This window comes from Zosterops lateralis (assembly GCF_965231275.1).
Source record: "Zosterops lateralis genome assembly, chromosome: Z".
Lineage (NCBI taxonomy): Eukaryota > Metazoa > Chordata > Aves > Passeriformes > Zosteropidae > Zosterops > Zosterops lateralis.
In genome coordinates this window covers 20,232,586-20,518,509 of record NC_139800.1, presented here as the reverse complement: position 1 = coordinate 20,518,509, position 285,924 = coordinate 20,232,586, and the positions used below count along the sequence as shown (strand labels likewise).

Below are 285,924 nucleotides of genomic sequence, written 5' to 3'. Positions count from 1 at the left end.
TACACTTTGTATTTGTTTTTCATTAGTCTGATTAACACCATGCTGCTGCTTCTCATTCTGCTGTGTGGACAGTCCAACATTCTGAGCTGTCCCTGTGTATTTTCCCATATTGCACTTGAAGTACCCCTCAATAGCCACCGTGATAATTAAAAAAACAAGGCCCTTTAAATTAATCTCTGGAGGACACATTTCCAGCCTGAGAGTCTATAATTTTTTCCTGTGAGTTCTCCAATTTTCCACAAAATTATTTCAAAGACATGGACACCAGAACAGGACACTTTACATGAGCCACAGCCTCACCAAAACTGCTCACAGAAGAGGAATTCCTCCCCTATTCCCACATACTAATCCAAGATCTGGGTTGGAAGGTGTCATTGCCCAGGGCAGGAGAATTGGAACAAGATGATCTTTGGGGTCCCTTCCAATCGAAACTATTCTGTGATTCATTGTAATTCATCATTGTCTGGAAAAGCATTAGCTCCTTCTGGCACAGTATCCTGGTAGGAATGCATACCATTCTGCTTCATACTCAATACTATTTTCTAACATATGGATTTCCAAGAAAAAACCTTTTATTTCCTGAGCCTGCCCTCCTCTCTGCCCTTATGCTTGGCTTTCATGTCCCATGAATTTGAAGAGACCTGTGTCACTCAGGCCTCACCATAAATCCTCACCTTGAGCATATCTGGGATTTTGCCAGAGGGTCCTGGTATTAACCTCCATACTAGAGATTACCCCTACACAGAGCCAGTTTCAGCAGAACTCCTGACAGTCATCCCAGCAGGTTGTTTAGCAGCAGGAGAGAACTGCTCTGCTGTCAAACACAGAAGCTGAGCTATCAAGGAGTTCACATGCCCTGAGCACCTCTGGCAGTGCTTTTGTGGAAGCCCACAGACAGGGAATTGGATGTCTCTTTAACACATAGCAGCATATCCCAGGGCCAAGGGATGTCAATGCACTCTTTCACCTCTGTTCTTAAGAATCATTCTTGTCAGAGAATGAGCTGGCAAAATAGGCTGAGTAAAAGGAAGTCAGATTCACAAATGACACTTGCAGGGTTGTGACACAGGAGAGGAGACCCAGAAAGACACATGGAAATCATGAGGCTGTAACATATGCTGCGGAGACTCCTCCAAGGCAGTACAGACCAGCACAGCACAGCTCATCCCCCAGGGATGCTGCAGCCTTCCAGCACCTCTCTGTGCCCTCAGTGCCAGCTGCACACACACAGCCATAGGGCAGGGGCTGCATCTTTCACAGAAGGACACTGGTCAGATGCAGAGAGATGCAGGACACGAACAAAAGGGGTTTTACCCATGGCCACTTGGCTTATAAAAATCTAAGAGGTCTTAAGTCTCCTCAGCAGGTGCCAGTCTTGTCCTGCACAGCTGCAGATGGGGACTGGGCTCTGCTGCATGCAGTGACAAGCAGCAGAGGAGATTCAGGCAGAGATCTCAGAATGGACATGCAGCTAGAGCTCCCACTGGCAGCACTCACTGCCACGTGATGGCTACAGAGCAAACCTCACACCCATGACTACTGCACAATAGTGCAAACATAAAAGACCTATATATCAAACAAGCCAAACAGCTCTGCACAGCAGGGCACAGCATGTCCTTCATCACAATGGGATGAAACTTTATTCATCTTGCCAGACCCGGTGATGAAGAAAAGGTGGAGTGAACCTGCTTATCACAGACACAAATCCAGTTTTCTACCATACAACCCAGTCTGGGCACCACAGGTCTGCTGTGTACACATCTGTGGCCAATGTCCGTTCACACATGAGCTGAAAACAAAATCACCAAGGAGAAAGGCTGGGAAAGAGTCCTGGCTGGGCAGCACCCGCAGGGCCAGCCTTGTCTCCTGAGCAGATTCTAATGCTGCTGGGTGACAAATACAGATGTGAGGCACTATCACAGAAACTACTTTCTCAGAACAGAAGCAGTACAGCTGAAAAATGGTCTTTTGGGCTGAAAGGACCAGTGCTCTGCTTTGTGAACACCATACCCATGCTCATCCCCTCTTAAGTGCATTTGAGACTTCATAAACCCTAAGCCAGACCTGGCAAAGCCTGTATTGTAGTCTTATACCCATAGAGAATCATAAAATAATTTAGGCTAAAGAAGATATCTATGACTTTTGAGTCCAACGATTAACCCAACACTGACAGATCCACCACTAAACAGTTTCCCCAAGTGCCAACATCTACATGGTTTTTGCACTTCTGGGGACAATGATTCCACCACTAACCTGGGCAGTCTGATCTAATGCTTGATCACCCTTTCAATTAAGAATTTTTTCTCAATATCCAATTATAGCCTTCCCTGGTGCAACTTGAAGCCACTTTCTCCTGTCCTATCAACTCTTCCTTCCAGTTCTGTCTCCCCTGGTTTTTGTCTCCTGTTAACTTCTGGCTCATGGCAGTGCTCCACCTCTAAGTGACACAGCATTTTAGGAGACAGGCCAGACCAGGGTCTTCAAATCAGAGGGGCCTGGGAAAACCAGCCCCCCCAGCCTGAAGTCTGTGACTGATGTCTGCTGGGAAAGGAGTGAACAGCCCAGCACCTCCCGGGTGAAGCCTTTGGGGAGCCAGCAGGACTTTGCTGCCAAACCATGTCTGCCTCAGATGTATGACACTGGGGCACTGTTTTAATTTAAAATGGATTAGGCTTTGTTTTCTTTTTAGCACAATAACATTGCACGCATTGTTGGGCGATAAAACCCACAGATAGCTCTGCCAGCAGGGTGTTGGGGTGGACGTGATCAGCAGCACAGTCTGCGCTGAGATGGCGAAGGGTGTGGGGAAAGCCTATAGAAATGTGCTGCTGCCAGGTCCTGGGGAGGCCCTTGCACAACTGCTGAAGAGCTCCTTCCTCAAAGAAGGCAGAGGAGCAGCCCAGAATTTGGATAGCAGCTGGAGCTGGGCACAGGTGCAGGGCAGCAGAGACATGTGTGAGCCTTATGTCACTCCTACTCAGCTGTGCAAGGGGAATGATGCTGATGACTCCTGGGAGGACACTGTGAAAAGGAGGCAAGGATGTCTCAATAAACCACAGCATCTCTTGGTTAACCGTTGGTTTTCCCAAGCTGGTTCTCCCTCTTCCTACGTGCTCCTCTCTTGGTTTTCCTGGGCTTGAGCTCTGCATTTAGCTCTGGCACATGAGAGGAGCATTTCCCGAAGAAGGTGTGCTTGCAAAATAATTTTGTTCCCTGGGTTTCCTGGCAGGACCTTGGTATCATGTGCACCAGGTTCCTTCACTACCCTAATCCATGCCCTTTGGCTGGCAACAGCACAAGGCAAAGGGGTGTTATTCAGCAGCACTGCCCCTGATCTGCAGGAAACACTCCTAGAGCATGAGGGCTTTGGGGTGCTTCAGGGCTGAACAGCTCAGTTTCGGGACATTTACCTACAACCCATTCTGGTGTTACAGAACAGCTATAATTTTTTCCTCCTGCAGAAATAGAGAATTCCCTAACAAATCTTTCTACAGCCACAACAGCTCACCAAACTAGTGTTATCAAACAAGCCGGCCTTTGCAGGTCTCTGACCCAGTTGTTCCTAAATCTCTTCTTCAGTCACATTTGCTTGTCACATGTGTGATGCCTGAGGAAGGTGATGCAGGCATCAAAATGCAGCAGGAGTGCTCCCAAGATGTTCATCAAGCAGCTGGGGACCTAACCCCATGCAGCTTTCTGCACATCATTCTCCCAGTACTTCTTTTGCCTGAAACTCTTTATAATGTCTCATGGCTTTTTTTAGCATCAGTTTTGCTGCTGACGTGCTCCAGACCAGGCAACCCTTGGTTCAGAAGTTAACAGAAGGCACCAGGCTCTCCTGGGATCATTTGTCACTGCTAAAGGGACTGCTGGATCTGATAGGGTAAAACCTTTTAGCAGGGCCTGTTGTGATAGGACGGGGGCAATGGCAAACTGAAAAACACCAGTTTTTCAGTTTTACACCATTTTAAATCAATTTAGATTAAATATAAGGAAGAAGTTTCTAATAATGAGGGTGGTGAGGCTGCCCCACCCCTGGCAATGCTCAAGGCCAGGCAGGTTGAGGCTTTGGGCAACTGGTCTAGTGGAAGGCACCCCTGCCCATGGCAGAGATGACCTGGAATATGTCCTTTCGAATTTAATCTATCCTGCAATTGTATGAGCTCCTGTGGATGTGCTGCGGGTTGGGCTCAGAGCATGCTGCAACACAATATGCAGTGTACCATGTATGTACTAATCCACAGCATGTAGTGTAACCATTGCTGCTGCTTCAGGGAGGAGTGAAAAGCCTCAGGGGCAGCATGAGAAAACCTCTAGCTCTGCATGACACCAGTGTCCATTGGCCCTGACCTGCCAGGAAAGTGGAAAAGTCCAAACCAGCCAGACAACAAGTCTGTACAGGCCCTCGGAGCAGTGTGCTCCCCAGAGAGAGCAGTATCAGCATGCAGCCTTCTCCTGGCTGCCCAGGGAACAGAAAGAGGATAGATGTTCTGAACAGCACAGGAAAGAAGAACCAATTCCTACTGCTGCTCAAGTGATGCCAGGAGAGCCACGAGGAAAGGAAAATGTCGCCAGGTGGGGAGGCAGCCTGGGCACTTTGCAGAGGCTGATGCACAACTGAAGTCCCAAGTGGACAGTCTGAGAAGACAGAAAATGAGGGAGGATGAACCAAGTGTTAGCAGCAAAGCCAACACACCCCCAGAGTCTGCCCAGCTGGAGGCCCTGCATGATGTGAGGACTACATGAAAGCCTTCCCCTGGGCCATCCTGGACTTCTGGCCAGGTGGTTCTGTGGTCTCTTGTGAACTTGATACACCATGAACTGACAAGTTCTTTCCTGGTTGCAGTTAATTAGACCTTCATTTTACACAGAGACTTTTCTAACAGGTATAATTACAACAGGAATGCAGAGAGTACAGTTTCAGTTCCATCAGATGGAGATAATTTCCTCATCCCACAATCTTGCAGCATATTATCTGTCTGACATATGAGATCCCATTTTTTTAGAGGGGGAAAAAGAGTCAGTAAAACACTTAGCAATAACAAATTCAGTGTCATTAAGTGGGGCAATCACAGAGCTATGACTGCCTCAATTTATCTACCTCTTCCTGCAGAAGTGCTTCTCAGTGCTATATCCAGTCCTGTTGCTGACAGAAATTATTAGGACTCAAGGGCAATGAAGATCCTTTGCATTTGATCTGGACTGACATTCTTCCATCCAAAAAGCTCCACATTTCACCTCCTATGAGGATGACACAGACAGGACTCTGCCAAGTCAAAGTTTATGCTACAAATTAAAGATAAAAAACAGTCCCTGGCTACTGAAGAAAAACTGTGCAAGCGGTAGATTCTCCTCTCCTACACAAGTCCAGCTACATCAATCATCTCCTTTGGCAGCAGCCCCTACCAGAAGGGATAGAGTTTACCTAAAAGAGGGAAAAGAAGAGCAATTGGGCAGGTTTTGGCTGAGAGAGGCATGGAAGGACCATTCAAGTACAAATTGACCACGCACAGAGTGTACCAAGCCAGTGTGAAGTGAACCAATGGGAAGGTAACATTGAACAAAGATGGTGATCATCAAAACCATTGAAAGAACAGAGAATTATGTGATTATTAAATATACATACATATATTTAATACATATGTGAGAACAGGAAGTAGAAAAGCTTCACATCACACCGAGTTGGGCCAGCACAGGCAGAAAACACCAGGTGTTTATTACAAAACCTGAACAACTCTGCAAAGTCATCTGCACACGTTGCAGGAAAACTTGGGCTATTTATTATTAAACTGCAAAGCAGCCTCTTTCTCAAACTATATCTTCTACAGATGACAAAAATCAGTCAGAGAAAAATTGGACGTGGCAAGCCCCAACAAAAAACTTGAGGAACTCCCACCATAGAGCCTGGAGTCTCTTGTTCCCTGCGATTCGTTGTTTTGCTCTCCTTGCTCTGGTGCCCAAGGCAAGGCTAATGCCCAGGGACAGCTGTGGGGCCCATGGAGTGCCCAGTACTGCGGAGACCCAGCCTCTCCCTCTGCTGCAGCGGGACCACGAGGGGATAACAGGATCAAAAGAGCAGTAACGAGGTCTGGGAACTTGTCAGGCAAATGTGTTTTTAACCAAATCCCAAATGAGCCGCTGAAGGGAAGCATTAGTGCTGTCACGTGGAGCACATGATTTTGGAATTCATTAAGCCTTTGATGCAGTGTTAGCAATGCCGTCCCCTGCCCCAGCCATTAGCCATCTGGCTGAAAAGCAGCCAGGTTTCCTTTGTCCCAGAACCAGAGGAATGGCCTGTGCTTGCAGCAGAGCACAGGAGCTACACCAAGTTAGAGCATGCATGCACTGGACAGGCTGATTGCACTGATCTTGAGGAAAAATGGCACCTCTTCTTGGAACCCTCAGTGCAAACATGCCTCTGACCATGTCCTGTGATGCTTCCTCAAAGAAATCAAATGACTCCAGAGATCCTTCCTTTCTTCTTTCTCTAAGACAGATTAGAGAGGAATAAAAAATTTAGTTAAGGAGAAGTGGAACTAGGGATAGAGGTCCTGCATTTAGATACTGAAAACTGGAACAGATGTGCCTAAATTTGGATGAAATCAGAAGACAACTGCGAGCAAAAGCTAAAGGCAAATGTGGTTGAATGTTGTTGGCTACAGCACAGAGTTATGTTTTTTCAGCTCTATCTCGAATACAAAGTCCCCTCCGAAACTCCAACTCTCCCTTGTTTGAGGACAGTTTGTAAATTAACCTTGCAGCGGATGTGAAGATACAGAGGTAGCTCCTGGCTGATGAGCAGTATGGTGCAGAGCTGGCTTGGAGCTGGAGCAGCACCCAGGGTAACAAGCCCCTGCCCCAGCTCTGACGTTAGAGAGCACAGTGGGTACCTTAAACCAGCTCTGAAGAAATGGCTTGTGTTAGGATTGCTGAGCTGTAGATCAGCAGTGACAATGCTGAATCCAGGCTGGTTTCTACAGAAGCGTTTCTGTGTCTTGCACTGGCAAATATTTTCCATTACTGACTTGTCAGGACTGAAGTCCATTTGCTCTCGATCTTCATCCAAGGTAACAGCAAACTTGTAGGCAGGTGTACAAAGACACAAGCTATCTCTTACAGCCTTAAGATGGGGTGATAACTGCTTATTCCCAGCTGGAATCTGTCTGATGTCATGGTCTCAGTTCCTCTAGGGAAGCCACCTCATTGTCCCTGGGCTATGCAGAGCTCCTGGAGTATCTGCTACTGTCCCCCTGCTCTCCTCCCAGCACAGTGCATACAGTGTGGTGAGGCTGGTGCACTTTCAGCTCAGCAGGCCCTCAGCTGTGCTGTTGCTGTCATTCTAGCCAATATTTGGTGAGACAATGCCTTTGGCAGGGACTGAGCAACTGAGCTGATGCCTGCCAGACCAGCCACAGCAGGACTCAGTTGCTGGCAGACACCTCCAAAGCATAAAAGCAGCAGGAGAAACACTTTGAAACTCTTGCAGGTCTCCTGACAGGTTGGTGTTTCTTACTAATTTTCCAACATCCTAATTTGCCAAATGTTTTTGCTTGACTGGAAGCCAAGCACAGCTTTGGGAACAAAATCTGTGGGACACAGGGGGTTCCCTTGGCTGTCAGATGCCAGGATCTGTGATAAAAAGAGCTGATGCCAGACAGAGTAAGCAAACTCAATACACAGACCAATACACAAGCTGAAAATCTTTTAGCTGCCCAGCCCAGTCCAGAGCAGCTGTGAGCCTCAGATGCTCTGTACTTCCTCCAGAGACTCTGCTGCAAACATGCAGCATTCCCAATACATGATGTGAGTGAAAAATGCCCAAAGCCTCATGCAAGTGTGAACATACGACGGGGGGCTAAAGACTTAGCATTACTTTGCTGCTGGACTCAGGTCCATGGTGCTGCATGGGGCAATAATGCTGCACCTTCTCTGCAGGCTTCTTAAAATCACAGAATGATTTGGGTTGGAAAGGGCCCTAAGATCATTTATTTCCAACCCCCTGCAGTGGGCAAGGACATCTTCCACTATCCAGAGCCCCATCCATCCTGGCCTTCAACACTGCCAAGGATGGGACATCCCCGGCTTCTTTGGGCCACACATGCCACTTCCTCACCACCCTCACAGTAAAGAATTTTCTTCCTAATACCCAATCTAAATGTATGCTCTTTCCTCTAAAGGCCATTTCCCTTAGTCCTATCACTATGTGGCCTTGTGAAACATCCTCCATGTTCCAGCCTCCTCCAAAGTGGCCCTAAAAGAGCTCAGGATGAAGCTACTGAAATCTGAAGTGGTGTTCAAAGTTGGCTGCAAGAGGCAAAAATGTGGCTGATAGGATCTTCTAATGTGTTTCCAGGAAACTCCAAATTCTGAAAAATGAAATTAGCATGCAAAAGGGAAAATGAGACATATAGGAAGAAATAACTCACTCTTCTGAGGATATTTCAACACCTCCAGCAGTTCTCTGAAGAAGAGTAACCACAATAAATGAAATGGAAAACCATAACAGAGTCTGTTAGAGTGATAAGCTGAAAAACTAAAAAAAACCAACCAAAAACCCCAAACCACCAAACCATTCCAAATAAAAAACCTCCCCATTTTCACCCTAGAAGTTTGCCATTAATAGTTTAACAGAGGTGTGAAAGACTGTTCAGAGAAGGTAGAGGCCAAGCAGAAAAGCAAAATGAGTAATCCACACCAACAAAGAATGTAGGGAAATTCCTATCCTACAATATCCTTTTGGAGGGACAGATGATTCAAGTGAAAGCAGGTAGCAGGGTATGTTTAGAAACAAACTGATAACACAAACAGTAAATTATACAAACAGCAATTATCCAAGAGTTCTGGAGGAATTCTGACAGAGTACCATGGAATAGCATCCATGGGCACACAGAGGAATGGGATTAAAGGGGAAGAAAGAATCCCACTGTAGCAGAAGAAAGTCATGTCTCACACTTTAATGGAGTGAGGAGTCCAGTTTAATTAATGTAGCTGTACAGATGGATGTTACTGGATGCCCCAAACATTTTCAGAAAGATCTCACACCAAATGTCCTTAATTGCTCTTTCACAACATGCTTGTTCCCATGGTTAATAGCAAGGCAGAAGATAATGAATGGAAAACGATCAGCGTTTAAAATGGAACACGCCAGTGTGTCCCACCAGGATCAATGCTAGGGCTTGTGATTTTTGATGTATTCATAAATGGTCTGTGTGTGACCAGTGAGGGGGAAGAGTTTGATGGTGAGGCTGAAGAATGCAGTGTAGTGCAAATGTGCAAGATCTCAGAACGAAAGCTGAGGGATAAAATGACAAATTAAAGTGTGGGTAGGTCTAATTTACAAGGAGAAGCTCTAGCTGCACAAAGGAGTTCAGACCACTTATCCCCAACTGAGAAAGTGGCTTGGGGATCAGTCACAGGTTTTTACCCTTCCTTCTCAGAGAAGGTACAGTGCAATTAAGAAGAAGCAGAAAAGGGGAAAGGGAAAATCAAATCCATAGGACAAAGAAGACAGCCAAGGGAGAAAAACTGATGTGTTGAAAAACCATTTGCAGTGACTGAGGTAATTTGGAAATGATTACTTGTTTTGTTTTACAGTATAGAAACAAAAGCATATGAATTAAGTACTGACATAGCAGGTAAAAGCAAATTCAAGTATTCTTTCACTATGCATTGAGGAGTCTCCCTCACTGGAGATATTCAAGAACCATCTGGACTCAATTCTCTGCACAGTGCTCTAGGATGACACTTCTTGAACAGGGAAGTTGGACCAAATGAGGTCCTTTCCAATCTTACCCACCCTGTGACTCTAACTGTGAAGAATTAATTAACGGGGATTTCTAGGATGCAGAACAATGCAGAATGGATCAAAAGCAATCAGGTTCTCTTACAGGACTGCTAGACAAAATGATGCTTTGGTCAGAATAAGATTAAGCAGAGCATTGCTGAAAATGTGGTGGTAAAAGTACAGCTCTATACCTACACTGCTGCTCCACCTGCTCCCACCACACCCCACCGGCCTCCTTCACAGCCAGAATCTGATGCTGGTTTGTGTCCTGAATCTCACAGTGGTCTCTCTGCTGTTGTAGTGCATCAGCAGGAGCAAGTTGATAAGCAAAGCCCTTGTCAAGTAGCCAGTCCTAAATGTTGTTGCACAGCAAAGTCGCATCATCTGAGGACTCACTATGGATAACAGTTAGCTAGAAGATAGGAAAAGACTGTATCTCAGAGATGCTGTCAAAACACTCCATGGTCACTTGACACAGGCTGGAGTGAGGCTAAGGGTAGTGTGGAGCAGCCCTTGTCTGGGCTGAGGGCCAAAGCAATCTTAAAGACACATTTTGGGAAAGAAACGTGTCAACATACTCTATAAAGTTGCCCAGGAAGAAAGCAAACAACACAAAGGCTGCCAGTTTTGTGAGAAGAGTGTTAAGTGCCATACCAGTGCTTGGGTTATGAATTTGCATACCTAATACTCAAACATACATCAGAGATGATAGCCAGACTAAGGAGAGGAAGAGAAAAAACAGAACTGTGAAAATGGAGAACAGGAAAGGTTGAGAATGAAAGGAGAGTAAAAAATTCTGTTTCAGCTAGCCTGATGGAGAGTTGCTGGTCAGATACCTGAAGGGCCAAAGGCAAGACAAAGTTCTAGTTTGGACAAGACAAGACTAACCTGGAGTAGATCTTAGTCCAGAGGTGATTGGCTAAAATATCTGCAGCCAAGATCATTCAAATGCAAAGGACAGAGGGAGGTAACAAAAGGGGACAAAACCCTCCTGCAGAAACAAGGAAGCCAATTATGGAAGCTCTCTAAAGGATGGTATGAAGCACCAGTTATAGAGAAGGAGTATTGGGGGATGACTATTAAGGCCCAGGTTATGAAATAAAATTCCTCCCAAGCCTTCAGACCCAGAGAAGCACTTCCAGTTCTCACTCCTGTGGATTGAAAATCCCTCTTGCTGCTCTGCCCACTTTCCTGTGTGCTGGCTCTCCCCATCTCCACATGCCTGTGTTTCTGTTCCTATCCTTCCTCTCAGTGCTCAGTGTAAGTCCCATGGGGAATGAAATGCAGTGCTCAGGGGATCCACAGGCTGCCTGACCATCTTCTGGGTGCTGCCCCTGCTCGCTCAGCCCAGTAAGGCTCACAGATAGAGCAAATCTGTAAATCCTATACATTTCATCATACACCAGCTGAACTATAGTGTGATACATCCAGAAAAGTCTTCCCATCCTGGGTTACACAATTTACTCTTTGCTTTTCTCTGAGACATAACTTTCCAAGTGCCATGAGGTAAATTGCTGCTGTAGGAAATGAAGTAGGGCTGCTCATGTACCTGCTCATCTTCAATGGATACGTGGATCATAGAATCATAGAAAGGCTTGGGTTGGAAGGGAGCTTGTTCCAGCTCCCTGCCATAGACTGGGACACATTCCCCTAGAGCAGGTTGCCCATCTAGTCTGGCCTTGAACACTTCCAGAGATAGGGCATTTACAGCCTCTTTGGGAAACCTGTTTCTGTGCCTTCACCACCCTCACAGCAAAGAATTTCTTCCTGATATCTGCTCTAAACCCACCCTCTGTCAGTTTGAAGACATTGCCCCTTGTCCTACCACTATAACCTCTTGTAAAATGTCTTTCTCCAGTTCTCTTGTAGCCCCCTTAGGTATTGGAAGATGATATAAAGTCTCCCTAGATCCTCCTCTTTTCCAGGCTGGACAATCCTGACTCTCACAGTTTGTCTTCATAGGACAGGTCATCTTCAGCTAGAAGATGGAATAAATTCTTAGCTTTCACACAGTGCTGACTTTGGCCATGAGATGGGGGCATGCAGGCAAAGACCACAGTAGAGATATCAAATCTGCATTTTATTCTTTGGCCTATTTCCAGCTGTATTTCCAGCTCTTCCTTCAGATTTTCCCATTTGCTGGCACACATTTGTGCCCATGACAGCCCAACACCAGCCACACTTCTCCAGAAGCTTGGCTAGACTTTGCATGTAGGCAGGGCAGTGACTGTGTGCTAGTGACTCTGCAAACCAGAGCCGTGAAGAAATTATGCCAGTGTCTCCTGTGTTGCATAACATCCTCTGACCAGCAGCTTGTCACCTTCTCTTCCCTTGGTTCCCTCCTGTCTTGTCACAGAAAAAGCAGAAGTAATAGATGTTAGAGAAACTTGACCTGCCAACACAGGTGCGCTGCCTGGGTCTCTGCCAGGCTTCTGGCTGCACACACTGTGATTCAATTTGCACCCATTGCAACAGAGGCAACAGAAATCAACAGTGATTGATCTGCTCTAGTTTGGGGAAACTCACCAGATGTGCCATATAGAGCTATCAGGGAATTTTGCTGACCCTCATGTCATTCCTCTCACTGTCACTTGTGAACTGTGCCTGCAGCAGCACCCAGGAAGTACTGGAGGCACTGCTGCAGAAAAGCTCCTCACCACCCTCCTTGGTTCAGCATGGTCCCTGCCAAGCTACAGGAACTGTTCTGCAGCTGGATCTTAGCCCTGGGCTTGCACCATGCTCTTGGCACAGGAACTAGGAAAGAGTTACCGAAGGACTTAATTACTGACATGCATTTCTCATATATGTCTCAGCTCTGTGCACAAGTTCCTAGAAAAGTTTTGACCACAACTGGTTCTATGTGCTGCCCAGAAGGCAGGCGTCCCAGCAGCTCAGTGGTGGAGAAAACTAAGGAGAACATTGGAAAGGAGGCCAAGGCTACCCAGAAAAATGCCCCTGGGCTCAGTCAAGAAGAATCTGCCAACAGCAGCCTTTGACTGCCTGGACTGGTTCTCTCCTGAACAGCTTCAAAGCAGCTGCCAAAATGAAGAAGGGAAAAGGTGTGTTAACGCTGCAGGGCAGTGTTGGGGAGAGCCAGGAACAGCCACTGGTTCCCTGTCTTGCAGCAAGCAGCACTGCCTTGTGATCCAGCACAGCTCAGCACCAGAGCAGAGGGAGGAGAAATAGCCCCATGACTGAAGGCAGTGCTGAGACACTGCAACTCATACCCTATATCACACTGATAACAGCACCAGCCTGGACACAGCCATGCTTGTGCCTCCCCGGGAGGGAGCAGGTGGGGTGGGCAGCCTGGCTGTCCTTTGGAACAGAGCCAGGGAAACACAGCCACAGAGAAATGAGGCTGGCTGGGAGGAGAGATGTTACAAGTAGAGTAAGGAGCACTCCAGAAGCACTTCAGGTGTAAGTGAGTACAGGCAGAGCAGCTGTTACAGGTAGCAGCTAGTGCCCCACATGCCTTCAGCTTCTCCACTGAGACACTTCACATGATTCCATGTCTACCCTCAGAGGTGTTAGCTGTTCCCTTTTATTTGTCTTTTGTGGCTGAACTGACTGCCAGTAACAGCAACAGAGAAAAAAGTGAGGTTCTCCTTACAGGCAAAAAAAGAGATTTATTTTAAGAGATAGGAAAAACGGTACAAGTAGTATGGTCCTTTATGTTCCAAGCCCTCTTACCCACCCTCAGTGTAAAGCAGCATGTTGTCCAGCCTGGACTTGTTGAGATTTCAGCCAGGATAAGTGAGAGGGTTTCACCTGACTTTAGCTCTGGTTAAAAACCGTGGGGCAGTGTGCCAGCACACTGATGCAGGAGCAGTGAATCCCCTTTACAAGAAAGATCTTCTTGACCTTGTCTCAGCTTCTGTTTAAGTGCTCCTACACTCAACAAAAAAGACACTTCAGTTTTACTTTTTACTGCCCAAGCCCAGCTTCCCTTGGCTCCCAGAGCAGCAGATGCACAGGACCAAAACAAAGAATATTTAAAGAGAAAGAGGTAGGTAATTAGATACTTGTGACAGAACAGGTTGTTGGGAGATACCCAGTGGCTATTCAGAGCGCTAGGTGAGGTGTCTCCAGGAGCTCCGAAGTACTGATGCACAGACTGTCAGGCACTGTGGGTCTGTGCAGAGCGTGACTGCTCCCATCCTCTCCCCTCTGCCAGGATCAGACTGGTCCAGATACTGCAGTCACAGTACGGCTCAGTGGTGAGGAAAGTGAACTTCTGCATCAGCCCTGTCTAAAAGCACAGGGCCAGCTGGATGCAGAAAAAAAAAAAAAAAAAAAAAAAGAGAGAGAGAGAGAAAAAAGGCTGCTAAGGCTGCTGCTTGTCTGGATGTGTTCTCTGTTAGGCAAGGCCCAACAGCACTGGAAGAGGACAGGTCAGAGCCACTTGAACCTGCAAGACAGTCAAGAAACACAACTCACTGGAGGACATAAAAGGGTTCCATTTAGCTGTCCCAGTACAACAAGCTTGCAGTTATCTATGCAGATCCCTGTGTTTTGTCTTTCTTCTGCCTAACCTCTGACGCAGGGAGTATCTCCTGGGTACATCAATGAATGGGATACAGAGGAAGGAAGCAATTAAGCCAAACACTTTAGGGAGAGAATTTTTTCAGCTACTGAAGAGATCCTGTCTTTCTCAGCTATCAAGAGAAAGACAAGACAGGCCCCAGCTAAAAAGCTTTGCTCCACCATGAACTCCAACATGGGAGCAGAACCACATAGGAAATTTGGCAATCCTGGTCTATGGCTGGACGCCCTGCAGTGGGTCAGCAGCCAAAAGCATGGTCTTCTGATTCCTCTCAATGCTCAGCTGACATATACAAAGATTCTCACAGAGATGTACAACAGCACCACTACAGCTCCCACCTGCCTTCAGCAGCTGAGTGGAACAGGAGAGCTGCACATCCACCAGACACTTCAGGTAACAGAGAGTCTGCCAAAAGGCCTCTTCTGGCTCACTCCAGACTTCATCACCCATTCACTGTATCACCATCTTAGTAACTAGCTGAGTTTCCACTGCTGAGACTTTGTTCAAAGTTCCCTTTACAGCAACAAAGTTGCTGCCTTTTCCTCTGTTTCCAGCGTGGCCTTCAGCTCGCTGCCTCTGCCCCTGCACCGGGCTCCCCAACACCACTGCCTCTCCACCCCACAAAGCCACTGTAGCTGACTACTGTGGCATTCATTCTGATAGCCCTCGCCCTGCCAGCCCCAGGCCATCAACAAACTGTGAGCTCCCTCCAGCAGACCGGCCACAGTACTGCAAGCACTCCATGCTCCGCAACTGCTGGGAACCCAAACTTCGATTTTCCCCGGTCTCTGTGTAGTCCTGGGATGGAAGATGACTGTTGCTCTCCGTTTTTCCTGACCTACTTCTGTGTAGCTTGTGGCCAAGAGATGCTACAGGTAGAACATGAAAGGAAGAGTTCCTTTGCTCCTCCATTTCCCAGGAAACTGCAATTGCTGTTTTCCCTCCTGTGCACCACCTCTTCTTACCATGTCACTCAGGCTGTACATCCTCAGTGCAGTGAGCTCCTCCCTTTAGACATGCTTATGGGACTGGAAGTGAACTGTGGTGAGAAGCAGAGAAATAGCATTGGAGGAGCACAGGCCAGCAAGGAATATTCCAAGGAATACAGTCTTGATCCCAAGACCACCAAATAAAACCTATGACACAGGAGCTAAGAAACCAACTGCTAGCTGTGGAACCCTCCTCCCCCATGCCTCTGGCAGGGTAACTCCACGTGTCCCAGAGGGACTGTGGCTTGGCAGAGGATATGGCCCAGCTCACCTGCTGGATTTCCTGCATTGCCAGGCGTATGGAAGAGCGGAGTCGAGGGAAGGCTTGTTGGCTGCTCTCTCCAGAGCTAGGCTTTGTTTTACTCTTCTCTGGGGCCTGCTGGTTTTGGGAGTTCTTGGTCCTCCTGAACCACTGCAGAGCAGGTTTGCTGCTGGAAGGCATGGAGGGGTAGGACTGCTTCTCTGGAGGGGTCTCCCCCTTGTCTGCTGGTGAACTCAGTGTGAGACCCTCCAGATTCTCGTAATTCAAGCTCTCACTACTTTTCTGGAGAAAGAAGGAGTGGATTCAGCAGTGGTTTGCAGACCCTTCACACACACTGAACAGCACCACAAAGAGAAATACCCAGCTGTGTCCACTGCTGACATTCAGCAGGCAGCAGGGTGTCATCCACCTGCCAGTGCCTCTCCCCCATCCCAGGACTCCCCAGCTAGCAGCATTTCCCAGTGCATGCAGAAGCAGCCAAGCTGCTTGGCCAGAATGGGACGCCCCTCAACAGGAACATGAAAGAGATGCTGCTGCAATGTCTCTAACCATCCACTCAAGGTGCAGTCCATGCCCCATCCTCTTTTCCCACAGAAGACCCTTGCTATTCACCTGCCCACAGGGAACAGTCAGTATCTCCATGAAGGGCTGGATGCCCACACTCTGGTGGTATCGCACCAGATCCGTGAGCGAGGCGTGAGCGCGGTCCTCCCCCAGAATGACGTAGCGTGCGTTGGGCTGCATCTGGACCATGTAGTGCCTGCAGCGGCCTTCGCCCCTGGGGACAGGGATGGACAGAAATGGTCATGGCATGGAGCTCAGCATGTCAGGACCTGGTTCCTGCTTCCTGCACTCCAGAGGCCAGTTGTGATCAGGATCATCAGGAACAAGTACCACACAGAGGCAGGAGATGTGTTATACACTAACATGTGCTCATAGGTGCTGCAATCTCTTTTCAACCTGGTTTGCCCTCTCAGCTACAGAGTACAGCCTAAGCAGGACTTTTATCCTTGGAGCCACAGCAACCCACTGACAGACAGGTCTGTATTTTCAGTAAGAGACAGATTCTGCAATATCCCATCTGCTACTACAAACTCTCTGAGGCACCCACTACAGGACAGGCTGAACATGATCCTCTGTGGAGCAGGTAGTCTCCTCCAGGAAAGCAGTTTAATGGAATCACAGAATTCAAGCATTCTACAACTGCAGAATTCCAGGATCACAGAACTTCACGCAGTGCTCAGTTTCACAGAATCGCTCAGAACAGAAAAGCCTTTAAGGTTCTCAAGTTCAACCCTTAATGCAGCACTGCCAAGTCCACCATTAAACCACGTCCTCAAGTGCCACATCTACACATCTTTCAATACCTCCAGGGATGGTGACTCCACCAGTGCCTTGGGCAGCCTGTTCCTGTGCTTGACATCCCTTTCTGTGAAGAAATTCCTCCTGACGTTCAGCCTGAACCTACCCTGTCACAACTTGAGGCTGTGTCTTCTTGTCCTGTTGCCAGTTGCCTGGAAGAAAAGGCTGACCCCCATCTAGGTACAACCTCCTGTCAGGAGTTGTAGAGACCAATAATGTCTCCCCTGAGACTCCTCTGCCCATTACCTACCGGTATGTCAAGATGTAACCTGGTCGGCTCTGGCTGATCCGAACAAGGAAGCAACCCAAAGGCTTGTCAATCAGCAAGTTTTCTGCTTCCCTGAAATCAGGAAAGAGTTTTTCAGCAAAGAGCCAGCAGTTGCCTTGCCACACAGCAGGGATTTGCATCCTATCTCCTGTGCCTCCCCAGTAGTGTCCCAGGGAGCCCAGCATCTGCCCCACTTGTTCCTGGCTACCAGTCTCCTGACTCAGGTTTGTTGGTGCAGGATGCACTAACAGGCTGAGGAAGCACAATATTCTCAGCCAAGCTTCTCCAAGTAGGGCTGCTCCAAACCTGCTCCAGCAGTCTGTGCAACAGCAACAGCTGCCTTCCAGCACCAAGCATGTCACAAAGCATCACTGAGATGAGGAATCTGTGCATGTGTGTACTTCCTATGGTCCAGGGATGAAGAAGTCAGGATGCTGTGGGGTACTGAGTAAGCCTAGCGCCTTGGAAAAACACCAACTTGGATTACACCACTCTGGCTTTCTAAACTTCCTGCTGGAAGGAAGTCTTCCCCTTCTCTGCCCAACAGACAAAGCCTTGCTTTGTGCTTGTCATGTGCCTTGCTTGAGGCTAAAGGTGACTGGAAATCACCAGTGCAATTTGGGATTGCTCTGGCTGCTCCATTTCATTAAGCTGAGCTTACACTGCTGTGTGAAAACTTAAGTCTCTGCTTAAACACCAATGTCTCTGTGAAGGATCTGCCATGTCCTTCATTGTGCAGTGCTCATGGCTAGTCTATACCTGAATTCAGACAGTTTTGTCTTCCAGACACTAACTTCTTTCCTACATTCTTTCATCTGTGGATGAAGGCATTATCACAGGTTAGGGCCTCAATAACTATCTTAAAAGATTAAAAAGAAATGCAGCTACCAGTGAGCTGTGAGCTATGGTAGTGTCCTTCACCAAACTAATGTGCTGTGTAATGTCTCTGTGTAAATGTTCACACTGACAGCCTGAAAAAATCAAGAACACAGATCTAATAAGACTGAAGGAGGATTGCAGTTTGAACAGAAAAAAAAGTTAGAAACTGGAGCAGGATGATGAGAGTGTTCAGATAACAGCAACCTTGATACAGAAATCCTACCAATTATAGGATATTGGCCGTAAACAAGCGTGGAGCACCACAGATCAATCTGCACGCAGGTGAGACTGTCATCCTGCTCCTGTCTGATCACTAGCATAACCAGAACTTTTCTGACTATGCCACTGCTTGACTCAGCCAAGAGACTGAAGTGTGAGGCAGACCTGGTAGAAAAACTTCAAGCATTTAAACAAAGTCTTGCAAACAGCTCCATGTGAAAGAAGGATGTCTCTCCCAGACTAAGTAGAAGCAAATGCCACCTATGCTGTACCCTCCTTAGAGAGACAGAGGTATCAACAAAAACCCTTCCTTTTCCTGTATCAGGGGGCTTTGGTGGAGTTTTGCTATTGAGTACTCACTAAAGCCCCTCTTAATACTTTTAAAAATAAAAGTAAGCCGAATTCTATATTCTCCTCCTGTAAATTGGGGTCTCCTCCTGACCTATACTGAAATACAAAAAACAGTCATAATGAATCAACCCAGAAGTTCACCTTCATGTCTCTGCAAATGGTCCAGAACAGGGAAAGTGCACGTGTGTATTTCCTCTCTGATTACTTTAAAAGCCTCCCATCCCTACCAAGATCTGTATTTAGGGACCCACAGTGGACTTACATACTATGACTTATGTAGGTCCATGGACCTACATAAAGTTTCAGCATTTACAATCTGTGACAGGGACTCCCAAGCTTTCCCCTAAGGGTTTGATGCTCAGAGATTAAAAGGGAGAAGTTATGGAGGTGACTCCCATTCCTTAAGCGAAGCCTGGCCAATCCAATCTACACAGTCCTAAGGAGCCATTGGCCTCTTCCTGTGGTGATGGTCCAGAGTGCTCACCTCCGACTGATCATCCCATGCAGCCAGCTTGGAAAGGCCCCATCATCCTGCATGACCTTCTGGGCCTGTGTCTCTTTGAACCAGCGGAGAGTTGCTCCTCTCTTGAGTTTCCTCATTTTTGCTTCTTCCCCAGTCTGTTCCTCAGCTCCCAGAATAGGACAAGGCACAGCAGGGCTCAAGAAGTTATCAAAAGGAGTGGACTGAAAGGAAGCAGAGAAGGAAAGTCAGCATGAAAGAAAAGCCAAAGGCAGAGAAGTTTGAAGAGATCTCTTTGGCAGGTGATACCATTCCTAAATCCCTTAAGAGAAGATCAGTCACCAACTACTAAAAGCTGCTTTCAGTTCCTCAGAGGTCCTGACTATGCTTTTTATCTAACCACAGTAGGACAAGACTCATACTTCTCATAACGAGAATGAAAATATTGTCTTATGGCCATATGCAGGAGGACATGTGCATGCAGAAGGTGGATAGAGCAGGGAACCAGCACATCTGGCTAAGGGGCCCCAGCAGAGCCAGTGTTGCTACCTCTGTTAGTTTGCTGCGTGGCCGTGGCACTGGTGGCTGTTGTGACTGATCAGAAGGATGAGGACTAGACTGAGGGCGCCTCTTTCGTGGCATGGGGACTGGAAGGGAGTTTCTTTCTGCAACAAGAAGAAATAAGTAGGTGAAATCTAGCATCCAAGATCCATGATATCCATCCTCTACAGGCCTAGGACTGGATAGGCTCTGCTGCATGGATTATGTGGAAAAACCACAGCCTGGCCTTCCTTCCAGCACAGCCAGGCAAATAACCTTTACGATGTTGCTTCTGCTCCCCACAGACAAAACCATACTTCTAAAGAGCAAAAACATCATCAGCTCCCTGCCCACCACACTGGTGGAGTTCCTGTCCCAGGGCAGGCCATCAGGACCTGGAGCTTACAGTCCTTCAAGGTGATCATCACACCAGTGGACACACATTGGGTTGGTGTGAGTGGGAACAACTCACCCTGGGCCTCTGCTGCCAGTGCCAGCTGCCGGATTCTTTCTCTCTCTGCCTCCTCCTGTAGCCGCTGTGCTTGAGCTCTCAGCTCAGTCAACAGTTTTAGGAAACTCTTCTTGCATCTGAATCCCCTAAAGACTATTCAGAAAAAAGGTGTGGTTAGAAAAATAATGCTGTTCATGCCTTTGTAATTCTCTCAGGGAAGAACGTTGGGTGATAGTCCTCCATCTAGTGCAAAGCCCTCAACATCTGAGTCATATTAATAAAGAGCAATGGAAACTCTACTGTGAGCAGGTAGCCAAAATCCTGATAGAGTGTTCTACTCTCTAAGCTGCTAGATCACAGATTTATAGAAATCAAATTATAGATCTGTGCTCTCATCTCTAATGCCAGGGCACTGAATACCCCAAAAAGAAAGCCTCACAGAAAGGCCTGTTAACCATCCATCTCTCTGTCCTCCTAGACACCATGAAGGAGACAGGATTTCCATGATGCCAGCCCACAGGAAAGCCCTTCCCATAAGCAGCCATTGCAGAGCTCACTAGGAGCATTACAGACATTGTGTGATCCCACCTACTCTACCAGTTATTAAAACACATGAAATGAAAGCTGTACTGTCTCATTTCCCACTACCCACACATCGTCCCCACAGATGACACCAGTGCACAGCTTGTGACAGTCTGATGTTTGTCACACTGTATGGTGCACGGTTGGAAGTTGCTCAGATGCTTCAGCAGTGCAACAACCCATACAGAAGAGAAGTGCAACAGAGGGGAGCTAGGCAGGGTGACAGCAGCCTCCTCCTCCTCCTTCGCACTGCACAGTCCTCAATTAGCCCGTGCAAGGGGAAGTACCAATCTATCCACAGCCACTCTGAAAAGACAGGCTGCTAGAGCAGATGCTACATGGAAAGGAAAGAAAAAAACAAACCAGACCAAATATTTCACCCCTTTTTGCCTGTCTCCGAAAGCAGCAATGAGATCTGCTTCACTCATTTCCCTCTCCCCAGTTCAACACAACTCAGAAACAATCATTACTCCAGAGGACAGTGAACCAGACCTCAGGACACAGCCAAATCATATATGTGCCCTGCTCAGCCCAGCTCTCCTGCACACATTTTCCCTTTCCAAGGCTAACACTGAGGGCTTTCCCTGTTTCAGGATGAGCACTGGGAATGTGGGCATTTGCAATAAGCACTTTGACTTCACAGGGCCTTGACACAGAGATGGCACCTGCCCTACCCTTCTGTCCTCTGCAAAGGTGGAGCAGGGAATACAGAGAAGGTTTTCCTTCCCCTGATCAGAGATCAGCTCCTGTCCTAGGGCTCACCTTTCTGTATGATAACTGCTGCTCTTTCCAGTCGCTCCACACACTTTGCCAGCTGCTCCTGATGCCAATATTTAAAGAAAAGTCGTGACTTTCTGTGAAGTTGGAAGAGAAAGATGCAGTGAGAAACATTGTCTAAACTTTTATCCATCATCCTTTCAAGAGCCCATTCCTACAACCACAGAATTCTCCCTAAAGAGAACCAGGTGACAGTGTACATGTGTAAAATCCTAAGCTTCCCATTCCCAACAGCAGTGATCCACACCTACCCACAAATCCAGCTTTTCAGCTCTGTACTTTGCAGTATCTTCAAGCAGCTGAAAGAGACAATAAAAGTAAAATAAATGATTTTCCACCTAAAGCAAACACCAATTTTTTAGTTGCATAAAGGGGCATAAAGTGCCTCAGCAATTCCCAGTAGTCAGTAAATTGGCTGTCAGTCTATAAGCACCTTGAGATACAGCTAGGACCACATTTGGGAAGAACATCCACAAAGGGGTTCCCAGAGGTAGATTTACTTCAACTCCCTGGAAGGCAATTCTGTAGAGCCTATTTTATTCTCAGAACTGCTTTTCCTCATTTTGTTTCCAAGCCCTTTGGAGGACACAAGTTGCAAGGTCAGCACAGCTAGACTTCCGGAGAAAGTCTGTTTTCCAATTCCAGTTTCATTTTGCAGACTACAGTGATAAAATTTGGGTCACTCGGAAAGATTCCCTGACACTTGGAACTGAAAGCAGCTCTAGCTGCAATACACAGACAGCTTCCTCCCTCTCCTGCTAATCCAGACTGTGAAATCATAGTGGCAGTTTTTGCTAATATCTCACACAGCAAAGCAGAAGTGTTTTTCTTTCTGTCTTGGCCAACTTCCACACTGCCATAATCCATATCCACAGAATTGAATTATTGGATTGGATAAAATGCATCCCATGATTTTTGTGACTCCAAACACACCACACTGCCTGTTTACAATGATCTCTCCTCCATCTATGACATTCTCTTGTGACCTTACTTGGGTTTGAAATTCTTACTATTCAGGAAGCATCAGGAAGTTCAAGGAAGCACTGTGAAGGCAGGAGGAACTACTGCCAGGAGTGAATTGTTCCAGGAGATCATTCAAATTCTTTTCTTAAATGACTAAAAAAAACCCCCTCAGTTGGCTTCTTTACATGATTCATTCTCACTATCAATCACAGTTGACACTGGCAAGAATGAGAGGCTGGGAAAGTGGAGAGGAGGAGGTGGAGAACTGCTGTCCTAGATGTAGGAAGGGAAACGCTGGCAGAGTAAAACCCTGACCCTCTGCAGAGGGAAGGATGTTTATGTGTTAACAGTCGGGTACTAAAAGTGCTGATGGTATATTTTGCCGGTACAGAGACCAAATTCTTGGTTTAGAAACCTCTCTAGCCTGGGAGACATTCAGTGCTGGCTGCTTGTTTGGCACTGTCTTTATCTTCTTCTCCTATGTGGCCATCAGAAAAAAGCCTAGAGAGGCACCTGACAGCAGTACTTGAGTGCCAGCCATGCTGAGTTCAGTGGACACCCTTGACTGCTATTGTTACTGAATTAAATACATGGGTCAGTTTCCATTTCATAGCACAACAAGGCTTTACAGTAATTGAATTTAATTGCTACATAACAATTCAAGAAAGATTTAATTCATCATGGTACCAAATGCTCTTTAAACATTAAATGTTCTTCCCTGGAATTTGTATTCCCCATCACCACAAAATCCCATCTTTTTTGCCTGTCCCTTTTACTTGGTTTCCTATGCTACTCAGAGTAAAAGCCTCTGAAGAATAAACCAGACAAACACAGTGAGTGTTCCTACCTTTCTTTTGTGAGGGGAACATCAGGTTTAACTAGAAGAATTCCATATCTGTGGGAAACGAACCGATACAAACACATGAAAGCCACATCCTTGATGGGCTGAGCTGATTCCTATCACCTTGACAGCAAACAACAACATATTTCCCACTCATCCTCCCACAGCAAATAATCCTGTGACCTCAGACCACATGAACTTTGAAGAGACTCTTTTACTCCTTGCCCATATCTGGTTATCAGGGTCATTTCCCAAACAATATCTACCAAGGACTATTCAGAGGTTTTAAATGACCTTTCAGCAAATTCCTCAAAGGAGGGTCTCCAGGAGAAACCATCTCTTCGAATACGGATTGTCTCCAGCAGCCCATTGTACCGAAGCTGAAGCAGCACCACAAAGAGGATCAGAGAAACAAAGAGACACGGGTCATTAGGACATTGGTTTGCTCCTTTGCAGGCAGAAATTACTTCATTCAGCATTAAACTTCTCCAGCTCAAAATGAAAACGTTTCTTTTTCTGAAAATGTTTCCTTGGTAAAGAACTGAATTTACCTCATCCTGTAGCTCTGATGATTAACCACTGAGTTAGAAGTTGGAAACCATAAAAACCAGCGACTGAAATAACTTCACCTCCCAGCCATGGGTATGCTTTGCCTCTGTCCCTTAGATGATAGCTTCATATTTCCAAATCTGGACACAGAAGTACTCTGAGGCATGGATGAACTTCCTCTTAATCCTATTCTTTCTTATATACATTAAAGAGGCTGCTGAGCTTTCTGAACTCTTCCAATCATTTTCAGTATTCTTTAAAGCATCTAGACCTCAGACCTGACAGAATATCCATATACAATCATATCAGTGCATTTCAGATCCTATCAAAGCAATCCCCTCTTGGTTGCTATTCAGAGTTTCCCTGGCTGAGGGGTAAGAACAGTCTCCTCTGGGAAGCAATTTTTCCAGAGTACTGTCTGTACCAGTCTCATCCAGGGGGAGATGTAAAGATGAATCCTAGTGCCTGACGAGCAGATCTCATTGCATTCATGAAAAAGAAATGAGAGAGATCTAAGATTGCAAAATCTGGACCTAGCAGCTTGTGTCCTAAAAACAACCAAGCACTCAGAATCTTTACACATATATAAAGTGTGGCTGCTCTTTCTCTGGTAAGGGGAGACTCAAGTGAGTCACCTTGCACAGCCTTTTGGTGGAATCTGCCTTCCCACTGAGATGTGGCAGAAGTCCCTGTCAAGGACACTGTTTTTGCTCACCTGCAGCAGCACCACCTGGTTGTCCAGCACACCTGGCTCCTTCTGGCTGTTGGGCTTTATGCAGCGCACAAAATGTGGGTTGGCAGAATACATCCTCTCCATGAGCACCATCAAGGAATGCTGGCAAGGACAGAGGAACATCAACAGTCCATCAAACCAAAGCACTGCCAGATGTGCAATATCCTTCAGCAAAAACTGTTTTCTTATCCTGCAGCAACTTCCTGGGTTCTGGCAACAACTGGGCCTGTCTCACTCTGATCAACCCTGCGCAGCAATCAGGAAAACCTATGTCTACATAATGTCTGTTTTAACCATGGTATTCGCAGTGACAAAATTATCACTGCTATCATCTCATGGTACACCTCAGGGCAGCCATACCCTACCCGGAACTGAGCTCCAGCAGACTGTTTCCGTGTGCTGTTGAACTTGTCATCTGCTCCTGGTATGACCTAAAACAGACCAAAACAAAGGATCAGCCTTGGAAGAAGTGCTTGATTGACAGCCAAGGAGCACTGCTGGAAGGCAGATGGCAAAAAATGAGGGAGAATGGATTTAAGGGGAGAGAGGAAAAGCTAAACATACAAATGGCAGAAACAAGCACAAATCACAGTAAAAAACAAAGGAGGAATTGTTGCAAGCTGATTGCTGTCTGCTCTTATTTTAAACCAACTTCTGCCTGTCCTTTTTTTAGCCAGTTTCTCAAATAATAATTATCAGGTAACATTTATCAATTGTGATGTGGACCTGAAGTGCAATACCTTGGCTTTCACATGAGGCATCAGGGTCCCTGTCCTGGAGACAGTGGCTGGAAGAACAGAGACAATTAGTTGATTTTGTACCTTTGCTTGCAATCCACTAGGGCTAAACATTCAAATCTCACTTCATGCACAAACTTCCTTACAAATACCAAATCACAGGGTGTTTGGTTTCACCATGTGGAACTACAAGGAAAGATGTTAAAAAAGGAAGAAGATGTAGGTATGAAGCACACTAGGCAGGAAATACTAACTTCTGCCACTGAGAAGACATGACAATTAGGTTTTTAAATAAACCTAAATGACTTTAAACAGAATTATCATCAATGGGTGTCTAATAGTGCAGAAAAAATGGCACAGGCAGCAAATAGGGAGCTCATCTACAGCACTCAGGAGGTTATTTAAAGTCAGATAGCTTATAACTAATTCAGTCACAGGATGAGAAAATCAGAGAAATTTAATTTACTAAAGGATCTAATAAGAGTCTTGTGCACCCTTGATGGGATGGCTTCACGTGAATCATAAAATCACAAAATCAGGTTGGCAGTGTCCTCTGGAGGTCATCTGGATCAAACCCTTTGTTCAGCACCTAAAGCCATTACCCAGACTGGACAACCAACCTGAGAACAGGTTATGTCTGATGTTTATAAACTTTGAAAGAGCTGGGACAAGGCTAAGTAGCTTCAGTAAAAGTGCAGAAATGGTAATGAAGAAAGATAGTCCTAAGCAGTAGCTGAAAAATTACAACATTTCTATACCAGAAGCACTGTGTTCAGCCAGACAATTTTCAAGGAAGCATCATTCTGACATTTCTCTAAATTTTTAATTTAATCAGAAGCCTTTGAGAATCTGAAGGTGTATCAATAATTGGAAAAAGGGAGTGTAGTGGTAGAAGAAAAATAATGCATGACCTGACAGGTTTTTTAACAAGCTGTGAAGCCCCATTTTTAGAATGTATGACCTTGACCAGCTTCATTTCTAGACAAGAACAGGGTACATAGAAAGAACCAGTGGAAACAGTCCTGCAGGGGCCTTGGAGAAGATGGGAAGGCATCTGAGCAGTGGCTAATTCTCTGGAAGATGATACAACCTGCCTTGCTTTCCATGGCAGGGAATAAGCAGCTCTGACAGCTCTGTATGTGCCAGCAGCCCCATTCCAGGCTGCAGAATTCCCAGAATCCCCCTGCCAGCTGTGAAACACACTGTGAAACACATGAGCCTCATGCCCACACTTAACTCTTGCTAAGGAGGGCCTTGGCTCATGGTGGATGTGCAGAGGGACTTGCCTGTGAACAGCACACTGAGCAAGGGGGTGACACTGTTGATGAAGAGCCCACGGACATTGGCTGGCAAGGTGTCTCTGTTCTTCTCCAGAAAGCCCCCGGCAGTGTATTGTACCTGGGGAAAGGGCAGCAGGTCACTAAGGGACAGCAGTGCTCACAGGCTGGCTGTAAAAGCCACTTCCACAGCCTGCTGGGAGCTGATCATATGTTAAACTGAATGTACTCTGGCTTGTATGTGAATTCTTTAAACACACAAGCACACCCTATTCACATGCCAACCCCGAGGAACAAAACCATGCACATGCCAGAGGCATCAGAACCATGGGAGTGCAGCATAACACCAAGACATCCACCTTTTACATGTTAAATGTTAATTTTTGTAATAATGAATGTCACAAATAATAACTTAGTCAATAATGCTGAGATTAGATTACTAAAATGCAAGTTACAATGAACTGTCATATCTGACCTGGATTGTCATATCTGCTCCTGCTCCAAAAATTATCACAAATCAATTCAACCTAATGTGGACCAATGCTTTCAATAATGGTGGCAGTAAAGTTATATGCAATAGTGCTAAATCCTAAGCTGCTTAGATACCAGTGAATGTGTAAATAACTGCCTCCACTTTTAAAACATTAATTACCCTGCTGTTTACACAGTGCTCTCAGGTGTTTGCAAAAAAACTAACCACTGCTATGCTTTGGAACCCAATAGGTAAAGAAAAAGCCTTTAGCCTGTCCTTCAGTGCTGCACAGTATTTTTATTTATGAAGTACTATTTTAGAACTAGACTTCTAATAGAATGATGATTAGAAGAATAGCAGATTCTTCTAAAGACCTAAGCTTCTGAGAGGTAGCCCCATTTTCCTCAGGGGTCTTCTCTTCCTGTACCTTTTACATAAATCCCAGGGAATTCTAGGAGGCAATCCATTGGAACACTCCACTTCTGTTAGTGTCATCCTCAGACCACACATTCCTTAACATCAAAGCATTATTTGTCAGGCAACACTTCCACCCCCTCCAACATACACTACAACAACATTCTTACTGCAAACAGTACATACTTTCCCAGCATAGTGAATGATGCTGAAGCCCAAAACACGGCCTCGGGCTGGCTGGAAGTGTAAATTCCCCTTAAAGCTGCTGTTTAGTTTATCCACAAATGTCTTATCAGTTGCCTGCAAGAGAGCAGATTTCATAAGGTGCAACAGAGGCCTGATGAGGACATACAGAATCAAAACGAAGTGTTAGAAGTCTCCTTGGCTGTGAAATAGTCTTTTATAGTACCTTCTGATTCCTTTCAGGGATGTCAATGCCACTAGACTGCTCCTGATCTGGATGTCCTGTCTCATAAGTCACACATGGGGACACCTCTGTTCATCCTGCACTCCAACCCAAGAGCTTTCTTTGTAGCCCAGACATTCATTGATATAGTAACCCCCAGAATATTTTCTCTGCCTCCCCTCTCATACATACCTGAGGGAATGCACTCTGCTCATCCAGAAGAGATAGCAGTCCAATTGGTTTGGCCAGGAGCAGATTCTGCAGGAAAGAAGATGCATGAAAGCAATGCAGGACATCCCCTCTCACCCTCACCACCCTTTGCAGAGGTTCTTCCCAGGTGCATCTCCTCCCCATGGTAGAAAGAACAAGACTTTTCCCTCGGCTGGACAGAGCAATTATATTCTGTCAGTCTTCTCACTTACCAGAATAGGTTCATTATTGTTGAATGTGATGGTCTCCCAAGGCAGCCCTTCTTCCTTATAGGCAGCCTGCTCCAGCTGGAAAATGTGCTGAAATAAAGAAAAAAGAGGTTGAAGCACCCAGCAGACTTGGCTAGACAAATCCTGAACATCTTCCTTCCTGCCCTGAACAAGAGGACAGAGGGGTAGTGCTCTCAGCCACAGCATCAGAGGTCCAAGATGTGGCTGCTATTCTCCACAGTTCTCTGTAACCCTGGGACTCATTGGTCCTAGTGCATAAAGCAGGAGCACTTTGTCAGAGTGTAAGTGTCCCTGCTATTACAACTTTGGTTACTGCTTGATCCTTCTACCTCTTCCTTTCCTGTCCCAGTGGCTTCCCTGCCCCAGCAGGGAAGGTTGCTGCTCTCTATCCTGCTTCAGTATTCACTACTTCTGTCCTTCCAGGCAGTAGATATGTTTTTCCCCAAGCTCTCCTGCATGTAGCTCTCCTGCCAGGTAGAGCAGTGTTCTGCTTTCTCTGCAACACAAAGTGAGGTCACCCTCAGCAGACTTACATGGTTGAAGAAGTGCTGCAGCTGTTCATTGGCCAAGTTTATGCAAAGCTGCTCAAAACGATTCACTGCAAAGTTTTCAAAGCCAAAAATATCCAAGATGCCTAAAAAAATGGGAAGAAGAGCACATCGTGGAGGCTGCAGTCCATGCCTGCAGATTACTGTGTACACCAACACACAACTAAATTTCTTATCACACAGCTCTTGTGGCACAGGGAAAAAGCAGCTAAGAGAGGCACCAGTGGCAGACCTCACACAGCTTGGAGAGTTAGTTAAGAGAAGATCCACTCCAACCTGGCCTCTCTGCTAAGCCAGAGTGCTCCGGAACTACAGCTTCATGGTTGCTTCAGAAACACTGACTGCTCAGAGTTGAACAAAGCCCTACAGACTTCATGCTGCTGGCTCTTATCTCTAGCAGGATTAGTTTTGATAATGCATGCCAGCACACAAGCTCTGGGAAACCTCATGCAGTGCCTGTCCTTTGTTGTGGCTGAGGGATGCACTTTTGAGAACAGAACAGGACCAAAGTAGGCAGGACTCACCTATCTCCCTTAGTTCCACCTCAGGGTCCACGTTCTCAGCCAGCAGCTCATTGATCTTGCAAACAATCCAGCCAAACACTCGGCCATAGGCCACCTTTGCAATGGAGTCCCGAGCATCTGCACAGAGGAACAACTGCAGCTCACTGAAGGGCTTCACAGGAGAGCAGGGGCCACCACACACAAGCTGGCTCAACACATCCACCTCTAGCAACAATGTCTGTATAAATCTACTTTAAAGATCAGATGAACATTGGATTGTCCCCACCCTTTGTAAGTGGGAGCTGTAAAAACAGCTCCTTAATTTCAAAATCTTCACAATCTTTCTACAAGATCAGTCACACCATACATTTTTGAGTCATGCCACTTTTTAGAATAACCAGAGATTGCTTTCTCCTTTGAAGATATACTAAGTATGGATCCCCTCACTGCTAAACCAAGAGAGAAGCTCCAAATTCAACTTGGAAGATTGAAAGGTTCTCTTCCTCCTAGTCCACAGTTGCTAAGTGTTTAAATGCTGTAGACAAGAAAAGGACACAACTGATGGAAAGCTTGCTGACATTCTAAGAAGGAGACCAAATTAACATGACTTATGATTAGAGATGTATCTTCTCTTGTCAAGAGTAATTTGTAAAACAGAACTAGCTAATTCCATTTCATTTTCTTCTTTCATTTATTTGAAACAATAATCTCTCTTAATTAGCTTTTAAAATACTATAATTTAAATGAACATTTTGGTACAGATTATTTTAGGTTGTTTTCTTGTTTTATTGAAAGGGAAAATAACACCTTGTGCTTGCTACTTTACTCTTTTCACTCCATTCCTGACATTATGACATCTCATTGTTCTCATGGTTGTTTCTCCACCTATTACCTAGAGCTCCTACCCTGCCAGCACTCTGCAACAGGAGCCTTCCCCTCTTTTGCACAAATACCCAGAGTTTCTTTCTGGGCTGAGACAGAAAGCAAAGCTAATTCCTTGGTTTCTCATTTAATCTCTGCAGCCTCCTGGAGACCAAACAAAAGCAGCATTCATGGCCCTACATGTCAGTAAGAGACTAAACAGATAAACACTGACATACTTGCCTCTGTGTGAGAGGAATGAAGGGGCACAGAAGGACATCTTTGTTCCCAACAAGCTGCACATGTGTAGGGATACCCTTCCATCAAACCCAGTCATTCTAGCCAGCACATCTGCAATTCATTTTGTTTCCTACCTTCTGCCTGCTGCTGGGTGTGAAAACGCTGGATCTGCTCGCCTCGGGTCACCGATGTTGTACAAATCAGGCATTTTAACAGCTCATCTTCCTGGACTCCAAACTGACCCTGGGAAACAGGAAAGAAAGGAGGACAGTTGTAAACCCTTACTCTGCTTGTGGGTATTGTGTCTGTCTGTGTGCAACAGGGCCACGATTCAGGCCCAGGCCTTTGAGCCCCACTGTAAGACAAGGGCTACTGCTGGCACCAGAGTCAGATGCAGGCTCTGATCTGCTCCACCCCCACAGTGGCCAACCTCACACACTCTCAAACACTTTTTGTTTTGCTTTCCCAGTGCTGCCACCTTTCACCTTCTTTGGGAGCTATGCCAGGCCCTGCTGAGCGGTTTAATGACTTATTGAACAGCACCACACGGAGATGACTGTGAAGGTGCTGAACCATCTGAGCTTCAGAGTCACAGGAACCCACAAGAAAGGCAGGAAACAAAATGAACTCAGACACACTGAACCTCTCAGTGTTTTAACAGGAATTCCCCTCCTGTGGGCAAGAAATGAGGAGCAAGCTTTCAGAAATAAGATAAAAAGAAGTTGGCTGCTGAACAGACATAGGTGGTTGTTTCAGGTATGGTGTAGGAGGGAAACAGGTAAAGAGATGGGAGTGAAACTGAAGAGTAAGAGTGCTGGGATTGCAAATAGGTCAAAATGAAAAGGAACAGGAAGGGGAGAAGTATGTTTCTTTTTCTGTCCTGTTAACAAAGCAGGATAACTTCTCCATCCCATATAATAAAAAGGAATGGTCCTGGGAAATACATACTTCTTAATCTGTGATAATGTCATGCAAAATAGTAGAAAGCTTAATTCAAGATAACCAATAAAAAATGACAGTACTTAGTGTGGTATCCTTGGACAAAATCCAATGAAAACACAGAACTAGTGTGCAGATATTGCCCACCTGCATTTCTCCAAGGTGTCATCACACTCACTAATATAAAACATTTAGTTTTAAAAAGCTTGTGTTTCATGAGGTCAGCAAAGTATATGCTGACTATGTAAGACACTGGTTCTAGACACACAAGAAATAGAAGCTGAGACACATCTCCTTGGGTATGAATAGTAGTGAACACAAATGCTGTCATGGGATCAAACCGTACATTTCCAAAAAAGCCTTGTTCTTTAGAAACCTTCACATTCTGAGGCAGAAACATCCTCTGGCAGGAACAGCTCCTGCAGTCACACAGCCAGTGGGAAAGAGCATCATACCCATAAGGTTTCTGTCAACATTTCTTGTGACTCACCGCTGCAGCCTTCAGCCATCCCTGGGAGGCTTCACTGACTTTTAGAGTCCCATTGCTCTCCTCAGGCTGAAAGGTCACATTGCCCAGAGACAACACACCAGCCAAGATAGCCTGCATGTCCACTTGCTCCTAAAACACATAAGAAAGGTGACTGAAAAACCTACCAGTATGTAGGATGTACAACACAGATGACTCAGAAGTCAGAGAGGTTAAGGGAAGACGCACAGGTAACCTATGGGAAAAAGCTCTCCACAAAGTCTGGCAGACTCAGGTGGTCTGAAAGTAACACAGAAAATCAAGACAAAAAATAGGACTGAGCTTCAAAAGAGCAGCTAAAAAAGAAGTCCTGTGCTTGCAGGAAGCACAAATGGAAATGAAACAGCCCCAGGACTAACCTGTTCTTGGAAGCCCACCATGTCAAGGGCATTGCAAACCTCTTGGTATTTGTGCTTCCAGTGTTCAGCTACTTCCTGTGTACCAAATCGTCCACTTATGTACCTGAGAAAGTGCATATCCCATAAAAACTGTCACACCATCGGCACTGTAACTCAGTCTACCCCATGGGAACAAAGCAGATCACCAGAAGTGGAGACATGAAGGGGAAAGAAACTTTTCCAAGGTAGTGCAGCAGAGACCCCAGACCTCCCGGCTTCCATGATGATCCATAATATCTCTTCATGTAGCTCCATTTAGATCCCACTCCAACTTCCATTCACCCATAGATAAAACCCCAGGGCAGAGAAGAAACTCCATTATGCTGTTTTCCCCTTCACCACCCATTGCCAAGACTAAACTATGGTCTGCCTTTGACACACCTGTAGAATGAAGGATCCAATAACCCATACATCTCCTTCTGCTCTGAAGACAGTCCAGCAAACATGTAGTAGAAGATGTGGAAATTCCTCTCCCCAGTATCTTGTTGCACCACCCGTGACTTCTCTAACAGGTACTCACTCAGCTTTGCACCTTGCACTGCACACAAAAAGGTGACAGGGTGGGGAACTTCGGTCTGGGGGACATGAAGCTGCCTGGGCTGTCCCACACATCTTCTTTGGTGCCAGGAGCACAGAATTGTCTAAATTAACTTTCTTGTGTATAAGACCCTATAGGTTGCCCAGTGCACTGGAAAAGGGCTTCCCCATTCTTCCTGTGGTCTTGGAGATTTCTGTTCACCTCTTTTAGCAGAAACAAAGGCTTCTGGATTCACAGAGTATTACTGACACTTACCCTGCACTCTCACCCCCATGTCTTCACTGTACTCTCACTCTGTCCAAAGCCAGGCCTAATCCTATCCAGGTCCTATCCAACAGTGGTTGCTGTGAGATTTTACTTAATTGCACACCCTTCGCACAGGGAGACACTTGCCAAAATTTTACCCTCCGCAAGTCTTGGCTACTCAATCCACTTCCTCCAGTTCCTCACCACTCCCCAGGCTAGTAAATGCCCTTGCCTTTACCTCTATTTTCCTGGAAACGCAGCTGTATGTATTTTCCAAAGCGGCTGCTGTTGTCATTCATCACCGTCTGGGCATTGCCAAAAGCTTCAAGCAACGGATTCACCTAAAATAAGTGAAGAAGCAGAACAACCATTCTTGAGATTAAGCAATCCAATCTAACTTACTTGGAAAAATGGATCTTTAGCATTTGCTACTCAGAGTTCAGCTGGAAAGGCACCACTCCATGAATACGGATTAGCACCTACTTTATCTCTGCCTGGATAAAGAAATTCAAAGAGGCAAATATCACTAAGACTAAGCAGCATGAGATTAACAATGACCAGTACAACTGAACTGATGGGATCTCAGTAAGATCACTGAGGCATTTGTTAGAAGATAAGATTGGTATAATCTATTTCCACACAGTATCTGCCACCACCAGATAATTTGAGTGCTATACAACAGCAATAAACAGTCACCATGTCACTCAGTCAATATAACTATGACAACCTAGCTACTGAAATTTGTAGACATAAGGAGAGTGCGTTACAAAGAAATTAACAAAACAATCAGACCAGCTTGCTAAGCTGGATGCAAAGGTGGAAAAATGACAGTTTTTCTGTATTTGAGCAAAGAATGCCTGTCAACTGGAAAAACAATGCCTCAGAGTAGACACTGAGCAGCCTGTTGAACACAGCTTTAAGATATAACTTTAATCCCCTAAAGGACTTAAGTCCTTGCATACATGTGCAGGAACCAAATAAGATGCATATTATTTCTTCACTGTCACCTCTAGGCTTTTTAAGGGCAGCTCATCTGGGCTGATGTGAGTTATTTCCAGTGGGGAAACTGCAGACTGGCTCTAGGCACTCTGCTGAGCAAACACAGCTCTCCTGCCTGTGAAACCTGCTCAGCTCAGAAGCAGCCTGGCAGTGTGGCCCAAGCCAGCTCTAAGCAGAGACAGCAGGTGTATCAATGTCATGTTCCCACAACGCAGCACAGGCATTCACCTTGGATCCACCATGGATGATGCAACACTGAATTAATACACCATTCCAGAGCCCAAAGCACAGCATGGGGCATTGAGTTTATGTGTCAATATCTTGGTTGCAGGAGGAGCTAAAGCTGTTTCCTGTGAGGAGCTGCCAGACTCTTTCCCCATGTACAACACAGCCAGTGCCATCTAGCTCCAAGACTTGCCACTGGCCAAGGCTGAGGCCGCCAGTGACAGTGGCAGTGCCTCTGGCATAAAAACTGCTGCGCATCCACAGAAGGAAGAGAAGAGTGAGAATGTGTGAGAGGAACAGCTCTGCAGACACAAGGTGAGTGAAGGGGGAGAGGCAGGAGCTGCTCCAGCTGCCAGGGCAGAGATTCCCCTGCAGCGCAAAGCACAGGCCATGGTGAGGCAGCTGTGCCCCTGCAGCCCCTGGAGGTCCAGGAGGGAGCAAAGATCCACCCGCAGCCCCTGGAGGAGCCCACACCAGAGCAGGTGGATGCCCGAAGGTGAACACATGGGAAGCCTTCCTTGCAGGATCTGTGGCAAGGAGCCCATTCTGGAGCAGGTTTACTTGAAGGACTTGTGACCCTGTGCAGGGGGGGCACACTGGAGCACCCTTTTCCTGAAGGAGAACCTGTACCCTGCAGAGCAGACTGTTCCTAAAGTACAGATGTACAAATATACAAAAGAGAGTACTGACACTGGAGCAGCCTTCTCCTGAAGGACTGCATCACGTCAAGGCACTCACGCTGGAACAGTCTGTTCCTGAAAGACTGTCTCCTGTGGGAGGGACCCCATGCTGGAGGAGGGGAAGAACATGAGGAAGAAGACAGTAGCAGAGATAATCTGCGATGAACTGACATCAATATCCATCCTCTAACTGTTTGCGCTGCTGAAGGGAAAAAGGTAGAGAAACTGGGAGTCAAGTTGAGCCTAGGCAGAAGGGAGGAGTAGGGGAAGATGTTTCAAGACTTGTTCTCATTTCTCATTGTCCTGCTCAGATATTAACTGGCAGGAAATGAAATTAATTTTCCCTAAGCTGAGCCTGTTTTGTCTGTGATGGTAGTTGCTGAGTGATCTCACAGTCCTTAACTCAACCCACAAGTTTTTGTTATGTTTTTCTACCTCTGTCCAGGTAAGGAGGGGGAGTGATAGAGTGGCTTGAGGGGCACTAGTTGGAGTTAACCTTTAACACAGAGAAAGACCTCTATGTTTCTACAAGAAAGCTGAGAAGACAGACTTTAAAGTGAAGTGGTCCAAGAATTCACTCTTCTTAATCTATCATATGAAAGATTTAAAATATGATTTGTTTAAAAAACCTCACAACTCCCCAGGGAGAAATTCAAGTGGAAATATTTCAGACCAAAGAGTCAAGTATGTTTCAAAATGAGCTAGCAAAGACATATGAAAAAGGCAAAGATGGCAGTTAGCCAGCTAGCAGGTGCACCTGGCGGTATAAGTAGCCAGGGATAGATTACTAAAGGGTGTGTGAATTCTTCATCCCTCTGTACCATTAGATAAAGATCTCATTTTTCTAATGAAAGTCCTTGTTCTACCTCAAACAGGAAATTATTTAGAAAAATGCCACCAATTTCTTGTAACAGAGAAATGATAAATGATTGCAATAGTTTTCTCTAATTCAAAAATCACCTCCAGCAAACAAAATTACTGACCTACTAACCCTTCTAATTTGTGGCTGGCTATCTCACCATTCTTATCCAAGATTTTCTTATGTGTCTTATGTGTGGCTCCTTGATTTCCAGCGGTGATTCACTGGCAGGCTTCCTAAGCTTAATGCAAGTTGTCTTGCAGCAGTGTTGCTTCTGCACCTTCACGCATCATCCTGCAACGACCTACCTGAAGAATCTGCTGCTCCAGCTGTGAGTTGCCTTTGCAAAGGTTCATTATGTGCTGCAACAACAACTTTGTACTCTCTGTTTTCCCAGCACCGCTCTCTCCACTGCCAAGAAAAAGCAAAATAAATTCCATCAACCTTAAAGTATAACTGTTCTGCCCCTTATGGCTCAAGTGCTCCATCACTTGAGAGTGCTCTATGAGAGTTCCACAATTTTTTCATCAAAATCACATGTGTGAGGAAAAACTCACACACCACATCTTTACACAGGGTGTCCCATGATGTTCTGGTCCTTCATCAGGGAACTTGTCCCCCTCTGCAAGGGAGTACAGATATAGCCCATGCTGTCACTTCTGGATGGGAGGTACCAGACAGACCATTTGCTCTGCTTCCCAAGTCATCTGGTACATCAACTCCCTTGCATATGCTGAAGCCAACAACTTCCTCTTTGTCCAGAGAGATTTGCCCTATCCACATCACATCCACACCTGGACACTGATCATGAGATGCTGTGGCAGTCTCAGATCTTGGGTGTTTCACACATCCACGTGTCAGACAGCTGGGAATGTGGGTTTAGAGCTGCCCACAGTGGCACTTCCACAGTGGCACTTCCACAGTGGCAGCAGTGCACGTCACTGTGCTGTCACACATCCACGTCACTCTGCTGTCACACATCCATGGTGCCTCCACCTCCAAGTCAAACAACCAGCACTTGGAAAGTGCAGTTTCCCCTGTCCTGGGAAGGGGAATGTACAGTCAGTGAGACTACATGTCCTTAACTGACAGTATCACATCATCTGAGAACTTCAGCATATGCATGGAAAGAAAAATAAATGCAGGAAATGCTGGAGGTATACTTGAGGGCAGGTCCCCATTTCCCTTGAGCTGACCTTTGAGCATGTGGCGTGGCTTTATTGCTTTGTAGCTACCAGTGGCGTGGCTCTGAGCCTGGTATCAAGTATGTGTCATAGGTGGCTAAAAATCTCAAGTACTACAGCAGGTCCCTGATCTCAAGCACAGGTCAGACCAGCACCATCCAAATACAAACAAACGGAATAAGACCATTTTGCCAGTTGAGAACACACCATCCAGTGCCCCTACTCAGTATGTTCAGGTTTATTTTTATTTTTCAGTAACTTCCCTCTTCCACGGAAAAAAAAAAAAAAAAAAAAAAAAAAAAAAAAAAAAAAAAAAAATTCCAACAGCACTTTCATGGTTCAGGCTTGACTTCAGACCCTCCAACAAGCACAACACCTTCACAAGGTGCTGCAAGCACAGCAAGTGTGTAACTGCCCCCAGTTCTGAAGAAATGCAAAGTCATCTTCAGGTGACCCAAGTGCTGTACAGGCAGCACACGCAGGCTATGACTAATGTCTTTTGGGACTGGGAAGGCAAGAGGAGCCAGTGGAATTTGTAGCTGAGGACAATCTGGTAACAATGAACAATTATGATCTGGCAAACAGCTTCATCCAGCATCACCTCTGAAGAATGCTATTCAGACCTCCCAAACTCACTTGGAGACACTAAAAAGACCACAAGGGACAGCAGATCCTGATGTGTCCTTGTGCTGTTGTGGTGAACTGTGGTCTAACAGGAGTGACCTCATCTTCCCTGTTCACCCCAACTGTGCTCACGTTGGAAAACTTGGTTAGTGTTTCATCACCCATAAAGAGGAAAACCATGAATTTCCTCTGACAGTAACACACGGACCAGGTAAAAGATTGCAAGATGCATAGGAGTGTATCAGAATCATCTCTGAACTTCTGGCAGATGACCACCACACCACTGACCACCTGACAAATTCTCATGGGTTACTCTTTGTCTTCTACCTCCCAAGACAAATACAATGACTGTTCTCTATCCCCCAGAGCCCTATCAGCAGCGCCTCTTGCACCTGTGATTCCATGGGTATCACCTTCTGAGAGTACTTCATGAAAAGCATAGGCACCAATGGCTGGAAGGTTACAGAAATGAGTGGGGCTCAAGTGCCCCTCAGAGTCAGCTCCCAGTCTCACCAAAACACTTCACAGTCATTCAGCAATTGACTTCTACACCACATAGGCCGAAAGCACTGACAGAATGATCAAAAGTCAAATAATACAAACGAGAATCAAATCAAACAAGTTGGCAAGTAGCATTTTAACAGAGATGACATTTAAACTGTTCTCTACAGCATCCAGTCGTAGAGAAGAGGAAGTCAATGTTTCAAGGCTTTCCCCTCGCTGTTCACTGCTTTCTCTGCCAGTTGATGTTGTTTGAGGCTTTCTCTGCTAAAGAATGCTACCTGCTACACTGCAGAGTTCCAGCAGAATAAGAGTGACAAGATAGAATGAAATGTTTATGATACTGGTAGGCCCTTTGGTTCAAAGAATCACTGTTCCTGACTTCTAGTGCACAGAATTGCCCACAACTTTAAGATCCTTCCTGACCAGATTCCCAAAGTCTTAGAGCAGAAAAACACGTTTTAATTCTTTTTGCTCTTTGGTTACACTTGGGAAGCTCCATTTTGTGAAAATTGGTTCCTTCCATTATCATCCTTCCAATTTTTACTACAGCTTTTACCATGGCAGTTGTGTGGCCAGAGCAGAGCACCCAATGGCTTTTCCCAGAGCTGGATTCCAGTGGCTGGTTCCCCACCAGAAGTGAACCTGGAATCTTTACTGTTTGTAAAGATTACTGGCCCAGCTGCTCCACGAAAGCCAGTGTTCTCTGCTCACACGTTCACAAGACGTGCCTGCTAATCTGTCTCGAAAGCGGTCGGGACGAAGGATGCGCTGCCAGCGCAGATATATTTTGACTCACCAACAGAACTGGAGAAGAGCTGCACCCGAGCCTCGGGCAGGGAGACCCCTGCGAGCCTCGGGGCCGCCCCCAGCCCCGGCAGCCCCGGCCGCCGCTCACCTGATGAGGATGCACTGGTTGCGGGGTCCGCCGCCCCCGCGGCCCAGCATGGCGTGGTAGGCGCGGCTGGCCACGGCGAAGATGTGGGGCGGCAGCGCGTCGGTCCGGAGGCTCCGGTACCGCTCGGAGACCTGCGGGGAAGCGGCGGCGGAGAGGCGTGAGCAGCCGGGGGGCGGCGGGGCGCGGGGGGGGCGCGGCGCTCACCTCTCTCCCGTAGAGCGGCAGCGGCTGGAAGGGGTTCATGGCCACGAGGATGTCCCCGATGTCGGTCTGTGGGGACGGGACAGCCGGTCAGCCGCGCGCCCGCCGCCCCCCGCCCCCCGCCCCCGCCCGGCCCCGGCACTCACGTAGATGTGCTGCCGCAGGAACCGCTCCCGCAGCCCCGCCAGCAGCGCCGCCTCGTCCAGCTCGGCCAGCGCCGCCAGGTCCCCGGCCGCGCCGGGCGGGGGGCCGCGCTCTCCCAGCGACACCATCGCCGCCCGCCGCCGCCCTGCCCGGCCCGGCCCGGCCCGGCCCCGCCGCCCCCCGCCCCCGCTCCGCCCCGGGACCGCCCGCCGGGGCGGGGCCGCCGTTTGAACGCGGGGCGGCGGCGGGACCGGCAGGTAACGGGCGGCGGCGGCGTGGTGGGACCGGGGCCAGAACTAGAACTAGGACCGGGACCGGTGCTGGTGTCGTGGCGTGTCCCTGTCCCCTCCGCGGAAAGGTGCAGGGCAGGATGGACCCCTGAGCAGCCCAGCCTGTATTTGGTGATAGTCCCGCTCTGGACACAAGGCTCAACTGCATGACCCATAAAGATCCCTTTGGTTGAATTAGTCCCTGATTCCACCAAGTATTTCCTGAATCCGTGTCACAGTCAGACAAAAAAATTTGGTAAATGGTTTAGTAAATGCTTTTCAGCGTGCTCATATTTGTTTTTTGGGGGGTTCTTTTTTTGTTGTTTTTGTTTTTGTTTTTGTGTGTGTGTGGTTTTCTTTGGTTTTGTTTGTTTGGTTGGTTTTTTTGTTTTGGTGGTTTTTGTTTGTTTGTTTGTTTTTGTTGTTGTTGTTTTTTACTGGAAACATTTCTTTAAAGTGTATTTCGTTTGATTAAAAAACAACAATCACAAACCCCCCCCCCCAAAAAAAAACTCCCAAAAAACAACAAAAAACCCCAAACCACCACCCAAACAGAACCCTGATAATGAGTAAAATGATTCAGTTTTGGTCAAGAAAAGCATTCTGTTCAATCTCACAATACTTTTGATGGATCTTTTCTCATTGGCTGAAAAAATACAATACCCTTGGTTTGAACAGATCCAAAAAACAATTTTAATGCCCTGCAGCACAGGCAAATTGAAGGAAGGCTAGGTGCATGTTTCATTTCCAGTATTAACTCCTGCAATATTTACTCCTTTATTCCTCAGGGTGGCTGAGGAGTGGCTGTGGGCACCAGAGTTTCTCCCTTACTGTTCCCCTTTCTCTGACCTCACAGTGGGTACGTGAGGCCATGTGGCCCTTGGAGCTGATCCACCATGTGCTTATACTTCTGAGACATTAAGAGAGGCTGTGCTGCAACAAGAACAGGAGATTTTTTTAGGGTACTCAAAAAATTTAGAAATGGTGAAGAGGATGTTACTAATGGTGCATTATAAGGTAGTTAACAGTAATAGAAGGTGCTGGTTTTCAGTGGTTTTTGAATGTGATCTGGGAGAAGCAAGCTGGAACAGTTCTATCACTTGTAGGTGAAGTGTTTTCTACTGTACCCACAGGCTGCAGAGTGCTCTCACCCTGCAGACCTGACACAGAATATACTGTGCAATAATGGGAGTGTTTGAACTTCTTTGTGTGAGCAGTAGATGGTCAAACCTGGTATAACTTGTTTGTTTTAATTATTCTGTGTTAAAATAAATTGGTCTGCAAAATTAAAACCTTGACTGCAGTCTACCCAGGCTAGAGGTGCTCTGTGAATGGCAGTGTTTTAGTCCATTACTGGTGAGTACTTTGCAACTGCAGTTGAATAGAAACATGGAATGGTTTGGGTTGGAAGGGACCTTAAAAACCATCTCGTTCCAACAGCCCTGCAAAGCCCAAGGACACCTTCCACAGACAGGGTTGTTCAGGGCCCCATCCAGCCTGGCCTTGCACACTTCTGGGGCAGGACTAATGCTAAGCTTAAATTGGTGTTCCCTGAGGTGCTGCCTCTCCATCCATGCCAGGTCTGCCCTGTTTGACCAAGGTGTGGTCTTGGCTAGGCTTGTGGTTGTGCTATAAGTGAATATGAGGGTAAACCTCTGGAGAAGCTGCACGTCCCCCAGCTCTCTGGGCTTTTGGCAGCTCATTAAATGAGTCATGGTACTCATTTGATGGGAAACTTTTTTTTCAGACATTGATTTATGTATCTGAAATATCTCTGGAAGATGGTGTTTGATAAATCTCCTTCTCTACAATGACACATCTTTCTGTATTAGTGTATCTCGTCCATGTGAGAAACAGAACTTTTCAGAGGCAACTCAGTTTCCAGCAAAACTGCAGACTTGATGCTGGGGCAAGTGTGCAACTGCCTGCACTGCCTTTTCAAAAGAGAAATATCTAGCTGGTATTCTGCTAAACATGCCTCTTTATCTGAGTGTGATAAACAATGTTTCTGTGCAACAAAACCATGATACTCTAGCAGAAGAGCAGAACAGGAGCAAAGCTGGTGCTGATTCACAGCAGTTGCTGGGCCTCTCTCACCTCCACCAGCAGGAAATATTGTTAGAAAGTGACAAAGCAAACTACTTGCTTCTTAGTAACCTCCCTGGGAAAACAAGCAAGAATACTCTCTTCTCTTTCTCTGTGATAGGGGAAGTCCTACTACATTCCCCCCCGCAAGACAAATCTTACGGTTATTTCCTACCCCTATCCACAGTACCTCTCCCACCCACAAACTTCCTTGAGTTTAACAAGAATTTCATGTAAAGAATGGGGAGGACAAAGCACATGAAGCAGTGGTTTGCACGTGGGATTTTGCACTGAGATTTGCCTACAGATGTATCCTCATGTGCTGCTCTTGCTTTCACAGCCTGGTCTCTCTAATGCTGTTCCTCTGTTTGATGCAGGGCCCCTGTGCCCACAGGAGGGAATGCAGAAGGAAACTGTTAATGATGTTGCTGACAACTGACTTCCCTTATTTCCTAGGAAAGTGTAGAGTTTTTAGCTCCTGCCCTGTGACATAAGTTATTCTTCTGTTGTGAGTCCATCTTGATTGGCTCTTCAGGATCCTTTACCTCCCTGTGGATCAACCCTGACTCTGCCATGAGTGCCTCATCCCTGCCATTTGTGGTTGGAGCAAACACTGTGGAAGACCAGCGGGCTCGCTGGGAGAGAAAGCGCATCAGAACAGCCAAGGAACTGCTGGAAACGGAACACAAATATCTTGAGCAGCTGGATTTGGTGCTCACAGTGAGTATTTATGCCCCTTTTGATATGTGGTTGTCTTCAGACAGCACATACTTATTTGTGTTGTCATGGGAAAGGGTCGAGAGCAAGACTGTGGTACATCCCTAATACCTGGGACACCTGCTGTGGCTGAAAGGGTTTTTTGTTGTTTTTCTTTTACCTCTTCTGTAATATTCAATAGCTCATGGGTTTGGCTTTTTGGCCTTGGCCTGTACACAGACATAAATCTTTTAAATTTTGATTGAATAGGAGGCTTGCCCTAAGATGCCTTACATGTATGAACTGTAGGGACTCAGACAAGAAAAAAAAATATGGACAAGATGGTGAAAAACAGATGCATTGGAGAATATTGAAATAGACTCTTTTCAGTGCTGTAGTACTATTCCATGTGTTTACAGTTATGGTCAAAACTAAAAGTAAAGCTTGCATCTGATGGTGGATATCTTAGGTAGACAGTCACAATATTTGATAATTTTCCTAGCCAAAGAATGTTCAGGCTGCAGCTTCTGGCTTCCGCTGTGTGCCACAAGTGGCCTTTGAGGGACCTCAGAGGTTAATAACCTTTTCAGTCTTCCAGTACTTAAAGGGGGCTTATAAGAAAGAGGAAGAGTAACTTTTTACTCAGGCACATAGTGACAGGACAAGGAAGAATGGTTTTAAACAGAAAGACAGTAAATTTAGATTAGATGTTAGGAAGGACATTTATTTACTCTAAGGGTTGTGAGGCACTGGCACAGATGGCCCAGAGAAGCTGTGGATGCCCCATCCCTGGAAGTGACTGGCCAGGTTGGATGGGAATTGGAAGGTGTCTATGACCAGGCTGGAGCTAGATGGTCTTGAGGATCCTTTCCAATCTAAACCATTCAGTTGATTCTATGATAATTTGTGAATGCTACCCGTTTGAATTTTTTTTTTTCCTGCTTAGTACTTTGTGACAATTTTAAAGGCCAAAGGGACCCTGAAACCTGCTGTGTTGGAAACTATATTTGGACCCCTGGAGTCCTTATATTCAGCCAGCCAGTAAGTAGACACAGGATGCAATTCCTGTAATTATATTGGGAGGGCTCTATGCTGATGCGAAAGTAGGATTTGGGGAAATAAGGCTAACACCTTGTAAAACAGGTATTCACTCCTAGCATTGCTAGCCTTGCTGGCACTTGGAGGTGCCCCCAGGGAAATCCTGATCTGTATCACATATGTGGGTACCCAGTTACTGGACAGTGGTTTAAGCTCAGTAAGTCTGCTCCACAGTGTGTTCTGTGGCTTACCCTCTGACCTCCAAGTCTAAATTTGGCATAGAAACTGGATATGAGGTGGAGAATGGTAAAGGCAGGTCAGCAAAGGAATGAATCAGAAGGAGCTGTGAAAATGCCAGCAGTAATGCCAGTATATCTCTCACAAGCTATCTTTGCTCCTTATTGTCTTAGTTTGGGAAGACAGGTATCTGCCAGGGAAAGCTGGAGCTTCCCTTGGAATGGAGAATGTAAACCACCTCCCCTTTTTTGCAATTATAAATTTTCAGTTAGAGGCTTTTAGGCAAAGATTTGGGGATAGAAATAGCAGTTCTTTACTAATATGTATAACAAAGCAAAACAAAAACAACAACTACAACATTAATAACAAAACAATACCAAGAACCTTGAGGGCTTTGCTTCACAAAACCCAGGGGAGTTCAGGTCTCGGTGCCCTTGCAGGAATTCTCAGAACAGCAGGCTGGAATGGAGGAAAGTTCCGGGCTGGTGGCTGTGATGGAAGGGTGTCCCAGCAGGGCAGGGGGAGGTGCAGGATCACACTTGTAGCAAGAGGAGCAGCGTCAAAGAAGCCGAGGGTGGGGCAGGGCTGGTCCAGCTCCAGCAGGGCAGCAGAGGAGCTCAGAATTCCAGGGCACACGAGCAGATGATGGTAGATTTCCTAGGACTGGACTCCTTTGGTCACAGTAAACTCCTCTCGCAGCAAGCAGCAATCTAGCTGTTCTCTCTCCCCGAATGCCGAAAAAAAGAGTGCCCAGCTGCCTCAAACTTGTCCTTCTCCTGCCCCAAACTCGGTTATCGCTCCTTCTGAGCTTTGGTCACCTCTTTGTTTTGGTCAAGTACTCTGAAGTATCCAACACGTAGTTTCCTTGGTAACTTATGGGGAAAAAAAAATCTTCAGAATAAAAAGGAACAAACCTAATCCCAAACACTTATGCACAGAGTTCTGTCACTTCACCTGGAGAAAGGGAATTTGGGACCAGGACTGGAAAATTTTTGTCAGAGTCTGGATCTTTATGGCCACTATGCTGAGAATTTGGAGCAGGCAAATAAGACCTTGAAGGTAAGTATCTACTTTAGTCTTCATATGGGTTCTCTTTTTCCATTCTGGGAAACTGCCACATCCTTCCATTTGTCTTCTTTTTGGGGAGAGACCAGTGCTCTTACTTTTTCTGGGCTGATGAAAATCTGGCTTTCTTCCACAACAAAATGGTGAGAACTTCTCTACTTATTTAGTAGAATTCAAATTTCTGATGCTTTTTTCAGGTGTTTATATATGTATGTGCATATGGTGAGCACTGCTTCCTCAAACAGAGTTCTGTATTTACTCCCACTCTTTCATAACTGGCAAGCCTAGAGAGTTTCCAGGTTTTCACTATGGTACAGTGATCTCTTTCTAGGAATCATCAGGTCTCCTAGTCTTTTCCCATTACCACCAACTCTATCCTAGCAGTGAGATTTTCTTTTCCTTCACAATTTTTTTTCAATGTTGAAGATGATTTTTTCCTTCCCATTTATTTCTTCAAATACAACCTGTTTTCAAGAAATTTCTGCAGAATATATATTTATTCATAAGTCCTGACAGCTGTATCTGGAATTTAAACCGCTCAACTCCCAGTTTTGCCTGTGTTTGTTCCCAGATGCAGAAAGTACTGGGATATTTCCCTCCTCTTGTCTTCGCAATACATGTATTCATGCTTTTGATTTTCCAAGAGAAAAAGGCATTTTGGATCCTTACCTTAAGGTGACGTGAGTGCAGATCTGCATTGCTTTTTCTTGAAATGCATGGCAAAAAGCCACAAGCACACTCCTTGTTTTCCTGACTGAGTCAACCTTCACTTTTTCTTTAATTCCATGTACGGGGGGAGATTACTTCCATTACCCACTGGAATGGATGGCCAGAAGAAAGGGAATGGCTTGCCCATAGTCACAAAAGAAGTTGATGCTTGTGGGACTAGAGTCCTAAACTCTAAGGTGAAGTGTTCCAAGCTCTGGTACAGACTAGGGCACATAGTTCTTTCTGTGGTCTCAAAGCTATATCCCTGTTTTGTTTCACACAGGAGCAAGTGAGGAAAAATAAGTCATTCCGGAAGTTTAAGCAACTCCAGGAGACTCGACCTCAGTTTCAAGGGAGGGAGCTAGAGGATCTGCTTCCTTTGCCCCTGCAGAGGCTCCACCAGTAAGTAAGCAATTGTGAGTCTTCAAGGGATTAGCATAAGAAGGAAAAAAGGAATGTAACACTGTCTTTGTTGCTATGAAAGGGAAAGTTGCCTATTGTGTCTCAAAATCAGACCATAGAGACAGCAATGAAACAGACCTGAGGATGTACCTGCAAAGTGGAATCAATGTACATGGATAGGAGGTGATGCAGGAAGGTAGTTGTGTTTAGCCCTGGCTGCTTCCTCTAGCTCTTGTGTAGAATTGGAGGTTTTCTGCTGTCTCAGTAAGCTACTGAAGTTTGGCTCTGAATAAAAGCAAGCTGACTGAAATGCTGCAGAAGTGGTGGTCTATGCCTGTGATGCTTTTGCTCCATTTTTATGCGTATTGCTGGCCTGGAGGATTGTGAGCCTTGTAGATGGCTGCTTTTGGGAGATAAATGAGATTAATGAACACAGGAGAGCTTCTCTTTCCTCTCTGGTTATCAGGGCTATATGCTTTCCTTATTTTTGATACCTATCACATTTGTCTGAGCCTGGACAGATCCACTCAGGATCGCTGCATCTCCCTCTTGCACCAAGCCTTCCAGTTTTCAAGAAATGTTTAGTCAACATCATTGGACACATGATTTTTAGGGTTGTCCTAAAAATTTAGCAGCATGAATTGGACTTGATGATCCTTGTGGATGCCTTCCAGCTCAGATATTCTGTGATCAACTCCCCTTTGAAAAGGTAAACTGACTGCCTGAGGAGAGTGCTGCATGCACTCATGGGCAGCCTTTTCTTGGGGAGGGTGTGTGGGTAATAGAGGTGGTCTTCTGGGAACCCATATTCTGCTGCTATAGATCCACTAACTGTTTTTCAACCATGATCTTATCTACACTAAAGCAAATTTCAGAGATTGGGCACCTCGTTTCTTTGAAAATAACTTGGAGAGATCATACCACAGTCTTTCATGTAACTTTATGTAATGTTTTTAATCAGCTTGGCAGAAGTAAGCATTAAGCTGATTGGTGGGTTTTACTGTAATTCTTCAGATACGTCTTTTAAATTTGCAAAACAGTAGTATATTTGCTGCTGTCCAACTATTTGGAAAAATGAGAGCTTTTTTTAGATAAAAAGTAATTTTTTTCATGAATCAGTTCTATCATATTCAAATTTCCTTAAAACTCTGTTAACATATGCACTAGGTCATATGAGTTCTGCTAGTTTGTGAGTCTGTTAAGTTCCCTCTGTTTGACTTTACTGGGAGAAAGCATTTGCAGATATCTTATCCTCTCCAGTAGAGACTGGAAGGGAAAGAAGAAAAAGATGAGGCTTAGTTCTTGTAGAAATGCCTTTATTTTCTTGTGTGAGCAGGAAACATGGGATGAATGCCACCATTCATATACTATTAAAAATAGATAGTTCAAAGAGAAATTGGTCGCTTATTGAAGACATGCTTATGTGAATTCTGAGAGAGCCTCATGATCTTAAGTGATTTGTGAGTCTGCTTCTATTGGATCCCCAGGAAAAACCTCAAAGGTTTGCAAATGTACAAAAAACTTGGGTTATTTTAGTTGAGACATTTGATAATAAAATGAATGTGAATGGGGTGTGACCAAAACTGCTTGGTTAGGCTTACTCTGTCTACCAGCTGAGTGTTGTTCACTGTGCTGTTACTAACAGGAGGTGCTGCTGATGTTCCTGGTATCCCGTTGTGAATTATACCTGCTCTCTCCACCTCAGGTACAAGCATTTCTTCAGAGACCTGCTGGAGAACACCAGCCCAGACACTGCTGAGTACCAGAAACTTGCAAGTATGATTCCACCTGTAAATGCTGGCACTCTGATCAATTATACTCTCCTTGCTAAGAATATTTTGACTCCCACCTTCTGCCTGCTTCCAAAGGAAAAAAAAAATTCTCTTTCTGGGGTTCTAGTGAATTACTATTTTCCTTCTCCATCTTGATCAAGATGTCCCCGAGAACATGTTAGGAATAAAAACATAGAGTAACTGCCTGTGAAAATGGCCTAAGAGTTAGGTTGGAGAAATGGCAGCTCTGTGGTGTTTTTTTTAAACTCTGCTGCTTGTGAGCCACTGGAACAGGTAGCTCAAGGCATTTGTTGGTGCCCCATTCCTAGAAGAGTTCAAGGCCAGGGTGGATATGGTCCTGAGCAATGTGATGTATTTGAAGGTGTCCATGCCCATTGCAGGCAGGTTAGAGCAAGATGATCTTTAAGATCCCTTCCAACCCAAACCATTCTCTGACTCTCTTGGTCACATGCCTCAATTTTCTAGGATAATTCGTGTCCTTCGTGCTATATCCAGTCACTAGAGATGTCCCCAAGGGCTCAGTATCAGAGTCAGTCCTATTTAATATCTTTTTTGATGATGTGGATGAGGGAATAGAAAGCACCCTCAGCCAGTTTGCAGATGGCACCAAGCTGAGTGGGAGTGCTGATCTGCTGGAGGGCAGGAAGGCTTATCAGAGGGATCAGGACAGGCTGGATCCATGGGCTGAGGCCAATTGTGTGAGGCTTAACCAGGTCAAGTGCTGGGTCCCGTGCCTGGGTCACAACGCTTGTAACTCCAGGCTGGGGCAGAGTGGCTGGAAAGCTGCTGGGAGGAAAAGCCCTGGGGATGCTGATCCACAGCAGCTGAACATGAGTGAGGATGTGCCCAGGTGGCCAAGAAGGCCAAGGACATCCTGAATGTATCGGCAATATTGTGGCCAGTGGGACTAGGGAAATGATTGTTCCTCTGTACTGGGCACTGGTGAGGCCACACCTCAAATCCCATGTCCAGTTTTAAAGTCTTCACTGCAGAAGAGGCACTGAGGTGCTGGAGTGAGTCCAGAGAGGGCAATGGAGCTGGGGAAGGGTCTGGAACACAAGTCCTGTGAGATGTGGCTGAGGGAGCTGGGGGTGTTTAGTCTGGAGAAAAGGGGTGACCTGATCACTCTCTACAAGTACCTGCAAGGAGGTTGTGGCCAGTTGGGGATTGGCCTCTTCTCCCAGGTAACAAGCAACAGGACGAGAGGAAATGGTGTCAAGCTGTGCCAGGGGAAGTTCAGGATGGATACTGGCAGGCATTTCTTCATGGAATGAAGTCCACTGGAATGGACTGCCCAGGAAAGTGGTAGAGTCACCATCCCTGAAAACGTTTAAGAAATGATACTCAATGCCGTGGTCTAGTTGACAAGGTGATGTTCAGTCCTAGGTTGAACTCAGTGATCTCAGTAGTCTTTTCCAATCTAAGTGATTCTGTGGTTTGTACAAGCTGTTAACACCACTTGTAGGCCATTTTCCTTTTTTGCTTCCACATCTAGGAAATTATTCCTCCCTCTGATGTTTCATTGGCAAATGTCTTCTCTAACTGTAGAATTGTATAGATTCTGTAGAACTGGAAAGAGGCTTCTGGAGATGATCTAGTCAAATCTCCCACAGAAATTCCTGAATAAAACCATTGTTGATACTTGGTTTAAAACTTTTCTTCTTAATTTTATACTGTCTTTTCTTAGCAAGATGTATAAGGTTAAATAAGCATTCATTTGTGATACTTCAGAGTATGCTGCTATAATTTCAGAGACTATGAAATCTGTTTGCGAGGTATCTCAATGGGTCCAAGATGTCTTTGATAAGAGAGAGAACTCCTTGCAGCTACTTCGGGTTCAGAAATTGCTCAAAGGACAAAAGACTCAGATTTTGATTCCAGGTGGGTCTTACTGACAGCTGTTTTTCTTCTGCGATGCTGAGGTACATGGATGTCCTCCTTTATCTCTGACTCAACTCACAGTAATCAGTTTTCCCCTTCTGCCCAAATTCCACAGATAAGTGGTAAAGGAATATGACTACTAATTCAAGCACTTTTTTTTTTTTTTTTTTTTTAATTAAGAATTTTTGAGTAAGGATAAGCAACAGCTTAATTGCCTGACATTCAGAAAGGAGAAGCTGATGACATGTGGTCAGAAAGTGAGGAACCCAGAAGATCAGGAGTATAAGTCCTGGGTGGGAATGAAAGAGAGACACTAAATTCTTTTGGAAGAGTGTAAGTAGTGGTATTATCCCTACTCCTGAGCATAAAGGGCATGAGAACTGTGTTGTTGTTTACATTAAGCTACAAGATTAATGGCATTCTGCTCACACCCTTCATATGAAGAATCTTCTTTTATCTGCAGGGTTAAACAGAGCCAGAAATCATTGTATTTGTGTTGATAGCTGAGATAGATAAAGCCAGTCACTGGCATGTAGAAACATTTATATGGATAACAGGTCTCTTATGTGACTGGGCACTCTCCATGCCCAGACTACACTCTGAGCTATGTATGAAATATTGTGAGAAATGCGCAATTAGTTATGAAATAGTCATTTGAGGCTTCACCTGTAGCCTCACTCAACTCGGCTGTTGGAGAGGTTATCCAGGCACAGTGCTGCAGCTGGAGAATAGTGTTAAAGTCACTGTGTGTGAAGATCTCCAAGACAAGAACCTCCAGGTACTTGTGAATGTGGTTGTAATTAATACGTGGATTTTTAGATGAAAAAACTTTCCCCACTGGAATGGGGAAAGACTCAGAAAGGAAAACTGAGAAAGCTTGTGGGCTGAGATAAAGATAGTTGAACAAGAAAGCAAAAGCTGTTCATGCAAGCAAAGCCATGCAAGGAATTTATCCACCGCTTGCCATCGACAGGCAGACGTTCACCTATACCAAGGAAAGAGCTCTAACCAGGGCTCTACCACACATTGTGCTTACCTGGCAAGGCAAGAGCCATCACTTTAAAACTCCTCCCTTTCCTTCTTTCCCAGCATAACAGGCTGAACATGATACACAACGTCCCTTTGGGGATTTCGGATCAGCTGTCCTATCTGTGACCCTTCCCACATTCACGTGCACTCCTAGCCTCCTCACCTGTGGCTTGAAGAGCAGAAAAGCCATTGATACTGAGCAGTGCTTGCACAGCAATAACAAAAGATCCCTGTGTTGTCTGTCAATGGTGTTTTCAGTGCAAATCCAAGACAGCCACATGCCAGCTTATGGGAAAAATTACTTCTATCCTAGTCAAACCAGCACAGGTAGAACAAAGGTCACTTATCAGAGGTTATTCTCAAAGATGCTCAGTCAGTGGGCAAAATAATTTACAATTATCTTTCCTGTTCTTAGAATCCTTTTGGTGTTGCCAGGTGAGAGGGAGCTAACACAGGTGTGCTCTGCTTATACTGAGCAGAAGCGTTGTGGGGGGCTGCTGGGCACACTTGGGGTAGTGTGTTAAATAAAAAAATAATTTAATTATCCTGATTAATCTTAGAACTAATGTTAGAACTAAGATAACACCATGAAAACAAACAAACACTCCCAAACCGTGTAACTGGACCAGAGACGGCCATGTTTGAAAGTCCACTGATTATTTTGGTCTCTGCAAATTCTGAGATGTAGTAGGATGGGTGCTGAGGGTCAGTAAAGACATTTCCATTATCTAGGACAGAGAATTCTTACAGTCATGTTTTCCATTGGCTGGAGTTACAGTTATCATGGGATATGAGAAGCAGAAATGTAAGAGGCAGCTGGGGCTTGCTAGTTTTGGGCCAGCTTTCCAGAAACAAGATAGCTTTTGCAGGACAGTTAAGATTGTGTCCTGTTGCCAGGAGGGGATAGGAGAGAAAACAAAATGCTGTAGATTCAGAACAAAGTGAGAGTGTTGGAGATGGATATCTCACATTTGCTAGTGTCTCTGAGATGTCCTGCTCCCAGTGAGGAGACCCTGCTTTTCTTGCTGCCTTCCGTATTCAGGACAAATACTGTATCAGCCAGAACTGCCTACTTAACTGAGCACATTTTTCTGTCATCCAGAGCTTCCCCAGGGATATTTTCTTGCCGTTCTTTCACAACAATTTCCTAGAACTTGTACACCTGGGAATCCTGGACATAGATCTATATTCCAAGACTTTCAGAACAGGCTGGGTCAGATTGTACGCCTGTGAGTCTGACCACAGCATAGCCTGAGGGAAACAGCTGCCAGCCCAGCCCCATGCTTCTGACACCTTCCTCCTATTTGTTTTTTTAAACCTGGATGGATTCCTGCACTTCACCCTTCTCTTCCTCAGTTTCTTTTCCAGATAGGAGGAGTGGTTCCAGTGGAATAAGCTAAGCAGGAATTTGCTCACTTCTTTGGTTTGTGACTGTAGCATTCTAGTAAGACACAATCCATAATGAAAACAACACTGTGCTGTTCCTCTAAAAGGTCTTTAATAGCTCATGCAGAAGCTAAGGCATGAAAGAGTGGTTGAAATTCCCTGGCAGATGTTTCCTAAACAAGATCAGGTGGCAATACCTTGTTATGGCTTTACATTTTTGTAAATAATCTTACTGGCAGTTATCCTTATAATTCCCATGAGTTCATGGTTATCTTCCACAATAATTCTAGTAAGAAGTCCTATTTTAATTATTTCATTTATTTATTAATTTTTTAATTGATGCTTACAGCTAGGCTAATCAAATTGTTTTGACTATTTTCTTCCTGCTTCCTTTTCCTCTTGTTTTATCACAATAATTTCACAGGTGAATGACACTAGACTCTGTTCTGCAAGAGAGGTTGATAAGGTTGCCTATTCAGACCTTCTTCATTTTCTATCTCCTTTCATGCCTTCTCTTTAGAACAGTAATCTGCAGTCTGTAATCTCTTGGCTACTGTAGGTCTGTAAATAGTTAGATGACCTGTGAAATAGGATTTTGTTTTGGGAAGGTTTTTTGAGTTTATTTTAATTAGCACACACAAACAAAACAAGGAAAAAATGGTAAGTTTTCAAAGCTGAAGCTAGTTTCCTTTATAACACTAATGACAAACAACTGGGCAACGCAATTTATGATGGTTCCTGTTGTGTTTTCTGAAGGTTTATGTTGATTTAAAGGTATGCATACCAGTCTCAAACCGTGTTTTTGTTTTGATCACTTTGAACAGACTTGCATATGATAATATACTCTTAGTTAACATAGCAGATTTATAACAACTTCAGCTACTCCTCATATACTAAACATTTTGGGCTGGTTACTGCTTCTGCATGGTTGTTCTCTGTGCTGCTGGGCTGGGCCCAGCTGACATCCAGTGCCTTCTAGTGGCTGGAATTGATGTAGAACAAGGCAACCCACAAGGGTGGCTCACCCGGTATTCCCGTTTGTCCCGTTTATCCTTTACTTTTTATTCCTGCCCGCCCTCCCTCATATCTCACAACTGTCTCTGTTTCCCTGGCATGCTCAGGGCGCTGGTATATCCGTGAAGGCTGGCTTTCGGTGGTGCCTTCAAAGGGAGAAGAACTGAAGCACAGGATGTTCTTCCTGTTCTCTGATATCCTCATTGCAGCAAAGCCCTGCCACCCACTGCACTTGCTGAACTCCAACAAACTGTCCTGCCAGGCTGTCTACCCGCTCCACCAGTGCTCAGTGGATAAAGTGTTCGGCCACACGCAGAGCCAGGGAGGGCTCCTCAGTGTAAGTCTTCCCACCTGTGCCAGGCAGAAGTGCCAGCGGAGTCAGACCTGGAAGCAGGTCTCCAGGTGTTTCAGCAGCAGAGGGACCGAGATGATGACAGTTGGTGACAAAATGCAGTGAGCAGATCTGAGTTAGGACAACCCTTCCCTTCCTGAGTGATGCAGGTACTTTTCTTTTCATGGCGTGGAGCCTCCTGCACACCTTGGGGTTACAGGCTGCTGGTTGCTTCACTTAGCTCAGGTAAGGAGGCTCCACTAGGACTCTGACATGCCCTCATCAGAACCACAGTTTTAGGGGGCAGCCCCACAACGTGACAATGAATATGGAGCATTACACTGACTGAACATGTAGAAAAAGAGAATGGGAAAGATGTGGATGTTATTACAACAGATGTTGTGCATCTGACTCCCTGAAGGCTGCAGGTTCCTTGACAGGTACCAGAGTCTTCTCTAGGGGTTTCAAGGTTAGTTCTTCCAAGGTTGCACCTGGGGCTGTGTTAGCTCTTTTCTTGTGTGCTATGACAAAGAACTCTTTCAGCAAGCTGTGGCCTGTAGATGATGGTAGTGGAAGGACCCCTAGGGACAGCTTGGAATATGGTAGAAAACCAGATGATGAGCTGCTGAGCTCTCAGAATGAGCTGTCAACTATGACTGGAAACAATGGACAAGACTGGCACTTCTTCTGTATTGTACAGCCTCTGGCTTCACTCAATATTAAGGCTAAATTTTTCTGTCTGGGAAGGAAAAGAGTGAAAATCAGCATGCAGGGACTGAATTCAGTGATGATGATTTTCCTTTTACTGCAGCTGCTGCCTTGGCAAGGAATGCCACAGATTCTGTTTGTCTTTCAGCTTTCCTTTCCACACAAGACACTGCTGTTAATGTCCAGCAACCAACAAGAGATCAATGACTGGTACCGGAGTCTCACAGCTGCAGTCAGGTAGGCATCCATGTTCTAGAGGTGGGAGAGGACAGGACATGGAAGGGACCATTGGACTTGTGTGTGGTAATAAGGGCAATGAAGGTGGCCTGGTGCTGGCAGCCAGGATACAAGCGAACAGGTAAGGACAGATTTCACAAATTAACTGTGATTTTCCCCTTTGTTTTCCTCTACAGGAAGCTGAAATCCTGACCCACCCGAGTACAAGACAGAGTGGCAGGACAACCAACGTCACGGCAGAAGCTTCCACAATCTTATAAAATGTTCAGAGACATACAGTAGCACTGAATTCAGAAGGACTACACACCATGTTTATGAGATGATGAATGCTTTGTTAGCTGCCCTAATATTCACAGATACTGCCAAAAATGCATTTGTATATTTAAAAAAACCTTTATCACTGATTTTCCCCAATTTAGCTTAGAAGCTTCTAGCATTTCTTACTTTAGTAAACTCAGATTATTAACTTAAGATCAAGCAGATGACAGTGTGACTTGTTTTACCTCATTAAATGTTTTTTTAGTGTTGTTTTTGTATTTTGTTAAAGCCTCAGCATGGACTTTTAATAATGTGGAAGTTGTGCAGCAGTTTGGTTCAGAAAACATCTACTTGAATATGGTCAACTGCAAAGAGAACTATTTCAAGGTTATTCACAACATAATCTGTCTGAATGCTGACTTCTTAACAGTTAAACTGTTTTTTCTTTTTCCTTAAGCAGTACCACCCATCTTTAACTTCTCACTGGTGTTTATTAGAACAGAATTGTGTGAGATAAGTGTCTCGAATAGAGAATATGTAATGGAGGTTCTTCATCTTTCCACACCATTAGCTTGCTACACAGGGCCACTTGTTTAAATCTCTTAAGTTTGTCAAACTTGGGAAGAAATGTAACAAGGTTTAGGAAGCCACACTAGTTCCACTGTGTTTTGCCAAGAAAGGTTGTGCCAGGTGTTCTTTAAGTCCTTTCCATCTGGGTATTCTATCCTGTGATTTTAAGTTTGGGTTGGTTTTGTTTTGGGGTTTTTTTTCACTTCAAAGTTAGCAAGAACTTTCAAGTACTAGCTGTGCCTGAAATTAAAGACAAACCTAGCAATTAAAGATTCTTATTGCTCAGTAGTTATATCACTCTGAAAAAGTTCTGCTGCTCCCCCTTTTTGTTCTAATTAAGTAATAGAAAGAGGTCTTGCCTTTGGAGCTGGGGTGTCTGTCAAGCTCTTGCTAGATTACTATGACTCGTGTCTATGTTACCACCATAATAAGACAAGTTTCTTTGTTTTTATCTTCATAGGACTTAGCTCAGTGTTACCATCCTATTTGCATTCAGTGCTTTTTAAATAGCAGATATCTTATTTCTCACCAAAATTCCTAACCTGAAATGCTGAACACTAGCTCCTAGAAGACACTGTTGGCAAACTTATTTTTCTGGAATAAGCTACTAATTTACAAGCACGTGAATTATGCTAAACCAGGGGAGATTTATGTAGGACAATAGAAAACACTTCTTCACCAAAAGGGTGAAGAGACACTAACGAGCTCCCAGGAGGTGGTGGAGTCATGGTCCCTGAAGGTGTTAATATAAAGACTGGATGTGGCACAGTGTCATGGTCTGTTTGACAAAGTGGTGTTTGGTCATAGGTTGGAGTTGGTAACTTCAGAGGTCTTTTCTGACCTAAATGATTCTCTGAATATGACCCAAATACAAATAAACGGACTTTCTGAACAACGTTTATTTACACAGAAGATATCAATCATCAGTGCTCCTAGTCTGATTTCCTTCTCCTGCTGAGTCTCTATTCAAACCACTGCAAGCAGCCAGTAAACTCAGCCTGCGCCACGGCAACTTCCATCACCCTCCAGCCCTCCTGCCCCACCTTCCCTTCCCGCGCCCAGGACAGCACCCGGGGCTGGTGCGGGGGCCGCTCCCCCGGAGCCCGCTGCGGGCACGGCGGGGCTCAGACCTGTGTGCCCCGGGCGGCGGCCGCCCGCTGCGCGTCCTGCCGGTACCCCTTGAGCAGCTGGTTCAGCAGCGTCTTGTCGGAGTCGCGGCGCGGGCGGACGAGCGGCGGGAGCGGGTTCCCCTTCAGCTCGATCACCGCCATCTTAGCGCGGTCCAGCCCGTCCCGGTTGGGGATCTGCAGCATACGCGTGTAGCTGCCGGGGTGCGGCTGGAAGCGCGGCGCCAGCACCTTGAACAGCTTGTGGATGAGGTCCTTCTCCTGCGGGACGACACGCTCAGCCCCGGCCCCGCGGCGGGCCGGGACGAATGTGGGGCTGGGGGGTACTTACGGTCAGCCAGAAATCCGCCATGCGCATGGCGCGCTCGTCCTTGTCCCCCCGCTTGGCGTAGTCGATGAGCTGCGGGGAGGAAGGAGGCGGTGGGTCAGGAAAGAGGCGGCGGGTGAGGAAGGAGGGGGTGGGTCAGGATGCCTCGGCGGCCCGCCGCTCCCCGGCCCGGCCCGGCGCCGCCGCTCACCCGCTCAGCGTAGCCGCGCATCTCGTCGGCCCGCGCCCAGGGCGTCTCGATGCGCTCATACCGCACCAGCGCTGTCACCAGGTTCCGCAGCAGGTCCAGGCGCGACCGCGGGCTGAGCCCGAAGCGCCGGTAGACGCGGCCATGCGAGATGGCGGCCGCCACCGACAGCCGCATCCCGCCGACAGACCGACCGCCCCGGCCACCGCCGCATCCCAGCAGCGGCCGGGCGCCGCGCAGCCCGCCGGGAACTGTAGTCACGGGCACACCATGGCGCCGACCCGGAACGGTCCGGTGGGAAAGGCACCACGGCGGGACACCCGGTCCAGCCTTCCCGGTCGGACAGGGTAGTCCTGGAGCACACGGCACAGGAACGCGTTCATGCCGTTCTTGAGTATCTCGGAAAAGGGAGATTCCACAGCCTCTCCGGGAAAGCTGTTCCAGTGCTCGGTCACTCGAACAGAAAGTTTTTCCTCCAGTTCAAGTGGAACTTCCTGCGCACCGGTGTCTGCTCGCTGCTCGGCACCCTTGAGCGGGGCCTGCCCCATCGTCTGACCGCTCCCTGCAGACACTGACAGGCACTGATGAGGAACCCTCTCGGTCGTCTCCTCTGGAGGCCGAACACGCCCAGCTCGCGCGGCCTTTTCTCACAGAGATACTCCAGTCCCTTGATTTGCCGCCTGCACTGGACCCGCTCCAGGAGCTTCACGTCTCTCTTGAGCTCAGGGCTCCACGCTGAGTAGAGGGACACGATCACCTCCTCCGCCCCGCTGGCGCTGCCCTTACGGCGCTCAGCCCGCAGCCGGGTACCGGGACAGGGAGCCGGGACAGGGAGCCGGGACAGGGAACCGGGACAGGGAACCGGGACAGGGAGCCGGGACAGGGAACCGGGACAGGGAACCGGGACAGGGAACCGGGACAGGGTGCCGGGACAGGGAACCGGGACAAGGAGCCGGGACAGGGAGCCGGGACAGGGAGCCGGGACAAACCGGCCGGCGGGAGATGCTTTTGGGCGGGGCAGTGTCCCTGCGGTCCTCTGTTCCTTCTTTTCAAAACTGTCGGATGTAAGTTAATTGAACAGGCAGATTTTGAAATGTCTGATTTTAATACACTGCTGTGTAACTGGTTGAAAGTAAAAGGACTGCATCATCATGTCATACAACTACCATCTGGCTTTCCCCAAAGGTACACATCAAGTAACTGAGATTCTGCTCTCCATGAATTCTTTGCACTTCTGTTCTGTTATCCTCATACAGTCACAGAGCAATACTACTAGCAGGATCCCCAGTACAACCGGGAACTCCTTTGTCTACCTTTTCATTCCTAGATCTGCTAACTATAGATTTTTGTCTTTAACATTTTTCTTCCACTATCTGCTTTCTAAACCCGAAGACAGCTGTTACTATACTATTCCAGCTTCTCCTATTTTTTTTTCTTTCTCTCCCCCCCCCGCCCAGTTTCACTATGATTTATAGATACTTTTTATTTTACTTTGTTTACCATTTACCCGCATATGGGCGATGCTGGATCCTGGTGGTGGTGGAGGAGTGGGATCCTGCCAGTCCGGCGTGGTGCCAGCCCTGCGTCTGCCCTTGGGGCACTGAGCAGGCAGCAAGGGGCAAGGTGGGCTCCCTGCCCGCAGGCTGCTCTGGACCGGGTGTGTGCGAGGGGCAGGCAAGGCCTGATGGAGACTGTGTGTTATTCCTTCCGCCTTTCCCCATTACCGGTGGTAGGATGGCAGAGAGCTCCGGACCCTCGTACCGCATCCTCAGAAGGTGCTCACACCCGGCGGCGTGCGTGGGGGACTGCTGGGTCCAGCCTCATGTAGCCCTGATGTGGCACCATCCATCCACAGAGCAGAGATGGCTGTGTGCTTTAACTCCACAAGGACTGAAACCCACCCTACCTTGCAAGAGCTCATGCCCCAGAGTCAAAGAACGATGACACTGCTGTTCAGCTCCAAGAAAAATGCTAAAAGCCAGTGTAAGGAGATTTCCTGCCGTCTGTTTCTTCCAGCCAACATCACTGTGTTTCAGAGAAAGGGCAATGTGCAACAAAAAAGCAGCTACCAACAGTGTAAGAAAAAATATCTTTGTTATTATGAATACATCATAAAATCACAGTCATCTTATACACATTTTAGTATTTTATATATAAATAAAGTGAACAGTATATTTATTGGAATGTGTAAAAGGAACAAACATCAGGTTCTTTTAAAAATGTGAAATTAACAGAGAATTGGACCCCACTCCCACCCTTTTTTGCTGCTCTGGGACTTGGTACATTAACTCTGAAGTACTTCTAGGCGGAAGGCTATGCAAACTGTGATGCTAACAGTAACTCCAGGCATTATCCTAATTCCATTTACAATCAATTTTCCTCTCCTTTTCTTAATTTAGCCTGACTATGTAGGGATTCTTGTGTGTCAGAACTACAGCTTTGCAAGAAAAACTAAACCTTTATGTACTTGGCACAGTGTTGAAACAAACATCTTTGAGGATTCATGATTTTGTTAAACCCACTAACAATCAGAATTTTCTCATCACTGCACACTTTTGAAAATGTTCCCTTAAATATATTTCTAATAGTAATAAAATAACAAATTCTTTTTTTTCCTTCTGCTTATGATTTGATGTCTTAACATCAAAATATTTCTTTCTAATAAAGTTATATATACCATTTATGTGAAAAAAAGTTGTCATGTGAATAAGCCTGCTAATGAGATTAGCCATGATTATAGAAGTTTCTACTTTCTTGTTTTGGATTTTTGGGAGAGTGTATATTTGGAGCCACAGACTAATAAATAAATTGCAAGATAATTACTTCTCTGGCTGCCAGTAACAAAACTTGAGATTGGAAATGATTCCTCTGCTTTGGCTTTATGAAACGTTTGGTTTCATAAGAAAATGACACTTTTTTGAGTCTTTATGTGTTTACCCTGACACCTGAATGAAATGCTGGTGATTAAATGTTTTATGAGTTATCACACAGGTAATCAGAAATGAGAAAGTTCCATGCAAAGATCTCAGCTGAATGTAGACCAAAGGCTGACCCTTCTGAGCCAGCTGTGCTCAGAGGGACTCTCCCTGCTGCAGGAATTCCTATGTCATTTCGGGTGGTCTTTGCCACAGTGTCCCCTTCTTGCTGCTGGGACTCAAACAGTTTTGAAGTGAGAAATCTGGACAGAGGAGGGTAAGGACAAGAGCAAACCCAAGGAACACATTCTATCACCTGTTTTTTAAAGTACTGTGAAAGCCAATGATGCCAGCTGCAGAAAGGGAAGTCATTGAGTTTTCCATTCAGAAAGGCATGTAAACATGTGCTAGGTTTATTTTCATGAATCTGTTGGACAGCTTGTTTACTTACAATGGAATATGTATTTTATCTGCTTTTCCAGTGCAGTCTCAGAATAACTCTTCCCCGGTCACTTTTACGCAGCAGGGCAGTTGTCACCTCTCCCTGAATTTGATGGTCAGACTGTGGGAACTTCTCATTTGGTATGTGCCTCTATTTGGAAAAGTAGAACTTAGAACTGAAATAAGTGCCTTTTATAGATGCCTATCACCTAGTGGGCATGGACAATAGAATTTAGTTTGTATGTAGGAAGTGACTCATCTAACAGAAGTTAGATCATTCAGTATGTGATGGTCAAAAACCTGCAGCTACTAATTCTGTAGTGGGAGCCAGCCTGATCCAGCAGGGTGCAGTGGTAAATATATGCAAATGTTCCATAATTTTCTAGATTTAAAAATACATTTAACATTTAACAAATATAATTAAAATTGCATATTCATAAACAATGTAATTTATACTCAGTTGCCGGCTTGAAATTAAGAAAATAAGACACAAATGCCTCAGTTCATGCAATCTTTGACATTTTTTCCAGCCTGCTGCATATAAAATCATCCCTCTTTTGGACACAGGTACCTTCCTCTAGTCTCCCTTATTATGTGATTCACAAGATTACTTGGATCTGCAGCTGCTGGCAGAGCTCCTCCCAGACAGAGGAGAGGCCCAAGGACTACAGGGTTAGATTGCTGTAATTTTTTTTCAGCTATCCCCATGACTTAGGCATTGCTTTGTAAATACTGATACAGATAAAATGCGAAAGGAAATACAGAACACTCATGTTCTTAAAAGCTAATGCCCTGGCTTGTGGCTTAGTGGCAGCGAGATGTTGGGAAATGGCTACAGGAATGAACACATCCTCTTAACACACGGAAGTGATGGAAAAGTCTAGACAGCCAGCTGTTTATGCAGCATGATCTGTACTGTGCTTGTCAGGATTACACCAACTTTCTTTTGGCCCAGAGAATATGGAAGGGAATCCAAACCTTTATGTTTTATCTGAAAAGGTCCTTCTTATATTTCTACCTGTATTTATTCTACTAGAACATGCAAGCCCTGAAAAACAGGGCAAAGTAACAACTTTTTCTTTGCATTTGTGACATGGACACTAGTGAACACTAAACATACTGTAGAAGTAGCAGCTACACAGACACAACATTGAAATTTGTGCTTAATATACTTCTTAATATTCTAAGAATGGCAAAGTCCTCAGCAGCTGTAGTAATCCAAAAGAAATGGCAACATACATCATCCATGAGGTATGGTATAACTTGTGCATCCAATTTTCCAGTGTAAATAAAGGGCGCTCCCTTTTATCCCCATTCACAAGTATAGGATCCCATGTGCAGTACCTCACCTTAGCCATCCTCGTACCAGCTCAAATGTTTTGTCATGTGCGCTCCTGCACCTACTCACATTCCTTATACACCCAGCCAAACATGCTGCCACTCTGTGTTCCAGTTTGGTGAAAGCCATTTAGGTTGGTCTCATGCAGCAGAGGAACAAAACAGGTGGAGGCTCTTTGCAAATATGAGACCTCTCTGTGGTCTTGATTTCATTCCTGCTTCAGAATTTCACCAAGGAAGACATGCACCTGCAGGAGGTCAGAACCTGACTCTTTCTGCAAGACTGGGATATATTTTGTTCTTGCCAATAAGCCTGCTTGATTCACTTTTGATTTGGTTTCCTGCTTTAAACATCCCCTTTATCTTGCTCATCTTTGTGTAATGTATCCAACATGAAACTGTTGAGAAAGCAAACTGGCCTTCACACTGAGCAGTGGGACAATGGTAAAGAAAAAGAAGTGTTTGTAGGTGTCCTTAAGTAGTGTAGGACACACACATATTTTGACTGTCTTTGAACAATACTCTAGCAACACAAAGCCAAATAATTTCCTGATCAAGCAGCAGCACCCTTGTTTAACCCTTCAATGTTTGGTTTTTTTTGCCTTTTTCTGCCTTGATGAGGCTTAATAGAGGATACATCTCACTTACAGATGCCCTCTGCTGTGAAACAGGGATCCACTTCTCACACTCTCCTAAGCCTGGGGACAGTAGCTAGAGACTTGAGTTCAGTGGTATAATTTATTTGCATTCATAAAGTAACTGTGGACCAAGGTGTTCATTATCAACATCATTCAGGGATGATGTTCAGCTAACCCTCTGTCCCTGGCAAAATTTGTGTACTGGGTCATTTGGACATAGAATGCAAAGTAGGCAGATGGAATGCTGTGGTCTGTGTTATTAGCTAGAGCATGCCTTAATCATATTATATGCTAAGAAGGTTTTTTTGATAGTCTAGGTTAAATGCACAGTGCAGGCTTGGCAGTATGGAATTTCTGCAAGGAGGCTACCATGAACCAGGAAAGCTACAGTACAGGCAGCATGGTTCAGGAAAAGCAAAAAGAAAAATGGGAAATAATATATATATATATATTTTTTTTTTTACATTGTCAGTGCATTTTTTTATATTGAAGAATTCTAAAGAGGCTTTGTTTTTCAGTAGGAATAGCTAAGGATGGTCTGCCTTCTGTATCCTGGCATTTCTGGATGTTGCCCGTGGTTTGTAGTCTTCTCCGGATCCAAAATCTACTGTGTCGTGATAGTTTGTGAATTCCTGAGGTAATGGAAACTCTTCTGTTGATGAATGAGTCCTGTGTCCAAACACTCTCTCTTGCAGCTCAGCGATGTCATTCCTGATGTCTGCCATCATCAGCAATAGGAAATCAAATGAACCCGGTGGGCCCTGCAGTCACAAGGCACTGCCATTAATAACAATCCACCTTGCTCTTACAGTTTTCAAACTGGCTGATAGAATTACTCCAGCAGAGGTTGTTCAGTAAAATTCTGCTTTGTATCAAAAGCAAAAAAAATTCTGCTTTGTCAAAAGCTAATGGTCTTTTTCATAACCAACTTAAATCAGGAAACAATTTTCAAAAGAATCAAATGTTTTTGCAGACAGAGCCTACATTTACAAGATGCTCAGCCCTTTTATCACTTAAAAACTCCTTTGCTTCATAAGAATGTCTTGAGACCGCATGGCAATAGAGGAGATTAATCTTGGTTTCTTGTCTTCTTGCTTACTAAACTGACAGAAATTACTTTCTTAGAATGATTAATCAACAAATTCTTTTAAGACTATTATTTGGCAATGTCTTTTCAATATGGTAACCTCACTGCCATCCGTCACTTTCTAAATATATTGGTAATTACAATGCAGAGAGCATCTGATTTTAGAAAATCATTATTTCTTTTTAGCTGACTTCACACAAAATAAACTGTTTAATACTGAGCACACCCTGCCAGGCATGCTCTTAAAACTCAACTCCACCAGTGAGAAAATACCATAAGTAAATTAATAGAATCATAGAGTGGCTTGGGTTGGAAGTGACCTTGAAGACCATGTAGTCCCAGCACTCCTGCCATAGGCAGGGACACTATTCGTTAGACCAGGTTCCTCAGAGCCTGATCCTGCTTGGCCTTAAGCACTTGGGCATCCATAACGTCTCCTTGCAGCTTGTGCCAGTGTCTCAACACCCTCACAGTAAAGAATATCCTAATATCCTAATATCCTAATATCTAATTCAAATCTGCCTTTTTTAATTTTGAAGCCATTCCTTTGTCTTGTCACTATATGCCCTTGTGAATAGTCCCTTCCCATCTTCCTTGTGGATTCCCTTCAGGTACAAAAAGGTCACAGTTAGGTCACCCTGAAGCCTTCTCTTTTTCAGGGTGAAAAATCCCAACTCTCTGAGCCTTTCCTAATAGGAGAGGGGTTCCAGCCCTCTGATCAGCTGGGTGGCCTCCTCTGGACTGGCTGCAACAGGTCCATGTCCTTCCTGTGTGGGGCATCCCAGAGCTTTTTTTAAAACAAGTTCACCTAAAAACAGGTCGTCAATACTCATTCCTTTTTCTGAACTCAAAACCTATAGTTTCCCAAATCTGAGAGAGATGAAGGGCAAGATTTTAAAAAGTTCCAGGGATGAATTTCCTACTGGGAGCAGAGGTCTAAGTAGCAGCCTGCATGGTTCTGCCTTTTAAGAGTGTCTCAGCACCACTGTAAAGCAGAGGTGCACTTACTGCATTTGGTCACACACCCAGCAAAGGAAGAGGTTTGTAGGCAAAAAAAATGGAAGAAAACAATTAATAACTTTGTTTACAATAACATTTTGTGTGTATGTAAATTTTATCTTGGCACAGGAGTTTTTTTCTTTAACTTTTGGCTGACCTGTGGTAAGTAGTCAACATCACTTTGTTGTGGAAATTCCTCCTGTGTGGAATACTTACAGGTATCCCCTTTGGTCCTGGTGCTCCTCTCTCCCCCTATAATCAAGATCACACCAGTTAGTTTGCTGTGACTAAAGGAAATTAAAAAATCACCGTTTACTTCTGCAGCCTCACTTACTGTCCCCAGATCAACAATCATCAGCTGGTGATTGTTTGGAAAAAACACAGAAAGTGAAGAAGGAATGCAAGGAAATTGCTGCTGATTCTAGTGAGAGCAGAGTGGGGCATTTCTGATATTTCTCATGGACAGTAACAAGTGAATCACTGAACAGGAAGAATTCACAATGAATGAAACGGGCTAAAGCATCAACATTTCTTCATGGAAAAGCCAAAGGAGCAGCAGAGAAAGAAAAGAATGCTGTGTGACATGTAGGCTGGCAGGACTGTTTGCCAGACTTTAGGAATGGCAAACACAAAATAGCAGAAGGATGACATGAAGAAGTGGGATAACAGGATGCTTTTATCTTAGCAAAAGAAATGAGGTGGTAACAGGATGTGACTACAAGTGTGTAGAGTCTCTCTAGCACTTCACATGTGTATGTGCCCATCTTATGGAAATTAGTACCTCTCCTCACCTTGCTACCATCTCTCCCTGGGGCTCCAGGGGGGCCCTGCAAGAGAAAAGAAAGTATTCACAAGGGTGTGAGAAACTGTGGAGCTAAGGGCAATTGTGCAGTGCATGGCAGGAGACAGGAATACTGACCACAGGGCCCCGTCTGCCCTGCTTGATGTGTGATATGTCTGGAGATGGGCCCATAGGTCCCATTGATCCACGAGGGCCTGGCTGTCCAGGAGGTCCAGGTAATCCAGGAGCTCCTTGACTCCCTTTAGGTCCTGGAGCCCCTGAAATCAAAAACAAAAGTTACATGCCACAGAAAGCCTTCAGGACACTTCATCAGTGCAATAGGTGGGGAACAACCATTTTTTTAAAGACCCAGTGGGCTGGTTACTTTAACACACCCAAATCCATAACAACACAACCAATTTATCTGCATCTGCACATCAGCAGCTATCTGAGACAACATTAACCCTTGTTACAATAGCTACAAGAGATGATCACCAAACAATAAAATCTTATGTGTAGCATGAATTTGAATTTGCCAGGTGCTTAGGGACACAGACTGGGAATGAAAAGAAAAGCATAAATACCTCATTTTCACACAGAAAGAAGAACAAATCACATTTGAGGAACATCTCATAGAAAGAAAGCTCAGAAAACTCATAGGAATTTTGGGTCATGGGCATATACATTACTGGCAGAAGCAAGATCTTTCCAGTGGGGGACTGCACCTCTCTTTTGCCCAGTGCAGTAGGCGATGTGTTAGGGGTGAAAGAGGCTCTGTTCTTCCATTTTGCTTTATATCATCTTCAGCTTCTGCTGGTTCAGCAGAGCATGTTACTTTTTAGGAAACACTCAGGCAACAAAACATATGTTTAACTCAAGAGAAACAGTAAGAAACGTGAACCAGAAAATCAGGCACCTGAATCAACATTTGCAGACAATAAAGACCATTAAAATGTCACTGGCTGAAACACTTCATGATGGGGGGGGGGGGGGGGGGGGCGGGGGGGAATATTTCCCTTCATTCTGAGGGCACACAAAAGACATAGAGAATAAATGGCAGAGAGCAAAAAGCGTTCAGCAGGACTGAATATGTGCAGTTAAGAGTTACAAAAGGAGACAACTCAAGTTCAGTGATATCTCCCTGGGACTCTTTCTGGGTAGGCAGCAGAGGAGGTAAGCAGGGGTGGTTTTTGGGGGTGCAGATTTCTACAGTACCTCGGACAGCTCAGTAAAGGGGAAACTCAGTGGAAGACCTGCAGGGTCAGGCCTACCTTGGAGCGATTGCAAAGCAACCCACTCTACCCTTCAGAGTCTGCTGCAGAACTTCTAAAGTGTCCTTGCACTTATGATGAACTGAAGACTGAAGATACTCATCCTTCAGGAAAATTACTCATCTTCAAGAGAATGAGATAGAGACCCAGAAAACAAAGTAAGACTGCAAAAGGGGATAAAAATGGGAAGGTTGGGTGCATTTCAGGAGGGAGTAAATCAACCCTCATAAGGAATATTTGACAGTACTCTGTAAGAGTCATTCTGAAATGCAGCACAATGCTTGGATTTATTGCTGACCCAAAATTAGATCTGCATTCAACAGAATTTTGAGTATTGCTGGCCACCATGTGTGAGGTGTATGGATTAAGTTTGAGCTTTAGGATCTCTCTAAAGCTTTTCCTCTCTCTCTAGTTTTTTTGCATTGTTTCAATCTATAACTTAGAAGCTGTGAGTGGAGTTACACTTTGCAGATTCTTTTCCATCTGGGATACAACATAAAACCAACACATGAATCCTCACAAATCAGACAAGGAACAAGAAAAGAGTTGGCACGAACTCCTACAAACTGAAAGTACATTTTTTCCTCTAGTGCTGACAGTGAGCTAAAGCAATAGATATTCCTGAAATGAAATTGAGAGTGTTTTAAGACAGGGTTAAAATACACGGAATGACAACTGAAGCAGATGAGATATCCCTGGGAGAGGAAGAAATTTAACACAGGACAAACACAGCTTGCATGCTAAGAAACACATAGAGTCACAATGGATGATGTCAGACAGTTGGCAGAGGCTGACCACAACAACCATAAAGTTTTGGGTTGGTTTGTTTGTTTGTTTGTTTGTTTGTAATTTAGCACAAATGCAAACATAATGTATCAATCAAAATATGAAATATATGAAATCATATCACACTGGAAGACTGAAGTTTACATTTTTAGTCCTAGCACTACTGCACATTTTCACCTCCCTGGTCTTACCTGGAGGGCCTGGTTGGCCAGGCTGGCCTGGGGGACCAGGGATATATGCATTAGAGGCAAGCACTTTTTCACCAGTGATTTGCTTGCTAAGATCAGCAGCATTATTTGGCAGCAAAGCAACCTGCCAAGACAAAAAAACAAAAACAAAAACAAAAAAAAAGTAAGATATTCATTGTTCAGCCAGACAAATCACATTCTTATTTAAGCCTTTGTGTGAACAAACAACTATTTAAATATTTCAGGAAAATATGAAGTGCTCATTCATATCCTTGATTGATACAATCAGATGAACATTCTTATTCTGTGAGTCTGTTCACTTTTCAACTCACTGTGGAAATATTACACGCCAATCCAAGAGAGGACAGAGGAAATTCAGGAGAGATATAGGAACAAGGAACAGGAGTCTCATTCCTGCTTCTCAGGAAACTTATTTTTCCTTATTTGAAGTTTCGTCTATTCATTTACTGCCTTTCTCAGGGCAAAACTTACTCAGATATTTAAGTTCTGAATTGCTACACAAGTCACTAACTTTCCATAGCTTCAATGAGAACCCTAAATCCTTTGTGAATCTGGCCCTGAAAAGTAACCATACTGTTTAACCCCTCGGATGTCTGGATCTGCTCTGCACAGAGACACAAAGATAAAGTGTACATAAGTGAGAATGTGAGGAGAATTGCACACTACAGTTTAGAGTGTCATTGTCCATTACTGTTTAATTATCTGTGAAACATTCATCTACCCAGTTGAATATATTTAATAATTAAGCATATTTAGAAATATTCTGTAAGTGTTTGGTCTCTTAAGAGGCAGCTGAAGGGAGATGGCAAGCCAGGAGGCTGGTCTGCAGCAAGGAAAGTTTATTAGTGGTGAGTGGCTGCATGTAGACCTAGGGATTTTGCTCAGTGCCAAATTGAACTGGAAAACTATTTCAGCAATAGCAGTGCAGACCTATCTCTGGGTAAGCTTTGTTGCTTCTTGAATGAATTTGAGTCATTGGATAATTTCATGCTGAATTCTGCAACATTTGCCTGTGAGAGCTGCATTGAATAATATAGATGATGACTCTTGCTATTTGACACAGCTTTTCATCAGCTATCTGGAATTCTCTGAGCTGGGCTGTTCTCAAAACTCCTACCTGTTTCTGTAATTATTTGACATACATTCTTCTGCCATTACTGCAAACCTAATGTTTGTAATACACAGGCAAAAACCACTGGGTTATGCGTCTGCAGTACCTACTTGAACTGAGAAAACTTCCTTTGGCAAAGAAGTTATTGCTTAAGGATGGCAATTTAAAGGCAGACAGTGCTTCTTGTAGTTTGGGGTTGAATGCACAGAAGACTTCTGAAGAAAAAAAAGTCAGGAAAAAAAAAAGTTGGAAATGCTGAGATAGTTCCTGGTGGCATTTCCAAAACACCAGTGTTATTTTGAGACTGGAACTCAAAATGTAATGACAGGGACACAAGGATTTATCAGCCATTTGTGAATTATGTTTTGGAGAGAATTCCAGTTTCAAAGACCAGATGACTACACTATAGGCAAATTAAGAATCATGATCTAAGTCTAACAAGAATTTGGTAGATTCACTCCACTTCTGCAGAAATCAGTGGCTGGATGAGGTCATATTTTCACTGAAGTCCCACAGGGTGTTTCTTATATTCTCACTCCTATGAATTTGATTTTCACACAGAAAATGGGGATTTTCCAGCTCACCTCCAGTTCTGGGGTGGAGGTGACCCTGCAGCTTTCTTAGCCAACTTCCCAGCCAATGCAGCACAGACCAGACTGTGGGGCTACTGAAGATAGATGGCTACTCTGTGAGACACAACACCCTGTTCCTGGGGTTGAAGAGGAAAATTCAGTAGCTGGGAGCTCTCACAGCCTCACTGGCCAGGAACCAACCAGCATGGGAAGCTCTACTGACTGGCTCTGGTCAGCAAAGATTTGTTTCCTAAAGGTGTGTCCTGTCCAGAGCAGGTTCCTGGCTGGATACAAAGGAGAGGCTTGCAAGGACAATGGTACAAGACTTCCACTAGATGACACAAATCAACCAAGGACTGCAGTGCCAATACTGCCATGCTAAAACAGAAATAAAAAATCAAATATGGCTAACTGAGAGCATTGCATTTTTAAAGTAGTTTTTGTGAGAATATTTTCAGTATCATCAGTGAGTGCTTCTCCTTAGGGATGGCCACAATTGAATGGCAGATTAATTGAAGTCCTCTTTTCAGCTTGTATGTAAATTTCTCAAAATACCTCATTTTGGGGATCTATAACTGTATCAGTTGATAAATAGATGTCACTTAGTACATAGACTCAGCCATGAATACTCTTCAGGTTATACTGCAAATGTATACTGGCATAAAAAGGTGCATTTAGTGGTAAAGACTCATCATGAAGTGGATTTGGAAGTGTGTTCTCTTCTGATGTTTAAATATTTACTTGTTCCTGCCAGCTAGGCTGTTCTAACATTTGAGTAAGTTAGAAAAGAAATCACATAGCTGCTGTGAAAGCATCTATGCATGCTTCCCCACTGATTCAGCTGGACTTGAAGTACACACTAGGAGTGCCAAAATACCCAGGCTCTGGTCTAGCTCACTGCTCTTTGATATCTTCTGGCCAGAAAATGGTTGTTACATGCACTGGGCCAAACCATGTGTTTTTGTTGTTGACTCACATCCTCTTAGATATTGGCTATAGTCACTAGCCTAATTTCTTTTTTACCTTTTAACTGAACCTAGATCCTAGTCCAGGGTAACCTTGGCTTTCTCCATCTACAGCTCCGAATCCTAATGACCCTTGGAAAATAATGGGGCTTTTTCCCCCATGTGCATGCAAATATTAGCAAGGGTAAATTCTGAAGAAAGACTGTTCTAGCAACAAGGCTCCCATGTGCTGTGTTGCATGCTGCATTTGGAATTTTGCATAGTGTCTAGGAGGTCTGTGGTTTAGAAAATTGGACAGTGCTTGTCAGGAGTGATGTTGAACACGGCTTTCTAATTAAGATGTTTAAATACATCTGTGCAATAGGATCAAGCTTACTCATTTCTTTTTCTTTTTTTTTTTTTAATTGTTGGCTGTGTGTCAGCATGCCAGATATCTTACCCCAGTTTTTCAGCTTTCCACTCTTCTTCCTTTCATCAAGGTCTTAGATCAACCTAGGACTACCCACAGACCTCTATGAGGACAGTGCATCTCATTGGATGACAGGCTTTTCTGTTAACCACAATTTTGAATAAACTTCATAAACTTTGACAGCCTTAATCATAAGACTGAAGACTCATTTCATAAACCATCTCCCTGGCAGACAGAAACGAACTTTTCTATGTGAAACAGAACAGCTTTAACCACAGCTATTGAGAGACATCCTCCCCAGGAGAACTTGGCCACAGGGAGTGGCTGGTGAAACATGAGGGTTGATGTTTCCCTGGGCAGAGAAGCACCATGGGGCCAAATCTCCATTCAGCATAGACAAAACCTCTCCTTTCTCTGGAGTAACAGTTGCTGAGGGTGTCAGGAACCTTCTCTTTTGGGTCTTTCTGTGTGGAGCACAATGCAGTGGGCTCCCTCTGAGGATGCCAAGTCGATCAAGTCTCACTAGGGGGATACTGGGGGAAAAATTAAGTTAGGGACTATGACAGGACTTAGCTATGAAGTAAGAGTGAGCTGCTTAATTTGTGCACAGCTACGGTACAAATGCCCACAATGACAGATATCAATGCTCTGAGTTTTCCTGGAATGAATTTTGAACACAAGTATCTAACAGCAGAAATTAGACACAAAAAAATTCCCATTAATTCCATCAATCAATTCTCAAGCAAACAATGTGGCCAGCAATGTGACCCCCAGATCCTTCCCTGGAGGTCAGTATGAGCCTGCTCAACATCATGGACAACAGCTGGAGAAACAGCCACTCAAAAGCATGGATCCTTTTTTTAACCTCTCTGCTACCATATTTTTGAAAACCAGAATTTCCATCACACATGAAATTCTGTCACTGCCACATTTGTGTTCATATTGATTCAGAAGGAATTCATGATGTTATGAGATTTTGGAGAAACATAGTATCTCCAGCTTCAGTGAATTTCACTTTAATGAAGAAGATTTTTTTCCTTCCTAATATTAAATGAGTAACATCAAATGCAATGAATGAATACACCAAATTGTATTTTGACACAATGGAAAGAAATAATTGAGTATCCTGGGTGAAATAATTACAGCCTGTCAGCATGAATTACTGAGAATATTCCTACAGAGAGCTTCAATTTGAGAGAACCTCAGTGTTCAAAGGAGATGTCACCAGAAAAGGCATTACACCTGCATCCCTGCTCTCCAAATCTCAGGCTGGGTCACTGCATTATTTCAATCCTACTGAAGTGCAAAAGGAAGCTACATATGGGAACAATTAAAGCCCAGGATAAGTTTCTAAATGCAGTATTCTCTACTTGCAAGGGAATAGGTGAAAACAAAAATGGGTTTGTGACTGAGGGTTGTTTTGTTGTTTTTTTTTTTTAAGGGGAAGGTCATATTTAAAGCTGGTGATATTTTTGTTTAGTCTCACACCTATTTGGCAAGAATCCTGTATCAGCACCCTATTAATGAAAAATCATGTTCCTGCATCTATGAAATGTCTTGCACGTGCTTACTCTGAAGGTGGATCATGTCCAAAATCCTGTGCATTCAGAGTGAATGAAAAGCTCAGGCCAGCACAGATTGCCAAGAAACCTGGGCTCAGCCTGGAGTGGGTGTATGTCAGACTGTTACTCCAAGCTTGGTAATACAGCTCCATGAACTTGGAGAGCTTGCTAACAAGTTGTATAGGAGTATAAGGGAGAGATGTCATTCCCACATGATTTTAAAATATATTGCCATCCTCTTTTGTATGTACAAAAACCACATGTCAGTGACATCTCCAAACATAGAAATTAACCTCAGTTGTTGTAAAACATGCAGGTCTGGTAAAGACATGGCTGATCAATGTTCATACCTTTTGCTTCAGCTGTAAAACTGTCTGCTTTATTTGATGGAATTCCTTACAAGAGGCACAGCATGTCCCTGGTTTTGCCACATTTTCAGATTTCTCAGGAAGCCCAGCTGAAAGAAAGCAGTTTCCACTATAAATATAAAGATCCAAAGGAAAGAAATTCATAAAGTGATAGCAAAAGTAACTTGAAGGTTGTTGTATTTCCCCACACCGTGAAAAGAGGAGGGAATCCTGCCATTATTAAGTCTTTGACTGTGAATTTCTGTGTAAGACTGAGAAACTTTACAGGGAGAGCTCTGAGCACATTTTTAAAGCAGCTGTTTCCAGTTAACAGTCCCCAGAGAATTCATTTGTTTAATACCTGGAAAAGTTCACACCCCTTCTTTTATCTTTTTGTTTAGGATAGACTAACCCCACAGATCTGAACAGATTTACAGCCCCCTGAAGGGCAAATTTTCATATGCTATAAATTACACTAAAATCCCTCAGAATATGCTTATTTTGCTCATTTTGCACAAACTGCTCTTTATCATTATGGGTTATTCTCCATGTGATGGAATCAGCCTGAGCAGAGATGGGGATTGAGATTAATGACTGGGATTTAAATCTGCACAAGAAGAAGGGTCACATCTGTTGATACTACGCATGAACAGGATCTTTTCAAGAATCCATTAAATTATTAAATCCATTAAAACTGTGAGAGATATTACAAATGTTATTTTTGTCCTTTTCCCAGTACCATACACAGTCAAGCAGTTCTGCATTGCAAGCAAACAAGCATTTTTGTAACAGATGTCTGTGTAAAGACAAATCTGGATTCCAAACCACAGGGTGACACATACTGGCAAACTCTAGGTGAGTTTTTTTCACTTCAACATTGATGGGAAATATCAAGTCTTTTGAGGCTTTGCATATGATGTGTGACCTTGTATGATGTTACCTAGGGGGGTTGCTGAGCAGGTTTGAACACTGACCTTTTAGAGCATGTCCCGCAGTGGAAAAACTCTGCAGGTGCTCCTGTTAAAGCCAGGGAATCTTCAAAATCTTCCAAAAGAATCAACTGCATTGTGCTGAATTTCTGTAATACACTTATCTCTTGAACACACCCTTAAATGCCTTTCATCTTTTCAGAAATGTGTATTGGTTTTGAAACATCTGTCTCTTTTTAAATGAGACCTGAAGTTTCTAATACCAAAAACTTTATGTGCTACTTGACTTAAAATATTTGTAAGGTCCAGTACAGAAGATTGCAACCTTTGTTACTAACGCACTTGCCATAGATAGTCATCTGTGGACCACCTATGCACATATTTAGGAAAGGCTGATTTTCAGTATGCTCAGTCCATTGGCTATAATCACATATGTGGTATGCTTGATTTTAGAAGACAAAAGTTTATCTCACTTATCTGCTAATCAGTTAGGAGACAGATGTGAGAGCAAGATGCTGGAATAAGCAGAAGCATTAAGACAGCTATTAGTACTGAACTGATTGGAAAATTGGGACACAAAGGCTTGGGTTTTTTCCCCCAGTCATGAACTGCCTGTTCTCATGGCTGCACTCCAACAGCCTTACAATATTACACATATTATTTACCATTTTTATGGCAGCAATCACACACTGCTGTCTGAGCTTCCCAGCCCTTTCCCCAGCACAGCTTTGGTACCTGATCAGCTTTCTGTGCAGCGTTCAGATTGCTCAAAGATTTAAGTCCAGATGGTACTACTTGGTGTTTTCCAATGGACTCTACACAGCACAGAATAGAATTTAATGAAATTTCAGCTAGGCTGGATCCAAGACGATTTAGCCACAAGACCTTCCAGAGGAACTCCAGCATTTTTTGTGAAGGCACTGGAATATGATGCTTTCCTTCTTCTCTCCTATATTCCTAATACTAATAATTTTGCCTTTGATTCCCTCCAAATCTTCTTTGCCCATAAACCTTTCTCTTGTAGATGAAATAATCTGCACCATTCAGGGCTTTTTTCCTTAAGAAGGAATTGATGTGCTGTAATGAAGACACCACTTTACACTTCTCTAAAATAAATTTGCCCTTGACCACAAGTCAGTTTTGCAGAGTTCTTCCTCCCTCTTCAATTTTTCATCTTCCTTTAGAAAAACCCAGTGTCTTGACATGCCCGTTTTTGGACTTGTGTAGGAGTTACAGATGAAAGTATATGGAGCCATTAGGAAAAAAAAAATTCCTTTCTTTTTCAAAGGCCAATTAAATCTGGATTTTGTACTAGTCTCAACAAAAATTTCTGTTAATAGCTATCTCACCAAATGAGTTCTATCATTGTCTTAAGAAATGTTGCTGAAAGCAGCACACAGTCATGGGGAGAAACTGCCAGAGCCTTTGCTATTGGAAACCTAATGTAATCCCACCAGAATCTGTGGAATTATATGCAGATTAAGAAGTGGTGAATTTGGCCTCGTGTTTCATTATAAAACCCAGTTTATCTTCCAGACGGATGTGACACACGGGGCTGACGAGTACAGATGAAACAGGGCTGTAACAATCCATGGAGATGGATGCTGGGGGGATCAGCTAATGTTTGGGAAATGTCACACCAGTGAGATTTCTGCAAAGCCGGCTGGATTGACTTGTCGGAGGAAAAGGTCCAAGATTGTTGTATGAGCAAGCATGAGCAGCATCCCAGGAGAGAGGTGGAATCCCCCTAACTCATACCAGACAGAGGTGATGATTTGCCCAGGGAAGGAGTCATCCATCAAACATTTGCTCTACCCCCATCCAACCCTGTATCAGGACCAAACTACAAGTAAAGCCAGAATGAAGTGTGGATAAAGCCAGAAGTCACATAGGACAGGCCAGCAGAGGCAAAAGGCCATTAGACTGATGCACCCACGCATGGTGCCGAAACTGAGGTCACCACCAGGGTCAGCTGGGCCAGCACTGAGCAAGGCACTAACATAAAACTTGTTCCCATTTCACAGACCTACGCAAGGAAACTGAAATTATTTTGAAAAAGGCTTAATGCAGCCCCATTTTATAAAGGTTCTCAGAATACAAAGTCTAGCTCATACATGATGGGAGTCCTTTAATCTTGGTGAGGCACTGGTGAGCCCTGTGGCACCTATTGCTAGGAGATCTGCTTGGGGGAGTGACATGTTTTTTTTGTGTATGGGCTCGGAGGCCGTGCCTTGCTGGAAGAGGAGGAGATGCTGGCAGGGGAGAGCTCTGCAGGAGCTCTGCTGCGGGCGGTCTTCGCATGGAGGCTCTTGAGCTAATCATCTGTGTTGTATTATCTGAACTCAGCCTGCTGAGATGGTTTCATCTGCCTGCTTCTGCATGGGTAGCTGTATTGTCTCCATCAAATGGGACTGTGGATGCAAGAAAAAAATGCTCCTTCTTCTTGTGTCCACTAACCCACACAAAGCTCTCTGTCAAGCCACTTACAGAGCCAAAAAGAAAGTAAAAAAGTTGCACATTACAGCCACTTACAGAGCCAAAAAAGTGTCTGAATTTCATCCTTTGGCCATGGAACAATGAAAACACGGTTGTATCTTGCAGAAAACATGCTTCCTCGTTAGGGATGGAGAAGGGTACACGTGTTTTTGCCTCTCACACTAAATTTTGAAATACAATGTGAGTGTTCCGGCTACGATGAAAAGCAAACGATGTGTTTGTTAGGCAGCCGCTCCGGCACGGACGCGCTGCAGAGCTGGGGCTGGCCGCGGGGGGGAGCGTCGCCACAGCTGGTGCCTCACACAACCCTTTTCCTCGGAATGAGTTGCGGACACGACTCCTCATCTTCACCAGAGCTCTGAACATTTATGTGGAGCATAGCGGGGTGACTGACCGGAATGCATCCTTCTGTACCTCGCACAGCTAATTTGGGAGATACCTGGGGAGATCGTGGGTATTTCATTCCAGATTATCTGCTGGCACTGACATTTTTATGTGCCGTGTACATTCAGTGTAAAAATGGTGATTTTCGAACAGAAGAATCATTTCCATAGCCTTGAATATTTTGAATAATTGGTTATCCTGAATGCTTTGGACATTACTGTACCAAGAAATTTGAACTACCCAGGGGAAAAGTTTTTAAAAAGCCCCTATTTGTAAGGAGATTATCTAGGTTACATATCTTTCCTTTCACACACACACACACACACTCTGATAAGGAAAAAAAAATAAAACTACAAGGAACAACTAAAGTTAATAGAGTGGCTCCTGTTACACATTTTTCAGATGAAAATCAAAATTATAAATTGCTCTGGCCATCCAGTGGGAATTGGATCACTGTGTGGTACCACATTCAGGCATTAATTGATGAACCTGTGGTAAGTCACCATCCATCAAAAGTTGCTGGTTTGTTTTTTTTTTTCCCCAGAGCACTGTTCTCTTCCTCCTTTCTTTTTAAATTTTCGTATCAGTATTTAATCTGCAGCATTCTAAATGCTGTAATTTAATAACTGGGATGAGGTCAAAACCTTTAAAATAATTTGTACACAGCACATGTATACACTTTGAAACAACAGTGAGATGCAAGACCAAGCCCTTACATTTACCCCTTTCCCATCACATTTCATTTTAAAAAAGAAAGCAAAAAAGAAAACTAAACAAAAACAAACAAACAAACAAACATAACAACAACAACAAATATTTGGCCCCAGCCACAGGACATACAAACTAATTGCAGGTCAGCAGCATTTGGTCTTAGTCAATGAAATTTAGAAATTGATTTAAGCAAGGCTTGGAAATTGTGTTGGCCTCCAAGCACACATTTTCTGAGCCTCTAAGGGGCATTAGCCATCCAACCCAGGGCTGTTTGCTAATCTCAAATGTGGGTGTGCAAATACAAATTAAAGTTACTGAAATTATTTAATTAACAGGTGAAATCAGTGAAATTTTTTAAAGCTTATCATCTAGTAAGATTTTTTCTTATGTCTCCTTAGCTCTGGACCACAAAAAATTTATAGTCCAGGCTGGTATTGGAGCAAACTTTTGCTTTTAGCAACTGGATCCAGCAGGAATGATTTAAATGAAGCTGTAATGGTAAATTTCATTATTTAGCTGTTCTGCCTTCCTAGGAGAAGATGCCCTCTATATCCTCCAGTGTACTTGTACATTGGAGGAGAGAGTTTGGCAGGGCTGCTCCACAGGTGCTCTGGTGCCCAGAGAACAGCCCGGCTGCCCCAGGAGCATCAGCTACATCCCAGCTTCAGACCCCCAGCTCCAAGTGTAGCATTGGGAGCAGTTCCTCTTCATGACAGACCAACATTTTAAATATCTATTTGGCCCAGGACATTTAATCTGCACCTGCCTTTATCTCCTTTGGTGCACGTCCTGCCATCCTCCTCCCGGACATAGCCTTCATGGCACTCGCACCTGTAGCTGCCCACGGTGTTGACACAGATCTGAGAGCACAGAGTCCCATTGCTCGTGGCACACTCATCAATATCTGGAGTGAAGCAGAAATTAAAAATGCCTTGTAGCTGGAGGTTTCAGATCTCCAACACAATAAAAGACTTCCTTTAGGGGTAAAAAGAGATTTTGTGGTTAAATGAACAAGTAATTGCAGCACCACAATTGCAACTGCAGCTGGAGCCTTTGGTGTGGAGCTCTGGGCAAGCTGCACTATTATTATTATTATTATTATTATTATTATTATTTTAATTATTATTATTAACACACTTGCCATTTCATCAGTGAATGTTGCTTAACAGTCTCCTTGCATTGAAAAATCTCATAAGCAAAGCTCAATCCTGCAAACCTTGGCTCCCTGGCATGGCAAACCATGCAGGGAAGAGCAGGGCAGGACTAGCCACAGCAGGACTACATGTAAATGATCAGTCCTGAAGTACATACTGGCCATCTGAATCAAACCCCAAGAATTAGTTTTAGTAGTTAGGCCTGGAGATAATGCTCCAATATTCATCAAATATGGCTCGCAAGCTGCAGGAAGAATTAAAGGAAACACTATATCAGCCCAACACTTCAAAGTGTTTGAGTGTGTATGTCTTGTTGTAGGTAATATCTCCTAATAATTCCAGGGGAACCTAGATCTCTCAATTCTCAACACAGTTAACCCCCACATTTCTTCTGTAATAAGACTGAGAATAAGAAAGGTTTCAGATCCAAACTGACTCCTAAAAGACCCAAGGAGGCAGGATGAATCATTAACCAGGGAGGAGCTCATGATGCTCATCTACCCACCCAGACAGTAAGGCTTCTCTCTGTTCCTGTGCCTCTCCCGATCGTAGCGGTATCCAGGATAGCAAGTGCATAAGACTCGCCCAAAATTATCTGTGCACTGCTGTTCACAGGGAGCTTCAGCACAGACATCATAGTCTAAGGGAGAGAAAAGCATGGTTAGGAAAAATACGAAGGTCAGTAGTATATTGGATGATACTTAGATTGCAAACATTTCACCTCTCTGATAATTAATATAAGGTTGAGTTACATTGTTTTTAAGGACTGAAGGAATCTAAATATAAAGCATTCATGAGACACAAGCAAAGGAATATATTAAAATTGTAATTGCTATTCACAACATTACAGTAGTTAGACTATTTCTTAAAGCTGTATTTTAAGCAAGGGTCACTTTTGCAGTTGGCAGATTTTAAGAATTCTTTTCACAGAAATATTAAATTACCGAACACTTTCTTTTAGTTTTCTTCAACAGATTTTTAAGTCTGATAGCAACATTTCCTATGCAGAATACCATGAAAAACCATGAGGTTAATTGCCAAAGCTAGGCAGAAAGTATATCACAAGGAAAAGTTAATTACATCACATGTTAATTTTTCAAAGAGCAGTTCTTCTAGCAAAAAGTACATTGTTGCAAACCCATCATCTCTCTTAATATCTGCAGTGTGCAAATCAGGGTATGTCAGTGAAATCCCAAAAGACTGAAATCCCTGTTTGAAACCCAAAGGAGGGAAAATCTGTTTCTAATTTCACTGTTGTGTAGCAGCAGAACTGAAGCCTCAGGGGTGGATGGGTTTTGACCTGCATCTCTGTCCTGTCAGGGGCTGGATGTGGCTCCTGGCATAGTGCTAGTGGCAGGGCTGGAGGAGAAGGACAGCTCCCAGCTATGGGTGTGAGGGTTTTGCAGCCCCATGGGGAACATCTGCCAGGAGACACCAGGAGCTAAAATGGCATCTGGTCTCAAAACCAGCTCAGGCACAGCCTGCCCAGGGTCAGGTTTTACATCAAATAAGTGGTGGTTTCTGTGACCATTTCAGGAACATCACCCTGCAGAGAGCATCCAGGTGGCTGTGACAATCCAGTGACTGGGTGCTGGGGGCTACAGCAGAAATATCTCATTCATGCTCCAGACCAAACATGTCCAAACAAAATCTAAGTGGTTCAAGCAAGTTCCCAGCAAAGCAGTGTTTCCATATACATAATTAAAACTCATTATTGACTCACCCTAATGACTAGCAGATACCTCTGGGTATGATGGTTGTTCCAAACCATTTAAATGAGCTAAGAGATAGTAAAGCAAATGAAAATACATTTTCTGTAGGAAGTATATAGGTTAAAAGTGGTTAAAAGTGACAGTGCCCCAGAATACAGAAAAGCACAAAATGAGACTTAACAAGATGCTGTATGTCACACCAGAACCCCTTAGAAAAAAAATGTACTATTGTAACAGACATACTACTGTAATAGTGCCAAGTGTTCTGCTTGTCACCTCCTGAATAATGGGCATCCTTTCTTTCCTTCTTGCTTCACAACTTGAAGTCTGCCCACAGTGCTGTGGTGGTGAATGGCAATGCCAGGCCCCCTGCAGTAACCAGGGTCCAACAGTGCAGAGCCATGAAAGGAGAACATAACTCTTGCCTTCAAACTGTTCACTCAGGGTAGTTTGGACTCTTTAGGTGATGCTGGGCTCTAAACTCCTGTTACATTTGGCACTACTAAATAGTTCCATCTATAAAGCATTGCTGGTGTTTTTCCCGGGCATGTTTGCAATTCTCATTTTCCACTGAAACAAAATCAGAGTGAGAACAGGATGGTATGCCCAGCATAGAGGTGAACATGCTGCTCCAGTGTATCTACTGAGGTGTGGGACATGGCCTGTGCCATGTTCAGCTATTCGGAGCAGAGGTAAAACCAGCCCTGGCCTCCTTGTGCTTCCATGAATAGATGTGCCCTAACAAAATCAGAAAAAACAATGCTGGAAGAGGCCATCTCCCATTACAAGCAGGAGTAGCTATGCATAAACCTTTTCTAGTTTTCTTTTTCCCTAAGGTTTTCTACAAGGCACACCTTGTAGACTAGTCCAAAGATGAAATATCATTGCAGATAGAAAGCATTTTACTCATATCTAATCCAAACTCCCCTTACAGCCACTTAGGCCCATTATTTTTGTCCTCTTCTCCTTGGCCATAAAGAACAGTTTACCTTCTCCCTTGCAGCAAAATTTCACATACCTAAAAGCTCTTATCATGTTTCCCCTTAGCCTCCTTTTTTCTAGACTAAACAATGACAGTTCTTTTTATCTATCTGTCACCATATTAAATGTAACCAGTCTTTGAACATGGTGTTTTACATCCACCTCAGCACAGCTCCATCATGTCCCTTGCTTCACACATCATGCCATTTACTTTCATACAAAACTTGGGAAGGGTCCAGGAAGTACAAATATCCCTGCTGGTGGTCCCACACAAGTGACCCAGATCACACAATGGTTCTAGGCAGGTCCCAGGTCCCAGAGCTGTATTCCCAGGGCTTTGGTCCCAGGTAACATGACTTCCCTAGAAACAGTTCTCACAACTGAGATAAAATTAGGCAAAATTGCTGTACCACCTGTGTGTGCACTGCAGAACCGGAGATGAACATTCACTTCTGTGTTCAAACCCCTTGTTTGCCAGCTCAGCCTAAAAAATGTGGTTTGAGGATGAATCAAAACCATACAATAAGGATCAGGCTGTTCCAGACCTTAGGAAAATGCAAAAGCCAAAACAGAATAACAAATGTCTCTATATAAGTTTCAATGAACTCAGAAATGATGATACAGCATGGAAAGTTGTACCAAGGAAATTTTTGAAACAACATTAGTAAGGAAAGAGCAGATCTGACTATAGTTTGCTGCTAATAGAGTATTTTGCTCTGAGTTCTTCCACAGCCAGCTCAGGAAACAAACCAGCAGTAGGAAGGATGGTCTCCAAAATAAACTGCTCCATACTGCATCTGTCCCTTCTTCACTCTATGACGCCATGAGACAGGACCCAAGACTGGACTTGGCTGGAGCTGTGAGTCTCCACAGCAAAGAAAAAGGGGATCTCAGGAGAAAAAGGTGAGGAGCTGTTTTTTAAATCCAGTTTGCTGTACAGGTGGAGCAGGGAGAGATACTATGAAGAGACACATGGAAGTAACTCCACTCAATGTTTCTTGAGGATCATTGTTTCCTGGTCCTGCAGCTGAAAGCCACTGTGTGAAGGTGAGTACAAAACAAATGAAATGCAGAAACTGGAGGCATAAACTCATACTGTGCTACACTGATTTCTGTTCCTTTTCAAGGGCAGATGAGAAATAACAGGACAAAGACCAATAACAGACATGGAAAAAGCCACAAGCCTTTGAGAGTCTGTTTAAGGAACAGCTGTCCCAGAAGGAGATTGGTGTGTTTCCAGGCAGTTATAAAAGGATGGACAAGGGAGGATCTATACCTCTGTCAACCCTCCTCCCTGCAGCCACTGCTAAATCACAGAGAAGACAGGGCTGGAACTACTTCTCACAGTTTCAATGTGCCAGTACTGGATTAAAAGGTGCAGATGTGCTCTAATAAACTCACATCTGTAATGCATTTATGTGGCTGTTTGGAGATATGGATTTCATACAGCTACTCTGTCAAGATTATGCCAAAACAATGTGTGAAGAGCCAAGTGATGTCTTGTAACAGAGTAAGTGAAACAAATACTTCAGTAAATCATGTTTCTTGTCCTTATACCAAGGGCCCGAGATTGTCTTGGATGTTATAGCAACTGTTGTGGCCTCTGAAGTTCCAGGCAAAATACAGATAAAGCTGAAAGGGGGGAATGAAGAAACAAAGGGAGAGAAGCCACAGCCAGCAGAGAATTGAATTAGGGGAAAAAACTCTCAAGTTACTGAAATACAGTTAAAAGACATTATTAGACAAAGCCAGTGGGCACATAATAAAAGCTGCTCTCATAATCACTTTACAATTCAAGAGATGAAAATTAGAAACTAAAGTAATAAATTGCCATAGCTCTCATTTTATTTTTGCTCCTATTAATTCTCCTGCTGTATCCATTATATTTAGTGAATAGCCAGTACATAAAATTCTTAAACCCATAGGAAAGCTGGAGGCTAAACTGTAGAGTCCTGGCTTCTTTCCACTCTGAAAGGATTCAGGACTTCTGCCTCCAATACACACAACTGCCTCCTCCAAGTGTCTGTCACGCTGGAGCTGTCATCTGTATTGCTTGTGACATGCTGAGTCAAAACTCACAGCAAAACCGTGGGATGAGGAACTATGTGTGAGCACCAATGTCACTGAGACCTTACTCCAATTTCAACCAGCTCCTCCAGGCACAGAGTCATCATGAGCTGTTTCCCTCTTTTTTCCCTCCTTTCCCCCACCCCCACTAATCCACCAATTGTTTTAATGTTTCTAGCCAGCAGCAAAGAAGATTCAAATTGAAAACAATAACAGCAACAAACCCACAACAAATCCACCAGGATTAGAGTTTGGGTTACAATCCCTTTTGGCTGGACACTGTAACACAAAATCAGCTGATTCTCAAGTATGTTAATTTGTCACTTTTTTTTTGAAACATCACAGTCACAAACTAGGAAAATTCTCAGACCAAATCAAAGCTTTCCATACATCATCAAATAGAAGAATGTTTTGCCATAGATCAACTTTTAAACTTACATTTTGTTAAAAAATGTTTACTGGCACGTCGTCTCTGGGCATTTGCTCCTGCCTGGCATTTCCTGTGGTCTAACAACTTCAGAGCCAGTTTTATCCAAATCAGATCCATTTTTACTACTGCATGAACTATCTTGATTAAATCTGCATCTTCCTTGGCCCCTGGTGACAAGGAAGCCATGCCCACGGGAAATTAAAGGCAGGACTAACTTACCTATTCACGATCTCCCTGTGCACTGACAAGTCAAGTCAGCTGTACCAGATCTGAGGGATAAAGGGGGAAGCCATCATCCAGGAAAGGTGTTCTTCTGTTTGCAGAATGTTCCCAACCAGCCAGCTAAGGGCAGAACACTTTCCTTTGTCTGCAGTGCAGCAGGTCATGATACAAGATCTGTGCAGCCACATGTACTTAGGGGAGGATCAAGGCTTGGCATGCTAAGCAGAACTTTTGGAAGTTGTTGATATTTTTATTTTCCCAACAATTCCTGGGAAACAGTTCTTCCCCACACTGATACATGAGATATGGCCAAGCCTGTGCTTACGTCAGGTTGCTCTTCCAAACAGACAATGTGGAGAAGAGGGCAGATGGGGAAAGACAAATGTGTGGAGATATGATATGTAAGAACAGTGAAATCACATACCTTCAGGGATGCACTGTCCAAGAACAAATTTATAACCCTTACAGCATTTTTTCCTGAAAAACAATAAAATAAATTAATTAATAAATAAATATATTCTATATATATAGATTGGTGCTGCCTTTATAAACATCCATAAGTGGATTGTGGATGTGATGAACCACACAAGATGAGGATCCTGAGCAGTGGGAGTTCAGCATTGCAGAACACAACAGAGAAATGCACCTGGCCCGGAGGGATTTCACATGGCAGCATGTCCAGCCATATCAGGAGCCTGAGTACCCCAACACTGACCCACCCAACATCCCAAACAATTTCCAAAAAGCCTGCTCTCTTGTGTTGTCTGGATGTGGTCTGGACACCTCAGTGCTGTCCAAATACACAACTCAGGTCATCTTTTTCATGGTACAGTGAAGGGTGTTTTCAAATGTCTGTCGTTAAAATGTAAACTGGCAGGAAGAGGTAAGTCTCAATGAAGAGTACACAGAGGTAATTTCTCATCTTTTAATAAACCTGGAAGAAGTAAATTAAATACATTGGCTATTTCAAGTGGAGCAAGGGAGAGTATCTTATATAGTCTGAGGGACAAAACTGAGTGTAGACTCAATAGGATCAGACACTTTTTATGTGCTTATGATATGAACAAGGTCTGAATACTGAAAAATTACTGTTTCTGACACACTGGCCTGTAATGATATTTAGGCATCCAGGTAAACCTGCTGATTTTCTCTCTAGGCAGCAAAGTCACCAAGGCTCCCAGCAGCACTCAGGAGCCTTTACAAATGACTCTGTCCCTTATCATCCTGAGAGTCTCTCAGTGCAAGGACCTGGTGACTTTCAAAGGGTCCCATGTCAGTGACTACCAGGACTGCTGAAATAGAAAAAAACCCCAAACTGCTGTTCAGTGCATTATTACATCAAGTATACATGAATCTGAGGAAAAAAAAAAAAACCTCAATATTTTAGAAATTCACAGTTATTTCATGCTTTGTGAACATGCTGAAATATCTCCCAAACTGGGAAACCATCCATTCTGTCTTTTCCTTTGATTCAATAACTAATGCAGAAGAGTGCTAAAGCCACATCAGTCAATGACATGGCACTCCCCTGGACAATATGCAGCCATCACAAATCATCATTATGTTGAATCTAAATCAACTATCAGTTGCAACTTACAACTTAAAACAAACAATGCATTTCTACAAACAATGTAAAAACAAACTTTGGCTCCATATTTTACCCTTTTCAAAGATTAGCTGGAATATAAATTATGCTTAATGAGTGTTGAACATCTGAAGAGGAAGCCTTGCTTTGTTATGCAAACAGTGGTGCCTCATTAGACTTCTCTCCAAACACTGCTGTGAAGTTTTATCTGCAAGACAAACAAATGCAGGAGGAATGAGTTCAAAGGTGCACTGGGGAGGCTGTTCATATGCTGCAGGCCCTGCTGATGGCTTTCCAAGTGCACATTGATCTCCTCCTGTCAGCAGAAGAAGAGGGGCTTGCATGTAGCTGCTCCTCAGAGGAGGATACAGCCCAGCTTAAGAGGGCTGGGAGATGAGCAAGGAGAGGAGGACATCCCTGCCATGAGATGCTGACCTGTGAGGTTGTGCCAGCCAGAGCTAACCAGCCACAGGGATCAGCAACTTCCATAATTTGTACTCTTTTCCATGGAATTCCTGCCTTATTTTCAGGTTTAGGACTAATAAGATGTATGTCAGCAGATGATGTGATAAGCTGCTCCTGGGTAAGGGGTCACTGGGAACCTTGCAGGAGCTGCCTCTCTCCTCTCAGCTTGTCTGGTGATGGCTTTTGGATGGACTCATTGGGTTTCTTGTGGCTAAAGTGAGGTTTTATCTGCCTGACTGGATTCTCCTGAAAGCCAAACTACATGCCCTGATCAAATCCTTCTCCCACAGCCATACATTGAGAAGCTACCACATGCCAAGTTACAGCCATTAAACTCTGCCCTGGCACCCTGATATTGCCCCAAAGCAAGCCCAGCCTTGTGCTTTAGCTTTCACAGCCAGAAAAAAAAGTCATCTTCCTCTGGCTGATATCCAAGTGTTTGCTGCAATCCTTCTTTTCAGCTACTTCTTGTAACAATGGGTTGCACAGTGGGATGAGATGGTTTTGAGAAATGATTTCCTTGTTTTCAGTCTCCCTCTCAAATTTTTGTTTGAATTTTCCTAAGCCTTACTGGTAAGGAGATTTTGAAATATTTTCTCTAAATACATGAAGATTTTTCTGCATTAATGAATTTCTGCAATTTCTGCAAAATTTTAAATCATACTTAATGTAAGTGTTTAGAATAGGGATGCCCTTCAGACCACATTCCAGAAACCAATTCCCCATGGTAATCGCTTCCCAGTTGAAAGTTAGAGATCTCTGCATTAGTGCAGCCTGTACTCAACAGCACTCTTATCAGCATGATTTCGCCAGGAAAACTGCTACTTTAGGGTTAATGTAAAGGAAATACAGTACAATACCCGTTTCTCTGAACATTTCATTGCAACCCTGGGATTCCTGCATGCTTTAGCTTTCTACATTCTTAAACTGAAATCTGTCAAAATGATGGACACATGAACATTAGCAAAGGCATTTTAATAGCAACACTCATTTTCGGATGTCCAGGTCCAGGCTGACATGTCTAATCAATGTTGCACAGCAGCAATCTTGTTGCACAAAATGAGAGGTAAGAAAGAGTTCCTACTGATAATTTTAGCTACTGGATAACTTTCAGCAAGGTGGTTGCTATGCAGCTGTACATGTGGTCATGCATGAAATATAAACACACGGCTGTGTGAGAAGCTCCAACACTAAAACCTGGATCTCTGGGGAAATTAGGTTGATTCATTAACCTGAAATCTGGTTTACAAAGGATGAAGGTTCTGAAAGAATTTTATCTGTTACAGCTTTTAATGGGATACTTCACCAATTAAAAACACAGTAACTTTTGATTCTCATGCAATATTTACTCAGGAATAAGAAAAAGCCCAAACTAGCAGGGAGTTTGGGGCACCACGATTTTGATTAATGCAACATCCAGATTTCATGGTTGTAAGAAAGTCCATAATGATAGGGACACCCCCAAAGTCAAGTCACCCCTTATTTTTTTTCTGGTGAGTAGCTGCTGGAAAAGCAGGGAGATATTGTGTTCCTTCCTTCTGCTCTGGAGATTGAGATGCTTCTGGATCGCAAAATGCCAGAAGATGGGATTTAGGGTCAAACTTTTGATACCAATAAATATATTTATGACTTGGCAAGTGTTAGATCTGTCTCTTTTTTTTCAGGATTTGTGCCCCATTATCTTGCGAACTGAGAAAGAAGCTGAGCTTTCCAGGAGCTCCCCTTAAGGCCCCCCAGAGTGCCCAACACAAAGGGGGGGACCACCACCATACGCCTGCCCCATCCTGCAAAGCAGTAGCTGCTTGATAGCATCACCTCAGACAGGCTGGACGAGAGGCAAGATGGGAGGAATGCGGCTTAATTAAGCCACTGCTTTATTAAGTTAGCTTATCTGGCAGCTATCAGCAGTAACTCATCCAGCAAGGACCATGTTTTTTTCCCATAATTGCTTCCACCTGGCGCAGAGCTGCTATCACCCCAGCCCACCTCTCGTTCTGCACAGGACACCGCAGTGACGCCGGAGATACCAACCACCGCATGCTGAACCCAGAAAATAAATATTCTTTGTGAGAAGGGAGGGAGTCACTCACGGTCCTACAGCTGCTGAAAATCTTCAGAAATGCAAACAATAACAGGACAAACATTTAAAATTATAATTAACCTGCATCTGTCTGCAGTAACATGGCAGTGAGTTGGGTTATAACAACAGCTGCTCAGTGCTTTTATTGAGGTTTTGGAGAGGCAGCTCTAAAACTCTGCCATGAGTCATGCTGAAAAAGATACACGATGATTGTTTAGTGATTGAAAAAAGGGAGTGTGAAGGGGAAATGCAAAGGGAAGAAGAAAAAGACAAGTTTTATACCAGTTTCAGACTAAACATAGTATGTTAAGGAGCCTCTTGCTAAAGACGCCAAAAGTAGAAAGAGAAGTCTGCTCTAAGAAATATTTGCCTCCTAGGAGCAAAGCAGACACAGAAATCTCTATGCTAAGTCCAAAAGTGAGTTCTTAGGATAAAATATTGCCCTTACTTTATCCCTAAAATGCTGACAGGCAACCAGTCTCCAGGCTGACTCCTCCCAGACAGAGGTAGCTCAAGAAGAGGAACTTTGCCTCCCATTCCCTGGGGCTACGAGAGCACACATGGGCAGTTTCTAGAGCTCAGCTGAAGCCTGAAGTCATGCCACTGGAAGATGCAGCAACTCTGTAGGTGGTCAGGCAGGACAAATCCCTCCTCTCCAAAACACTCTTTCTGACCTATGAATGTGAGATCAGCTGCAATTTAGGGGGCAAAAGAGATGCTTAAGATTTTATACAGATTTAAATAGATCAGCACTATTCTTTGAAGTTGGTGCTGGTAGAAAGCAACAATAATACACTCAAGAGATGTCTTTAATAAAAAACCAATTTCCTATTGGGAAAGGAGAGAACTTTTTTTTTAATACCAGATTTCTTCAGCCTAAATTATAACTTGAACTCAGAAGAACTTGTGCTGTGTTCTGAAGACCTGAGTTAGCAGAGGCCATGGCATGGTGTTTTTAATTACACAAAGGATCTTTGTTAGATCCCTCTCCTTATTGTTCCTGCCTGGTGTTTCTTTTTCAATCACCCTGGCTTTGAGAAACACATGACATAGCAAAAATGCAAATATGAAATACAGAAATGAATGTACAAAAATAATTAGACATCTATTAATGCAAGCCAGCAAAGTATACTAAAACACAGGCCTAACAAAACCAACAAGCAAAGTCACTTTTCTTCTATATGAAATCCAAATGAGCAACAGGTTTGTCTGCCAAAGCATGCACAGACAAAGCCCATCTGCAGCACAAGTGCAGCAGCTCAGTAGCTGTGCACAGTTTAGTTGTAATTCGCATAGAGAAAAGATTTATGTCAACATTGTGTAAAACTGAAGCAATACACTTTATTTTTGTTTGCCTTTCTGTGGGACACATACCGAAATCTTGAGTAAGAGGGGATGGCCTCCCTGCAGACACTTGCTCAGCATACACTTTGCCATGATTTCCAGACTTAGTCCTTTTTCAGTTTTGTAAAGAGATAATTTATATTCACACTGGGTGTAATGCAAGGCCCAAGGCCAGCCCAAGCCCTTCCTGTCATCATCCCAGCTGAGGGGAAATAACCCAAATACAGTGAAATCTTCCAATGCTACAGCACCTATGACTGCTGTGTGTACCTGCATGCTTCTTTATTTCTCTTAACTGACTGATCAGAGCAGGGTTTGCCTGAACAAACCTGGGGAACTCAGATCTCAGAGCAAATCATTGCAACTTACTAGCTGATTTCTGTAGAAGTAAAATTTTCAGTGGTAAAAGCATTGCCTGAATCTAAGTCTTGTTTTTTGTTAGCTATTAAAGTCAAATAGGTTTTCCCACATATAATGGTTTTCCTTCTCTTAGGGAAAAAAAAAATAAAAGCGCCCTGCTGTCTGCTCTTTTGCTCAACTTTGGCTATTAAGACAGATACCAGAAATGAAATCACATTCCAGTCATTGCTAATGGGAAGGTTTTGATAAGATTCACAGTTTCTGGACTCCTCTTGTGTGAACGCAAGCCAGGGATCAGATCCTCCCCTGGCAAAAGCCACATACTTCTCTTGACTCTAAGGAAGTGTGCCAGTGCTTACCCTGGGAGACCCTGACTGATGCTCTTGAAAACTTTCAGACACGCTTCTTGGCTGCTCTTCGCTATTAACTGACCCCTCCCCTCCTCAAAGTGCTGTTCCTTGTCATCTTTTTATGGCCAAAGGGATTTTTACGATGGCAGAGCATAAACTGTAGTTTCTTCTTCTCAGAAGAGACCTTCCAAACCAATATGATGGTTTACAGCCTCTGCAGAGCACAATATTTGTGAATGCTTGAAGATCATTCCTCTATAAAGGAGAATAAGAATACTTTGAGGTGTGGAAGAAGCCCTCTACCCTACATGGGTATCAGTGGGGCTTGGAGGTGCTGACCTGCATGAAGCTGAAAGATGCACAAAAAAACCCTTCACAGGTCTGGCAAATTTAGCCACCTAAAAAAAAGTCTTTTCTTTTCATACGGTGCCCTGGGACCCTGTTCTCCATGGGCACAGTGCAGTGCCTCTCCCAGTGGGGTTTGTGGTTTTGCTTATGTAAATGAGATGTGGTGAGGTATTCAGTAGCGGTTTCAAACAACATCAAGGCAGACAGACGATTCCCCCAATACATCCTCCTGCATCAACAGATCAGCACTCCCAGGAGATCGTAATTTTGGGACTTTTTAAGGGCTTCAGGATCCAGAGAAAGAGATTGGTGTGAAAATTCTGCAGGAAGCCACACCAGAAAAAGTTTCTCATGAGCTTCTTCTCACTGCAGAAAGAAGTGGCAACTAAACCTCAGCTTTCTATCTCTCTTTTGGGGAGAAAAAAGGGACCTTTGGAAATGTTTTCTGTGATCCTCCCGTTCAATGTGTGGTGAAACAAAAAGATGCTGATGGGATTTCCACATGAGCCACACAGACCATGGTTCCATGCTTTTGGGGAAGCCATGGCACTGTGCACCAGGGCCAGAACCAGTGTTTTCCCTTGTTGGTTCCTGGCCCACCCTTGGGGCTGCAAACACATTGACCAAACATAGGCTAATCAGCATGTTTTACTGCATGCAGACTAGCTGGCAGCACTGGTAACCATCAGGGTCTGTGTCTCACTTAGCATACCAGTGTCCAAAAATCACCAAATAAAGGTCTGCCTCTGAATGTCCCCTAAGTAAAGAAGGAAACTCTCAGCAGGAAAACATTATGCAACTTCAAAAAGATAATGACCTTGACTGCCACTGGAAAAACCATTTGTTGGATATTTTACATGCATGTAAACATCATCATCAAAATCACATATGAGATTCCTTCAATCCTAGACTGTCCTTTCTTCCACTCTTTCTTGGATTTTTATTTCTACATTTTGGTTTTTTTTTTCTTAACACAAGGGAATGTTCATGTGGTTTATCACTAGACAGCATGTCAAAAATAGCAGAATGATTAAATAAAAGGCTTTTGACTGTTTTCATCTGCTTAGACTCAGCCCTACATACATGCTGTCAGCTTTGTCTTCTCTCTTTTCTAACAATTTTTTTATTTTCTGGCATTACACCAACAAAATGATTTTGTTTAGTTTTGCAGGTGAAATTGGTATGGATTCTGCAGAATCAAGTCAATGAAATCTGAGGGGAAGGAAAAAAGGAATTTTATACAATGATAGCACTGTTTGCATTTAATAAATGGTCTAATGAACTGGCAAAGTATAATGCTTCCTCATAAATATATAGTCATTTCTATGAACAAGTAGCCTTCTAAATAACAATTTAAATGATCCAAGATTAAGCCTGAGTTTTAAAATAATTCACTGCTTTGAGATCTAAAGTATGAGAATTGAGCAAAAGTCTTTTTTTCCACCATCTCTGACTTCCAATTAGAGGACTGCAAGCCAAATTTCCTTCCAAGTCTGTAAGTAGTATGTTTTGCTGACGGCACACATTCAATTATTTATCTAACCCAAGGTGAGCCAGAGTACAGGACTAATCACAGCACATCTGTCCTGTCTCGGATTTTTTAAACTTCCATGACTCTTCATTTCATAGCTCCAATTTCCTACCAAGCATCCATATGAGATAGAGTAATAAATTCCGTTTCAAGAAGGAAGGCAGAGCCAGAGCAATGCTGCGAGGAGCTGCACTCATGGGCTGGCTGCTGTGCTGGTGCTCGGCCGCTGGAGTCAAACAGCAATAAATTGCTGGCAAGCTCTCTGACTTACTGAATCCAGTCCAATGCAGCCCTGTTTATATAGCATCTTTCATCAACAAGATCACAAAAATGCTGCATAAGCAATGTCTAATAAACTCTTTCAATAAACAGCAAAAGGAAAGTGCCTTTTACGCACGCATGCACAGAAGAACACATCATACAAACTATGCCAGGAAGTCAGATCTCTGAAGCTGGATCTCCAAACAGGACATAAATCCCAATTAACCTTCAGAGACAAGCTAGTCACTCAGTCTACGTTTACTTACTTATGTGCTGATATTAAAGGCCCTGATCCTGGTTCTGCTCCAATCCCTGGCAGCTTTGCCAGGAACATGTGTCAGATTGGGAGCAGGCTTGGACCAAGCCTCAGGGTGGTGGGTGAGGACATGCTCAGCTCTGAGGATGTGCTACAATTGGACTTGGAAGAATAGTTCCAGATAATCACTCTGACATAAACTTGATCAAGTCTTGCTGACATTTGTCTTTGAAACAGATCTAGGATGTAACATGTATTACTGCTCCTGTACTCCCTTGCTGGACACAACATCCATCTATACCTTAAACCATCCATCTACACTCTAGACACAGACCCAGATATTTAATCCAGACATTTAATAGATCTTTTAATTTCTTCTTTGAATGGTTTTTGAAAGTCCACTCCAGGAAAAAGGAGAGTAAATAAGTCCAGCCAGGCTAACACTTCCAACTTAAATAGTCTAGAAGTGGGGAGAGCTAAACACAAAGCCTTCAGCTTATAAGGAAGTCAAATAGTATGGAAAAACACTTGAAGAGATACATCTTTGAACACCTTACTCTCCACACTGGCTCTTCATGGTGTCCAGACAACATTGTGGCTTCCAGCACTTGGCTGGAAACTGACAGCATGAGGATGATGTCTGCATTTGGATACTCTGCCTCTCTGTGGAAAGCTCATAGTCAAAGGACAAGAGGCACGCAGGGCACGGAGGTTTATGTAGATTGTTCCTGATTACTGGGACAATGTGAAAATTTCAATGGTCACTCTCCACACCATCTGTAGGTAAGGGGTATGTGATGGCTCTTTACTTTAGAGCACACTTTGTGCAAAAGGCACAGCAATCTAATTTTATACATTGTGCATTGTGTAAGGGTGCTTAGCAACTCCTTATGCCTAAGGATTTTTATCCTTCCAGAACTGCCTTAGAGCCACAAGGGCATGATCCTGCTTTAGCACAGCCGAGGGGATTTTCCAAGGCAAGATTTCAGCCAACCAACAGAAACAAAACCCCCATGATTTCAGCAAAATAGATTCACAGCATAATTTGAATGGCAAGGGACCTTTGGAAAGCTTGTGATGCAAGTGCACCTGACAGCAGAGAACTGCTCAGAGACTTGCCCAGAGGAGTGTTGAATGTCTTCATGGATGGAGATTGCCTCACTTCTCTGGGACCCTCTTCTGGGTGCTTAACCAGTTCACTGCCCATTTTCCCCTTTATGCCTGCTTAAAATGTCCCTGTTGCAACCCATGGCTCTTGTCTCATGTTGTTTTAGAGGTTTAGAGGTGTTTTAGCACCTCTGAAGAAAGTCTGCCGTCATCTCCTCCATACTCCCAGCATGTCTTCCCTGTAACTCCCCATTAGTTAGTGGGAGACACCAATTGCTAAATTGTAATGCAATGGCAGTTTTGGTCCCCTATCACTATTTTCTCTTCCCACTTCATTTCCACAATAGAGGTTTAAAAGAAGAAAAACTGACAAAAAAAAGGTAGTAAAATTTAAATGACATACAAACAGTATTATTTTTTCATTAAAATATTGTCAAACAGAAGAGTTGGCCAGATATCATCACTATCTAAGCAACAAGAACTTAAAGTTGTTTTTTTAATATAATTTCAACATCAATAGCAGCAATGGAATTAAGTTCTTAGTGTAAGCTCTTGGAAATATCTATAAAGACACTAAAAAGATAATGTTTCAAGATGTTTCACTGATCCAGATGTTTCTCTCTTTTTCTCCTCTGTTTTATTGTTCCCAGAGAAGATCTTATAAATGCTGAAACTGCTTATTAAGTATACAGACTTAATGAATTGGACAAGGGAAGAAATAATTCTTAATATAACATGTTCACAAGTCAGACCCATGTTTATTGTCAATGGAGATGATAGCAAAATACTCTCTTTGCACAGAGTAGTCTCTGTTAGGACAGAATATGTCTCCAGCATACTGAAAAGATTAATTTCTAAGACAACACAGTATGAAAGTTTGTTGAATTATGTAGTGATGCTGTACCATGGCCCCAGTGCCAAAGTTTATTTTCAGAGCCACACATCTGCAGGTTATTTGTTGCAGGATGGGGTAGATGGAGTGAATCCTTAAACAATTTTCTAAGTAGGGAAGAATTACTGGAAGGAACAGTTATTTATATGGCGTCACTGGAAGGCCTGGTTATCTGGGATGTGGCAGTGGTGTCGGAGCTGCCTGGATAGCTGAGACTATTCCACTTTTGCTGTACTCAGCAGACAGTAGGAAGTTCATAAAGCAGCTTTTTGATGTGGCACTCAGCTTCTCTATTCAAAGTGGCAGGAGCAGGAGTGCCATCCAGCCGTGGACTGCAGTGCTTTTGGCACAGAGTGCAGTGCCCTCTCAAAGGCAATGCATCCTGCTCTTTAATTTATAAGCAAATGAGTGGCATTATGACAGTTCTAAGCATAAAAAGCAAAGCTATTTTCAGAAACTTCCCTGCATTTCCTTAGCATGCTGTGTCCTACACAGGGCTCAGCTTTCAATCCAGCCTAAGCTAGCCAATTGCCTGTTAGCTATGTACTAATTGCAGGAGCAACCACACCGTGCCCTAACTGACCAAACCACAGCCCCACTCTCAGATTTTATTGTCTAATTTAATGGGACTGGCATTGGCTGCTGCTCTTCTTCCTCATCCTGTTGCTGGAATATGGTTTTAGCTCTAAATAACCTACTGAGGCTGTACACAAGACTTCCAAGAGATGCTGAAATGCTATTGAGAGAACTCACCCCCATTTCACTCTGTATTCTTGATATTTGCAACCATGTTCCACTTGAAAGACTCTCCTCCCTTTAGTCCCCTCTAACCCACTGCCTCAAAAATAGGAGTGAGGTCTGCTACCAGGCATGACAATCTGTGCAGCCTGAGGCAGGAGCACTTTGATCTGGACAGCTATGAAACACTGAGAGCAAAGAAGTAGAAATGAGCCAAAGGAAAGTGGACCTTTTGTGGGCCAAATCCTTGCTGCTGGGACAGAGATTTTTGCAGAAGGCAAAAACTTTTGCGATGCACAAGGGAGCTGGGAGGAATGGTCACGAACCCAAACCTGGACTGTCTCACCCACAGATGGGCAGTGAAGATATGGTCCTGAGCTGGTGAGGGTGACTTGTGATGGAATCATGGAGAGCCTCAAGGATGATGAATTCAGAGAGGAAGCCAGACGGCTTGCAGCATTATGCAATTGCCCTTGTAGTAACTACACCTCCCATTAAAATGGGGTTGTGTTTTCAAATACTGGTGCCTGTAGGCATACACCAAATTTGTACTACACACTTTCCTAAAACCAATACACACTGGGGATGACTCTGCTGGAGCTGGTGCAGCAGTTCTACTTCCAGGCAGCAATTCAGAGCTGCAAGTGCTGGAGTGACTGGCATTTGAAGCATCAAAATGGGTTCAACATTTGGGCTCAGAAGTGAAAAAACCTGACACCAGCATGAGAACAGAGTGAGGGTTATTGACCAATTTGCCCAGGAAGTTTGAGTAGGCCCCTCAGTTTGCCTCATTTCATCAGGTTTCCGCTCCTTGCAGATCACCCTGGACAACTGCCCTGTGCACCAGCTCAGTTGTGACATTCAGTGGTTTTGTATGTGACTGCAAGGTCTTTTCAACTCACTTGCAAACGTTTGTTTTCTTCTAGTGATGGGACTTTTCTTTGTCTGCCTTATTTCCGTGACCCTTCTGGGGCAAACATCCTGCTGGGTGTCAGTTTTAAGACATGCTTGCTGCTGGTCACATGTTCTTGTTTGCCTGTGGGAACCCATCTCTCCCCATTACTCTGCCATGGGCTTTTGATATTTTCTCACACAGTGTCACTTTTTTGTTGGCTAATTTAGTGGTCTGGGTCAAGCTGCTGCTTCTTGACAATGCTCAGTGCCACATTTCTGGTTCTTCCTTTACTATTAGTACATTTAAGGTATTACAGCATAAATATCTTGCTACTGTAATATCTATTCATACCTAGGAAATATGTGGAAGGATAGTCCTTGTGGGAAGGACCTGAACCTACCTGCACAGCCCTCACTGGAATGGCACCATAAATCTGAAAATTTGGTGTTGTTAACACAAAAATTACCCAACTGCTACAATCTGTGCCTTCATCTCTGCTAATGCTTTATTCTCTATACAGTATTTAAACTTCTTTTCCATGTCACAACAGTCATGGCTGAGAGGAGGCCCAGGACAAACCACAAGCATGGCCATAGGCAAGAGTCATCACCTTCATCTAAAGCAAGCCACAAGGGAAAGTTTGGGTGATTTCTTCCTATTAACTTATCCTCTTCTAATATATTTCATGCTGTGTCATTACTAAACTTCCAGAAATTTTCAAGCTGAGGTTGCATTTAAATAAGTGACTGCTAAGGACATGTAGGAGATAAGAGAGCAGTGTATTTTTTTCTGACTGGCTTGTCATGACTGTGGGTGACAGTCACTTTCGCTCTCCACAAGTGAAGTCAATTCTTCCTGGAAAGTGCAAGTTGTGTCCAAAAAGTGGTCTTGCAGGTAAACACAATGTACACCTAAGGCATCTGAATGTGCTAGCCTATAGAGACAATGCTAAATTTAGACCCGAGGCTAAATCAGTATCAGTAAAAACAAGAATATAATTGCTAGATTCATACCTCAGAACATCTATTTGGTGTTTCTGTTCCTTTTGGAATGTGCACTTTATGTCACTTTGTACTGCTTCTACATTATCACCCATTTATCTACATATAATACTTGTGCATTGTCTTTGAGTGCACTGTTCACACAAGAATACTTTTGTAGAGGTAGTATTTTAAGCAGAATAAAACAAACTAGTTATTTTCTTTCCTACTCTATTCATGAGTTGTTTTTTATTTCTGAAACACTCCAAAGAAGAAAACCCAACATTTTTACAGGCTGAGATATCAATCTGATTCTGTAAAGCTCCTTGAAAGCACTATAATATAACTAGTGCACTATAATATAGTTGGAATAAAGGTTTGGCATGTGGTATAAAGCAGACTCCCCCAAACCCATGAGTGCAAGTAGCAAAGTGAAATCAATATTGTGTGCATTCCTTGAGAAATTTCATCTCAGTATGGATTTTTTTCTCACTTTTTCTACTAATGAAGTGCTTGTTCATCAATGTTACAACCCGATGGGCACAGTATGTATTACAGTCTCACCATCTGCATCATTTACATTCCCAAATGTGGAATCTCAGCCAGATGTCTAACTTATCTCCAAGGCACAGACTTCAGACATATGGTTTTATTTAAATGAATCACAATACTAACAGAAATACAGTATCTATTATCTGTTACAATTGCAGATAATAACTCAGAATAAATTTAACTTGAGCTTTTTATTGTTGCCCACATAGACACTTCCGTGGATGAATCTCCTAAAGTGCAATAATAAAAATCAAATGAAAGTTAAGGCAGAATGTTTGGCAGAATATTTCATTATAGATGAAGTTTCAGATTCTACTGCAAGCACAAGAAAAATGTGCAACCTTTAGTAACATAGGGGTCCTGAAGCAATGCATGACACTGAGAAACGATTCAATGCCAGGACATTAGGTAACTCCAAGGAGGCCTGTTAATTTCTTTAGTTCTGTTAATTCCTTTAAGGATCCAGCAAAACCCAGTGCATTGGTGCTCAGCAGTAATGATTGCCATCACGTGTGGGGAGGTTCATAACCTGAAAACAGCATCACGCTCTCCTGTTTGCACACAGAGCTTGGAGCTTTTACTCAGAACTTGTGTGGTGTTTGCTGGCACAAAACCACCCACTTTGACATAAAATGTACATGTTAGTTTAGAAATGTGTTGTATTACATATTTAGCTCTGACTTGGATTTCTGGACCTTTCTACACTCCTAATTAGTACTGGTAGTAGTAATAATATGTTTTTACTTCCATGATGTTAACCACTAGGGGATGAATGCTGCAAATAGAAACTAAATTCAACATAAAGATAATTGATAGTTCCTTACTTATATTTTTTTTTCTTCCCACTTCAATAATCCTATGATTCTAATTACTTAGATATGCTACCAAATAAACATCACTCTTTACCTTTCACAGGAGAAAAGTATTGGTGCTTACACTAGATTGACATCAAAATGTGCCCATTGTGCACCAGAATCCCAAATCCTTATACAAACCCTGACCAGAACAGTAATTTCTGACTGAATATATTTTCAGCTATGACAGGATGCAAGGACCAGGACAGGGTTTTCCACATCAGCACATTGTGAGTGCAGGAAAATCAAAGCCGCCACATTCTTATTATAACTATACACAATTTTCTGTGAAGTACCTGAATTTCATATCAAAAATCACCATGTCAGTGTGCACAGGGAAAAATGTGTCCAAGTACAGGTGCGTCTGTCTTCCTCAGGGAAGGACAGATGCTTCTAGAGAACATCACATCCTGGCAGTGGCACAGCAAAACTCCTAACCCCAGTGCCTTGCTTGAGACATGTAAAGCAGAGAAAACCTGGGCTTTAACACCCCAGTTTTCACCAGAGCTATATAATTTCTTTAAACTCCTTCAGAACTTTACTTCTATGGAAGGTGGTCAAAGGCCATGCAATGATGAAATTTGCACCAAAACCAAGAGGAGGAAGTGTTCTCCTTGCTCAGTCTGCTGACAATCTCCAGCCACACCCCTTCTAGGGTGGAGAGACCCCACAGAGGCACCTCCTCAACCCTGAGCACCCTCATACACAGACGCATCACCCTGTGTCGGAGGCTGGGCATGTGCCTGTGGTTTGACAGCCAAGCATTGTGAACCCAGAGCTCTTCCAGAGAGGGGTCAGCCTTGAGGGATTGCTTATAGGGGAACTCCATTTGCAGAGCTGGAGACAAGGGCAGCCACTGCCTCAGTTGTGCAGCTCCTCTGACTCTCCCTGTGGATTCAGCTGTTTCATAAGCCAAGGAGAGTGCAACACTAAAACATCATTGCATTTGGACCTCTCAGGAAACCCTTCCAGAAATGGAACTGGAAAAAAACTCCAGACTTTGTTCATGTAATTAAATGCTGAATCACAACAGGGAACCACAGAAGTCCAGTGAAAATTGTGGTGGCATGTGGCTAATGCTGACTTTTCTTAATCTGTGAGTGCCAAAACCCTTTGCACATTCACAAGGTCACTATCATGTGCAATAGTGACTTTATTTGCTTACCATTCCTTGCACACCAAATTCCCTTTTAGTGCTGCTTGAAGGCAGCAGAGATTATGCTTGTTCTCCCTGTACTTTTTCAGCCAATGTCCAACTTAACTGCTTCATCTGCCAGAATGTTTTAACGATGCAGTCCTGCAGAAGATGGGGTCACAGCACCACAGTGAGACACCAGGGGCTGCCACAGCAGCTCAGTGCTAGCCCTGAGAAGGGACTCTGCATTATCCAGGAGTGCTGGTGGATGTCTAAGGAGGGATAACTCTAAAACACTGGCTGGGGTGCTAAATTGTGGGAATTGGCTCTCCAATTTTTATGCCTGTATTTTTTCTAGCCTAGCATGGAGTGCGTATGCCTGTGTCAGGTAAATTAAGCCCCTTGAGAAACCAGCTGATGGTGTTCCACCCCCAAGCACAGACTCTGATTAACCTGATTCTTCTCTAAATGCTTGTGCCAGGAAGCTTCAAGCACTGCCCATGTCCACTACCTAATGACATGGGTACTGGCCTCACTGGCACATAGCTCAAATCTCTGCATTTTTATTGATTCAATCCACTGTTCCCACACAGTGTAATACAATAGAGCTCAAAGGTGCCCAAGCCAGTTTTGAACATGCTAGTGTGGGCCTGGAAGTGGGGCAGCTGCCTGAATCCATTGCTCTGCCCAGGCATTGCTCTGTGTTGATATATTTCTCTGTTCTATGGCTTTGACGATGAAACAGGGACAACAGGACTTTTATATTGCTTTTATTGTTATCACCACAATCCCAGTAAAGCAGCTGCTCTGATCAGTTCCTGCCAGGAGATGATCTCTGGAGTAAATGCTGCTGAGGACTGAAAAGAAATGGCTGATAGTTTTGCTTGAGGAACAAGCTCACGGCTTGAGATCGTCCCCTTTTCTTTCATCTGTGCAATGCAAAACCAGCACAAAGTCCAGCTGAAGCCTCCTGCCCTTGAAAGCTGCACAACTGTTTAGGTGTTGTCTGATATTACCACAACTGTCCTCTACAGAGGGATGGGCACAGAGTGATAAAGCAGTTATGAGAATAGATGAAATCTTATAAAAATGATGAATTCACTTTCTAAAGAGAGTCCAGTAAGTTTTATGCTGCTACCTACAAAAATGTCAACTGCTCAGTTTCTCACTGAGATTTAGCTGTTGCATTTTGACAGCACTGGAAAAGAACAGCAAAATGGCCAAATCTGCTCTTGATAGAGCTGGGCAGTAAATTATATGCTCTGCTCCATCCACAAAGAAATGTTTATCAACTGCTGCCAAAAACCACAGCACCCTGGTGTTTCCTCAGACTTGCCTTCTATTTCTACAGCCACTGAGGAGGCTGTTACTCTTGGGAAGTCTCATTTAGAATAAACAGTTCTTTATGTTCATTATCGTGATTCCCAGAGAAAGGGCTGGAGGAGCTAATTAGCAACTAAGCATGACTGGAAGCACCAGGCTGGACCCAGCAGATCTGCAAAGTGAATCCTTCAGGCTGAAGAGCTACAGCAAACCTCATGACTTTTCCTCTGGCCTCTGGGCTTTGAGCTGGGGAATTTCTTCTTTTTTGCTGGGATGACAAACAGTTCACTAGAGCAGGGTGGGGGAGAAACCTAACTACAGCACTGTTCCAGGAAATTATTGATTCTAAAAAAAATATAAGATGGACCTGAGGACCAAAGTGTTCCAGTTCCTCACCAAAAAGTGATGTTTTCAGATCAGACTTGATTGACTGCTTCACAAAGGGAAAAAGGAAACTCTAAGCTCCCAAGCATGAGTGTTTTTGGGGAAGCCCAGTTTGCATTGTTTGGGGTTTCTTTGCAGTTCAGTTCAGCCTTTGGATTTGTTTGTCTCTGGTTCAGTCTGACCCCTGTGATGATGGCAGGTCCAGCCAGGCTCAGAGCTCAGGTAGGAGCACCCAGCAAACCTCACAGCCTCCTCATCTGCATGGACCAAGGGCTCTGGGCCAAGAGAGCTGTTTGCCCAGCTGCTGAGGCTGGGGGCTCATATCCAGGGTTGCCCAGCTCATCTCCGTCATCCCAGCACATTGCGGGTCCTGGGCCAGCAGCTGTAGTCCATCATTCAACCAGTGAGGGGAAAACAGGACTGATAAGCACCCCTTCTCAGAGCAGGTCTGTTTTAAGTCCAGCAAGATGAAGCATTTTGCCAGTCAGGGAGTTAGCCACAGACTTTGCCAGTGGCACAGATTTTTGGTTCAGGTTTTTGCCTTCACCAGAGATTTAGCTCAACTTCTAATAGCAGGGGTTGATCTCCTCCAGTCAACAGCTTATTAAGAGATCACAGTAATCCCTGTATGGGTTCAAAATCAACAAGTTAAAAATATATTAATCTATGCAAGGCCATGACAGATTAAAAGAAATGACACTTATGCTGTGGCCTGTCTGTAAGTTGCGGGTTGGATTTTGTTCTGCTGGTTGTACTACCTAAAAGAGCTGTATGATAAAATACAGCTTAATTGATGTCTAATGTTTTTCTTACAGGCACAGCAATTGTCTCACTTTTGAAATGTCTAAGATTTCAAAGACTCACAAAGACAGTCTTCCAATTCCCACTGGCCTGCAGGAAATGCTTGTAACCCATGAGTTTGAATCAGAACAGTGCTTTTTTATCAAATCTTGTTCAAGTTATTTTTTCCATTACCAATTTCTTCCCCCCAAATCATTATTTACTTCTACATTCTTTGCTACTTAGAAACACAGGAGGAGAGAACAAATGCCTCAGCCAGCAATGCACTGAGGATCATCTCTGGAATTGCTAATGACTTCTCACTCAGCAAACAGATTTTGATGTAGGCATGTCCAGTTCAGAGAAGGAAGGCACCATTCCACATGAAAGCACATATAGATGGCCAAGCCCCTTACATAACACAATGGGATTGTCAGCATGGTTAAAAACAAAACCATCACTGTGGTCCTGGACTGCGCTGGATATATGGTGCCCTGGAGACCCGCCTGCCCTGGATGCAGCAGGACGTACAGAAATCTGGGCTATTTACATGGATGAGGAATTGTGGCCAGAATTCCACCACATCCACAGAGCCTGGGTTAGCCAATGTGCTCTGGACGTTCAGCGAGGGCTTTGCAACTGCACCAAGATGAGAACATGCTGCATGGCCCCATCTGCCTTTGCCACCTCAGCCTACCTGGGTGTGTCCCTGCAGACCAGCAGGCAGAAAGGAAAGCGAGGAAATAAGGTCTGGCATAGGGGAAACAATATTTTGAAAAAGGCAACAGTTAAGTTTCCTGTTGCACTGAAAGCCAGAAAACACATGCAGGATGAGCTGAAAAGGCAGGTTTTGACTTGTAGGGAAATTCAGCATCTCTCTGCTGCAAGACTACACAGGGACCCCAAAAGGCAATAACCTACTTTCTTTGCTCTAGCATTTCCAAAGTACCTAGCAAGGCATGGCACTGTCTTATGAAAGCAGGACAATGATGAGGCAGCCCTGTGACTGAGGTGATACCCCAGAGCTGCTCCCTCCTTTGTTTCCCTTGTCACCTGGGAAAGATGGGACAGGAAAGGTTTGCGGATATGATTGCCTGGTAAGAAATACTGGAGATGTAAAACCTGTGAGTGAAATAGAAATGAAAGCCAGCTTTGAGATTGATCATGGCAGGCAGGAAGACAGTGATTAGCTGGAAATAGGTTGAAGGACAGAAAACAAAAGAACCCAAGAATGTAGCCCCTCTCCACCCTGCCAAGGCATCAGAGAAAATCTAGATAAGAAAAGTAGTCTTTAGAGTTTAGAATATAGGGTGATATGGTAATATAGTAGTTCTCATAGGCTGCATGCAAAGTTTGTAGGTTTTGTATCTCACGCCAGTTGGTCACTGTAAATTAGAATATTCAACACAAAAGGAGATATAATGTATTGTAATAAAGTCCTCACTCTCTTACGGCTCTTACCTTCTTACCTCTCTCGCTCTTACCGCTCTGACCCCTGCACTCTTCTTACCTCTCTTACCCCTCTTAGGTCTTTTACCTCCCTTACCTCATACATACCCTCTCTCTCTCTCTTTGGGGCTTCGCTTCAGCCAAGTCTGGTGGCTGAAGGCAAGGCCCTTTTTACCCATGACTCTTGCAATAAAAACACGTGTTTCTAGAATATCTCAGGTCTGCAGATTTCCTTCTCCTTGCTGTCCACGGATGCTCCTACAGCCACCAACCCATTTGGAGCCAGCAGTTTTCTCCCAGCCAGCACAGAGAGCCATTGCACAGGGATACCCAAAGAGATGGGCTAATCCTAGGTATCCCTTCCTCACCTCTTGGCTGGTGCATGTCCAGAGCATCATCCAGGAAACTGAGGCTCCAACAGTGTCCCCTCCACTCCAGCCCCTAAACAGACTGTGGGGTTAATGGTCTGTAACCCACCAGCTTGCAGGTAAGTGAAAGGTGCTCCCAGGATCTACAGGACTGGGACAAACACCTGAGGGTAATTGTAAAGTAAGTTGCATCCCCAGCTCCCAGAGAGCTCACCAGAGGACATCCATAGAGGCAAATTCCTGGAGTGGAAGAGATCTTCAGATGTCTGGAGAGAAAGGACAGGAATGTTCAAATGCATGGAACTCTGCAAAGAAAATTTGTAAATGAGGCAAGAAATTTTTAGTGTAAAAAAAAAAAAGAAAAAGATACGAAAGGGAGGTGGAACAATGGGCTGAAACTCCAGAATAGAGGGGAGCAGGCAGATAAGGAGCACTGTTGTGCCATGTCTCACTTCATAAAATCCAAAGATAACCCAAGGAAACGATGAGGCAGCAGAATTAAATAAACCACATAACAAGTACTTTTTCATGCAACACTAAGCTGCAATATTTGGGGTGAGTTGGAGGCTAAAAGAATTAAGAAGGTTCACACAGGACTCAGACAAGTCCATGAAGAAGGGCTAGGGCTAGGTAAGCACAAGAGGTACAGGCCTGCCTGTCCCCACTGTCACAGACAGCCAGAGATGCTGCCAGCTGCAGATGGTTGGTAGGCACAGCACCAGTCCTGCCTTGTGCTGCTTTTGTGCTGTCACCTGCCAGCATTTTATCTAAGCTTGTACAAACACACCCTTTCTGGTCATTGAGTCCAACTATAAACCCAGCACTGCCAAACCCACCACCAAACATATCCCAGAAGGCCACATCTGCCTGTCTTTTAAATGCATCCAGGGATGATGACTCTACCACTTTCCTGGGCAGCCTATTCCAGTGCTTGACAACCCCTTTGTTGAAGAAATTTTTCCTAGTATCCAAACTAATCCTCCCCTGGTGCAAATTGCAGCCATTTCCTTTGGTCCTAAGCTTTGAAACTTGCTGCAAGCAGGAATGCTGAGGAAGAGCAGCCTACTCTTAGCCCTACCCAGCTACCTGGGCTAGTTTGAAAGCAAGATAAAGCAGCCCCCCAAGTGTTATGACAAGAAGCTTTTCAGCAAAAATGAAGCAGGGAGACTGTTTACAAGAACCACTTGTAAATGGAATCCAAGACCCAAATCTGAAAGGAAAACCACATGGCCATAATCTCTCTCTTGTGAAAGGAGCAGTAATTACAGTGTCACACAGCAAGCTTAATGGTCTCTAACCAAATGAGGATTACAACCGCATTCCTGGATCATACCTGACCTGGAGACTGCTCTGAAGTGCAGGGAGGGGATCAGGCCTCCCCCAAGTTGTGCTACATGTCCCTGGCACAGCTGGACAAAAGGTTATAAATCAGCTCAGTGAAGTTTACAGAACAACCCCAACGATTTTCCTGGAATGAAACTCTGACACAAACGTTTCCAGTGGGGATGGATACCAGCCTGCTTCCACAGCTTCATTGTCAACAGGAAATGTGTGAAGTACGTGATGGGATTCTCCATGTTTCATAATTCAATCTGTAGATGCTAAGTAAGTGGGGATTGAGGAGGCTGTTGCAGTATATATTCTACCAGCAGATGTTCCATGCAAAGCCTCGACTTCAGTTTGTACTTCATCCCAGCTGAACCATGGGTTAGATTTGGATTTGCTCTGAAGGACTGCACAAGATGGGGCTCATAGGGGCCAGCATGTGCTGCACACGTGCACTTGGATGCATACAGTTGGAAAAACCAGACTTCTACAAGTAACAAGCCTTAATAACATGGCTCTTAATGCCTTGGAGCTATGGAGGAGAGATTCCATCCAGGGGCTTCTGCACCTCCATTCTGGCCATTGGAATGTGGAACAACTCCAGGGCAAGCTCCTCCAAAACCCTGTCTGCCTCTGACATAGCACGGAAATGTAGGCTTGGCAGAAAGTCTAAAAATTGGCCAGGAATGGCAATGCAACTGGTAAAACATTATGGGGTAGTGGCTTTGCTACACTGAGTAATACCAACAGGGAATAAGAGACAGCCTCTAAGGACCAGAACCAAGGTCTGAATTAGAAGGCCTTTATCATCAACTCTGAAAAGGAGACATCAGTGTGCACTGACACAGGACATTCAGTCAGAGGCACAGTTAAATATGTAAGAAAACAGGCAAGCCCTTGTTCTCCTTGGGAAACTCCAGAGACAGACACTCTTGTACCCACAGAGCTAAGCATTCACATGGTGGGCGTGATGAAAGGGCTCACTGCAAAGCCCTCACATCAGCAGAGACCTCCCTTACTCCAGGCACTTGCATGAAGTCCTTACCCTCAAATACAGCCATGGTCTCCTGACAGCCACAGCCGCTGGTCTTGGTACATGGGGAAACAAAGCAGCCCAGCAAGTCAGTGACCACACACTGCTGAACTCTGCGGTGCAGACAGAGGCAGCGGTGCCTGCAATTCACAGCATTCTCTCTGACCAGCAATTCTTGTGGCAAATGCTCACATTAAAGTGCCTGAAAAACCACTGCTATCAGTGTTTGCCCAACCTAAGACCCCAGTCAGCTCAGAACCCCAAGATTCTGCTGTTTTTCCCAAGTAATTTGCAGCTTTCAGTTTTCACTCAAGACCTCAAAATGCTGTAAATTCCAAGAAAACTGCTGATATTTTTAGCAGCATCACACTCAGAAACCAAAATGAAGAAATAATCCTTAAAGCATCCTCCAAAAGCAAATAACTCAAGAAACTAATGTCTCTGCTGACACCCTTTTCTAGCTAAGCATTGGTTATGCCCCAGCATATTTCTGATGATTGAGTGGAGGCACATGATAAGCTTTCCCTACATCAAAAATACAGCAGTCATTTTTCGAGAGCTGAAACTTCAGTTTCAGCAGTGGCTGCTGGTTAGTGTGCTAACCTTCATGATAAGCTGGCTTGTTGCTGAAGGGAGTTGTTTTCTCTGTTAATTATGCTGTTATTTCCAAAAACATGCTTTAGATGATAGGATATAAATCTTGATGGGCCTCTCCTAAGCATATTCTGGCCCACATAAATATCAGCAGTGGAGAAGCATTTGACAAAAGCATTAGACCCAAAAGAGGAACAGGGCCGGAGGGAATGCTGGTGAGAAGCACAGCTCTGTGATAGCATAGCAAGCAAAAAACCAGGGCTGCTCTGAGGCTGTCCTTTGTGCAGATGAAAAAACAGACAAAAAAAATGTTAACCCCACAGGTAGCAGCTGTGCCACAACCAGCATGTTTCTAGTTCCAGGTGTTGTTTATTATTTCTCCTCTTCCAAGGGGTTAAAGCATCTTTAGAGATCCTAATAGCTTGCAGGAGACACTGTGGCATCCACAACACAATGCATGCTGAAAGTGCTGCACAGGACAGTAAATCCTGATTTTTTCTCAAAGTTGAAAGTATCTTGCAAAATTGTTCTATCTGTCCTGCAAGATGAAAGTAAGGCTTAGACAGGACCAAGATCAAAAAGACAGGATTGACCTGCAGGAGGGAAGAGGGAGGCAAGAGTGCTGCCAGTTGCTGCTGGGTTCTCAGGCAGGCAGCTGCCTCACTGCTGGACATTCGTGACAATAACAGCATCAGAAAGGAGATGGGAAGAACTCACAAGAAATAACCTAATGCAGATGAGAAGCACCCCAGGAGTGACCAGAAAATCCATTTGCTGAGCTCAAATGATTCATTCACATTTTCAGTCATATGAGCTGCATGGAACTTGCAGATTTCTCTGCACCATTTGACTGGAGAGCTGTGGTTTTGTATTTTTGGAAGAGACATTTCACCTTTTGCAATAAATTCTTGACTAATGCAAGCACAACGATGCAAAGGAAACACTGGAAGTGATCTTACCAAGGGGCTAAGAAAACACTTCAAACCCACATGTCAGCTAAGGACAGATTCATGTGCAGCATGTGCTTATCTGCGCTACGGCATTATTTGAAAGTATTATTGCTACGAGAGATAGAGAAAATTTACTAGCATGCATACATTTCCAAAAACTATTTTATAGGATTCAGATTGGAGATCAGCAACTGCAGCCAAGAGGAAAGATTACAGGATTAAAAACTCAGTATTGAGAACAAAAGTCAAAACATGACTGCTCAGTCAGAATCAGGAGTGTATCAGTTTGAAAAGATGAATGTGTTGCCCAAGAGCTGTCTTCTAACATTTCATTTTGTATAGCAAATTCTATGTATTGAATAGGCACACACTCTTCTATATATACACAAAAATAAGCAGGTTCTGTGAAGTTTTCTCCTTTCTTTGCCAGGTAGCAAGCTGCAATGTAAGACACAAAAAACCCAACCAAGCAAACAAACAAAATCTCCACTTACTGTGGAGTGATTTGTGCTTATGAGAGGCTGCTTTTCCTATTTTTGTGCTTTTCTGTATTTGAACCCTGGTTCCCACTGACTCTGGGTCTAGCTGTGAGTGCTGCCTACTATAGTAAATGCAAACTGAAATCCCAAGCCAGGTATCACCTGAGAAAACACCTTAAAATATTTTTTGCACCAGAAATTACTGGAAGGTGAGCTCCAGCTCTCCCCAAACTTTGCCTTCTGCAACCCTTGCTTTATTTCCACACACTCCAGCATTCCAAGAAGCAAAGGCTCGTAAAGAAAAATCCTGATCTTCTCTTTGAAAAGAGAGAAGAGAGGTAAAAGTGAATTTCACCTTCCACTTCACCTTCTCTGCTGGGCAGACACCACTTCTAGGGATGCTGGCCTTGTGCAGAGATGTTCTGGCATGGCCTCATCCATTCACCACCTCCATGAAGGACCTTCCTTTCTTCTGCAACCATCATGTGTGGAATTTGCAGCACTGGGTGCCTCCTGGTATATTGTGGACGATTTGAGGGTGCCTTTTCCTCCCTCTCTTCTTCACACACTTGCACTCAGAATATTGTCAGGCATTGCTCCCCATTTCCTTTCTCCTCATGCTGTTAGATAATGGGGGAAACATAAACCACAGGACAGGAACCTTTCCAGTGAATGATATCGCAAGGTTACAGCTACCCTTGTTTCTTTTTACTTTAAAAGCTTGGTAACACAGCCACTACTCCAAAGTGAATTTTAATAAGTTTCTGTAGTTGAGTCTGTGCTGAAAAATTATTTAATTTCATATTTCTCAAGTCTCTGGCAAACCCAGAAAGCCAGCTATACTATTAGGTTTCTCTTTAGTTTTCTTTTTAAACACATCACTGCAATGCTAAGCAACCCCAGCTATTCTAATGAACTCTGCTTTAAATGCAAAACATGTTTTTCAGCACTTAAAAATCAATCAAGCTGCCAGAGATTGCTAAAATAGCTCATATGAATTCCCTGCCATTTTCTACACGCAAAGGTCAAGCCTGGGAGATGAGCAGGCACTATGAGTTTGCAGACTGGCTCCATCTGTTACACATAAAGTTTGGGCTTGGCAGTGAAAACACTAGAGGAAAGGGGGGAAACCCAAGACTTATTGTCTGTGTTTACTAACCGCAGGGCCTAATCTTGCAGGGACCTGAGTGTGTCAAGCCTTGGTGGGGTGGAGGGGACACACTGGTGTTCACCCATCTTTAGGGACCTGCACAGACCTCACCTCTGCTTGTTTTTATTGAGTCACAGAAACCTGTATCTTCTTTGAAGCTTTCACCTCAGCTTTCATGACTGCTGGCGTAGGAAGCATGTCTCCACTTGGGTAGTCCTCTGCACCCACAAATATGAAACAGGGGTAGTGAAAGGTTGTGCTTGTTTGAACCTCAGGACAGCTGGTGCTGCTGGCTGCAGCTGTGCCCTGTCTGCAGACAGTGATAAAGAGGGAGTCATGTTTTTAATACCAGAATGTGAGAAGACCTTGTATCAGCAAGGACACAAGGGAGAGAGAACTGCACAGCTGCCTCCCCAGCATTCCTCCCCATGATGATTAATGAGCACAGACCATTGGCTGCATGGCCGTAATTGAGGGTGACATGCCAGCAAGGCCTTGCGTTTGTGCAAGCATGGAGGCAGCCCAAAATGCCCTGGTGAGAGAAGAGTGGCAGGGAGCCGTGGGCAGGCAGGAAGACAGGGGCATTCATCCGCCCTTGCCCTTCAGATGGTCAGCATTCCAGCACTGCCAGGTTGCCCACTTCACCTCTGCTTACACTGCGTCCATGGAAACACAAGACAAATGGATCTCTTTTCACATTCATTTCTACCTTACTTTCTGATTCAAAGGGTTAGGTGTTCCTCTAGCACTGGAGATTTTTTCTCCTGGGTTCTTTTATCCACGAGAGCCAGATATGCCAGGGCGGCAGTAGAGGGGCTGCAAGGGACACAAATACACCTTGCATTGACCCAGCAAGGCTGGAAAGCCACTGCTGGCCTGGGGCAAATCCTCAGTCGGGGCATTCCTCCAGCGTGAGTCACATCAGGGACTAGAAGTGCCAGCCTGAGTTACTAGCTAAGCAACAACCAAAACCAACCCAATAAAGAGAACAATGTTATTGCATCTTGAAATTACGCTTGTGGTAAAATGAAAACCTTTGCAAGAAATGCAAAAGTCTGCCAGACTAGAGCAGAGGGCAGGAGGAGGAGGAGGGCTATTAAAATGGAAGTCAGATCTGAGCTACTTGTCAGGCCGAATTCTTTGCTGTGAATAATAAGCTTTCACGACAAAGAGGAAAGAAAGTTTTTTCACTAGCTGGGGTTTTTCCAGAACCCACAGGGATGTGGAAAACACATCTGAAATTCTACAGCCTTTTTTATCCCAGTGAAAAATAATTACTCTAAAGAATATTCTTCAATGAACCCTTAGGGGACAAATTATGATACTTCACTGGAAACATTCTGTTCTTTCCCCTTCGCAAAAAAATTTTCTTGTGCTTGTTTCCAGGAGGTAGGCAGGCAACATCACAGGCAGCAAGAAGGCTCTTTGGCAATCCATTTAATATCACTATTCTGTGGCAGCTGTACCGCACCACTCGTGATGGAGATGCTTCAATTTTGTAAAACTCAGCAGCATCAATCATCATCTAGTAGCATCCCTGCAGGAACACCCAGCAAAGGTGCTTTACAGCCCAGGGTCAAGCACTACAGGCACTCAAGAGACCTGCATTTATCTGCATTTGTCAGCATAAATCTTCCTAAAAGCACTGGGGCAAATCTGGCTGGCAAATTCAGTTTTGAGTATCCAGGAAATACGGCCTGTACACAACAAAATAACTACTTTAAACAGGATGCAATAAGCTTTTCTTGTACGATATTTATGTTGCTGTGATGTTTTATAAATAACAGAGGAAAAATAGTAAATAAAAAAGGATTGGGCTTCCTACGAACACATAGACTGTTTCAATCATGTAGGACCATGCCAAAAGTGCTATTTTACTGTGCGTCTATTATTGCTGCCACCCATCCAGAGTTTCAGATACACCTCAAAGACATGTGATACAGGACAGTGATGGTGTGGACAATTTTTGTTTTCAAAGACTGTAGGGTCCACTTTTAATATACTTCTCTACCTCATCTAAAGAATTCTCGACACAGGTATCAGAACCACCACTACTTCCAGATGTGTACTACCACTGAAAAAGAGTAAAAAATCCCAGCCCCTTATATGCACTGTGTAAGTTCACAATCCAGCAGGATATTCAGGGACTTATTAATGCCTCATTTACTATGCAATAATTAAAACAGCTATCCTTGACATAATTAAATTATTACCAGTGGAATTACAGCAGGAAAGAGATTACCCCCATTACCTTACCAATTTTTTGATTGACCAGCACTGACTAGAAAAGTGCTGGAATAGTTCACATGCAGGCAAAAATCCAAAAGAGAGTATTTTTGAAAAGCAGCATTCCAGATTGAGCATTTTAAAATAGCTACAATAGGAGTAATTTTATTAACTTTTCCTTTCTTTATGTACAACAATGGTGTGTTCCAGGCTCCCAGGAAAATTATTATTAGTGCTTTGTTGATGCGGAGATCTTGGATTATGTTCTGTGGGGTAGGAAGTGTGCATCCACAGGCTACTGCCACGACAGCTTTGCAGTGGTGCTGTGCAACTTGTTTCATTTCACACTATTCCTTCCTGTCAACTTCCAGAGTCTCCCCTAACCTCTGTGTTATCTCTGATGTGATCCCAACATGGTTATTACTCACAAAATGAGTGGTACCTACTCAATCATGTCACCGATAAGAGCTGAGAGGATGGGGTTGCTTGAAGTATTTTCTGTAACTGTGCTCCACAAAGAAGTGAGATTTTATTCTGTGCTATAATATAAAGCAAATGAATTCTCTACAAATTTTCAAAGTAATCTGTCACTTTAATCTCACTGTCACATAAATAAATAAATCTATATATGTGTACAGCCATTGAAAATGAAATCCCATTTTTTAAACTATTTCTCAAGAGCTTCCTCCTAAGTGGCTTGTTTCTGACTTGAAAAGGCTAGCTCAAAAACTCCATGCAGACTCATCCAGTACAGGAAAAATGCTGATTAATCACAATTCACGTGTTTTCCATGACTGTGTCAATTTTGATGACATTTTCAATAGAAAAAAAATCCCAGATAATTTGAAAAGCATTTCAAGTTTTCTTACACAGAAATTTTGTTTCAGGCAACAAAATATTTTAAAATTCTTGTTTTAGCCCTTAAATGCCCCAAGTATTGTTATTTCCTGTTTTCTGACACATTTGTTTGTGAACTCTTTAATACAATTAGTGTCTGCTCCTGACTTGTGGTGCTCAACCAATCCCAGATCCCTTGGGTTTGCTCTCAGCAGGATGAATGACAAGCCTTGCTCTCCAAGCTAAGAGACTAATTTATGCTCGAATGTTAAATCTTTGCTTTTATAAATGGGTATCTTATTTAGAAGAATCTGAATAAGGTGAGGTTTCTTTTTCCCCCTACAAACAAAACTCGTAAGCCTGTTTTTCTGCTACTTTCAGTGCCTGTAATTTACCCATGAGCTTGCCCACTGATTTCAGCAGAGAAACCATATATGCATTCTCCAGCACTGATTTGACCAGATTGGTTGCTGTGATTTACTTTTACATACACTGCAAATACCAGTGTCCTGTTTCCATGGGTTATTTTTGACCTAGCAATGCTTCATTTACACACTGCAGTCAGTCATTTTTATCCATGCTCATACTACTGCTTTAGTTTTCAAACGTGGCAGAACGGTAAGACTAACCACCCCCCCAAATGCCACCCATTAGGACATCAACTAGGTAACTGGTGACACTGAAAACATGTCTCTAGCTTTCAGTCTAGCTCATGAAAGGACAATTTCATCTTGTGAGTTTGTATGGCAATAGTCCAGGCCACCCCATCATGCCTTTGGACACGATATGTAAATACAGGCAGATGCTGTGTGCGCAATTTGAGATGCGAGGTGAAGTAGTTTTGTGAACATTTGCATTAAAAAGCATTAAGCAGCTGACTGCCACCAGCTGCTGGTGCAGCTTGGTGTGGAGCCACCCCATTGCCCAGCTCTGAGAATCCAGAGGGCAGCATCACATGCCTGCTTTCCAAACAGAGGGCAGTGACTCACAGTGCAGATAAACCAATATATCCTTGGGTAAACAGGCTCAGAATCCAAATACCAGAAAGAGAGCTGTGTAGTTGAATGATGAATAAAGACATCAGGCAAGCCCTGCTGTGATCTTGTTATAGCTGCAGTTTAACTCTACAAGTCATGCCAGTCGATGGTTCGATCTGCCTGAAGATACAGTGGATTCTGATGCTGGAGCTGCAGGACAGCATTTGGACACAGACTACGAACTCCTTGGCAAAGTGTAGGAAGAGAAAATGTCTCTAAACAGAAGACTGTTCCTCACAAAATCCTTGTATGAGGAGCATGCCTTCACAGGTAGACAGAGAAAAGACGGTCATATTCTTCTCTAAATACACAGGACAAATATCATCAGAGGAAATGAATAGCAAATACTTAGGTTGAGGAACTAGGTCAGCCAAAGGAAGGAGAAATTGTACATGAGTCATGTAACAGCCTGGGAAATGATATTCAAAATCACAATGGCAGCTGACACAGAGCATGAATTTTAGGGAATGTAGAAGAGCACACAGCAGTGTGCACATGGTTCGTAGCATGCAAGTCTTTCATAAAAAACCTGAAAACATTCAGAGATCATCCTTCCCTGGAGCCACTTTGAGTACCTGTGCGGGTGACTTTACTTTCTTCTTTAATTTTTAGATAGCAATCAAACAGTGATAAGAAAGACATCTTAGCATCTTTAGACATGCCTTAGCTCTGGAAGACAGCAGCCCATGCTTGCATTTCAATCCACAGGCTGCAAAGCAGGTGGTTAAGATATATGGAACTTAAGTTAAAATTGTGATATAAGGAAAAAATTCAAGCGTGACTTATAGCTGCAGCCACGGTACAGCAGAGCATTGGCTCTACACCCACCATAATTTCCAGGGTGGTCAGGTTCTTCCCATCATGGGTTTGCACAGTGGGGCAAAAGCCCAGAAAGAGATCTGGGGCCTGACCCACTTGCTAGTTGTCTTCACAGCACAGTATTTGACTGCAGCAAAGGGGCTCCAGGAGGGAAATTTGGACAGCTAGAGATTCCCCCAGGATGCACAGACCAGCTGATAACCCCTACCTGTGTGCTTCAATGTGCTTACTAACATCAGGGTGTAGAATCTGGTTGTCCCAAAGGCTCCCCAAGGCAGCCAAAGCTGAATTCAGGAAAGATACTGAAGAACAGACAGTGGGAATTGCTCTTGAAGATGTGGAAATGGTCATGAAGAAGAGTTTTCTGTATATTTTTAGGGCAGCAATAAGTAGTTTTATGATAACTGGTGGCAATGGATCATGCAGTGGCACAGGGCCAGGAGAAGATGAGCAGCACAGCAGACTGGGGAGTATCTGCCTACTGCAGGCACCCAGGCAATGGTGCCTCCTGCCAACTTTTAGGCAGGAATCAAGTGGTCTCTTTGAGAGCTTCAATTACCTGAGCAAGATTTATCCTATGCCAAGATCCCAGTAGTTTAGTATTGTGAACTTTTTAAAGCAAGCATTCTGTCTGCGTGTTTGTGACAGGTAGAAAAATAAATCAGAGGATGAGATATCCCCACACATTATAAAAAACTGCTTAGAAAGGGAAAAACAAGAAACATACAGACAAATGCAAAAAGAATACAGTAAATGCACTGACAAGATTAAAAGCATTGATGCCAAGATACATGCATTGATGTTAGACTTGTGTGGTATGCAAAAGAACCACTGAGCACGAATGAGAGCTGGTGAAGATATTTCCTACTTAAATGACCTACAGAGGTTACAAAAAGGTGTCATACAGATGCACAAATTAGTAACAAATAAGGCATCATATAGACAGAGGTGAGAGGGCTGATGGTACTCACTAGCAGGGAGACCTGCACAGCCTTGGTTTAAATCCCTGTGTTTTACATTCAGGAAGCAGCAGCTGCTGCGTAGTCCCTTGGCTGATCCCTTTGCTGTTTTGTGCACAAAAAACTTTGAAAGAGCTCATTGGTGACATGCCACCAACACTTTTGTGTGGCTCCCTTGCACTATCCCAACACCCCAAAAGTCACAACATTATGGCAAAGGGGCTGTTTCTCCTGCTCTGTGTTATACAAGTATTCTCCACCAGAGCTGGGAATGCAAGGCACTGGGATGGCACAAATAACAGCAATCCAGACCTCACTTTTACTTCCTTTGCTTGTGTAAACATGGGCATGCACAGGCTAAGGAAGGAAGGATAATAATCATCTTATTGCTCACAGATTTGGACACTTTACTATTTCAACTGACGTATGTCTCCATAAGCTAAAAGCAGCAGTGCATCCCTACATATCAACAAGTTATTTCCATTGTTGGCTGGCAGTTTGATTTACAGCATTAAAACAGACTCACAATCAAAGCATTGCTGTGTATAATCCAGCTGAGGCAGTATTCTTGTAGCAGTTGAGAATTAGACAGGTTTTAGAAGCTGGAACCAATTGCCAGTTACAATGAAAGAGGAACCTCTACATAAATGGCTCAGGATTTCCTGTTATTGCAGATTGATTTTTGTGATGCAAGGCAAGATTCATTTTTTTCCCCCAATAATTAAACACATGTGAAGTAGCATTCTTTCCAGTCCACAACAATGACCTTCCTGGAGATTGTTTTGACAGCACTTTCAACTGAAATATTTTTTCATTAATATAAATAAGTTTGTTTCTCAAAGTCATGACTGCACAATGATATCACAGCACACCAATCTACTTTTTGAGGAAAGAAAGATATTATTTTAAGAATGTTCACAACACAGTTCCTTGAAAAAAGGCTATCTTAATCCACTCCATTTGCTGGAAATTTTTGGGCTTGCTGGCAAATATAAGGCTGGTGCAAAAAGCTTTAGCATAAGGAAAAATAAGTTAAGGTTTAAAAGTACATTACTGCTTCATACAAGAAAACTTAAAAATGACAATTATTCAAGTCCACTGATTTTTTTTTCCCTATATGGCATTATCAAGGTAAACTTCTGAGGCAGTTTATTGCATCTCATCTGTAAAATAATTGCTTTTGATATAAAAAATGTGCAGAGCTCATTACTGTTAGGAAGTGGACTGTGGCCCCAGTCCAAAGCTTGTTGATGTTAGTGAGGATTCTTACACAGAGTTAGTTTAATATCTTAGTTAGCAGGAAGTGCACTGTCAAGAAACTTGTTTTTCCAAACACCATGATCTAACCACTTGAGATAACTCAGTTGTTTCTACCAAGGGTTGAAAATACTAGCAGGGTAAGCAAAAATTAGGATCAGTTTGTGTTACTCCTTATCAAAGGGAACAGACACTGATGCCACAATAGTTCTGCTCAGTGCTTTTCACTGCAAAACCTGTGGTCCCCACAGTCCTGCCACTTCTGGCAGGACCTCTGCTCAAAGCTGTGTGCGCTCTGGATCTCCCCAAGCCCAGCCTGTTTCATATTGCATCCTTCTTTCTACCTACACTCCAAGGCTGAAGCACTCTTCTATTTGCCCTGTCCCCAGTGCACATCCAGAACACTGCTTGCCCTCTTCCCCCTGCAGAGACCCCTGCCAACAATGGAAAGATGAAAGTGGACCATATGAAGGAGATTTAGCCATAAACCAGCAAACAGGCAAGTGGCCACACAGCCCACACTTCAAAGGGCAATATATTTCTTGAGTCTCGTCCTGGAGAAAGACCTGTGTGCAATAAACATCAGATAACTGAAGCCTGAAATGAGCTCTTTGTATTTTCACTGTTGCTTTTTATTAAATGTGGGATAACATATCTTTTATTACCTCCAGTGAAGCAATTCATTTGTACCCACAGTGGCTTTGGGGAAAGACCCAACTTCATTTTCACCTTGACTAAGCCCTTCCACCCCTTGCCCCGCCCCCCAGTCCTTACTGTTGCTTTTTGTGCCGAATGAATGAATGAATGAATGAATGCTCACTCAGGCTTCAAAGTACATGGCAGTTTAAAAGGCCTTGTTTGTTAAGATCTCCCAGCCGTCTGCTGGGGAATTCCACACAAAAGCAGATCTCCCCTTAGGGATTATTTCGCTACCTTTGAAGACTGTTTGCCAGCATGGCTGCTTTTTATTTGCAGAGGTATTTCAGCCTTGTGAACTGACGGACTGTATTACGCGCTGGGGATGGCTACGCTAAAACAGCTTCACAGGCCAAGTGTCTTAATGTTGACTTGTTGATATCCAGCTTCCGTGGGGATTTTTTTTCCCCCACTCAGCCTAGTCTTTTGAAAAGCAGTTGGACAAATCTTCCCACTGAAGCTGAGATACATTTAGGGATTAAGGGTGCAAGCCCCACCCCAGTTGCGTTCCTGGGAGCCCTGCTGTTTGCCCACAGGGGCACACAGGCACCTTGCTCCTCCCCATGCACCCAGTTCCTGAGTCGAAGCTCTCACTGTCAAACAGGGCTCATCACAAATATCCTTCCACTTTCCCCATTAAAAAGAGGTGCCTGCAATCCTGAAGGATCCTGAAGCTGCAGTAAAGGGCTCCAGGCAGACAGTGCAGCACCTAGCAACATTTTAACATAAAATTTGCCACTGGCTTGGTCAGGCAGCCTCTCCATCCCATGGGCTTTCGTGGTGCTCCCTCATTCAGGTCCTTTGTTTTCCCTGGATGCCTGTGGATGTCTGGCTTTTTGATCTGGAATTCATAAGGTAGCCGGGTGCCTAGAGGTCAGCCACTACAATACCAAAATCCCTTTGGGATTAGCCCCAAGCAACACACCTAATGACACCCAGTAGCTGTAGTTAACTCCAGAAGGATTCAAGATTGTCAAATGTGATTGAAAGACCCACTCCTGAAGCAAATAGTCTCCTTTCTAAAAGATGTAATGTAGCGTTTTCCTGAACAAGACACAGATGAATCCTATCTTCCAAGCACTGAGCATACACACCCCTTTCTGACTCCAAACTGGGATTCAGAAGTGCTGAGAAGTTTTGACAACTGAAATGCAAAGTCTGAGCCTGATAAGGTGCCAAGAGGATGGCTTTAAAGCTCATGATCTGGGCTGGCATAGATGTGGGCTGGCACTGCAAAACCAGGGGAGATAAAAGATGGGAGATGGGGGACAGCCCAGTGCACATCCTCCCTGTGCAATCAATACACCCATGTCTCTCTTTGCCAAGTTTCCTTGATATTTTAGAGTAGATAATGAGCTCCTTAACACATATCATACTCTTCTCTAGATAACATGAAAGGACACAAAAAGAAAACAGACAGGGAAGATAGGCAACCCCCCTACACTCTAAAATGATAAATTGTAGACTCATGAGTTTAACATTTATTTTAAATCAATAGGTTTAAGAATTAGTTCTGGACATGTGCTGAAAATAAAACCAAAACAAACACAAATGGTTGGGGTTTTTTTTATTCCATGGCTATGATAATGAAGAAGCTGCACGGAACAACTATAACTGTTATAACTTATTTGTCTAAGATATTGCCCTACTTGTCTGAGCTTCAGTTTAAGAAATTCACCAACTAAACCAAAACTTATTTCTAAGGCCAAACTGGAATGAAACAAAAGACTTTTCCCCTGAAGTAATCCCATAGCAGAAGACTGCTTTGTCCCATGCTCAGAGCTATTACCAAAATACTGCCAAGCTGAAGTTTCTACTCAAATTGTTTGCGTATGTTCAACTGGAAAAGTGAATGAGGAACGGCACGGATTAGCTGTACTTGCTGTTGCTCATGGAGCAGTGCAGGCATGTCAGATCTGTCATAGTACAGATGGCAGATGCTCAACTTCAAAAAGCTGCACCTTCAAGTAAAGTGTAGGAACCTAAAACTGACCCTGAGGGACAGGCATTTATTTATGCCTGCAAAACTCCCTGGCATATCAAATCTTAAGATTAAGCATAAGATTAAGGACCAGCAAATCACCACCTCTCATTATGTCACATGCACTGTGGTGTAAAAATTAGTAATTCATTGCAATTTCTGACATTATGTTATGGGCCAAGAAGTTAAAGAATAGAGAGAAACATTCATAATGAAAATGCTGTCAGTTTCCAGCACTAAGTGAAATAGTAGGATAATGATCTGCCCTTGCTATTAATAATAAATGCAAGTTAATTACCAGCTGCATGAGGTGGGAAGATCCTTGGCAGGCAAAGTGATCTGGAAAGCTGCATTCACACAAGTGCAAGAGACACCAGAAAGCCAACAGACATCCCAGTGCCCTGGGAAACTTGCTGAGAAGAAACACAGCACATCCCAGAAGGAGTTTCTACACATTCATAAATTCTAACCGAATGTAAAACATCCAGGAAAGAGACCTCAGAGATGTGAGGAATCCAGTGAGAACATCTGCTTGCTGCACAGGAAAAAAAGTTACATAGCCAAGAAAATATTACAATGCCTCAAGAAAGATAAACTAGTAGCATTAATTTTCTAGCAATAGGCTTGAATCTCTAGAAATAATAAAAGCTAACTCTTGTTTGGGGGGAAAACATAATTCAACCTGACTCTGAACCTCTCAAAAAACCTGGTCTACAGAGGGTTATTTGTCCTGTGTAATCACAAGAGGCGATGGCCATGTGAAAAAGAAGCCTTTCATACCTGGGCATTCTGAGATTGCTCTGCAGATTCCTGCTGGCACACCAGCCTGTCTATGGCATTTGGGATAACAACTCACTGGAAAAGTCAATATTGGGCATTAGCAGAAGTTAAGAAATACTTTCAAGAGCTTAAAGAATATGCAGTTTATATCAATGATGTCCAATACTCATACAAATTTAAAAGACAAGGTAAGAGCATAGCTGGTTTAAATCTTAAATGGGACAAAGAAAAAAAAAGCCCACAAAGACTGGAGGAGTTTTGGTATCCATCATAGGCATCCTTCATTTTAAAGACACCCAGCCTAGTAACACAGCATCCGTGCTGACAGTGGGAAAACATCACTCCCAGCAGCTGCTGAACTCATTAGCATCCAGCCTCTCACAGCCACCCTGAGGACATCCCGGAAAATACAGAAATAAGCCCTTTTCTCAACCTCCAATGTCTCTCACCCAAATGACATCCACAGCTGACAGATACTCAAGCTAAACAGTTATCTGAGGAGCCACTTATCCTAAGTTTAGTTAAAAAGCTCACAGCTGCTTAGCATGTTTCGTGGGCTTTACCTCTGCTTTTCAGGATCGATCTTTCCAGTAGTACTTGGTGAAAACTGTAATTTATATCTTGGATTGCATGCCACATCATGCAGAGATAAGAACCCTCCATTTCATCAGCTCTCCCTTTTCCTACAGTCCATCAGTAAATCCCATGATCTCTGTTCTGTGTAAATAAGTCACCTATGGGAAATGCCTGTGTCAGAGCACACATCTCTGGAAAGCTAACAGCAGGCTCCCCTGTACTTTCTAACCCCACAGGCATCTGTCCCAGGGATGGTCATTACACACCCAGCCCCGATAGACACTGGACCAGCAGCTGCGTTGGTGGTTTCCCACCTATCTGGGAAGCTGACAAAGGAAAGAAGTGCCCACAATCTGTGCTGACCCCTGATTTCCTTACTAGCCTAAGGATGGGTGACTGAAGTGCTGCTCCTTGGCCTCAGCCATGTCAGGCTCACCAATGGGGATGAGAACCAAACACCAGAGGTTACCTGTTGGGCATGTTTTGGGCAAAAAGGGGAGGTGAGGATAAAATTTTTTGCATGAGTTGAGTGGTGAAACATTTTCCTGGGTTCTCTGGAAAGCGCTTGGTCAGGATGTTCAGGGTTAAACCCATGCAGGGAACTGGCCCCAGACATCACCACAAGGCAGTGCTGCTGCAGGGCTGGGGATCAATCCCTGGAGCTGGGCTGTTGGCACTGTACAGACTTTCATACACCAACCCAAAGCACACAAACAACCCAAAGTAAGGCCCTTTGGAGATCATGGGCAGGTTACAGCTCTTGCACAGAAACCTCCAGGGCTGGAGGACCAGCCGTGGGAAAGAAATGCATTGCCTCTGTGGTTAGAGGCAATGCATTCTAGGTAAGACTAGAAAACACCCACAAAACCATAACAATGCTGAACCAGTCAGGTTAGCAGGTTTTGGGGAGCCAAATGAGTGGTCAACCAACCCTGTGTCAGCAGAAACCTCCCCAGGCTTTGTAGGTGCAGACCTACCTATGCTGAATTTGGCCATGATTCCTCCCTGCTTCTGCAGAAAATCTCAATAGAAGTGCATCCCTCAATAATTTCTTTTCTAATTGACTACAAATGAGAAACTTTTTACTTAATGGAAAATATATTTTAAGAGATGTTTATCCCAGAAATCAGATTTAAGCAATACAAGAGATTAGAAACAGAGACTTTATAGGAGAAACTTTTGTGCTGGAGTAACTTTTACCAAATAAATGTCTGTAAAACATTCTGGAGCCTGCCAGGCTGAAAAGTCTCAAAATGTGACTGCATTGTACTATCTGATGCTAAATCACTGGCATACTGCAGGAAACAGGGGGTATCAGATGAAATTAGTAAGAACTGGGTACAAATGAAATAAACACAAGTTTTACCCACACAATGGCTATTTGAACAGTGGGACTACTTGCCAAGGGATGATAAAAATTTCTTCAGTCAAAGGGGAAATTTAATTAAGTCATGCAAGAGTAATCCATTATTTTGATTAAATATAACTGAATTTATAGAAAATGTCTCCTGCTCTGTAAGTCCCTGAATTGAAAATGGTTGAAAACTGGAGGAAAATTACAGATAACTACAGCAGAATATTGAGGAGAATGGTTCTGGAAACTCATGAAGGTGACATTTTGGGACTGGTGGACCACCAGCACCACTTAACTCAATGATACTGGTGGTTTTAGGCAACACTTTAGGCTGTGGCATTGCAGTTCAGTGGACAGGAGGTGCCAGAAGTGCTGAGTTTTTAAGTATTGTCATTGCACAGGCCTGATAGGAGCACCTACAGCCTGCTCATTCCAGTTCCCTGAGTAATCACATCACACAGGAGTGGGGAGGATACACCAAAAAAAAACAGGTACAGGCAATTTCTGTGCACAGGAACCAAAGAATCTGCTCCCATTAAACGAGTGGAAACATCTTTACCCAACACCATGTTCCTACAGATCCCACAGCTGAAGCCAATTTTCACACCAGGTTTCATCCACTCATGGTGGTGTCATCTCAGCTGCCCTCGTAGGGTGAAACACAGAGAGCCTCCACTGCTGCAGCCTGCAAACAATGGGGTTTCTTGTGGCTTAAGTCTCAATATTCACATAAGCTCTGGCAACAGCTTGCAGTTCTGTTTTGTTCCATCAGCTGGCTCATAAAAAGCAAACTATTCTCTAACAGGCATCCCTAGAAAAAAACTGGTATATGGAGCCAAGATGCTGGCACTGCATGACCAAGTTACAGGCAGGTTGTTAAACAAAAGCCCTGCAATGATCCTAGGGACCAGCTGTACCTGCAGGTATAAAATATTTTCAACTGGCACAATGCCAATAGCATTACTGGGGCAAAAACCAGAATATAAATTATGTAAAAAAGAAATGTACAATGAGTTGATAAGAGACTTGCAGGCAAGCAACTGATACCTTTTGCTTTTCAGGACAGATGCTGACACAGAGTAACCTGTCCTTTTATCACTTCCATAACCATCCAACCACAACTCCAAACATTCCTATGAAATGTTAGGGAGTATTAGCAATCATAATCTTGGAACTATGGACATTAGGCAAAAATAAGAAGAATCTAGTCACCTGAAAAAAGGTTAATGGTATACAAACTCACTAAGCTATGAAATTCAGCTCTTAATTGCATAATGTGAGTGAGTTTAATGTTGCTTTAAGCTTAAAATAACAGAGTGTCTAAGGTCCTGTATTTTTTTCAGCAACACAGGGAGCATAGGGAGGCCGTTCAGACCATGAGCTAAAGTGGAGGGGATAGATGACAAAAAGTTTCAACAAATCCAAGACTCAAAATTGTCTTGCTTTCCCTTCTCACCAGAATGTGATATTTTGACAGCTGAATGTGTCTGGCTCTCCCAAGAGATGCAAAGATATGGACTGGGATTTGACATCACCAGTTGCATCAACACAAAGCAATAAACAGCTGCACAGTCTCTGCAACCAAAGTTCTTCTTTACAGAAAGCACGGAAATTCACAGTGTATGGGTTAAAATCATAGTGGAAATGGAGGCTGCAGACTTCAGTTTGTTCAGAGACTTGGTCCCCAGTTGCACATGCTGGCGTGCATGGTCTGTCCTTGGCAGAGCAGCCAGGCATCACTCTGCCTCCTGAGGTATTGCAATTTTCCTATTATTTATCACAAAAAGAAAAATGTTAATATAGGCTTTCTCCCTGCAGGAGCACTCACCCCTCCGGCAGCCCACGAGCAGAGCTGCTTGCCTTGCCAGTGGCCCCACAAAGACAGCTTTTCTGAGCCTGGAAGAGAAGTTGTTGTGGGGAAATCTACTCCCTTGGAGAAGGGGAGGAATTTGGAGATAACACCAGCAGAGGATATAAACAATGGACACCCAACGGGCTTGCGCACATGGGGCAAATGCCCTTACACAATAAAAAAAAAAGCATAAGGCACATTAAAATGCCCACCCAGGTTTGACAACACTGCAGACAGTCTCCTATTGCTTATCCTCCAGAGTCATATACAAAACAAAGGGCTATTTTTTTAAGATTAAGAGCAGAGACAGTGGGATTATATGAAAGATTTGACAAAGTGTATAATGGACAGACTCAGCATGGAAACGGGTTTGGATGGGTGCCAAAGGCTCAGGTCACAAAAACTACATTGTTTCTTCTTTTCCCTTGCTTTTAAAGTCTTTATAAATAAGCATCGGTGGACACAAGCTATTTTTCTTCCTATTTCTAGACATCAGAATGATTCCTTATGCTTGGAAAGTATTTCAAATCCAACTTCAGAAATCAGAAATTTGAAGTTAAATTTTCTTTTGGTGATAAAAATAAATTAATTAAATAGACCCTTCTGCTATTTGGAGTTAAGAGAGAACACTCCTTTGTATTAAGTTTGGTGACATGAAGAGCACCAAGTTTACCCAGCTTCCAGGATACCTTCTGGCATTAGCATACAATGTGCTAAATGTACACAACCAAAACACAAGTATCTTTGATGCTCTTGTAAGATAATATTCACCCTTATGCTAACAATTGAAATCAACTCAGTTGTCTCACAGTGCTCACTTCAGGACTGAGATATCATGAATCATTTAGGGGAAAATTCACAAAGCTTTGGGACTCTGTGGTAACCAGTGACGTTTTGCTATAGCTCCCTGCAAACTCTCTGGTTACTCACAAACAAGTTTTTTCACAAGTTTGCTTGTGAACACTCTTGGTGTCAGCCTGAAGCTGCCATGCAGGCAGAGCAGTGCAGGGACAAGCACCAGAGAATGGGGAGACATGACGAACTTGTAGTGTCGGCAAGGACTCTGCACCACAAAACTGCAGATGAAGCTCTGCTTGAAAACACTAGAGCAACAAATACAGCATTTCCAGTGGGACACATGGGATGATGCCATCAGTGTATTTCCTAGCACCAAAGTCAGGCCATTCTGTATGTAACATCAAGGAGGTCCAATAAGAGCAATAGAGAGCGATGTGGTCTTCAAACTATTCTTTGGACCCTGAAACTGCACAGATTGATCTGGGCTATAGGAATATGGTCCCCAAAGAGTGGGATGTCACCAGTGTAAAGTGGAGGAAGGCAGCTTGCAGCAGGCACAGGGATTCTGCATACCTTCGGAGTCCTTCACTTGATGTATTTGATGCTTTTTTTGTGTTTTTCTTGGTGTGATTTGTTTTGGGGTTTTTTTTTCCCCTTTATTTTATTTTGTTTATCTTTTTGAGTTCCTCCACAGAAAACAGTTTAGAAAATAACCACCACCAGCAAAAAGTTCATCTCTTCACCCCCCAAGCATAGCTTTTTCTCAGTACAGTCAGGAATCATCACCTCAGGTGTTAAGCAAGACCTTGGACACAAGATTCCCAATGAAACTGAAAGGCTGAGCAACTCTGCCACAGCAGCCAAGAGTTCCCATTGACAACTGCACAGGTTGAGAGTATTGTGCTGGCCTTTCTCTCTCCAGCAAACTTGCCAGATGTTTGATTCAAAGCTTCCCTCATCCTCCAGGAATCCAGATGCAGCTTTTGGCATGATACCAGCTCAAATGATTTTTAAAGCCCCTTTGTGCACTTAAAATGACATTGTAATTAAGATTAGGAAACAACAGTCAGTCCAGAATTGGATATCACTAAAAGCCTAAGAATGAACAATTAAGATTGCTTTTAATTGTGCAACCCATGTGTAGGCTGAATTTGTTAGAGACAATCTGGATAGGAATCTTTTTAGTAAGCCAAGAAGCTTAGGAGAGATAAAAGGAATGTATTAGTGCATCCAAACTGTTAAAACAAATTTCAGAGTGTTTTGTCATTTTTGAATGTAGCTTTTTGGCTCTTCAATCTTTCATGGCTTTTTAAGAGACATATTTTATTTTCAAGTTACTGAGAAACTAAATCAGCCCATCACCTCCCTAAGTACATGCATGTGTTCTCCAAATACCCAGAAAGATGAAACACTGTAAAACAAGATTATTTTGGAAATTATTATACAAAAGAGGAACATAAATAACCAGTGATGATAAGACCACAAAACTGCCATAGGTAGGTCAGAACAAAAGCCCATCTATCCCAGCCCTGTTTTAAGCAATATCTTGAAGAGTATTAGAAATGGTCAAGCACCACATGGTTTTCCTTCTGCATCCCTGTCCCAGTAATAAGGGGGTGGCATCCCAAGGAAGTGGCACACACAATGTGGAGTCTAACAGCCAGAACCAGCAGAGCTGGGGTTTTGGCACGATCCCAGTCAGATATGGGTTCTTTAAGGTGGCAAAACTCTTAGAGTTGCAGCGGACTCTGCTCCAGCCTGAGGTGCAGCCCCTGCATGCTGTGCTCAGGGCCAGCACTGCTGCCCAGGGAGCTGTGTCCTTGTCTACCAAAAGCACCCTATAAACTGCTCTGATGGTTGGTAGAAAGTCGACCCACACATCCTCCAATAAACTCATTGTCTGTTCCTCATGGAACAGGAAAACTGACCCTCAGAGTGTACAGAACCTGTCCAGCACTTCACCTCTCGGGCAAAGAATTTGGCTGAGGAAATGAAACATCTTTGTGTCCTGGCTCCATTGGTTTGAGTTTCAAAATACTCCCCAGTCCATCCCAGAAGAGGCAGACTCCTAACCCAAAAAATTAAGTAAACAGACTTAATTTGCCTTTGAAAATCTTGGCTTCTCGAAGGCCAGTGAGATTCATCTCCTTTTACCCCCACAGACAACTTCAAATATCCTGTAGCTTTCTCTGGCGCAGGATTTATTCAAAATTTGAATAGACCAGGACAATGTAGAAAATATCTTTTTAAAAGCTCTCAATTATGTAACACCTCAGGTATTTTTTGGTAAATGTCTGCTGGTGTAAAAATTGTGAAAAAGAAATCACATAGCTATTATTATTATTATTATTATTATTATTATTATTATTATTATAACTATTCATAAAATAGTGATATAATTATTTTTGATTAAACAATGCTTCACTCAGAGGACTACAGGGAAAGGTCAAACAAAGGCTTTGCTGCATTTAAAAAGCCTCTCTGAAATCTTGGAATGGCCTCAAGTTTCTTAACAGTTTCATCCACCATTTCGGACTAAACTGCAGCTGCAAAGGTACACTGTGTGATGGGACAAAGTGCCTCTCAAGGGAATGTCTTTTCAGAGGTGGGAATTTTTATGTTTTGCTACCAGTTCTCTGTCTCTTACGCTCTTTGCTCTCCTCACTCCTTACACTATGTCCCTATTCCTATCCATCCTTCTTTGTAAGGTTGTACCTGAATTGCTTGATCCTGGTATATATAGAATAGTGGCAGCACGGCAGGGCTGAGTGTTGACACACTTTATAGTGCATTAATTCAGGCTGGATAAGAAATTTCTCATTGCTGTGCACTACTGAGGGCCCAGTGTGCAGTAGAAGGAAGGAGGTGGTCCAGAGAGCCAGAGGGAGAGGGCCCAACAGGATAGATACGGAGTGTCCCAGCTTCCAGGGCAGATGAGGAGATGAGGAGTGCCAATGGCAATGGCATTGCTCCTCACCTGTGCCAAAGGAAGAGGACCTGGCACAAGAAGAGTACACTCTGCAGTAATGTGGCTTTTTATAAACACAAGATATTTCGTTCGGCAATTTTTTTCTTTTTCTTTCTTTTTTTTTTTAATCTTTTTGAAAAATCAAATTGTGTTCTAAGTTTTAATTTAGAGCTTTTTTTTAAAGTTGATGTTAGAAAAGCCTATAAGAAGTTATGCTCATATAAATTAGCCAAGATTCTTTTTTCCTTGGTGATACATCTCATTTTCAGCTCTGGCCACACAACTTATTTTCAGACACAGATCAACAGGATATCCGTAAGATAACAAGGAGAGCCTGAGTAAGGAGAATAAAAAAGTCCATGCACCACTGACTGCTTCAGATTCAGAACTCAGGCTTTCTCATTTCTTGAGTAATACCTTTCTTTAAACTTAAAATTGACTTCATACCATAGCTTCACAGAAAAACATTCTGGCTGCAAAAACGCAGCAAAGCAATTCTCCTTTCTTATGGATTGCAACTTAAGAAATATCTCAGTGTTATGTCTCTGTTTTAAGGAAGGGTGAAACTCTGAAGATGCTAAAACCAGAACATCTGACATCTGCTCTGACCACTTGGGAAATCTCTCTGCACAAAAGTCTGAGAGCACAGACTGATTTTAAGGAATCCTTCAAGTGTTGAATGAATTGCTTCATACTGAATGAGATTTTTGCTGACAGAGTTTATGTCACTTGGAAGAAACTGGGACAGAAACATCAGGAGTTGATACACTGGTCAAAACTGAGTGCTGGCCATGCACATGACAGCTCTGAATTGCCAAACCACTGCTGCCAGGGGGTCTTTCTGCCCCAGGCTTTGCTAATAACCTTTACCTTTTCTGGTCCTAACCGTGGTGATTGCCTTCTCATGGGACTACTCTTACCCCTGGAGATTTGTAGAGAGCTGCAGTCAGGACAAGGACCCCGTGTCTGCATCAACACCACCTCTGGCAGTGTAACAAACCCCAAAGGGCTTGCTGGAGACAGAAACATCACAATCTCACAATCTCTAGTGTGGAGACAGTTTGATTGGAACCAAAAACCTGCTGCCTCCCTTAAGCATGGCTCATTAATTCACTTCTGAGCCCACACATCAGCAGAGAGGGGCAGACTGCACCACTGTGTAAGCATGGACAGGAATGCACACCTCACCTGGGTTTTTGCTTGGCCTCAGTAAGCAATCTTATCAAACAAAATGTTAAAAAAAATCCAATATCAGTCCAACAAGTCAATTCCTTCCCCATTTAGCTCTCCTCCTTCCCACAGCAGGGTTTGGGTTGGTTTTCTAGAAATATACATTTTCTGTTATTCACTTGAAGAACCATAAAATAAAATTAAACAACATAGTAACAAAAAACAGCATGGCATGATTGATCTGGAATCAAGATGTACTTGCAAGGCATTGCTCTGATACCTGTATCAGGGTTTACACACGTGAGCACCTAGGCAGTCTAGTCATTTAGCTCAGTGATAAGCACATATAGATGGGCAAGTTTAAGCCTATTTTTAGGAATTTAGCCACAGATAATACGGTAGTGTTACATCACTCTCCAGAGATCTGGCCTCCAGCTCCAAACCAGGTCTTGGTGCAGAGCAAACAGCATCTGCACAGCACAGCTACTCACTAAAGATTTCAGGCAAAACATGCAAGCCATTAGTATTCATGAGAGCTCCCTCATTTCTTTGTTATTGTTCAACAGAAAGCACTTTGGAAATTCTGCAACTGAGTTTTAAATGGGAAAAACAAGGAATAACTGTAGTCAAATGAACCTTGACAAATGTTCCCCGGCACTATACAGATGGAAACAGATTACATATCTGCTTGCAGGAACAAACAGGTTTGCTATTGCACTTCAGGAGGCATCTCTATTAATAATTTCAAGTATTTAGAAAAGATCATGCACTCTGTCTGAAGAACTTCTGATTAAAAAGATTTGATTTTTTTTTTCTGAGCCAAGTATGTATACCGGCAGAATGATGCATGCCCTCTACAATACCAAAACTGTATTCATCTTAGGGCAATATGCTGCAAGATCTTCCTGCTAAGAAACCCCACGTGGAAAAAGGACATGAAAGCTAAAGAGAAATAGTATTGTTTCCAATGAAGAAAATAAAAATTTCCATGAAGAGGATAAAGCAAGTGTCTGTCCTGGTGGAGGAGGTCATAGGTGGAAGAAAAGCCTCCAGCAAAAATCTCTTCAGAGGTTTCTTCAGACAGGTTTAAATCACACTGCTCTCTATCATGCTGGCCTTTGACTCCTGCTATCATCTGCCCCAGGGCACTTGGCCACACAAGCTCTCTGTGGCTGGGTTATGAGACATGTAAAGCATCTTGGTGAGCAGGAAGGGAGTACAGTAGCCGGGCTCTACAGCAGGGAAGGGCTGATTAACTGGGTGGATGAAAAGCCCGATTAGTAAAACATGCATCAAAAAGGCAAGATCGAGCCATGCCAGAAGTGTCTTGTGGAAGAGATACGATTTAAATAAGGAACAGAGCTAATTAGGCTTTAGGAGAATAATTATGGATCATATGACTTACTGAAGGGTGAAATGCTTGTCAGATATAACTGGGATTTATTTAATCTTCTGTGATTAAATCCCCTTTATAACTCTAAGCTTTGGAATCACTCCCTCAGCACCAAAGGACAAATTAAACTTTCTAAATGGAGTTTAATTATACTCTGATGGCTATTCCCACTGCCACTATAGGCCAATAAAAACCTTTGGTGCAAATACCACTACTAAAACATAACCAAAGTGTAGTTTCTAGTTCATAGCAATTATTGATTTACTGTTCCTTTGGTGTATTTTCTTTACATTGAATGTGAAATGGCAAAAAAGCCCACAGCAGTGAGGATGCTGCACTTGCAGTTCTCTTCTGAAAGCAGATTGCAACCTCCACTCTGACAATGCCAAATATGCAGCCCTGTGGTAAATCAACAAGAAAAAGACACTAAAACTTCGCTGGGGCCAAAGACTCTGTTCTGTCCCACCAGGCAAGTTAAAGTTCTGGTTTGAACTTCATAATGAGCCTTTCTCTCAGCATCACATAAAGCCTCGAGGAACTAGTTAAATTCGGGGGTGCCATTGTTTTCTTTGGCCATCACCAAGAAACACCAAATGATCACAGCATGGATAATAGTTGAGGTCTCTCTCCTAGAGCTTTGAAGTCCCAGGTGGCCAGTCATCAAGGCACGACCTCATCCTCAATTACAGAAGGAAAAAAATCCCACTGTTGTTCCTGATAAGCCAACCATCAGTAGTGCTGCCTAATTGCAAGAGTGCTGAAAACATATGGAGTTTATTTTTTATTTACATGCTCAACTGCTTTCTTAACTGAATTGTCAACAGCTTAAGACAATTATATCAGAAAATCCTGGATCAATTAACTCATAGACCAAAGAGAGGCCATAGGCAAGGAAAGTATGTAAGAAAATAATTTCTAGGCATCTCTGCAGTTTGAAGTGAGGCACTGAATGGGCTGTATTCCTTTCTGCAGTGTCATTTTACCAAGCACCATCAGAATTAAAGACTAAAAATGTCTTTAAGTTTGCAATCTGAATTTGCATGAGAAATAACACCCAAGAGATTACTAGTGTGTGAGAATTCGTCTGCCATAGGAAAAATATTAATAGACTGTGTAATGGACATACTCTTGTCCAAAACTGGAAAGGCTAGCACTATCCATAGGAGGCAAAATTTCAAAAAGCAGCATTTCCGTCAGGACAATTATGGATCTGTTTGTAACCTTAATTAATTGTGTGCTATTAGCAAATCCTTGGGTAATATAAAAGCCACTGAAAACTGATGTTGCAGTACCCACTATAACTGAAGATCTCACAAAACATGGGTTTTCACTCAGTGTTGGCTAACGTTTAAGTGCAAGGAGTCCTCTTCATTTTCAGTTTGCCAGCTCATCCACTCTAAATTCATTAACGATTACTCTATTTCCTGTGGCTATACTTAAAACCACAAAATTCTTACACATACAAAAATTTCCTAGTTAAGAACTTTCTCTGTATTAATTCAGCATTACCAGAAAAGGTCAGATTCTTGGTTATGCCCAAGGAGAGGATGTCTTGTCTGGGACACAACCGCATTTCCAATCGTGTGTGTCCATCAGGCATTCATTTATCTACAAAACCAAAATCAGGTGTTACAAAACACCAGCTGTGCTTAAGCCAGAAATAAATAATCAAATCATGTATCCTTTACACACCTATACTCAAAATATCATGCAGACTGTGAAAGTATTGAGCTCCTATCTTAAAAAACCCCACCAATTCCATAGAAAATCTCATGTACAGCAAGGCATATTCCAGATCTGGAGAAAATCTGTTTTCACTATTGACACTTGAAACACACCCAATATATTAGACCTGTACTGGATGTCAGTCTCATTTTAATTACATCCTTGCCTAGCTGGGGATGTCCTTTGGATGCACAATGCAAGTAGAGAAACAGATTTTCTCCCTTGTTTCTGGGCATGGCATTTTATGGAAACAGGAAATTACTCTGAAGATTTCTTCATTTTAAAATACTTGGAAGTTACATAACTTCAGATGATGATTTTAATGCTAAGTAGGCTGTGTTTTCTTACCAAACATGAAGAAGTGCATTAAAGAATATAGTTTTTTCATCTTTTGTGAATTTAATGACATTTACCTTTCTGTGGTTTACTTGAGGTTTTTAGTGACTTTTTAGTAACTTTAATAAGTGTAACTTCAGTAACTTTAATGGTGTATTTGAGTTTTTTTCAGTAATATTTTTTGAACATTACTGAAAATAGATTATGTAAAATACAAAGTATAAAATATTATAACAGCATTATAAGCAATCAAGTAGAAAGAGCTCTGTTAAGATTTATAAAATAAAGACTGCAGTCTGGTGACTGTAGAAAGACCTATTTATACCTCCTTGTAAATATGAAGATAAAAGTCACTTGTAATTTCTGTGATCTGGTTGATTCTCAATTCTATCTAATCTGACATTCCATTTTTCACAATGCAAATTGACATGAATTTTTAACAGAACTTTTATATTCCCCAACTTGATCAAGCTCCTCTCTCTCTGATGGCTTTGTCAACTCCAGACCCAGAGGGCTTGAAAATGGAAAAATATGTTCTGTGTTTGTGCTCTAAGAGATGGGGAGAGCAGTAAGCTCTGAGTAATTTTAATTCAATGAATTGTGACTTTGACAAAACACATTCCTGTAGTTTTGTGTTGTTTGGAGCAGAATTTTCCTTTAAGTCAGATCATAAGCAGTTGCCTGCACAATTGTTTACTATCTCATTTGTTCTTGATAAAACTTTGTAGTTTGGGAAACCTAATTCCAAGCATGAAACTTTGGAACAATTTATTCTCTGATGGCCAGTTATTTTAAATTGCTAAAAAAGAAGCCAGGGACTCTTGAAAGATAATTATCTCCTGCTGGGTATCTGCCAGGAGCACAAAAGCTACAAACCGGCCACTCAACATTACCTGGAGATTCATACAGAAACAAACTAAAAACCCCAAAATTGTAATATATTTCTTCCTTCCATTGTTTAAAATACATTCTAACAACATGAGTTGAAATACTGGCATTTCTTTTAACCTCTTTTTTACAATCTGTTATGCATAATCATGCCTTTCCTTTGGAGAGGATCTCAGGAATACAGAGATGTGTTGGCCGTAGTAAAAGCTAATGTGGATACCACCCATCTGCGGGACATGCTGGTTTCCCAGGGGATGTGGAAATCTCATTAAGCTGCATAATGAAAGACAGCATACATGGGTATTTGTGACTTCCCCAACTGTGGGGCAATTTACACCGAGTTGCAGATGCACAGCGAGACTGTGGGTATGGAAAACAGCTTAATGCCACCAACGCCCAGCGTGGTTTCATGCTTTAGGATACGTATTGTTTGAAGACCATGACACTGTTAAATGCAAGCAGAGCCATGAAACCAGCCCTGGCTCACAGCTTATCTCACATTTACTCAATTAAATGGTCATTAGGATTTCAAAAGCCACAGCAGATGAGCCAAGCCTCTCTCACGAGGCTACGGGCCATTTACAAGAAATGCGTATTACGGCCATTTTGACAAATAAATCATAAACTAAGCAGAGAAAATGTGAGTCATGGGCTTTACTGAGAAAACCACCACATTTGCAGAGCCCAGCTGAGACACCTGGCTGGTGAAAGAGGGTGGTTTTAGAGACAGCCCCCACACCTCAAGCCAACACAGCCACAGAAATTCGACATTCCACATGCAGATGAAGCATTTGACTCCCCATCACCCTGGATTTTATGACAAATTCATCCAAAACATACACAATGTCCAAGGGCAGATCTGATGGTCAGCAGAAAGGAGCAGACAGAAAAGGTCCCTTTGGTCTGTGAGTGTTTTTTTCTCCAAAATCAACACATGTCTGTTCTTAGATTATGGTCAGGGAGCATACAATGTTGCTAAAAATGTCAATAATACAGGTGTAAAAGCTGCTAAAGAAATGTATTCCAAAACTTTTTTATTTTTAAATGAAGTGTTTACTGAAACTGTTGATGTAACTTAAGTGCAAGGTCCCAACCACAGCACACTCCTGGGGCTGACTGAAAAAAGACGGGCAAAGTCAAAGTTGGCCAAAAGAAAAGCAGCACAATACCAATAAAAACAGTGTTCCCAACCTCTCAGCAAACTCCGTCTGCACGCACACTGAAAGCTACATAAATCTGTTTTGAAGCTGTGCCCTCAACAAACACCTTCCAGCCCAGGTTTTCTTGTAGAGATCTCTGCAGTTTTCTGGGTCAGCAGAATTTACGTTCACAAATGAACAAAGATATAGACACAGAAGACATAGAAGGTATTGCTTGTGAAATATTGTTATAGCACTATGGATAATAACTTTGGTAGTAGTTACCACCAATAATATAACTTTCAAAGTATTCTTTTTCAGATGAATCCTTAAAAAAAAGTCTCAATTTACCTAGTGATTAAAATTAAAAAAGAGAGAAAAGGTTTTTGTTTTTAAATTATCATTGGCATGTCTTTAAAAAACCCTATAAACAAGAAGGGGTAAAAGAGAACAAAATAAAACTTGTTTTGAAGTCAATGAAACTTATCTGCAATTTTCAGTTTTTGCACTTTCAGTAACTGCACTTTCATACTTTCAGTAATTGTATTTTTAGTTTGTCCCCTCTTTTCCCAGATTCCCTCTCCAGGATGCAGGCATATTGAAATGGAGTAAGCTGAGAAAAATCCCTAACTTCAACCTAAGCCAAAGCAAAATAATAAATCTTCTTGAAACGAAGCTCAACAAAAATAAAAATAATTACATGGTCTATCTTGAGCCAACAAAAATGTAAAAATAAGATACGACTAGAATTCAAAAATCATTGTGTTTCATCTACAACAAAACAGATCTTCAGGGTTTTACAAACTAATATTAAATACCTGACCTTCTGTCATCTAATACATGATTTCAACTGCTTATGAAATCCTGATTAAAAAGTAATTTTTAAAAAGCTGCAGACTTCCAACTGTAATCTCACCTAAAGAAACCTTTGCTACACTTATACAAATACAATGCATGAAATGATGCCTTAGGGAATGATGAAGAGATTTAGATATATATAAATAATACATATACAAACCCATAAATATTTGAGATTATATATATATTATACAAAGTTTATTATGAACATAGTAGAGATGATACTATATATTTTATCATATTTTGACATGTTTCTGCTAAAAGTAAAGCTCATCTTAGGAGCATTTTGCAAACACCAAACCTCCATGGGAATAATTCATAATGCAAGTTCTCATATCTCAATGTGTAAAATACTGTGAAGTACACTGGTGCTACCAATATTCCTATCAGTTTCCAAGTAAACTCTATGTGCCCAGACATTTATGAGGACCAGCAATAATGTAAAGCCCATTAAAACACCCTTTGATCATCCTCTTTCTAAGCAGGGTTTAAAATCACGCCTTACCTATATTTTCAACAATATCTGACATATTTTAAATTTTCTTTCTCTTGATCAACTTCATCAACCATTTGCATCTGTTCAGCTGTTTATACTCCACAAGCACACTAATCACATAAGTGATAAATGCAGACACTTGGGAATTTTGTGTGTTCAATTGACTCTCAATAACTCTTACAATTATAAACATTAGGTCATAGTCTCACAGCCTCTCCTTAAGGAGACAATATATCCTGGAATACCATTTTTCTTGTGTGGTCTTAAGCTCTAAAACACCACTGGCAAAATGTCAGCAAAAACGCAAGCAATTTAGGTTTCTATCCCACAGTCAGTATCATTATATTGTTCCTGAAAACAGATCACAGTTGGAGCCTTGTGGGCACTTCATGGAACCTCCTATCCCTTCCCCACCCAGTTAGTTTTGATGCCAGCTGATGGGAGATGCTGATACTGGCAGCAGCTGGCTCCTTTTATTAGGCGAAAATAGGGTTTGGACTTGTTTCTTGAGTACCCCATCTCCACTGTGCACCCACATGGACAGCCCACAGCTCCTTCCCTTGGGAAGCAGCCAGAAGGATGCTAGGACACCAGGGAAAAAGAAGGCTCAGGATTATTTTCCTCACAAGTTACTGTGTTCACAGCATCCTTCTTAGAGAATTTACAGCTCCTCCGGCTCCCCCGGAATATGAAACACCAGTTGTATCCTCAGGGCCCCTGTGGTGCTTCATTTATCTCATCAGTGCTACATAACAGAAATTAAAAACACCAGCCTAGTTTGGGAGAAAAAGCTCAAACCACAAACCAACCCAACAAATGAACAAATGCTGTATGAGTGTCTGAAAATCTTCTACATGGAAGATGGCAAATAGCATCCATATTGGAGGAAAACGAAATTTTTATACCAGTTAACAACAGTCATCTTTCTCCCCAAAATCCTGCACTGCTTGAGGATATAAGAAAATGTACAGTTTCTACTTAAAAAACATGGTTTCCTGTGCTGATTTTACTCTGCAGTGTGATAGGATCTGAACTCTGCAGATCATATTCAAGAGAAATGGAACAGAAATCCTAAAACCTATTAAAATTATGGCTCTTTGCTAGCTTTGCCTTTTCTTAAACATTACAGCAAGCTTACAACTGTCACAGCTGAAAATACTATTTCACATTTCTTTATAACCCAGGTATAAATTACAGATATTGGGGGAAGTCAGAGCCTACAAAGTGCTTTCCAGCCCTGATTTTAGCTTTGGATTTTCATTTTGATTGATAAATACAAGAGATCATATGTTGTCTGAGAAAACCTTATTACTGATACCTCTCCTGAGAATGGAAATAATTCATATTCTTCCATTTTTTCTCCCATAATACTTGGTCATTTTATACTTTTCCAAGAAAGTTAATGCTTCTTGAGATCTCCACCCATTTAGCTAAACTGTACCCCCTCTGGAAATTTCTGCCAAGATAACAGCATGAGATATAGCTATTGGCTGTAGCACTGGAACTGTATTTTCAGGTCCTGACCTAGAAGAGTAACTACTCTTAGCTTGAAACAATTAACAGCAGAAAAAAATGTGACTTATTTCTGGCTTCCTTTTTTAGGTGCCATACACAAAAAATAAAATCTATATACTAGGAAACAACAAAAAATAAAAAAAGGCAGAAGTAAAATTGGAGAATGAGATAGGATACAGTTGTGGGAAGCATTTCCAGCCACCTGATCCATCTGAAAAGGTGGCTTGGCTCCTCAGTGGAACTGGGGTGTCAGTGAAATTTGCTGGTATTCCCACAAATTCCTCTGTCCAAATTCAGGGAGTTAAGGTGTGGGATTTGTTTTATTTCAAAATTGCATTTAGGAACACATTGACCCACAGCACGTAACTTCATACTATCATCCTATTTTTTTTTTTTAAGTAAATATAAAAACAAAATACCTCCACAAGCTGAAATCTACTGTTTTACTTTTCTGTAAAATTCCTAATTTAGCTCATTGCACCTCCTCATCTAAGACTTGTCAGTTGTTAAATTGAAAAAGAATATTGAATTTTGCTGAACAATTTCATGAGGATCTGATAAAAACAAACTTGGTTTTTTTTAATTCCATTTGTTTTATAGATGAAGTTACAGAATTGTCACCATGTGGCACATGCCAAAACTAAGCACCTGTGAGGCTGCATTATTCTTCCAGTATCTTCCAGCACCCTAAGACCTCCTGGCAACTAGTTACTAGCTCATGTGGTGACTATTTCTAAAGAATGAGCTATGTCTGTGCCTAGGACTAAATGCGCCAGTAATTTGCAAATATTTGGCAAGCTTGGCAATATTTGGCTACTTTCTCTTAAGTGATCATAATGCCGTTGGTGGTGGCCTGCTGCCATGACTCATGATTGCTCTGTCCTCCATTCATGTCCCAAGGACCTAAAAAATCATAAAAAGAGCAGAATCTGCCCCAAAATCTCTGGTATTTGTGGTAATGATTCTTAAATAGAAGGCTGGGATAAAACAGCTCTAAAATGTTGGGTTGGAAGTTGAGTGGATGCCTGGGACATGTTTGCCTTGAGTTCATCCTGTAAATACTCATTCCATAGTAAAATCCTACCCATGGTAAAAATTATCTAGATGGACCAATTTCTACAAATGACAGAAAATAGAGCCACGGCCTCTTTCTTTCTGGCCATTGAGTTATTTAAACTTGGTGGAAATTATTTTTTCAAAGGACTCTTCTGTCCTTCTTGGATGAGAGACACACTAGGAAGTTTGATAAAGCAGAGAGCCCACTCTAATAATGTTAATTATCCTGTTTCAGATCCCTGTTTACAGTAGTATAGAAAGGATGTATTTTGTCTTCACGTGGCTTTAAGCAAACCTGAGGTCTGACCCTGCAGCCTCTGCAACACAGTCATGACTGTTGTGAAGATAATATCGCTCATGTCACTGCTGTATCAGCTTTCTGCTGGCATCAGTTCAGTTCTTACAGCAACAATCTCCCTTTTTTTAGCCCTTAGCTAACTTTCAGCTTTTACTGGTGCAACTGCTGCTTTCTCAGTTATTCCAACTTTAAGGGTCACTGGAGAGTCAACCTAGAGATTAAGTCTCCTCTCTCTTATTGTCTGGTAATGAGAATCTCTGAAAAACACCTTAACAAGACAATCCACTTCTTCACTCTCCTAATGGAAGACAGCAAAGCCAAACAATCCCAGCTTGTGTACCAGCAGCCTGCAGGCTGAATCTGAGCAGGCAGCATGCCTACAAAAAAATTTTCTTTTTACATGTGTCTTGAGACATTTAATCCCAAAACTGCCAATTGGAACAACAACATAAAGAGCAGAAGTTCTGTTCTTAGAACAACATCATGGCTGTTATCCAAAACTGTGTCCTTGAAGATACTATCTAATTGATGTTAAAATCTGTTGATCAGGTACTGAGAAAAGCAGACTCAAACATTTCTCCCCATCCTCAAAAAGTAGTACAGTGCCATACTGTAAACAAATCAAAAAATTAAATTTTCAAGAATTTGTGCACGGTCATGACATTAAGGCTCTAATTCCATTTCAAGTTTTAAATCATTCTGTACAAAAGATTCATCATTATTTAGATCCTTGAAAGAGACTCTTGACATTTCAAACTCCTCATGTTATCCTGCTAGGATTCAAAAGGAAAAATCAACATTCAGGACTCGACAAAGAATGCTCTGCTCTAAATGTGTATTAGTAAGCTTCTTGGGAAAACCTTCAATTTAAACACAAGCCTGGTTTATAGCAAGTATTTTCTATATTTCCTTGTTTTGTTTATTTCCAGGGATATTTGTTCTCTGCTAACAATGACAAGGGAGACGTTCATAAAGAGGCAGCGCCATCACAGGATGTTGAGCACAGCCATGGAAGTCATTCAGACAAGAGATAAGATTTCCCACATTCACGACATTCAATAACAAGGCTAAAAAGCCAAAAAGGAAGGAGCCCATGATTTTAAGGCACCAGATCATGACTGTTTGAGCCTGAGGGTTTCCATCTTGCTGAAGAAATCGGTGGTAGAGCCACAGAGACTGGTGCAAGTGTGAGGGGTTGAGCTGGTGTCCTGAACACCCTGCTTGTGCTGACACAAAACACCTCCAGGCTGGAGCAAGCAGGACCACAGGGGGCTGCTGGTTTCTGACATGTGAAGGTGGCACTGGCATTTCTCATGAGAGCTGGGACTATGCTGGGTCAGCTTGGCCACTAGACAGTTGGCTACATGACACATGTAAAGACAGAATTTTGCTGGCTAGTGAAAGCCTCTGCACTATCCAGTAGAAGGAGGCAACTCCAAGTTGGCTGCTTGCATAAGGATGTCTGCAAGGTGTCATCATCACATTCAGAATTTCCAGTGCAAACCAGTTCCAAATCCAGAAGATGATTTTCACAGGAATTTGAAATTACATCTAACAAGACTCATATCTTAAAACTTGGTACTCATTGTCACTCAAGTAACTACATCATTTTTTAACTAGGACTGCCTTCTACTTTTCCAAGAGGAGTATTGCTTCTTTCCATCTCTAGGCCACTTCCCTCTTGCCATCACATGGGCTGTCCCTGTTTCTGAAAGCCTTGTGCCAGGTATGCCTCCTCATCTTTGCAAGTTAATGACCATGATTACTCAGGCTATTCCAGCTGAGGTCTTGTCAGGAGTTTGCACAGTAGTATTAAAATTTTTTCACTACTACTGTAAAGACTTTACCACACAGACTGTGGCATCACTCTTGACTTCCTTATTTCCAGTTCCTGGTTGTCCAGTAACCAAATCTTTCCTCCTGTGCCTTGCCCAGCTGATAAGCTTCTCACTTGCAGTGCTGTCTCCTTAAAGAGACAATTTCCCCAACACTCCCACTAGACCAGAAAGATTTATTTTACCTACAACAAGCTTCCTCTTTAAAGGATACATGGAACAGCAAACGTTTTAGGTAATCCCTGTTGGGGATCAATGCCTGCCAAATTTACACCACTATTTATTTTCTCTCATTTCCAGACATTTAAGTACCAGAGGTGATGATCCACCAAGTAAGAGTGTTAGAAAAGCACAAACGTTCTGATTGCATATATTCCTCTAAGAAAACACTGGCGAAAGTCTGAGAGGAGTGACATCTCTAAAGCAGACAGAATGGGCAGTTTTCTCCCCTGAGATGCATATCCTTTGCATGTCCCAGAAAAGTGATCCACAATTAAACTTCTGTTCAAAATCAAAATCACAAATGAATTTTTACATTTGTGATGGATCCATGTCTTTAATTTCCGCTCAGACTCACTGCATGGTACCATGTCACACAGCATGCAACAAGGACAGTGTAATCCTGCCATGTTCCAATGCTGACAGGGCTTCCCTCCTGGGAGTATCCAATTCCTGCTTTGTCAGACTTACACACTCTCCCCAGACTCCTGATAAGTCTGAAGTGTTTTCCATCTCTCTGCTTACTTGCAGCACTCTTTTAGCAAAGTTATGGTATTTGCAAGCAAATAAAAAAGAAAAATTTGAGGCAATTTTTAGGGATCTGCGCAAAACTTAATGAGTTAAAGTGACACATCTAGGAAGGGAAAAATGCAGACCTGTAATACAAACCACTCCTGAGCCTCCTGGATAATTAACAAGGGAAATGAGAGAGTATGTCCTGCGTGGCATATGGAAGGAGCAGACACGACCTTAAAATTAAGCATCTTTTCTACTCTCTGCAGTTCAGGGATAAATGCAGGAGAATTCAGAGAACTGAGAAAGTGACATGAAGGTGAGGGAATACTGAGCATCCTCCTGCTCAATCAAAGATATTGAACACAGACTTGATCATATTCTAAAATGATATTTGTGACCTCTTGGTTTTGTTTTGTTTTTCACATCAGCAAGCTGCAAAGCTCTACCACATACCAGAATTAACTGCTCCTTTCTAACCCTTTTATTCTACATACCCTCTACTTGAGCACAGGTCCTCAGATGACACATAGGAATCGGACTCCTGCCAAACTCAGTGGGTTGAAGCATCCAAATGGTTTGATCATCCATCTCTTAGGGCATCACAGGGCTGAGAATAAACTTACACCGATCTTGAGAGGACAGGGCTAAAAATATGAAGTCTCACAGCTTTTAGTGAAAATACATGAGCTCATTGAAGATTTCCAACTTTTTAGAATGATTGAATAAATTTTATTTATTTATTTAGAAGCAGCCCAGAAGTGCTGACTAGCCAAACAAATTATGCAAGAAACCTGTGTTTTGCTGGGGTTTTGTTGGGGCTTTTTCTCTTGCTGTTTTTTTTTTTCCTCCTTTAATCTTGCATAACCGACAATCATAATTTTAAAAATCTATGGTTAGACAGAGGAGATAAAAAAAACCCCCAGAATTTAATCACTCATACACAACAATTACTGAGTTAGATGATTCATTGTTAAATACAATCAAACTATTTCATCCTGATGAGAACTGGGAGACCTTACAAAAGATAAATTTCAGGGATGAAATATTATTCTCACCATCATTTAAAGAAGCATAAGTCTAGAGAAACTCAATCAAATCCAATGAAACTATATTCAATTAACACTAGTGGTGCAAAACAGGTTTTGATTCTAGCTATTTTTTTTTGTACACAGCCAGTAAACCCAAACACAAGGTATCCATTGTCTCTTGGATGAGAGAGTAATTTATGTACCATTTTTATGTGTATATGTTGTCATATCCCAGCCTAAATTTCTTCCAAGAGAATCCATACTTTGCCATTACAGGCAGCTAAGAGATTGTCAGAACCTTTCTAACATCAACAGCTGACATGGTAAGTTTATAAATGATTTCGTTTTGTTATGGTTTTCACCACTATGCTTTAAAAGGAAAACCTCAGGATGGCTAATCCTCCATCTAAACATTGACTTTACAAAGGCAATGATGAAACATCCAAATGTAGCATATGAATCACCTCAGAGCAGTTAACATAAAAATATATTGTGGAAAATTTACTCTTCAATAAGGAAATTTGTAATATGAAGTTGTATGAAAATCAGCATGAAAAAATGCAAACAAAAGGCAGCAGATGTCTGTGCCTCTCAAAGTCTTCCAAAGATGTGCATTTAGTCTGAGTAAAGCAGGCAGACAATCTGCCATGCTCTGTGTGTATGCCACCAAATAATGAAAAACATCTTGCATCTACTTGTAGAACTTGTATTTCAGTAAGAAGGGCTGCAAAAAAAAAAAAAAGGTTCTGCCCAATAAACTAAGCTACGTTTCATAAAGGTATCACAAAAATTACAAGGAGTCTTTCAAATTGTTTTCCTACAATACAGTAAAAGATGGAAAGGCATCTCCAAAGACAAACAACTTCATTTTGTCTCCATGAACAAGGAAAAGCTTGGAATAATTTAAAATCTGCAGTTTGGCCCTTTTAAAAAGAAAACTTATTTCTAATAGAAGCTAGCATCTGCTTCTGTATTTATCAAGTATCTCCTTCTCCAGATAAACCTTCCTCATCAACAGACCTTTTCATGCATACAAATGGGCTTAGGAATTACAGTTTTCCTACAAAAAAATCAAGATTAAGGTAGCTATTCATTCATATATTGATACCCAGCTATAGAACACCAATTTGACACTTGACTTTCAAACCTCTATTTTGGGAGTCACTCCTTATATCTGCCATTATCATCGGGTAGTTTGGGATGATGTAAGTGGACATGCTCCATGTCTTCCCCACAACAGCCTGATAGGGAAATCAGGGATGTGGTTAGGATCAGTTCTAAAACTTGTGTTGTCAAGCATTTCCCACAAATATCAACCACATGCCTACAGAGCAAGACATCACACAGCCATTTTCAGTTCTCTGCTGCTTTGCATCTCTTTTCCACATGCATCCCATTGAAGCAGGCAGGATATTAAATCTTTTGAAACACTTAATCTTCTCACAACTGAGACTGGATTTCAGTAATAAACACTTGCTATAATTTTTCATCCTTTCGGCCATTATATTTCCAAGAAGCAAGGTCAAGATGGCATTTAATAAAAGGGTTGCTAGATTTGTTTGGTTCTTTCTTCCAAAAGAGAAGCCTTACAGAGGCAAGCAACAAATGGAACAATATGGAATACAGCCAGGATCTTCAGACCTAATACACAATTAAGAGGAATCTGAACACAGGAAAGTTTCCCCTCTAATTCCATCCTGGAGATATATTTGTCCTGTATTAAATCCTTGTCAAGTCGTTGTGAAAAATTTCTTGGAAGAGTTTTCTTTTCATTGGAACTACTTATAACTGTAATGGCTGTAAGGTCAATGAAAATGTTTGAAGTCTACTTTTACTGGTATTTCAAAATATCCAGACGTCTATACTGCAAACAAGGATGCATAAATAAATATATGTGTATTTTTGCCATTGTTGTTCTTGACTACTTGTTTTCTACTGCTCTTTTGATTCTGCCACAGTTATTATCACTGGAGATGTTCCAGCGATGTACCATTAGCTGACTCCCACTGTGGAAATACTCTGGATACTTTTGAAACATAAGAAAACATCTCAAAAAAATCTAATTTTTCTCTTGGTGGATATGAAAAAAACATACTTTTAAATATGAGCACTTTTTCTTCTCATCTCAAACAGTAGTATTTTGTTGAACTGGAATGACAGCAAATCACCAAAGTAAACAAAGTCTAGGAAGCTATTTGAACATTTGATTTACAGCAATCATCTTCGCTGTAACAGGAATGCTGCATCCTCAGCACAAGCTTTCAGGTTCTCTTTCTTCCCTGTGAGGCATAAATTAGGCTTTTCCCTCCATTTCATAGCTGGAGAATTAGATAATACTGACATCCTATAGAAAATGTTAGTGGGTAACTAAAAGCAGAATTTGGCATGATACAGCTCCTTGAGGAGCAGAGAAATGAAGCCTAGGACCTAGAACTGGACTCCTGGCAAGCCTCTCCTAAGGTTAAACCTTGTTGCCTCCCTGGATCACAGTGCTCCCACCGATGTAAATCTGGAGGGGCACCATCCAGGACCCTTCCAGGCACAGCCAATAAAACCGCAAATTCAAGCGTGGGTCAGTGCGAGGACAACAAAGAGCACAAACAAGACTCTGGCCAAGAATCTCAGCTGGGAAAACCAGGCAGAGAATTTGCTTTGGTGGTAAGATGCGTTCAATCTGCTTTAAAATCTTTCTGCATTCTTTTTTTTTTTTCATGGAATGCTAAGAATAATTATGAAGAATTCCCCAACTGACACGCTTTGGTGCAGGTCCAGGGAAGTCAGTAGAGCTATGGAAAATTCAAACCTCTGCAAATCTTTTCAAATGACACCTTTAGTACCCACGCAGGGACCAAGAGAGACCTGTTTTAACAGAGGTGAGATTTTCTAAGAAAAATCAAAAAGGGACTAGTCCTACAGACACATTCATAAAGTGTTTTTTAACACAGAGAAATTTCTGAAGGAAAAGGGCCTAATTTAAAATTAAACACAAGGAGAAGGTTTAATTGCATGTTGAATTAACTTCAAATCCAGAGGAGATTCAGGAATGCAGGTCTGTCTTTATAAAACTTCATGGATAAAGCTCATTGCTGAGGTTATATGACAGCAAAATTTCCATTTCTCTTTAAGAAGTTTTAAAACTAGGAGGAAATATCATGTTAGCTTGCTGTGAAGGGTAACTCTTTCCCTTTCTTCTCATTGACCATATACAGTGAAAAGAACCAGAGCCTGGACTCCTAAAGCAGATTCTGAACAGAAATGTCTGAAAACTGAGAAGTGTCAGATTGTCCCAATTCCCTCTCTCATCCCTAATTTACTGTGCATTGATGAAAGTTAGAAATGTAGGAAACTGAAGTGTGACACTGAGCAGGGCAACACACTTAGAAATAGCATGTTCAGTGTCTTCTGGCTTGCTATTAGACAAGTTAGAAGGTAAGCAGGATAAGGTAGAATAAAAATTAATCCCATGTTCTCTATTTCTAATTACATTCTCAGTTCCATTTTACATTTCTTAATTTTAAAATGAAAAGAGCTTGATATGAATACCTTTGCAAGACAACACTAACCCCCCAAACCCCATTAAATTAAAAACAAACAGAACTCCACAAACAAAACAACAAACAAACCAATAGACAAAACAAAGAAACAAACAAAACAAAGAAGCAAGAAGTCCCAAACCAAACAAACAACAAAAAAGAAAACACAAAACCCCACAATGACCCATTTGCTACAGGCTCCTTATCTCTCCAGGCCTACAGAGAAGCCCAGTAGAATAGACATACACTTTCCTCAGGGAAAACAAAATAAACAAAAAACTCCCTAATAATAAGCTTTAAAAATTCAAATATAAATCAAAACAACCTTCATACAACTGCCTACGCAAACGTATTATTTTGCATACAAGCAGCCCATTAAGTAACATATCAAGAAGTCAATCTGAAACACCACAAGAGTCACAGTCTGAGGCACCACTTGGCCTTAGACTGTCCAGTCCACTGTGAAGACCAACAGCTGGGTTCATCATGCTACAGAATTCCAGAGATCAGCCCAGACTGCCAGCATGGTTTGTCTGCCACTGCTCCTCACTCTTGCCTCAGGAAGCTGCAGTTAAAAGCACAAATTTCCAGTAGGATTAAGCATTTACCAAACAGTAGCTATAGTCCTGGTCCCTCAAGTCTCTTTCTCACTCTCCTCTTCTCAACTACTAAGAACTATCAAAGACCTACCAAAACTTCTGTTGTCACCTGTTTGGTTTTTTTTTTTTTTTCCTCTCCCACAGATGCTGCTTTAAAAATTAAATAATTTTCCCTTTGGCTATTTTTGTTTCAACTATCCAAGGCAATAACCTCTAAACTAAGGGGTTTTGTCAGAATTCCAGAGAGCAATGTTTAGGAAATGACACTGCTATTTTGGTGCAGCTATGATAATAAACTCTTTAGTGAAAATTGAGTATGATAATAACATCTTACTGAATAGGCAAGATGTCTGGTTTACAACATACATTAAACTTGTTGAATGTGATCACAGAAATATTAACATTCCACAGAGACACTGAAACTCTGGACAGGAAGTTATTTACAAACAAAATATGTATCCAATAAAGTTATTTTTTCTCTCTTATATGAAGAATTCTAAGCACACTTTTTTCTGGGTCTACTTTCACAAATTTCTGTATTTTCAGCATTCATCCATTTTTCATGAAATATTATGGTCATACATAATGACCCTATTTTTTCATCCTTTTTCAACACTGTACAGTTATAAGTTATTGGACTTGCAAACTTTATTACAGAGAATTATGTGGTCAGCCTTCCTCCTTGAGGATTGATAATGAAATGATGAAGCAAACATGAACACTGCTATTTTAAACTGGAAGCTAAGCACCAGTAATTTTGCCATAGAAAGAGAAATAATATGCTTGTTAGCCCAGATGGATACTGTCTTGTATTTCTCCAAACTCATGTTCTACAACAACTTGCCATTGACCTATAATAAGCTTATGCATTTTTCAAAAAATGAACTATTTAAAAACTTGGATTATAGCTTAGATTTTGCCTCTCTTTCCCACTTAAAACACTGTGTCTGCCCCACTTCATCTCCCACTCCGTTTGAAAAGGATGGAGAAGAATTCTGTTTAATGTGTTTACTACTGAGTGGCTGCTAAAATTAATACAGTTAATACAAACACTGTGTATTTCACTTCATGTCAATTACAGCACAGGTTGTCAATTAAAACGAATGTGGTTGGAACTTGAAACTAACAAAGAAACTCAGAAGAAATTATTTACAATAGCTGGATGTACACTAAATGCTCGATGGTCTTGTACTTCATTTTTTGAACCAGAATCAGCAATGAAATCAACACAACACAATGGAAAACACTCTTTAAGGGACAAGGATTTTCCAAACACTAAGCTCTGAGATTACTTTACTGTCTAAAACTTAAATTGTTTTTCTCTTCAACTGTTAAACAGAGCTACTCTTGAAGAGATGCAAACAAATTGCTTTCTTTTACTAGGCCAAGAAGAAATCAAGTCAGCACTGTATGGATTCTGCTTTTCATTGTTTCTGCTTACAGTTGGAACCACATAGAAGAACTGGCAAAGCTGAGCAGCAGAGTGACATTTGCTACTGTTAGTTTACAAAAGAAGCCCCTATTAATTTGAAAACTGAAACCTAGCAAACAGAAAATGGACAACACAGAGAAAAAAATCTGAGCAGATTTTGGGGAAAGCTTTTTTTTTTTTTTTTTACTGTAAATCAAAATCAGTTTTGCTTGTTTGAGGTGGTGGGCACAATTAAAAAGAGGAACCCTGGAGTGACCTATGTAGTCTGTATGAGATGTAAGCAACACACAGTGTCCAGAGAAGAGAGAACTGTCTCCCTGTCACTGAATTATGGCAAAGCACAGTGTCATTCCCAACAGCTCCAGCTGGAATGACATGGGTACTGAACACTCAGCTGTGACTCACACATTGAGACAAAAGTTGACTCAGGACTCAGGGTACTGAGGTGGAGGCAAAACCAAACTCAAGATTATGAGAATTCAGCAATGAAATCTCAATGACACCCAAAATCACACGTGCCCCAAATGACCAGCACTGCATAAGAGTGAGTGCAATCTGAAATGAGATCTATCCCAGGTACAGTGCAGCTGCTTATCTGTACATCAACATCAGGTATCCCCCTCACACCTGCTTCATGTGACCTTGTTCCCCACCTACAGTAATTTTCCTTCCTCATATCCAGTGACAGAAAAAGGTCAGCATAGCAAAGGTCTCAAAAACACTCAAAAACATGTTCTTTGTACTGAACAATGTCATTCACAGGAGAATATGGACAATCCTGTCTTACCTGGGATCTCTAACAAGCCTGATCTACTTTTCAACAACTAGTTTAAGTATTTCATGCTCAACTACTTCCCAAAAACTCTTTGCTATGACAAGCAATGCAGGCAATCTGAGCAGAGAAAGGACTGAAAGGGAAATTTAAATATCTGCCTGTAAGTTGTCTCTCCTGCCTCTACACAGACACACTTTACAGAGAGGGACAGAGAGGGAGAGAGATTTTCCAGACTGAGGAAGGAAGGAAGGGGAGAGGCTGTCAAGGGAAGATGCATCAATGCCTGTAGCTTAGGTCCAAGTCTAGTTGGGAGAACAGGAATCCTCCCAGGGGTGCATGCGTGTGGGTTGTTGTCTGATTTTGGCTGATGTTTTGTTTTTATGAGTTCAACTTAAACAGAAGCTTGGAATCATTTAAATTATACTTCTTTGGGGAGTGATTACCTCCCTTCTGTCACACACATATCTGACACACAAACCACGACCAAGATGGAATTTTTGTCTTTTATGGCTACATCAGTTATTTTTTCTGCTTGCTCCATGCCCCTGGGTGTTTTGTCCTTTCTCTTCACTGCTGCTCCATATCTTTATCCTTCCATTCCTGCCTTTTCTGTCTTGCCTGTTTTGTCTGCAATCAGTACAGCACAACTCAGCTCAATGGGTGTCTACCACAATGGGAGCAGTAATACAAGTATTAATAACATCCTGCTGTTAGCAGGAGAGACTACAATCACTTTTTAAGGACAAAACAGCCTGACCTTAGGGAACATATACAATACTTAGGATAATTACAAACGTCATGTTCCCTTTGGCGGCCTATTTTTATTACCTATTTCGTATTAGCCATGGGAGGCCCTGGGGCTACTATTTTGTTTGTCTGGAGTCTCTGAGCTAGATGACATGGCCAGGAAAGTCAGTTCATATTTAACCCTATATTCTGTAGATGAAAACCATAATGCAAAGCACCTGGGTTTCATTATCAATCAATCCACCAAGCAGGGCACTCATCATAAAGCTCTCAGCTCACCAGTTCTAAAATTCTCCAAACTACTTTGATGTGAACATCAAAAACTCCTGGACTACGTGAACAACAACTTGCCTGACCTCATCCTTTAATTAGCACATCGTACCTGAGAGCACCACTCACAGTAATTATGCAACATTCTTTAGGACCGTTAATTAAATTGTTTCATTTTGGAGTGAATTAGCTGTACAGAGGAGACGCTGCATGGGAAATCCACAGGAACACCATGTTTTGCTGCAGGAGTCTCTGCTGCAGCAGAGTATCACCCACATCTGCTGAGATCTCAGGTGTCCCTAATGTCACCAAAAATCCAGAAAAAATTTGATTTCTTATTCTTAGTACCAGAGACAGAAAAGTGACAGAGAAAATCATGGCTATCCAAATGTGGTTTGGAAGACTAAAGACAACTGTGTGATGTTGCTATTACCTTTGACCAGCAGATATTCACAAGATGTCTCAGTAGCTCTGAGCAATCTGTTCTTTTGGCAATCACAGCAAAGAAAAATGAATGAAACTCAGGACTGAATGCAGTCAGAACCATACAACTTGAGGGTGCTACTTCCAAAGTAACAGTGAGAAAAAATATCTATGAAAGATAGGAAGAATGTCTTCGCACCATTGTAGCATACACTGTTTTGTAAAAAAATTACTGTATTGAAGAAGATTTAATTCATAGATACGTACAAGGCTCTACTGGTGAGGGCAATTCCCTGGAAGATTTTTTTTCTAAAATGTGCATTTTTTCTAAAATGTGTATATATGTATATTCTGTACATTTAGTTTTCTGAAACCAATATAAAATATGAAATCATATTCTCTCTAAACTTTCAGCAAAATTCTACTGTGTAGTGCAGTTCCCTTAAAGATAACTGGAGATTAGGCAATAGTTTGCTCTAATCAGGTTAGTTTCTTGTTTAACTGTTATATTATAATATATCACTTGGGGCTCTTTCAATGATATGGAACAGTCAGCAAAACTTCAGAGAGGAAATGCAAAAGCACCTATAAAAAAGAAATTTATGAAAACTAAAGTCAGAAGATAAGATGACCAAAGATTATCCCTGCTTATTCCAGCTGAAAGCTCCAAAACTATATACAGCAATTTTTCTCTCATGTTGGAAAGCTCTGCTACATGCTCACTGAGAATCTGGGAACCAGAAATTGCATATGGTCCCCAAGGGCATATTAGTGAAAGTGCTGCTCTTTGTGAAACAGCTACAATCCAACTTACTTGCAATTACTTTTATCTTTTAAGAATGTGCAAAATGATACAGTTTATAAAAATAGTAGGCTTCACCAGCAGTATCAGCATTGAAGAGGGTAAAAAGAAATACTTTTTGAGGCATGTGATCTCTGTTTAGCACCAGAACAAAGTAGGGTAAAAATATATATACATTCTCTTTCATAATAAATTTGAATTGTCTTTTTGTTATGAAGTGTAAAACAAATTTTTACAGCATAATTTGGAAATCTGAAGTGTTAGAAGAGCCTATGCAAAATACTTGTAGCTGCTAACTACGAGATGAGGAAACTGACAACCTAAACTGAAATGTGTTTGTCCTATTTAAAAGACCTTGCTTGCAAAATACTTGGAAAAAAGTTACAGATTAAGTTCTAAGCCAAGATTTACGTCCCGCAACATGGGGCTTGTTTGAGAGAGATATATGTAAAGATTTGGTTCATCTTTACGAAGATTTCACCATCCTTAGCTATAATTGTTCTGCCCAGCACCCTGATTCTAAATTATTTACTCCTTGCTGGTCCTGCAGAAGGAAGGACCAGGTGCAGTCTCCATCACTATACACACAAAATTAGGATATAACACATCCTTGCACACTTCATTTTCAGTAAAAAATGCAGGAGACTACTTATGGTGATGTCAGAGAAAGATGGATAATTTCTCTTACCATGTCAATAATCTATTTGTTTTTAAAATAATCAGTTTTGTCAACTAATTTAGAGTAACAGTTTCATCTGAATAAAGGAAAAAACCCAAAATCTTCTCTTTGCCCATGAAGGCAATGGCTAAAATGTCCTTCTCAGCTGTGCAGATCCAGATACAAATTTTCATCTGCCTGATTTAAGCTTGCTCGTTTCCTAAGCTTAGCATTTTATAAAAATTTTCTGAGGCGGAGCAAGACTATTTCTTTCATGTCAACTTACAACAATATTTAAGTGTCTAGTAGGCCAAGAGATGAGCACAGTCAGGCAATAAAAATATTTTCATTTTCCAACATTTCATGCCTGAATCTTCCTACAACTTCTAACAGCTTCCCATTAGCAAATGTTTTTTTAAGTATGTATATTGTATAATTCTGAATAATTCACTACATTCCCTAAATGCTAACTGAATAAAATATTTAGCCCTCCTAATATACAACAGTTACTCTGGCAATCAAATTTGCTGGTTTTTAAAAAGGGAGAAAATCCAATTAATAAATTGTACCAGATTAGATGTTGATCCTCTTGAACTTGGAAATTACAAAACCACTACCACTCCTTTACAGGAACACAGCTCCACAATCAGGATGGAGCAAGGGGATGCCTGTCCCAAATGCTGCTTTTTCTTCAGGACCAGTGCAACAACATACAGAAGCACTGTTTAAAATGGAAATGAAGGAAGGACTGCAGTCAAAAGGAGTGCTGCAAGGATGCACAAACTGAATTGTCACAGCCACTGGAGAAAAATGCAATATTTGTGCAATTTTTCATGCCAATGAAGTATTTAGAAGTCTGTCTAAGAGTGAAACATATTAACGTCACATCCAAATAACTGGAGAAGACAGTAACAGGAGACTGGGGATTCATACTCTCATGCTGCCCAAATTTCCTAAAATTCAATGAATTTTTTAATACAGAAGGAATACAAAGTCTTACTGGGCCAGAAATTCTTCTCTATACCTACCTGATGGGGACATTAGTACTGGGTACTTTGTGCAGTTGCATACAAGAATTTAGATGAGATTTCCACTGAAAAGATTTTGTAAAAGCTCCCTCTGCTTTTTGCATCTGTTCCTCTGTACTTTTATGAAGACAAATACAGAGGACATGTTAAAAAAAAAACACCAAACAAAACACCAAGGGCCAGACTGCACACATTCAAAAGAAAAAAAAATGCATCTGATTGTGTACGTGGTTGCTATGACCACAGGGAAAAACGCCAATGTATTCTCAGTGCTTGGCCCCTCTTCTGGCTTGGCCCTCCACTTGGATCATGAGTAAATCTGGTTAAAAAAAATCGTGAGTATATCTGGTTAAAAAAATAAGATCAAGAAATACTTTTTGTGATGAAAAGATGCTATTTTTATTGAAGTGCTCTAAAAACATGCTGATTTTCATGACAAATTCCAGCAGGAGAAATAAAAGGATGAAATTACTTTCCATCGAGCTTTTTCAAGAATTTTGACGTGTAACTTCATATTTCTTATTTTATTTAACTAATTGCACAACAGATCATTAGTAGTGCATGTTGCCTTATGCCTGATGTGTTATGATATAATGTTACAATAAATTTTGTGTCAGTTTGTATAATTTCTACACAAAAGGTACTTTGATCTAGAAAAGAAGCTAGATGTGACAGCTAATAGTAAATAGAAGCTGACATTAACTATCCCTTTATCTACCTCTAACAATGTATATAAATTACATAACTTTTGCCATTATGAAATACTGTGGAAAAGATGTCTAGAAAGATTAAAAAAATGAAGTGTTGTAAGAATAAATTCTAGAACATCAAAATCAAGTTTATCTGAAACCTGGAATGAAAGCTCCTAAAAGCCACAGCTGAGTTTCCACCAAGCTGAAGTTCTTTAAGTGTTGTCATTCCAGAGATGAAAACTGAATCCTTAAGCTCCTGAATGTCCTACGAAACAAAATCTGCCTTGAGGCACCACAGGATTAGTCAACACTTGCAAGTTTCCTGTCGTCTTTTTAAGAACCTCAACCTCGAAATATTAATGAATCTTACATTAAAATGTGTTCAGCCAAGGGTAATCCCACATGCCCGCTGAGAGCACACCTTGCTATGGAGCAATGGGGGTGCTGTTCTGCCCCTGGGTTTCAGCACCTCAGGTGGAGGATGCTGCAGGTCCGTGCCAGAGCATGGCACAGCTCAGAGGAGCAGGACTGCCAGCACACTGCAGCTCAGGTATGTGCTCGGTGCAGAGCTGCTCTGCTGAGCAGAGTTGCTCCCTCTCAGAGTTGCTGCTCTGCTCTTGTGCATGGACATCATGAAAGAGACCTCACAGGGTGGGGAATGGAGCCCTCTCCCAAGCCTAAATGTTAAACCTTAAAAATACATGATTACACAGAATCTTTTTTTTCTTTTTTAAAGCACAGGAGACTTGAAAGTCATAGATACAGAAAATGTTTGAACTAAAACAAGAGTTTTTGAACATAACCAAGAGTTCAATGCAGCAATTTGGAAATTCTCATCCACACAGATTGTGCTGATTTGGGACAGTGAATATTGCTTGGGATTGTGCAGAGAGAGAGCTGGGGAGGGAGGGAGGCTTGTCACAACCAGAGCCCAAAGGTCAGAAATACCTCAGGAGGGAAGAAAGCACAAGTGGGACTTGGCAGCTGGGCAGAGTCCTGCTTTCCTTGCCCAGTGGAGCCTGTGTAGTCCACCTCTGTCACACACAAAGGAGAACCACTTTCCTCCAATGGATTTTGGAATATGTGCAAAGGAGGAGGATGGTCATGTGTGTGCTGCCTTATGCAGCTCCAATTCTAGCTTCTTCATTCAGTAACTCCCCACTCAGAACAGTTTTGTCCACTTCAGTGCTCTGCCCTCAAACCAGAGAAATGCTGCAGGTTCAACCAAGTACCTGCAAAAGCTTCCCTGCAAAACCTACAGACTGTCCCTCTCCAAAGGGTGTTGCCACTGGGTGATACAGAGCTGCTTGTAAGAGGGCTGTGCCTCACCTTTGCATGCAGAGGAGAGAGAGAAGATAAAGGATTCAGGGAAGGGTGATCTCCATTCCCTGCAGAGCCCTTCCCAGGCGCTGGGAGGAAGCTAATGCTGCTAAGAACTGGGCAGAGCAGGACACTGTCCCAGGTGGCTGTGGCTGCTGGAAGGGCATGAGCAAGCCTGAGAGCATAGGAGAGGGACAACACTTCTGCACCATGTGTCTGCAGCTCTTTGGAACTAATGCCAAATGGAAGAGATGGACAATCTTTGTAACATTTCCTACATGTATTACCATATTTTTGGTATACAGAAGTGGCTCCCTGCCACATGCGAGCACAGACACAGGCAGAGCACAGTTGCCTCCACAAAGCAACCTCTCACAAAGAAGCAGCTTTCATACATGAAACATCTCATCTGTGGGGACGAGGTTAACCCGAGGGCATCAGTGAAGGGATACGTGTTTGCTCATACCTCATGTACAGCTCTTCAAAAATGCACATCCACTGTCAACTGCTCTGGACAGCTGTCATCATTAAAACAGACGATGTTTCTCAAACACACAGCCGAAAAATGAAAATTCATGACTAGATTCATCTTACTTAATTTGAGAGGCCTCTGCCGAATTTCTTCCCCAGAGCTGGTTGATGAAGAATTTTCTAATTCTGAGAGTGTGATTCATCTACCTAACTTAAGATATCATTTGTGTGGCACAAATCCAGAAGATCTCACTGATTATCCTGCAACTGATGCAGCTGTGTCTCCAATGTGGTTCCGGATACCCAGGAAGCCTCTCTCACCTACCAAAACCTGTCGATGGCTCCGGTACAGCAATGAGAACCACACGCGCCCTCTCTCCAGCGATGTCTCGGAGGTGACGTTTACAGCGAGTTATCGAAACCCTTCCCGGGGACAACTGCAGGACTTGCCAGGGGAGATGCGGGAGGGATGTGACCGAGTTACCTGCTCCGCGATCCGCGGGGTAGTGGGAACGCCGGGGCGGGCGGGCACAGAGCAGGGGGGAGACAAACAGCTGCCACAGCTGCCGTCCCTGCGCCTGACACACACACTCGTGTGTCCCCTGCTGCCTTCCCGGCGGGCAGCGAGTCCCCAGTGGCGGACACGAGTGAGCCTCGCGCCTCCTCTGCCCCCCGTCCTCCGCGGCCGCGGCGCTCACCTGAAGCAGGTGGTGAGCTCTCCCGTGGACTTCAGGCAGGGGTACCGGGTGGTGGCGATTTTGTTCTCGGAGCAGACCTCCCTGCAAGGCGGGGTGTCAGAGTATTAAAAAAAACCCCAAAAGGTAGGAAAAAGAAAAATAAGGTGGTGGATGGGGAGGAAACGCACAGAAGCAGCCTCGCCATCGCAACACCCACCTGTCGCCGTCCTGCGGCTCCTCTCGGTAGGTCCAGGCGTGTCCCAGCGCCAGGAGCAGCAGCAGCCGGAGCGGGGCCAGGCTGCCGGCCGGCCGCCCCATCGGGCCGTCGCTCCCCTCCGCGCCGCGCCGGCTCTGCCCGCCCCGGCCGGCGGCGGGGCTGCGCCGACCCGCGCTCCTCCCGCCCCGCCGCGGGGCCGCCCCCCGCCGCCGACAGATGTGCCCGCGGGGAGGGGCCGCGCGCGCCCAGATGTGCCGGCAGATGCTGCCCCGCGGCGGGGCGGCGGCCAGATGTGGCAGGGTCGCGGCAGATGTGCGGTGGGAGTGAGGGGAAATCAACACACAGCCCTGCAAAGCCACGCTCCGCTCCCGACCCCCCAGCTGAGGACAACACGGGGAAGAGGGGGAGGAGGGTGCCCGTCCCAGGGTGAGGGGGACGGAAAGCGGTGGAAAGGTCCGAAGCGGCGGGGGTGATCAGCGGCTCTCGGTGCACCGCCGCTGATGCTTTCCAGATTCGGCTTTATCTCAAATCTCTTCCCCAAAGGAGCAGAGCAGTTCAAAGCATCTTGCTGTGACGGCTGTTTATCCTTGTGTACAGCTGCCACTTCTCCACCATTCATAAAGACGGAGATAATTGACATCAGACTCTGATAAAGCAGCGCATCAGGTCTGGCCCGTTGTACCATATCCTGTTTTCACCGTTAAAATGCTTGGGACCGGGGAGCGAACCTGCAAAACGACTGTGCCTTTGCAAAGTGTTGGGAAAATGCACTGGCTTTGATCACCACGTAACTTCCTACAAGTACCAGAAGCTCCAGGGACATGACAAGATGCAAACCAGCCTTTCTAGCACTTTCACCTGCAATATAAAAGACCTCATTTTGCAGCCAGAAAAATCAGGGAAATGTGAGCAACGCTTTGTACTCATATATCATTACAGCCAGAAAAGTCAGGATTATGCAAGGAACTGTAATTCCTCTGTTAAAACGGCACAGGAGTAATAAATGGTGTAAGATCAGAGCAACACACTTCTATTTTTCCCCCTGCCACAGGCAACATTTAAACGAGTTATTTCATCATTCTGTGCCTCAGTTTCCCATGTCTCTAAGAGGAAGTTCCTGATAACAAAATAAGTAAATAAACAATGCAGATCCCCATATATGAATCAGCTATGATTAAGCTGTTGATCCCTTTGGTATGTTGTCCAGTACCCAGAAAAAACCTAACGATAGATGAAATGGGAAACTGTGGGTTTTTTCAGAAGTTTTTCCTGACTTGCACATCATCCACTGCCACCACAGTCTGCTGCCTGTTCTGTGAACTGCCAGCTTCAAGGTATTTCTTTCCTCTAGGCAACCCTGCACATTGTCTCTACTCCAGTGCTCAGTTAAGCAAAGGAGTGCTGCATGGCAGACTTTTTTTCCCCATTTGTTTTGTCTTTTGCTCTCAAGAGGATGTTTCAGATGTTTATTCTGTCATAATTACTTCTTTTTCCTTTACACAAATGAATAAGCAAAGACAAGACTTGCTGTCTTGAAGCCAGAGAAAGCTGTGGGTCTTTCTCACAGGGCTAAGCCCTCATCTCTTCCAGGCAGCCTCTGCTGATTTGGAGATAACAGGAAGAAAAGCAGGACCCGGGTGCTTGGACCCAGGAGCTCAGGAGACACCTGTCTCCACATCATGTTCCTTACCCTTCCACTCAAAGCAGAAAGTATCCAGTGGCAAGGTCTGAAATGAAGATAGGTTTGCACTGCTGTAACCCCTGTGATGTCTGTCTATAGATAACAAAGGATTTAATTTAACACATTCCAGAAGTAGTCAGCAACCCTCTCAAAACACTCCTTTTTAAAAAGAGATTGAATCCTAGAGCACAGAGCTGAAATCCTTTGGATGATTTCCAGCCCAGACCCAACTGTCATGAATGCAGAAGGACTTTGATTTCAAAAGGCCTATATATAGGCCTGGCGTAAGTATGCTTCCAAAAAGGTGGGTTTTTTCCCCGAACTTTTGCCGCTCAGTGCAGATCTGATTCACTACCTAAGCTACTTAACTTGCCTTTTCTTTAATCCTTGCCACTCACATAGCACAGTATCAACACACTGCTATATTTTTAATTAAAAAATATTATATTAGCTTAAATATGTATTTATTTAACCCACACTAACAGCCTTGTTAATTTAAAAATGGTAACCTGCAGGTGAAGCTAATCCTGTACTCAACTCTTTTCCAAAGCAGGGCCTAAAGTTTTATATTCAGAAGAATTTCAGTGTGATCAATAACTATTGAAAAGAGAGGCTAAACAGCACCATACTTTGCAACTGGTAACTGTATTGCAGCTGAATACATTGAAGTTGGAGGTTTGGCCATTTTGCTTCATCAGCTCCATCTCAGCTTTAATGACCATGCAGCCAGGGTCATCCTGAGAACAAGGCTTTCGTCCTGGAAAGTGTTGAAGGGTGACAGTGGTTAAGGAAACATGGAAAAGTTCCTGTTGCCTCAGGGAAGGAATGATTGGGGCTGTTTTCATATATAGTAAATAAGCAGAATGGGATTTCTCGTGCGAGGGACGCTTTTCCTTGTGCGGGGTCATGTTAGTTTTGACTTGCCCTACTCAAGCACGTATGAAGCTGATTAAGCTGCACACTAAACTTTGGAACGTTCTCAAAGAAAAGAATGAGGAATTCAGTGCAGTAAAGTGCTTATCAGAAGTTTTATTTACACTGTTTACATAGGAAGAAGATGCATTGTTTCCTGCAGTTCAATCATAATGATGTTGTTGAATTAATAATACAAATTCAAGTTTCTTTTCTGGATATTGCTGGTAACTGGAATAGCCTAGAAGCAAATGTTGATCACTGCCTTTGAGCAGCCTTTTTCTGTAGTGGAAAGGCATAGCCTCTGAACATGAGGAGAAGGCTGTTCAGAGCACCCCTGACTCCTTAAAAATAGAGAGGTTGTTTGCATGCATGAAGATCTTGAGGAGTTATTAATTATCTACATCTCACTGATCTCCACCAGAATGGTTGTGTTAGGCTCAGTACAAATGCATACAAGAGATTTGAAACTCTGATAGTGATTATAAACATGGAAGATTATTTTTACCCCCTTTCTATTCCCACCTTTAAAAGAGCTATGACCATGATGTTTGGGGAGGAAGAGTGGGGGTAGGGGAGCACAGGGATTTTCTTGTTTGGTTAGTTGTTTTTTTTAGATGTTTCACTGCAGTCTTCAGAAGTATGCACTGTGATTATTCTTGATCCATTTACAAACGACATTTTCACTGGTGCATCTTCCATCTGCTTCAAACATAAAGCAAGTAACCAGTTATTGTAAATAGTCTTAATCCCACTATAGCATTGTGTTTGCATCAAGTGCCAGGTCTCCAGCTGTCAGTATTGACATGTTTGGGGACATCAGAGGAAGGCTGAAGGTGTAAACAGACAGAAAACAGAGATTTTCAGGAATATCTTCGGTGGATACTTTGAAAGGCCTTATGTTGGTCATTCACAGATTAGACTACCTTCCAGGTGAATGCTCAAACTGAACCTGGAAGTCAAGATCCAGACTTCCACTTTCAAGGAATACTGTACGATCCGAGCTCACCTGCTACATGCTGATCCAAGCTTGGTCAGTGTAAAGATTTCCCATGCCATTGTGATTCCAGGAGGCACCTAGTGTTCCATCTCAGAAAAAAAAAGCCAAAATCAGGTAACAGAAAGAGAAAATTTCCTGAATTATTATCTCTCCCTTATTATCTCTCTCTCTCTCTCTCTAGATAGAGGTATAATTTCTTCCTAAGCTCTACATGATCAACAGAGTTAAGCAGTCTATAAAAGGCTGCATGAAGCAAGGAATAAACAGGCAGAGCAAAGCCTAGGAGTGAATGCAACAGCTCCCAGAAATGATTCCCCAGAAACAGGTCTGGGACAGGAAGGAAGAGAGAGATAATGCAGAAAATGAGAGAGAGGAAGAAGCAGAGGAAAACTAGGGAAGAAAAAAGGCTGTAGAAATGCCAGGGAACCATAAGGTCCACCCAGGGAAAAAAGGGTATTACATCTTGAAAGACGGTGCTAGAGCACCCTGCAAAGCATCTGTCAGAGCAGGGAAAAGGCAGAAAGAAGTGAGAAAACAGTGGCATAGCCACAGCAGCTCCAAGTTATATTTGGATGGCAAAGAGCAGTGGACAAGGTGAAGAAGGGCTAAAAACTGGAGAAAGACTGTTATTCTTTTTACCTCTTTGTTCCAGCCATCCTTTTGCCATTTGAAAAAGTGTGAAACTGTGGAAGTTAAAATATTTTATTTATTTTGCCTAATAAGTTCAAGGGGCAGTCTTACTCTACGCTACAGCCCAACATGTAAAATACCCAATAAAACCTGTATTACATAAAAATATTGAGGCAGAGAAAGATACTTCTCATCACAAACACTAGAATGGCACTTAATCCATCTAGGAGACAAAAAGTCTTTGCTTTTTGTCGGAGGCATTTTTGAGAAAACATGTCAGTGAAGGACCAAGGCAGTTGAAATGTGATGCAACTGTTTTGAAAATAGCCATGGAAAAAGGCATGTCAGAAAACATGAAATGGTGACCATCAGGCTCTGCCTCCAGAGAGCATCACAGCTACAGAAAGAAATTGCTTCTATTTCACAGATAATTACAGGGCTCATCTTAGATTAGCAGCAAAAATAAACACCTTTTGAAAGTATCAGCTAAAACAATAACAGTGCTCACCAAGAAGAAAACACATAAATGAGAGCACTAATCCACCAAAAACAAATCCTGGTGGTTACATGGGACATGGCATCACACTAACCAGACCTGACTTATTGTTTCAGGCGTTAGGTTTGAATTCCATTTTGTTATAAGAGATTAGAGCTGAAGAATGTGAAATCTTCCATGGCATCCCAGCTATCAAACACCATCCACCTCTGCAGCTCGTATGTACTCCTTTTTTGTCTAGGCTCCTTTGAAAGGCCTGGGATGCTGCTCTGAGTGCATGGACAGCAAGATAAACAGACTGCTTCTATCCAGTCTTTGTAAAAGTCAAAATTAAGGCACTGTGCTTCTGAAGTTTACAAGGTTATCCACCTAAATTGCTCCTTTGATGAGCATCCCATGGCAGTGTCATATTCTAGAAGCCCTGGATGTTGGGGAGGAAGGTCACTGACCCAGAAATCACTTTTTAACAACAGGCAGTTCCCACATCTCTGTAAAAGAAACTAAATAGGTGGGAAACTAGATCTGATGGTACAAATTGAACTAAAATTTGAGTGCTTGTTCTTTTATTTGCAGAGACACACTGTGGTGGCAGTACAGAGGAAGATGGTCCTGGGAAGTATTCCTTCTTTTCCACAAGCCAAAGGTGTCTTCTGAATAAAAAAAGCTGTGGAAGCCCCGTTTTAGGCAAGCTGTTGGCAAAGGAAGTGCAATACTCATACACCATGGAAACAGCTTGTAAATGGCCAGATTCTGACACCATCAACCCATTTAGGATTATGATGGATTCCCAGCAAGGTGTGGGGGTTTATTTTGCCAACTCTATGCCAAATAGTGCAGAGACTAGACACAGAGGCTTGAGCAAGAGGAGACCATGGTGAAAAATCCAGACTAAATGAAAATTTGCAAATAAAGGGTGGGGTATTTTGTTTGTTTTTAATTTCCTATGGTTAACTGACATGCCTTTATTTTGTAGTACAGAATACTGCTCATAGAAGAAAATAGCTTCTTGCAATGGTTTGCAAATGCTAGGAAGAATGTTCCAGTGACTAAGGCATCAAGCCACAACTGTGGCTTATGTAAAGTCTCAAGTATTTATTTGTTCTGATGACAGTATCAAGTTAATAAAATAGACACCTTTAAAAGTGAAAAAAACTACTGGGTACTTATAGAAATTATGTTTCACACTATAGAATATTAGAATATGTAACAAGAGTTTCCTACTTGCAGATTTCATCAAGGAGTGTTGGACATCATCCTTCCTAGCTGCTAAACCAAAATTTTTCTATTATAAGCCCATCTACAGCTAGTTGTAGACAGCTTAGGTATCTGCCATGGTCTGGTCCCTGTAGATGGAGCCTCTCACAGATTCGCCATCCCACCTGCAGAGCAGGAAACATTATCTCATGGGCTGTGCAGCCATTTTGCAACTATGGCCTGACACAGCTCCAGGCAGCTCAGGTAGCTGTAGCTACACCTGTGAGATATCTGCTTCTCCATAGCCCACCATAGCATTCCTTCAGAGTACTCCCATACTTGGAGCTATGCAGGGGAGCTGAGGAAGGCCTGTGACACAGGGGGGAAGCAAAGCAGCCCTTGTGTTGCTCCACTCATGGCAATCCTTGGAGCCTGTGCCAAAGCAAATGCAGCCTGGAGACTCTTTACACGTGTCCCTGCTGTGGCATCTCCCCCCAGATGTGTTTTCTTTGGCTCAAGCTCCTGTGGAGCCATGGGCACTCTCCAGTGGTAGATGCATTAACACAGAAACAACTAGATAAAAATCCTAAAATTTTTGAGCGCTCTTGGGGAGCAAAAATTCCTTGTTCATATGGCTATGGAATCATAGTGTTGTAGCTATGGGCAAAGCCAGGTGCAGGGAGGCTTGAGAGATCATTGGTATGCCACAGATTGAAATCTGCGTCCCCTGGGGTGCTGACTGCACCTGCCCTCCTTGGAAAAGCTGTCTCACACTCACACAAGCCCAACCCATCAACTCTTACCTTTAAATCTACCAAGGAAGGAATGTTTTGCACGTAATTTATAAGTGGGCAAATGAACTTTACACAAATGTAACCCCCCCACACTCACAGACTTGGGCAGGTTATTTAAACTGAAAATCAACCTGGCATGAAATGGAAGCAACAGTTTTGCACTGACATTGCAGTTTTCCCTGACATGGAAATGATTGTATGTTTCATACTTTTATTCTCCTGCATGCTGGTTTTGTTGCCTTATTAGTTGTGATAATTTTTTTTCCATTTGATTTCCTTCTAAATAAGGCAGTTTCTGCTGAGGAGTTTCATTCTGCCCTACGGAGCAACACATGTAACTCATCACAGAAATGGGCTCGATTCAGACCAGTCACCCATCTCATTGAAGTTAATCTGGCAAAACACAAGGAAAAAAAAAAAAAAAAAAGAATATGACCTTCACTCCACAGCTTGTGACAGCTCACTCACTGCTTATTTATTCTGCACTCCTTGCAAAAACACTCCACACATTCAATCACATCTCAAAGAAAGGGGTCAAAAGGCAAGTGTTTTTAAACTGTCTCGGTTAAAGAGTCCCTTTCCATTAAAGCTGCGCTGGTTGTGTCAGAGATAAAAGACTGTTTTCTATGAGGACTGACCACTCTGACAAATCAACAATAAATTACTCAGAAATAGGCTCTGGCACATTCATTACAAGAAAATGAATCTCCAGGCACCGTCCATGATTAACAGTGAATGTTTCCTAATTCTGTGGATGGCTGTGTGAAATATACACAAAATTATCTAAATCTTTGTGTTTATTTAATGATGAATGGTACTTCTTCTGGCCTGATCCCTGCAGTGGATGCAAAGATTAAGAAGTTTAAGGCAACGGTATGGGACACTTGCAGGGAAGAAAATCACTGATGAAAAAGAATTATAAAAATTTGTTATTTTGAGCTTGTAAAGTCCTGAATACCTGTTTTCAGTGATGGATGTGGGAGATTTCAGTCTGTCAAGAACAGGCAGGAAGCAAACTGAGCATGTTGGGAAGGATAATTTTCCTGCCAGAAAAGGGGAAAATCCACATTCAGATGTCCATTAATTGAGGTGTTAATTGTTAGGATAAATACAGAATTTTGCCTTGAGAAGAACTTTTCTCTCCAAATAAATAATTTACATCTAGTTTGACTTCAGGCTAAAAGAGTCCTAATCCTCGTCTGTCACTGGAAGGCTGATTTGCCACGAAGAGAAATTGTGTGTGCTTTACACCAATGAATCTGAGGTACCTTCTTTCCACATTCACCCCTTTGCAGGTCCTTTAATACTACAAGCAGGCAGGGCTTGATCTCCTGCATCTTGCAAGAAGGTCACTCAGAATGTCTGGCAGTGCCCCGTGATTCATGATGTGCATGTTCCAGGTGCTCTCAAGGAAATACACAGTGAGGTCTCTAAGGCCTTGGGGCACTGTGATAACAGGGATCCAAGTTCTCGCAAAAGAAAAAATAAATCAATCAGCTCTATTAAAGTGCTTTACAATGTTCAGCATTTCTCAGCAGTGGTCTGGAAGGACCAAAACACGGGAGAATTAAGTTACACTGTTCTTGTAATTCCACATGGTCTTTGGTCTTTTGCAACCAGAATACTGTATTTCAAAATTGTGTTTCTCTTTTTTTGCTATGTATCATGTAATAGCTTTTCCAGGTCTGTACTTCAGTCCAAAAACAAAAAACAAAAAACAAAACAAAACAAAAAAAAAAAAAAAAAAAAACCCACCAAAAAACAGACATACAGAGAAAAAAAGTATCTTCAGAATGATATTTAGTTTATATTTTTATATTTAGTTTGATTTCTTAAAGAGGTGAGGGGGATCTCAATACTCCAGAAAATGACATTTCTGTATTATACCTCTACAGCCATTACTTACCAAAGTTAAGTAATCTATTTTTCTCTCTAAAAAATAATGGCCAGGAAAAAGGAGCAATCAAAGGAACAATCACGATAGCAACTCATTTTCACCGAACAACAGTAAAAATTAGCAATGCATACCTTGGCACTTAGCTGAACCAAGCTGCTTTTCCTTACTGACTCTTCTTCCAGGCATCCTGTCAAAATATTTCCTTGAAATACGTTCCTAGTGTGTGCAGGAGCTATTTATAATCCACAACGCTTATTTTTGGATTAAATACATGTAGGTGGCTAGTTGCCATGAGAGCAAAGGGGGTTCAATGAGTTACAAGAATGTGTATGAAATATTACCCTTGGGATAATGCCTTTCCAAGCTGAGCAGCCCGTACAAGCAATCAGGCTGTCAGACGTGGTGTCAGAGCAGGCAGAGCACAGAAATGGGCCGAGGGATGCATCAGCATGGCCTCACCCTAGTGCTGCTGCTTTTTGCCTCTCTTTCCGAGGCAACCCTCCAGATCCTGTCCTGGGTTTCAGGTCATCACTAAGGAGCAGCCAAGGAGCATCTCAGGAGGGCTCCTATTTATTCAGTACCTGCCCTGATTTTGGACAGTGTGTCCATTGGCTGAGACCAGCCCCATCACCAGCCAAGTGCCTTTGCAGAGGAGAAGAAATGTTTGTGGAGTGTCTGTCTGAAGACTCCCACGTGTGGCGTGGGCAAGACAACCCTGGCCTCTATGCCATTCATTGCTGGCTTGCTGCCTTCTCCTCCAAGTATTTTCCCTCTGCTTTTCCACACACCCATCCATCCTAGAGTTCCCACTTCCTCGCTGAGTTGGTGTGAGTGACTCCTTGCCCCCAGCAGCACTTGGTTTGGAGCTGGGGTGACAATTCCCCTGAGGTGTCAGGCTCCCACTCCAGGGACTGATGGCATCAGCCACTCCACAATGGATATGATTAATATGTAACCCTAAAAGCACATTTCCCCCTTACCAGTTCAGTCAGAACAGAAGGGAAAACATCCCTTGGCTAATGGTTAGATGCACCAGCTGTGCTACTTGTGCTGTTCTCTAACGAAGGGTGGGTAATCATTAATAGCACAACACACTGGCAAACTAATTCATATATGGTTACTCTTCAGTCACTCCTGATTTACTGCAGCCTTTACCAATTTCAGTAAAATAATCTGGCATTCAGCATGTGTTGGGCAATCTTAGCTTGTGCTGAGAAAGCCCCTGGTGTATTTGACACTCGGATGCTGCCAAAGCCCTGGTGAGCCCTTCACAAATGAAATACAGAGCAGCAAGCATGCCTTTCCTGATATGAAAGAAATATGACACTGGTGATTAATTATATCTATCTATCTATCTATCTATCTATCTACCTATTTCTATCTACTCTCTTGCTCCACAATTGCTGCTCTGAACTTTTGAGATTGTCCCATGCAGGAGTTTTCATGAGAACTGGGTCTCTCTTTGCTCTTTGGACAGTTATCTGCAAGCTGGCATTTAGTAAAAGGTTTGGGCTAACCTTCAGACCAACCAGGTTGTGTGGATGTTACGGAAATTCATCACATCTCATACAAAACAGCTATCATTAGTGCAGCAAGGCAGCAAATATTCCTAGGGATCAATAAACTAGACTTGATTAAATACACTTTTTGTCCCTCTATATTTCTGCCTTTAAAGAAAAGCATTGAGGCAGAATAAGGTCAAAAAATGGCAAAAAGAGCCACAAACAGGAAATGTCCAGCTGAATTATAAGGATCTTGTTGCTTTGAAAAATTAGATTTAAGCTGTATGTGAGTAGAGGACGGGAAAAGCACAAGATGACAATTTTCAGTAGTATCAGCTGCCTGCTCTGGGATAAGCTCTGGGAAGCTGCCTGCTCCCATAGATGAGCGTCAGGGGCACAGCACAACAGTGAGAGCCTAAACCCCCGGCTGGTCACAGCCAAGCCAAGAAGGCTGAAGGGAGGGGTAAGACAAAGGGAGGACTTCCAAGATACCTGTTCAACTTTGTAATAATGTATAAAAATCTGCCCTTGTGTGAGGACTGCTTTGCAAGAACAACCAGAATGACATTCCAGCAGAGTTTTCTAAGTGTTAATTCATGAGCAAATTACAAGAACATACAACCCAAAGCTTTCTTACTCAAAATATTTTGGATCCATGCAAATGCCTGGGGTGTACATACCTGCAGAGAGCAAAGCCAGAGCAGAGAGAAAGAGAAATACCAGAAACATTGTGCATGACAAAATTTTTGCATGAAGATGAAACATGTGGACTTAACTGGGCACAATGGCAGTGGAAAACTGCTCATTGTATTCCAGTGTTTCTGAGGACAATGAGCAATGAAAATTAAGAGAAATATGTTTTCGAAGTGTCTTTTGTCACCCCAGCAAACAAAAATGGGAAAAAAGAGACAAAGGCAATAAATTAGAACTGAATACAACAAGGATATTTTCCCCCTCCACAACTCTACAAAAATATCTGCTGTTTAACAACTGTGAATTCTTAAGCTACATTCTCCCAGCATCCTGCCTACTTCTGTAGAACTCTAAGTATGAAAATCTCTACAGCAATTCTATCCCTTCTTTTGCCCCTTCCACCACTGGGGGCTGCCAGTGAGATGCTGGTGGCATCTGGCCTCAAGTACAGGTGGAGTCCCAAGGGAAGTGAGGATCTATCCCATGGCTAAGAAAACACCACATGGAAAACCATCTTCTCTAAAGGATCTCTTTCCCTGCTTCAAAGCAATTTCTTGTCACTAGGGAGCAGAGATGGAAATGGCCTCCTACTCCCCACAGCTCATCCCATACCAGTGTATCTCAGTAGCTCATCTTTCCACCCAATCCCCTTTTCACTCCCCCACCCATCACCATAAACATTTCAATTTTCCAAGTGTAGTGGTGTGAAGGAGAGCTCTTCTTTCAGTGTTCACAGCCCATCTGCTTCAGACAAAGACCAAAATGGATCCAAAAGCTCTGCCAACTTTCTCACCCAGCTTGCCTTCTGGGTCTGAGATGTGGCTGGCTCTGCTTCAGAAAAGTTCTAATGACAAAAACCACAAGGACCTTTCTTACACACAGAGGTATCCCAGGTTTTACGGAAGTTCTCCTCATCTTTTCTTCACACTCATAGTTTTTTTACTGACCTGCCTCATTCGTGAATTGCTGTGGAGGACCAACTGCCAGAAACAAACAGCTGAGAGAAAGACAATGACTTAATTTCATCACATGTGGATTTTAACACCATTCCAGCCTCTAAATGCAATAAGAAGGGAGAGCATGGAAAAGAGAGATGAAGCAGCACTCAAGCGCCAAAGCCAGGAGTAGCTCAGATAATGTGAAAAACATGATCAAGGTAAGATGAACCCAAGTAGATGAAAAAAATTCTTTATAAAAGGGACACAGAGGTTAAACTGATGCGAGCTTAGCTTTAGCCTAGCTGCCTAAACAAGGGCACCCTCCATGTCAAGAACAGCCGAGGAATATGCTTGGGACACCAATCTAGTAAAATAATTCCTAATAATTCATTAATAAACTCAGGACATCAGTACTGTAAGATTCAGCAAGTGCCCATAGCTTTGCCAACACTTCTGCAGTGTGTGGGTGAGAACCAAGAACACAGGATGTGGTAAGAGCCAGCAGCTGTGCATGAATCCAGAAGAGGCTGTTGACAACTGAGCCTTTTGGGTTGTAAGCAGAAGTTTTGATGACTTTTGCTGAATGGAGATTTTGCTGCTGTCTGCAGTGACTCTTACACATCACACATCCGTTGAGTGAGAACATGGATTTATGCAGATGGATGCACTAAGCTTGAATACAGAAGAGGTTTTTGTATTGCCTCAGGAAAGGCAGAGTTGGGTAGGTAGAGCAAGGAAAATACACCAAGGGAGTAACAGCATTCACAGGTAGGAAAATGTAGAGTTCCCAACTCCATTGCATTAAATTAGACTTGGGTTCAAATATATCAATCCAAAGCTGGATACAAATGAGCTGCTAAACTGTGAAAAGAGGCAGGCAGGTAGGCAACATTGCATCTTATTTAGCTGAGATGAAGACTTCCTAAATAATTCCTGCTGCCTTATCTCTACAATGTATAGAGAAAAGCTATTCCTCCCACCTTTCACTGTCCCTTTTGTACTGGGAAAATCCCCTTGCTCTTCCTCTTGAACTCACTGCTGTTGTGCTGTACAAGTCTTTTAGGATAGACTTTTAAAACCTAATTACTTAAACAGTTACTGCATTTGAACAGCAACACTTGCTGTTCTTGCTGGAATTGGCTCAGAGGAAGACCAACCTAAAAGCAATTTAAGATCCTGTTATAGAGTTCATCTCAGGCCAAATGCATTAAATCCTAACTGATAGCTTCCTTTACAAACAACCAGTTTAAATTACTTCCTCTGACCTCCTGTTGGCAACTGACACTTCATTCAAAATTATCAAAGTTATGTGAGATTTAACAGAAGTTCGTCCCTGGTGGAATTTTGGAGTTCAAGTTAAAAATTGCATTTCTCAGTTGTGCGCCCACCATCCAACACAGGCACAGAGACCTCATTTGGGTATAGGAGGATAAATCACTCCTAAAACATTGTAACCATTGGGTATGCAGGGCCTAAGCCAAAATGACCTTGGGTAGAAATCAATCAGGACCAAGGGCGATCCTCAGCCAGGATTACCCAACTGCAGGCTTGAGGAAGCTGGAAAGAAACATGTATGTGCAACATTGCCAGAAGCCTCCTGTCCTAGGGTTCAGTCTAGGGTTCAGGCAAGTATGCTGTTAGGAAGAGGTCATGCCTGAGTAGTTGTCTCAGCTCACTCTTTACTGGAAACCTTGCATACACTGACAAACTCCAGTCTGCGCTTCTTGTTCACTGGTCCTCTTACGGCAGAGAAGAAAACACTCCCTTTTGACCCATAACCCTTTTTTAAATGCTTTCCCCAGGGCAGAGAACAGTTTTCTTTACTATATATAACTTCCCTGTGCGTATTTCCAGAACGACTTTTTTACTGCCAGCAGTTATTTCTTTGAAGGCTGTGCAGGGTTTCGTTTCCCCAGAGGAACAAGTCCATAGCACTGATCAGTCCTGAGTCAATAGCATTAACCAGGGACGTAGTCTGTTGAACACTGACAGAGTGATCTTCAAATGCTTCAAGAGTTTCCCTTGTTTCATTAGAATCACTTGCAGTCACAGGGGCCATCCTCTGCATAGTTAACTTTAGCACAATGTTGTCTGTTTTCTTTAAAGAAAAGGATTTGAATAAATATGTGGACTGTTTATGTCAGAGAGTTTGAATGTGAATTTAACTTTTCAATTCCTGAGGGAATTAAGACAGTTAATCTCATAGCTAGACAATTTACCCATTTGGGCTGTTTCAAGCATGCCTATTTCTGTAACTGTTGCATTTTTATGCAGTCATACCCTTCCCATACCCCTTTACTTAATCCTGAGATGTGAACCGCAGTAGATGAGATACACACAGTTTTTTGAGAGCATCTTCAATTTATGCTTTCTGGATATCAGACATGAACACAGGACTGCCACTGACCAGATGCAGCAGGAAAGAGAAGTTACTATTGTTTGCTCCTCCTGAGGTCATCAAGGGGAAGAGAAGAGGATTAAGAAGCTGCAAACTGACTGGACAGTTGGACAGTGTGCCATGCACTCCATACTCCACAGGGCTGCTGAGTGATGCTCCAACAAGAGGGGTTAGAAAATAATCATCACTTTAAATTTATCAAGGAACAATTCAAAAAGTTGGGCCATTCTCTGGGGGTGGTGCAGAGTTGATGAATAAGCCCACTGTAGTACCCTTTCAGCTGCAGGGATTCTTCTACCAAAATCTTTGTTTGTGCATGGCCGACCACATACACAACAGCCCCTGTGCCCTGTGTGTGCTCCTGGGATGGTGGGGCACCTACAAGATGCATCCAGAGCATGGCTTGAGCCAGGGACACAGAGGAGACAGGGATAAAGAGGCCAGAGGAACCAAATACAGGTCCAATGAGAGAAATATGGTGTGCACGTGTGTTCAGGGCAGCTCCAAAAAGTTCTGGACGATGCAGGAATGGAGCTAGAGCTGGGGCTACAGAGGCAAGGGAAGACACTTCTTGCTGTTAACCATTTACCATTTTTTTCTGGTCTGCTACAGAAGCAATAATCATTTTCTTGTACACAGCTCAGGCAGAATGATGGCTCCCTCTCTGTGGGATTTCCCAGGCAGGATCCCAGAGGACTACCCTGAACACCAGCTGTTTTGCTGACTCTGGCCAGCAGCTCATGACTCTTGAGGCTCAGGCTTCAACATGGCTAAATAATTGGTAGCAAAAAGAAATCTTTTTGTTCAGTAGAAATATTTGAAGACTTGCTGGGAGCACATATTTTTTCTGCACTTAGAAGAAATCATGGCAAAATGCATCAGGAAGGGTATTTAGGAAGGTGTTCTCAGCAGAGAAGGTGAGAGATCATGCTGACAAACTCCTTTCTTTCAGAGTGCCACAGGCTGCATTTATTTATTCTCTTTTACCACTAAGAGAGGTCAAGCTACAGCCAAAGGAAGACCTCTCTGAAACTGGAATGCAAAATTGTTGAACTTCTGTTTTAAGAAGCACCATTAAGTTTAATGACACACACTCAAGAATGTTTCAAGTTATATGCCAATAAAATACGAATGTGTCCCTTTTTTAACTTCCTGACTCCTGTGGCAGATCAGAGCAGGGTTATGAAATACTGCAGCACCCCAAATAGTCAAAAAATAACCAAGCCTCTACACATTCTCTTCAGCAATGTAATTTACATACACTTTTCCACAAGGTAACTAAAAACCTTTTACCTTCTCCCTGAATCTTTTAGAAGCCAAGCTTACACTTGAATTTCCTTTACTGTCAGCAAAGCCATTAGATGGCAGTACATCCCAAATTATTCTTAGCCATGCCACTATTTTGGTGGTGTTACAATACTTTTACCATCTCTTGATGGTGCCATTATGAACATCACGAACATTTAGCATGATTCATAGAAATTATTTGTCCAGATAACAGCAAATAGAATGTGAATTTTTAAAAAACAACAAACAAAAACAACCAACAAAACACACAAAGAAAGGAAAGAGTAAAAAAGAATTTGATCAGAGAAGCAGGTTTATGATAGGAACTGTGCCCTTCAGTCTGCAAATAGAATGCAAAAAATATCCAAGCTTAAAAAACCCCTAACAAACAAAAAAACCCACAGTCAAGCCAAACTAATACAGAATAGCCCAGTTGTCAGAAATATTTACTAGTGTTGCTACAATCTTTGAGAACCAATCTCATATCAGGACACCTATTGCATGATGGAATTTTCTAGCACAGGATGAAGGGGCCAGCAAGCAAGGGCAGATCCTGCCCCACAGCTAGAGACAGTCACTGTGCAGACAGCATCCCAGCACTGCTCCCATGGGAACCCCCAGGACCACTGCCTCGCACACATCTGTGCTTCAGGCACATTTCATCACCAGCTACTCCAATGTAAATTACAAGGATGTTTATTGCATTACAGGGAGAAAACATTTGACCAGCAAATTTATACCACAGTGCTTTCATAATTCTGTGGGAGGTCACCACAAGTTAAGCAGTTTGCCTTCTTAACCCATCCTTACAAAATGTACAGTGGCGTTCATCACATTTTATGTCCATAGAAATCCCCTAAGGAGTTACTAATCATGATAAAAATGTTCTCATCCTGCCAGGCTATTAAAAGTCAGTGCTAAATGCAGATTTGGTTTAGGATGCCCAGAATCCAGAAGAAAGAGACCCTTGGTCTGTTCCTGGTGCTACTGACTCTAGGGTCAATTGCAAAACTATTAATGTCAGAGAGGGAAAGGACATGGGAGAGAGGACAGGGTCTTTCTCCAACTTTCCAACAGGATACACACAGACATTTCCTTGATGAGCCATTTTGTCCCTGAAAACTATAGTTTTAATTAATCTGAAATAATTCCTAAGTTTAAGATGAATTTTATACTCTATAGTTGAGCCAGAAAATTCATAGGTACAGAAAGAAAGAAAGAAAGAAAGAAAGAAAGAAAGAAAGAAAGAAAGAAAGAAAGAAAGAAAGAAAGAAAGAAAGAAAGAAAGACTAATACTTTGTGTATCAACATTTAAAACACAAGTTACTGAAATTCACTGAGCTAGAGAAAGAGTATTTCTCAGTGGGAGATTGGAGTCCTAGTTCTTGAAAACCTCATCCCTGCTTTTATTAAAAATTCCTTTCTTCTCTCATATCCTAGATTCAGACTGAGCAGCTATTCACTTTTAAATCTTCTTAGAGACTACCAATTGTTTATGATATCTCTACTTATATTAATCTAAAGGAAGACTGAAAAACCTCCTTATGGCAACTGACAAAGTTGTGTCTTATCAGCACAACCAGCCACCAGCAACAGGACTTGACCCTTTACTGTTACTGTGAAGATAAAATTTTTGGTACAAGCTGTCCCTTTTGGTTCTTTTCCAGATGCTCAGCAGACAGGTGTGGTTTCACACATATTAAAAAAACATCAGTGTGACTATTTCATTGATATGCTAAACCACAAGGTTCATGTAGTTTGTTATTGCATTAATTGCTGTAAGAATGTAAGGAGTCTTTGCATTTGAGACTATATCTAAAAATGCATTAACAAACAATGTATCATATGTATTAGGCCCTCTATTATTGTAAAGATATCATCCATATAAAATACAGGAGGCATTTAATAATGAACTCCCTTGCTATTACTTTAGTAAGGCCTTGGAAAGCCCATCTACTTGGTGTTGTTCCAAAACTATGATATACAGAGTTACATTCATTCATTTAAGTTGGGACTTTATTGCAATGTCCTTTTACTCAACATTTCCTTGACATTTTTAAATCACAAATCTCTGTGCAGAAGCTATGTGACAAGCATTTTAAAATGCAATGCAAAGGCCATGGAAGTCTCAATCTTGAGCTGGATTCTAGGGGTAGATGCACTGAAAGTCAGATTTCATAGAGACAAAGCAAAGCATCTGCTTACACTTTGATCTTTTCATACTTGGAGCTCTGCCTCATTTTAAACATAACCTCATTAATTAACCTTGGAAGGGGTGAAAACTCTCAGGGCCTAAGCAAGGAGGCAAAGATTTGAGCAGAGACTGTGCCAGAGATGCCAGACAAGATCTAGGCATGAAACAGAATTTATAAAAAGATAAATAGATTTAAAGAATTTTAAAAGTATGATGTTTGGAAGGAACAGCTGATGAAAGGGGGTTTCTGAATCCTGTAAAACCTGTAAATCTTGTAAAAATTCAATGCAATTTTTGTGACATTGTTTCTGGGCTGCAGTGAGCTGAGAGCTCTCCTCAGAGCTCGTGCAAGGAGAGCTGCAGTGACTACTGCCAGACAACGAGAACAGAATCCACTGCAAAAGGCCCCCAAGATCCCACAGCATCCCACCCAGCAGTTCCATGCTAAACTCCATCCTGCAGAAGGATTAGCTTCAGAGGAAGTTGAGAGGAATCATCCCAGCACTCAACCATATGTTACACACTCAGCATGGCCAGGACAGAGGAAGGTTTTATGTTGTATGCCCTGCTGCTGCTGAATCACAGGGGTGAAACCCAGCCTCATCTGCTGCCCCATGGGTACTGTGTGCCAGGCATGACACACAGGAACTGCACAGTACCAGACCAGCATGTAAAAAATTCAGTAAAGCAAACACTGACAGATCAGACTTATTTTTACATCTTAAGCCATCTCTAAACAAACAGCAACAGCAGGAAGCTGGGGGATTTGCATTTCCCATGCTAGGTTCCCTGCTCTCCTTCCAGCACAGTATTTTACATGTGAGGATGGCAGACCTTAATCTCTGTGCCAGCCCTGGATGGAACAGCAACAAGAGCACCCATTTCCACAGCAGTGCCATGAAACATCCAAATCATCTGAAATCTCACTGGCCAGAAAGATGGGAGCCCCATACATAGAAACAAAGAGCCATCTTTTCTTTTCCACTCAAACAGGAGAACATTTAATTCTGAGATGCCCAGACTGGCTGGGCAGTTTGTCACTCCTCTGCCTGCAGCCTATGCAACCTTAAACCATGATTGTACCAATGATGGACTCATCCAACCACCACGGTCTCCTTGTAAGACCACCTCCAAGAGGCATGTTCCTGTCTGGGCTTGTGACAACAGATGATCAAACAGGACAGATGGGAAAACTGCTTGTGGGAGAAATGATTGTTTTTCCTGGGCACCACAGCAGATAGATCCTGCTTGCTCTGCTCCTGCTTGTTACCCTATACCAATGCCCACAGCTTGTGCAACTAATGTGAACTGGAGGCCACTGAGCAGCAGGAAAGCTATGATATAGTCATGGAAATGTGGTGGGATGTCTCTCATGGCTGGAGAGCTGCAGTAGGTGGCTACAAGCTCTTCAGAAGGGACAGGGAAGCAAGGACAGGCAGTGGGGCAGCTCTCTTTCAGAGAGTGTTTTGGCTGTGGAGCAGTCAAGAACAGTGATGATGGGTAGGAATGAAGGCAGGGAGGCTAGCAAGGCAGATATGCCAGGGAGATTGTTATGGACCATCCACCCAGGGTGAGGAGGAAAATGGGCTGTTCTGTAACTTCCTGCTTGATGTTTCACCACTGACAGCCCGCCTTCTTGTGTGAGACTTGGACTTGCAAGATATCTGCTGGAAACTTACAGGGGACAGGAGGGGTCTAGGAGATTTCTGGAGAGTGTGGAGGAGAACTTTGTGACACAACTGGTAAGTGAGCCTACCTAGGGTGGTGACCCACTAGACCTTCAAGCTGGACATCAGGAAGAATTTCTTAACAGAGGAGGTTTTAAATGTTGGAATGGGCTGCCGAGGGAGGTGGTGGAGTCACTCACTATTCCACCATTCCTGGGGGAGCTCAAGAAACCACTGGATGGGGCACTCAGTGCCATGGGCTAATTGACAAGGTGGTGTTCAGTCCACAGTTGGATTCAATGATTTCAGAGGTACGTTTTAAATTATTCTGATTCTCAAAATTGCCTCCTTGTCACTCCTGCCCTCTAGAAACTGCACAAGCCCAATAAAATCCCAGGATGTTGTTCCCATTTCCCAATCCTGTGCATGAGATGTAGCCAACTGGCTCATTTTCTGAGCTCCTGATGGCAACTGCAGAGAGGAGGGAAGGCAGAGCCTATGCTGTAAAAGCAAGGACATGTTTTATACATTGCCCAGCCACAGCTTTGCCCCATGGTTCATGTCCAGCCACTCACCAAGGTACCTCTCTCCTCAAGAGAAAAGGCAGTCCTGAGACCCTCCACAGAGCTTTGACATCTTGAAAATGTTGGTACATGTAGAGAGGCCAAGGGATGCTTGAATTTGGCACATCCCCTGATCAAGTACTGCCAAGAATGCTTCTAAGTTCTTCCTGCTGGCAATTAAAGCTGTTAATTCACATGAAGGAACTACCTGTGGAAATATGGCAGAAAGCCCATCTTTTCTTGAAAGCAAATCTCCTGCCTAGCAAGGCTCTCCTTGGCAAAAGCAGATATTGTTGACATATAGGAAATTAAGCCAGGCTTGGATTTTAATGCCTTTTTTCCCCTTCCTTTTTTTGGAAGTAATAATAATAATATTTTAAGTACATGCATTCATTTGAAAAATTTTAGGCTCAACACGCACTACCCAGCACTCTGAGATTTCTATGCCTGGGTATTCAGGACTGAGTTAGGCCTTATGCACAGTGTTGACATAGATCCCTGCAGTATAATGTACCAGGTGACTGCTCAGGGCACTAAGAAGACAAAGAGAATGATTTTTTTTAGTGGCTAGTGAGCTTGTCCCTGAGCTTGCCTGGTGCTTTTGAAACAAGATGAATCTCGCAGACCCGCTTGCGCTGAAGGCAACAGTGATTATGTGTTCCCTCATTTATTGCCAGGAAGCATCTGAATAACAAACACGTAGAAAGTATGCGTGAAAAAGCAAATACAGCATTAAAAGCTATCAGCTTATTACTTGAGAATGGACAATAGGATATCCAGTCGCAATACCTTCCAATAATAACATAAAGCTGAGGTCAAGATTTTTGGATCTCAGCTATATTGGCATTTGTTCCTGCAAGGAGGATGGGGGAAAAAAATGTTAAGTGAGGTTCCCACAGACCTTAAAAAGCAGAAACATCTGTTGCTGTTATGAGCAGCTTGGATGCTGAGTTCAGCAGGAGAAAGTCCAGCAGCTAGGCCAGGTCTCTGCTTACCACCACATGCCTCTGTGCTCAATGGGAAATGATCAGAGACAGTTTCAAGGCACATATCAATAATTCAAAACAGCCCAAACTAGCATAAACAAATAAGAATTAGTGTTCTCTTCTTTCTCCCACCAGCAAGACTGGAAGATGTTACTGATGCCTTAAATGTGCAGTCTCAAGCACTGTTGTCAGAGCTGTCCCCAGCTGATGAGTTGCTCCACATTGTGCATTTATTTCATTTTTTTAAACAAACAAGTTTGAGCTGAAGCATTGAGTAGAAATTCCGAAGTGAATCTTGTTCTCAGGAATACAGTCTTCTGTGGGGCTGGTAGAAATGGCAAGCTCTCATGGACTCAGTTTTTCTTGTTGGAGAAATTAACTCCCCTTTCAGTGATCCATTAATTTCTCTTTCTAAACAGACATTCATATCTTGAGTTTATTATTTTTAGCATACACAATAAACATATCTTCCAACATTAGGTGACATGCAAATGTTAGAGATGTTTTGATAGTGTACTGATGCAAACTGCGCTCTACGAAACTCCTTAATCAGAAGTTTTGCTCTTTTCTAAGCAAAACCTTTTGGCAAACTGCTCTCAGAATTTGCCCAGCAAGTAGCATGGGTAAGTATTCACGAAGACAACACTGCTTCTACTTGGAAAACATCAGACTGCATCAGGGCTGTAGAGACCATGAGTCCAGAAGGAAAATGCTGATGACTTGGCATTTTGTACTGCCTAATCTCTAAAATATTGCATGTGGAAGCCTCACAGAAGTAAAGTCCTGTCAAAGGAAAGAACTTCTGAATGCCAGATTTCTGTGTAAAAACAGATTCCCATATACAGTGTGTTATTTTTGCTTTGCATTCTTACATAAAAAACCTTCAGTGCTGTGCACAGCTCAAAGGCAAAGGGAAATGAAGTCAAGACCTCTGGACTTGAAGGAGTGAATCTTGGCCCTGCTTTCTCCTCACTCATGTGATGGCATTGACCTGGAGATCTGCCTCCTTGCAACTGCTAGCACACAGAACCCTTGCCCAATTTCCAGGGAGAAGGGAGACTGGAAGAAGGGGGGTTTAAACCAAAGAGCACAGTCTTTGAAGCATGGATTTATTCCTTAATTTAGATATTGATGTTATGAAAATATACTGGGCTGTAAGAAGACAGATTTTTTGTTTTATTAACACATTGGAGGAATGGACTTAAAGATAAGAATACAATGATCTACAGTTTAGATTTGTGCCGTAACATTTGTGAGGACATAGGGTTAAAGACATATGCCAAGAAATAGAGCTACCAGATATGTAGTTTGACAGTTAGACACATATTTCTTTTGGCAACAATGACATTGTAGGAAAAAAACTTTTTCCTCCTTCCCTCCCCAACCATCCACCGCTTTGTTGTTGTTGCTGTTGTTTAAGAGCTCCTTGTATGAACACTAGATCAAACACATCATCACATGCAGCACCTGGTGTGGTAAAACACAGTATCAGCATATCTAAGGACATTGGAGGCCAGAACTGAGGATGCAACAGAAGGCAAAGGCTGGTTCAGCCACTGCTGCAGAAAATCCAAGTTCATAAGAATCGGTTGGGACTTCATTTTTAGGTGTTTTCCAGAAAGCAACTTCCACATTATACTGAGTCTGAGTTAATTTAAAGAAAACGTGTCCAATGCCTGCCTACAGACCTGACCACCTGACAGCATCATCTCTTGCAGTACCTTCCATCTCCACTTGGTCCAAGGATGAAGAAAAGAGGGTATGTTAATTTTTGCAGAACAGCAGCAAAAAGAGCAACTCCAAGAGAGCAGCCCATTTACACTCCTGTGTTCAGCACTGTTTGACAACTCTGTCTTTGCACAGCTTTGAAAGCAAGTGAAGAATCACAGGTTCTGCCAAGTGGTCTGGAGGCACTTATGTTCACACAGCTTGGGACTAGCCCTCTCTGAGGCAGATCGACACGTTGATTTCTGAGCAGTTGCTTTCGTTTGGGAAATGTGAGAATTTCCCCTTGCTCTAAACAAACTGGCTGGGGAAGTCTGGAGTGGGAAGAGAAAGAGGGATGAAAAGGAGGGTCACTTAAGCATCTGAATTATGTCAGGGCTGTGTTATAGCCCACCAGTGTGCTATTTTTACTGTAAGTTAGGGTTATATGTTGATGCATGCCTAGCAGTACTGACTCAGCAGTATCCTGGGGGGTATCACCAGCTGGGCAAGGGAGGGGTTGTCCTGCTCTGCTCTGCACTGGGGTGGCCTCTCCTTGGGTGCTGGGGACAGTTTGGGTGCCACGATGTAAAAGAGATATTAACCTGTAAGAGATGTCCAAAGGAGGGAAACAAGGATGGTGAAGGGTCTGGAGGGGAAGCTGTGTGAGGAGTGGCTGAGGTCACTTGGTCTGTTCAGCTGGGAATAGACTGAAGGAAGACCTCACTGTGGTCCCTCAACACCCTCACAAGTGGAAGCAAAGGAGCAGACACTGATCTCTTCTCTGTGGTGACCAGTGACAGGAGCCCATGGAATTGCCTGAAGTTGTGCCAGGGGAGGTTTAGGTTTGATATCAGCCAAAGGTCTTTCCTCTAGAGGGTGGTTGGGCACTGGAACAGGCTCCCAGGACACTGGTCACAGCACCAGCCTGGCAGAGTTCAAGAAGTATTTGGACAGTGCTCTCAGGCACATGCTGTGACTCTTGCAGTGTCCTGCACAGGGCTTGGACAGCCTCAAAATAAACAACCTAAACAACCTCTGATGCAGCTTCATGTTGTAAATGTAACATTTTCTTTACACATATGTACCAATCCTGGAACAGAATTGACTAAGAAATGGTAAGCCACTGCCTAGAGATCTCAGCCCAGTATTAATGCAAGGTTCTCAGGAAACAACCCTATTCTAGGAAAAAATCTTCAATCAGAAACCGAAGCAGAAAGCAAAATTCTCCCACCCTTTCCCCAAATCTCACCACACCAGGGTGCCTTGCCTTGTCCAAAATTAGCAACACACAGAGTCAGAAGTCCTGGATAAGAGTCTCTACTTGATGTGATACAGCTACCCTAACACTGGCTTCTTCTGAGTCTCTGCAATCTAATCAATACACTGTCTCCTGTCCCTTCCCTTTCTGTGGGAAATGAAGACATGAATGACTAGGGTACTTCCACCTTGTTCTTCACTACATGGACAACAGAGACACTCACCAGCTACAGTAGCCTCCTTACAGATGCAAGTGAAAAGGGAGAACTTTGCCAACAAGAAGAAAAAAACAACAAAAAACAAACAATAAAACAGAAACACAAACCCCCCAAATCAACCAACCAAATGCCAAACAAACAAAACCAAAACAAAACCCCCAAACAACTAAGAAGAAAGAAACAAGGAAGAACAACAAAAGTGACATCTTAATTAGTTATGAGTTGATCACATAAGGAATCATTGCAGTCAAACTGTTAAACTGAAGGCTTCAGATTAACCAGCTATAGATCTAAGAGATGAAACTTAAGGAGCTCCTCAGAATGGTCTCCCTCAGTGTTTCCAACCTTCACAGTTTCTTACCCGGCTTACCAGATTTAATGTTTCTCAAGTCCCACCTCCTGAAGGCAAATGATTTGAAATGAGACAAGCAGGATGAAGTGTTCTAAGATATTCCATCTGTTTTAATTTCAGAGAGACACAAGATATTGTGATCTGAGCACTACCAGATGGGAACTCTCTCAAAAATGTATTTTCTTCCCTTTAGGAAATGCTGACTTGTTAAAATTTAAACTCTTCACAAAACTCTAACGGTTTTGACAAAAGTTCTCAGATCCAGATTAGAATCATTGGTCATCAGACAAAAAAGGATTCCAGAAGCAAGTAATTTGGAAAAATTGCTTTGAAGCATGCATCTGTGGGTACATGTTTACTCAACCAATAAGACCAAGATCCACCAGCACATGTAATTTACTTGAGTTCATAAAAAAAGGCAAAGAGATAACTCTAGCCCATTCATCTTTCTGGGTTGGGGCTATTTTTCCATGTCAGGCTTTGGGGAAGTCTGAGGCTAGCAGATAATGTTTATTTATTTTTTGAGTGGAACCTAACACACTGGGGCTGCGACTGGAACTCAACAGGAGAACAATAAAGTGATCATGGATATTTTTGCATAACTAGTTTCACTTTAAAAAAACTCACTTCTTTCATTTCCCTCCCTGACTTCCTCTAAAGTTCACCCACTGCCAAAATTTCTTATTCCTGGCAAGCGTCAAAGCGTTTTCCAAGCAAACTCGCTGACATACCAGTTGTGTTCCATTTTGAATTCCTCTGGTTGTTTCAATATAGATAATTTGCACTTGATCCAGGCCTTTTTCTTTAGGTAATTTCCACCCCTATGAAAATGCATATCCTGGCTTTCTCTGTCAGAACAAAGGCCATTGGAAAAGAAGGGGAGAAATTAAAAAAAGAAGAAGAAAAAAAACCACTCACAGAGATTAGTCACCTTCTAACATTTAATGCATACAGCCTTGCCAAGCCAGAAAATGAACAAAAATTAGAGTACAAGTCAGAAGACAGAAAAGGAATATTCCTTTCTCTTTTGGTGCTATATTTTCTATCATCATTATGATTCAGTGATGTAATATTTGCTGGTTAGCAGAATCACTCAGAGCAATAGTCTTGGAGGAATGTGTTGAAAAACCATTCTTAGAAGTTTTATAATTTGCCAGCTACAGGGAAGAGATCTATTTCTGTAGTAGAAAGTAGTGTTGAGCATCCCATTCTTGACCATAATTATTGATTATGGTGGTTGGTGCCTCGGAGGTGTAAGTAGTCATTTTGGTGAAAAAATTCCCTTTTAGTCCCAGCTTGCCAAAGAAATTCTCAACCAAGCCAACACTACAAATGAACACCACTGAGAGCACACACACCCCCACACTGATGCTGTCAGCAGCAGTCAGCATTTTTGTAACTCTGGTGTTCAGACCACTTAGAGGACACATGAAGTCTGGCATCAATTTAAATGGCACTAATTAAATGATACTAATTATTCTCCCATCAAGTATTGCTTAGAAAACCCATATAAAAAGCATGATGTTATGATTAGGACATACACTGAAATTTGAAATTTTGGCAAGTAGTCAAAGCGGCATCAAGAAAATCAGAAATATGTTTCTGTGTGTGTGTCCTGAAAGGATCAGGACAAAATGAATGTCTCTCAGGAGTTCATCATCTCTTGGTGTAGAGTTATGCCTTTTTGGCCACCTGAAATAAATAATAATGCCATAATTTTGCTGAACAGTGATGAGAAAGCCTCAGAGAATAGAACGAGCTGGTACAAAGCACTTGGTCAGATATGGCCAGGAATATTTGGCTGTAGAAAGTCTTGGGAATCTTTGTGGAAGTGGAAAGAAAGGGGCCAAAAGTAAAATAGACATGCAGTCACAGTTTTATGAAATCAGTACAGAAAATGCTCTTCTCCCACTGCCTCAAAAAAGGAGTCTTTTCTGGGTACTGGCATACAGATCTCCAGAAGGTCTTTATTCACTGAACAGACTTCAAGCACACAACACACATATAGCTGCAACCCCATGGCCATACCAGTCTTTTAAATCCACAGCACCTAGTATGAACCAGACTACTTAAAAACAAGCCATTACACCCTCAAGACACGGTCAAAGGCACACAGCTGCCACGGGAGTGTTCTTACAAGCTAGCAAGAGTGATTTAATTTCATTTTCATGAATTTGATTTTTGTATGAAAATAGCTTTTCCACATACACATTCAGAACTTCAAACATTTCATATTATTTCTTGTTATAAACAAATTTATTCTGTACTCATATAGTAGAACAGCTACTGTGCATTTTCAAGTTATTATAAAATCTTTCAGCATCAGCTATGTTAATCTGTATCATATGCTATGCAGCCTATCTCTGATAAATCAGACATTAGAATCAAACATTTTGCTCCCATAAATGTGGCACTTACTGCCGTGGAGATAGCAGATATTGTGAAGGAGACAGATCTCACTCATTACGCACACTTCCTTTCACAGAACTGCACTATTGCTTTGTATGCTGCAGACAAGGCTGGTGACATTTACCAGGCAATGCGGATTGCCCATGCACAAAAACTGAGAAAATTTTGTTATTGCTGATTATTTCATTATATAGATCTTTAACATCAGAACAAAAAAACCTCCTCGGCTAGAACTGCTATTCCATATGGGAAAGATTTCTCAATACAAATCCACTACAATTTCCCCTTCTCATTGCCCTGCTTTGCTCTTACTTGAGGCACTAAGTTTGATCCATGCCCAAATGATGGAATCAAACTAACTCTCTCCTCCTAAATTTAAGAAAGGTGTATAGATCATTTAAGAAGTTATACAATGAACAACTACCCTAACCTTGATGTAGCTCAATCAAATCACTCCAAGAACTCTCCATCTGCAATTGGTTGTGCTTATAATGACCATCAAATCAACACAAAGTGCTCATCAGTGACTGAAGTCAATCTTTGACTGTTATACCCTGACAGAAATTAATAGCAATGATATGAAAAAAGCCCAACAATTACTGGAAGAGAGAATAGCAAAGTCTGGCTTTTGGCAGTGTAGAAGTTAATCACCTCCCTCCTACAGCTGCATGTACATAATTAATCACCACAAAAACATGATGAGGAAATTATTTATTGGTATTCTTCTTCAGAGGTGTAAATTAGAAAAAAATAATTAAATGACCCAACTAGTGCCATAGAAAGACTCATTGGCAGATACAGGTATTGAATATCTTTTCGGCCCTTATGCAGGACCATAAAATTATTTCTGAAGAAGTAACATTGTAAAGACCCAAAATATCTCACTTAGGTTTTGAGAACCTTTTCATAACAGAAAAATTCTTAAGAATCTTGATTATTCTATGTAGGAGAGTTGGTTTGCATTTGATACTCCTCAGATCTAAGATACTACTTGTAGAACAGGTGTTGAACAGCAGAGATATCTAACTCAAAGAGAGTTATCTATAGGCAAGGAACAGAAAAAAATTAGTCCTTTTCACAGAAAAGCCACACTGCAGAGGGCTGAAAACATTACATAACATAATGAAAAGACACCTCACTTCCCCCATCAGTTCTTTTGTGGTTTCTTTTCTTTTCCTGTATGCCTTTCATGGTAATTCAGGTTTAAATTAGAAACCAGCATTTTTGTTTACTTCTTAATTGGAAAACAAAATTATCAGAATGATACAGTCATGCTTTTTAAATTACAAAGTGGTGAAAGGCCTTGTGAAAGACAAAGTGGGAACTTTATGTCTCTGGCAGCTCCAGTTCCCCCACTCAGGGGACTCATATCTTAAGTTCAGATTCCCCACTGTGAGCAAGAGTATAGGACAGGGCATGGTCAAGGAGCACCCATGATATCTTCAAGGCAAAGGTTCCTTTCAGTCACTCCTATCTACAAAAGAGCAAAAATCCATTTGCATGTTATGCAAAATAAGGTATGGGCATCAGTGTCTGGAGATGTGTGTCTGTGACACACCCCACTACGACAACATCCATTAGAGTTATTCAGGTGAATATTTAGACTATCCATCAGCTGGATGAGAAAACTACCAATGTCTGTCCCTTAGTGAGAAAGTTCAAACTTTTTATAGTGAAACACTCCTTGTCTTTCTCAAGTCTGGATGATTTGTCACCATGTCCTGACACACAGGAAGCAGCTTTCATGACAACTTCCACAGCTCTCTCTTTCACCCATGAACAGACACATCTGTAAGCTGATGGTTAACTAAAAGGTCAGTGCCTCTGTGTTCCAGATGTGCATTTAGAAACACAGCCCGACCTGCCAGCCCAGGCTCTCTAAGTGTCTCATACAGAGGCTTTTGGAAGCTGTTCACTGTGCTCATGAAAGCATGAGAAGGCAGTGTGGGAACTACTCAGAAACTCAGATTTATTACAATTCGATATCCCCCAGACAGAGAGTATCCTACAGAAAACACACATGGTCCTCTCTTGCGTTCACCAAGGCCTCCTACATAAGCAGAAATTAAGGCAGAGCATCCCAATCTGTTTTCTAATGAAGCCACAGTCTTTTTGTGTTACCACAAATGTATCCTAAAATTGAATTCCCTGCCATGATTTCTTTAAAAAGATTATAGCAACACCAAGAAAAAAGCATGGGTCATTAAATTCCACACATTTATGCATAAACCACAAGAACATCTCTCTCTCTCTTTCTGGGACACAAGCTCTGATGTAGGCTAAGACTATCCTCTAGAAACCACATTTTTTTGTCCTCACCAACAACCGTCTACAGAAGCAGAAAAAGGAATATAAGACACAAATGAAGAAGACATATTTAAAAAAAAACCAAAACAACAACAACCACATAAATATTAAGAAAAGGAGGCCATAAAGTCATTCCTATCATCCATCTACTAGTTCAATGAATGACCGAAGATCAACCTCCTGAAATAGCCACACAACAGCACACAAAATGCTCCCCCCACAAAAATGTGCTTGAAATGAAAACATGCGGTGGAAGAGTCATTAAACCTGAATAAACTGACCCAGAGTTCAATAAACAAGCTTTAAGACATTGGTGATAAGAAGTGAAAACATCCAGTACAAACATGAATATCACTGCACAGCAAAACCCCTGAGCTGCATGTACACAGCTCCCCAGCACAAAGAAACACAGCGACTATTCTTCCAAATATTTGTTGCTTATTCCCCCTTATCTTGTCTTCAGGTACAACACACTTATGTCATAGGGACAGTCTGACACATACATTTAGTGTTTGGCATGTTTCTGATTACACAAAGATTTTGATTACAGATCTACGCTGCTGCACTCCAGTCAAGGCCTCCCATTAACTCCTCTTGGTATTAATCAGTGCTGAACATCCTCAAGTAGAGACCAAATACAGTGCACTTCCAATTTTTATCTCCTGGGGGATATAAAAGTTTTTACAGCAGCTGCTTTCTAGTAGGTCTAACAGTTGAGGTCATACACCAGAATACGGAGTTCAGGCTCTGAACGGACACAGCCCCAGAGAAGCACCAGGATGCAGGAACAGTAAACCAGAGATTAATGGCAGAGCTAAGACAGAACATTTCCAGGGAGACCTGGGTCCTGGAGGTTCCCATTATGGCTTCTGGTTCTACATTTTTAACCCCATTCTGTTTTTTCTTTATCGTCCAGTGCTCCTTACAGAGTTACTTTGCCTTCATGTCAGATGGGAAGGAAGTCTTGAAGGATGAGCCAGGCAAGGCTGCAAGAATAAGGGGCCTTTCTGCTCCAAAGCACACACATGAGTTGAACAACACAGCAGGCACTTACACCTGCTGCCATTAAATCTGCAACCACTAAGTTTATGTGTGGGTGGTGTCTTGCACAGCTCAGCCGACTCCCAAGCAATGTTTCCAATTTATTTAACAAATTGAATTCATTCAGTAAGGCTGATAGTCACTGGGAGAGGGGAGAAACATCAGTTCAGACTCCCCTTTGAAGGTTTTCACAGTGGGGCAGTACCTGTGACCTAGAAAAGCAAGGGGGAAGAGGGGGAAGAGGGTGCAGAATGCTCTATACCTCAGATGGTCACTGCTGCATGTCACGGCCAGAGAACAATGGTTGTACAGTTTGGCTGTCTTGATGTTTCCTCAAATGATTTGACACAGCAACCTCCCAACAGCCAAAGCTGTGCAACTGAACTTCATCCTCTTGTCCAAAGTGAACCCTGAGGGATCCCTCCATGGCTGAATTTGAAATTTCTCACTTATGTAAATCCGAATCTCCCCACAGTGACTGGAGACAATCTCCCAAAGGACAGAATCCAGCACATACCAAGTCTCTCTTAGGCTGCACCACAACATCAAGACATATTGAGAAGCAGAAGTTGGACATGGACCTCTTCACTGACACAATGTGATGATTGTCATGGGGAAGAAAGAGTCTCACAGGGAGATGACAGGAGGCAACACTTTTTCCTGCAGGATCACCAGTTCCCTAATCCACCTGCATCTTGATAGTATTCCTGTGTTAGTCTAAATGTGATTTGTCTGGGTTTGACTAGCCCAATGTCACATTTGACATGTGCCTTTGCAGAGACCAAGACAGAGGCAGACACCATCTTAGGAGGGTTTCTGTTACATCTGTTATACAACTTCCACACTAAGGGTCACCACACTCTCCCAACTGCTTTCCCCATGACTTCTGAGGACCTTTCAAGCTTTCATTTCCTGATTTATGTCTAACTCGAGAAGTTGCTCTGTGCCTGCCTCCTGGCAGAGCACATGATGGGCTGTGTGCCCTGCGGAGCCCAGCCCAGCATCAGCTGCCACCTCTCTCCAGTCTCACTTTCTGTCCGATGCTTCACAAGGTGAAGTCGTGTGATTTGCTTCAGGTTTTTTCTTCCTTCCTCTCCCTTCAAGTGCATATTTTTGCGTTGCGTTTTATTGCTTTCACGGGCTCTACCCACCAGCACCAGTTGTCCTACACATTAAGAAAGTGCAGGAGTATTGCATTTCCTGAAAAGAAAAAAAAAAAAAAAAAAAAAAAAAAACACCAACCAACAACAACCACCAAAAAAACCCCAACACACACACATACAAAAACGACACAAATCCCTCCCCCCCACCAAAAAAAAAAAAAAAAAAAAAAAAAAAAAAAAAAAAAAAAAAAACCAAAAAACCAAAAAACGAAACAACAACAACAACCCTGAAGAGATCGGGATGCAGTTTTTTTCTGCTCTTTCTTGCAGTAATAGCACCACCTTTTGGTCCCCGGCGCAATGCTGTGATTTCACGGGATGCCTCTGCAAAACGCTGACGTAGTCCCCCCAAAAAACCTTGTGTGTACTAACTGTGCTCATGTTTCATCTGCAGAAACCATTGTCTGGGGAAGAGAGAATCCCACAAACCATTGGAGTGAGGAGTCATCCCCTCATCCAACCACACACCACCTGAGTACTTCTCCTAACTCAATGGCTTTCAGATAAGATAACTGGCTGGCAAGGAATTCCATCTCCACCCAGCTCTGAGCTCAACAAAGCAGGTAACAGCACGGCTCATAGCACACAGACATTGTCAGCTCTGAACATGGATAAACATACCAATCCTCTGACCCTTCCCAAGCTGGTCTCCAAACATGAAGTAATCAAATGCAAAGGAACAGTGCTTACCAACCCAGCCCTTGGAAACAACTGAGACATATTGTCTGTCTGGGGCTGGTGGTACACCTTGGAGAAAAAGAAACACGGGAGTTTTGGGGAGCAAGGCGGTAAGGATCTAATGCGCTACAAGGGAAATGACAATACATATGTATTTAAAGGCTCGAATTCAATGTTCAGTCATGCTTGAAGAAAGCCCTGAAACCCTGGGTGTCATCCTATTGGTGACATCAGTCCTACAGCTACAACACAAAAACTGCCACGGTTTGAAGAAAGTGCTCTAAAACAGACTTGTCACCGACCGAATTCCCCTTTCCTTCCAGGTCTGATAAAACAATCTGGGTTTATTGATTCCTACCAGCTGGGCTCTGATCCTCCTGTTTGCCTTCAGGGCTAGCAACAGCAGCAGAGGTGATGATCTCCTAATCAGGAATAAAGCAGAACAGATGCACCTCTTTAATGATGTAAATTCAAACCAGTTCCAGAAAGGAAAAGTGTTTTCCTCAGAATTCAGCAGAATCTACTTTATTTGGAGGATTAACCTTTCCTTTACACTCTCTCGTAAATCCCACTTGGGAATGCCTATGACACCACAACTAAACCACTTCTTAAAAATCAATAAATAAGTGCACCTGCAGATGTCTGAAGATACAGAGCAGGTTACTACTGTCCCTGAACTGTGAGATGAAAAACAATAATAGGCTGACTCATGTTTCCTTGGACTATGACTGTGTGTCTTGATCCCTGCAGTGCTAGAAAGGGAAGTAGTCAAGCATATTTAAAGATCTACTCACAACTATCTACATTCTAATTTATAGTGTGTTCCAGTCTCTTTGAATTACATTTAGTATTTTAAACCAATTTAATAATCATTTGAAAGACCTTTCAAAATAAAAACATAACTATCCAGTAGCTTTCCTTAACTACTTCTCATTCACTCATTAATGATTCTAATATACATTATTTTGTAATACTTTTCTCTTATTAAGCTGAGGACCCTGATTGCACAGCAGTTACACTAAAGATAAAACAGCAGGGAATGCAGACGCCATCATAAACTTGATGTCTCCACTGCCTGGACTCAAATGCTGTCGGTCTCAATAAAACTGGTATAAAAGTAGTTAAAATGTCTTGTAAACTTTTGTCTTTCCCAATTCAGTCCTTCTAGGAACCTATTCCAATGCATCTCTCAGTGGTTTTTCAGGGTCATGGTTTGGCTAATCAACAGCCATCTCTGAAATGAAAACTTGGCTGAAATTAGCATATTAGCCTTCCTGTGAGTGTATCTAATCTGAATCCAAATTAAAAACAAATATTCAAAGACTGGAACAATGTTTGTCTGTTAGAACAGTCCAGATGACCACAACAGAGGAAGGAAATAGTGCTGAGTTCAGGTATACACAATAAAGTCGATATAACTTTTTTCAGGGTCTCTCCCACCTACATAGCTGTACCTGGACAGGAAATTTCTAAATATCCTGCACTGTTAAACAGCAGCTCTCAAAGAAAAAAAAAACAGAGCTTTTGCAAAGGCCCTTGCTAATTCTTGTCAAAAGTTTTCCTTTTGCTTCACTTACACCCTGATCCCAAATTCCTTGAGCTTATAAAAAGAGTCCTATTACCTACTTAAGTCTTTCATATGGATGTAAGTCCTAGTTTTCTAATGAGGTTGCTATTAAAAAAAAAAAAAAAAAAAAAAAAAAAAAAAAAAAAAAATTGTCCTTTGTTTAGGCACCTAATGAAGGATTTGTGTCCTGATTATAGAATCACAAAACAGTTGAAAAGGACCTCAAAGATCATCTGGTTCCAACCTCACTTGTGTCAACAGGAACAGCTTTCAGCTGACCAGGTTGCTCTGAGGCCCACCCAACTTGGCCCCAGAGATGGGGCATCCACAACTTCTCTAACAAACATTATCTTTGCTGGACTTCAGACCATCTGGTCTGGTTCTGGGCCAGGGGAAGTTCTTAGCAAGTTTTGATCTTATTACAGTACAACCTGAAAGTACCTGGGTGTGTATTATGCACATAAACCCAACAGCATTTGAAGACTTTTTTCTGCTGATACCTCATTTTTGCCAGCAGCCTGACAACCTCTTGTGCTGACTGACCTCTTGGTTGTTCCAGCTGGAGCTGGCAGAGACCATCCAGCCCTAAAGCAATTTAATGTATTTTGTCCTCTTAACTTAGTGAACAGAGTTCACTTAAAGCAGCTCTGAAATACTGATTGTTCTAATTCTAATCTACAGTAGAAGTGAGGCTAATGCAACAACTCACTTCAAATGCCCTGGAGATACCTCTGATAAGATACCTACTGGCACACAGTCATCAGTAGCTTGTTTTCAGCCTGCAGTGGGAAGTACAATGTGATCACAAGAAGGGAAAGCCATCCTTGAATGAAAACAGAAAACTAGAAAGGATAAAGAGGAAACCAGCAAGAAAATTTTAATACATTGACTAATTATCCATTAGGAGCAAACAACTCCCCTAGCAATAAGAAATGCAAATTTACATTGTTCTTTAATTTTGTATCACACTGCCATTTAAGCAGTGGGAAGAAAATTAAGATCTTCCCATAAGAAACTGGAAATTTCAGTCTCCAATACACAAACTGAGTTATTATAAATGTTGGCAGTGGTGTCTCTGACCCCTGCCTTGCACCACCAGGGCTGGTGAAGCTCTGGGGGCTTGGACACCCCCAGCAGAAATGCAGCAAGTAAATAACAGCCTGGCTTTCTGACTCAAGATTTCCTGTAATTTTTTTTTTTAACTGAGAGCCTCCTTCGATGTCCCTCAAAAGCCCATTCAAATCCTCCTGTCTCAGATAGCTCACATACACAGCAGAGGGAGCCAAGCCACTGAAAAATATCTTATGGCTGAGAAATGGGGTATACCATGGTCTGTTCATGGGCCTAAATCTCCAGTTATTCACTACGGAAGTTCCACTGTGGTGAGGTTCTCTCTTCCTGAATACACAGCTGATAATCAGTAGTGCTTATGCAGTTCTTCTCATTGCATCTCTCTGATTCTTCCATTTTTTCAGGAATTTTTTTTAAGGTTCTTTTATTTTTCAGATTTTCTTTTGAAGGATTTTTTCCTTTCACCACCATGTTTTGTTCTATGTTTCCTGTATAAATCCCTGTACTTTAAAGCACTGCAGCAACATACAAAATTTTCCTTTCCATGGCCACTCTAATCCAACTCCATATTCCCATTATCTGGCAGCAAGCCACTCTCCTGTGAACCTATCCTCACATGGTGCTGACCTTGACTCTGTCCTAGCCTTGGTCACACCTCTCAGAGACAGGAGTTTCATGTCATAAACCCACAATCACTGGTACTCACGAGGCAGGATCATTTGTGGAACAGCCTTATTACCACTACACTGTGTTGTAAGAAACTGCTGCATAATCTTGCAGCACTGAAAACAATGACATGGCAGATTTAATTAAAAGACAGTCAACTATGAAGCAGTAGACACGGGGTGGGAGAGAACCCCCTCAGAAAAAATTCACCATCTCTCTCAGATGGCCAAATCTGCTCCCCAGACAATTATCCTCTCTTTGACCCTCACAGTACTGTCTAGAAAAGCCAAGTTCCCTTAAATAGTGAATATGGCTTCAGTTTCAGCCTAAGAGTCCCATGAGAACTATGAAAACACGTAATTCCCTCTTCTGTCAGCACTCTCTCTAACATCAGCAAATCCACTGCATTTCAGTAGATGAGCAGAGTCATTCCTATCTGACCCTGCCTGAATGTCCCCACCAAGAGTCTGTTGTGAAGACCAAAAAGAGGCTTTAAACCCAACAACTCCACCCGAAGAGCCACATGCTTTATAAAAAGCAGCAACATCTTCTACACCCTGCGTTGCCCAAGTGGTGCTGGCCTTGACACACTCACCTGTATAAGGACCTCCAGCCCAAAGGCCACATACAGCAAGACAGCCAGCACCTTTGTGCCTTGTTAGTTTGGGCCCAGAACCAACATCTGTCAGGATAAAAAATTAATATTTATGTACCCTATGTCAGATCACGTTGCTTTTGTATCAGAATAGTTTGGGATGATGAACTTTTGCTAGTATGAGAATAGCCTTTTCTACCTCCACCTCTTAAATTTTAATCCACAAAGGATCACAGAATCACAGAATCTTAAAAAAGTTTGGATTGAAAGGAAAGTTTAAAGGTTATGAGCAGAGCCATCTTCAACTCCATGAGCTGGGACAGAACCCCGTCCAGTCTGACCTTGAGTGTTTGTAGGAATGAGACATCTACCAACACCCTCAGCAACCTGTTCCACCTAGTGTTTCACTACCCACATTTTAAAACTCTTTTTTCTTTTAACAATCTGAATCTAATCTTTTTCAGTTTAAAACTATTACCCCTTGTCCTATTACAACAGGTCATAATAAAAAAATCTGTCCCTGTCTTTTTTATTAAATATTAGTAATTGAAAGGCCACAGTAAGTTCTCCCCAGAGCCTTCTCTGTTCCAGGCTGAACAATCCCAGCTCTCTCAGTATTTCCTCACAACAGAGGTGCTCCATCCCTCTGATCACCTTAGTGGCTTCCCCTGGGCTTCCTCCAACAGGTCCCTGTCCTTCCTGTGCTGTGACCCCAGCTCTGGATGCAGAGCTCCAGGTGGGTCTCACCAGGGCAGAGCAGAGGGGCAGAATCCCCTCCCTCCCCTGCTGCCCACGGGGCTCTGGATGCAGCCCAGGACACGTTTGGCTCTCTGGGCTGGGAGTGCCATGGCCGGGGCATGTCCAGCCTCTCACCCACCAGCACCCCCAAGTCCTTCAGGGCAGGGCTGCTCTGGGTCTGTTCATGCCCAGCCTGTGCTGGTACTGGGGGTTGTCCCAATCCAGGTGCAGCACCAGCACTCAGCCTTGAGCCTCATGATTTTTCCCATGGACTTCTCCTTGAGCTTGTCTGGGTCCCTCTGGATGGCTTCCTGTCCTCCAGGTGTGTCAAACACACCACTTGGCTTGGTGTCATCTTGGTAAGGGTGCCCTTGATCTCACTGACTGTGTCATTGATGAATAATCCTGGTCCCAGTACAGACCCCTGAGGGTGACAAGTGATGAGGGACCACTTGTCACTGACCTCCATCTGGACATTAAGCCACTGACCAAAACACTCTGGATGCAATCATCCAGCCAATTTCTTATCCACAAAATAGTGCATCCTTCAAATCCATGTCTCTCCAATTTAAACACAATTTTGTCAGGGACCATGTCGAAGGCTTTACAGAAGTTCAGACAAGTGAAATCTATAACCCTTCCCTTGTCCACTGATTTGGTCACTCTGTCATAGAAGGCCGCTGGGTTGGTCAAGCTAAATTTGTTCTTGGTGAAGCCTTGCTGATTGTCTCAAATCACCTCTTTGTCCTTCATGTGCCCTAGCAGAGCTTCTAGGGGCATCTGTTCCATGATGTTCCCAGCCACAGAGGTGAGGCTGACAGGGTGGTAGTTGCCAAGTTGCTCCTCTCTACCCTTTTTAAAATGCTTGCCATAAGGGTCTAATAAGGAGTTTTAAACAATAAGGAGTTTTAATAATTCTTCAGCTCTAAAACACAATTCAAGGACTAAACAATGTGGTCTTGATGCAGCAGGGAAGAAACCACAGTACTTCCACAATTTATGGGCAAGGGAACTGAATCACAGAAACTGTGCAATATTTTCCTGAGAAATGTTAGTCTTGCCCTTAGATGTCCTGAGTTTGAACTCATTTTGTTATAAATACAACAACAATGCCTCACAATCCTATTAGAGAACAGAAATACTTAGTCTCTCAAGTCCCCAAAATAGCACAGTCATTGCAGTCATCTGCTTTAAAAGACCTGTGTTTTCAGATTTTTACGTCTGTTGTAGATGATACCAAAATGTGTCCAGTAGGTGTCATTTCTGTCCACTCTTGCCTGCTTTACTAAAGGTTAATGGCAGTCAGAGGTATCATTGCTTTCCTGTTTTGGAGAGGAAACTGTAGCATGTGCAGAAATGGTGTCTTTGATCTCCAAGCTGAACAAGAATGCTCAGAATCAGGTTGATGCCCGATGATCTCTGGATTGAACTAAAGACCCAGACAGGCAGGAACAGATTTTACTTGAAGTGCAGTTCTGCAAAGTTTGGCATTCTGAAATAACTATGGCCCTGTCCTTTCCATTTCTACATATCCTCTGCCATAAGCCACAGCGAATCCTCTTGGTACCTTTCCCTGTACTGCTGGGATATGAGACATGCAGACCATCATTTCTCGTGAAAAATATTTTACCTCTTTCCCTCACTACAAAGAAAACCACAATGCACTGAAAGAAAAGCTTCTGCCTTTTTTTAGGCCATGGCTGTCAGGATTAGAGTGAAACCAGCCAAAGATGGTTTCCTGTCTGTCAGATATGCCATTTCTATATTGAACAAACATCTGGAGCAGGACTTCAAGCACCAATCTCTACCATAATCCAGCATGAGGTCACAGCCCTGACATGCGAAATCTGGTATGGCTCATTGAGAGCAAGCGTAAGACATTTTATAAATTTCATAATTTTTTTGGAAGCTTTTTGACGCAGTGCCAGAGCCGGCTAGCTCTCCCACGGCACCACGCCAGGAGTGGGACACACGTCAGGAGCAAGGTGACCAAAGGTGCAGCTTAGAGCAAATGCTCCATGGCACTAGACTTATCAGGTGCACAGTGGAGACAAGGATGAGGAGATCTTCAGTGTGGGTTCCAAAGGACTCTATTGCAGTGGAGGGTCCAGGGACTAAAGACTCCGAAAAACTGTGTACAAGCGTTTTTAAACTGGGGAAGTTCCAGGGGAGGATACAAATCTTTTACCAATAGGAGAAAACATTGGAGGAGTGGAAGGGGGAGTTCACATTTAGCAAACCAATTGAGAAAACAAGGGGAGGAGAGTAAGTCACATGGTCCAATGGGACAGTGAGGATTAGGGGATTTCCAATGGGGCAGTCCAGGCAGGAGGCTGGCATAAGGGAGGATTGACAACTGTGTGAAATGACAGACCGGGAACATTCGGGAAGGAGGGGTAGAGTTGAGGCAGGATTGACAGCTGGGTAGGAGGACACAAACTAGGAACAAACCAATGACTCAAGGAGGTAATGGAACAAACCATTTCAACGAAACACACCACAACATCTTTTATTAATTGTTCCCTTTGTCCCCATACAGAGAACGTCCATCCCATGGGAGAGTGAGTTAAGGAAACACATGCTTCCCTGGGGACACTTTGGAGCCAAGTCTGGCACTGGATGCCACCAAAACCTTCTAGACTGGGAGTCTCAGCACTGGTTGGAGCTCCAGGCATGACATGAGTCTACCTTTGCCCTTTTGGCTGACCCAATGGTAACCTCTGCCAGAGGAACACAGCAGCCATTGCTGCTCCCTGATCTCAAGGGAGAACATACACAGCCATGTGGGAATCAACACCCACGTGCAGGAGAACTCCTTGCTGCCTCCCATGAGGCTCACAAATGGCGTGAAGCCCAGACACGAGATGAAATCAGCAGCAGCTGCAGAGCTGCAGCTGTGGGGGCCAGGAGAGCTGAACCCATCTGCTTCTCGTGGGTGGCTGCGGCCATAGCTGGGGCTTGGCTGCCACGGGGACTGTGCCAAAGCACAGGTGCCAGGCGTGTTCCTCCTCTCAATCCCTTGCCTGCTTGGAACACCACAGCTATGTAAACTTCACCGTGATGCTGTGAATGGCTCAAATGAGGGCAAATAACCCAAATAAAAGTTCATTTTGCATCTACAGACCTTTATGAAGACAGAAAATTCATCCCTGAGTGAGCTGCAAACTACAACCATACATCTTAAATTTCCACTCGGACACCTTCACAATTTTGAAGCAGAACTTGCAGCAGCGTTGCTTTCATGCAAAACAAAACCAGCTGTTTCCAGCTCCCCACAGCTGTCCCCAGCTTCTCTACAAAGATAAGGGATCAAAAGCAAAGATTTCATTTGTTATTCTGCAATAATTGAAATTATTTCTCTTGCTAAAGAATATCTGACTAAAATTAATGCTCTCTTTCAAGAACCCACACTAGCCATGAGCCATCATTTTAGACTAGACAACATGGAAGCAGCCAGAAAATGTAATTTTGATAGACTTAGTTTCTGTGGTCAAGAAGTATCTCTAAATACAACATTCTACTCTAAGATCAGTTTTTCAAATTCAAACAATTAAAGACTGCTGTTGCTTCTTTCTTTTCTTGCAGAGATAACATGCAGTTGTTTGCAAACTGCTAACTGGAATTTTTCCTTGCCTGTCTAATAGCAGGGTATTGAGCCTACCTCCAAACTGAAGGAATTTGTGCTACAGTGTGAATTTCCAAAGTATAACATCAAATTATCAATCAGGAAATACTTCTGCAAAGGGGTGAGCTGAATCTGAAGACCTCACACAGTCACACTTAAATTCAGTTTTCCAAGGTGAGATCCAGCCCCTCAAGTCATGTTGCCCAGATTCCAAGAAATATGCTAAACTTCTGAAGAAACCTGCTGCCTTCTCATAACTGGCTTGAAGTCTTTTCTTTCAAAGCACTTTTTTTCTCAGTTGCTACTATTAAGTAAAAGCCTGGGTCCTGAGGCAGGCAAGAATCATCTATGGTTGATCATTGCTTTTTCAACCCACAAGCAATGACAAAGCAAGATAAAAGACACCTGGAGAGGTCCAGGCAAAGGACAACACTTCTTTTCAGCAGCTCTTTTAGTCAGATAAACTCCTGACAGTGAAGGTCTTCTTAATCAGACTACGGCGATCTTTGATTACAGCACACAAAAGCCATGGAAAGAACTGCTCACCCACTGTACCCAAAGGAATCTGTTATTAGAGCTGGTCAGAGAAAGCAGATTTATTATCAGTCAGACAGGGCTGAACTACAAGGTGAAGAAAACCTCAGACATCAGCAACCACATTTAATTCAAAAAGATACCTACCATGGGAATGCTTCAAGGTGAGGGCTGAGGTTTTTCACAAAGTTATAAATAGAAAAGATTAATGTACTGGGGTTTGGGGACCTTTAAATATTTGTATTTATAGAAGCATGACATAACCAGAGCGACCCATTTCAGTGTGCTTTAAAGCAGGGACCTTTTCAGGATTAATCCTTTCGACCAGCAAGTAATGTCTAAAAGGCTCATCACAGAGTCCAAGAATTTCAATATTTAATTTCACCCAGACTTGAAAGAGTGTGCATTTTTTTTGTTGGTTTTGAATCACTAACTTAGGGTTTGGTTTGTAAGATTATGGCAACTGGATACACAAGTCAGGCAAAGCTGGGAAATGGACATGAATTTTACCAGGCTGAGGGCTGCTTGAGGGGATGACTCACAGCTCTGCTGGGTGACTTCTGGCCGGCAGTGATCTGCCCACTCATGCGGAATAATAAATTAACCCCCTGCTGAAATGATGCAATATCTGTTTTCTAGGTTTTACAGTCTCCCTCTGAATTATCTCCTGCAAAGCCTTCATTTTCACAGGATTTTTGTAATGCTTGGGATTTTGTTTCCATTATTTTTTCCTCTTTGCAGAACAGGTTTCCACTCCAAGAACACAGAACAGCCCTTTCTTAGGAACTAGCCTGGGAAAATCTTTGGTAACATCTTGCTGCTGCTGCACTGAGATCTGTGCATCTCCTACAGGTCTTGCTTTAGCGACTGTAAAAGAGTAGGAGACAGTTCAGGTTTCCATGTTTCTGTTACTGCTTCCATGGACATTGACTCCAACACATATAAACACTTTCATCCTTTACCTCTTTATTTCACACTTTCATCCTTTATAATTTCTTTTACTTTTCCTTTTACTCATTGTTTTTTCCTTCTTCATCCTGCAGCAGCTTGAAAGGCTCTGGAAACTTCAGAACTCCCACAACTCTATCCTGCCTGCACCCTTCTTTATGGCGTCTTTTATACCTAAGTGCCCAGGAAACCTAGGTAAACCTAGGAAACCAGGTGCTACATGGCATGTCCACGGGTTTCTCAGGGTTGAACTGAAAAACTCCCTCAGTAAGCACCCATTCTCCATTGCTTTTGAGAGGTGGAAAGGCTTTTGGTGGACCATGCTCAAGTTGAACAGAGACCGCTTGACTCCGTTCTTTCATCTGAGAACTATATAGAGGTGTCTAAACAAAGGCTGTGTTTGGAAACTTGCTGCACCATCACTGCATCAGCATTTGTCTATGCAAAGTCTGCTCATTTTCCTCTGAAAATCAAGCTGTTTTCTGCCTTTCGTTCATTCAGCTTTGTAAAATAAATTCTTCTGTGTAAGCATGACTGATCATTATTATGGTCTGGCTAGTACAAGGGAGGAAGCTGATTAAATGAGTTTTACCATGCGGAGGCCAAAACACAGAATTTCAAATCCTTTTTCAAAGTGCACCTTTACTCTGGCAGCACCTTTGTTTCCCTGTTGAACAGGTTGTTCACAGCCATGAGGGCATCTTCCTCAAACATGGGGTCAAATATGTTCCATGAGTCATTTCAGGTCCTCTTTGAGTAAACCTGAATATCAGGATTTTCAGGCCACTTCAGTGAACAAATAAATGAAATTTTGCCAAAAGCTGTCATCTGCAGCTTCCTTATCCTGGGGCGCAGTACAAACATTTTTTGCAGATATCTGAGCAGTCCTACAGTACAAAATGATGAGGTTTTAAAAGGTAGTGTACAAACATGTTATCTCCCAAAAGAAGAAAACAAAGAGAAAGGGAAAAAAAAAAAAAAAAAAAAAAAAAAAAAAAAAAAAAAAGAAAAAAGAAAGGAAAGGAGAAAGGAGAGAAGGAAATCAAAATGGCTGTGTAGTGGTCTATTGGTTGGGAGCTCATGAAACTGCAACACAGAGAGTGAAACACCACTGAGAGTTCCTGTGATTATTTCACTTTCCTGTGGCGGGTCACAGAAGGCACCACGGAGGGGAATCCACTTCTCTGAGCAGCAACAGTGTTTATCACTCCACCTCTCTGGGCACACACACCCACACAGAGGGGTGGGACCTCTCAGTGCATCTTCACTCCACGGCCTGTTATCCCAGAAATTTGGATGGGAATTTGAGAGATCTGCAAGCCAACAGCAGAGAAGAGGAGATGTTGCAAGAGGGCCAAATTACTGTGGTCATGCAGGTGACCTGCTGGAGCAGCTCTTTGAAGATAAACAGTAGTATTTTAAGTCCAGGACCCAGTATTGAGGAAAAGGATAGCAATCAGTTGATGGAAGTGTTAAACTAGGTAATTGGGTTGTTATATTGAGGCAACAAAGGAGAAGATGATATATCCCATCCCGTGCTCATGCATGCTGTCGCAATGGGATAAGCCTGTTTCAGTTCCCAACTCTGTGGGCCAGAGATAAGAACTTAGGGAAGGGGTACAATTATGTATCTGATGATTATGTCCTTCCCTGGGGTGGCCTCTGCTTCAATTTTTGTCTTCTGTACCAATGGCTTGAAAAAAAACCAACTCCCATATATATTTTGTAAAATAAATGCCAAAGGAATAAAGGAAAGAGAAAATGTTACCTGTGGGGGATTTCCACTGGGAGGCTGTGGTTAGGCTAAATCTCCATGACACAATGGAGAGTAGAAAATATCAACATTAAACAAAGAATAACTTTCCAGCACACTATCTATCAATTAAGTAGTGAACAGAGCTTCTGACTCCACACAATGAGAAGTGGCTACTCCTCTGGTGTCTGTAGGAGGGAGAGAGGCAAATATAATCAAATATAATGATTCCCATAAGGAGTCCTTGGAGTCCTTTTCTTCTTTTCCTTCCCCGCACCCCCCAGCCCAGTTTTACATTTTAAGACTCTCTGAGAACATAGTTTAGTGGCGTTAATTGGGTGCAGCTTTCCCCATGGTCCTGTTCATATGTATGCTTCATCAACTGTAAATATGTAGAGATTGTCATCCCTCTAATAAAATTCCTTAATTTTATTATTTTAAAATGATCCCTTTTCCCCATCGCTAACATGGTCTTCTGCTAGTAGACACAGAGAAGTAAGGAGTCCTAATAATTCAGTGCTAAACAACCAGAGAAACACCATAAAAAGGGATTGTGGAGAGGCCTCTTACCATTTTCTCTCTACCAGAGATTACTGAACTGTGGAAACATTAATTAAGGCCAAAGCAAAGAGAAATGAAGATAGATTTTAATTGTGCTGAGTATTGGCTGAAGCATATTTTAAACATGTAGTTTAAAGTTGTTTCATTTCCTCTGTTTCAGTAAATATAAGATCTGCATAGTCAATAATTACATATACAAGTCTTGATGACTGCTTTCCTCCTTTGTAAAAACGTTTTTCTCAGTTTTGTTCTTAAAGAGGCCCTCCCATCAGCTGGTTTTCCATTCCAATGGACATAAATTAAACAGACTAACCAAACATCCTGAGAGACAGAGCAGGCTTGGGCTAGGTTTATGTCTACAAACATGCCTCATCATTCCTGGATTTCTGAAAGTTTACTACAGTTGTCCAGCTCACGTGTCTTGAAAGTGATGCAAATTAGAAATGAGTAATATTGGCAGAGCTAGAGAAAAACAGTTAGGTGATAAATCAGAGATAGGGTAACCAGGATGCAGGTTGCTAACCCCTGTGCAAAATTTAGCCATGCTGCCAAACAGTAGTGTCCAAGTCAAATGTACAAATGGGTTCAGAAGAAAACTTCCTCTTGTAGGATTCAATATCATTATATATATTTAATAGGTAGCTCTTAAATGTATTGTCCAAATAAAGGAGCCCTTATTTTCTAGATTGCCAGAAACTGGTAGAACAACAGAAGACAAATATTTCCTGCCTGTTTTGTTTTCAGTGGTCCAAGCATCTTCATTCTCAGATGTCCCATATCCACCATTAAAGGCATGTGTTTGAGCTGCCCCTGCCTGGCAATGCTTAGTGTGCTGTGCTGATTCTCCCTGAAGCCCACAGCATGGGCTTAAATATTTTGCAGCCACAAGGAAATGTACTGACCCAGCTATCCCAGAGAGCGCAGTGATTTGACCCTCCAATCCAGACACTTTATTGTCAAATACTCCTTGAGAGAATTTTCTTCCATCACATTTCACAGAATCCCAGAATGGGTCAGGTTGGAAAGGACCACACAGGCCCATGCAATCCAACTTCCTTGCTCAAGCAAGGCCATTCTAGAGCACACTGCCAAGGATTGCATCCAGAGGGTTCTTAAATATCTCCAGTGAGGGAGACTCCACAACCTCTCTGGGCATCTGTTCCAATGTGCAATAACCCTCACAGTTGTTCTTCCTCATGTTCAGGTGGAACATGCATCAGTTTCTGCCCATTGCCTCTTGTCCTATTGCTCAGCACCACTGAGCAGAGCCTGGTCCATCCTCTGACCCCTCACTGCAGACACTGACAGACATTGATGAGGACTCCTCTCAGTCATCTCTCCTTGGGGTTAAAGAAGCCCAGCCCCCTCAACTGTTCCTTACAAGAGAGATGTTCCAGTCCCTTGATCACCTTTGTAGCTCTCTGCCAGACCTGCTCCAGGAGCTCCATGTATTTTTTTACCGACGAGCCCAGAACTGGGCACAGCACTCCAGATGAGGCTCACCTAGGCTGAGCAGAGGGGCAGGATCACTTCCCTAACCTGCTGCAATTCTCCTCCTAATGCACCCCAGGACACCATTGGCCCTCCTGGCCACAAGGGCCCTGCTGACTCATGGGCAGCTTGTTGTACAGCAGACCATCAGGTCCTTCGCCTTCTGCTTTCCAGCAGGTTGGCTCCAGCCTGTACAGGTGCCAGGGGTTGTTCCTCCCCAGGTGCAGGACACTGCACTTGCCTTTGTTGGACTTCAGACAATTCTCCTCTGCCCATCTCTCCAGCCTGCCAAGGTCCCTCTGAAGGGCTGCAGAGCCCTCTGGGGTATCAGCCACTGCTCCCAGCTTGGTGTCATCAGTGAACACCCCGAGGAAGCCTCTGCCCCTCCTTCCAAGTTGCTGAGGAGTAAGGTAAACAATACTGGGCCCAGTACTGGACTTTGGGTGACACCACTAGTGACAGGCCTCCAACTGATTGTGACTCTTTGGGATCTGCCACTCAGCCAGTTCTCCATCCGTGTCATTGCCCACTTACCCAGTCCCCACTGCCTGAGTTTGCCTATGAGGATGTTGTGGGACAGTGCTGGAAGCCTTGCCACTGGGTATGACCATACACTGGTTGTTGATGGGGATGGAAGAGCAGCCAGATGCATTCAGCTGGAATGACCTTAGCTATAAGAGAAGGGCACGAGAAAGTCTCTCTCTTCACAGCTGAGCGCACAGCACTTCAGCAGCAGTCTGCCTAGAGCCCTCCCTCCAACTCTGCTCTGAAACCTGCCTTAGGACCAAACCCCTAGGACTGTGGAGGAGAGCTTAGTAGACAAAAAGAAAATAGCAGGTAGAAAATACCTTTTTGTAACACAGCTGCAATGCCTAGAAGTTCTGCTTTTATGAAACCTGTCCTTTTTCTTGCTCTATAGGCAGCACACCCTGTTCTGCTCCTGGAGAAATCTGTAACCACTAAGGTCTTGGTATCATGGGAGGTCACTGAACAGGCTCCATTTCCTGGCTGCCAATGGCTCCATTTCTCAGTTCCTATTTTTCCCATTCACTAGATTTACAACCTGTTGAATTATAGGGTCCTGTACTGTTGGGAGGATATAAAAATAATTGAAAAATGAAATCATAGAATCATAGCATGCTTTGGGTTGGAATGGACAATAAGGATCATCTTATTCCAAACCCCCTGCCATTGGCAGGGACACCTTTCATCAGGTTGCTCAGAGCCCCATCGAACCTGGCCTTCAACATCCTCAGGGATGGGGCATCCACAGCTTCTCTGAGCAACCTGTGCCAGTGCCCCAACATCCTCACAGAAGGAATTTCTTCCTAATGTCTGCTGACCTATTTTCTTTCAGTTTAAAGGCATTATCCCTTGTCTTATCACTGCATGCCTTTGTAAAAAGTCTCTGCCCACCTCTCCTGTAGCCTCTTTAGGTCTAGAAGATGCTAGAAGATCTCCCCAGAGATGTCTTTTCTCCAGACGGAAGAACCCCAACTTTCTCAACCTGTTTTCACAGGGTCGTCTTCCTGACCTCCTCCAGACTTGTTCCAACATGATGGCAACATGTCCTTATTATGGTGGTCCATGTCCTTATTACGGTCCCAAAACTGGATGCAATACTCCAGGTGGGGTCACATTAGAATAAATATAGGAAATCACAGTTAAGGATGTTTGCAATTTGCCTCTAGTAATGAACCCCATACTAATGAAAGAGCATACTGTTTCTCTGAGTTTAGGGGGGAAAGCTGTGCCTTAGAAGTTTCCAGCTTGCAGGTCGCTTTGCCTATGCATCTGTGAAAAAACTGGATCTTTGTTTAAGCTCTTGTAATTATCAGGTGAAATGTATAATTTTGTTGATTGCTCCAACTACATGTATACCTCACATTTCTAAATATTAGGTTATAAATTATCTGTAAATTAGTAGCACAACTTTTCACACATTAATGAAGTCAATAATGATGATGATGATGACGATGATGATGATGATGATGATGATGTCAATATCTTACAGCCTAGGATAGCTAGACCAAAAATAACAACAAAAAAAATTTGAAGACCCATATGGTTACTGTTTCCCAGATGTGCTTAAATTCAATTTTTTTTTCTTTAATTTTTGGATGTGGTTGGTTGTTAGGACATCATTCAGAAGGAAGAGAAAAACTGCTGTTCAAAACACAGAACTGCAGAACTGTTGTTCAAAACACATGACAATTCAAAAAAATAGTTAAAAAGAAAAGAAAAACCTGAAGGAAGGAAAAACTGGGAACAGGAAGAAAATCAGAAAATCAGAAACAAGCACTGTGAAGAATACCACAGATAGATGCAATGATTGTCAGAGATGCCAGCACTAGATTCAGTGCATTGCTGACTGTACATACTTCATCTTTTGGGAGATAAATTCACAAAGAGGTATTCTACAGATTCTGTATGCTACCCAGAACTGCAATGGGTCACTGACTGACAGCTCTTGTGAGTCTGTTTTCACATGTACAATACAAAGACATTTTTAACTGAGGCTTTTAAAAGCCTGACAAGGTATTTTACTTGTTGTTTTGATGGATGATGTCATTTTCCAATTTTTGACAATTGCTGATACCACAAAAAAGGCTGTTTTCATAGTGATTCAGCCCTGAGCCAAAACTGAAAGTTCACATTATTTAATTTGACCGAGCATCCAAACTTCTGTGGGTATTTCTTGTCTGAGCCTTCTGGGTTTTTAGACTTGATACTATCACTGCCAATTTTATTGGCCAGATCTGCAAGTCTGTGAGCCCTGTGAACTCCTGTGCTGGAGACCCAGATGCCACCATTGCTAGATATACTGTGATTTCTGTTTTATTTGGCCTCTGCTGGGCAGCAGGAACATGCAGCTCAGGGTGCAATGATTACATTGCCAGTCCTGAGGCCAACTGGTCCCACACACTGGGACTTCAGATAGGCTTCTCCACCTCTCACCCCTTCCCCGAGGTCCTCTGTCACCTCCTCAGCACAGAATTGCCCTCACCTCTCCCTTTCCACCACCATGCTCTGCCAAAACCACAGGTACAGCTTAGTCACAGCAGCCTCTCCCCTGTTGGACACCTGAAAACAAGATGTTTTCTGACAATTAAAACTGCCCTATGTTAAAACCAAAACAGCACACAGAACAAAGAGATGAAGCAAAAAACTGTAAAACAACCAAACAAAAAAGAAACAATAAAACACCCTGAGTTTCTGTGTCTTTGCAGATTGAGAGCTCCTTCCAGATGCACAGCCTGTGTGTGCTTTTCCCCAGTTGCACACCATAGCCCACAACAGGATGATGAAATAGGCAGGAAGGATGGCATCATGACCATAAAGCATGATGCAACGCAAGATGCTGTCACCTGAAGTCAGCTCCTACACCTCTGCCTGTGGGACACAACCCCCACACTTGGTCAGACTGTCCCCTTCAGTTTTCTCATTCTGGCCATCCACACCCCTCCACTCTTCTTGTGCATATGTGGAACAGGTGGGAATGGTGACAGCCCTCCTGAGGGGCACAGGACACACACACAGAGCACCCACACTCATGAAGGAGGCATAGAGCAGCTGGACATAGGTCTTTCCCATAGCACATATGGTCCAGAAACAGGTTGTAAATAGAACAGGTTGTAAAGTACAAAAAATACTTTATTATTAAGCGCAACTCTCTTTTTTCTGTTTCCCCTATTTACTTCTCCTTTATACTCTTTGGAGTCAGCCGGTGCATCTGCAGAGAGGTCTCTGGTGAGGAAGAACACGGTGTCCTCACCCTTGAAGGGAGACTTGTTATTTCTCATTTTTTTGTTTGCATTCTTAATGCCAAAGGTCACCCTCACAGCCTTCCCTCTCACAGCAGTAACAATACCCCTCAGCAGCACAACCACAGCTAAAAGTGTGTATGCTGTTGGGAGACACACCTCTCCTAACACAAGGCTTTGGATGCATGGCAGAAATTCATCCCCATGTTCAGAGCCAGCATGGATATCAAAAATCAGCTCTGTGCTTGTTTTGCATTCTCTGATGTCACCTGGAAAAAAATGAAGCAGCATCTCAAATGTGGGGTTCACTTAGCAAAGAGGGGTGAAGAGCAGATGATGGTGCTACATGGAGCTGCTCCCCATAGCAAGGCTCTCCTGAAGCCAAGATGTGGATTGATCCAGTGGCTAGGTCAGCACAGTAACAGGAACTCCAGGAGGACAGCACTCCTCTCTGTGTCTGACCACCCTGTCCAACCAGTTCAAGGATCTCCTCTTCTTCTCTGGGGGCTGCTCTCACTCACAGAGGAAGCACTAGGAGCCCAGAGGGACTCTTTTTTTGACAGGAAGGGACAAACTTCCTTCCATTTCTGTGCAAGGTCATTGCCATTAACACATTTTTTCTTGCAGACCTTCATGCCTAAGGCTCCTGGGGCTTGTCTGCTGAGCAGCTGTGGGGGACTTCCCACCTTCTGGAAGGCTTTTGTCTCCTGTTCAGAAAAGGCAGCAAAAGTCAGCCCCTTCTTCTCCTCTGTGTGTCTGCAAATGAAAAATAAAAAAGGAAATGAGCTCATTTCAGCGTTATCAGTCACAAAGTTTTAAAGTGAAACTACTTCACAACATGGGATGTTGTCAGCACTCTCACAACTAAATCTGTTGTCAGACTAGTGATGAGTCAAGTAGTGCCTCTGCCTTCACAGTTGGTTGCCACTCTGACAGCTTTCACCAAGATGCAGTTTCAGCCTGTGCCGCTTCTCTGCCAGCACAGTCCACAAAGGGATGTCTCGTGTAGAGATTTCACACTGCCACAACGCAGCAAGCCGATCCCGAAATGGAAATGGTCCAGCCTCCCCCAGCAATGTTCTGGTGACTGGAGGCTGCTAGAATTCACCACAACCCCCTAAAATGTACACATAATTGCAGTGTGTGTGTGTGTGTGTGTGTGTGTGTGTGTGTGTGTGTGTGTGTGTGTGCATGTTTGGGGTAGGGGAGAAATCTGCTCCTATAGTTCTTCCGTCTCCTGAGGTCTGGACTGTGATGATTTACTCACAATAAAATCTCATACTTTCATGCCTTTCCTTTTTCCTAAATAGACATTTTGAAGTGAAACCTAAATCATATAATCTTTTTTTTACCCTTTGCCATGGCAAAGACATGGCACCAGGATGCCCCAAACACACCTAATGGTAAATTCACATAACTCACTGGTAATTTGAATGAGAGAGATCCTGTATTTATTACATTGAACATATCATCTATCTTTTTCAAATGTATAGTTTTCATCTTTAGAATGAATGAATTACCAAAACACTTTAAAAGCCCTAAAAATTTCAAGGGAGAATGTTTCACAAAAGATACTATATTCCTCCTTGGTTCAGTTTCTGCATTCTCTCATTAAATCTTTTTATCTTTTGCTCTAAGTTCAGAGCATCACAGAATCATAGAAAGGCTTGGGTTGGAAGGGACCTTAAAGATCTTGTTCCAACCCCTCTGAAATGGATAGGAACACCTCCCACCAGACCAGGTTGCTCAGAATGACATTCAACCTGGTCTTGAACACTTCCAAGGATGGGGCATCCACAACTTCTCCACAACTGGGCAGCCTGCTCCAGTGCCTCACCACCCTCACAGTAAAGAATTGCTTCCTGATATCTCATCTAAACCCACTCTCTTTCAGTTTGAAGCCATTCCCCTTGTCCTGTCACTACATGCCCTTATAAAAAGTCCCTCTCCATTGTTCTTGTCAGCTCCCTTCAGCTACTGGAAGGTCAAAGATAGGTCACTCCTAAGTCTTCTCTGCTACAAACTGAACAATTCCATCTCTCCCAGCCTTTACTCAAAGGAAAGGTGCTCCATTTAAAACCTTTTCCACTTTATGTCTGTTTTGTGGGATTTAGAGGCATTAAGGAATTTTTATCCAAACAGAGATTGTTCAAAAGAGGCACTTCTAAAACCCAGCTCAAAGAAATCATTGTTCACAATAGTCTGAAAATCCTCTGCACATGCAAAATAGTACCTGTCCCATCTGGAGGGCATTGGAAAGTTACATGGGACACACTGCAGCATTGAGGCACTGGCTCTGTGCTACACTGGGAATCCCAGATCACCATGCTTGTGTCCTTGCTTGGAATCCTTGCTTGGATTCTCTGATTCTCCTGTTAGATTTCACTGATTCACAGCATGCCACCAATAATGAGCCCTGTGGGGGTTGCCAGGTTGCTGCCTCAGCTGCAAGGCAGTGGCATGCCAGCAGAGCAGCAACTGTCTCACAAATGGGATTTCCCTTTTTTTTTCAACCATATGCTTGCTGCATTGACTACACACAAAAATTTTGACAAAATACGGGGGAGGCACAGGAAGTAAGGGAACTAGAAAAACAAGGGAGCCAGAACCCAAAAAAGACCTGGCAGAGCAGCAAGCAATAAAGAATTTCAGAAATGGAGCACGTTCACATTCTCAGCAAAGATAGTAAGGCAGAAAACAGCCGCACTCATCATACAAGAGAGGACCTCTGCAAAAACCCAGCAGTAATAGTGCAGCTGTGCTAACAGTATGCCTGGCGTTTGCACAGACACCTACACACATGGAGGACAGCTCTTCAGCAAATACCAGCCTCATAAACAGTGATCAACACCAATATTTGCTTTCCTAACTCCTACCTCTGGATAGCGGTGGTAAAGACTGGCTTTTATGAGGGTGTTGTCAACTTCAGAGGTGCTAAAGCTCACTAAATAAAGTATCTAGTGAATCTTTCTATCTCTTACAACCTTCTTAGAAAGCTAGAAAACCTTTTGGTGACTACTAAGGGGATGAATTGGGAAATTGGGAATGACTTTACAAGGAGCCATCTCCAGGGGCTCTGTTTTCTGCTTTCACAGAAGATTCAGCCCACCAGATAATCTGCCCCATCTAATTTGAAACTTATCTTAGCCTAATACCAGGAAAATTACGTCAACAAACGTTCCTTACAAATACTCCTTGATTAAAGAGCATTCAATATAAACTCTCTTACACTTCATCTATGTCAAGGAGTGTCTCTGCTATTCAACCCCATCCTTAACCAAATGTTACTGCTCTCAGCAGCAAAACTGGCTGGCCCATTCTGGCTTGGATGGGCACCAGATCAGACACATATGAATCATCTTTCAGTAGCATTTTGCAAGTAAGGAATTAGTGCTGCCTGCTTTGCACAGAGGTGGTCACAGAGGAAAAGGTGTGTGTTCATCCCTCTGCCAGTGACAGAGAACTGTAATATATGAGCAACTATGCAGTTCACCTTTTACTAGGAAAATTATGCATTTCAGCTTTCAAGGGAAGCAGGAAAGAGAGAACAGAATAGGAGTGAGAGTCTAAGAATTAATTGTGGGGTATTAGGTAACATTTAAACAGCACGAGTTCTGTGCAAGTGGCGTTATATCCCAGAAGTGGATGTGCAGTACTCCTTAGTTTCTTTTCCTAGGTGGTGTGGGATCACATTGTCAAATCAAAGTCAAATTAGCTGGAGTATTTCACTTAACAATCAAAAGCTTCATTAATCTTTTCCCTCACCACAGTAGAGGTGTCAACAGCACAGTATTAGCTGCTGGAGGCCAAAGCTTTACTGCAGTTGCCACCAGAATATTATTAAAACAGAACAAGGCCTTTTCCCTGAAAAGCGAGGTTGAGATTAATGCTTAAAGCTGGAGGATTTAGGAAGCTTTACTTGTAACAGTGAGAGAGATCCCTAGAGGGAAGGTGCCTGAGAAGAGCAGACTAGAGAATTAGAGTGATTTAAGAAGAATTAAAAAAAACCCATCCAAATAAAAATCACCCTCTCTTGGCATGGCCCATGGCCACATGCCACTGCACTTTCCTGAAATGACCTTGGTTTGTACTCCTGACAATAGAGCCAAGTTTCCTGTCGGGTGCAGAGACACAAAGGGATCAACAGGAACTGTTGACTCTGCAGTCTGCAGAAACAGGAAAAGGGAGACAGAAAAACAAACAGCTTCTCAGTTAACTCAAGAGCTGTCAACACCAGTCTTGGGAAGATGAGAAGATAAACTCCAATGATGAAACAGTACCAGAGATTTATCTAAGATCTTAGAGGGAAGCACAGAAACAGCTTGAAAATGATTCAGCACAAATAACTGAGTTCAGAGAAAAAACACCTAGTTTTCTTTCTCTCCCACTCTTGATTTCATTTCTGCAACATTCGATTTCCTTTCAGCAAGACTGTCCACTGTTGTTGTGTGTGGTGAGAACATGTCATGTGCTGTCTTTTAATGACACGTTCCTGATAAAACCACATCACCCACACACTGGTGAAGCTTGGGGCACATTATCTAGAGATAATTTTCTCTTCTCAGCTGTGTAATTGCAATCACTTTAATGGTACTAAGCAGAAATAAACTGGACAGCTGCTCCAGATGGGCAGTGCTCCTTGGGCTGCTGCTGTACTCCCTGCCACGGTTGTGCCCACCTGAGGACCTGTGGCCCTGCTCAGTGTGGTCACAGCAAGAAACAACTTTTGTGGCTGCTCTGGTAGAGCAGATTCCCAAGGGTCTGTGCTTCCCACAGATACACTTCTTTATTTAGGGGAATCGAAACAAAAAAACATCAGAGCTCACTGGTGGCTTTTGAAACCACAATCGACTCTTTTTGCTTAGCCCTGTTTCACAATCCTATAATTAGCACCAGCCCCACCATGTGCTGTTCCCGCCAAAATGGGCTGTGATTTACACATCAGTAACTCCTTCATACACCAGTAAAACCCTACGAGGATGTGTGTCAGATCTGGAACTTGAGGCAATTTCCCTCTAAACAACAGTGGGTCTCATTGCATCACTGCACTCTGACTGCAGCAAGGAGAAGATCACAGGCTGGTCTATTAACCCATTTTGCACACTAAAGTGTTTCCTTTCTTATTGCCTTTTATCCTTCAGTATTACCTTGTATCCTTTATTACCTCTTACCCCATTTTTATTAGCTTTATCCCTATTTTTAAATAAAACAAAGAAAATAATTGAATGCCCTCAATTCAACTACCCCACTGGTTTGTGCCCAGCTGCCCTGATAGGAAAGAATCTCTCCCACATATGCCCGAAAGAAGGACTCATCTATTTGTGTGGCTGCAGGGGTATAGAGACAAGCTGCCCTTTAAGCTTATCTGCCTTCAGGGTGAGGAAGTGTTGCGGAGCAGGACAGGATTGAGGTTAATTTGGTTTTGGCCTCACTAGAGGAAGAGTAATTTAAATAATTTGATCTGTCTCCAGATTCACAAAGAAGAACAAGCCTCAGGTCATACCTGGCTTTGTCTAAACATGCAAAATAAATGTGCAAAGTCACACACGTGTGCCAGCAGCACAAGAGACCAGTATGATCTCATGGCTTGAGTTTATGGGCACTTTGCCTGCACTGGGCACTGCTGAGCACTGAGTGGGGCAGGAGGGGCACGCGGGGGTCTCAGTAAGGCCCCAGCCCCATGTGCTGACATTCTAGAGAGGCTTCCATGCTTTGTGGAGCAGCTGTCAGACTGTGGCTGTGAGATGCAGCCCCAGGCATCACATGCTGCAGACCACCACACCCCCTCCACGAGGGATGGTGCATCATGTAGACATCCTCCTGACCTGATTACCTGCCTTGCCACCTCCTAAAACCCAACGAACTTGTTTTGAAGAAACAGTTTCTTATGTAACAGCAATGACTGTTGATAGCCAGCTCTGCCTAAACAGGGCTGAGTTACTAACAGGTGTATTCATACAGCTGGAGAGACCCCAAACACATTGGGTCAAGGAAATAAGGCCATGTGCCATACAGGTTATATACCAGCTGAGAGATGAAGGCAATATGTCCTCAAAAATATCAGAAGCTTTTCTGTGGCCAACCTAAGCTGCTCTGACACCAGGTCACAGTCTGGCAGGGTGCACTGTGTGGTGCTGACAGAACTGGTTTAGTGTTTTGGGAAGGGCCTTGCAAAAGCCTCATCCAGCTACAGCTTTCATTTACACATCTCACCCTGAGAAATGCCCTGTCGTGAGCTGCCTCCAACATGCCAACCCTGCAGCACCATTGTGCCACCTGCCTCCTGTTGGGCACCAAGGGGGCTGAGGTTTCCTACACAGGGAGAGAAATCAGTGTTTCAAGTGTGCCATCGTTCTGGGAAATAGCAAGGAAAAGGCTATCTGCACTGAGCTGGTAAATGATTCCCCTTTTAATGGAACTTCAAAGTCACCAGCAGTTCTAGATACTTGACTGCAGAGGCTCCTACCCTATAAAACAGAGCCCCTTGACATCCTTTTGTGGGTCTGTATTACACTACAACATTTCAAGTTGTGTTTTTATGGGAGAGGTAGTAATTTGCTGACTTTCAGCCACAAATCAGTTCTTTGTTATGTCTGACCCATCTGTGCCTTCTTTACATCAAGCAGTTTTAATTTTCTCCTGAAAGCAGAAGTCCATGCCATGTGTCACAACATGAAATATCAACTCTCTCGGAGACAGGAGGCCAATGAGTGATCCAGGTGTTAGCGGCAGCACTCCCGGCGTCGTGCAACAATTACGAAGACACGAGGATGACTTTGTTCCAGCTCTTGTTTCTTGCAAAAAGCACCATCTCAAATTACAGCAGGCACAGGTAACCGTGTCCTGGCGTGAGTCAGCCAGAGCCATGCCGTGCATACCCTGCATTGCATCAATCCTCCCTGCGCGTCGTCCGCGCGGCGCACAGCCCATCCTCCCATCTGCTCCTGACGCGCACACTGCATCCCTGCAGCTCTTTCCGGGCCGGCAGCGTAGGCGCTATCCCGGCCGCCGCCCCGCGCTGCCCGGGCACGCCACCGCCTGCCCGCGGGGGGCGGGATCCCCGCTCCTTTTCGATACGTCACCATGGAGGGAAATCCCCGCTGGACTCCCTCTTATAAGGCCGCGCTCCGCCCTTGTCTTTGCAAAGTGCTCCTGCCGTCGACGAGGAAGGATCCTGAGTGCCCCGTGCCGAGCCGAGCCTGGGCTTTGCGTGCCCCGCCGAACCGAGCATGGGCGCTCCGTGCCCCGCCGAGCCGAGCATGGGCGCTCCGTGCCCCGCCGAGCCTCGCTCCGCCGCCGATGATGCGCTAATGCGATGGTGCGATGATGCGATAATACGATGGCGCGATGATGCGATAATACGATGGCGCGATGATGCGATGATGATGCCTGGCCGGACCCTGAGCAAAGCTGCGCCGCCTGCCGCTCCTGCAGGTACCGGAGGGTGGAAGGAACGCGGGGGTGGAGACGGGACAGAGACGGGACGGGACAGGGACACAGCGTCCTGCGCCTGGGCGCTGCTCCCCGGCTCCAGCACCGGCGGGCGGCCAGCGCCCGGCGCGGCTGCGGGCGCCCGTGTGGAGGCGAGAGGGACGAGGGGGATGCAGCTGCTGCTCCCAGCGAGTAGGGGACAGACAGACAGACAGGATGCGGGGACGAGGGGGGGCGGCGGGCGGGAGGGGGGGAGGGGAAGGGGGGTGCTACAAAAAGTATCGTGTCGTGGGGATCTCACTAAGGCGGTAACCGGGCGCGTTTCCGCAGGGCGCGCGGCGGCGGCGGAGGAGTGCGCGCTGGAGCTGACCCGCATCGGCGACAGGTGGCACCTGCGGCAGAGGGTCCTGAACCTGCTCACCAAGTGGTTCTGCCCCGAAACGTGGGCTGCCCGCGGACACGGCGAGCGGAGCGGAAGAGGACGTTGGCTTTGTGGGTTTGGAAGAAGAGTCTCCACAGACAGTGGGAGATGAAGAAACCTCAAATCTCGCTGCGTTGTATTTAGGTGCCCGTAGCCACTGGAGGATGACTATCGCATAATTTGTTTGAAGAAAGTTTCAGCAACGCTGGCGCAAGAATGCCAGGTGGGAAATAGATAACGATGGGCAGAGCCCCTAAACTGTGCAGTGGTGACTTGGGGCAGGCTGGTGACATGGGAGATTTGGGGCAAGACTCAACTTGCCCTTCACCGTGGTCTGAGAACACTTTCAGGAACCTGGATTCCCCCAGTCACTCTCTGGTCCTCATGTCCCATTGCCATATTTCACCAAGGAGTTCAGCGCACCTCCAGGATGAAGCCAAAAAAATCATCAGTGTGTTGGAACTTGGGATCACAAACGACGCAGGAAAATTCAGTTGCTGGATTTTTTGACTGCTCCTCCTTTCTGAAGTATGGATCCTGCTGGAGAGGGATCTGGTGGTGGGAGTTAAAATAAAGAATATTAGACCACTATCTTTATTGAAAGAGTATTTGTGTATTTGTTACAGGATGTTGTACTACAGACTAAAAGTTGTAGTTCTATGAATTAACACAGTATTGCATAGTTCTAGTCTATATTATAAATATATGGCATAAGTTTATATATATAGTATGTATACATAAAATATAAATGTGTGCACTGCTACTGCATGTCATGAGTATTTAACAGAACTATTAACTGAAAGCTGTTTGTTTAATCTCAAAGTATGAAAAAATCTCACAATATGAGAAAAATGTTCAAAAGATGACAAAGCTCAATATAAAAAGATATTATGTAAACTAAAAAAAAGCATAATATTTTCTGATGATAAAGGAAATAAATCATGCTTCAGAGATGGAAGCATACTTTGGGATTATATAAGATATGTATCTGAATACATATACACAAACACAGAGATTGATGTAATTGTGGAAGGATTCTTTCAATATTACAAAGAATTTCTTGATAACAGTAAAATTCTGCTGCATCTTTATAAGTAACAAAATAACTTAAATTGAAGTAGATCTTAAAATTGAATCTCAAGTTTTGCTGTGAATGTTATTTATTCAAAGAAAGCAACTACCTCTCTTTGAAGAAATAATATCAATAGAACTGAGCTTTACAGTGGTACAAGAAAGTAGCCTTAGATTTTTGAATGTTTAATTGTACTTATGGGCAGAGGTTCTTCCCTTGTACTTCATTTCCATTTCATTTCATGGCCTTCTCATTTCAGTTCCAGAATGGTGGAGCTACTGCATCACATCCAGTGGATGGTGATGCACCATCACCACTGAGGGGTTACATGGGAATTACCCATCTCACTGAGGGGATATTATCTTTGACTGGCTTCAGAAGAGCTGAATTAAACGTGTTGGTTGCTGTTAAGGCAAACAGTAACTTTGCTAGTTAATTCATGTCAAGCTTCATCCTAAACAGTATTTTTCATGTGTCCAAGACAGCAACAAAAAGGCTGAAGCTGTTCCATAGCTACCTCTAAGGTTGCTGGTCTGAGTTTCTTCTCTTAACTAATCTTGTATATATGTACGTTTACATTTTATAAGGCTGTATAGCTACACTTTGTTATTTATGTTAATTCAAATTATGTCTTCTGTCTTGTGGTGAATTCTTGTTTGTATTTATAATTTATTCTTCTGTTACCTCTTCTTAATCTGCCTTTGCAAAATTGTCATTATATAACTCTGGTCACTCTCACAATCAGCCATGCAGGGGCTGTTATGTATTGACACTGACTTCTGCCACTGGGCAGAAGCTGACTGACTTTGCCTTCTTTCCACCTGGAAGACTTAACCCCATCCATCCTGGCAGCGTTACAGGGAACTTTGCTTCTGGCTTGAGCCACGTGCATGGTTCTCTTCCCCGCTAAGCTAGCCAGTACCTTTTCAGGGAGAACATAATGTTTCAAGAATAGTTGTTATTTATCTTATTACTGCAAAGCAGTGTATTTTGCTGACATGCACATAGGTCAGCTTTTCAGGTACTAAAAAGTAAATGCAAAGACTTTCAGACCAGCAGAACACCACCTCTCAGGCTAGCACTGCATCCAGCTGGGCAAAACTTCATCAGAAGCAGCTCCAGCTTCATAAGAAAGGTTGCTGTTGTATATTCTTGCACTTGGTGGAGTCTTGGAATCTTCATCGAGGACACTGACCAATGACCATGCTTGTCTGGAACTCTCAGAAGAATTCAGCATTTGCATTTGCATTAGTAGCTGAGAAGTATGTGAATAAAGCTGTTCTGTTCAAAGAATGCTGCTTGCAAAGTCAAGAGGAAATGAGGTGTGGATTTCTAGAGCCCACACAGTTCTTCAGGATGTAGCACATATGAATATTACAAAAAAAATGATAAATGGATTGTCACGGGGATATCCAAGTTTAGTGTTAGCACAGTATTTGTCTGTCTAGTTATGCAAAGACTATTTGCTGTTTTTAAGATGTTTTAGGTGCATTGTTGAGAATGTTAGTGTTCAACAGGAACTCAGGAAAAAGGCACAGAGACAAGAGGTCAGTGCCAGTATATGACCAAGCGCTTGCTGATGTCCACCCTAGATTCCTTTTGTTACTTCTGCAAAGGATCTGCTTTATGACTTTATCAACATGAGTTTGTTTTCCTTAAGGCCTGTTCTGGATGTGTGCCAGATGTGTTGCTGTATGCCTCATGCATGTATGTCTTGAATTCTTGCTAAGATAATAAACATGAAGTGTTTATGAGAAAAATGAGTCACAAATGTTTCTATAACTCAGGCTTTCTTTTGTGGATTGTGAAAGCATGATTGTATTATGCAAATTCCTTCCATGCTTCCATGTCAGCAGGGCAAAAGCACCAGGGCAAGAGCAGGGTGCCAGCAGATATGCTTTGGGAGATTAGGCTTTGCCATCTGCCTTTAAGAGGAACAAAACATAACCCTGATGTTGAACTTCAAAATGAGACACCTATTCTAGTACTTTTTGTTAACTATTGGCTGCAGAATATTTGGGTGGTATTGGGGGCCTATTTACTTCTAACCAGAGTAGCTGCAGCTTTGTGGAGGAGCATTGCTTGTAAAGGATAGACATCCAAGTTAAGGATTTTGTCTAAGATGCAGGCAGAAAGGGATAGTGTTTTGTCAGGAAAAGTTTTATTTTCTCCACAGTTCAAAGCTGAAGTTTGGAAAGAGTGGGAAATGACACTTATCAAAAGGGAATAGCAGAGGGATAGTGGAGAGCACATTCTTCTTTCCTAAAGCTGGGACCCAAAAATGCGTCTGTGCAGAGGAGAGCCTGAGGTCTGCCCCTGGTATGTCAAGCACATCAGCAGGCTCCCTGCTCACTCCTGTGCTGCTTCTTCCATCTTCACAGGCAAGGACCACCATCCCTTGTAGCCCATATTCCCAGTGCAAGGAGGCCTAAAAACTTCTGGGCCAAAGAAATTTCTTTTCCTTTCTCCTTGTTTTGAATGACCAGAAAAAAACCCGAAGAGATGCAACTTTCTGTTCTTTCCCACTTAGTCACCAGAAGAAGCCTGGAAGATTTTTATTTCAGAGGGCATCAGTAAAGTGGTCCTGAGAAGGTCCATCGGCCTGGTGAAAAGTGCTACTGTAGCTGCTGCACAGATGTCTGGTTTTGCAAAGCTTCACCAGCAAATCATACTTGTGTGACTCATCAGACTTGTGGAAACATTCAGACACTCTCACCTGCTTCCCACTGGAGTCTGGCCCTTCTCCAGCCCTCCAGAGTAGTGTCCAGTCACGTACCTAGCATGATGCTTGTGACCTGCTCCTCCCCTAAGGGCAGGGGGAAAAAAACCCACAACCCTATCACTGGGGCATGGCATTGCAATCTGAATGCACTTGACTCACCCACAAGCATCTGATATCAAAAAACCAAAACAAAGCCACCTGGAGAAGGAAACTGACAGAGTTGCCACCCCAGAATGCTCTCCATTTACCAAAACATCTAGGTGGACAAGTGCAGCCCTGGGTTTTGTTTGCACCATTGTCCCCTAGGTGAAAACCAGCCTGGCCCCCTCAGCCAGCTCATGCCTTCACACCCAAGATTGGATGCACAAGTGCTATTTCCCAAACAAAGTGTCAGACAAGGAGATACTTCCTCTTCCCCTCATGGGATGTTTTTATTAATCAGCTGAAAAACAATGTCTCATATGCTGTCCATTATTTTTAGTACACACTTCTGGATGGGACTAAGTTTTATGACTTTCGTCCCATTAACACAAGAGGGTGTGAGGGCATTGTGTGCATCCATGGAGGCATAAGGAGGGCGGACAGGAAGAGCTGGGGATACAAGGCATTGTCTTTCAGTCTGGGAGGGTTTTCCCTGAAGCAGGTGACTGTCTGATAGTGGGACAGTCAGTGAGCAATAGTCCCAAAAACTGTTACAGCTGTAAACAAGGGTCCTCACCCAAGTGCGTCAGGACATTGTCTGGCCCACGTAATAAATGGGCCACACCAAGGCTGCCCTGCCTTCTCACGCATGGGCTCTCTGCAATGCAGTTCTCACCAGCCCTCTGAAAATGTGGAGGTTGGTGTCATTCCTTCAGCAACAGGAGATAGCCCACGAAATGGCAGTGACCACAAATAAAACAGTTTCAGCCATTTCATCTTTGATGGCTTTGGTATCATTCCCTCATCCCCATGAAAAGATGGTGGGAGCACCACGAGGTCAGAGGCTCAACTCCATGACATCGTCATCACTTGAAGGGGCAAGGAACCTTTTTGTGGTAGACATGCCAGCTTGCATATCCCAGAAAAAGCCATTACTTTCAGCAGCACCCCCAAATAAGGCCAATAATAGGATGCTGACACTTCCTCCCTCGGCTCCTGGGTCCCAGCTGGGATCAGAGTCCCCTACTGCATGGCAGAAATTAAGGGCAGCATTCTGCTTCCACCTTCCCCTTTGTGCTCCTGACAGGGATGTGACGAAGCTCCAAATAAGGCAGGGGGCCACAGTCACGTCTGCCCTGCTTGGGATCAGGAATTAGGGAGGCAATTTTTGACAAGAGCAGCTGGACACTGGACATTCCCCAGCACCACCACAGCACATCAAGGAAATGGCTTTGGTATGTGGGGAAAAATCCAAGGAATTTCAGCACCAGGTAACTTGTTTGCTCAGTACAGCGGTATCAGACTGATTCGGCTGTACAGAGGGGTGAGGCCAGCACATATGGAACGGAAGGAAAGGCAGGAAATTCTGCATTTAATATTGACTAACTTCAGAAAATACCCTGACTGACACAAAATACCCTTCTAGTCACAGCTTTACGCTCTATGGGATGGAAGGGCAACTCCTTGTTTTAGGGGATAATGTTTATTTGCATCAAATGTTCTTTCATATGATCATTAAAAGTGAGAGGTTTTTTTAAGGAAAACAATTATTGCAGTCATTATTAATTTGTGAAGTCTTTTAGCTGGGTCAAGCACTTTTATAAACACAGCTACATGAAAGAGGAAGTCATGACTGGCTTTCCCCATAAACAGAGTCCAAAACAGGCTTTTACTAAAGGCTGATGGAGACTGTCTGGTTTCAGCCATGCTCCTGACAAGAAGAAATACCTCATGTACCAGAAGTGGTAGGGAATAAATCCTAGATAATGCAGATCATTTGCTCCTCAGGCTGCTGGACACAGGAAGAAGGTGCTGCAAAAGCAGCTATGCAGGCCAAAATTGCATAGAAAGGAAAAAAATCAAGCACCAAAATACTGGACCAAAAATCTCCCAGCACCAGGCAAGGCATGGGCCAGAGACTAGCAGCACAGAGGCAGCAGGGTGGATATGCCACCTGTGTGGCCATGGGTGGCTCTGTGGCTGACCCTGCGTGGCCACGGGCACCAGGAAGTGCAGCCCAGGGCCACAGTCTGGGAAGGTTCTGCTTCCTTTTGTCATGACAGGATGTGCTGCCCTGTGTTCATAGGTGTCATACCCAGACACCACCTGCCCTGCTCCCAGCCAGCCACCAACTCCAGGGTGGCCAGTGGGAACCTTCTCCCCAAGGGCTCTCTTTCATAGTATCCCTGCTTGGGGACAGTGACTGTTAGCCTCTGGTCAAATGTGTTAAAGGTGGCATTTTTGATACATTCCTGAAAATAGAGATGAAGGAACAGACACACCAGAGTCACAGACTGTATTCTGATAGCATTCAGTGATGCCAACAGGGAACGGGAAAGCAGCAAAGCTGTAAAAAAAAAAGAGAAATGAAATGAAACTTTTTAGGTAGAATCACATTTCAAGTTCCTCATTTCCCCATGCCCTAAGGCTTTCACAACGGAGAGAAGTAAAAATTTTCTAATATTTCATACGTCTTGGTGGATAAATGAAGTCACATGTACTAACCCATTTACAGGTAATTTCATTGTATTGTCTTGCTTTTGTATTCCTCTTTACTTAGCTACTGACTGTGGCAATTAAGATTTCAATTAAAGATATACCAGACAAATCTTACAGGAGTCAGGCTGCTTGGAGGTTTGAGCCCTCCTGACCCCAGCTCAGGCCATGTGTTGGAGAAATACGGACAGACAGGAAGATGGATATGGGAGAGACAGTGAAAGAGAGGAGAGGAGCTGGGCTGGCCCAGTACTGGTGACAGCAAGGGGGAGTGGAAAGGCAGAGGAAATCATGACTGAAAATATCTTCCTTTTCCCCATGCTGCCCTGAGGGAGAAGCCAGGCTCTAGGTGGGGACATGTGCTGACCCAAGCTTGAGAGGTCTGCACACACCATCCCACAGCTTCCCATTCATCTCCTTCCCAATCTGCTGGGTTTATGCCTTGCACAGTCTCACTGCACAAAAGCATAGACTCTGCAGCATCCCTCATCATCATGGCTGTGTGTGAGGAATGGGGAAAAAAGGGTCCCAAGGCAAATGGAAAACTGGTATACCACAAAACTCCTCCTCTTCCCCTCCAGGTAGGAAAGAGTCCACTTTCCCAGAGGGCAGACTGGGAGCCAGCCACACTGGCCTTTCCCACAGGATGAGTCAGCAGAAGTTGTGCACTTATCCCTCCTCAAGAGGTACTTGCTCGCTTGCACCCTCACAGCCTGGCAACCCAGAGAAGGAAACTGAAAGCAAGCACAGCGGCTTCTGGGGCACAAGCCTGAGGATGAGGGAAAAGCCCTCTGCACCACTGGCATAGGACAGCAAATGCCTTCCTTCCCCTTGCACAAAGACCCACTGGGGCCTTTTGAGCAGCACTGTGCACAGGAGGAAATAGTGAGGCTTGCCAGGCCTGGCACAAGACACAGGCGAGTGCCAGCAAGGAAAGGTCAGGACTGCCCTGTGCCATGCGGGAGTGCTGCTGCAAGTGTCCAACCCAGCAGACAAACAGGGAGCAACGCACACGAGTCTGTAGTGTAGATATGAACACTCAAAGTCACCAGGCCCTTCCTCCAGCTCAGCCTTCCCCAAAGAGAGCAGCTGACGTGCCTGTGTGCTGCCAGGCAGGATATGATTTTAGACACCTCTGACATTCCACACATCAGAGTGGCTGAGAGGAGAGCTTTCTGGGCTGGCTCATTTTTCCATGAGGAAGGCTTTCTTTGGCTTGCTGTGCACTGACTGTGAAGTGTCCTGTGTCTAAAAGAGTGGTCCACTTGATTGCAAACCTCCCCAGTTTGGAGGCTGTGGTCTCCACCTCCCACTATGAGCTCCACTTCAGCTCCACTCCATCCACAGAGAGTCTTCAGCCCAGCCTGTTCCACCAGCTCACTGTGGCTTTGATGAGAATTTTATCCCCAGAGTAGGTGGGAAACTAGAACAAATACCAGGTTAGGCCTAACTGTATAAAATCATTCTCTACACATGCAATCTGTTCCCTTACAGCCCAGGGTCTGGGCAGGAGGTACAGTTTATAGGCAGCATGCTCCAAGGACTGCTACTTTGACGAAAACTCCACATTTTCCTAGAACAGGGAAGAGGAAAAACCAAGATACTGACACAGGTTTTATAAAACACCTCATACCACTTCTTAAATGCCTGAGTCCTCTTCATGCTGAATGGCAGTTTTTAAGATAGCACTATTTTAGTTCTTAGATGCACACCTGGACAAAGGCTACACAAAGCCTTTGACCACTTTCCCTGATAGCCTCACCCCCATGATGCTAGTTCTAACTGTCGACCAGACAGACTCTGGCATAACAGAATTAAATATCTAGAGGAGTACCAAGGATACCATTTATTTTCAAAATCACTAAAAAACCCAAGCAAAACAGTTTATGGCAATAAAGATTGACATAGAAGAGACAAAAGACAAAAAAAAAGTACAATCTATTTCATGTTATTGCACTGACTTTTTTATAATATACAAGGCATATTAAACAGTTTTCATTAAAAGAAGTTTTATTTATATAAATAAAAGTGTAAATATACAATATCATACAATAAGTGTATCAGACTAACACACAAAATCTACCTACAGTGGGATCCCCATTTTTCTCATGAGCTAGTCTACTCTTCATCAATATTTTCACTTGTACATTTACATAACCTAAACATAGAAACAGGTAAACATTCCCATCTGGGAACACTTCCTTCAGAATTTGACAAGAACCACTGCAGAACATTTACCAGGGTTAATTTTAAGTGAGGGTTATTAGGAAATATGAATCATTTAACATTTTCTTAATACTTATCTGTCCTTCTTTTATTATTTTTAGCGAGAAAATGATCAAATATTTTTCCCTCCCTAATCTCAGAGTTTTCAATACAGATGCAGTCCCTACAGAAGCTAGAAACAGCTTCCAGGTACAAAAGGTTGCAGAATACGCAGTGGCAACATCTCACTGCTCTCATATCCATGATGTGCACCTTCAGCTGCCCCAGGCCTGGATGCACCAAAGCCCTAAACCTTCTCCATCTAGGAGCAAACTCCCCTTGTCTGGAATGCCTTCAGCTTCCTGGTGAAGAAGTGCATAATTTCATCTTGATTTTTTGGTCTTCTAGGATGCAGCTGCCAAGTCTCTGCTCTCCTAGAGTTTGGCCAACACTCCAGCAGGGTGAAGAAATCACCATGGGTACTGATATGCAAACAGCAAGGCCAAAAATTGTTGTGATCCTACTGAGTACTGATGAACTAATGCAACGTCCTCCATCATTTCAGTGCGACCAGGCTCTCCGAAAAATAACATTTACTTTGCCAGGTATGTAACCAAAAGTTTACTACATCTGCTTGGTCTACCCATAAGCAGACACCCATACTGCATAAATCCTGGAGCTTTTTCAGGGAATGTCACCCCAAGAGAGATGTCAGGAAATGCTACTGTAATCACACCAACATTAGTGAAGATGTTCTTTCACAAGAGAAAAAAAAAGGTATTTTCAGGAACAGAAAAATCAGGTTAAATACAATTCTTTTGCTTGTTCTAATGTTAGTAGAGAAGTGTTATCTTTCTACCCATAGTAACTATTATCAGATTTAAAACATTAAACCTATCTTTTAAATTATAGCCACTACTGAATCACACACAAAAATCCCCATTTCTGCTTGCTGTTACTCAGCCAACACTTATCTACGTGCATGTAAAATAAAATACTGAACAGTATCTGATTACTGAAAAAAAGCCTTCTAAATCACTCACAATGAACAGTACCTGCAAATAAGCATCTGAAAATATCCACCACGTATCATCTTAAGACACCTCAAATTAACTTTAATTTACAAAATGAAGACTTTACCTTTGAGCTCACACTGGTTTAGGAGTGAGGGAGATATATGCCTCCCTGCGATAGAACCTCTGGAATTCTAGACTGTGGACTGAAAAGAAATGCCATTTCCTAAAACACAACTGTGATTTACCACATTAAAGTAGCAAAAAGTCAGTACTGCACTTGCACGTATTATACGTATACAGGTATGCATTCACTACGCTGCATTAAATTCCACATGCATTTTATGTATCTATTATACACTCTATTACAGTCGGATTTTGGTCATTCCTGAACAAGGCCTCACCATTCAGTTGTCATTGCCTAATTATTATTGCCCTGTTTTTCAGCAAATATGTAGGGGTAATTCTTCTATCCCATCACAGGCCTGGAATCTCAGTGTGGTCCTCCAGCCTTAAAAGCTGCATCCTCCTGAAGCCTCTCCCATCATGGAGATGATGAGAAGCACAGACCAGTCCCGACAGAATGGCTGAGCTTTGGGTTCACAGGGGACCCAACTCCACAGTCATCTCGCAGCACTGAACCTGAATTAATGTCAGCAGAAATCCTGCAGGCAAAGGAGCTGTAGGACTACGTACAGTATTGCCTTTCCTGTAACCAAAAGTTGCATCTCTCCCTGGATTTGCATGTTAATATGTAACTGAGAAAGAATTAAACCTATTTATTCATTTTTAGGTAAACATTGCACAGCTTTTCTATTCATCTGGTCTCAGGTTGCCTCGTAGAACTGAATTTTCTTCTGCTCATCACGAGCTGCAGTCTAATGAAGTTGTCACAGAGATGAACCCAAGCAAGTGCTCCACTAACCTGGAAGCAATTGCTTCAAGCACTGCTGAACAAATGTAAATAAACTGAACTACAGTATGATCTTGGGGAAGGGCCAAGTGACAAGCCCAGACCTTTTTGTAACAGCTACGTAGTGTCTTGGCTCACTGGAAATAGAGGCAGCACTTCAGATTTGGACTGGTTCCAGGCTGAGAGCTCTTCACCCTGGGCATGTTGGCTGCAAGCAGTCTCCAGCCTAATGTGATGAACAACCTGAGCACTGTGGAACAAACAACTTGTTCTCAGCTGATAAGGACACTGGCCCATTTCCTCCTCGATGTACTTTATGTTGTTAAGCTATCCCAGATGTAGGAAGAGAAATAACAGAGTCTAATCTCTTGCACCCATACACTCTCCTCCCAGCACAGCAGACTAAGCAGCATGGCCTGCTACTGATACCTCTTCTGTAAGTAGAGGTGAGAAAATCCAAACTAAGCTCCTATGGCATTGCAATCCTTTCTCTTTTGCTGTACCCAACACCATGGTTTTTCCCATCTACACAAACAGTTTTCAGTTTCACCACCCAGAACCCTCGGTATTAGCCCAATCCTGATGCAGTTGGGTGTACTTGCATCATCCACACACATCCTCAACCCACTCTCACACAAGCAAAAATAAATACTGGACAGGAGAAAACAAAGAAGACCAATTAAAAGCCACCACAAATATGGCCAGCTCAGATTTAATCTGTTATAATCCCCATTTTTAGATCACCACTTTACAGCTTGAGTCTTTCAAGTTGGGCAGCCTTAAACCTCTTGAAGACAAATAAAAGCAGCCCAAATTGCAGACATTCTTAGTGGTCGCTGAAGTCTGTGGGATCAGTAAGTGCTCAGCACTTGAAATTATCCCCCTTTTAAAAATATATATTTTTTAAAGGTGCCTAACATTAGAAGCCTAAATTTGAAAATTCAGACCTTAATTTTTTATCGCCCTCATTTTAATCACAACTAACAACTCAGTATACACCTTGGTGGACAATCACCTATTATTTGGACCTGATTTTCTTACAGATTTCTACTGCATTAATGCCAAGTGCTTTCAGATACAAGTTGCACCTAGAAGTAGATTCACTTGTGGTGGATGCTGAGTTAGTTCATTAGTTTTAAGAGGATTTTTCAGCTTTGCAATAAAATGCTTGTATTTTAGGTATACAAGTTGTGCAAAATTATACTCTTTTGTCATGCACTTTTAGCAAAACTGCACTTAGAAGAATAAAGTGAGATTGTTCCAGACATTCTCTTATTACAACAAAAAAAAAAGGACCAGACCCTAAGGAAGTGTCCTAAAGTCTTATTACAGCTAAGTGATATAGTACAGTCTAAAACCCACCCTTGTCAACAGGATGGCAACCAACAAGTTCTGCTACCAACACTCTGCAGATACTAAAAATATTAGGGACAGGCACAGTGTTATTTATCTCAGTCAAAATACTTTAAATCAAACCCGGGAGAGGTCTTGAAGTTCCAATAAAACTGCCACATAATACAAAATTGTCTCTAACTTTTGGCTTCCTTCATCCCCAATCATTAGGTGAGATTTTTGAAGCTCATCACATGCTTGCTCAATGGTTCTCCAAGGCTCTTAGCACCTCTCTGTAAAGCATTAAGACACTTCTGTGTGGCTTTATAAACAAAGATAGCTTTTAGACAGTTTAAAATGGTTTGTCTTAGCAAGTGTGATTAGACATAGTGCTTCCATCATACTGCAGTTCTGTGTTTTCTGATTAACAGTTGAACAGGCCCCTCTGGCACAGATTTAATGATGTTCCAGGCATCGTAATGCATGAGCCCAATTAATGACTTCCCACTAACAGCAAGAATTTCATCTCCAGTTTCTATGTTTCCAGATTGCTCTGCAGCACCACCTAGAAGAAAAAGGAGGGAAAAGTCAATGTCAAAAGAAAAAGAAGTGAGCCCACAAAAATCTGCTTTCCACTGGGATGAAATAAACCATTTTTTCCAACTGCAACAATTTCAATACAAGTCACTTATGTTCACCACAGCTCTGGTAAGATAGCCCATGCAGCATCTCACATAAAAGCTTATTTTAACTAAGACAAAGCCTTGTTCTCAGAAAAGATGTCTGGTTTTGAAGGAAACAATTTAAGTGTATTAAATACACCAAATATTACCTCTGTAGCTGTAAGAACAGCTGGTTGATAAAATAACCATGAAGGTTGTATGTGGCACAGATGTACCTTCTCAATTTTAACAGGGTAATAAGCAGATAATGCAGTAGACTGTAAAACCTGGGATGAACAAATCAAACACTGATAGCAAACTTTGGACAGACACCATTCACAGAAAGCTTCTAGAGAGAGGCATACCCTTCATTGCTGATGAAAGTATGTTTTCTGTAATGATGGTTAAACTAATATGAGCCATCACAGGAAGGGGAAAAGGACTGTATGTAACAATGTAAATGAATGAGCCTAAAAATTAAACATGTCCTTTACCCTAAGAAGCACTTTCTAAAGAGGGGAAAAACACATGCACGCACGCACGCACATACACACACAAGCTGATAAGCAATTCAGTAAATACCTGTTTGACTTTTTATCTTGATCAGTGAATAAATCACTGAAAAGTAATTCTGTAAAAATGCTGTGCGCATGTAGTTTCATCAAGAGTTTCAGCTGCCTTCAGAAAGGGCCTTATTTTTCACTAAACTGTCATATGACATATGAAAGTCACAGCATAGTTCCGGGACTTGTTTTCTTTCTCTGTGTGGTTCATATAAGTTTAGCTATCTGCTGACAAACAATGCACCCAAGACTGGCAGTTTTTGCATACAGATATCCCATATTCTTAGCAAAAGCTATTATAGTAATATTTTAAAAACTTTTAAAAAGACAAAAATATGGTAAAATTCATAATTGGGCATAATGCAGGCTGGCACTTCAGTACCACACTGATTATATGCACTATGCATTTCTTAGAAAAGAGAACTGGAAAAGGCATGAATGTCTCAGACCACTATACAGATGATTGTTGCTGTAGTCTAATGTCTGCACTAGTGGACAGACCCATACTCAGTAAAGCGGATTGCTCCACATTTACTAGCAGATGCAATCCCTAGCCATTCCCAGGAGCATTTTTTCTTTTAATGATCACTTTGGTCTAGTAAGTGGTAATAAATGAGAGCCACAAAACCTACCCATGCTTCAAAAAAATGCTGAGTACAGTAATTGAAATGTCTGTACAATGCACAGACAAAAGGAAAACTGGGATAACATCCACTGCATGCATGTAGTACCTTTAAATATCCTTTTTACAAGCAAGGGCTTATCTCCAGCAATGGAAGCTTTTCCACCATCAAGACTGAATCCCAAACCAGCAGAGGTTTTCAATAATTCAATGCAGATGACATCATTCATGTCCAGGTTTGGATCTGCAATCGAACATACAGAGCCTCTTGTTATGCAGATAACAGTAAACTTCATGTTGGTTTGGTTGATTTTTGCTTTTGCAGCAGTGACAGGACAATTCACAGTTCAGTTACTCAGACTAGGACGTGCCACCAAGTTGCTCAGAAATGAACGTATTCTATTGTAGCTATGAATAGAAGACACTACAAAAGGCATTTACACACAGGGACATTTTCATTTTACATGTTCAACAAAAACCTGCCAAGATATAATTTTTTTTGGCAAAATTATAGCTAGCAAATTTAACAAATACTATGAACATCAACAAAATAACTGAAAAATTACAAAAATAGGGAATGAAGAGCATTTCTTTTTCTTTCATTTGCTCCCTTTACTTATTCAATGAACCACATCTTTTTAAGTAACAGGAATGAACAAAATGTTTCATTAAGCAAACATGTTCCATTCTCTTAATCAAAAATCTGTAATCAGTTACTAAGGTGAAAATTTGTTTCTGGGCTCCTTCCTATGTATTTAATTATAATTAACTGTAGTTGTATCATGCCTCCTATGTAGTAGATATTTCTGAAGTGCAATATTGCTGTAGCTGACTTAAAACATGATTATGACTAGGAAGAAATAAATCTGCAGTTTTGGAAAACAGGATCCTCTTTGCCTTGTGTGAATGTAATAATTATGCAGTCTGTGTTATCACAAATTACTGCTACTGTTATCTTAGACAACTTTAAAGGTTATCTAAAACATCTGGAGCTGTCCTTTGCCTAGAAGGGTGGAAAGATGTTCTGAATAACCCAACGACATTTTGTTTATGAGATAATGTTGCCCCCTAGTGCCTGGACCCAGCAGATATTCTGAATTTGTCAGGGTGCAGGATGTAGGGAGTTTAGGGCAGAGAGGGATTCTGAAGTAATTACATAGATTATATCCATGGGAGTAATTCCAGAAAGGCTGATCCATTAATTAACAAAGTGCACTTTTTTTTTTCTTAAGCTGTGCTACAAAGTCATATCATAAAACCCAGTGCAAGCATAAAACAAAAGAAACCACTACAGAAAAAAAAATATCCCCATAAGAACAGTAATGATTACAGGCAACAAATTAAAAATAACTGAGTGGCAGCTCCATGTCCTGGTTTTGGGGTAGACAGAGCTGAGCCTACTGTTGCTCTGGAGGGCAGGAGAAGCCCCTGGTTATCCCCTGCTCCCAAGCAGCACCATCCAGAGAGGTGCTGAAGGGGTTTGGGTGTTAAATATTAAAAAAAAAAAAAAAAAAAAAGAAAAAAAAAAAAAAAAAATTCAGAGATCTCTTCCAAACACTTCAGGTGCAGCCTTTACACCAAAATGCTGTCTTGTTCCCAAAACAGGAACCTAATATTCCACTAATAATTTTCCACTTAAACCATTTGTACCTACTTTCCCCTAAGGGATGGCTGACTTCAATAGGCTTACTTCCATTTACTGCAATATAAAAATGATTTTTTCTATGCTTCTAGTAGAAACAGTATAAAATCTGCTTTTACAAAGAAGAAGCTCAGTCCTTATGCTTAATAAACTGCAGGGCATGGGGTTTTCTTTGAGCTTTTAAATTTTTTTTAAATAATTCTGGTCGTTTTCTTTCTTGCATTGACTACTGTTATTACTTAAAAGGAATTTATGCTGGATTGGAAGAATACACAGAACCACTTACCTAAGTAGAAACTGGATTGGGCCCTAAATTAGGTCTTCTAAGTTTGCACCTAGTTACAATAATTTAAAAAACAAAACAAAACAAAACAAACCACCAAAAAACAACCAACCAAACCTCAAACTCTATTTAGGTTCCAAAGAGAACAAATAAAATTTAAAGGTAATTTCATTTTCTCCCTTAAATCACATCAGGCACAGATGCTTTTAATCTAAAACACATGGAGATTTTTCCCTTTGGTCTGCTCTGCAAAGGAATCCTTCCAACTGTTCTTGGACAAAGATCATACCTGTTCCTATTTCCATGGAAACATCCTTTCCAGACCCCACACATTTTCTGCCAGTAGCTGATATCTCCAGTCTAGAGGAATTGTTTGTTTTGTCTTTTTCTTTCTGGATGACAATGACTGCATATTTGTACAGCCTTGCGTGATGAAGAGTATTCAGGACATCCCCATGGACTGAGCTTGCCAGAGATTTGCCATTGATCGACAGAACAAGATCTCCTCGATGGATAGTCCCCTCTCGAGATGCCACTCCCTTTGAAAATACTCTGTGGACCTACAAGAAAGGTTTTAACAAGGATGTTTTAACCTCATGACCACACATAGCATTCTACAGGCCAAGTTGAACAGAGACACTCTACCAAAATTTGCAGCCAGTGCCCACTGCCTGGATATCAAGCACACAGCATCTGCTCCAGTGAACACCCTCGAAGTGACTAGACAGAGCTCCATTTGGGGATGGGGGAATTCAGAGAAAAAACATGCTTTTATAGCACTGTCGTTTCTAAGACAAAGATAACCAAAACCAGCTAGGGAATGTAATTTCACACATCACTTATGCTTTCACTAAACTCCTCAGAGGTCTTCAATTAACATATTTCAAGTGACACAGAGGTTAAATCCACGTCCGTGCCACAGCAACCACCAGGAACACTGTGGTGTGCAACACCCAGTCCCTCAGTTCCCACTGACTGAGATGTGCATCCTGTGCTGTTTGCAAATGCACATTTCTAAACATCTGTGCACTAAAATGCACTGACTTACTGCAGCTGTACAAGTATTTAATTGTTTGCCTCAATCTGGCTGATCAAATATCATGCAAATAGATGGAAAGGGATGACTTAGCAGCTTGAAATGCCTTTTTTTTTTTTTTTTTTTTTGAGGAAAAAAAATATTCAGGGTGGATTAAACTTCGAGAAAACTTCCAGAAGTTTAGTTGTGTGTCATTTACAAAAAGGAACTGACTAAAAGATTCAAGACCCAGTATCTAAGGACTTGCCTATTTGGCACTCTAATTTTAGCAGCCAGAATATGGTTTCCCATGGAGACAGTACTAGGTCTGACAAGCAAATGTTCAAGGCAGCAAATCTGTGGACCTAACTCTGCATGGCAGAGTTAAATTCCTGAATCTTTAGGAATTTATCGTAATTCCCAGACCAGCATCGAGGCATCAGAAGCCTTTTTGGCTCCTGTTCCATCTCACTGTAGGGTCATGCTGAGATGGGCACCTGCTACAACACCACAGATCCAATGAGATAAATTTCCAGCCAGTCTAAGCAGGCATTCAAAGCTGGATTAACAGCCTCAATAACAGATGTCGGCATGCAAATACAAGTGCAATACAGGGATCATGTCCAAAAAATGTGCTGCCTTCCCTCCATTGCTCACCTCCTCAGTACCTTGAAGCTCACTAGGCATTTCCATTTCTGCATCCAAGTGTGGATATAACAGCCTATCTAAGCGTCTCAGCACCCAGTGGCATGCCTAACTCTAGCTGGGACCCAGAATCCCAGTAGGTCAAGAACATTAATAAGATCCCTTTACACTCTCAGAACAAAAAGCACCAAGAAAGAGCAGGAATTGACACTCCTTTGGTCTCATGACTAACAGAATTCAGGAAAAGGACATCAGCAGTTCCTCAGTCTAAAAGAGCTCAAGATCTTATTTTTTAGGTAGTCACAGTCTCTATAGGTAAGGAACTCTGTAAGGAACTCTCTGGGGATGCACCCTTCTTCTAACCTCAGCATTTAATGGATCTCTCTCTTTCAGGGCAGAATTTAAATGCATATTTTGTGTAAAGAAACTATGAGACAGGACACCAGTTTTCTTGGATTTTTCTGTCTCACTCATCTGTTTTTGAACAGTCACTTTAAACAAACCGGTATCTTAATAGGACACTATCTTCGGTTCAGAATGCTGCTTAAGACTTAAAAAAACCCTAAGCGGACAGTGACCCTCATTTACTGACCACTCACAGGTATTACTAACTTAAAACAAACTTGTGATGTGAAATCCATAATGTTTGCTGAGGTCTGCAACAATCAGTCTCGGAAACTGAAAAATCCTTCAAAAACTTCGCTGCACAGAGTTTCCTTTCAAGGGCTGGAAATGAAAATCTCCCCTAAAGGGCTGTGTGCACTGCAGCTGCATGCAGGATTTTATTTACATGCATAGGATTTAGATCTAGCCCATCCCATCCAGTAACAGATTTTTAAAGCCTGAAAGCATAATTGTTATCCATCCCCAATAATAAAAATTACACTTCCCAGACACTCTGATTTTAGTAGCAGATGGTAAGCTGCTGCTTTTGAGAGACACTGTGAATGACTTGCAGTGAGTCTTGATAAATGAGCACTTGATCTAATCACCAGCCTACTTTAAAGTCAGCTTTGTAGAAAAATGACTTGCAGCCATCACTTACTGTGACTGATTTCTGTTCCAAGTCTATTCCTCCAGCAACACTAAATCCCAGGCCAGCTCCTTCTTCTTTGTGCAAGACTACAAAGTATGTGTCTTCTTTGCTCTAAAAAATGAAAAATGGAGGTGCACAGGAAGGGGAAGAAAAAACACAAACCCAAAGATCAAGACCAAGTACCCACATAAGTGACAAATTTCCAGTACCTACAGATTATGGCAGGTGAAAAGAGGCAACTCAAGGAATTAAAACTGAGATATTAAATGCATTTCACTTTATGTTACAGAATGAAGCAGCCATCTAGGAGAACTCAGGTGACAAGAAAAGTTTCTTCAGTCAGTTCAAGGCCAGCAAAAAACCTCAAAATTAGGATAGTGAAATGGCATTAAATCTTGGGCAGCCTAATTTTTACTGTAGTCAGTTTTCCATTGTTCAACATTTTGCAGTCAAAATTCAATATTCCCATACACCCTTCTGGACCAAGCACTGTACTCTTCAGGGAATTACTAACACTTTTGTTATCCAATTTCTTCTTCCTCAAAAAAGTAACATAGATGTAATGCAGGGCAGTTGCATCAACCTCTTTTCAGCAGGGCTGGATGGGATAGCAGAAAAAATTATTTCACCTGGGAGGTGGAAGTAAGGAGCCTGTTAGTGAGCTAAATAGGACTAGGCTGTGCTGTTGTAGAAATGGGAGCAGATATCCTGAACAGTAAAAGGACTGGTACAGGTTTGCATCCAACAAGTCTGACACTGTCACAGAGACCACATTTTGTGGTGTAAGTGGACCTGTAGAAAGGAATTTGGTGGAGCAGGCACATAATACCTATCTGTGGGGCAGAGCACCAGGTGTAGGGAGTAGGAAGCAGGTTTCTCAGCTTTTCCCCAGGATCCCATTTAACACCAGTTGTTTCAAGAAATTGCCAATACTAAAGTAACAGCAAATCATTAGAAACCAATCTTTTAATCTATTTAGTGTTAAATTATATATTTGGCTCACTACATTCAACATATTAGCTCAGCATTTGTCTTTTGTTTCAGATGGCACAGGGAGCCACAGATTACCAGATTTTGTGGTGAAACAACAGTAAAATTCTTGGTCTCACTGCATGTTTCTCTGCCAAATAGTGTCTATGGAAGATTTCCTACACTAGAGGCATCCCTGCAACATACAGAAGCAATGTCAAAAACTGATGTCACCCTGCTTCACATCACTGATCCATCAGCACTCAAGGAGAGAGGAGCACTGAGGGCAGAACATCTTTGTTCAGAGTGTTTTGTAAATGCTAAGACCTGGCTCACCTCTTCTCAAGTGAGAACAGCTTTATGTCTGGCTAGAAATAATAAAATCAGTTAAGTAACTAGGCTAGCCCCTTTCCAAGTAATGGAAACATATACATATCTTTGACTGTTAAGTACTAACAGTTAAATACTTAACAGTACTACAGCAATCCGTTTTCTTCAAGAGATCAGGCTCTTTCCAACACTCGATACCTCAACTTAATTTGCTTACACTGGTGAAGGAAGGAAGGAAAAAAAGTCAGAAGTTCAGCTGTTAAAAGAGTTATCCAAGGATCATGTGTGTTGGGCCAGTCAACAACACAGTCTGGATACTGGCTTTCCATTCCCAAGGTGCATTCCCTCCCTTCCCAGCCCTCAGAGCTGCTCCTTGCCAGCACACATAATATTGAGCAGAGACCCAGCTGTGGATGCTTACTGCTTTACTTGGACAAACAAAGGACAGACAAGGCCTCCAGTGATCACCTCTGCTTAGACTGTTAGCCAAAGATACCCATCATAGAGACCTAAATAAAGTGCCCATTTTTAAATTAGTATTAGTAGCATTTATTAAATGGTAGCAGTAAATCCAGCACTGTTTAGAGCAAAGGACAGTGACACTCTTTCCAGGTAAGCTCTCAGTCCAAATCAGGCAGTCCATCTCATTTTTCAGCAACTGGATAACTATGAAGATCTGTTCTATTGTACATTCAAAATCCACCATTTGAATAGCATAAAATTTTCCAGAGTATGTGCCACACTGGGCTTAAATATGGATAAGAAACTATGCAGACAAGAAGTGCATTCCAAAAAGCATTCAGCTTTATAAATATTTGAGCTCTCAGGATTTGAAAAGTGGCATAAAGAAATAATCTCTCCAAGATGACATGCAAAATACTTTAGGGAACACTTAATTACCTCTGTCCAGTTGTGTAATCCAATCCTAATTTTATCAGTAAACTTAGCTAGCCATCTTGGCTCAGCAAGCTTTTGAGACTTGCATGCTTTAGCTATGCTGTCCCCTGGAAGGAGATAAAGCTGGATAATTTGGGGAGGTCCTTTTCCCCCTAGCCTGTTCTATGTTTGAAATTGCAATTTTTGTGAACAAAACTCGAGAACACTCTAGATGCAGCCCAGCCAGCAGTTATGCAGACCAGATGGCAGATTCCCTTCCAGCACTGTCATTATGTTATCAACTTCTGTTCTGATTTAAAAGGATGTGGATGTATCTCACAAACAGAAAAACCAAAAGCAGAGAAGTAATGTCTGGCTGGCATTTCACTTTGGAAGCCTTCTTCAAACACCTAGATAAGGAAGCAAGTTATCTTGATGCAACAACCAGTTTCCATAGAAGAGAACAAAAAGGTCACAGGAGTTTCTTATAAACCCTTCAGCAGCCACATTCTGGTGTTCAAGTTCAGCACTGAACAAAATAAATTCATTTTCTGTGATTGCAGCTTCTAGCAAAGGGCACCAGGCACAAAGAGGAACAGAGCTTCCCCTTCATGGTGGGGAAACTGAATCTGACCCAGATGGCTGGTGGAAAGCTAAACTGATGTGCAGTTACTGGGGAGCCCAGATGGAGGAATACATTTTCACTTAAAATAGGTCTATTTATTGTGACTCACAACTGCTTTTGAACTTGCTTATACAAAAAGCCATTCAAAATTATCACAGGTTTATAGCATGTAAAAACCACTATTAGTATAATTAACATCAACTGCATTTGATAGTAATAGCCTGTCCTGTAACTACTACTACTGGAGGAGCCCTGAAACAGTTTGAAAAAGATTTTATCTACCCTTAAGAAAACCCTCAAAAATCCACCAATAACCCAGTTTTATTTTGTGATTTTTACCTTTACTTGTGCTTTGACTTCTTGGAGCATAGCAGCAACATCACATTTTGGTACTACCACTGACAAAACAGATTGCAGTTTTTGCTGGTCCAGGCTTGAGATGAGCAGCTGATCCAAGCTAAAATAAAAAGACAGAAAAGCTCTATATTTCCCTACTTTGTAGAGATACATTTCATGTATACAGTGTAGGCTGTATTAGGATAAATGACAAAGAAGGAATCTTGAAAACTGGTAAAGAAATGGTGTATGCTGGGAGAAGAGCAAGGGGCAGAGAAGATTATTTAAGAGTAACTCTGAAAGTCAGTCCCTGTTCTGTTCCCCTCATCTTTCCCTAATGGTTTTAGCAACAGACAGGCTAAAGAGACAGGAGGAGACAACTACATCTGAGGACTGTTTCTGGCAGGACAACAAGCTCTTTTGTCACCACAGGCTGTACTGGCAGCCAGTGCTATGCAGCCTCCTCTCCATCACTACTGCTGTGCTTTACATGGCCAAAAAACTGACCAAAACCAGCTAGAGGGGCTACAGAAAAGGAGCCCAACCATCCCAGGATAAAATATTTAATCCTGTACTGAAGCGAAGACACAGCAGCATGGCAGCTCCAAGGCATCACAAGGTCAGGAATGGCACCCCCAGACTGTGAGGGGATGGCAGGCTGGGGCCACAACCGAAACACGCTTTGGGGCAGACCTGCGGCACAGCAGAAGCTTTGCCATGGGTAGGGATGGAACAAAAATATCAAAGCTGACACTAACCTGATAGACCAGCTGTTTCCCCCATCCAGAGAGCTGCCATGGGGCATGTCATCGTCCGAGGCAGAACCCGGCGTCCCTGAGCCGCTGTCCCGGGGGCTGCAGGCTCCCAGTCCCATTGCGCCCAGCTCCGTGGGGCTGCAGTGGGCTGGTGGAGCTGCTCTGCTCTGGGCAGGCATGCCACGGGCTCTGCGGGGTGTGATTTCCAACTCTGTCTTGAAGCAGGCGGGCTGCGGGGACTCCGAGAAGCCCTCTCCACACAGCTTGTCCAGGTCGGGCATACTGAGGGCTCTCAGCTCCCGCAGCCTGGAGCGGGACAGTGGCAGCCGCCCCAGGCCCCGGCTGCGGCGCGCTTGTGAGGCCGAGGTGGGGAAGGCGGCCATGTCTGCCCCAGCACCATCCTCCTCACTCCTCTGGGGCTTTTCATCCCCTTTGCCACCCTTGGTTGTGGGCTCTGTGCCAAGGGGAGTCTTGGCCATGGTGTTGGCTGGGCTGGGGCTGCCACCATAAGAGCTCAAGCTGCGTCGCAGTGCCCATGGTGTCTCAGCAGAGCTGGATGCGGTGGCCAACCCACCACATGACCTCCTGGCGAGAGGCAACCTTGCAGTCGAGCATATATCAATGGCCTTCACAATGGGCCGGTCAAAATTAGCTAGGTTTTCAAAGGATTTGATCCTCTGTTTGACAGAGAAGGATGAAATTGGCTCATGTGGCCAGTTCAGCTCATAATAATAGTAATTCCGCCTGAAGTTTCTCAGTTTATCGGCAGTGGGGTAGCTGATGTCACTGGCCGAGGGGGATGTGTCATGGACCTTCTGGGCACTTTTGGAGGCGTATGCCTGCTCCTTTCCACTCTGGCTGTTAGGCGGATTCAGGTGAACCATCTTTAACATCCCCATTGCTGCCTGTGGGTATTTCTCCTCTGCAGTTTGGCCCTGGGGTCCTTGCATAGGATGACCCTCCGCAACATGGCAATCCTCCCTCAAGTGACCCGACAACTGAGATGGCATTGAGTAGGTCCTTGTCACAGGTTTTGACAAGCCACAGAGACGTCCCTCTCCAGCCGTATCTCCTCTTGAGAAATACTGCATGGTCCCCATCTCTTCAGTCAGCCGAGGCACTTCTGCATGCACCTCTTCTGTTTTCTCCAGCAATGGCAGCCGCAAAAATGATGCTGGTGAGGATGAGGCAGAGGAGGAGGAGGAAGGGGATGATGAGGAGGAAAGCTTCACCTCAATGAAACTGCGTTGGATCTCCTGCCCTTCCAGCTGCTCCTGCTGAACTGAGGGGGATCCCAAGGAAGAAGAGCAGGCTCCAGCAGACCTTCCTACATTTTGCAGATCTAATTGCCGAAGGTCATCTGCACTACCAATGCTTTTGATCGTGTTCAGGTCTCTTCCAGCATTATCAGTCCTCCCTTTCACATATTCAGCTTTTGGTATCCCCTGAGGAGGTGAAGTGACTATGGACTGACTGTCTCTGGCTCTGAAATCATCCACCTTAGCACCCTTACCCTGACACACCACAGTCTGCATGGAAACTTGCTTCTCTTTTGGCTTTCCCCATGACAGCTCCCCACAGCCACATTTCATTTCACCACTTGTGGTTGGACTGCTGCTGCCATTTAGGAGAGGCAGAAATGAATCTTCAGAAATTACCAGAGATGGTTTATTTTCTAGCTCTGATTTCAGAGTCTTTGAGGCTGCTGAAATGCTCTTTCCAGGATCTGAGTTTGTAGGTGAATTACGGGACAATGGTGTTTTCTTTCCCAGGAGTTTGGGGGACAGCTGTGGAGAAACAGAAGCCCTTTTCTGATCAGCCCCATTGACTTTGGTAGTAGTAATGCCAGAAGAATCTGAATTTGTCTTTGTTTTGCTTTTGATGGTGAACCCTTTTAGCTTTGGTCCTGCTTTAGATTTCTGATTATTTAAAAGGGTATCCATTATACTTTTTTGTGCCATTGCTTTAGATTCCTGACAGGATTTTTTCTGTGAGGATGGGCTGTGCGGTACTGCAGCTCCTTTGCAGTGATTTGTGCCTGAGCTTTGGACTTTTCCATTTGAAGTCCTTCCTGAAGTCACAGAGTTAATTTTCTCATTTTTTCCTGGCAATTCATGAGTTGCATTAGCCTTTGGATCTTTAGATCTACTGGGAAAGGGTGACCTGAGTGATATTCCTCTCGTCGATGATGCATTCACATGACTGCTGTCTGTTTTAGACAAGGTGGATGAACTGTTGGTTTCTTTCTTCAGCAAGCAATAATTAGCAGCATGATTACAGTCATCAACTGCCATTTCACTTTCAGATTTGGATCCCTGCTCATCACAACATCCTTCTTTCTCAAACAAGCTGTTCTCCAAGACATCAACATTTCTAGCAGAGCAAAAGCTTGTCTTTTTGCAGTGCAGAGACCCTTTTTCTTCAATGGATTCGCAGCATTTCTTATTTTCATTACTGTTCCCCAAATCCATCTGTTCTTCTGTACGTAAGGCACCATTGTTACAGAAAGAGTAAACTTCAGGGATACTGACTGAATTCTTTAGGATGTCTCCTTCTGGCAGAAGAACTGAGGAAGGAGAACACAAGGATGCAGAGGACACATCTGGACACTGTGAAGGACATGATGTGGGCCCACCATTATCTTCCAAACCTAGTTTGTTGATGCTTGTCTCCAATGACCCACACATTGCACAGCCCTCATTCTGCAAAACTTTGCCACTGTAAGGGTGCAACTGGGACAATGAGGATGAACTTTTTCCAGAGGTGAGATGCTGCTCCTGTGCAGGCTTCTGCAGCTCATCATTCATGCAACAAATCTCAATCTGCTCCTCATCTGACTCTGTTACAGTACAGCCTGCAGGGGCAGTAGCAGCAGCACACTGCCCAAGCAACACCTCACTAGCACTGTCAAAGGCTTCTGTGAGAGACTCTGTGTCCGAGTGAGAATCCTCCGCAGCCCCATACATCGACTTTGGGAATGGGTCACTTCTCTTACCTTCCAGAAAGTTTGCTGCAGGCGACTCATCCTCATTTATTAAACTGCTAAAATTCCTAGAATAGTTATTCAAAGAGTTTTTATTCACAGTAAAAAGTTTCCCTGTGTTGATGGAGTCCAACACAGACAGCCCCAAAACCCCTTGTGCATTAGCTCCACAATTCACAGTTTTCTCCAGCAGCTCCTCCTTGGGTGCTGGCGGCTCAGAGTCGGGGCAGCCCTCGTCAGTGCCGCAGCAGCACATGGTGGTGTACTCGTCTCGGAGGGGACTCTCTGCGCGTGACGGGGTGCGCGAGGCCCTGCTCTCGGGGGCGCCCATCTGGCTGAGCAGGTCATCGATGTCAGTGACAGGGATGGCCGCGCAGTCCTCGACACGGCTGCCCTTCGGGGCCCCCCTGTGCACGTCCCTGCTCGTGGCATCAGGCGGCAGTGTTGCTCTCTCCGCCGCGCAGCCGCCGACAGCAGCTTGCAGACCTGCTTTTTCTCGCTTCCCAGAACTCTGTTCTTCCTCCGTTATGAGGATGCTGTTGACATTGGCCTGATTTTGAGTGTCTATCCCTGGAGACAGGATGAGGTTTGTAAATCTGCTGACAGCTGCATCACGGTTGAAAAAAAAAGAAAAAAAGGCAAAATCCTGTCAGATATAAGTAGTGATATAGAAAACACCAGGTTTTATTACAAAAATAGACACCCACATAGACGACATGTTTTCATTTTGATCTGCACTCCTCCTCTTCTGTAATGATGTTTACAACAACTCAAATTAATCATAACCATGTGTATTTGAGTAGTGCACAGAAGGGTGCAATCCACTTATCCAAGGTGAGCAGTCATGATCTGTTTAACTCTCATCTTTGAAATTGCAGCAGTCAAGAAGCCAACTACCAAAGTGTCAGCATGCAGTAAGTCACGCTGAGCAGCACTGCTTCTCATCACTTCATCTCTGAAGTCTCCAATAGAGATGCTGGGGAGCACAGAAAGCCCTGACATAGCAAAGGTGACCAGATAACACAGTGACAGTCTCTGCATAAATAACGTGGCTCTGACCCCTTAGCACTTCTGCAGGTTTTCAATGTGACATGAATGGGCAACATTATGCACACATTAAGCACATGGGCTTCACTGCATTTCTGGCACAGACCTCTCCTTGCTTTCAGCACATGTTTAACCCGCTCCTGGGCAGCACACTGAGCTCCCTGTCACTGCTGCACTCTGACACATTCCTGCTCACCCATTTCTCCACATCTTCAGTTTCCAGCAGTTCACCCTACATACCAGATTCCACTTCTCTACGCTGCTTCTGAGACATGCATTCCCACTCAAGCTGCCTTCCAGAAGGGCAGTTACTATCACATGGGACCCAGAAAGTACATGGAAAAGGAGAAGTTATACACAGTGCTAGCATCCTTTCCTGCTCATTCAAAGCTGCCTGTGCATCTTCATCCTTCTCATACAAACCTGCAGGATTATCCACATCATTTAACTTGGGTATCCATATTAGGAAGTCCTGATTCCTCCTGGAGTCAACAGAACACCTCAGGAGGGCAATCTGAGGCAGACAGGTTAGAATTTGAAGTATTTCCCTGCGTCAGCATGGTGAATCATACGCTGAAGAGACCCCCTATTTTTGCCAGTGGGATAGGACAAAGGGAAGCGTGAAGTACCTTACAAAAGACTGCCAATGTGTCCTTACCCCACTGCTATCGGTTTGAAAAGCCACAGCAATCTAGGGGAAAAAGAACAAGATCCTGCCAAGTCTGGAATTCCTTAAAGAACAACTGAAAGTCAAGCATCTGGAAGCACTTTAGGTTCCCAGGTATTAATAGGTACACAAAGAAGATCATAAGCCAGAACAAAGCAAAATATTATGTTCTTCCTGAATTTGAAAAGTATGCTTTTCTTTTTCAAACACTCATTTCCACACCACATAATTTGTACAGTATGTGGGGATTCATATATTGCTGTAGCAGCATAAATCAGCCCTGAGCAGAAGGCAAGAAGGTATCAAGTATTTCAACTCACACTAGAAAACTTTTTGTAATGAAACATGCAAATAAACATTTTTATAAGATTTTAGTTTTCTGTTTCAACTTCCTGCACTTCAGAGAATTCTGACACATAAGAGGAAGGAAAGAAAGAAAAGAGGCTTATAGTACCTTACTGTCCATTCATAAAAACTTTACTAGAATTTCAGATTTAAGAGAGATAAAGAGATAGAGATTTGATTATAAGGGGCCAATATATTTAATGATCAGGCACAGCAATAAAATGAGTTGCCAGGACAAGAGTCTCTGCCATTTTAGCTCCAGGACTGCATCAAATGACTCAGACCTCTGCAAGCACTGGCAGGAGTGACCTGCTCTATGTGGGATTTTGAATACCTCACATAGGAATAGATTTTCTCCCCTTATCATGGTGCTGGAGAGGACCCTGATGCTTGGTTTGGTGATGAAGTGCTTTGCTTGGTTCATCAATGCAGACACAATGTCCCCCTGTCCTCTTCTCTGAATCCATGTGGAAAGCTAGGACAGCAGAGGGTCTGGCCCAGCTGATCCAAAGACGTTTTGTTCACTGCTGCCCAGAATAAATGGTACAAAACCAAAACTACTTTCTCACCTGATGATGCTTTCTGGATCTCCAGGGTTACGGATGTGGGAAGACACTGCATAAGCAAGCAGATTTCCTCATACATCATCTTGCTGACAGGGATGCTGTTGATAGTGGTAATCTCATCTCCTACAGCCATCTTGCCCATTGATCCCTTATGCAAAGAGAAATTCAAGGAAATTATAAATACACATCAGAAGCCCTGCCACAGAGGCAAAGATTGCAGGGAAGCAATTAATAGCTTATGAGCAACATCCCCTATTTCACATCACTGCAGAGCACAGGTACCACTGCTGTCAGTTTGCCAGCACATAAATAAAGAACAGACTGTGTTTCTGCCAGGAGGAGAATTAAGGATCAATCTAAAACAGGAAGGTAAAAAGATCTGCTGGTTTCTCTGGGAGATGGGTATCAGAATGGAGGATATAGCCCTCTTAGTTAAATGAAATGGGATAGATCAGCCCTAGCTTCTTCAGGACTGGAACACTGTGTGTCATTTTTTAATTCCATGCATGAACTGCTTCTCAGGTAGAACTCTCTTAAACCAGTGAGCAGACATGAACTGAGCTCTTAAGGGCAGGTTTGTTTCTAAATCCTGGAAAATAAATCTGAGAAAAAGGCAGGAACAAAACCCAAGTCCCCAGATCTCACAGCCCTATTTAAACTACTATGCCATATCCCTCTTACCCTAGTGGCCACTAATGAGATTAAAAATGCCACAGCCAGGTTTGTACACCAGAGTATTATTCTTCTTCCTGCACTTCTGCATCTAGCAATCCCATAACTAGCATGAAGCATGTATCCATACTGGTATGGGCATGTATGAGCTGCAGAAGAGCAATGTGTTACTGGTACTACTGTAGCTCTTGGCAAACCTGGACAGCAACTAAAGTCTCTTGGTTCCAGATCCCCGTAATATAGGGACATGTGCATATAAAATAATAAAGCATAATATAGATTTATTATCACCATCCTCTGCTGCCTGCCCATAGTTAGAAAATGAATACAAAAATTGCATTCCCTCAAAGTTGCGATTTCAAGGGGGAATGATACCATCTCAGTGGATTTGCATCCTGCCTCTCTTAGTTTTGAATTAGCCTGAGTGCATTTCTGAATCAGAAACCTTTTATTTATCAGCAGCTCCAGAACAACATGGGGTGACAGATTTTGCCCAGCAAGGACAAACACCTCAGTTGTGCTCAGTCTCAACAGACCACTTGCTTAATAGTAATCATCATCATCATCCGCATAATGGGAAAGCACATCCCTATAAGGCAACTCAAATTACAAATTACCATTTCTGCTGGTCCACCTGGCCGCATCCCTGTGACAACAACCTTTAAGGGCATGGCTTGGATTTCCAAATCCAGGCCAAATGACTCGTGCTCATTGCGAACCAGAGTGACGACTTCAACCTGGCCCTGCCCGACTACATCAGGTGCTTCACACTTCTTGCTGTGAGGGAGCGTCCTGGCAACAGGCTTGTTGTAAGAGCCATGCTCCTCTGTCCTGTGTCTCTGAAGGCTTCGGCACTCAGTGCTCATCATGCTTTTCACTCTGGTGACGGCTCTGTGCTCAAGTTTTGGTGATCTCTTGGATTCAAGTTGTGCTTCGCGGAGCTCCCTCAAACTCAGGCTGCCAAGACGAACTTCAGGCACACTTGAGTAATCAAATGCTATGATGGGGAAAAAAGGAGATTCAATTTGCTCCAGCGTGCTATCTGCAGACTCCATGGAGTTGCTGAAGACGGGGGAAGATGTCTCCATGCCACTGTATCTCGATGACTCACTGTCCTGGCTCTCATCATCGATTTCTACAGACGAGGTTGTAATGACAATGCCAGCATCCTCCTGGCTCTTGGCCCTCTGGCTTCTGTGCAAGTGGGAACTTTCGTCATCATCACTGGCGTCACCATCATAGAAAACAACCCTCCTCTGTCGGTGAAAGGGGCTGCGAACAGATTTGGGGCTGTCACTGAGAATGCCAGGTCTGACAGACTCCACATGCTTGTTGTGATGGCCAGACGACCTCCCACTAGCTGGAGAAGTCAAACCATTTGCTTTTGTCACTCCTGCATCTCTAGCAGCTAGGGAAAAAAAATAAAATTATACTTTAACTGTACTTACAGATGATTTTTAACACCATGCATCTCATGACAGCAGAATACATGTGGCTCTGTTTGCAGAGGAAGCTTAACTCTTCTTCACAAAGCAAAAACCAGTCTTTTCATGTCCTCCCTCTAACTACAGTAAACATCAAGAAGACTGCAGATAGCACCACAATTTATGGGTAATTCCCAAAGCCAGTTGATTGGCATGTCTAGTTCTATTTTCAGTTTATTTCTATATTATGGCTATGACTCAAAGAAGAATGGGATGCAAATTCAGATGTGTATTTTAGTTTAAACAACAGATTTTCTTTCACATTTTCATTAAATCTAAGCTCAAGACTCCTGCATTAGCTCACAGAGAGTAAAAATTGCTTTCTTGAACAAAGACTGAAGCACACAACTATCAATTTCAAACTTGCAAGTAACAAACCCAAGAACTTTTCATGTTCTCCTTAGAAAGAACTGCATCTTACTTTGTGGGAAGTTTTTTTTTTTTTTTTTTCACTTTTTTTTGGTGGCTAGATAGAAATGTAAAAATGCTTTTAAACATTAAATGATTTCCACATGAAAAAACATGTAGACAGACACAGAAATTACTTGAGAAACATCGAAAAGGGAGAAAAAACACATCCTTTGAATTTGTGATCAGGTCTGCACGTAAGTAAGGACAAACAAGGTCTTTTCAGTCAGTTACTATGGGGAGAAGGACACACATGTAAAATAACTGATGTAAAATTGCACATTTGTTTGTTTTTACACATATATTGACCCTCTCAAAGTTTCTGAGATAGCTATGAACACTTCCAATAAATATAATAAGTAAGATGATCAGTCATTCAAAAAACCCAAAACTCTGCAGTGCTGTCAATCTAGTTTCATCCAAATCAATCAAACTCATTTTCAGAACAGTGTTTTGAACAAAATATCATGGAAACAGGTGTTTCTGTGGATTCTTATAAATTCCTTCAATTTTCCAGGACTCCATGTGATCAACACTGGCTTGCACTATACTGCCTGGCATCTCTTACCAGCACAGGGACCACCACAGCTCTCCTGTATAGGAACCCAGCACTCAGTGACTCTCCTCTCACTAGCCCAATGATCAGACACATTTGCATCACTTACTCAGGCTGCCAGGGAGAAGAGAGCCATCATCCAACCAACTGTTCCTGTTCTTCTGACGGAGCTGCTCTTCATCACACGAGCCAGGTACAGCATCAGAGAAGGGGAGATGGCTTCCACCATCGTGAGAAAAGTACTGGGAAAGCTCTGCCTCAGAGCTGACAGATCCCTGCTGAAGAGAAGTGACCCTGGTGACCAGCTGTCCTCGATGCATAAAACCCCTGCCTGCATGTGAGCATCACACAGACCGCTCATATTGCTGTGTCAATAAAGGAAGCTTAAAGCCAATTTTTAAAATAAAGGACTTGTCAGTATATTTAGAGACAAACTATTGAAATTGGATGTCTGAAACACTGCACATCAACATGCTTTTAGCCAATACAATAAATAAAAAAGGATTCCAAATCCCGCTGCTTTATATGTGTGGTTCAGTGAAGAAACAAGGGATGAAACTATTCACTTTTGCAGTTCCCTTTATACACATTCTACACTGAGAGAAGGAAAGACTTTGTATCTCCAGACACAGTGTCTACAGCTTCCTTGGCTTTACCAGGAAAAACAGATTTTTCCACTGCAATGGATATATAGAGGGACTTAGTCTCAGCCTTCTGCCCACAGGCTCAGGTCTCTCTTGCTAATTTCATCTGTGTCCCACAGAGCAGAAGTGCCTTGAGGTGGCAGGAGGTGGGACCCCACAGCCTTCTCTGCCATGCTCTGCACATCACTCCCAAAGGCTACAGTCACACAGACAAACAGGAACTTGCTCTGTCACAATTGAAATGTGTGACACAAAAATAAACCCTTTTATAGAGCCCATGTGACAGAGAAGGAGTATGCATGTTTGGTTTTGAACCCCTTGACCAAGAGCTTCAGTAAAAGCTGAATTTGAAGCAGGCTCTATTTTTATTGTATCTAATCCTTTTACCCGGCTTGCTGGCTCCAAGAAGCGTTTCATAGTCCAACTGAGGGGAGATGAGGTCTCTCCTTGTTTGGCCTTCACACTAGGAGATGGACTTTTTTGCACAGCTCCTGTTAAACACAGACTAGTTAGATGCCAAAAATTAAAGTTGTGGTCCATATAACCAAACAGGCTTCTCATTTATCTTCTGAGCTGATGGCTGCATTTAGTCCCACTTATTTATTATGTGAATTGCTTTCCTAAAGTGAGATTTATTCAGCATTTCACAAGCTCTTCCTCAGGTCAGATAGAATGTTACCACCGAGACATGTCACATCAGCCAGGTCCAGGGCAATGCTATGAACAAGAGATGAGCAGGAGATGGTCTCCTCCACATACTGCTCACTAGGGGCAACCTCAGAAGACAAATTAGCAGCCACTGGCAAGGTCAACTTCAAAGCAGATCTTAGCTGACACACATAAAAAGGGGATCATAACAAATCTAACATTTCTGTCTGAACATCACCTTACTGGTCCCTCTGCCATTGCCAAAAGTTTGCTTTTATCTGCCAGACTTTAGGAAGTGCTGGAGTTCAAACACATCACAGAGATGCCAGAGTACATATTTTGACATGACTTTAAAGATCAAAATGGTGTTAAAACATATAGTCCAGTATGCAACACCTGGACTTTTTCAAATGGTCACAATACTATGTGGAGTTTTTTTGCCATTAAGGGCAAGCATACATAGATGGATAGATCCCTCCTGTCCTTTCCCTACTGGAACACTGTGCTTCCCCTCATCTTCAAAAAGGTTCAGAACAACCACTTATTGGCAACCCTACTTTCAGGTCATGGCAGCCTAGTGAAAGAAAGCAAGTTACATAAGCTGCTGGGCTGATCCATCTGAACTGGATGTTTGTGCTAAAATTTCTGCAGTGGACAGAGTGATGATACTCCTTATACTGTTCTGCTGTCTTGAGGGCTCTCAAAGTAATAATGCTGGGGAGCTTCAGAGCATGCTCTTAAATGTTCCTGCATCTGTGAGAAAACACGCCCTAGAGAAGAGAACATTTTGCTACCTGTGACGTGAGAGGAGCTGGCATCCTTGCTCTCTCGGTGGGTAGTACGTGCAATTGCTTCATCCATCTCCTGCTCCGAAACCTGAAGTAGGGTGGAAGGCAAAGCTCAAACAGGATGCAAGAAATTACAAGAGTATTACCACTTATCACATGTATATGATTCACTTAATATAAGTCACTATTTTTAAAGATGCAATAAAGAAGACCTAGTTGAGGGCTTCTAAGTCCTTGTCCCTGACTCAGACTCTCTCGGTGCTACTTTCCTGCAAAAACCAGGAAGCAGAAGCCTGTCAGCTGCATGAAGACTGCATCCAAGTGACACACAATAAAAACAAATAAAACAGCCCCAGACTTAAAGAAATCAAATTAAGCTATTACAGCCCAGTTTAAACTCATTTAAAAACTGTATATTGATTTGTTGAGAAAATATGACTTTAAATCAGACAAAGACTGCTTTGTGCAAGCATACATCACAAACTTAAGCTATTCTACACTCAACCCACCGGAAGAATACCAGACTTCCCATAATATTAGCTGTCTTTTTAATTTTAATCTATCTTTGCATTTAAAAAGAAAACCTAAATCAGTAATTGGCAGTTAATGTTTCTCTGGTTTAAGAATAAATACTGGTTTACCATATTTGCCAATTTAGCCCTTAATTACTGCCATACATTTAATTCTTATTACTGGAAAACATACGATTTTATACAGACACAATTATTCTGCAGGAGTATATATTTAAGAACAGAAAGCAAATTAATTCTGTTAAAAATACTTTCCATGCACGTTGCTTTACATGAATTAAAATTCAGCATAAATAGGGATTACAAACTTGAGTCTTCCTGAAACATGAAGATTTGAGAGATTCTGAAGCAAACTCAGCAGTTTAAAGACAGCATAAATGCCATATTCACTCAGAATATCAAATAGAAAGAAAATTTTGAGGTATTTCTTTTGGAAGTACACGAAAACACCAGAGCAAACATATTCAACAGGAAAATATACTGTGGATCTTTTGTGTTATAAAATAAGAAATTAAGTATAAAAATGTTCAAAACAACATGAACCTTTGTAAAAACACATCTCTGTTTCCAGCCTGTGTCATGACCTTACTGCAAACCAAAGGTCCCTGGGCTCCCGGGACACAGGGAATTACTGCAGGACATGGACCAGATCCTTAGTCTATAAACCATAGTCTTAACACAAGCTTTTTGGTAAAACATATCCCAAGAGTCAAGAGTTAAAATAAGTCCTGGGCATACTTCAGTACATTTTTAAAGTCAACCAAAAATGCACACTCCTACAAACTCAGCCAACTTTGATGTTTAGCATCCTTTATGGCTCAGGCAGTTCAAAATGGAAAGGGACAAGCCAATTCCTAACTCAAATCTGCACGTTGGGGTATTATTCAGAGCAAATGAAATGAACACTTCTCTAGCGATTCCCCAGTACTTTCAGAAAATGGGTGACAGTAACATAGCAATAAATACAGGTTCCCATATGGACACTCCTCCAGAGATCCAGCTATGAGAGATTATGGATTCAATACTAACAGGATTATGGATTCAGTACTGGAAAAATGCTTTAGGGTCTCTCCAGCTTAACTTTTAGCTTTTCATACATTTCTTGGCAAAGGATTTGTTGTCATCTTAAATATCAATTATGGAAAACTGTAATAGGAGCCACTTAATCGTTTCCCTCTGTTACTGAGTAATACCAAGCAATTAGTTTAACTCAGTTCATCCTTTCAACAGACATCAGGTTAGGTCACTCATAAGCTTTCAAGACCCCACCACAGCAAGGAGAGGGACAGATAACAAAGGGCAGGCTCTACAGCATGACCTTTTTTTTCGTGCTTCTTACAGATGCTCCAAAATGTCTGTATGCCTTAATAATGCAATCACATAGAACCATTGTTTTTGTTCAGCACAGCATACAGGCTCACCAGAAATACTGTTATCTTAGGCTATAAGCCCATTCTTACCCTCTCTGTGCTTTACCTTTAATAGAACCACAGCCCCTTTCTTTCTAGCAGCACAAGGCCTTCCAGCAAAGATAATAAACTCTGGCAAGTAAGTCCCTATTTGTTGACTGTATATTTGATTTAGCAGAAAATACACTATTAATTACAGAATAAGAAACCTGAGTTTTCCTAGATATGGCTTTATTAAGGCCTCCATTTGTAGTTATGAGTTCAAAAGTCAGAGCTTTCTGGACCCATAAATGCAAATATTTTTACAGCTTCATTCCTATTTAAACAGGAAGGTTTTGTACACTCATGAAATTCTTTGAAATACTGAAATAAAAGAAGCTGTTATTCCCTATAGCTAGGCTAATAGGCTTTCATCTTCCATCATCAATTTTTAAAAAATGCTTGAGAACACTTACTTTGTAAATACAGCCTTATTTCCAAATTGACCTTGCACGGAATCAGTAGCACTATGCTCCATATTCTCACATTTTAATTCCTGAAGGAAAACTTTCATCTTTGGATAGATTTTACTTTATTATAGTAGATCAATTCAAGCTGTTGATACATATATTCCTGGCCCTAAATGATATTCTACTCAAAATAAAGTAACTCCAAAATAGCTTTAAGGAGGAGGAGGTCTTGTGCTGTATTTGCGTTGCTACTTCATCCAAGTACCTATAAAAATCGGAACACTTCATTCAAGAAGTTCCAGGAAAATGCAATTGATCAGTGGGTGACTAAGTGAAAAGCATCAGGGACAGTCCAGCATTGCTATGATATACAAAACTGGAAAGCACCATTACAATCCTGACATCTTGCACAATACATGCCATACCAAGAAAAAGCAATTTTCTTCATTTTCTGCTTTAACGACAACAAGACTCAAATTACAGTGCCAGATGAAAACAACCCAGATACACTCACTCATTTTTGCCTCACCTTTGGGTTAGGATGACGACTAATGATTAGGCTGACCGGGCCTGGTCCACACTCACTCAGGATTGCGTAGGCTTCACTTAATGCTGCGTGACGCAGGCTCACAGAATCTGCCTCCAGAATCTGGTCACCCCGGCTGCACAAAGAGACAGAGTCACCTAATCACAACCACCTTCCATGCAAAAAAAATGTGCTTTCAACTGATGGCCAAGATTTTTCAAAGACACAAGTGTTCTGGAAAGGACATGACTTTCAAAGAAGGTGCTGCTCCCAGTGATGTGAATGGTTTAAGTCTTCTCGAGTTCATGAGTGAGGCTCAGAGATCCCTTCAGCACTTACTGTCAATGCAAAAATCTCTATTAAATCAACCAAGAAAACTGTCTTCATTCAGACCAAAGTGAAAGCAAGCTTCAGTTCCAGCTCTGCATTCAGATATTTATTGAGCACAGAAGAGGAAAAATGAGATTCAGATGGGCTGTTCCTTCACACCATATCAAATTACTTAGCAGAAACACTGATAAGAAATTAATGATTTAGGTATCAGTTTATGAAATGACTCCAGGAAAAAATTGAGCTTAGTGAGCCTGTATTTGCTAAAAATTAACATATAGAACTCATTAAAAAGGAAAAAGAAAAAACTAAAACAAAAGTCTTCTGAACGGAAAACACACTGTGAGACTTAAAAGGATATGACAAGGGAGTATGGTTTTAAACATATATAGGGTAGGATTAGATCAGGTACTAGAAAGAAATTCTTTACTGTCAGGGTGGTAGGCACTGGAACAGGTTGACCAGAGAAAGTCTGGAAGTGTCTGAGACCAGTATGAATGGAGCTTTGAGTAACCTGATCTAATGGAAGGTTCCCTGCCCATGGCGGGGGTTTGAAACAAGATGACCATGTCTCTTCCAACCCAAACCATTCCATGATTCCATGATTGTTTAGTTCTGTTTTCTCAGTTTTGTAACTCTTGCTTATGGTTCTCAGACATCTGGAACTATTCAAAATTAAATATCATCAACTAAGGGTATCATTAAAGCATTCTCCATAATTCCTTTGCTTTGAATACACACTCTCAAAGAATCTACGACTGCTGGCTTATATTGGGCTACTCGTGACAATGACACTGTGTTTACACTACAAATGTTTACACACACCAAAGGCAAAATAACAATTGTGATTCAGTAACCTGCACTTCTGGTACAGGCTCAGGAAAGTAAAGGGTGACCTATCAGTTGTGCAATCATCCCACTGCTCTGCCTGTCCTTTAGACTTGCACAAATGGAGTCACTTACGGAGCCACATGACTGAGAGAGGGAGCTCAGACAGAGAAGAGCTGGATTCAAACCACCCCTGGCATTGCAAAGCCAAGGTTTGATTAACAGTGTTTCCAGAAATCAAAACCATCCTGTAAGTCTTGGCCTATGAAGCATAAATCACTGATGGGACAACAGAAGCAACGTCTCAAAGAAGCAAACTAAAAATCTGGGAAGGGTGCCTGGATATAATCAATCACGTAAACCTAATAAACAATACAGCTGTTACATACAGACGTAACCAGCACTGCAATATTTTCCAAAGGGGCCTGCAAGAAAGCAAGTTACCATTAAATGCTGTCTCCTGTAGACATTCCTATATGATAGGAACTTTCAAGGGTTTTGGCAGCAATGCCACCACAAAATTATCTTCTTCCCTTATTCCAAGAAATTGAATTTCTATTGCAGTTCTCCTGGTGAGCGAGGAAACAGAAGACACTCTAGCCATGTGAAAGCAAGGCATTTGCTCAGCCTCTCTGCACCAGTGCTCGAACCCCACGCTCAAAGTGGATCATGCAGTCCATGAATCTCTTCAGCACACTCCCCCCTCTGGAGACATGCTTCCAGTACCCATCAGCATTTATGGAGGAATGCAGAAACTGGCAAGGTTTCCTCCAGTGGTTTTCAAAAATGAAGCCTCCATGAGAGGAAAAGCAAGCAAGTTTCTGTCAATCCAATGTAAGGCACAAGGAAACCCTGGGAATGATTGCTTCCTAAAGACATCCCAACTCCATGACAGAGTGAGTCGGGCTGATCAGCCTGCAGCAATCCTGTCAGACTGAGAGTAAGGGCAGAAAAACACTGCTGCAGCCATGGGCACAGGCAGCTGCAGGAACACCTACCCTAGCTCTTTTGAGGAGAGTTTCAGGTGACTGAGCTTTTAGCAGAGCTCTGCAAATTTCCTCCCAGTCTGGGGTCTCTGGCTGCAGCTCTCACAAAAAAGCATGAGGCTGCACTTCTTGCTGCTCCCCTTTTTTCAAAGGGTGCTATTAGGCTCAGCTTTCTGTATAGAGAATTTTTTAAAAAAACAACCAAACAACCCAGACCTTAATGATCATGCTGTTTCCAGAACACAGAGTAATGTTTCCTGGGTATTTAATAGTACTTTGGAATCTCTTTACTTAATTTTTTTTTTTTTTGTGAACTCTGAAGTATAAATTTCCTCCCTGCTACATCAACCAATTGGTAAAAACAAAGTCTCAATCGATTTTATTGTAAAACCACTCCAGCATGTTTCTGCTTTAACCAACCTTAATCTGCCATCCATTTTAGCCACTGATCCTGGGGCCAAGCTGTGAATGTATATCCCAGGAGAACTGTTTTCCAGTGTGAGACAACAGGCACCAATGCCGAGCCCAACGCCTGGCTCTGCGAAAAACAAGAAGTACAAAGAAACGTGGCAGACTGTAATCGCACAGGACACACAAGTGTTTGTGCTCCCACATCCCATCTGAGTTCAGGACTCGTGACATTATTTCAGGGCTGGCCTTAGGTACAGTCAGCCAGGAAGCTAAGACCAACAAGTAGAAATCAGGATTGAAAATAGCTGATCCTGACTGTTTTCTGAGATTCATCAATCTCAAAAAATACTCTGCACCGTGGGAACCTCCTGGAAATGTCACACAAGGTCTGGTCTAAGGCACAAAGGAGTAAGGGCAGCAATCCAATCAAGATGTCACTTAAAATTACTGCAGAAAACACGAGCACAGAAGATGCTGCCAATTGTATTGTTCTCTTTTGTTAAATATCTGTATGGCATTCCTCAGCAAAAAAGCACAAAGGAAGGTGAGGCATTATCACTAGTTCAAGGATCACCTCTATCCACATTCACCTTTGCTTTCCTTCAGGTAACAACTCCCCTGTGGTAGGGATTACTGGATGTCTTACATTCTCTCTCAAAATTTTAAATCCGATCTTTAAAATCACCATATTATGAGTCTTAAAAATAGGCATATTTTTCTAGCACATATAACGTATGCTTTAAGTTTATAATGAGCAATTATTAATAATGAGAGCAATGCTCATGGAGGAGTTCAAACAGGTCATCTGGGAACTTTTCAACACTGTGCAGCTTTGCCTTCCCTGGAGAGGCCCTTTAAGAGAAGGGCACAGCCTCTTGGGTTGCCATGAGGCTGATTTACATTTTGCCTAGTATTTCACAGAACCTCTCTTTCAGCAGCATGGACACTGACTGCTACCCATAAGAGGCTTCTGATTATGGAGCAGCAAAATGCAGAAGTTTTTGCATTAGAGAATACTTTTCCCTCATCCTATGGTTCAAGGTCAAATGGGCATGGGTGGGTGCACCAGATGTAAGCCTCTAACCTTTTCCCAAAAACTCCCCTAAGAAGCAGAGATTTGCTCTCCCAGACCATTTCAATGGACCCTCACCTTTATTGAGCGTCACATCCATGACGATCCTGTCCTTGGGGCCAGGTCCTTTGCGGCTGGAGGAGGAGCCATCAGGCTCCTCGAGGCCAGGGACGGGCAGGCTGGCGCTGGGGGAGCTGGAGCGGCTCAGCAGGGTGGGGGTGACGCAGGGCGTGAGGCTGGGGCTGCGCAGCCGTGTGCGCACCGTCAGTGTCACCACGCCCTTCTTGAGTTGCTGCAGACACAGCACAGAACCACAGTGAGGTGACCAACATTTGTCACTAAATCTGCACACAGTAACTCGTGGCAGAGCAACAGTATCAAGCTGAGGGTACAGATGGCAATGAGGGAAGGGGAGCGTGAATCTCTTCAGCGCTGCATCCAAGTTACCTTGAACCTCTGGATGGCCTCCTGATGGGTCAGTCCTTGTAGAGACTCTCCATTAACTTCCAGGATTTCATCCCCTGGTAAATAGATACAAAAAATGAGGTCAGCAATATAGAGACTATAAAGATTTAAAACATCTTTCCTGAACATGAGGTGATCCACTACTACAAGGATTTCAGTTAACTATTCAATAAAAAGCCTTTTATTGTTCTCAATTTATTTTCACTTATACCAATGTCTCTACAAGTTACTAGTGATGAATTGCCAAAGTAAAAACTGTTCTGCTGCAGAGATCCTTAACTTGGCATTTCCATTTTCACAAACAAGCTGAAAATGCTATGGATTTTAACTAAAGTCTGAAAATGATTATGACACAAAGTCCAAAGGTATTAAAAAACCGACTTTCCTTTTTTAAGCATTAACAGGAGAAATGAGGAACTAAGTGAAACAGCACATCACTTCAAAGCCTGTTCAGATAAAATGAACCTTGCATCCACGTGCAGAAAGCAAATGTGTTCCCTTACTAAATGCCTGTGGACAGAGAATCATGCAGTAGCCCACACACTGTGACAACAAATGTCTTTTTCACCTCAAGGAACATGTCTTCTCAGTTTGCAGGCTTCGGGTCTTACTACTTACACCCAGCTGTGCTATCTACCTTCATTTTATTAAAAGGAGGGTCAGCATGATCCAGATTCACTTCCTGCAATTTTACTTGCGTCTGTGCAAAATTACATGGGGCAATATCATCAGCTAAATCCACCCCTCCTCTCCTTTCCTAGCTTCAGTAAAGAAGAAAGAAAAAAGAAAAAAGAAAAAAAAAAGAAAAAAAAAAAAAAAAAAAGAAAAAAAAAAAAATTTGCAAGCTATGAATAGTCTGCAAACGATTGCTGGGTTTATGGGATAGCTGCTGCTTATTGGCTTTCCATGGCAAGTGCACAACCTATGATGCAGGGATGTGAGCTTCCCTCTGGCAGCAAGTTGTGAGAGTTGGCACCAAAAGCAGCCTCAAATACAACAAGTGTGATAAGACAGAAAGAGGAGAATGATGATATAAGAAGTAACACAGGAGCAGCTTGAGAGAAGTAACACAGGAGCAGCTTTCCCTGGAAGCAAAGTAACACAATCCCTGCAGAAGGGTTGTAAACTATCACTCTAAACTCATGGTCACTTTGTATTTTCAACACTAAGAGTCTGTCTATCTAATACAGCATTCAGACCATGGTGCAGCACACACAGAGCAGGCTATGCATCAGCTTAGACACCAAGACTGGAAAAGTAGTAATAAAATCTGGTTACATCTCCTTCTCTAACCAGGGTGATCTTACTGCAAATCCCTTTTTTTTTTTTTTTTTTTTTTTTTTTTTTTTTTTTCTGGTTATGCTTCTTGTCCTGTCAAAATCATACCAGGAGGCTTAGAGAGTACAAGGGCTCAAAAGAGCCTCTACCAGACATGTCCCTATATATAACGCCTTCTGAGACCAGCATCTTTAAGCCAGATGTTGCTGGCTATCTATATTTTCCTGCTGTCACTGTCTCTCCAACTGAAGGAACTGCAGCTTGCTGTTTGGGCAATTAAAGTTCATGAAAGAGAAAGGAGAAAACAAAGTGGCCACCACTATTCTGTTGTTCCCACTCCTCAGTATGAAATATAGTCAAGTTAATTGCTATGAATGATCTTCCACAGGATGAACAAACAGAGCATTTTATATTTTCCATAGCCTCTTGCTGCTAGCCAGGTGCCTAAACACAGTTGTACTTGAATTTTCCTCCTGGACTGAAATAATACCCCACTGTTGTCCTTTCTGTGAAGTTGGATTCTCTCTACCATACCTTCTTTAAGCCTTCCATCAGCAGCTGCTGCTCCATTTGGGAATATAGTCTTCACAAAAATCCCCATGCGTCCACGAGCAGAATCCTGACCTCCCACAATGCTGAATCCAAGACCCTACAGAAAAGAGAGGAGAAGATACACAGCTGGCACCTTACTCTATTATCATCTGTGTGAGAAAGATTGTCGGTTATGTACAAGACAAGGGAAATACAAAAAGCTAAAACCTTCTGATGAAGTGCACTGCCAGCTTACTCTCTCCTTCCATTTCCTCACCTACTTTCACTCTATTACGAACACCCATCAGCCAAAAAAATAGCTGCAGGCACCTAGGCTGAGAAAAGAAAAATTCTGAGATTGTTTTGGGGTTTTTCAAAACACTGGGTCAATAGCTTTCCCAGTTTAAAAACAGTAATGCATTCGTTTTGAATTAACAGACAGTCAATTTCTACCCCTGAGATCTATATCCAGGATTAACTATATGTTTCTCTTATGTCACAGATCCTACGTTTCTTCAGGAAGAAGAAAAGCTTCAGAACATGACATAAGGTCAGTGCTGCAATGTCAGGAATGTAGCTGAAAGGAGAATGGCATGTGGGGGCTACCACTCACATGCACATTTTTAATTATTTTGGAGACATATATCACGTTGTATTTAAATAAATCTAGATCAATAGATTCCCCAGGGTTTCATCCATTAGGTCTTACCCTTGCACTACCCCAGCCGGCTATGGGACCATACTGCAAAGTTGACCTGAGAACTGATGAACAAAGCAGAATGAACCTCTCCCCCTTCTGCTGAGTTATTTCCCAGACAAATCACTTCCTTGATCCACAACCCTTTCCCATATTTCCCCTCTTGTCACTGCTGTTCATGCATTTTACATAATAAAGAGAAAAGTCACCGACCAGGTGGACAAGGCATGTGGAGAACTGTTGTGTTTTAGTGATCTGAAGCTATGGACATTATTATTGCTTTGGGCAGCACTCTCCAGCTGAAGGATGCTGCCAGGGCAAGCACTGAGTTTACAATCCAATACAACAATCGGATCTTTTGTTTCACTATGTGAATACAGAGCAGGCCACCACAGTTATAAGCTTCTAGTAATCTGATAAGACATTACTGATTTCCAGAAAGGAAGCAACTTAGTTCCCTTGTGCATAACAAAATAACTCCACTAATTGTTCAATCCTGTGCAATTATCAACTGCAAATCAACCTACTGAAAGCAGGAAGCTCCTGGCACTCCCATGCCTGGGCACAGGAGGTCCTCCCACGGCTCCATGGCTGGATTGGGAGAATTATGTCTGCAAAGTACAGCAGTTCCTACATGAGCCCACCTAGACAAACGCTGCCTCTCCACAGCAGGAAACCACCCCTTGCAGATAGACCTATGGATGCAAACCTAAATGCAAACACTTGGCTCCCCACCACCAACACAGCAACTATCTAAAGAAATGTTTCAAGTCCCAGGTCTGCACAAGGATACTAAAGGAGCACTACTGTAAGAGTGCAATCCCTAACAGAGGAGATCACCCAAGAGGTGGATGGAAGGCACACAACATGGCAGCTGCTTTAGATGGTTCTTGATCACTAGTGTCTGCATTCTCCCAGCTGCTTCCTAAAACCTTGGAGCTATGTGCAGAAAGGCAGGAGGGGGTAGCTTATCCCAGGGAGAGAAATAATCTAATTTCATGAGAAAACCAGAATCAAAAAATAAGTACATGAAAAATGAAGAAATATTTGCTCATCTTAAAAGACCCACAGCTCCTAAACCAAGGAAAATTAAAGCAACTGTGAGCCAGCCTACTCACAGAAATAACTATTTCTAACTCTTTCCTAAACATAAAGCACATTAGTTTACCATTTGAGCTTTTAAGTCAAAACAAGTCTTCTTAGTCCAAAACAAATCCATCTGATGATTTTAAAGACTATTTCACGAAAGGACATGCATATTTTTTGCATATTTAAATGACAGCTCCAACAGTAGTGTGGATTTGATTAGGGAAAACAATATATACCTAGGTTAATGCTTATCTATTTTTTCTTAGCATTCAGCCAGCTGGTATCTAGCAAGCATATAAACACTTTATTGGGGGAGAGGATTGTTTGACCCATGGAATTCAGTGCTCTCAGAGAAGCAATCAGCCCATAGCCTGTCTCCAGGTTTAACGCTTAATTTGCAGTAATTTATTTCTTTTAAAAATGCATCCAGATTCCACAGAGGGAAAATATGCTTGTCCATAAATATACATGTGAACAGGTACTGTTCTGTAACTGCACTGACTTTGCATAAACATACATATTTAGAGATCCATTATAAATATTTGATATGTCAGTAATGGTGAGATGCACCAAACCAAAATGAAAGCCACCCTGTGTCAAGTGGACGACACAAACATCACATCCACTGTATTTTGCATGTGTAACTTTGGCATTTATGTTTGGAAATGGAATTTGTTTATCATTAGCACTGTTACCAGCTACCTTGAGAGCAGCTGGAAGTACAGCAGATACCTCTTAAATGCCAGCTCTTGCTACATGTGAGAAACATGCAGAAACCCTCACCTTGCCTTGCCCTTTCATCAGGACAATGTTGGAAATGATGGACGGCTGGGTCAGTCTCCACGGAGATTCCACTTGGGCAGCACTGAAGGAACGGGTAGATTTCTTCACAATATGGTAGTCCTAACATCAACAAACAAGGATAATTGCTCTGATTGCTTGGCACAGATACTGGAGATGTCATACTAGGAAAATTGCATGTGTTGGGGAAGAGGGATGCAATGTCTTAGAAATATATTCAGAGAAATGTTCAAGGGATGAAACCCCAGCTCACTACAATCAAAGTGAATCTTGCCACAGTAATTTTTCCACATTTTGCACAGCAGAATCATTTTGAAATGTATCAGTCACAATTTAAACTAAAAGGATTAAAGGTAACCTCATGATACATTCAGGTCCTTATTTGCTAAAATAAAAGGAGAAAGGAAAGGAGAAGGAAAAGGCCTACATTTTAAAATAATTAAAATAAAGAGCATTAGATTTTTTTATGTTGTTAAGTCCTCAGATCTCTAGGACTACAACTCCTATGATGAACGGCCTTAGGACCTTGTGGCCACAAGCAAGCAGTACTCTCCTTCACGGCACTCAAAGAAGTTCTCCACAGGTGGCCAACACATCCCATTTCGGTGTGCAGGCCTGGTTTTAGTCCCATGACATACCTAGGTGATCCTGTTTCATGACCCTTGCCCACTTCTATGAGCTCCAGGCAGATGCTATAGGACCAAGAACAGTAAGGTGCTCACAGCCAGCTCTGCCTTCCCCCTTACCTGTCTGGCTCCTGCTGACTCCAGCTGCTGGGGCAGAGAATGCTTTCTTCCACCCCGGGAATATTTCACTGCTATTTCGTAATTTGAGTCACCATTTTCCACTGTCAGCTCATCGTCTTCTCCCACAGACTCCAAGCGGGATCCGGCACCTAAGAAAAACCACAGAAATGCATCCTGCAAACATCTGAGAGCTGCTTTAGCCTCTCTCACCAGCAGGCAATAACCACCTCCTTCAAATCCCAAATTAAAGTGCCTTAAAACAATGCCAGGCAGTTCCCAGCCAGGCAGCTGGAAATGAGTTTTGATCACACTCAACCAAGAACTTTTCCTGCTGTCATAGGTTTTCTGCAATCTTTAGTGATACTGAACTTGTGGTATTAAGGAAAAGTAGAAGATAATTGAGTCGGTAGCTCAGGGACAGGAAAGACATTCATCTGTTCACACCCAATGGCACTTGCCAGTGCACTAAGCTCTCAAGCTTCATGTATTTAAAATTAAAAGACCTGACACTGCAGCAGTATTCATTTCTGGAGGTGTCATGTCACTTTGAGGAAATTTTTTCTGGAATGGAAAAAGTAAAAATGTGCCAAAAAAATGCTATTTTCTTTCCTTTTGGCAACAATTCTAGTTGTCTTAAAGAGAAGAGTACGGAGTTCATGTAAGAAACAGAATTATTTGTCTTGAAGGACATCCTGTAATTAGCCACAGAGTATCCTACTCCTCGCACAAGGGCTCCTCCAATTCTCATTTTCTCCAAGGTCCCTGCAGAATCCCCAGTCACAGCAGTTCCCACACATTTATCTTTGTCATTTCCACACTGCACAGGGAAGGGCCATTAACCCCTATTTTACAGATGAAAACCCAAGACACAGGCCAAATTTGCACAAGCTGAATTTCACAATGAGGATTTAAGATTACTTTAAACCAGCGTTACACTGGAGCTGCCACAGAGAGCAACAGCTCTGATTTCATCCTCAGTGTCTGTACCCCAGGAACAGCGAGTCATGGGCTGAGGTAGATGCACTGAAAATTTGCCCAGGAGAGCCTGAGACACATTTTTTGCCACCTCCTCCCTGCCTGGAGGCTGTGCCAGAGAGAGATGGAGCACAGAGCTGGTGCAGCTTCTTTTTTTCACTCAGCATGAAAGCAATTCTGCTGATACATCCATAGGCAGAATTTGTACCCATTGCCCAGAGCGCGAATTAAACCTGCTCCCTGCTTTGGGATCTGAAATTGGGATGTCTGTTTTTCAACTCCCTTTCCCCCAGCACACAGGCAGCTGCTGCTGCACACAGACAGGATACCAAACTTGGCAGGACCAGCAACCTGGCATTCTTTCATTCCCTGGCACCTACAACTAACCCTTTCCCATCACTTCTCCATCTCTTCAGGAGAACAGTTTTAACTCTGTGTTTTGTGCCCATCTCCAAATGTGCCTTCCTTTCTTGTGCTGCAGTCCAGGCTCATGCATGCTCCAGGCTCACCCACAGCCCAAGGGTATCAGCACTCATGGCAACAGGGTCTAGATCCCCAGTAAGCCACCAACTCACAGCCTCAGGGGCTACAGGCTCCTTGGAGTATGCTAAAAATACCCTAGTAATTGGAAATTAGGGTGAACGATTAGGTGAATTGGAAATTAGGAGGGAGGGAGCCTCAGAAAGCACTAGGGTTAAGAACATGATCAAGCTCTGCACACAGGTTACTGTTCCAACTTGGGGACAAAGCAACAGAAAATCTGGGGACTAGTCACCATGATGGGCATTTTGATCAGAGCACATTGAAATACACAAATGATGCAAATAGTAAAAAAAAAAAAAAAAAAAAAAAAAAAAAAAAAAAAAAAAAAAAAAAAAAAAAAAAGAAAGAAACTAACAAGAAAGAAAGACATTTCTGAAGTTTTGCATAGTATTTCTGTTCCTACAATAGTCCAGCTCAGGAGGCTAAATGCAACTATATCATAGATAGGATTTTCCTTCCAAAATAAACTAATATGATTTCAAACAAATCCTATATCACTTTTAGAGAGTTAAAATAAATGCACTACATTTAAAAATCTACAATTACTATCTTCTATCAGTCCAGCTTTACCTTGAGATCGACTTCTGTATTTCAGTATGCCACTTGCCAGAGTTGAACTCTGATTGTTTCCTTTAGTCACTTCTGCACAAGCTGGATCTTGAGACTTCTCAGTTTCCATCACCTAAAATAAATTTTTTAAAAAATAAGAATTCTTGTAAACTAGAGATGTTGATGACATTTTTCTCACTGTTGTTATGGGACAGAAAATTCCACTGCATATCAATTTTGTTTCCAAAACACGTAATTGCATTAAATCAGCATATATTTTCTGTAAGTAATTTTTAGCAATGCTTTTGGATATTATGGTCCGGCATCCTCTGCAAGACACCACACTAATGCCCCCAGAAGGCATCCAGCACTCTGTGGCACCTCACCCAGGTGTTTCTGCCTGTATTTGAACAAAACTCTAGCTACTATTCCCATCTGTGCTGCTCTGCAGGCTTCCAGAGACCTCTTTAGAGAGAAAACTACTTTAAAAAAGCATTATTTTACTGTTAGTGTCTGCTGAGCACCAATGCAAAGTTTGATGATGAAAAGCCTGTTTAACAGAAAGTTATGACAGCTAAGCACTTAAAATGCCTGGAAACGTGCAATTAAAGCTTACAGGTGGAATCACAACCCCACCACCCTGAGTAAATGCACTAAGACAGGAGGAGTCTGTTTACCGACTGTGTTTGCCTGGACGCCAGGTAACAAGGTAAGCAGCACAGCCACATGTCCTCTGTCCCCAGCTCTCCTGTGCTCAGGGACGAGCAGAGTTGCCCACGGGCAGGCTCTGCTCACCCCTGCATTTTGGAAGGTGCTGGTGAACTGCTGGAAGTCAGTTTTAAAAAAACCCCGCCCAAGTAACCAAACACTTTCCTGTAAAAATAATTTCTGCTTCTCCTATTCAGTCTTAAAAACATCAGTCTTTCCCACAACCTGCCTCCCATCCCCCAGTCACTCTTATACCCAAGCCAACAAAGCCAAAGTTTATCTTTTGTGCAAAGTCTAGACTTCGTGATTTTAGTTTGAACAGTAGAAACTTCAGGAAAACATAAAACTGGCAGAAACAGGAAGCTGGAATGGAAACTACTTTTTATTCCTTCCTCTTCAACATGTACAGCAACATTTAATTTACACATAGTTAGTACATCCTAGCTAGTAGTTGTTGGTTCTTCAATGCATTGCAGCAACTACTTTAGAGTCCACTTCCAGCATCAAATGCTTTGCTGCTCACAGCTCCGTGTAAACTTAGCACCATCTGGTTCATTCATCAGCCTGAAAAAAAGACCAGCACTTGTGATTTGGTCATCCTCATAAGGACCTCATCCAAGAAAATTCAAAACCCCACTTAAGAAACCCAAACCATCAGCAATGAGGCCACAGCCAAAGTACCACAAGCTCTCCTCCCAAGAGATTTCTAGGATGCCCAGAAGACAGCAGAAGTACGTAGAAATGAGATAAGACCTCATGGATCTCACAAAGATACATTGAAATTTATCATACAAGTGGGAACAATCTTTATGAAGTGAGGATGCCCCTCCCCTGTAGAAGGGTAGAAAACATTTGCACAGATACAAAAATCGCACGGTGGTCTTACAGGTGTACAATCCAATTGGTGCACAGGGCCAGTGCTACCTCTGTGGTGGAGACTGTGTGAAGCACAGAGATGAAGGAAAACGAGACAAATGTCTCCTTAAAGCAGCCAGTTTTGCTGGAATGCTGTTTAACTATCTGAACTGACGGGGATGGGTCCAATCTGACTTTTCTGGAGCTAAGCACAACACTCATCAAGTCTGGAGCTGTAGAGCTGTTTGGTTTTTGCAGTCTCTGTGGATATGGGCAGCTGTACCTGATAAGACCACACAGCTCCCAGCCCACAGCTGGACCACTTCCTCCAGCTCACAGGAGGGGACAAAAAATAACTTACTAGCATTGTACAAAGAGATGCTGAAATCATCTCTTCCAGGGCAATTTCCACCCTGAGCCTAGGCTCAAGGGTGACCTATTCAGTATATCTTGTGCCTCTGCTACATGGGGTTTGAGTTTGGTTTGTTGTGGATACATTGGAGTTTTTGCTGGTTTTTATTTTGACTGTGCCAAAGGAGAAAAAATACCAATGCATTCTGCAACCATATATATTTTCATCTAGTGAGGTGGAAAGAAAAACAGGACACAATTGCCACATGTATGAAAACTGTGCACCCCAAGCTACCCTCCCCTCATGGCAATCCCAGAGCCTGTAAGCTTACAGATATCAAACCCCCAAACCCCATGTATGATCCAAATACATGGGTGCAAACACCAATGCTAAGAAAAGCCTCAAGACATTCTCAACAGCTTCCTGAAATTATAGTTTATCCAACTAGGCTTCAGACTACAATTCGGAAGTAAAGACATTCAAATTATCTGTGTCATTAAAACCATTTTTTATTTTAGCAGAAGAATTTTTCTGACATTAATTATAAACACATAGGGGAAAACATACTAGCATTTGCAATGAAGTAGATATTCTTTAAGTTGTTGAGCTTGCCTAATAAACCAACAGGAGTTTTATCATATTCAGAAAACACTTAGAAATCTGATCTACAAAGCTTGTGAGAACTCGCCAAAGGCGTGTGTCTGTAATCTTTGGCTCTCTCATAACCTAGACAAGAAGAAAAACCCAGCTCCACCTTATCCTTCTGGCCATGAACATATCACTTTACCGTCTCAAAGTAGCTGCCCAGATTTAACCATGCCATTTTAATTTTCCTCACTTTCAAGGAAATGAAGCTTATTATTTCAGTCCTGTAGGTCTCTTACTAAACTAAACCAATAAATCCCTCCCAATGCTGTCCCAGCGTTAAGGACAAGGAGAGCTTTAACACGCACAGTAGTTTAAAGGGAGATCTAAAAATAGAGCCCATTTTGCCAGTTCATTAAGTAGCTCTGGGATCAAGTGACGGTGACATCTCAATTGATTTCAAAGGAAACAGCACTATCAGGGACACACGGTCCTGGCACTGCACCAGAACGAACAACTGCCCTCGGAGTCCTCGCCTGGGCAAAGCTCCAGCATGACCAGGCTCTTAATTAGGCAAGATGAGGAGCAGGATTATGACAGTCTGCACTGTTTAACTGCAAACAGTTTGGCAATCCCTTGCCGATCTACAGAAACAAGACGGCACACAGAGGTTGATACAATTTAATAAGCAAACTGCTTTTCTGCTGCCCTTGCAGAGCTCCTCAGCTGCTGCCCTTCCCATCGGTGAGCCCACTGGACTCTCCTCAGCACAGCCTGGCTGGCTCTGCCACAGAGTGCTAGCAGCATGCAGACCAGTTTATCCTGGTGGCTGGGAATGAAGGAGAGAGAACAAGGTTGAGAAGTCTGCAGCACAATAAATTTTGTTCTTCCTTACTGGTAAAGCAAGTCCACCAGCAAGACTACCGCCCTTCTTCAGAACAGCCACGAGAAAGAGGAATGGCTGTGCACCAGCATGAGCTCCAAGGGAAAATTCCACATCTTCTCTGGTCCCATTCACACTCTGTCCTGGTCTCCGGCCACAACAATTTTTCCTTAAGCAGCACTACCCCAAACATTTAGCCATGAATTGCTCCAGCACCACTGTCTGTGGGGCAGCCATCAGGAGGAACCCAGCAGGCCTCCATGAGGAGCCAGCACAGATTCTTCAGAGCAATGCCCCAAACATCCAAAGCAAACCTTCACCTGTTCCCTGCACAAAGTCTTTCTTTCTGGTCCATTGAGACAAGCTGATGCCTTAAAGCCTTTAACCTTTCAAAAATTTTTCAAGATTTTTTTTTTCCCACGATCTGGTATAATTATAGCTGTTTCAGTTATTTGTGCAATTACTCATTGCTTTATGGGGCACAGCATGCTTTAAGCCTTAAATGTATCTGCTGGGCAGGGAACTCCACATGCTCCTTTGCCTTGCACAGAAAGTAAAATACCTTCACTTTTAAATTAGCTCTTTCTCACTTTAATTGAATCCATCTCACAGATAAATTACAAACTGCAGCACTGTAATTTATGAGAATTAACATTGCAAGTAATGCAGAGGGCATGGATTTTCTAGTCTTGGATAGTACTGAGTTTTCCATGCCTTACTACTCTGTTTTAGGAAATGTACAAAGCTGCACGGATCCTAGAAGGAGGCTGATGACTGGGGACACACTGCATCAAGGGCTGCAGCACCCAGGGGCACTCTTCCAAAACATAGCACATCCTGAAGTCCAGGGAACGCTCTAAACACAGGGTTCACAAGAAGTCCAAATTAAAACCAGACTTAACAATTTTTGGTGCAAGCCAGAGGACTCCCCTCTTCCAAATGCCACTGGCAGTTTTGCTTTTCTCTTTCATGACACAAAAGCAGAGAACCACTTGGAGTCAGGGATGGAAGAAAAGAGAAGAAACATCACCTTCACATCAGCACTAATTCGGTGTCTTGAACTGGCACCTCCACAAAAACCAGTGCCCTGGTTGCTCCCCTGGTGCAAAGCTGACAGGGCAGACAGCAGTTCTGCACACTCACCAGGGAGGTCTTGGGAGGGCTTAAATTTGGGCTGTATTTGGCAGCACTGGTGAAACAATGCCTCCACCACCTTCCCCAGAAGCTCACCTGGGAACTACATATGCTGATACCACCAGGTGCAGTCCATACTTCCTCCTGCCCAGCCAAAGGGGTCAGGAACCCAAGCCCTCCTTTACTTAATCTTAAAGAAAGTGTTGGAAAACTCTAAGTTCATGTACAGCAAGAGATCAGGAAATCTGATAAATAGTCAAGAACTGGAGCTGCCCAGCTTTCTGAATAGGTGGAAATGCCAAATAAAACAAAAGCTTTTAAAGTGGTGTCTAGTCTGCCTCTACCAAATTCCTGCACTGTAAAGCAACCCTAAGCCTTTAGTATAATGCAGTAGTTGCTAGACACGGAATTACTATTCACTTCAGGAAGCACAAACCCACATTAGTTATTTTTTTGTCTCTTCTCAAAATCTACAGAGTAGTCACACACAAATCTGCACGAGAAACAAAATCTGACATTCACCAGCAAAAAGACAGAAGCAGTACCTGCCCATGCTCAGTCTGTAAAACAGACTGGAAATGCACTATGGCAGAGCTGAGCTACTCTCATCTTCAGTAATGTTCTATTTATTTTTTTACAAGATTCTCCAAAATCTTCTTGAATGTGTTTGACAACAGGAAGCACAATGTGTTGACCACTGTTCAGAGCATGCTGCCAGGTTCTTGATGGAGCAGGGTCCCAGCTGTGCTGGCTCCAATGACTCACTGGTCAGAGCTGCAGCTAAGCAAAGCACACTCCATTTTCAGATAGCCAAAGAGTCACTAAAATTATTAATAATGTTTTGAAGAGAAAAAACTTCTAAAAAATATCCTTTAAAACAGGAATAAATGCAGGAAATGTCTAACACAGCCAAGTTTCCCATGAAACACATATCACAGACAACACATGCCTTGGAAACAGTAAGATGCTCCCAGCTAAACAGTTCCCAATCCTTTTTGGACCAGATTACTCTTCTTCTGCAGTATATTATGATTTTCACTAGAAACAGCTTTTGAGCTAAAGGAAATCAAATGCACACAAACAGATCCCTGCTGTTCTCTTTTTTATGCTTTATCCTTTCCCCCCCACAAACATCAAAAAAGCAGGACAAATGCCTTCCATGCAGTTTAGTCACTGCCCACGAGATGTCTCTATGTGCTACAGAGAGATCCCAGAAGACCAGTCTTAGTAAACAGCAGAGACCTAAGGGATTCCATGAGTGTATGACAAACATGGAACTCAAGCAGTGTGAAAGCTGGTTCAGCTACTCCACTATTTTGTTTAATACATGCTCAGTTCATGGTTTAGCACAAATCTGGAGCATTTACAGCAAAACAAACAATAAATTGCTTACGTATATATATATATATATATATATATATATATATATTTAATGACAATATTTTATTTCCCAGTGAGGGACAAAATATGCAATAATCACTCCTCAAAATAAACAGCTCTCCTGAGAATGAAACAAGACCTTCTTAATACTGATGTCAACCAACAGCTGCAGAGAGAATTCCCATGACACCACTGAGGGGAGCTTTGGATTTCAGCTCCAAACAGGCATTTTATACCATCCTGAGTATACAAGAAGATATGGAATATGTAAGAATTAAGTGTCTTTTATACCTGCATCTTTAAGGATCTGAAGCCTCATACATTACAGATGCTGCACAGCACATCTCAAATGAGTTTTACCTGATACCAACTAAGACTGAACAGTGTACACAGTCAGAAACTTGCAGATATGGTACTGAGAGATTCACACTAACTCAAAAATTCTAAAGCCTGAATCATCCTTCTGCTAATGTATGTGAACCGCATGGCTGTGACAGCATTTCTCTTGTTCCACTGCCATGAGAGTGTTATTTTTAGCTTGTTAAAGGCAATTCATCTCCTTCAAAACTGGGCAGTTATCCAAACAGCCAAAGGAGAGACAGGCTGTACTGTATCTGATGCTTTATGGGAAAAGCCCTCATTCACAAAAACAAAGACCATGCAGAACCTGTACCATAGATAAACTTGTGTTTCTATTATTCTGCTGACTCAGCTTTCAAATGTATCACACAGGAAGAGCAAAAATTTTAACTCTGGGCATTGTCTGCACTGTTATTTATGCTCAAATAAGAAAGGTTCTCTTCCACTAGCCCAAGCAACAAGATGTATTTCATGATTTGTAGCATCACAGCTACAGAGAACTCTTCAAGTACTGGCCCCTAGGTAAAAGAGTTTTCTCTAGTCTTGCCTTTAAGATGGAAGCAGTAGGAAAAGGCCCAGAGGGGCTGGGAGCCAGGCACAAGGAAAGATGCAATGCAAGTGCTCTGAGGAGCTCCCTCCTGATATGAAGAATGCATTCATGTTAATGTCTCCTTGACAGGTGAATTTTACAACGTGTGAAAAACAGTAATTCAGTGACACTGCACCCCTGGAGGCCTTTCAGCACTCTTTCTCCTCCCTCAGCTCATGTGATGTGTGCCAACACCTTCCCCCAGCCCTGACCGGTGTCACACCACCACAACCAGCCCTCTGCTGAGCAACCCCCCTCAGTAAGTCCAAATGCAGTTGCTTATTTTAATATGATAGGGCTTCTAGAAACAACACACACTGTGTGAACAAGATTTGGTCTCCAAACATTTTGTCATTTTCTCTTGCCCAAATTCCTAACTATATTTACTCTGAAAACTTGCTTCTGGAGCGACTGTAGTGCTGAGTGTGTCTCATCAGCCACAGCATGAGTGAAGGGCACTGCATGGGCATAGACCCATTGATATGCTGAACAAGACTGTACCTCAGAAAGGTATGGTACATCCAGACTTTCCATAAATTCAGCAGCTGCTCTGAGGCATGGCAAGGTGCAGCTGAACCCTGCCCTTGCAAGGGTGATGTGGCAAAGGGCACAATCTGCAAACATTGCCAGCCGTCACCACAAAGAGGAAAAGACTTATTGAACCCTTCCCAGTACATAAACAAGTCCCACACCAGGCTCTTCAATTTTTTGCCCTTCCTCTCCATCTTAAGTAAAGCCTTTCATTGCTAAGCAAATTTCTGCCAGGAAAATGTTTTCTTGCTTTTCTCCCAGCCAGGCAGTGTTGTTTGAGGAGTGAGCCATGTTTCTGCAGCCTGTGTTGAGACTGCAGTGCCCTAATGGGAACAAACACTCCAGTACTCCAAGTAATGAGGGCCCCTCTCCACACCCTGCACACATTTAATTATTGAGTTATGCTTCCTGTTCCTTCTCAATGCCAGTGTTTTCTCTGAAATTCTTTCTCAGTGTTTCCAGAAGAACTTTTGACCCCAAGACTGTTTTTAAAGTTACAGCATTGTTATTGTCTTCTTCATTATGCTTGCATGGCTACAGGTAGTTATGTGTGAATTCCCTGGTAAGACAGAAAGGCTCATGGCAGAAAATAACTAGTCAGTCCTACAGCACAGAAAAAAAAAATTATAAATGGAGAGGAAGCAGAGTTAAATAAATGCAATTCTTCACATTCACCAAATAGGTTTATTTTTCCCCTTTCAGCTACGTCTTGCATGAAAACCACAAGTGGGTTTTGGCAGGGATCAGGTAACCCAGATCATGCAAGGAATCTTTAACAGGAGACATCCTGTTTCTGTTGCTGGTAGGAAGGTGAAGACCTCGCAGGGTCACGGCCATCTCCGTGTGCAATGCGCCCAGCACTGACGTGAAGGCACACACCACACACTTCGGGTCATCTCAAAATGATTAAACACGAGTAAAAAGGCCCTGGTACTCCACAGCAGAGGGTGACGCAGCTAGGGGTGCTGCCAGAGACTGCGTCCCCAGGGCATGCCTGCATGGTGAGCTTGGGCACAGGGAGGCAAATTCCCTTCTCAGTGCTCTCTCAAAAGGAAGAGGTAAAGGTGACCTCCTTTTCTTCTTTTTAAGTTCTATTCTGCATGGAACAGACTCAGCTCAGGGTCCTGCCTCCAGCATTAAGAATGGCAGACCCTCAGGGGAGAGCACAAGATTTAAGCACAGAGGAGCAGTCCCCAGCCTTCCATCCCTGCCTCCAGCAGCTACAGATCCAAGCCTTCTGAGGCAGATATCCTCTTGCTGTGTTTACTAACCTCTTGAAATTTCGAGCCATTAATATGAAGCTGATCACTGAAGCTGAACATTTAAAACATAGTCAGGCCATCAGACCACTAGAGAACCACACAAAGGCAAGTAACTTTCGAAACAACTAAGAACAGCACGTGCTTCTGTCTAGGGATCAAAAATCCCCCAAATTCATTGGACACTCTGCAAATTCTTGGTAGATGAGCTTTATCATCAGAGTTCACTTCCCAGGTTGCTCCACCAGCCAGCAATGCAGTGACAGATTCAATTTCAAGCAACAGAAACACTAGTAAAAGTGAATTAGAATTAAAAATAAATCATCCAAGGCAAATACTATCATATTATCCTATTTTGCACTTAGACATAAATAATGACATTTTAGAATAGCAGTGTCAACTGCACATGGCAAAATATGGATTGTGGTGGAGGAGTTTAAAATCCTTGAAATGTCTCAGGACTGTTTAGGACAACACAAATCTCTGACCCAGTGTTTTGTGTCTGAAGTCATGGAATGTTTTGGACAAATTAGTCCTGAAAGAAATACATTTTAAGGATATTAATGTAATCCTTTTTCTGCCTGGCAGCACAAGTCTTAATAAAGTTAAAACTTTGGCGTGTTTAATGTTAAACAGGGCTTTACATAAAGCGACTGTAAAAGCAGAACTCCATTTATATTGTATTATGCAATTTTTATTAATGAAAATAACAAGTGGACTTTCAAGTAAGATTTAAAGTGATACTCCTCTTAAATTACAGTTTTCAAGTGTCACTAAACTCTTCTGCTGTGTCCAGCAGAAGCTGACTAGCTCAGACTCTATTTCCCTGTCTGAAAATGCTGGAGCAAAACTTAAAAGAGTTGAAAAAAAACAACTGCTCATGGGGAAATTTTTTAACTACCAGCATCTAGAAAAGATAATTTTCATTTTTACTATTTTTTTCACAGATTTTTAAAATAAGCGACGTTGGAAGGGATCTTGAGGCAGTGTCCCATTTCAAACAGTGAAAACTTACATCAGTTTCCTCAAGAGTCTGGTCCAGCTGAGTTCTAAGTAGCTACAAGGATGAAGATTTGAATACGTACCTTCATTCCAAGTGATTGTTTCTTCTACCTGGTTCAGCCTTTAGGCAATCAGGTGCTAAAGCAGCAAGTCCATCAGGTGTATTAATTATGGCTCTGAATACTCAGCAGTGAATTATATTAACAGAAAAGTATATGACAGAATACTTTTTACAAACCTAGAAGCTCCTGCAAGTTTTTTAGTACCTTCTAGACTTGTTTAAGAATTAGACAGACATTGTTCTGGGTCAGAAAGGGGACAGTGAAGCCTCAGCTGACAATAAAACACTCTGAATTACTCATTATGACATAACCACCCAGCACCTGACAGCTTGCCTTTAAGTCCCTCTAAAGCCCCATAGAGTACACAAGAAAATCCATTAACCTCTTGTCAGAGGTGAGAAAGGTAACTCCTGGACAGCGCTGAGTTGAGAGTCAGCTTCAAATCTAAGACGTCAGACTCTTAAACTGAGATCACAGCCTCAGTTACCTGGCCCAGACGTTGAGTACCACCCATCCTGAAAGTCTAATACAATTATATTTGCACTAATTAAAAATAGTCCAGCTTAGTTCCTGCTTTAATCCTCAGTCACACTGTCATTCCCTTTCTACAGTACAGATATAATGCAATACATGTGAGAGAAAGAGAAGATACATGAATGTCATCAAAAGCAAGAGAGCAGTAAAGAGCAGTGATTTCCAAGCAATTCTGCAATAATCAATTGGACTATACATTTATATACATTTAAAAATAAAATCTTGTGATGCTTTGTTTTCATACTGGCCTTGAAATCAGTTTCTAAGCTTTGGTATGAAAAATCCTTCCCAGTCTTGCCAGGTGGAAAAAAAACCACATGAATTTTATCTTTTCTATACATTTACATGCCTCTGTCCTGCCTAGTTGTATGCAGTATTTGCACAGTCCAGCTCAGCTCAGGGTGTCCAGACCTGAGTAGGAGGGATGGGGATGAAGGTAATGCTGAGAGGTTTACACAGTACAGACTGCCCACCCCAGGCTGCAGAGCACCCTGTCTGCACTCTGAGGCTGACACAGCAATTGCAAGGAGAACACAAACACATTTCTGTGCTTTGGATTAGAAAAGCAATGATTTCATCTGCAGGTCAAGCAAAAACAGAAGAGGTCCTTAAAGTCACCAGTAACTTATTACATTTCTTTTAATTACATCCTTTGAAGAAAAGAAATTACTAAAAACAGAAAAGACAAGGAAAAATAAAACCCTGCTGCTACTATTCCAAATTTTTTATTGTAGCCAGATTTCTGTGATTTCCCCTCAATCTTCCAATGATGTATTCTGAAAGCAAAGAGTGTTGCCATCAGGGGTGAGAGCACCCAACAGGCAGGCAAATCCAGTTGTCTCTGAGTTAGATGGCCACCACCATTGCCAGCTGCAGTGGCACTGGGATGGACATTGGGGCAGACTCTAAACTCAAGTCCAAGCTGAAGGGCTCTGGGAGGCTCATTTAGCTGTGTCTTCATGGTCATGTGCACCTCAACCACCTTGAGCTTCCCTGAGCACTACATTAATCTGGAAAGGAAACATTTGATAAAAAAGCCATCACTGGCAACCAGGCAGAGCCTTGTTGGAATAGACATGAGCAAACCAAGTGACAAATAACTCCTAGTGTGTGCTGAAGGAGTCACTGGAATGCCAGGGAGCTTAAATCCTGAAGCCACATATAATTAAATTTTGTCAAAAATTATTTTTATATTTAAGTGCTGCTGAGCCATAGCCTTATTAGCAATTACCAGAATGGGAAGTATGATATGTAGAAGAATTCAAACTATTTTGATAGTCAGAAGAATGCTTAGATGCCCATTCAAATTCACACAAATACTAAACCAACATCAGCACACTAAGCATCCCACATTTATTTGTCTTTTCCTGTGTCACCCAAAAAAGGCACTCTGGCACACAGAGGAGAAGACAGTGAAGAAATAACAAAATTTGTCAGCATACTGAGATGTGTAGAGTTGAGGACTGTCAATAAACACTGACTCAAAGTAAGTCAGAGGTGATAGGCAGGTAGGAAGTGAACCAGCAACATGAGACTCATCCTGAAGAGCATCCTTTTTGCATAGGTGTAAGTGTAAGAATATAAAATCAAAATTAATCACCCAACCAGTATCATATCTGAGCCATGCAAAGGTTTAACTGATTTATTTTAACTGTCACAGAAAAGAGTGGGAGGGGAAGACAAGAAGGGAAAATAAGAAATAGATAAAAGCTTCAAGTGAATCCACCTGCCTTCCTTGCTGGAAAACCAGTGCACAAGCTCTTTAGATCATATTTAAATGATATTTAGAAATATAATTTTATTTTCTGTCTGTACCATACAAGAGCGGCCCAGAAGACCTATGAAGTCTCATAGAGATGCTGCATTACAAATAAATAACAATAACCTACTTAATCTCTTCTTAATGCAGCCCTGAAGGGAACGCAGGGAGATTATCAACTGGCAGCATTTATTCAAGCAGAACTTCAACTATGGTTCACAGCCAGAAACTCCTATCCTTCCTCCAAAGTGTTTGTTGGCTTCAACAGAGCAAACACAAACTTCAAGACTTGGATCATAAACTGTTAAAGAAGTTTTGTTACAAAAGGAGGGGAAAGAAGAGCATGTAACTGCGTAAGCACGGCAAGAGACTTTGCATCAGATCCAACAAAAGCAGTGGAAGTGGGTGGAAAACAATCGAAGAGAAAAACAAAACCATGATTGCAACACAGGCTGGAGACCTCGAGAGCTCCTGCTCCCTGTGCTGCTGCCTTGCTGCAGCTCAGAGATGGCAGGTGCTGTGGTAAATGCCATCCCCTTTCCAGCTTCTCCCCCACATCCTGTGCAGAGAAGGGCTGGGTGGGATGGGATTGCCTGGTCCCAAGGACCTGCTCTGTGTCAGGCTGTAGAAGAATGTGTAGAAGATGGGAATGGGCTTTGAGAGGGAAAGTAAAAGTGTCACACCAAAACCACACTTACAGCAACCAGTTTTTCAGGAGACACATTCACTCCTTTCCCATCTTCTTCTTCCGGCTCTTCATTTTCCTTATTGTCAGTGCAAGAGACAGAGTCTTGGACTGAGCAAGTGCTAAGCAAGTCTGGCAAACTGGTAGACGGATACTTCAGAAGATCCCCTTCAGAAGACTCCTACCCGAGAGACAACATAACATATTACATCACATGCAGAAAAACACCAGTGGCAGAGTAAAACTTCTCCAACTCACCAGCCCAGTGTGAGCTCCCTGGTAATCCTCCCCATGTTACACACTTCCATGTGCTCAAACTTTTAATGGTCTGGTTATAAAAAGCAGGCTTGGTTTTAATGTGTGTATATGGTAAACATAGGCCACTACACATTTAAACATTTAGATTTCATAAAGAAGGATTTAAAATAAATGCCTCTTGAGCAGCCTGTTTCTGCCCAGTTTGGGTTTAGTAAACATCACTGAGAGTGAACTGAAAGTTGACTGACCTCATTACTCACTCCACTGCATCCGAAATCACACCCTGTGCTCCTGTTCCCTCCCTATGGGTGTTCCCTTCACTTGTTTCTCTACCTACATATGTAAGAATAATACACTGACACCCCTACTTAGGACAATACAATGAAAATTGACTCATCGATCCTCTACCAACTCAGTGCTGATGCTCAAGCATCTGCTTCCAGTCTTTGCCATGTTTTCTGGCAAGCAAACCTGTGCCTCAGTCAAAAGCAGTGGCCAGACAGACTTGCTGCTTTCAGAACAAGTTCTGTGTTACTGATCACTCATCAGACCAAAAGGCAAAACTGCACGCCTATATTAACAAATAATGCCCAGAGGGAGCTGCTAGGGAACACTGCACCTATCTGTACCTTTTCTGGGGCTGCCAGAAATACGGCACAGGCTGTATTCCCTCCTGCTTGCCTTTCCAAGTCCCCCTTCCAGGGACATGAAAACTGTCCAAGTGCAGAGAGCACAGGACAAGCAGATTCACAGCCTGATCAGGAAAGTGAAGTTTTATGCGCTAAGCTTATGCATGATGATTATTTTGATGAGTTTACCATAGGAACATGCACTAAATTTTAAGGAGAAATAAATGCAGTCTACTGCCTTGTGCTTTAGCAGAGTCCAGATGTCTAAAGGAAAGACAAAATGTACCTACTTCAGGTTGAAGTGTGGTGTTTCCAGAATAAACACTTGTGGGGTTACTGCCAGACTGTGACCCTGAAGAAGGTCTGCAATGAACTTTAATGTCTAACAAAAAAGTTAGAGAAGTCACAGACTCTTAACTTTGAATATGGTGGAATAGAGTCTCTTCTTGACAGACATGGGCATGCAGCACCCAGGGACGCCTTAAGAGCATCCAGACATTAAAGCAGGTTTCTGCCTGCTTTGGGATGGCTGGAGAAATCTGAAGGTGAAGCTAAGAAAAAATTTCAAAATACAGACACAGTGGCTTGCCGATACCCTGGAAATGCAGGTATACAAGTGCTCTGTTTGGGCTGAGATGTTCCTGTCACTACCTCAAAGGCTCTGGCGACCCCCACTTTGCAGGCAGTTCCTAATTTGAGATCTCTGTGTGCTTTTGGGAGTCGACTGGCCACCCACCAAACACCTGCAGCAACCCAGGTCCAGAGAAAGCAGGATATGATTCATGCAGAAGAGCAAATAGAGGTGAGCAGGATTTTCTTAAATAAAGAAAAAGATATTATGTAATATCCCCTCAATCTCTTCTGTGATCAAGGCAGAACAAAGAGCCTAACTGATAAATGAGTTCCACTCTCATTTCCCTGAAATTTCATGTTCCTTTATCTGTAAGAGCTCCACTGCATGCTATTAAAAAAGACAAAATAAGGAACTCATGCCAAGAGATCATCATCAAGAAATCTCAGGCACACAGATACGACAGAGATGAGAGGTACACAGGCTGTGCAGGCAGGAAGCAGAAGAGGCTCGGAACAGCCTGCTTTACTTAGCATATAATTTTAAGAAAATGATTTTGGCCAAAACTTAGGTAACGTCTGCATGAATAAATACTCATCTGCACACTGAGTGACAGTGACAGTACAAGCAAATCATTAATTTGGTCTATACTATGCTGATTTGCCACAGATTTATGGCAGATATTGATGTATTTCCCCTTGCTGTGCATTAGATTTAGAGCAGCAAATGTGCATGCACGATTCCCTATGGAAAATACACCCTTTTCACACAGCGCTTCCACAAAACATTTGTGGAAGTACATTTGTGAGGCCACCCAGGAGATGTCTGTACCTTGCTAGAGACCACCAGCTGCACCAGGCCAGCAGCCGAGCGGAGGAGGGCCACGGCGTCCTGGTGGGAGAGCCCCACCAGCGACTGCCCGTTGATCATGAGGAGCTCATCGCCAGCCATCAGCCTGCCATCCCTGCAGAAACAGAGCAGGAACATGGAGCTGCAGGGTGGTTCTACCACAGTGCCGGGCTCTGGTGGAACATGGTGGGATATAGAGGCATGGACAACATACGATCTCACTAAGCTAAGCTTGCACTAATCAGTGCAGTATTACTTTCTAGAAAGGTGCCCAGAGGAAACCGTTAAAACCAGGGGCATTTCACCCTCTTTCAAGGGCTGAGACCCCACAAGTCTTCTCTGTGACCCACTGGTTTAGGTCAGGGAACATCAGCAAGCCCCATCTCTACCCCATCAGGAACAGTGGGGTGTTCAGTGAGTACCCTGGGATTGTGCAACTGATCACATGGGATAAGTACATCTTCCAAAAAGGGACATCAGGGAAAAACCCTACATCAGGCTCCTTGGTTTTCCCTCCATCACCAAGGAAGTGTTTGATTCGTCTGCAGTTTGGACAAAACCTTCTAGAATAAGCTTCAGTAATCAAACACAAAAATAAATTTTCAGTCTGACAATGCCCTCACACCATGGGAGGGGAAAACCCCTAAACACTTCTCATGAACCCAGACAACAGTGACGGCTGTGGACATTCCATCACACCCACCACCATGAAGGCACCACTGTTGCCTCACCTGTGTGCAGAGCCGCCTTCCTCCACATGGGTGACAATGATGCTGTGAGGGGACCGCTTCGACCCTCTGCCTCCTGTTATCTGGATTCCCAGCCCGTCCATCCCCTTCATGATGTGCATCTTCCATATGCGGCAACCTTCTCGCTGAGAGAAAATGTGCAGAAAGTCCTTCAATTTGGATTTGGAACACCAAGAGAGGGCTGGGAGGGTACAGGAGGGAGCTATTTAGCACCTTGCTGCCCATCACCACACACTTGTATAGCCCAAGCTATACTGGTGTTTCTGCTGAGCTTTGCTATGTTAGCTGTGGTCCAAGCGAAGGAGGCAGAAAGGAGGAGGCAGCACAGAGCAGGGGTCAGCACGTAGAGGTTTCCTTGCAGGGGTGTTTGCAGCTTTTCTGAGCCACGAAGAGGTACTACTCTCAACACCCTGATCCTTCCTGGAACAGCCAGCGGCCTCAAACCCCTTCGCCAAAACTCAAGGATGAGCCGTGCAGGGCTGCAGAGGAGCAAGATGTGGTTCAAGGGGGAGACCTTGAACATCAGGTGGTACAGCTGCTATTGCAGCTGGGACCAGATTCACATCACACAGCAAGTGCTTCCCTCTCCAGAGGGGTTTGCAGGATTTGAGACACAGGAAAAAAACCAACTTCAAATTATCAGCTGCCAATCAAGTATTTCTTACTGGGCAGCTGTCCCACAGATTGTAAATAATAAATTGACCCACTGTGGAGAACAATTTTCAGTATGAATAAGGTAATAAGCAATGTTCAGGACATCTTTATTGGTTTTGGTTATTTTTAATTGCTATAAAGATTCAACCAAAAAGCCGTTTACAAACTCCAGAGCAATATGAAATGCAAAACAGAAACCAGCTCCCATGAGTCCTCCCGGCAGGACTGGGCACAAGGAAACACAAGTGTGACAGTATCAGCAGAGCAAAAAAGGAAATAGGAAAGCAAGCAAGACAAGGCAGTTGCCAGGACACCGTGAGAGAGGGGAAGAACCAGGACTACAGAATTATGAAAAACCCTTGGAAAGTTTTCAAGCTTGCACGACAGCAAAATGCACAGTTTTGGAGGCAATTTTTAAGCCACGTGTTGTAGCCACCGGGCACCAGGTCAGCTATTTCTGACTGGGTGTGTTATGCACACAAGTAACATTCCTGCAGTACCCAAACGCCCAAGTAGCAAAGATGATTAAAATTTCATAGCAAACTGTGAAGAGCATGCACAAATTGCCGCTTGTTTCTGAGAAGGAGAACTGCTAAATATATCGGCAAACTCAAGGGTTGTGGCAGCAACCTGCAGATTTTAGGCTACTGTTGTTTATCAGAGTATTAAGTGAAGAAAATGTGGTGGTTTTTTCCACTTGATTCCCACAACTTCTAAAATATGACTTTTTCAGATAAAGGAACAAGGAGATCAGTAGATCAGTATCTACAACAATATCTCAGGAATAAAGTGAAAAATAACGAGAATAGTTAATAATTATCAATACTAACATTACTAATGTTAACATGAATATTAATAATAACAACAATTATGGTATTCATGAATCCCAGCCCTTAGACCACAGGTAGGAGAAACAGAAAAACCAAACCAGGTTCCATAAGAGGTGACCCAAAAGTCTGAGCCTGAAAACATATACCTATGAGTAATTTGTTAACTTGAAAGCCTTGCTGGGCAATAAGATTGGCAATATGCCAGCACGTTTAACCCGGATCTTCAATGCCTTCATAAAAGCCCAGTCTCCTGCTGAATAACAGGACATGTCAGGACAGAGGATACTTTAAAATAAACTAGAGTGACACATGAGACACTGTGTTAAATGCAGGTGCAAGAGTCAACTATATTTATCCAGTTAAAAAACGGAACAGAACTACAGCATGAGAATGCTCCAGAGAAGTTTTATTGCTATGAAGTATCTTGCACACATAATGAAGACAGTGCAACGGAGAAATACAATCTCTCTGCCTCCCCCAGCCAAGCCCAGGCTGAAAGAATGACCATCCATTCTCCTTCTAAGATGCCACTTTGAATGTCCCGTTGTTAAACCCAGTTTGGAAGCAGACTTTCCAATGAAGTTTAACAATGCGGTCATAAGATTGCCTTTAATGATTTGCAAAAGCTTTTTGGAACTGAAGTTACACCAAGGCCCATGATGTGCCTGGCTTGCACTCCTTAGCACTCTTCACTATCACACATTTTATTACAAAAATTCCCAAATTTATTCTTAACTGACCAACTCTCAAATATTCATATACAGAGCATTTAATAAGAGCAAACTTGAAGACTCTGCTGCTCTTTATGCAAGCACTAATCTCATTCCCTTTGAATCCCACTAAAATCAAAAGCCCTTGCAAAGTAATCAAAAGTACTTGGAAAGTAAAGCACTACTCAGGCCAAACATGGGCAGAAAAACACATCCACAATAAACACAACAAAACCATCTGGCACACACCCAAACATGTATTTCTTTCACTCATTTTCAAATGCCATTGTCTCCAACTCCTGTGTAAGAAAAGGCTGTCCCTTCAGTCTTTGGTCAACTGCAGATATTTAACTGGGCATAAACGACTCAGTGTTGTCAGCTGGAAATCAGAACCCCTCACTGTTCTTTCCCTTTTCTTCATAAAACATTCATATCTCTTCACTTAACCATGTGCGGAAAGCAAACGCCCCCCACCAACATACCTCTAAGGGATATTACTCCCAGATTTTGAAAGCTATGTATTAAAGAGCAGACTGCCAGCCTTTCCTTGAGGCCTATGGAGAAAGGGGTTGTCCAGCAGAACCCCCTTTCCCTCCCCATGAAGCTGCTGTGTCTTTTGTACAGAGCAGCATGGGATACTTCACAACTGGCTAAAAATGGTGCTGCTTTGAACGTGCATCTTGTGTAAGTCCATCACAGGAAAGCCTTAATAGTAAAGCTCTGTGCCAATTCCAAGGATTTGTAAATGCATTTAAATTTTACTTAAAGCTGGTTTTGTTGAGTTATAAGGGACTCCCAGTTTCAACTACACAAAGCCTAAATGCTTAAAAAAAATAAGAAAAGGAAAAACAAAGTAATAATGAAATTTATTTCTGAAAATTTTTGAAGTATTCTATTTTCAAGCTTTCCTTCATGAAACAAAGACTACTAGCTCACTAAGCCTTCAAATGAAAGCTAGGATTCTGGTGCATTCATGCCACTCCAGAGACCTGCAATACCCAAAGGAAAATCCAAGTGTAGTTAGATTTGGCATTTTGCAGGTATGATGTCACTGCCCTTGGAGACTGCTTAATCCCTGTCCAGAGGACGAGTTTAAATGCCAACTGCTTTTCTTCGATCGGCTGCACAATTCCAGTTGCTGCTCAGCTGCTGTTAGTTCCACATTTCTATTAACATCTGAATTTTCCCATCCTCTCAGAATAATTCTCACAGCTTCACTAATAAATAACTCCGAATAACCTCCCCCCAGCTTTCTTCACCAGTGACACAAGAAATCTGCACACGTGCGCTCACAGCTCTTGGTGCAAAAGCACTTCAAGCACAAAGCACAGATGTGCTGATGCCAGCTCAGTCTCAAACTCCAGAAATCCTCATCAAGGACAGAGAGTGAGGCACTATCAGCTCCTACTGCAGCCAGGGACCAGCTGATATCCAGCCTTGGTTACTCCTTAGGAGACTAAACTATATCCCTTAGCCAAAGGCAGGTCACAGGCACCGTGTGCAGCACTTGAGAACAGGCTCATGTCATAACATGAGATGAATACTTGTACATGACAATCCAAAAAATATCATGCAATTCATCTGAGATTTGGCCAAGACAGACAATCAGAAAGACATGCTTGCTTTGAGAGTTTCAAAGCAGTAAGAAGCAAAAAATTCCTTGTTACGGACTTGAACAAACCTTAACTCTGCCCAGATCCACCCTATGGACTTTGCTTGTAATCCCAGGCAGCAGCAGCCCTGCCTACATGGATTCCTCCCAACAAGGGATTTTATGGACATGATGAACCAACATTTCTCAAAGTCAGTCTCAGAGGAGGAGATGAGATTGGGTCATCTCTTGAAATCCCTTCCAGACTTGCATTTTTTGACTTCTCTCACACAGCAAGCAGAAACACAAATGGTCAAGTCAGCCTGCAGCTGGACTAATGGCTAATTTCTGTTCTCTGCAGTTACATCACTCTTAGTGACTCAATTTTCCTTCCACCTTGCCTCTTTCAAGCAGGTAGCCCTTTGGACCAGATTTTTCCACTTGAATCTGATCAACTTCAAAGTGCCTAGGTTACAAAAAATAAAAATGTTTTAAAAAGACAGTATGAATATTCTACTTGGACTAAATTGCAAAGTGGGGGGCCCACAGGGGAAGGGTCATCTTATGTAACAGACCACAAGTGAGGATAGAGAATACAACTGGCAGCTTCCAGTGGGTCCCCACAGGCCATTTTTTCTCCACCACGAAGCCATTGTACATCAGGCAGCCTCTGCTGAGAGCAAGCCTACATCTGGAATAAACTAACAGTGCTGCAGATCAGAATGGGAGTGTGCTGCCAGCATGACATGGGGAAGCTTGCCTTCTGCCTGCTCCAAGTGCACACCATCAAACGCTCCATTTCATAAGCACATCATTAATAAAACAAAAAGGAACAATTTTTTGCTCCAAGTGTTGAGAGAAATAAATAAATAAATAAATGAGCAAAAGACATTGAAACCATTCTTTCCCCCGCTTTCCCTTCACTAGCTAATTGCAGGGGATTTTAAAGAGGGTTGACTTCTTTCGACTGTGCTGTGTTCAAGAAGCTGCAAGTCTGTATATACAAAAGAAAAAAAATTGCTTTGAAATCTTTAATAAAAGACAAGCTTGGCAGGAGCAAGGTGTAAACAAATGGAAAACAGAAACACCGTAAGTAGTTAAAAAGCCAGACAGTAAAATGGAAAATGTAAAATAGTTGTCTATGAAAAAGCACTTTCTGTCACAGCAGCAATTCAGACGAAGCTGATGTAAATATGTAACAATTTTAAAACAAAAACAGAGATAAGCCCTGATAAGAATATCAATAACTACGGAAAGTCTGTATGCACACACCGGCTGACTGACATGGACCTGAATGCAGCCCACGGGATGTCTCCCTCCCTCTGCAATTCAGTGTGGATTTTTACTGCAAGGAGCAGTTCCCACTTACAAACTTCACAGGGTTTCCCATTAGGAGCAGCAGAAGCAAGCAATGAGATCTTCCTCACCAGCCATGAAGCTGCTCTGGAAACGTGACTTAAGAGAAAGTTCCAAGTCCCATGCATTATAAAAATTTACTTCAATAAGCTTTGCAGCAGCTGGCAACCAGCATGTGGATCACACAGAGCTGAAAACCAGCACAAAATGCCCCAAACAGAGACACATGACATTCAGACCTGTAGTGCAACATGAACAGGGAGAACATTGGGATAGCCATACCAGCACATACCACTGCCCAGCATCCTTCAATGATGTGAGATAAATTTAAAGCACTACTCCTAGCTCCCTGCCCCACCTTGATCACATCATGTCTCCTCCCACTATTCCCCATTCCCCAGCAGGCAGGTGAGACAGATTGGAAGCTGGTGAATTTACTTGCACCATCACATACCAGGTGAGCAGCTTGAACATCAGTCTTAAGATACCGTCAAAAGCCATCACTCTTCACATCACAGATATTAATGTGAATAACTCAGTACCATCAAATCATGCCAAAACCTGACTTTTGCAGATTCATAACAAAGCAATTATTTCATTAGTGGACAATGGGTGTATTTTTAATCTGATTTAGCCAGGTTATTTTTAAGGCTGATCTGAAAGAAAGACTCCTGCTTTCTTCTACTGCCCTGGGTTTTGCTTTCATTGTTACACAAGCAAGCTAAACAACTCCGAGATAAATCAAAAGCAGGGGAGGAAAATAATATTAAATTTCTTTATCAATAAATTATTCCAAGACAGGAGTTCTTTGTCCATCCTTACTGCCTATGAAAGTTTCTTAATGCTGAACCACTGAAGCCTTTGGTTTCTACCTCTGAATGATACAAGCCATACAGTCTGTCTCCTACACTACTTAAAAGAGGAGGGAAATCCCCAAACCCAACAGGAATTACACAGTATTGACGATATAAATTCTCTGTATCCTCAAAGTAGGAGCCAGGAGCACAGACACAACTGTGATTGCGTTCAAGTTCGGTTCCTGATCTCACAAGTCCCCTTGCTTGAACAAACAGCTGCCAGACACTTGGCATCTTTTCACTAAAACTTGAGTACTTTCCCCATGAAAAAACAAGTGTCCTAGGGGATGAAGGCAAGGGAATAATAAAAAGTGAAAACATACCCTCTCCCAAACACAAACACATAATTAAAATACACAAAACAGGCAGCATAGCAGAGTGGATGAAAATTCCACGACTTTAAGCAAGACTGTTGCCCAGGGATCCCTCTCCCGAGACAGACTGCTTGTTGACATCATTTCCTTGGCAAGTGCTTTAAACATTTTATCAGCCAGTGCAAGCACCTGAACTAAACTATACTATCACCCCTTACAAAAATCTGCTGGAATCATTTGTCATCCTGAACCATCACCATCTGGATTGCACCTCTCTGAACTGTTCTACTCTTGCCATCAGCTGAACCATTATTGTGAGACCAGATAAAGGATTTTCTCCTCTGTCTCTGACCCTGGGGGGTTTCTGTCTGGCAATTGCCCCTGAGGAGCTCAGGCTTTTAAGGACTACAGGTGCTTGCATTCCACTTAACACCTCACCCAGTCTCATGCTCTTGGTTGTTTATGGGACTGGCTGGTTGGTTAGTCCGAAGTTTCTCAGAGAACACCCTTGCAACCTGCAGAAGATTAAAGCCCAGCCTAGAGTAGGTCACCACACACTGATGTCAGCTAAAGAGGGGTGTCTCTTAGGGACTGGTATTACATCTGTCCACGGGAGGTATTTTTTGGGTATGCTGAGTGCTCTCAGCACTCTGCCTCAAAAATCAAGTGATGCAGTTCTGTAATTCCAACAAATGCCTGAAACATTACAGCACCTAAGTAGAGAACATACTCTATTTTTAGGCATGTCCACTTGGTTTCAACTATTCGCACTTAATGATTAAAACATAAAATGGTGTGAACTTGAATTTCAGCTAAAGCCAGTCACTTGCATTCAGTCGTGGGTTTGCTGTACCTTTAACAGTACACAAAATACTGAGAAAAAAGCCCCAAACACCCACTTTCTGTGTAGGTGGGAAATGCCTTCATAGGGGTGCTTTCACCTATGGTTTATGATAGCTGAGTATGGCTGAGATCTCCTGCAACAAAACCTCTAACATTCCTGTGCTGCCTTTGGGGACAGCTTGTTTCCAAGAGCGAAGACCTCGTTTCAAGGTGACACAGTAAAACCAATACACTGTAACTTATCTATTACTAGACTATCTCTACATCCAAGAACCCTTCGAAAATTCAGTACAAAAACAAGATAAAAGGACAGCTTGCTACTCAAAGTCTACAGCACCACAGCTGCAGCTATCACTTAAATCACAGCAAAGGCAGGCAGAATCTTAAGTCAGTTGAAAAAATTTGGCAGCAAGCGACTTAACCCCAGAAAATTGTGACGATTGTTGTTTTATGGCAAGGTGGAACATAACTGGCAGCAAAAAATATTAACTGTAATTTCACTGCTAGTTACATCAAAGCAGCTCCTAAAACCCCAAGCAAAAACAAGGCCAAGTTTTGTCAGTGTTGTACAGCGACAATTAAAAGACAGCCCTTGTCCCTAAGAGAGTTTACAACCCAAAACAGGCAACAAAGAGGGAAGACATGCTTATCACAGTGCATATTAAAACTTCAAGACAGTAGATAGCCCCAGGATCCACGTTAATGAAAGTTGGAAGAAAACACAACAGATAAAATGACATTAAGAACTGAATCAGATTCTGAGGAAAGCTTTACATGACTGAAAGTATCTACATTAACACCTAAAACCGGTGTTATTTATGTCTAAACCGTGTGTCATAAGAATCCCATAAAAGCCTTGATGAAACAGTAATTACTGCTTAGGTTGCCAAAAAGAATTGATGTAAAGCACCTTAGCTTCAGTAGCTTCACTGGACTACCTTATTCACAGCAAGTTTTACATTTTGGTACAGCAAAAGGGTGAGAACTCTTTTTTCCCATCAAGTTTAACAAAATAGTAAAATGCTTAAAGCCATTACATTATCTCAAGCCTCATGTTTTGATTCCTGTAATGTTCTATTAGCCTTCCTCTTCTGCTTGGCAAGATAAGAAACATTTTCCACTAACTAAAAGTCAAGGTAATGCTGGTATTTACCAACACTAATTGGCAAGTACTGCTGTAGAAAGGCTGTCAGCCTTCCTTAACTGCAAAGCAAAATGCAATTCAAAAGCATTCATCCCCTCCCAAGATGAGCCATGTCAGTAAGAAAGCAATAATGGGCTCAAAGGATGAAGGGAGCTGCTGATAAAATGTACCATGCAGTATAAAAGCAAGTCCTGGCTGGTTCTCTACATGCAGACACGTCTGTGTGCACCTGTGCGCAGGCTCACATGCCTGTGGTCCATGTAAGCTGGGCTCAGTTGGGCTGTAGGAGCAAAGCTGGCTAGGTAGCCACACTGCTCTGAGGACTGAGACCACAGCAAGAGGGTTAATGGCATGGAGCCAAGATCCTGAAGCACTGCTATAACCCAGACCTGCCCAAACACCTCTAGGAGGCAAGACATTAACATTGCATTGCCTTCCTCCTTCTCTCCTTTTGTTAATAGATGGTACACTGACTTCAGAAGAGCATCACAGACAGTTTGTGGAACCACCAGACGCTGCTGATGTTTCCATCTCTGGAAAGGCACCCCACCACAGCCCCATCTGACAGTGCCACCGCCACCCAGGACACCCTGAACTCCTCCTTAACCATTAGAGCATTTTCACTCTGCCCAGTGTCCTTTACACAGATTCTGCCAGTCACTGATAAATTTGGAACTGGATTTCAAGACCTTAATAATTTGGATGCTTATAAAAAAGGAACAGAATTCAAGGGCACTGTGGGGGTATCTTGTGTTTTGCTTTTTACAGCTGGTTTTTAAGGGCTTTCAGAGCATCCTGCTGGGGCCAGAGGAAGCCAAGGTGGCTGGTCTGTTCTGGTACAAGTCATCTTTGTCCAAGCTTCCTCTGGTTTCACTAGTAAAGGCCAAACCTCGCCAAACCTGAAAGCCAAACTTCTCATCATGCCAGCCAAATCTGGATCAGTTTCAGTTCCCTCTGACGAGCAGACCAGCCTCTCTCACTCCTCATCTGGTCTTTGCAAACCTCAATCCTGCTTCTGATCTATGTCCATGCCAGCTGGCCATCTCTGGGCACTCTTTAGGGGCTGAACAACTACAGAAGCACTTCACAAATCTTCCAAAAAGACCAAGACAGAGAAACTGAGAACAAAACTGAGGGATTCTGTCCTTCCAGTCAACACAGTGAAACCACAGGACTGGTATATGGTGAGGAAGGCTCACAGTTTTCTTTATTATTTTTAGTGGACTCCAGCAGCCCCTTCCCATATTCCTCTTCCATCTGTGCCTGTATAATTACCCTGCAAAACTACCTGTCTCAGGCCACTGAATGAAAGAAGTAAGCTTTGATACCTGTGTTTAAGCTCTCCAGTCTTCACAGGATGTGATGGGTCATTACTCCAGCTCAGAGACTGCCTAATCTTAAATCATTGCCCTTGACTCCCACTGCTGCCAGCCTGGGTCCTCTCCAAGGTCAGGTCTGCTTTCCAGATCTTAGAGACCTTCCTGTCAGGCAGATACACAGCTTTGCTGCTTTGAATCCCTACATTTTAGAAAGTCATTTAGGTTCACCCTAAAAATATTGCAGCATAACTTAACCACCTGTAAACATTAAATGCTGCCTGCTAATTGACAGGTACAATATTTACTGAGGGTTACATACCAGCAGACAGCTTAGCAGATTTGTTTATACACAGTGATAGCAATGCCAAACGCAAGGAGAGACAGATCAAGATCTGAGAGATGAAAGCAAGCCTGAAGAAGGGGACTGGCACATACACGCAAACCAGTAACACAGGAATCTCCTGGCAGGTTCACTCAACAAACAGTATTCATCTTGCCTGTTGTTTCACGACCCAGCATTGCTGTTATGAGTGGCATGCACAGAGAAAATGGGAGAGAAAATGGCAGAACAACTCCATGCTTGTAGGAGAAGTGCCCTGAAAGCAAAAGGCACTGAAATGGCATGTAGATGCCTCAAAAGCACCCCAGCACAATATCCCCTAGGCACTGGCTTTGAGCTGGCCACTGAGATCAGCACAACAATGGCTGAAGACATGCAGATCAACCCAATCTCTTCTCCCCTATTTTGGTTACAACAACTTCAAACTAACTTCCTACAGAGAGGAAAAAAAAAAGAATTTTCCTGGACTCCACGTTTCAGTTTCAGTAAAGCTGCCGTCTTCCTCCTGGGGTGGGAAAAGAGCAGTGGAGAGGACCAGCAAGGTCCTCCCACATCCATGCTGATCCCTGAGCAGCTTCTTAAAGCTGTTCCTCCCACCAGCAGCCAACCTCTAATCTGCCACAGGCTGGTTCTCCCCCTGAAAGCAAATACAGTGCTCCCCAAGGGCACAGCCCTGGATATTCAATTAGCCAACATGCAGAGGAGATGGCCAGCATGGGG

General features: G+C 43.0%; 6 protein-coding genes across 7 annotated transcripts in view; 2 read left to right on the top strand and 4 right to left on the bottom strand.

Moving 5' to 3' along the window:
- Positions 1–13,442: 13,442 nt before the first annotated feature.
- LOC310922520 (myosin-IIIb-like) lies at positions 13,443–39,314 on the bottom strand (the record flags this gene model as incomplete). The annotated part of the gene is made up of 29 exons (XM_083883150.1): positions 13,443–14,195; positions 15,296–15,369; positions 15,591–15,863; positions 16,194–16,359; positions 17,194–17,283; positions 19,145–19,344; positions 19,670–19,785; positions 20,133–20,264; positions 21,456–21,547; positions 21,722–21,769; positions 23,281–23,328; positions 23,569–23,654; positions 24,539–24,658; positions 24,922–24,987; positions 25,297–25,343; positions 26,580–26,691; positions 27,643–27,756; positions 28,055–28,120; positions 28,285–28,371; positions 28,836–28,936; positions 29,375–29,491; positions 30,589–30,697; positions 31,884–32,012; positions 32,279–32,381; positions 32,699–32,855; positions 33,340–33,442; positions 36,173–36,275; positions 39,072–39,202; positions 39,276–39,314. The coding sequence occupies 28 exons, from the start codon at positions 39,312–39,314 to the stop codon at positions 15,319–15,321; spliced, it is 3,006 nt and encodes a 1,001-aa protein (XP_083739276.1). The 3' UTR covers positions 13,443–14,195; positions 15,296–15,318.
- Positions 39,315–42,343: 3,029 nt separating this feature from the next.
- On the top strand, positions 42,344–54,299 carry ARHGEF39 (Rho guanine nucleotide exchange factor 39; the record flags this gene model as incomplete). The annotated part of the gene is made up of 8 exons (XM_083884449.1): positions 42,344–42,490; positions 43,413–43,507; positions 44,680–44,800; positions 45,798–45,916; positions 47,622–47,692; positions 49,462–49,590; positions 53,127–53,356; positions 54,207–54,299. 8 exons carry the CDS (start codon positions 42,344–42,346, stop codon positions 54,297–54,299), a joined length of 1,005 nt encoding a protein of 334 aa, XP_083740575.1.
- A 1,706-nt stretch (positions 54,300–56,005) lies between these two features.
- On the bottom strand, positions 56,006–56,966 carry MRPL17 (mitochondrial ribosomal protein L17). The gene is made up of 3 exons (XM_083884312.1): positions 56,769–56,966; positions 56,582–56,650; positions 56,006–56,511 (listed from the first exon to the last, which is right to left on the bottom strand). Exons 1-3 carry the CDS (start codon positions 56,940–56,942, stop codon positions 56,248–56,250), a joined length of 507 nt encoding a protein of 168 aa, XP_083740438.1. The 5' UTR covers positions 56,943–56,966; the 3' UTR covers positions 56,006–56,247.
- Positions 56,967–58,840: 1,874 nt separating this feature from the next.
- Positions 58,841–155,222, bottom strand: CCBE1 (collagen and calcium binding EGF domains 1). Of its 2 annotated transcripts, none has more exons than XM_083883224.1 (11): positions 155,108–155,222; positions 154,912–154,992; positions 83,707–83,759; positions 78,376–78,510; positions 77,483–77,620; positions 72,200–72,306; positions 67,213–67,333; positions 65,103–65,242; positions 64,975–65,010; positions 64,400–64,435; positions 58,841–62,858 (listed from the first exon to the last, which is right to left on the bottom strand). In XM_083883224.1, the coding sequence occupies exons 1-11, from the start codon at positions 155,206–155,208 to the stop codon at positions 62,625–62,627; spliced, it is 1,182 nt and encodes a 393-aa protein (XP_083739350.1). In that variant the 5' UTR covers positions 155,209–155,222; the 3' UTR covers positions 58,841–62,624. The 2 variants fall into 2 exon arrangements, with proteins under 2 accessions (XP_083739350.1, XP_083739351.1); XM_083883225.1 differs by having other exon boundaries at positions 62,718–62,858; positions 64,965–65,010.
- Positions 155,223–211,766: 56,544 nt separating this feature from the next.
- On the top strand, positions 211,767–212,348 carry PMAIP1 (phorbol-12-myristate-13-acetate-induced protein 1; the record flags this gene model as incomplete). Its single annotated transcript, XM_083883149.1, has 2 exons — positions 211,767–211,818; positions 212,146–212,348. 2 exons carry the CDS (start codon positions 211,767–211,769, stop codon positions 212,346–212,348), a joined length of 255 nt encoding a protein of 84 aa, XP_083739275.1.
- Positions 212,349–220,652: 8,304 nt separating this feature from the next.
- PDZD2 (PDZ domain containing 2) overlaps positions 220,653–285,924 on the bottom strand; it is a 136,125-nt gene continuing 70,853 nt past the window's right edge. Inside the window, exons 3-24 of the mRNA XM_083884178.1 lie at positions 275,229–275,371; positions 274,480–274,612; positions 272,204–272,371; positions 259,534–259,645; positions 257,446–257,594; positions 256,682–256,801; positions 254,116–254,230; positions 252,286–252,359; positions 251,917–252,130; positions 250,776–250,893; positions 248,215–248,347; positions 245,304–245,385; positions 244,249–244,352; positions 243,327–243,495; positions 241,387–242,177; positions 240,101–240,245; positions 234,493–238,078; positions 233,738–233,855; positions 230,608–230,709; positions 228,192–228,462; positions 226,087–226,221; positions 220,653–224,695 (exon numbers count right to left, since the gene is read on the bottom strand). Coding sequence (XP_083740304.1) covers positions 224,529–224,695; positions 226,087–226,221; positions 228,192–228,462; positions 230,608–230,709; positions 233,738–233,855; positions 234,493–238,078; positions 240,101–240,245; positions 241,387–242,177; positions 243,327–243,495; positions 244,249–244,352; positions 245,304–245,385; positions 248,215–248,347; positions 250,776–250,893; positions 251,917–252,130; positions 252,286–252,359; positions 254,116–254,230; positions 256,682–256,801; positions 257,446–257,594; positions 259,534–259,645; positions 272,204–272,371; positions 274,480–274,612; positions 275,229–275,371 — 7,149 coding nt within the window. The 3' untranslated portion in view covers positions 220,653–224,528. The remainder of the gene's footprint in view (positions 224,696–226,086; positions 226,222–228,191; positions 228,463–230,607; positions 230,710–233,737; positions 233,856–234,492; positions 238,079–240,100; positions 240,246–241,386; positions 242,178–243,326; positions 243,496–244,248; positions 244,353–245,303; positions 245,386–248,214; positions 248,348–250,775; positions 250,894–251,916; positions 252,131–252,285; positions 252,360–254,115; positions 254,231–256,681; positions 256,802–257,445; positions 257,595–259,533; positions 259,646–272,203; positions 272,372–274,479; positions 274,613–275,228; positions 275,372–285,924) is intronic.

What these genes read in the sequence shown, in the direction of transcription:
- MRPL17 (XM_083884312.1), bottom strand. Translation starts at nt 56,942, where the DNA reads ATGCGGCTGTCGGTGGCGGCCGCCATCTCGCATGGCCGCGTCTACCGG. An exon ending in TGCGCGGCTACGCTGAGCGG is followed by an intron (nt 56,651 to 56,768) that starts GTGAGCGGCGGC and finishes TCCTCCCCGCAG; the next exon opens with CTCATCGACTACGCCAAGCG. An exon ending in TGGCGGATTTCTGGCTGACC is followed by an intron (nt 56,512 to 56,581) that starts GTAAGTACCCCC and finishes GTCGTCCCGCAG; the next exon opens with GAGAAGGACCTCATCCACAA.
- CCBE1 (XM_083883224.1), bottom strand. Translation starts at nt 155,208, where the DNA reads ATGGGGCGGCCGGCCGGCAGCCTGGCCCCGCTCCGGCTGCTGCTGCTC. An exon ending in AGAGAAGCCTTACTGTCTGG is followed by an intron (nt 77,621 to 78,375) that starts GTGGGTAGATGA and finishes GCTTCACTCCAG; the next exon opens with ATATTGATGAGTGTGCCACG. An exon ending in AGGGCAGACGGGGCCCTGTG is followed by an intron (nt 65,011 to 65,102) that starts GTCAGTATTCCT and finishes TTTCTCTTGCAG; the next exon opens with GGCCCCCCTGGAGCCCCAGG.